Genomic DNA, 243,793 nt, shown 5'->3' with positions numbered 1-243,793 from the left:
TCCACCTGCCCTGTTGTGTCTTTTGCTTCTATAAACTTTCTGTTTCAGAATTGTGTTATCCCATCTGTTTTTACTTCAGTTCTGTTCTCTGTTAATCCTATTATATAATATATTGATTAGCCACAAAACAGAAAAAGATGAATTCCATGGATTCCAGTAGAAAAGAATATGACTATATTTTCTGTCCTTTTCTCCAGAAAATTCTAAAGAATTAATTAGTTTGCAGCTTAGGGTCTTTATATCCCAGGCCTTTATATCCCAAACTGCCATGCTTTTCACAACCACCTCATTTCATCCTGGGGATGGACCCAGGATCACTATCTAAAGTTTATGCATAAGCAGATATTTTACCTTGAGTCTCCCTGGTCCTAGCCCAACAAATCAACCACTGCAGTATGCAGACTTTCACCAGGTAGGCACACATATTTTGTTTTAATTAATTTTGTCTTATTCAGTGCTATTTTTCTAGAAAAAGAGTTGCTGAAACTCACCACAAAAACCTCCCTTGGTGTCTTAGAATGGCAATGGCGAGTTCTGGCTGGAGAAAACCCTGGTCTTATTATAATTTTGTCTTTATTGTATTCATTAAAATTAGGCATATAATCTGCCTTGTAGCTCTGTATTACATGTGTGTTGAATCCAAAAACTGTGTTTTAAAACAACAATATGATCCACTTTCAGCTACTTAGAAACAAATAATTTAGTTTCCTTTAGTCTTATTGTGTGAATGATTAGTTGTAAACTTATTTTTTTAAAAAAAATATTTTTATTAGTTTTTAATATGAAACACTTTTACTCTATAACATATACTGGACAAATTATTCATGCCCCATCAAAAATATTGTCTCACTTCTCCTTTGTTTTTATTATTAAGTTTACTCTTCTTTACACAACTGAATTGTGGTCATCATTACTGTTGGGATCTAATGCAACTTTTTAGAATGGTATGACTGCTCAGCCCTGACCGAACTTTGATATTCATTCACCAGCTAACCCACTCGAAGAGTTCTCCTCCTGGAGAAAGTTGTTAAGCGGGTCATTGTTATTGCTGCTAATGCCTTTCTGAACTATGTGGTAGTCTGGCACAGCACCAAGACTAACACTGTAGCTTTGGCTAATAATTATTGTTATCTAGAGAAGAACGTGGGAAATTGTGTGGTGCCTTTCTTGGTCTTAGAAACACAAATCTTCAGTGCCTCTGTTTTGTATCCAGTACCTTTATTCTGTACACCTGATATGTGCAAACTGCTGGGACTTTCCCCTGCTTGTGTTTATGGGACCAACAGTTGAGACAATGTGGGGATTTGGAGAAAGTGTGTACTAGTACGCACATAATACTAATTTTGTTTTGCTTGTCATTCAACCCAAGTCCTACAGTGTTGGTGGTTCTTTAGGGGGACTTTTTGGTAGCATCCAAGTTGGAATGGGTATAAATAGGATTATTATTATTATTTTTAAAAAAAGACATGTGGCATCTTTTAAATGATGTGGGGCATAAAAAATTAACAATTTTACATCCCATGAATTCCAGAAAAAAAGAGTTAAACAAGTTTAAATCTCTCCCATTGAAATCAGTAGGACTTAAAGGAGTTTAACTGTGTGACTTTGATAATATATTTCAGTATACTCAAAGGTAACTCTTTATATGTCCTTGCTGCACAATACATCAACCAAAAACATAGCACAGGCAATACGTAGGCAACTTCACACAGCATCTAAAAGCTAATTGTAATTCATACTCAGTATGTGCCGAGAGATTTTCTTCCAAGCCTTCTTTCTTTCCCACATTATTCTCTTCCCCTTGTTTGTAGGAAAAAGAGAGGTATGGCTGCACATCTCAATCGAATTCAGTTTATAACAATGCTATCAAGGAGCAGCCTGATTTCTTAAAATGGTCAAAGTCCTGAAATTCTAACTGTTGTTTATGATTATTGGACTATTGCGGCTCTCTAAGAACACAAACACATAAGGAGATCCCCGCTGCATCAGGTCAAGGTTCCATCTAGCCTAGCACTCTCTTCTCACAGTGGCCAACCAGATGCTCAGAGGAAGCCTGCAAGCCGGACCTGACTGCAGACAGCACTCTCTTCACCTGGGATTCCTAGCAATTGGTATTCGGAAGCATACTGCCTCCAATAGTGGAAGCAAAACATAGCCATCAAGGCTGGTAGCCATTCCTTTTGTCTTCTCTGGTTGCACAATCAAAAACCATCTCGCATTTACTTTATAGTAGATATTGCTGATGAACAGATTATTATTATTATTATTATTATTATTATTAAATTAATAATTATTAACATTTCTATACCACCCTTCATCCAATAATCACAGGGCAGTTTACAGTATAAAAACACAGTAATACATTCCATAGTACTGTAATAAACAAAAACAATACCCCCTCCCCATATTTGGCTTAGAAGCTGCTCCCATTAACAGAGAAGTATTCACAAAGAGGGCATTAAAAGGGTGTTAGAGAGTGGCACAACGTATAGGTTTTTTCTGTGTTGACGCCAGCAGCCTTGAAGCCAAGGTAGCGGAATTTTGAGAGCCTGGCAATTAAAAAAGAAAACTCCCACACCTTTTATGTCCTTGTGTTCATTTCCCAACTTTGCGTGATCACTGAACTCAGAGCAGCATACATGTGGTTCCTATGAGGTCACCTCTCCAAGCACTGACCAGTAGACCTGTTGAGTTCAGTTGTAGCTGGTGGCTTCATGTGCCTTCAGGCCACACCCTCGATAACCATAGACATTATGGGCATACTGTACATACCCGGTAACCTTCCTCAGATGAAAGTAGGGACATTTCTCACTCCTCCAACTGACCTTCCTCGACCTCCATATTTTTGTGTTCCCTCCTTCGGAGGAACATTTCCTATCGGAAAAAGTACAAGTGCCGTCGCCACTACCACCAGCGAGGCACAACAACACACACGACCTCCGCCATCTTGAGGAAACCCCTTAACCCCAATTTTATTTTATTTTATTCTTTGGTAGATATACAATAAGAAAAACACACGCCAATAAATGAATCTTAGAAAGGGGCAAGATTAGACACGGACACAGAAAGTGTTTTTAATATTTTTTTTTTAATTCCCCCTTTCTGCCTCTCAGAGCCAGCGTGCTACTTGAGGCTGGGCTTTGGCGGCAGCGGCCTCTCCTCCTCCTCCTTTCCCACTCTCCAGCAGCTTCTATGAGCTGCCCAAGGGAGGAGGCTGGCAGCAGCGGTCATGGAGAGACAACGGGATGCCCCCTCACGGCCACTGCTACCGCCATCGTAGCCATTTGGGACAAGTGCTGGCTCATTCTCCTCCCTGAGCTTGGCAGCAGTGGCACTGGTAGGGGAAATAGGGACCTTTCGGGATCTAACCAGAAGCCAGGATGCCTTTCGTAATTCTGGGACTGTCCCTGGAAAATCAGGACACTTGGAGGCTATGGGGCGTATCAGAAACCGGATGGAGCAAATTAAACTCTTTTTTAAGCAAAACTTGTTTGGGGATTAGGGAAACAAGCCAATTACCAACAGACATAGCTAAAGCCTGCTTGTAACTTGCAAATAAAATAAAATAAAATACAATATCTCCAAAACTGAACTGTACTATTGCTTTCCATGGTTAAACTCCAGGGGTGGGGGTGGTTTTGCAAGTTCAAAGTAGAAGCTGGCTGTGCCTGATGTTATTTGGTCTGTTTCCTATGATATCACCCAAAATACCCTCCTCTGATTAGGGAATCAGGGCAAATTTGAAGAATGCTTGGACATGTTATCACTGGAAAACATTAAATCCAGCCCCACCATTCTATATGCTGTAACTGTCTTCACCTGATGCATACTCAATCTAAGTATATATTCACAGTGCAATCCTATATATTTCTATTCAAAGGAAATCCCGTTTAGCTCAATGGTTCTTATTCCTGGATAAATGGGAGGAGGATTGGAGCCTTAAAAGATCTACCTTGCAGCTTACATGGTTCATTCCTTGTCTTTCATTGCAGCTGTGAATGAGGATGACATCTACAAATTGTGCCTCTGTGCCTATCTAAATATATAGATGTGTCTATATATGGCGTCTGAAAGCTGTGCTTTGCATTCACTTTTAATGGGGTCAGCCAGGTATGTTTAAGGAGGAGATAATCAGTTCATGTTCTCATTAGCTAGCAAAAGTAAAAATCTGTGATAAAAATCTGAACTGGAGAGCAACTGATAAGTATTCTAATCCTATTTGTGGGAGAAAGGAAAGAAAACCAGCTGGGAATTTATCTATCCACATTTGCAACTCTTTGTTGTTTTAATTAAGTCTAAAAGAGCCTATATTATGCAATTTATAAGTCTGTTGAAATACATATATAATTTTAATTTTAATTCTGTGGTAATAATAAATGAATTGCAATTTTAATTATCTGGCAACAATCAACTGAACTGCTAATTGAAAGAATTAACCAAAGGGAATCGGGGGTGGGGGATGCCATATGCAACTGTGTTTATTGTTAATGAAATATCACTGTACCTTTAATGCAGATATAAGATCTCCCCTATTTTTAGAAGAAGTATGTTCTAAGCAGGGACTGGTCTGGATCTCATGGAATGGCAATTCTATCTTGAAGAGAAGGAATAAGGTTTCAATTTTTCCTGGCACAAAACTGCTTACTGCTCAATCCTGAGTTACACCTGCTGGCTGAGGATAGGATCACTCCTAAATCCCCCTGTACAGTAGAGGCAGAAAATATACTGCCCCTGTGAATCTATGTTGGCATATTGACATGTTTGTGCCGGTGACAGCACAGCATTATGCCAAAAAGAAAAGAAAAGGTGGTGTAAGTGAAAACATTATTAAATTAATGGAGAACCCCAAGGTGACTCTGAGCTCTATCCAAACAGAGGATAGGATTCCAGCTAACTCTTCACAACTATGGCTTAATAAGGAAACACAGATCTCACAAATCTATGCCTATGACTACAGGAACTTAGAATGTACTGCAGGGGACTTTGGTAAAGGGGAGCTTAACAGGGAGGGAATGTATTAAACAAAGGTGTAGGGTACTTACTAGAGAGGGAATGTGTTAAACAGCTAAAACTGTTCCTGGTATCAGACAATTCCATCTAAGTTTATCAATTAGTTGGTTGTTAGTAAGGAGTGGGATTCAGGTGAATGTAAGGTAGCCTTTTGTATGTTTACTCGGAATGTGGATAAGATGGAGATACCGTGTTTCTCATATTATAAGACACGTCTTATATTTATTTTTTCCTGAAAAAAACACAGCATGGCTTATTTTCAAGGGATGTCTCATTTTTTAATTAAGTACCGGTAGCGGTATCTGTACAGACCACAGACCTGCTCCCACTGGGTCTTCGCACGCGGCAGGCAAAGGCTGCAGCCGGGTCCTGGGGCTGCGCGCGCGGCAGGCAGAGGCTGCAGCCGGGTCCTGGGTGTCCGCGCGCAAAGGCTGCAGCCGGGTCCTGGGGCTGCGCGCTGAGGCCACAGCCGGGTCCCGGGTGTTAGCGCGCGGTGCGCAAAGGCTGCAGCCGGGTTCTGGGGCTGCGCGCGCTGCGCGCTGAGGCTGCAGCCAGGTCTCGGGGGTTAACGCGGCAGCAGCAACCCTTCTTTGCCACAGACCTTCTCTCACCACCCGGTACGGCTTATTTTCGGGGTATGCCTTATATTTTTCCACCTCAGGAAAATCCTGCCATGCCTTATTTTGTAGGGATGCCTTAAAATATGAGAAACACGGTAGTAGTCTATGCAAAGTGCAAATCCCCTCTCTCTTGCTCTTTGACCCTCCCCTCCCCTCTGCCCCAGCAAAAACTATTTCCTCCCCCTCCTACACCTTTCACTGGATGGAACAGGCTGCCGCAAACCCCGTCTCTCACCTTGTGACCCACCTGCCATGACACCCCTGTCCACGCAAACCCAAGACTCCACTTTAACAGGCCCGTGCTGTGCAAACCCCCTCTCTCGCTCTCTGCCTACACACACATACACAAATGCTCTCTCTCAAACTCCCACTCAGGCTCTTGCTCTCCTCCCCCCCCACTGGACCCACCCACTACCTGCACAGTTTGGAGGAGGAGGAGAAACACAAATATGGGAAGAAAGTGGGAAGAAAGTGTCCCATTTGAAGTCCAAATGGAACAAGGAGCACTTTTGTCCAAAAAGGGATGATCCCAATTTTCTAGGGATGGGTGGCAACCCTAAATTCCATAGACTTAGAAATTATGTAACATCGTGGTTTGCAATAGAAATAAATTATAGCAAAACATTTCTTCATTGAAAGAATGTTCTCAAATGAACAGCCACAGGCAAGTGTCCTCACATCCCCATGCCCATCCCTATGTTATAAGCATTGGCCTAAATCCAGATGAACTTTTGTTGTGATTATAGTCTCATAGAACCCGGCGGTGGGGGTGGGGGAGTTAAGGATGGCTTTCAGTGAACTCTCATAACTAACTTGAAAGCTGAAATGAGTCCCCAATATAAACTTAAAGGTTGGTAAGGGAGGAGCTTATTATAACCCAAATATTATATATAAAATGTGAAACAAAATTAAGAACTGTGGTCCTGCTGAACTAATTTGTTTTAAAGGCAATTTATTAAATTTTCCAATTAAATACATTTAAACAAAAACAAAACATACAACTACAAACACAACAACACATAATAAACATGATAAACACAAAATTTTTCTTCTTAACATCTTATCAATTATTACAATTTTCTTTGCTCTGCCGAGCTTTGACTTCCCTCCTTCCCCCCAATCGGTTTTCTTATCCATTCCTATCTCACAGTTACTTTATTCCTTCTACTTAAAGTCAATTCATAGGATTTATTTCAGTCCTGCAAGTGTCTTTAAACTTCTACAGTTCTTCTCCATATAGTCCACAAATTTACTCCAATCCTTTTGGAACTTTGACTCTCCCTGGTTTCGGATCCTGCTAGTCAGTCTTGCTAATTCTGCATAGTCCATCATTTTCGTCTGCCACTCTTCAATCATTGGTAACTCCTGAGTTTTCCATTTTTGGGCTAACAAAGTCCTAGCCGCAGTTGTCGCATACATAAATAATACTTGATCTCCTTTCTCTATCTCTTGTCCTATGAGTCCTAATAAAAAAGCTTCCTTTTTGGGGGAAAGGTGTATTTAAAAATCTTTTTCAATTCATTATATATCATTTCCCAAAATCTTTTGATTTTTTCGCATGTTCACCACATATGATAAAACTCACCATCTTTCTCCTTACATTTCCAGCATAATTTACTACTCATTCTATACATCTTAGCCAATTTTACTGGTGTTAAATACCAACAAATCATACATTTTTGACAACAGTTTTGTTCTGCCTTCCAACAGATCTATTTGAAATTTGGACCTTTTATCTTCAAAACCTACTTTTTTATCATTTATAAACACATCATTTACTTGGTGATATTGCAACCCCTGCTGAACTAAATTTCAGGAGGGTTGCACAAAACAGAATCACAGAGAGTTTCTTAAGGCCAATGAAAAAAAGCAACACAATAAAGTAGTAATAATTATTATTAGTAAATAACTAAATGTGTTACATTTAGAAAGAGCCACTGGGAACCTGTTTTATTTATTTATATTATTGCTGGGGAATGGTTGGCAAACATGGTTATAAAAACCCTAGCTTGGGGTGTAGGGTGGGGTAATTTATTACTGCCAGTATTTACTCCAGTGAGTAGATACTGTACATTTGAAGGGTTAAAGAGGCTGCTCTACATTATTGCAAATTATTGTCTGACATCCCAGGAGTATTTTACCACTTGGATGTCTAAGAGGTCGGTCCCCCCCCCCCCGAGGTTTTGGCCTATCACATTCTCTCTCTTTTAAGATGCACATCCCAAGACAGAAGCTGTCACTGTTTGTTGCTAAATCAGTTAGACTTTTACATGCACGCCTGTATTTTTTTCCCTGGTGCTTTGTAAATTGTTTTCTCAAGAGTAGGCCAACTCTTGTGAAAATGCGTGGAGCATTTGAAAATGTTCACCTTTCAAAAAAGAAATATGCTTACAGAATATTAAATATCCCAGTGCAGTTTCCAGGTTTAATATACAGGGCAGGTTTTTTTATGGAAGAAAGAACAGTGATAGTTTTAAACAAAGATAAATTTTTTATGCTAATAGCTCCAGACTATATATATATTGAAGCCAAGCAAAAAGCAAGAATAGGGAACATCATTTTTTGTATCCTGTTGTTAGGGAAAAGTTCCTAGAAGGAAGTCAGGCACAAAGGGTGCTGCAAAAGATTTAATAACAATGGGGTGCATGGGCATAGTCAAGGGGGGGGCAGGGGACCCACAAATACTATTAAAAAGCATTGAAAGTACTCAATAAACTGAGGTTCTTCCCCCCCCCCAGCAGCAACCCGCCTCCGTGATTTCCCAAAAATGATGGGGTGAAAATGAACTTATTTATTTTTGGCATAAGCTTTGTTTGGGCAAAGGATCCAAAATGATATCCTGCCTTCGCTAGTAAACAAAGGTGATTCTTCCTCCCCACTTTTCAATAGTTTCTTAACAGTGGGCTGTGATATGTTCAGCAGATTCTCGCAGTCCAACAGGTGAATGCTTCGCTTCTGGAAAAGCTTTGAGAGGACCCGGCTTTCCACAAACTGCACTGGCGATGATGTGGATTGGATGTGTTTGCTGGAAAGTTTCTGAATGTCTTGGAGGGCGGGGAGCAGTCAGCGGGGAGCGCGCGAGGCTTTCCCGGACTCTCCATTCCAATCCCCACATTGTTGTGCACAAGAGCCTGCGCGCAGCTTGGTGGCACCAGACACCTCCCTTTCCCCCTCGGTGACTCCAATCCCGGCCCTGCCTCTCCTGCTCCTCTCTCTGTTCCGCAGTTTGCCGCTCTCCTCAGCCGCCGCTGTTTTCAGTCGGCAGCCAAGGCAAAGCTCCCAGTGTCCCCGGAGCTGGAGCGCAGGCGAGCCAAGCCACTGGCTGCCCGTCTCGGGGAGGAATCGGACGCCTGGCGCTGCTCGGCCGACCCATTCCGGCTGGAAGGAGGTCCGCGGAGGGCTCGTGCGCTCGGCGGCCCCTGCATGGAGGCGTCGGCCGCTTCTCCCCGGAGCCCCGAGGCGTAGCGCCCTCCTCCTTCGCCGCCTGCAATCCCACACCGAAGTTTGGGAGGCGCTCGGGAAAGTTTGAGCGCCGCGCTTTACGCACGGCGGTGGCCACCGTCCCCACTAGGGCGCTCCAGAAGTCGCCCTCCGCATCATGGCGAGCAGGCCGGCAGAGCTCGAAGAGGCCGCCCGGCCGGCTCGCCGCTCCTCCGGCGGCTCGGCTCCCCCCTTGCGAAGGGTCAGCGTTGGCCAGCGGCCCCTCTGGGTTGTCTACATGGCGCTTTTCTGGAGGCTTAGCGCCGCCGATTCGGAGTTTTCCATTTTGGACGAGGCGCAAGTTTTAGCCACTCAGATGAGAAAACTGGCCACGGAGGAGCTGGGGGTTGTCACCATGCAGGTAAGCTTCCCTTCTTCCCCGGCGCTCTTTCCCATTCTTTCCCCTGAATTCTTTCCCTCCTCCTTTCTTTCTCAGCTTCGCTTCCTTCTTCCTGGTTTTCTTTCTCCCCTTTCCCTTCATCCTTTCCTTCCTGTTTTTTCTCCCACTTTTCTTTTTTCTCCTATTCCAACCCCCCCCTCCGGCTCTCTTTTCATATCCTGTCTTCTATCTTTTCTCCCTTCTCCTCTCACCCCCCCCCCCGCACCAGTGGGCTGCTGCTTGTTTATATCCTCTACCTTTTTGTTGCTTAAAATTTTGCTTGAAAGTGGCACCCTTCCCCTCAACTTGCAGGGAACTGGAGTTTTTTACCCGCTTAGTGGCGTCCCTCGCTAGATCTCCGATGTGGAGCACCACGCTGGCTCTCACCGTTGTTGTTGGGGCGGGGGGCGGGTTAGGCAGAAAGAGCCTGTGTTTTCTCACCGTTTGCAGACTTTTGATCAGAGCAGGCTGCTGAATCCTTTCATATAAGAGCATCGATGAATGTTGAAACATGATCCCCTGGTTTCAGGCTGTTGCCCCCCGGGCAGAGATACTTGAGGGAGGAGGCTTGGAACTGGGTATTCTGCATACTGTGTGTGTGTGTGTGTGTGTGTGTGTGTTGCTCCAAAGACCTGCTTCATTTTTGAGGTAGCTATGGAAATCCTTATCTTTGACAAATCCAATTTTGGCAGATTTGAGAAGCTTGAATGCTTCCAGCCACTTAACGCTAGGGTCGTAATTAGTAGCTAAAGCCAGACTACTTGGAAGCAAGTAAAATGAGATTTGATTGTTGACGAGCACTGCTGGATCTTTTTGTGTGTGGCAGAGTTCTCTTTAAAAAGAAAATGCATTAACAGGGCGATGATCCTACGCATGTTTTCTTGGAGTTAAGTTTCATTGAGTTCAGTAAATTAGGATAAGAGTGTATCCTAAAGCTACCATTAACATTTTCTCTTAAAGTTGCCAAACTGCTCAATATTTTTGCTGGGTAGTGGAAGAGAAATATTTCCTTCGTTGAAATATTTTTATTTAACATTTTAGAATTTCCTCCCCACCTCCAATTTTCAACCCAACAGCTAGGTAGGAGAAAAATACTAGAAATATATCAGAAATATAAATGGAAACGCTGAGAGGATTGGTGTGGTTTTCTTTTTTAGCGAAATACAAAAACACAAAAAGCAGTTTAACAAATTTTTAGTATTCTAACTCCTGGAAACTCATTTCTTGGCTCTGGGTAATTTGCCCCAGTTCAGAAAGAGCCAGATGATTAGCAATTATAGTCTATCTCTGCCTTTGTGGTTGCATATTAATGACAGTTTGACTATTGTGCTTTCTGTAAAGGAGGCTAATAGCTGTGTTACAGCAACCAACTGCAGCCTCCACTGACAAAAGGTGAAATTGGATCCCCAAACACACTGCAAATGCGAGGTAGGGTCAGTGGCAAAGGCAGTTTTAAAGCCTCCCAGATTGAAAAGGAGACCTTCATGGAAGCAGCAGGGGTCTGTGCCCAAATGGCCCTTTATCTTCTTCAAACTGGCTCCTTTCTACTATCTTTTGAAATATTATTGTTTCGGCTCCTTCCTAGGGCTCTTGGGCTTTTGTCAGAGTTTCTTTCCCCCTCGTTTATTGTAAGAAACCGCACATTAAAAATGACTATGCTTAACAAGGTAGATAGTAGTAAATTATTGATATACTGAACTATGTAGAATTTAGAAGTCACTTCCCTTCTCCCACAAGAGGCGATGGCACATTTTTCTCCCTGTGTGTAATCTGTAGACTCTGGGAATACTGCTAAAAGAAAATGCTACTATTATGCTGTATACCATTAAAAGAGATGCTCTCATTTTATGAACTCCCCCCCTCACTGGTACATGCCTATGTATAATTATGTTTGTGTAAAGTGGTCTTTTCTTCCTTTTTTACATCAAGGCATGTAAAAAATGCATTGGCATGCATTATTTGTCATGTTAATTCTTTAGCTTATTGGGCGATTAAGTATCTGTCACTACCGTAAGAATTGTGGCTTTTAAAGGTTTATTGGCTTCCAGAAGAAATGTTTGATGCCCATGCTAAATATAATGTCTTACTGTTAACTGGGACGTGTGAAGCTAGATGCCACCAATACAGTAAAGCCAGAGATTTTCGTATATCGTGGTAAAAAAAAAGTTTGCTGTTTTTCATTTGTTTCACCTTGTTTCAAGCTTGCTATGGTTTCTGTAGAGACTTTACTGCAGAAGGAAGTTGGAGTAAAAATACTTACGGTAATTCAGAAGGTGGTGATTTTGTTGACTTTTATGTATAATTTAGCTGTAGATACTGAAGCGTGTTTGTTGTCTCAAATATTTGCGGTCGTAAATCTGGTATAATACAGGAGATCTCCCGATGGTCCTGTTGACATCACCAGGTGTCCATAATAATTGAGAATGTGTCAAAAAAGAAACTAGAAGAACAGTGAAGGACCTTTACATATCCTAATTGTTGGGAGTGGGTATCTAGCAGTGGAGACAGCAGGAAGGAGGCCTAAAAAATCAGTGACCTACTAAAGGAGATAGGGGGAATGACAAGGACAAAGCCCAGAGAAGACAGAATAAATCAGGGCGAGATTGCAAGTTGTGATTGTAAGGAGGTATAATTTGATTTCAAATGCCTTAAACGATTGATCAGAAGAGCTGAAGGAGAGTGAAATGTTCTCCCTGACAATTCAGTTAAGGAGAGAGAAGGGGTTGAAGAAGTTGAATAGGTGATTCTAGGCTTTGAATAGTTCACATCATTATGTTTGAAGTAACAGGACTGTATAAGGAGGTGACACCAACCAGAACAATGTGAAAATAAGAAAGCAGGTAGCCACTCCCAGGTTTGTGAAACCAGTGATGAGAGAATGGAAGGGGCTAGCTGTATTGCAGTTGATTTGAAATGCAAAACAGTATTTCTATTCTCTGTGAGTGGGGTGGCAGTGAGGTGACGTATCAAAAACGTTTGTCAGAGATTGATATTTGAATCTATGGGAATTAGTTAAGATTGCCCATGAAGGCAGTGTGGGGAAGCAGCCAGCCTCAATCCCCCATCCCCTACAGAAATGGTCCCCACAAAGGTCCATTTGTGAAATGGTCCCCTACAGAAATGTTCTCCACAAAGGGATGAAGGAAAACCTCTAAATCTTGAAGGAGCTGCAGGTGAGAAGGGTAACCAAGGTGACAATTGGCCTCAGAAGACCCTGTAGTGGGTGGTTGTGTGCAATAGAGAGCATGATAAGATACAGAACTTTTGTTAGCCGTTTCTGAATTTCCTACAGCATTCTTTTTTTGCTGTTCCTGGATTTTAGTTTACTGCTGATATGTTCCCATATTCTATGTTTCATTCTTACAGTTCTAATATCCCTTAATGTGAAAAGCTTGAAGTTCTTATACAAATGTAACAAATTGATCCCAAAGCGTGTTTGATCTGGAGACTCGCACCTATGTATAGTTGTGGAAAAAACACACATCTGTTGCTCAGTGAGTGAGGGTAGTAGCAGGGATGCATTGATCTAAACAGTAGGATTGTTTTTCATTTTGTATGGCACACAGAATTACTTGTACTGTAACATTTAGTATACTGCTAATAGAATGGCATGGCTTTCATTTTAAAAAGAATGTGTTTATCTTTGATCAAAAAAGTTAAACAACCAACAAATGTGTGGTCTGAATTTGCATGGTTATGAATATTACACAAAATGTCTAAAGGATTCTTCATTTTGACCATTTGGTCATATTCTGGTACTCGCTGGAACAAATAATCTAGAATATATTAATCAATAGTGTTTTTCTTAGTATTTTACTGAAAGCTAGTTATACTTTCCTTAACCTAGTCTCTAAAAGTTGTGTTGTGGTTTATAAATGAGAAATGCTATGACTTTTTTTAAGGTAATACAGTATACCTAGGGTCACATCCAGTGTTAGTCATACTCAGAGTAGACCTGTTGAAATTGATATGATTGTTCAATTCATTTCAATGGGTATACTCTGAATAAAAAAAATATGTGCAAGGTAACATCCTAAGGCTTCAGTGGTATACCTGGTATATAGGAATTTGGCCACAATTGTAAGGCATCTTAGTCTCTGCTATACCTTTTGTCAGGCTCTAATGGTGGGCTGGTTCTGAACTGTTTGCTTGTGTCTGGGAAATTGGAATAAATATGAAGTGACTAGCAATATCATTATTGGGGGATTTGTTTCCTGATAGACCAGTGAAATAACTTTACCATAATTTGAATGAAACCTTAAGTACTTTTAACTGGAAGTGAGACGAATTGAGCTCAGTGAAACTGCCTTCTGAGTAAATATGCATAGGATAAGACTGTTAGCTATTGCTGTTTGGGAATTCTTTGAAGAAGGAGAAGCCGGTTCATGCATGTGTCCAGTATACGTCACTTGAACACTAAATACTTAACTTATTTTACATACGAGAGACTCGGCCAAAAAGTGTGAATTGTCATTATTATTTATTAAATTTCTATACCGAAGATCACAGGGCAGTTTACAATATAAAATGGTCTCCTCTGAATAATAATTGTGTTTGAATTTGGTATCGGAGGATATAAAATGACTGTTGTTGATGATTAATCGCTAATAGAGTAACGTGCATGTATGTGACCCTGTCGTAAGACGCAAACTAGGTGTTACATGGGAGATGCTTTTTAAAATGAAAAAGCACATTGTTATGAAAATCAGGTGTGGGGAGGCTTCCAGCTTGATAGAAAACTGTGTTAGGAAGGCCTTCTCTTTATGTTATGTTAATTGTTCTGCTTAAAATCCCCCCCCTCATTGGATGGATGGAAAAGTAACTGTTTTCCTCCATTATTGAGTGGAAAAGAACCAAAGGAGACCATTCCTAAATCACAGTGGAATTCTTGGGGTGGGGCAGGGGGGAATTGGGAGACAATTACATGCATTCTCCATGCATTCTCCAGCTTGTTCCTAAGATGATTCTGTTCATTCCCCATCACTGTACTGTATCCACTGTACCTTAGTATTTGGAGATCTGTGTCTTTGTCCCTCATCCATAACAAGTATAAGCGACAAAATGTCAAAATATTTATCATGTTAGTGTATTATAATTAGTACTGTGCTGAAATCTGCCATCCCAATTTCACAAAAAAAGTTTGTGAAATAGGCTTTAACATTTTCTTATTCTTGGGACACATTAGAATTCATGTAGGTTTGAGGTTTTGAGTTTTCCTTATTATTGGGAAGTGGACAAACACAGTTGTGTTTGGGAGGAGCCCATGGGAGGAGACATCTCAGGATAGCTCCTTCTGGACTTTAATTGACGTGTGGGCACCTGGGAAATCTGCAGAGGGGAAATTCTGGATTCAGCCCACAGCGGTGTTGTACTTTCGCCACTAAACACCATATAATTAAAATAGGAAAAGTAAGTGCATCATCATCACCCCAGCTCTTGATAGGTTTCTAGTGTTGCATAGCCCTGATCTGAGAGGGGAAGGTCAAAGAGGTTTCTTGGGTCTACATAGCACGAAACATCCTCATGTTTTGTATTTAATGAAGCAAAAACAGGCTTAAAATATGCAGGGGTCAGTGGATCACTTAAAAATTGGGAGTACTTAGTAATTGGATGAGGCATTGTGCTAGCTGAAGGTTTAGCATATGAAAAGCTGCTGTTTTGTCGAGTAGAAAAATTTCCAAGATTGTTTTAACACAGAACTGCTTATATAAAAGCGAATGTGTCTGACCGCAAGGAACACCGCAAATTAATTGTACTTCAGGCTAAAGCAGGAGTAGCCAATGTGCTGCCCTCCAGATGTTTGCAGGAATACAACTTCCATCATATTTGACAGTTGGCCATGCTGGCTTGGATTGAAAGGAGTTGGAGTTGAGCAGCCGCTGGGAGTTGATGCTACATTGGCTACCCTAGTCTAACGTACGACGGCCAGATAGAAAATCTAGGATTCCTGTACATAGTAATAGTTGTGCAGAAGAGGGAATTTTAGCAGGTGTTGCTTGACCCCCTATTCTACAGCTGCTAAAGGTGCAAAGATCCTTGCTTGGCCATCTTTGCCTAAAGCCTTCTGCCTTTCTATTTATTGCATTATTTACACACTTGGAAAATGGTTGAAGCTAAAGGAAACATGAGAGGGAGGAAAATTCCCCTTCCTTCTGCTCTGCTTTGTGTCTTTGGCAGTGCTTTGGGCTACATTATCTATTGGCATAACTCGGCCTACAGAGAATTAAAGCATTTGTATAAAAGTCAAATTATTCTAGTTTCACCAGACAGTCGGGCTTTGTCTGTGGCTTATGACACGATGGTGGAAAGTGATCAAATAAATGTGATTTGTTAAAACAATTGACAAAGGGATCCCGGCTCTAATTATGTAGAACAAGATTTAAAATATTAATTAGCCCTAAGTTTGACAGAAACACGTTAATTGTTCTGCTGGTGTGTAAATGTATAATCTGGTGTCACTGGGGCACACATTGCTATGGTTCTGCTTCATAGCATATAGAAGACTTACGCTGCCAGGAGTTCAGACAACCAGAGGGTTCTAATTGCAGTTGTATGGAAGAGACAAACCTATAAGCAAAGATGGTTGTGTACACTTGACTATATCAGTGTATATCTAAATTTTGCAATACAAAAAGGGTGGACATGGATTACAGTACATACTGCATGCTTGTGGGTTTCATATGCAGATTGATTGAGCATTGAGAAGAGATCTGTGTATAGGCAACTGCAGATCTTGCACCACAGGCAACTTCACCTGAAACTCAGTGCTCAAGGGATAAGCAAGGGCCTGGAAGCTAACCGAAGAGAGTGATATCATTGATGTTTTGATGAGTCAGTGACTTGTTTAGGCTGGAACGCCTCTCTTCATTGGTGCCAGCCTGTCCTTTTTAAGAACAGCAAGGGAGATGCCATTTAGCCTCCTCAGACCACTGGGAAAGGGCTGGAGCAGGACCTTTTCACATAGGCCAGGGGTGCCCAAATGGAGATCAAAATTGTTGAGCTTTTTTTAGGATTGAAGTTGTTGAGCTTTTTTTTTACAATTTTACCCCAAAGTTGTTGAGCTTTTTTTTTTACTGCCCGGGGGCCGGATTAAATCGGATTAGGCCCCCAAGATGGACTTTGGACATGCCTGACGTAGGCCAAACACAGCTGTGTGTTTAGGCCGTAGGTGGCAAGAAATTCCATGCAGGAGAATATGTTGGCTGGAGTGCTCTTTCCTTGCTCTGCATCCAACATGGAAACCCAAGCAGTCTGATAGAGAAAGGAAACTCCCTTCTCTGTGTCTAGCATGGAAATGTGACATGCTGCTACCAGAGCAAAATCGTTCTCCATCCCTCCTCTGCAAGGCGGCTAGAAATTTTGTTTTGGCAGAATATTTACTTTTGTGGGCCTGTTTACAAGGTTGCCATTTTCTTCTCAAATACTCCAGAAGCTCTATGTCACTCCCGATGAATTAGCAAGCAGTGCAAGTGCATTTTGTTTTAAATAGCATTTAACAGTTTTCTATGGGTGTAATATTTTAGTAATAACTCATTTTGTACTAATTTAATGGTTTGCAATATTGTAATATTTTAGACTGTAGTTCTGAGAACCTTGTTGCTGTCAGCTCCCTTTGGCATCCCTATGGTGAGGAAGAAAAGAGGAGCTTGATAACCATTGCTGTATTTTGAGGTGTATCTTTGACTTTCCAACCATGTACAAATTCAGTAATGAAAACTTCCTCTTAAGATAGGGGCATTCAGCTGCTTTTGTGCAAACTGTTGCTGCTACTTATCATCCCAAAGCACTCTCATATTTCATGCAATAAACAGGCTCCGAAAATCAGAGGCCACAGACAGTGATGAAAAAAATTGCTTTTTCAGATTGTACATATCAGTTTGATTTGGTTAAAGTTGTATGTAAAGCTTATTCTATCATATATATGAGTGAGTATCAGGCTGTTTCTGTGGTTTTTGAGCTGAATATTAGCTGTGCTAATTGATGTCATACCTACAAAAATAGAAGAAAATAACAAAAGGGCACAAATCATCATCATGGTTTATTTGTATGCTGCCTCTCTATAAGCTAAACCATGTGCTAGGCAGCTTACAACATAAATTTTTTTACATCATTCCAAAATGATAACGAAAATAATCATAACCAATAAATTAAAATTTCAATGCAATAAAGCAATTCCCACATAAGACATACTGTAATAAGATCTTACAATAAAGATTAAAAAATAATCATACAAATAACTGCAAAAACTAAGCATTTCCAAAAATTAAATGTTGACCCCAACAAAACTCCTTAACTATGCCAATCCCAAGAGGCTCTAGGCATGCTGAGCAGCAGGTCCTGCAGGAATCACATCAAATACAGTATAGTCTCTCTGGCCTCTTTAGCAGCCTCAGTCCATGCCCCACCCACCCTGGCCATGTGAAAAGAGGCTGGGAAGGCAGGGAGCATGTAGAGCAGGCCTTGCAGCAAACAAATGCTCTAGCATGGTCAAGGAACCCGCCTTAGGATAAAATAGTGTGATGTAACCTATACCTGTACACTGGTCCTTGCCCATCTCCTGTGTAGAACAGAACTCAGGTTCTAGTAATTTTCCTGTTAGCTAGGCAAACTAAACTGAGTTGATCTGACTTACATGGAAAAAGTAGATTTCTCATTGTTTGGTGCTATTCCTGCAAAGCAAGATGTCCTCCGATTTGTTGGTCAGTGAACGAAAGGAATTGGTTTTAAAGATGTCACTGAGTGTTGGAATTTGGTAGTTCCAAATGGCACTTGAATATAAAGCATGCTACCAAAGGAAGTTGCCAGCCAACTGCTGTAGAGCATCACTCGCTTTTGAATGAAGCATATAACTGAGACAGAGTGAGAATGGAGTTTGGGCTGTTACATTCCACATGAGCCAAGGGGCCTCCTATGCTCATGCCTGGATGAGATGTCTGAAGCTGCTTTTCATCTGTTTGCTATAGAGAGAGGGTTGTTACTTTCCATGTTGTGACCATCAGAAAAGAATGATGACCTTATATGTTTTGTCTCTTTGAGAATTACAGTATTGCTGCGCACACTGGTTATCGGTTCATCTGAAGGAGCGACAGGAAGCGGCTATTAAATTGCTAGATATTCCTGATGCATTCATATCACTTTGTTTATAAAACAAATTGCCTCTTCTCAGCAATTGCCGGGTACATGAACAAAATAATGACATTGTCAAAGGTGATGTTAGAATAGTGGACTGACAGAGGATTCTTCAATACTGAGACTGTAGGAGAGTTATAGTTAAGGTCATATGCAAATCGCATTGAAGGACCACTTCAAGGAGTTGTGGAATCCATTCATGGAAACTGGTTATGTGCAGAGAATGCGCAAAAAGGTTGCAAATCTTTTTTGAGGAGCAACTAGTTAACAAAAGTGGCACCTCGTTAACAAAAGTGGCACCTTATTTACATGGCCCTGAAAAACAATTTGCATCTGTTTAGTATGCCTGCCAAGACGAATATCAATAAAAAATACTACCCTGAAGACAGATGTTACGGGCTAAATGGTGATTTTAAATCATGTTGTTGATATTGGGACAGTTTTCCAGATGTGAGAATCAGAGCTTTTCTGTCAAGTGTTTATCTGTTGGCATCAAGTAACAGTTCTTACCACTTCCAGAGGAGAATCGGCACAACTCTGGTGCCATAATATGTGGTTGATAGTTTGAGAGGAGGCTATGCATGCTCAAGACATTCCAGGAATATCTTTAGATATTATCAGTCTTTTACCTGCAGAGAAATGGAAAATATATTGGTCTGGGATAGATGCAACCTCCCCAGTTATTAAGAGTTCAAAGGAGCAAAGCGGTGCAGGAACCAGGAAGCAGATACTTGCCAGCTGTTAATACAAAGAACTAACAGAATATATATGAGGTATTTATATGAGAAACAGATATTTCAGCTGATTAGGACCTTTGCAGATTTTATTACATAACTACTATGGTGTACATCATGTCCTTACATCCAGTCTTACATTTAAAATAATACTACAGTAGCACCTCGGGTTATGTTACCCTTGGGTAACGTAAACTTCAGGTTGCGAAAGCGGCAAACCCAAAGTGTTTTGCTGTGCGTGCATGGGCCAGAAGTGGTCTACCGCCGCACGCATGCATATAACAGTGATCCTCAGGTTGCAAAAACCTCGGGATCCGGCCGGACCTCCAGAATGGATCCTGTTTGAAACCGGAGGTGCCACTGTAATGCCATACAGAGTGCTGACAATGCCAACAAGACAACCCATCAAATTAAGGCTGCAGTTCTATGCACACTTACCTGGGAGTCCATCTCATCGAACTCAGTGGGACTTATATCTGAATAGACACACATGGGATTGTGTTGTAAAAGTTTTATTTCAACAATAGAGCAAATTAACTCTTTTGCCAACTAAATTAAGCTTTGTGTTATAACAATTTGGTGTATACTCGGTTTACATTAATTATAAGCATCTTGCTAGAACTAAAGTTGATCAGATTAACAGCTCAAATGTATTTCTTCTTTTTAAGCTTCTGGTTGATGTAGATTATTTAAATATCTGACAAAAAGTGCAACTTTTAAAAAAATGTTGAAGCTGAAAAATGCTTTATGGGGCCATTTCCCCTTCAAAAAATGGTGTATACTACTGTAATTGGAGTGGAAGTCAGTGAAGTAAAATATCATCTGTTTTACATGATTGTGTGTTGGTTTGGTTCCAATCATAACAGTGTTTTAGAGACTCTCTGAATGCTCAGGACTACAGCATTTTTTCATCATATTCCTCTTCCACTTGCTTTTTTATGAAACATTTTGGAAAGATATAACAAGGCCCTAGTGGAAAGGCAGTTAATGTTGTCATGCTTAGGAGGGGGAAAAACTGAATTTTTAATTAGGCTTTAGTTGTTTCTTCAAAGCATCAAGGCATCATTAGTGATGTAAGTCTTGTTGCATTAGCGGAGACTGACATTTCACTTCAAACACAGAGAATGCAGCTGTCCTGTGCAGATAAAAGTTGCCAAATGTGGTGCAGCAAGGTGGATTTGTAGATAATTAGCTGTCCCATTTTACTGCTGTGCTGAAGAACCCTGCCAGTCATGTCGGGGGAAAGAGGAAGCTGGAATTATTAACTGGGAGAAAATCCAAATATGCCATAAAGCACTTCTGGAATCACTTCAGCTGTGGCAGGGCTGATAAGATGTATGTTAAGGGAGCACACAAAATGAGTACAGTATATGATATTGCAAGCCGCCACCACTTTTTTAAATTAAAAACCCCTCAAAACTTTAATTTAGTCAACTGGAAATAGCAAGGGCTATAATGAATCCTTTACTATGTAGTAAAATAATTGCTTTGGATCCATTAGTCTCAACAAGACTTCGTAGCAAACAATGTTGTGTGGCATAGTTTTGAATGAATCTTTCTGGATCAAGATACCCCAAAGTAATCCAGCATTACTGGATCAGTCCAGTATCCTGCTTTACCACGCAACTGGTATTCAGCGATAGGCCGTCTCTTAAATGTGGAGGTTACAGTATGTAGAGTTCTCATGACTAACTGTCATTGCCAGACCTGTCCTTCATGAATTTGTATGTCTAACCCTATAGAGGCTGGTACCACGCCACATCTTGTGTTGTGGCAATGAATGCCATAAGTTTATTACTCCTTTTTATTGAAGCATTTTGAAAGAAAGTGGGGGTAGTAATTCGCTGGTCTCTTAGCTTTAGTTGCTCCTGCTCAATGCATGAAGTTCTGTGGTGGACCATATGAGTACAGAGATGAACCTGCAGCAGAGGTCTCCTACAAGCTTTATACGCTTCCATGTTCTTTGAAAGCCTGATCAGGACTTGCTTTAAGAGCTTAACTGAATTCACTAGCTGGTTGCTGCTCGCTCTCCCATGGTTCACCTTTCACTAGATTTGAAACTATGGTCTGAAGCTAATTGCAAGTTTCAGGTTAATAGCAAAGCTTAGTTTAGCATTCAACATCCATGAGGTTAGTGCTGATAAAAGTTTCATCTGTGGCAAGGCTGGTTGGAAGAGGGGAGGGAGGATTTGTGCTATATGTAGGTGAGAAGGAGCCCACCTTCTTGTGTGACCTAGTTGTAGTTATTAAATGGTTAGATTCACTGCTGTTGCTGTGATAAACATATAGGGCCAGTTCTGATGTATAGTTTGTTAACTCAAGAATGACACCAGGACTGTGTGCTCATTTGTTCCTCATTCTTGTTTCATATATTGGTTAGTAGGCCAATATTATACCAAGTTGTGGTTGACATTATTCAGGCTAGAAGCACCCACAGCTGTTGTGCAAGGGGAGGAAAGCAACAGTGGGGTGAATATGCAGCCCCAATGCTTGTTCTTGACTTAATTAGCCAAGGTTTATGAAACCAAGTTCATGACCTCTGAAACAGCCCTAAAGTGCAAAGGAGAGATGCACAGTTCCCAACTCAGAGGACACAGATGCAGTTGTACTTGACTAGTGCATGTAATCTGAAGTGTTTTGAGGATGTACATTTCCCCAGTGCCATGCAAAGTGTGAATGCATATCCAGTGTATTTAATAAATAAATGAAAACTAAAATAAAGTGTGAGTAGTTGTACAACACATCTGTAGGCTATGTTTACTGAAGGCATTCATGTTATTAATGACTCCATGGGTGTAGCCATGGGGGGCCGGGAAGGGGCAGCTGCCCCCCCCAAATCAATACAATTCAATAAAAATACATAGCAAACTGAGGCCTGCCCCCCCACAGAAATCCTGGCTACGCCCATGGAAGACTCATGACAGTACATTTTAGTCCTATAACTTTGAAAAGTATATTCTTGTATATAATGAATAGTTGCAGAAGGCTTTCATCGCATTTGGCAATTGTTTTCTCTTGTTATTGTAATGTAACAGTTGTTTGGTTTTAGCACCCAGAAATTAAGTGGAGGTGGGTGTATAAATAATTTGTAATGTGTACAGTATATGGAGCGACTTTTACCTTAAATAGCACCATGCCTTTAGATAGCAATCACCATCAAAGAAGTTGCATTCTAGTTTCAGGGAGAAAAGTGGTTTTTGACAGGAGCACTTTCCAATTAGAAGTAAGATTTCAAGGTATCAAGATAAACAACTGCAAACAATAGAGAGTGAAAGAAGAGATTTGTCAATAATTTATATTGATGATTTCCCTTTTTGTGTGTGTGTCAAACTTATGACTATTAACTATGATGTTTGAAGTTTGTCATTCAGGTAGGAGATGAAGTACAGTGGTACCTCGAGTTACAAACGCTTCAGGTTACAAACTCTGCTAACCTGGAAGAGTTACCTTGAGTTGAGAACTTTGCCCCAGGATGAGAACGGAAATCGTGTGCCGGTGGTGCAGCGGCAGCAAGAGGCCCCATTAGCGAAAGCATGCCTCTAGTTAAGAACAGTTTCAGGTTAAGAACGGACCTGCAGAATGAATTAAGTTCATAACTAGAGGTACCACATAATATAGCTTGCTTATTGATTTTTTCTTGGGCTTCACCACTCTAAAGCAGTATACATGGATCCCCCTCTGTCTCTCTGTTTTGCTCTCACAGTAAATTTGAGGCAAATTTCAGGACTAAGGGGGATTTTGACTTTAATTCCAAAGGTCTTAAATAGTGTACCAACAACATTCACAAGTTCTTTTTCTGCATCTTTTCAACTTCAATATATAGTGTATTCTAAAAGATGCTTGTTAGCTTGTGTCCTCCAGGACTGATGGATTTTTACCTTGTTTAATTGGTTAACTGTTGCCTTATTTACTGCCCTTTCATTCTGTTCCATGTGAGTATTGTCTTGCTTTCTGAAGATGCAGCAAGTGCTGTTCTAATGGTACAATAATTATAGAATACAGAGGTGGTCAGCCTGAATTGCATGTTTCTAATGGACGCGGGTGGCGCTGTGGTCTAAACCACTGAGCCTAGGGCTTGCCAGTCAGGTCGGTGGTTCAAATCCCCATGATGGGGTAAGCTCCTGTTGCTCGGTCCCTGCTCCTTCCCACCTAGCAGTTCGAAAGTACATCAAAGTGCAAGTAAATAAATAGGTACCGCTCCAGCGGGAAGGTAAACGGTGTTTCCGTGGGCTGCTCTGGTTTGCCAGCAGCCGCTTAGTCATGCTGGCCACATGACCTGGAAGCTGTACGCCGGCTCCCTCGGCCAGTAAAGCGAGATGAACGCCGCAACCCCAGAGTTGTCCGCGAATGGACCTAACGGCCAGGGGTCCCTTTACCTTTAAGCTCATTCCTATTTTGCCTTTCTCTTGAGTGAAATCAATGACTAGATGGCTTCTTCAACCTACAGAGCAGATGGGCTGTGCATGTGGGTGTGTGCATGTGTGTATGCACAAGACCAGCACAGGCATATTCCACAAATTCTGTACAATTTTAGGCAATTTCTGTTGTTGCATACAGTCAAGACACTGCTAAAACACTCTGAAATAAGAAAATATCTGAATCATTTATTATTGTTACTAAAAAAAGACTATTGTTGCTAAAGAGGACTATTGAAGAAAGGTTTTTGTGTGTGCATATAGCACAGTGTGTGTGTATTCAGCAATAGCTATTGATGATTTATACAACTTTTCTGTCAGAAAATACCAAAAGTTGAATACAAATGGAAAATCAAAATGTCGCATAAAACCATTTTGTAACAAACAAAAACAAATAGAATAGGAAAAGATCAAGCCACAATTCCCACACAACATTTTTTTTTTAAAAAAAACTACTAGCCCTTTGTTATAAAGGTTGGTGGAACAGGAGAGTCTTTACTAATTTTCTAAAACCGGTAAGTTTTGTAACCAGGTCAGCCTATAGGCAGTTTTTTCTGTAAGTCAGACCTTCATTTGACCTAATGCAAATGTGGATTCCTGCAAATTACGATCTGCCTGCACAGATCCTAATGATAGGGGAGATTCATATGTGTGTAGGCATTCCCAAAGTCATACTGGACAAGTTAGAGCAGGGTGGGTAACCTTGGCTCTCCAGATGTTCTTCCAGCTAAAACTTCCATTGTCATGGCCAAGGCTAAGGGATGGAATCCAGCTGCCACTGGGCAGCCACCTGTTCCCCATTCTTGATTGAGAGCTTTAAGTGTTCTATAAGCAGCACCTTAAAATGATATTGGAAACAGACAAAAGTACTTAAGGCCTCTTTCAGACCTCCAGGTGTATTCTGAAACATCTCATTGATACCATAATAATGCATTGGTGGTGGATTTATACTCTGCTATACCTTTATCCATACATTAATGCTGCTTAGTTGTTGTGCAATGCTTCCCCAGTGTATGGCCATATGGAGGTGCACTCTTGCACTATAACACAGCAAAAGTAGGACTATAAAAACCCAACAATAACATTTGTGGTATGAAAAGTCACAGGAGTCCATCAAGAAATTACAGGATGTGCACTATTTGGAAACAAAGTAGTACAGTATATCTGTACTAAAACCTTTGCAGGCACAAGCAGTCTTGAAAGTGGGATTGTGTATAATGCCATCATGAACACACATCACCAAGAATGTACAATAAGGAGGGTGTCTGAAATGGTCCTAGAATGGAATCTGTGACTTGCGTTTTACAAGAGAATACATTATATAGCACACTTTTAATTATTTCTTCATCAAGAATATTTTCAATGTTTTGCACAAATTGCTAAATTCACACGCTGAAGGATGTGCAGTGCTTTCATAGAAGTGCCTTCTCAGAAACAACCTCCCTTTAGTTCAGTGGGACTTACCGTACTCTCAGGTAAGTGTGTGTAGGATTGCAGTCTTAAGTGAGAGATTGCTTTAAAAAGAAACACCGAATGGTGAGGTTCTAATAAACCTCTTTATTATCCTAGAACATAGTCACGCGTGGGAATTGGGCAAGTGGGATTTTGAATGTGTCTGTAATGCATTTGGGACCAACTATGTGTTGTAAGAGGGACCCAGGTGGCACTGTGAGTTAAACCACTGAGCCTAGGGCTTGCTGATCAGAAGGTTGGCAGTTCGAATCCCTGTGACGGGGTGAGCGCCCGATGCTCGGTCCCAGCTCCTGCCAACCTAGCAGTTTGAAAGCATGTCAAAATGCAAGTAGATAAATAGGAACCGCTACAGCGGGAAGGTAAACAGCGTTTCCATGTGCTGCTCTGGTTTTCCAGAAGCGGCTTTGTCATGCTGGCCACATGACCTGGAAGCTATACGCCGGCTCCCTCGGCCAATAACGCGAGATGAGCGCGCAACCCCAGAGTTGGTCACGACTGGACCTAATGGTCAGGGGTCCCTTTATCTTTACCTTTTATGTGTTGTAAGAGTAAACAGCTCCATTTCTATATACTCATACATGCTAATTGCGAAGCCTTGGAATTTTCCCTCTTCGTGTGAAAATTAAAATCTTGATCATGTGGGTAAATTAGTGTGTGAGCTTGTGCTTCATAATCTCTTTATAAAATGTGTGCACATTAAAGGGATGTTTTTAATAGAGGTACTGCCTGGATGAAAGAATGCTTTGTGGATGGAAGCTATTGTGCAATTCTGGATCCCTCGGCAGTTCCTGTGGAGCTTCCCAAGTCCCTGTGACTGAGCAAAAAAGAAGAAGGAAAAAAACCCTTCTAATTTTAAGCTTGAATGGAGAATAATTGGAGGTGGAGGAAAGGGAGAGAGGGATGGGGATTGGGGGATGGGAATTGGTAGAGGATTGGTATTGGCATTTGCAATGTGAGCTTTTAATACTCTCCATTCATCCTTCTGCAAATGGAGCTTCTGCATTTGCATTCTGACTGTGAAGGGAAAGTGAGGTTTTCTTATTTCATTCAGATTTAGACAGCTTGTTGTAGATATAAGATCCGGACCATGTGTTGGTTCAGATCCTACCAGTAGTGTGTGCTTATTTTACCTATTAGCTAATATTCTAACTATATATAACTTAAAAGAACAGTTTACAGATTACAGGTTTTTTTTGGTCTGGGAAATATATTATTGATTAGCAATGGCAGAATGATTATAAACTCTTCCTCCACCATTAAGAAATGACAGAACTGTTTGTTCTGTGTGAGGTGCAATAAATGATGCTGTCTAAAGGAAAATAAAAAGGCAGGGTGCTTATGTTTCGTTAGAATATGGAGGATCTATTTTCTTCTTAGTCAAGGGAGCTCATATTAGACTCTCCAGTCCCCTTGTAAATGTTTTCGCATCTTCTAAAGCGAAATCATGCTGTAAGTCAGTGTTATCAATTATTATGTATTTACATTGATCCATCTCTTTCCACAAGAAGATGTTAAACATTCATTAAATACAAAAAAAGGCTTGCATGGCACAGGCAACACTAAATGCCTGACTTCTAGGTGAGGCCAGTTGGGCATCTTGGGCATCTGAAACAGGGGTGGCGGATGTGGGAAGGGGAAACTAGCAGGGTTCTTCTGGATGATCTCAGTGATTGTGTTCTGCTGTAAGGGCTCAGGCTGTCCTTCAGGTATCCTGGACCCAAGTTGCTCAGGGCTTTGTGAATCAACACCTTGGACCTGGCCTGGTATGTGCAGCCACTTGAGATGCTTTAGCAGAGGTATCACATGTTGTCAGCTTCCTGCGCCCATTAGCAGTTTATCCACTGCATTTTGCACCAGTTGGAGTTCTCAGACTAGACCTAAGGCCAGCCCCACACAGAGCAGTACAGTGGAACCTCGGTTTATTAACACCTCGGTTTATGAATTTTCGGTTTACGAACGCCGCGGACCCATCTGGAACGGATTAATTCACTTTCCATTACTTTCAATGGGAAAGTTCGCTTCAGTTTAAAAAGGCTTCAGTTTATGAACAGACTTCCAGAACCAATTACACCCATGCTTCGGGTTAAGTATGCTTCAGGTTGAGTACTCCGCGGACCCATCTGGAACGGATTAATCCACTTTCCATTACTTTCAATGGGAAAGTTCGCTTCAGTTTATGAACGCTTCAGTTTAACTACTCCGTTGACCGTCTGGAACAGATTAATCCACTTTCCATTACTTTCAATGGGAAAGTTCGCTTCAGTTTATGAACGCTTCAGTTTATGAACAGACTTCCGGAACCAATTGTGTTCATAAACCAAGGTACCACTGTAATCCAATCTCAAGGTTACCAATGTATGGACTCCAGTGCCCATGTTATTCTGATTCAGATATATCTGTAGCTGGCATACATGACAAAGCTGGTGAAAGGTACAGAGCTCCTAGCCAGAGGTCACTTGGGGCTCAGGGTTAGCATCTGGGATAGAAAAGCTAGGAGCCAAATGGCTTCTGGGACCTATGTTGTGGGCATCAAAACAGAATGCCTAGTTGCCACCGGGGGGGGGGGCTTTTATTCATTATTTTGATAAGCATGAACTAATATGCCATTCACATAAGTAACACATTGTTAATATTATATTTTTAGCAGAAATTGCTAATACATGTTTAATTTGGTGTTGACAATAAAAATATTGGCATCATACAGTACTTCAATTTTCAAAACACTCTACTCTTTATGATTAAGCTCCTTAACATATTGCCTATCCTTAACATATACTTTGAGGCTTCAAAGTGCATACAGTTCAGTAATCCTTGAGTGTCAGCCAGGGACAAAAAATGGCACCCAGACTTTTTGAGGTGCTCGGAAATGGAGAATTTTTAAGCGCAAAATGCTAATTTTGGCGCCCTGCTAATTTCGAACCCTGTGATAAAAATGTATCCAGGAGTACTCCCAAGCTCTGCACCTGCCCCTTTAGAGAGAGTGCAACCCTGTCCAGAACAGGCAACTGACCTATCTTCTGGACATGGAAACTACCTGCCCATAAAGCCTCCACCCTCCCAATGTTCAAACTCAAGTTTATTGCTCCTGTCCCTCGCCTTCGCTGCATTAAGGCAGCGGTTCAGGGCTTGCACAGCCTCTCCTGATTCAGAAGTTTTTCAGAAATAGAGCTGATTCAGATGTTCTAGAGAAACAGAGTTTTGGATGGTTTTTTTGTTTTGTTCACACCATAGGATGGAATAACACTTATCCATTTGTTTCCATCTCACACAACCAGTGTATTTTATATACTGGGTGGAAAAACAATTGAAACAGGAAATGACCCGAGATATGGTTTCCATGACACCCTTCAGTCGCGTTCAGTTTTCAAGAAGATGAAAGGCTAGAGATGTCTTTTGATAGAGAGAAACTAATTGGATGGCTGAAATTGGGGGAGGTTTAATTTAAAGAAATAAAATGAAATGGAGCAAAAGTGGCACAGCTGTGTTTGTGTATATACTTACACTCCTCAGTTACAACATTCCAAAGAGAATGTAACAGAGCCTAGAGCATGCAAAAAACAAAAACCCAATGCCTCTGAATGCACAGGAGTACATTTTTAAACAATAAAGTATATTCCGATAACTGAAAGAGCAAACCAGTCCCTGGCCAGACAGTGGTGAGGCATGACAGAATGGGAGAATCATCGTTGCATCCATAATCCTGTTGGTCTTGCTGGCCAAGTTGGCAGGCAAAATTCTGCTCTGCAGCTGGCAGAGCATTTGGGCCTGGTGTTGTCAAGTGATAGGATTGGGGCCAGCTTCATATCTCTCCCCTGTTTAAGATAGGAGCAGGATCTGGGACTTAAAAAGGGAAGAGAAGGGGGACTGACAAAGACTTTGCAAGTGACTTCCCACTTCCCTTAAGTCCCTGAGATCAGAGACTTTGCGCTTCTGATGAATTTTATGAGCTCGTGATGTCTCCCGTTGGGTAACAAGGGGATGAGGTGTCTTGTCCGTCCATGGAACAAAAAGTTATTGGTACTTTGTTCAAAACTCTTCTCTTCCAAGATTTTGCAGAGGTGTACTAATGTTTCAGAGGCAGTTATTTGGGAAGGGAAGGGTGGCGTCTCCACTGGCAATATACCAGCAAGTCATACACACCTTTTGGAAGACACTAATAATAAAACACAATTGAACAATTTGAAGGAATTAAATATTAAATCTTCAAAACTTCAGACAGCCCCCCCTTTTACTATGGTGTTGCATAAAAGGACCATTTATATCCTTCCTTATATTTATATATTAAGTGAAGCTGAATAATTTTGAATTTTGGTGAGTGCTTGTGGTGACACTGAGGCAACAAAGCAAATGCCATGTATCTTTAATTGCTTTTATCATATTTTATAGAAGGCACAGAAGATTTCCAAATCCTGCTTTAGTTGACCAGAGAATTCACTCCAACATCCTGTCAAACTATAGCGAGTTTGAAATAATATACATATGCCCCAAACTTCAAATACCAACATTTTAAATTACGCTGCCATTCAATTTTGATAACAATGTCAAAACTACACCACAGTAGCTTACAGTGCTGGGCAATAAGCCAGGCTGATATTTGCCACTAAACGCAGGCCCTGTTAGTTTTATATTTTTTATGATAAAAATGGCACAAGCCTCAGTGCTTTGGGTCCAAGCTTGACATCTGCCAAGTGTAGCAACTGAGGAACAAGTCCTTTCATGTTTAGCACAAAAGAGCATAAAATTCCGTTTACTCCAGTGAGCTTGAGAATCTATATTGATAAGATTAGCAGCTGTTGCATTCCCCACCCCAACTTAAACAATTGTTACATAAACAATTCCCCCAATCAATGAGTGCCCAAGTTCTTGTTGGGGCACTGGATTCCTGTAGACAATGGTAGTTTAAATTTTGTTTGGTTATGCTTTGATGGCCAACTGCAGTCTTGTCTCCTGTACTTGAGTATTTCATCTGATTGCAGAAATCAAAGGAGATTTTATGTACGTTGTGTCCTGTATTATTCCTCTGAACAGCACATAAAGTGGTGTGCGCTAAGCCTTACAAGCTCAGTGGTGAGCAACACCCAGGAAAGACTTTCAGTACTGTTATTACTGTTATTTATTAAAGCTGTATACTGTCCTTCATTCGTAGAAAAACACAAAATACATAATAAAAACAACAACAACAACAACAACAACAACAACAACCCTCTCTTCCCACAAACACATTTAAAAGGGTATAGGATGTTTCAGCCAAAGGTCTAGTTCAGTGATGGCGAACCTATGACACGCGTGTCAGACGTGACACGCAGAGCCCTCAATGCTGGCACGCCCCCATCGGCCAATTCGGGCTGTTGTTGTTGGTTTTCCCCCCCTACCGGTATCTCCGCTGTTGCTGGTAGCCAGAGATTGGTTTTTAACCCTTTCTGTGCTGTTTTTTCTGGCGCTTTGGCAGACTGTGTCGGTGCTGCGTGTTAATTCCAGCGAAGGTATTATTCGTCATTTATTTCTGTTCTCTTCCCCCCCCCCCAAAAGTGCAGCAGCTTTGGGGCATCCTCCCCCAAAGAGCAAAGCAACTTTTGCACACACCCCCAAAAAAACCTCCAAAACTTTGATCAGCAGCTCCCCCCCAAAAGCTCAACAACTCTGGGCACTTTGTGATAAATAAGGGGGTTTTGGTTTGGTTTGGTTTGGTTAAATAATTAGTTTTTGGTTTATTAAATACAGTTATATATTACAATTATACATTTTTGTTATTTTAACTATAAATATCGCGAAATTATGGTTTTTTTCTCGAAGTGACACACCACCCAAGTTATGCTCGGTTTTTTGGCGAATTTTGACACAGCAAGCTCAAAAGGTTGCCCATCACTGGTCTAGTTGAAGAGGAACATTTTTGCCTGGTGTTTAAAGGTATATCATGAAGGCACCAGGCAAACTTCCTTGGGGAGAGTGTTCCACAAATGGGGAACCACTGCAGAAAAGGCCCATTCTCATGTTGCTACCTACTCTGGACCTCTTGCGGAGGAGGCACACAAAGAAGGGCCTCAGGTGATGATCGCAGGGGCCAAGTAGGTTCATATGGAAAGGAGCAATCCTTCAGGTATTGCAGTCCTGAGCCATTTAAGGCTATATTGGTCAAAACCAGCACTTTGAATTGGACCCAGAAACTAACTGGCACCCAGAGCATTTGGACCAGGATGTTAGAACGTAATTCACTTTACGGTGTCCTTCTAGCAGGGTAAACACTTTCCATTATTTAACAACATTCCCCAATCTCTTTTGATTTTGTTTTGTCTTACATAGCAGAGATACTGACATGTCACATGACAAAAGAAAAATGTTTTTTCTTATCATCTTGGTTCCATTCAACAGGGAGCTGTGGGCCTGTTTCATCTAATCATAGACTTAATGGATGAGCAACTCTAATCACAGAATTAATGCAAGAACATAAGCTTGCAATCTTGTCAGTATTTGGAATGGAGGTCATCTGAAATGATGTACTGTACCAGAGTTGCACTAGCACACTCCTTCCATAGTTTTGCAGAGTACTGTATCTGTGTGGTAGATAAGCTAGAAGAGTTCATGTTCAGCATTTAAATACTAACTCCTGTTCCAGTTTCCAAAATCTGGAATCTTTTATCCAGCCCTCCAAAACCCCACCCTTAGACACTGTCAGAATTCAACATTGGCTGTGTTTACTCATAACACTAAATCTGGGTTTAGCTTTGGGTGCAGGAGCCAGAATAAGTGTCTGTGTCTGTGTGTGTGTGTGTGTGTGTGTGTGTGTGTGTGTGTGTGTGTGTGTGTGTTTAAACAAACCCTTCAGAGTAGTTTCCAGTCATGGGGTTTATAAATTTAATGAAATAAATAGGCCTGAACAAAGCCTTAGGCTTTTTCACTCCTCTCTTCTCTCCTCCTTTTGACCAGAAGGAGAATTTTTCCAGCACTTAGTTTTGCTTTCAAAGATTCCTTGCTTGTTATGTATGAGTCTGAGGTAGTGATTTAAACCTCTGGTTAGTTAAACAAACCAGTTTCATAACCCACTGTTTTGAAGTTGGCTTGTTTGGAACTGACCAGAGATTGCTTTTAACCACAATGTCTGGTTTGGTATGTGACAAGGCAGGATCTCTGGTCTATACCAAATGACAAGCCAAGATTCTTTTCCGAGTGAAACTAAATGCGAGCGAAATTCTCCCGGCTGTGCAGGAGGTTTTTATCTTATCTGGATTATCTCTCCTCTATAATTCTATATTTAATGAGCATTATTTTTAAAGTGCGTGGAAAAAATGAAAGGAGATGTTAGGTTTCAGGTGGTAGATTCAAGTTGAACAGCGGGCAGCATTATGCTTAGAATTTTTAAGGGCCAAATTAAGAACACTAGCTTGTTAAATTAATCTTTTAGGTGACACTCTCATATATAATTGAGCAAGAGGTTCCATAACCTGCTTCTGTCAACTGTTCTAGTGGAAGTAGCACTATTTTAAGAACTCCAGATTCTCAGAATGCAGATTAAGCATGTACATTCTATGACTTCACTATGGCTGCATTCAAATGGCAGTTTATTCCATTTCCATAATGCTTAATTTCTGTGTTATATTTCATCTTTCACACAATGCAAAAGCCACTTCTGTAAATCTTGCAGACTATAGTGGAAGTTTAGCCATTTTTTCTGTCTTAATTGCTTCCAGGGGGGAAAAAATATCCATTTGCAACTGCATCAACCCAGAACATTGTGGCAGAGAAGTGACAAAAATTGGGGGCAGTATACAGGCATACAGTTCCTTCCATGTTTTCATGGAGGAATACAGTGGTACCTCGACATACAAACGACTCAACATACATATTTTTCGACTTACAAAGGGGAAAAATGGGGATGCGCTTACGAATTTCTTTGACTTACGATCAGACCCTCACCGCCGCCGCCGCTGCTCTGCTGGCCTTCTGCCGGCCTCGCTGCCCCACGCTTGCTGCTGCTGCATCTGCCAGCCTTGCGCGGGATTGGGCTCTCGGCCGCCTCTGCCGCCAGCCTCCCACTGGCCTCCCGCCGCCCGCGCTACCTGCCGATCTGGCCCTATGGCCGGATCGGGCCCTCGCCGCCCCCCCCCCAGCTGCCGATCCGGCCATAGGGCCAAATCGGGCCCTCGCAGCCGCCGGCCTTTAAAGTGCCCTTTTTTAGGCCCCAGAATGAATTAATCCATTCCCAATGCATTCCTATGGGAAACATTGTTTCAACTTATGAATGTGCATTCAGAACGGATTAAATTCGTAAGTAGAGGTTCCACTCTAGGTGTGAAAGGGACATTAGAAAATGGTATAGAAGCACTAGCGTTATAACCAGGAAAAGTAATGCAATAAATCCCAGGTCTTAAGGCACCCTATGTTTATTTACTTGTAATGTAATCTGCTAAGGTACAGCTGATTGACTTACCTTTGCATGAAAAACTGTCTGCGTGAAAGCCAAACAAGCCTTGCACAGCTCATTATTTCAAGAGGAAAGAATGTCATGCCATCAGTTGGGAAGGACAGTGTTTCCCCAGGGGTTTCCAAGAGAGCATTTTCTACTTTTTAGATTGTGGTGTTGCTCATAAGATCACAAAACCTGTCTGTCAATCAGCTCTGTCCTTAGTTGTGCATGTGAATCAAAGCTGCTGCTGAACACAGAATGGATTTTTCTGTTGAGATAGTCTCGTGTTTTTAGCGTTTTTCTAAAATACTGAATATTTTAATATAGGTTTTTGTAGTTGTAACTTGAAAACAGATTAATGTTGTAATATAGACTCTGTCCCTGATGAAGGCCTTTGACCTCTTCAGCAAGAAGTAGTAAGATAGACATAGCTGCCAAGTTTTCCCTTTTCTCACGAGGAAGCCTATTCAGCATAAGGGAAAATCCCTTTAAAAAAGGGATAACTTGGCAGCTATGAAGATAGGGTGCTCACCTAAGCTTCACAAAATTATTGTGTCCTTCCACAAGAACATGTGCGATACCGTCTAGTACAGAGTTCCCCAGGGTTTTCCAAACTTGGGCCTCCAGCACTTTTGGACTACAATCCCATCATCTCTGACCACTGGTCCTGCTAGCTCAAGATGATGGGACTTGTAGTCCAAAAACAGCTAGAGGCCCAAGTTTGGGAAACCCTGGTCTAGTATGATGGTTTCTTCTCGGATGCCTTCCCCAACACAGGACCATCTTCTTGCCCCAACACTCCTTTGCATATTCTTCTCTCTGTTGTTCTCATATGCCTTCAACTTGACTGAAGATGGTGTGTACTTGCATTCAACCTGGCAAATCCCACGCCAAGTGTGGCAGGTCCTGATCTGAGAGATGTTGTTTGCAGATGACACAGCCTTGACAATGCACTCAGAGGAAGCTCTACATAGACTCATCAGCTGTTATGCCCAAGCCTGCATGGAGTTCAGCCTTACCGCCAGCCTGATGAACACCAACATCCTGGGTCAGGACATCGCCAGCACTACACATAAGCTTTGGTGACCACATGCTTGAGCTGGTAGATGATTTTGACTACTTAGGCTCCACCATAACCAGCAACCTCTCAATCAACACTGAGCTGGACAAGCATATTGGCATGGGAGCTACGGCAATGGCTTGCATCTCCAAAAGGGTAGAGGAGATTGTGATGCTAATGTTCAATACCGAGATGAAGGTCTGTCAGGCTTGTGTGTTGCACACACTGCTTTATGGAAGCGAGTTGTAGGCAACTCACTTCCATAAAGCTAGGAGTGACGCGTCAATGCCTTCCATATATACTGCATCAGGAAGATTTTGGACATCACATGGAAGGACAGAGTCAAACAAAAGTTGTGCTTTCCCAATTCCACATTCCGAGCATGTTTGCACTCTTGTCTTGGTGACGTCTACACTGGCTTGGTCATGTCCACAGAATAGACGATTGCATGATCCCCAAAGACGTGCTCTACGAGAACCTGGGGGTCATTGGTCGAACCCCCTGCAATGCAGGAATCTCAACTAAAACATCCATGGCAGGTGGCCATCCAAACTCTGCTTAAAAACCTCCAGGGAAGGAGAGTCCATCACCTTTGGACGGAGTTTGTTCCACTGTTGATCAGCTCTTACTGTCAGAAAGTTCTTCCTGTCAGAAAGTCAATGTAAAGATGATATACTAATCATAGCTGCCAAGTTATCCCTTTTTTAAAGGGATTTTCCCTTATGCTGAATAGGCTTCCTCGCGAGAAAAGGGAAAACTTGGCAGCTATGATACTAATTGCTGGGTGGGGCCCTTCTCTAGAAACATGTACAGAATAATGGGTTATGGCTTTTTGCGGGGAGGCTGTTGTATGTTTAGAGAAGGACTAATAAAATAGAGGAAGGGGGGGGAAAGAGTTCTTACTTTGAAGTGGGGCTGGCATGTGAAACTTTGGGGATAAAACTAAAGCTCCCAGGACAACACAAGCCTAAAAATCAATACAAAATAGGACACCATCTGGAAATTATCCTGTACCTCATTCTTTGTATTACCAGTAAAACAAAACAAAACAAAAAACCCAATCCCTCATAATTGTTAAACTGTCATGCAAATTAAGCCTTGGCTTTGAAAAAGTTTCTAAAGGTTTTGCCCTGAATTTTCATACTTTAAAAGGAAAATACTGGGCCCCTTATTCTTTGTCTGCATGAGAGAACTGCTTGCTATATAAGACATGCAACAACCCAGTTTGTTCAGTTTTATAGTAAATAAAAATTAGATACAGACACTCTGAAGACATTTTGTAGCAGCTTATGCAACAGGTGGCTGCTGCATGCGTCACATACAGTAGCTTTGAAATTACCTAAACTTTTATAATTATGGTTGGACACTGTATTGAACATCTATAAATAAATGTGAGGAATTTGCTAGCATTTGCTTCTTTTTTCATAATTTACTGGGAGGGTCAACACCTCATAATTAATAGCATATGTAGAATTTCCCTAACTCCTTGGTGTTGTATCCCTGGACATTTTGTTCTTATTAGATAATGTCATTATCTGCAAATTCCACTTTGTTCCAAGAGGTTCTGGACTTCGAAAACTTCAAAGCTGTCAGTAGAAAACTTCACCTTACAACTAAGATTTAGCATAAATGTAACATACAAAACATTACAGATTTAATGGATAGATAGATTATAACTCAGCAAACTTGCATTTAGAAAACGGTACCTGAGCACATTCACTAGGAACCTAATTTCCAAGGAGATGTACTTACGGTTTCTATCTTTTTTCCTCATGTTTAAAAGTGAAAGAGGATACTGCTTGCTTCTTTTAAATTTCTTCAATAGTAAACAGGAAATCAAGAAATGATGATGGCACAGTTTATACTAAGTACAGCTTTGTGGAATAGAATCTTGCAGCTATGACAAAATGTTGTTATTTTGTTTTTATTTCTTTTAGAATCGCTGTTTTTAGCTCTCATTAGTGAAAGAATGGAAGCTACATCTAGATTTGCAGAAACCATTTTCTCATTCATACAGTCGTCCACAGGTTTATCACACCTATCAGCCAATCACCCATTCCCACCACCCTTCTGAGTAATACCCCTCCCCACCCTCTCACTATATATAAGGGTCTGGTGATTTCCGTTTCAGTGTATCTGAAGTGTATCTCATACCAATGACAAACTTAATTGGTCTCTAAGGTGCTACTGGAAGGAATTTTTTATATTTTTTTCCGACTATGGCAGACCAACATGACTACCTACTTGTAACTAACACTTCACACAGTCATACTTCAAACATGAGTGGACCAGAAGTCTGTAGTAACTCTTTAATATACTGTACCAGAATACACTGTATTGCTATGGAGAGAGAAACTCTTTAAAAAAAAAAATCTGACCAGAGTGCAGGGGAAGAGGGAAATGTGATAGTATAAAAAATAGCATTGATCTGAAGAGAAGTGTATGTTGAAGAGCTGTATGGACTCTGTTCCCTATGACTGCCCTACTTACCCCAAGGCATTTTCCTCTCTGCTGTCTGGTAGCTGGGAGTTGGAAAAAGATGCCTTAATAAGAACCTTCTGTGTACTGCAGCTATGATAAAATTAAGTACTCTGCCTTGTCAGATCTCTTAAAGAATAGCATAAAAGAACAGAATAAAGAATCAGAAGAGAGGAGGCAGTGGAGGAAGTTAACAGCAATTTATGACTTGAACTTTTTCCATGTGTAATGATTTTATTATGTAAATTTCTGGGAAGCGGTTTAATTCTCTCTTTAAAGTTTTTTTTAACAGTAAATTGAAAAATAAGAAATATGTTTGCCATTTAATGCTATCTTCCACAAATTTTCTTTATTATTATTTTTTTACTTTGGAACTGGACATACTGAGTTGATTCGCAAGACACAGTAAGCCAAACTATGGTTTGGTGAGTTATAGGTAGGTAGCCGTGTTGGTCTGATGTAGTCAAAATAAAAAAAATAAAAAAAATCCTTCCAGTAGCACCTTAGAGACCAACTAAGTTTGCCATAGGTAAGAGCATAGCTGCCAAGTTTTCCCTTTTCTCACGAGGAAGCCTATTGAGCATAAGGGAAAATCCCTTTAAAAAGGGATAACTTGGCAGCTATGGGTAAGAGCTTTCGTGTGCATGCACACTTCTTCAGATACACTGAAACAGAAGTCTCCAGACCCTTATGTGTAGTCAGAGGGTGGGTGGTGGGAATGGGTGATTGGCTGATAGGAGTGGTAAACCTGTTGACGACTGTTAACAACTGTCAACAGGTTTACCACTCCTATCAGCCAATCACATAAGGGTCTGGTGAAATTTCCATTAGATAAGGAATCCATTAGTGCATCTACACCAAGAAATGATGAGGAACTTAGCCCTCAGCCTGCTTTTGAAAAATTCATACCTCAGATTCCAGTGTTTCTTCCCATGTGCTTCTAAAACAGCAAGGCAGGGCCTTGTCGCTTGCAATTTAACAGAGACATGGAATGAAAGTTGATGGGGACCAATCTAGAAAAAAACAACAGCAAGTAAATGAGTTAAGGGGCCTTTCAATGTAGCAGCAAGAGGGAGCTAACCAGATGTCTGGGGGCAGAGAATTCCAGTACCAAGCTAGAAAGCAATAGAGATAGGCAAGAGATGATAAAAATCTGGTTTCACTTAGCTGTTTTTCTTCAGTTTGCCAAGAACAGCTTAGGATGTTACAGTCCCTAGCCATTCACTTAATTTTACATTTCATTACAGTGGAACCTCGGTTTATGAACACCTCGGTTTATGAATTTTCGGTTTATGAACGCCGTGGACCCATCTGGAACGGATTAATTCACTTTCCATTACTTTTAATGGGAAAGTTCGCTTCAGTTTATGAACGCTTCAGTTTATGAACAGACTTCCGGAACCAATTACACCCATGTTTCAGTTTATGAACGCTTCAGTTTAAGTACTTCACGGACCCGTCTGGAACGGATTAATCCACTTTGCATTACTTTCAATGGAAAAGTTCGCTTCAGTTTATGAACGGTTACTCCGCGGACCGTCTGGAACGGATTAATCCACTTTCCATTACTTTCAATGGGAAAGTTCGCTTCAGTTTATGAACGCTTCAGTTTATGAACAGACTTCCGGAACCAATTGTGTTCATAAACTGAGGTACCACTGTATAACCTGAGTGCTGGGGAGGCCAGTGGACTGCCGCTTTAAGGCTGAATTACAGACATGACAGGGACCATGGGAAAAAGCGCTTGCTTGTTCCATGCATGTCCTGTCACGTCTAAATGTAGTTACCACATGATTTGCTAATTTGCATACTAGCACAGTAGTGATTGATGGCCTTGAAGGGTGCACTGCTGTTGTGCTAACTCTGCACGTAATGAGCCGGCTCGGATGCTGTGTGTGGAAAATGCACCTTTGGCCACTGTCACGCCTGTTTCCCTTCTTTTAGATGACTTTGTCATAAGCAGGTGTGTGAAGCACATCAGTCACAGAAAATTGTTTTCATATCAATTCAGTGTGGAAAATAAAATAAAATGAATGAATGGATTATATTAATAGTGTTTAATAATTATTGTTGCTACATGTTTATATAGATTATAAACTAAAATGAAGACTTCTTAGGAGATGAATCAGACAACTGGTTGATGAAAAAGCAATCCTATTTTCATAGGGGCAAGTTCCATTGAATTTGGCGGGGGTTCCTTCTGCATATACGTGTATCATCAGATTACTGTGACTTACAAAATTCTCTAAGAAAAAATATCTATTCTCATCCCTTTTCAATGCAATTAGCTTTGAAATTAGCAAGATTATGTTGTAACGGTTTCCTTCTTACTTCAGAGATGGCCAAGAAAAGAGAGACTTGCGGATAACCTTAAGTAAAGTGAAAACTAATTTGAGAGGGAGACCGACATTTTAGCTTCGCAATTTCAAAAACCTGACTAATTAATATTTTATGTGCAGTGAACCATCCTCAAAAATTAAATATGAATGAGTTTAAGGAAACCTTCCTCTTCTATAGTAGAATGGAAATTCTGTAATTTCAGGAATAAATGTATGCTGCAGATTCACGTTTCTTTCAAATTAATAAGACATTGCACCCATGATTGGCATAGGGGTATCTTAAATAATGAAAACAATATATAAATATGATGTTTGGAAGGAAATTGCATTATAGTGTTTTATTTTGAATAAACAGGTATGCTTTTCCTAAGGACATATAAATGTAATTCATCAGACAGGCAAAGGGACAAGTGATTTATACACCTACCCCCAATCTGTAATAGAAATTGTTTTAATTGTAGCAATTTGTCAAAAGCAGTAGTTCTTGTGTAATTTAGGGTAGCTGACTGAGAGAATGCAGTTGGATATAATTGATAATTACTGGGAAATAGTCCCAGCCTTTCACTTCCTAATTTATAAATTTAAAAATATATCTACTCACCAGCGTTGCAGGTTTCATATAATCTGCAAATCTGGGTCAGGAATGTTTTCTTTTTCTTTTTCAAACCTTGAATAAAGTACCCTTACAAGCCCATACCACTTTCCTTTGCAAGTGGGCAATTTTTGCTACTTAGGATGTAATGCTGCACATGCTTACCTGGGAGCGTGTCCCGTTAAACTCAGTGCAGCTTACTTCTGAGTAGGCATATGTAGCACTGCAATGTTAGTGGAGCAGGCAAGGAAATGGGACACTCCCCCCCCCCCAGCCTGAGGATGTGGTTTTTCATTTCTTCAGTTTGTGTCCTTGAGTGTTGCAGCAGTTAATATCTCCAGACCTAACAGTAACAGTTGTTGTTGGAGGGGGCGGTGTGGGGAGTGTTGCTGTAAAGTAGACTTGATTTCTGCTTTTCAGTGATTCAGTATAAGCAATAGAATAATTAGGATGACCCGTTAAATAAACTGTTCTTGACGTAAAGCTGGCGATAGATGGCTTTCAGTACTAAACCACAGGTATTTTGACCACATACTAAAGATTTGTGTATGGTTTTGTTAAAAAGCCGGAGACAAACCCTCCCAATGGCTACATGGCGATATTACTTGTGTGAAAAGTGGCAATTTTATCTTGTGGGTGGCTGGTTTTTAAACTTAGGATAACATTCCAGGTATCTGTAGTCTGAAACATATGCCATAATAAACTTGTTAATCTTACCCCACTGAATATTATAAATTCTTCTTTATGAAGCTAAATTCCAAACATTTTAAACCTTTTCACTTCTAGGCATTTCCCCCTGTTCTGTCTGTGCCACCATAAATTTGTTAATATCAAGACTCCAAAAGTGGGGAGAGCTTTTTTTTAAAAAAAGGAAGTAATGAGGTGTTTGTTTTCAAAGGTGTGCAATAGAAACTACTCCAGGTTGACTCTGAGGTGTCTACATAACTATCGCCAATATTGTAAATCTGCGGTGTCATTTTTCATATGTGGAAAGACATTTAGATAAGTTCAGAGACTAATACCTTGTGCCAAGGCTGCTTCTCGGGCTATAGACATCTATATAAATAGCGTATAAGGTACGCCTTGTTTGCTTGGGTTATTGCAAAACAGTGCTGAAGTTTAAAAGAGTATAACTTTGAAGTTAGCATTTGTTTGTTCATTTTGTGAATGGTTTATATTTTAAGCTTTGATTTTCAGCAATGTTTTGTTTATATTTTATTTGCTTAGCATGCCACCTTTAGCATTGTTTACTTAATTATTGAATGAATCTTCTTTGATGTCCTTCAATAACTTATTTTCAGGGTGATTCACTTTTATTTATGTAAACAATGACAACACAAGAACTTTAATGTACTCATGCACTGCACTCCCAGCATGTGAAAACTATATATTTCCAGCTTTGCCTGTACTGATCAGATTTATACTGCATACAGCATTGCATGTATTCAATTTTTTTTTGCTGGAGTATGAAATTACACAGGCTTATCCCATGCCATTAGAGCTGTGAGTGTGCAGCCTGCTTGTGATTGATAGATCTGTAAAGTAGAGAAACACAGCGGCCAGAGAATGAAACGAAACTCTCTCAACATGAACATAATCCTTCTGAGGCCGACATTCTTCTTAAATTCTGATAGGGTTTTCCTGTTTTCTGTCTTTTAATAAATGTCCATGAAGAACAAAACAGAAGTCCCCAATTGTATTAGAATGGTTTCTCATATGACGAAGCAGCAACTCCTGGCTCATAGTTTGGGAATGGGGGGGGGGGGAGTGAGTTAACTGGCAAGTCAACTTACTCAGCTAGTGCAAAGCAAGACATTGGTGACCAGGAGTTACAGCTTCATGGTGGTGGACATGAAATACTTCAATTTTATACCTGGGTTGGTTTCTGCAAACAATTGCACAGGTACAGTCATACCTTGGGTTGCGAACCCTATGGGTTTCCGGGTTTCGGTGCTTGTGCATAAGCGCAAAATGGCAGATGTGGTGCTGTGGGTTGAGAACGTCCCTCCCGCACGGATCACGTTCACAACCCGAGGTATGACTGGGACCAGTCACAGGCATGTGCCGGGGGATGGCGGGAAGAGGGGGAGCGATGACTCATGGGTCGGGACAGAGTGAGGGCAGTCACAGGGATGAGCCACAACAATGCATGGCCGGGCCAGATAGTTTATTATATATTTCAAAACTGCTTTTGTACTGGAAATGCTCCTCTATCTTTTACAACTGGACACTGTACCATTTGATAATTGCATTTTTAGATTCTTGAATGTGGTTCTCCCCTTCTCTTTCTCCCTCTCCCTCTCCCCCGTTATGTCATTCTGCTTTTGACCTCTATTGAGAATACAGGAATCTATTGGATAATTATCTACTATTATTGTAGATTATAGTAAATATATTTCCCTTGTCCCCTACTCCCAGGCTCAAGATGAAGAAAATTAATAGTGTATGGAGGTTTATTTCCACCATCTGCTTTATATTCTGAGGTTGCATAACATCAATTTTAGTTTTCTGTAAGATTGCCATGCGCATTGTCATGAGTATAACGTTAGTCAAATTACATAGACTAAATGCTGAATTGTTTTAACATGTGGAACTAATTTTTTTTTCTCCCCTCCCCTTCATTGGCTTCAAAAACAGTATCTTGATGACATTTTTGGTATTTTTCCAGCTCTTCCTTACTCAGGGTAAATAGGGGTTTCGAAGAGGTTATGTCTAGAAATACAGTGTCCCAGTTGGGGCTTCAATCTTTTCCCCCTAGGTTTTTAATGGTCTCAGTTTGGATGTCTTCAAGTAACTGAGCACAGCTTTGAGCAATTACACTATCCCATTGACTTCTATAAATAAAATAGAGTGCAGAGAAATAGAGCCTAGTGGAACAGCCTCTAACATTGGTATAATCTGTTGTGGTAATAATAACTTGATCTTCACCATTTTGGGATGTTTGGGCAAGGGTTTGATTGGCATAAATCACTGCGAAAAGGGAGTAAAGGACTGATGTAATAAAGGTATTAAGAACTGGAGAAACTCCCCCAAAGTCTCCTCTCTGTCTCAATTTGGTTTTGTTTTGTTTCTAAGATTTCCCCCCAAATGCTAATTCCAGCTAAGGGTTTGAAAATCTGTTTAATGAAGATGCTAGGTTAAATATGCTGGCTTGCATGAGGTACAGGTATATATGCTTTCTTAAGCAGTGCTGCAGTGTGCCAGCCATACTTCCTCTCCAGGATTCCTCTTCACCCAGTTAAGATGCTCCCTGTCTTTTGTCCTCCCTCCTAGGTTCCTTAGCAAACTCCAGCCCCCATCAAAAGACAAAAAACAAGTCATATGGGTGGATTTGGAAATAAAGGTTCTAACTAGCACATTTAATTGCTCAGTGCTACCCAGGTGGCGCTGTGGTTAAACCACTGAGCCTAGGGCTTGCTGATCAGAAGGTCGGCGGTTCGAATCCCTGTGACGGGGTGAGCTCCCGTTGCTTGGTCCCAGCTCCTGCCAACCTAGCAGTTTGAAAGCACGTCAAAATGCAAGTAGATAAATAGGAACCGCTACAGCGGGAAGGTAAACGGCGTTTCCATGTGCTGCTTTGGTTTGCCAGAAGCGGCTTTCTCATGCTGGCCACATGACCTGGAAGCTATACGCCAACTCCCTCGGCCAATAATGCGAGATGAGCGCGCAACCCCAGAGTCGGTCACGACTGGACCTAATGGTCAGGGGTCCCTTTACCTTTACCTTTTACCTGTCTTTAACCCTCTTATTTATTTATTTTTTATTTATTTACAATCAACCAAAACTAATTCAGAGCAGCAGTAGCAAGCATCAAAACTAATTGGACCAAAACCAAAGAGAAAACGACAGTCTTCAATTGGTGCCCGAGCTATATAGGTACCAGGAAGGACCCCTCAAGGGAGCACGAGCCTTAATTACAGTACAGTGGTGCCTCGATTAACAAATGCCCTGCTTAACGAAATTTCCGCTTAACGAAAGGGTTAAGGTTGCCTCGCTAGACGAATTCGTTTTATGAAAAATTCGTCTAGCGAATCGCGGTTTCCCATAGGAATGCATTGAAATTCAATTAATGCGTTCCAATGGGCAAAAAAAAAAAATCAATGCATTCCTATGGGATCCGCTAGACACATTTTTCGTTATAAGAAAAGACCTGTGGAACGAATTAAATTCGTCTAGCGAGGCACCACTGTACTGGCACAGAAAAGGACTTATCTCCACTTCCTATATTCAAGGGATAATGCTGAAAAGGAATGGTATGAGTAGTAAGACTTTGCTTGTTTCAACTGTAGTTGGGAGAGGAAGTGTTTTGCCCTGTATTGGGAAAATATTTTATTTGTTTCTGCTGCAGGGCTAGCTGTGTGTATGTTTGTGTACTTTCTTTAGTTTTCTAAAATGTCATAGGAAAGCGTTGACTCCTCCCCACCCCCAGCTTTGCTGCTACAGTGCAAATTATAGCATCACCGGGGCTGCTTTTAAGTAAAAATAAATAAATGTTAGATCGGATCACATGTAGTTTGGCCATAAGCCTAGTCAGGCTAGGAGCTGCTGTTCCTCTTTTCCTCCCATCCGTGTGAATGGCGATCTAGAATCAGCACAGATGCATGGAGCAGTATGCATTCTCAGATTTATTTAGTTATAAAAATTGTATACAGCTTAATGTAATGAACATCTCCAAGTGGTTTACATAGAAGTAATTAAAACAGAACACCATTTAATAAACTGAGCAAAAAACTGAGCATTAAAAATTAATTACTTTTAAAATATTAATAAGAGCCTATAATTAGAAAGTAAGAGTTGCTAAGAGTCTAGGCAAACTTACATAAACCGAAGTTTTTGAGAGTTGTTTTAAGATGACCCCTTCATGACCGAGGGTTGGTATCCCAAAGACTGGGTGCCTTCACTGAGAGAGCCCACTTTTTCATTGTCCCCAAGGGACAGTCTGCTGGTTGTGAAATGACCAGTAGGCCATCCATAAGAAAATCTTACAGGTGAGCTTGGTCTGTATCAAGGGACATGGTGTTACAGGAGCGTCCTACACACGAGTAGGACCTTGGTAAAGACACATGCCCGACTGCCATGTTCTCTCCCTCCTGGTCGATCGTTCGGGAGCTTCAAAAGCTTTCTCCAACCCAAACATCACAGCCTTGGAGACATCAGCACACTTAGAGATCCACAGAGTCTTTGCAGTTTGTGTATTTACATATAATACACTCGGAGCACTGCAACATGGATCCCTCTCTCTCTAGCATCACACAGCAAAGAGAAAAGGACAATAGTCCCACTTCACGGAACACAGTAACAACAAAACATCCTGTCTCCATCACTTCCCACTCTGTGGAATGAAAACCGTGACTGCAGACACGGGGAATGAATCTCCAACACATAGTTCTGTTAGATGCCCTTGTCCCAAGTTGTTTACAGCTTTAAATGTCAACAACAAACTAATAGACCATGTACTATGTTACTAGGCTGATTTACATTTTGATAAAGCATATGGTACAATTAGTTATAATATTAAGTGTTCAGAATTTGCTGCTCATGGTGAGAGCCTGGATGGGTTCAAGAGTGGCAGTGAAGGTGCTCAAAGGACAGAATGAGAGTCTGTTAGCAGAGAGTGTGGCCCTCTCTCTGATTGGTGGTGGTGGGGGAGTGGGTTGCATTGCACCAAGTAAGAAATTGTGTGGGAACTGTTGCTAGGACCATTTGGTTTTTCAGTGAATTGAATGGCCTGTTTTCTTCATCCACGTATTTTGTTGAATTGGAATTTCTAATGGTTGTGGTTTAGGTTTTTTTTGGCTATATAATGGAGCTGTTTATTTGTTTGATATTTATTGGACATAATTTGATGTATTTTGTAATTTCTGTTTATTGCTTTCGCCCTGTATATTATTATTTTACTTCATTGTTCCCCACTCTGGAATCGACAATATTCAATGAAGAGTGAAGTATAAGTACTTCAGATGAATGTATAAATAAACCCAGCAGTTTTGTACATGCCATTCATGTTTAAACACGAAACAATGATGTTAATTTGTCATATATTCCACATATAGATAAATTCACGTATGCCACATTTTCACAGTGTGTGATGCAAAGTGCATGCAGAACTGCGCTGCATTATCCATATCAAAGGGCCCAACTACATATAACTCCAATCATGATGCTTGCAATCACACAATTTTTCCTTCATTTGATTACAAGAACCATTGGGAGAGAAGATGGAACATTTCAATGATCACAGTATTCATGTGTTGCTGTTAGGTAGCAAAAATTAAGATTTGAAGCAAACATTTTCATAGTGGAAGATTTTATACTTATTTTTTCGACTCAAACAAATAAGAACTCTCACTTGAAAACATTAGCTAAGTAACCAAAAAAGCGATTATCGGTATTCTTTTTTCCTAACTATATTCATTATTTTTAATGCTTCTTCATAGATCTGTAAAAGCTCAGGTTAAGGGCTAGCTTTGTATTATGGGTAGAAACCTCAGTGTTAGCTAAGAGGCTATTTCTTTGTTTCCTTTGATGTCCAGATATTCAGCAATTTGTGAGTGGAAAAGAAAATGCAGTTCATTTTGCATCAAAATGACACCTTTAATGTATTTTCTTCTGATGTTAAATTAGCTTCTCTAAATTGGGTGGGGTGGGAAAGGTTTGTTTGTAGTCTTAGAAACTGATCACAGCTTTTAATAAAGGGGATAGAATGAGAGGAAGTTTCAGTGTTGGGCTTTTTCATAATAGTTGTATCTTGCCTCTTTAATCATTTTAGGCTCACTGGGACTTGTAAACTCAGAAGATTTACTGCCGCCCTCTCCAGGGGTGGCCTTAGCATTAAGAGTTCAAATTTCTTAAATTCCTGAAGTCCCCAAGCGGGAAAGGAATAAGGGAAAGTGACAGTCATAAGCTCAGTGGAACAAAACATAAGATTATTCCACAGTGTTTTCTGTGACCAAGGATATGTCTTCCCTGAATGATGGCAAGAGGCATGCTGAGGATAGAATTTGACCTGCCAAACTGCTGCTTATATCTTTATTTGCTTAGATGCAACATCTAGTTGAGGAGGCACTTGCATCCTTGGCTGTGAATCACCTTTTTTGCTACAGCTCTGTGATTTTTGGATGGAGGGTGGTGTATAAATTTAATAAGCTAATAAACTAAAACTCTGTAAAAGCACTGCACACAAAAGTGTGGAGCTCAAAGAACTAAACCGGACAACAAAATTAATATGATGAAGTGTTTTGAATCTGTTGTTGCTTGATGTAGTCAACAATACTTTTTATCTTTTAGAATAAGGTGCTTGGAAAGCAATTTAATCTTAATTTTAACACATATGGCACACTTAGGATCAAATTACTGCAGTGCTTTGGCAGTGGGTTACACTCCCACCTTAGTTAAATGTACTGTACTGTATTTGGTTTGTTCCTTTTCCATTGCCCCCCCCCCAAATGCTCTTTACCATTTGTCTTTGGTCCCATAATTCTTTAAAATAACTCCTTGTCGGTTTTGCCTGTATGCCTATGATTGAAATTATTTTTTAAGTAGTTGAGATTAATTGTGATTTAAACCATTGATTTAATGAGAGTTTCCCAATTTGTAACTCATTTATTTCTTGAGCAAAAGAGTGCATATTATACAGTTGTGATAACAGTTAATACAGATTGGTCTGCAAGTAAATGAAGATTTTATGATACAAGCAAGCATTATCTAAAAACTCTGACCAGGAAGCACAGATGTATTTTTGTGCCACAGAATTATAGCTGCTTAGAGCAGAGATGAGGGGCCTATAGCCCTCCATTTGCTGCTGGACTCCAGCTTCCATAACCACTGACAATTGGCAATGCTGTCTGGGGTTGATGGGAGTTAGAGTCCAAGAGCATCTGGAGGACCACAGGTCCCCCACTCCTAGCTTGCCAGCTACAGAAGGAGATGGGAGCATTGTAAAATGAAAGTAATTCAGATTGGGGTTTCTCTGTATGCATTCTCTTACCACTTATGCGAAGACAAGAGCCACACTCCTAGTTAAGCATGCTATATGGTAGCTATTTGAATAACTGTGTTTCTACATGACATGAAAAATATGTATTCATGCTATTTTGTTGATAGTTTTGAATATTCATAATTCGGCAGAATAATAAATGGTACATATGGGTATTTAGATATAGGTATATTAACAATATGGGACCCAGGTGGCGCTATGGGTTAAACCACTGAGCCTAGGGCTTGCTGATCAGAAGGTCAGCGGTTCAAATCCCTGTGAACGGGGTGAGCTCCCGTTGCTCGGTACCAGCTCCTGCCAACCTAGCAGTTTGAAAGCACGTCAAAATGCAAATAGATAAATAGGAACCGCTACAGCGGGAAGGTAAACGACGTTTCCGGGTGCTGCTCTGGTTTGCCAGAAGTGGTTTTGTCATGCTGGCCACATAACCTGGAAGCTATACGCCGGCTCCCTCGGCCAATAATGCGAGATGAGCGCGCAACCCCAGAGTCAGTCACGACTGGACCTAATGGTCAGGGGTCCCTTTACCTTTATATTAGCAATATAAATTTGAATAAAACGAAATTCTAAGTTTAGAAAGTGTAGAAGATAAATGGGGGAAATGATCATAACTTTTTTCCAGTGGAAGTAACCTTTTTTAAAAATAATAATAATACATATGTATTATGTAAAGCAGTCATGATGCAAATATAGTTAGTTACTTTGCCTATACTTTTCTACTGATAAGAATTTCCGCTTTGGCTTTGTACATATCTCTTTGCTAATTTGATCAATATCTGTATACAAATGTCTGTGGCGGGGGGGGGGGTGCTCCTTTGCACTCTAAACCACTTCCTCCAAACAGACTTCAAAGGGGCTCCTTGTAACTCCCAATTAGCTGATCAGCTGTTACAACAACCTCCTTTGGAGCTAGCAGTGCCAGCCCGCAGATTGGTGGAGTAAATGGGTCTTAAGAAGAGGTTGCTGTAACCATCAATCATCAGATTGGCAGTCTTGGCAACCTCCCTTAAACATTGACTCTAAACTGCTTAGAGCCTATTTTGGCATTAAGTGGATCATCATCATCATCAACAACAACAACAACAACAGGTGATTGACAAATAGGCATTCCTGCTTCACCTGTCAATGTTTGCCTGCAGCTTCAGTTTTCCACCATCAGCCCAAAAGTAGGAAAGATAGATTGTTCTATCTTGTTTGGCTTGTTGCATGCATCCGCTGAGTCCAAGATCCCCCTTCCTATTGCTTTGGGAACAGCCCATCACCAATAGTGAGATGGTTCCTGAAGGCCCTTGATGGCATTGGTTCAATTGAAGCTAGGTACTGCCTCCTTTCTGCCCAAGCCAAGTGTGGTGTAGTGGTTAAGAGCGGTAGACTCGTAATCTGGGGAACCGGGTTCGCGTCTCCGCTCCTCCACATGCAGCTGCTGGGTGACCTTGGGCTAGTCACACTTCCCTGAAGTCTCTCAGCCCCACCCACCTCACAGGGTGTCTGTTGTGGGGGAGGAGGCGAAAGGAGATTGTTAGCCGCTTTGAGACTCCTTCGGGTAGTGATAAAGCGGGATATCAAATCCAAACTCTTCTCTTCGTCTTAAGATCTTTGGGGGCAAGGATAGACTGAGCAGATGCCTGCCTCTGGGCGGGGAGCTAAGGTTGGATAGGCTTCCTCTCAGTAACCCAGTAGAAGGCTTGATTATTGCTTTGCAGGTAAGGGTTATCCACTTCTAAAACCTCTTAGCTCCCTCACTGCTGCTGACACAGATGTAGGAAAGTTAAAGGAGAAGACCAGCAAGACATAGACTGGAGAACACGAGCAAGAAGGGAGGGTGCGAGCAGAGCTGGTTTGTGTGCTGATGTGTGTGAGTCATATATGAACAATTTAGTTTTGTCTCTCCGTAAGGAGCCTTCACTTTTTCTGTGCCGTGCCCTTCAACAACATTTATGTATACAGTGGGGAAAAGGGAGGTACTGTACAGAATGCTGCTGCCTCTTTTCCACTGCAGGGGTCCCAAAGCAAAGCCCGTTGAGTATAAGTGAAATCTAGACAGGCTCCTAATGAAATTTAGAACGAGATTTTTTTTATAAATAAAAAAACCCTTTTTGAAAAAGCTGCATTGCATTAAATGTATGGTATATGTAAACAATTACTTTATTTGGGGAAAGCCATGTTTGAAATGTGAAGCATAGCTATTTTAAATTCATACCACTTGCACTCAATGTCAGGCACTCTGGATGCAATATCCTATACTGTATATTTCCACCAAACACAAACATCTGTTTAATTTAATTATGGAAGCGTATGTGTTTTTAATGAAACTGCTGTGGTTTTTCCGTCTCTTATTACCATAATTCTTTTAATCCTTAATCTTGCTCTTTTATATTACCTGTTCCGTATGTAGCTGCTTTTTTCCACCTAAATATACTCAGTCACTGATATTATACCGATGTGTCTAATCAATCTTTCTTAATTTTATTACAGCGGATATTCAACTCCTTTGTGTACACGGAAAAAATTTCAAATGGAGAAAGTGAAGTTCAACAGGTAAGAATTCCTTTGCTGATCAGCATTATATGGCAGTAACACTATAGTAGTAATCAACCTAAAATTTTATATCTGCAGTAGCTGGGTTCTCTTGTATGTTTGCTTTCATAAATGTCTAAACTTACGAACTTTGTGTGTAAGTAGGAGTTGAAGTTTGATATATTTTGGCATAGGCAGATTACCATTTCATGAATTGCATGGTCCCCTCCCCCTTAAAAAGAGATAATTGAGGTTTGACTCTGTCATTCTGCATCTCTCTCCCCCTTGATGCCTGTAGATGGCTGCATTCATACTAGACTAGGATTCTCTAGTAAAGTTTCTCTAAGTGGAGAAAACAGCATTCAAACCTCCTGAAGTGTAAATAAGACCAAACAAAACAAAGGCAGTTCATCTGGAAGCACTTTTGCTTGTCCTCTGCCTGCGGGAGGAAAGCAGATCAAAGGATGATGGAATGAGCAGGGCCATGTGGGCCCACAGAGAAAGACCATTTGGAAGCAAAAAGCCCGCAGAAGAAACAAAAAGAAGATGCAACTGCGTCAATTATCCCAGTGCTGATGATAAACACAAGGGGCGGGTTACATGGCCTTCTTCACTGCACTGATTAGAGCTGGCAAGGAGGTCATTGGGCCCTCTGTTTCCTGAAATGCTTATAGAAAGGATTTAAACTCCCCTCGTCCCTGTATGTTCCAAAGCATGCTAGGGCTTGTTCTAGGGTGTGTACTCCTTTCATATAGTGCTCCAGCTAGGCCTCTTGGGCTGAAGTGTCAACCTATGTGAACCGAGTTTTCCCTAGAAAACTTGGAACTCACATGCAGCTGAACATTGTGGGGAAACTGTACTGATTGCAGACCAGCTGACATTCCAGTGTTTGTCTGCCACAATTTATCTTCTCACAGATGAACTCTGGCAAGCTTCTCTGCAACCTCAGAGTTCCTCATATAGAGAGCCACTGACTTAGTGGCTATTGGGGAAAGAGTGGCTTCCTTTCCCCATGATAAATCTCTCTTATGCATTAGTGTGAAGAGAAGAGAAGTGTTTTTCAAAGGGAGCATAGAGTTGATCAATCTTCCATTATTTTGTGGGGAAAGGAAAGATGCTGCCACTTAGTTCTCATTTGTGTCTGGAATAGAGGCTAGAATCTTAATCTAAAGCAAGCACCCTTCTTTTCATATCAGGTTAGTTTTCAAACTTACAAAAACAGTATTTAAAAGCTTTACCTCATTTCTCATCCCATATCTTACTGATAATGTAAATTTAGTGTTTCTTTATTTAGTGTGGTTTTATCCTACGCAACTCCATTTCTTTAAGGAGTTCAGGGCTGTGTGCATGATTCTTCCCCACCCCCATTTTATCCTTACCATAACCTTGCAGAGTAGGCTAGGCTGAGATAAAGTGGATGGCCCAAACAGCTTCATACCAGAGTAGAGATTTGTCCCTGGGTCTCCCTTGCCCCAGCTGGATCCTCTAGCCACACCTCACTGGCTATGTAAATGTGGAATATGTGCCCCATTGTAATAGTTAATAAAGGGACCCCTGACCATTGGTCCAGTCGTGACTGACTCTGGGGTTGCAGCGCTCATCTTGCGTTATTGGCCAAGGGAGCCGGTGTACAGCTTCCAGGTCATGTGGCCAGCATGACAAAGCCACTTCTGGCGAACCAGAGCAGCACACGGAAATGCCGTTTACCTTCCCGCTGTAGCGGTACTTATTTATCTACTTGCACTTTGACGTGCTTTCGAACAGCTAGGTTGGCAGGAGCTGGGACTGAGCAATGGGAGCTCACCCCGTCGTGGGGATTCGAACTGCTGACCTTCTGATTGGCAAGCCTTAGGCTCTGTGGTTTAACCCACAGCGCCACCCGCGTTCCTATTGTAATAGTTACTAAGGCATGATGAGACATATCTTTGGTGGTGGGAGAAGTGGACAGTTGTGAGGCAAAGTGCAATACCTTTTCCATCCCTTTCACTCCTTAAGCCAGTGTGTTTCCAAAATTTGTGTTCCCAGAATCCCTCGGACGGTGTGCTGAGAAGTTTCCAAGCATGCTGTCATGTGTCATAGCACCCTTTCCCAATTACCAATTACCATTAGGCAACCAGACGGCTTTCTCAAAATATAATAAATGAACAAAAAAAATGGAAATTGGTAGGGAAACACTTAAGTCTCCATGGTCATTCAGTAACAGACAACAACGTTGTCATACGTCTAAAAAAAAAACTTAACAAAGTTTTGAAGGGAGAGTTGTATGAAGCAGCTGTGTTGGAATTCATTTGTAGATTTGACACTATCAGACTTGAGCTGAATAGAGACAAAGTGACTACTGCAGAAATTAATTGTCTCTGGTTAGGTGTTTGCATCTCAGTATCTTTTGCTCTCTGGATTGGATTGCATTCACATTTGTGCTTTGCGTAGTAATAGGACTTATCTGTCTTGTGCATTGCTTGGTCTCACTTTACAGTATGTATAATCACGTCAACTGAGGATAACCCCAAGTTTATAGATAAGTGGGATTTGACCCCCAAGTTCATGACACAAAACTGTCTTAATCTTAGTGGCACCAAAGTACTTTGTTGTTATATGCAGACTTAAAACAGAGTTTATTTAGTGATAGCCAATAAGTTCTAGTAGTACTGTCATAGGCCTGGAAACAGAGTTCAAGTCTTCACAGTGCTCACTTGGGTGGACTCACTAGGCCTCACCAGATTCACAGGTCATTTCGAGGCATTGCCTTCATATCAGGGTTAAAAATTATCAGGCGCCCAGGTGCATTTTGCACCTAAAGATTCTCCATTTGCGAGCGCCTAAAAAAGTCTGGGTGCCAGTTTTTGAGCCTGGCTGACACACAAGGATTACAGAAATGTATGTGCTTTGAAGCCTTGAAGTAAATGTTAAGGATAGACAATAAGGAGTTTAACAATAAAGGGTAGAGTGTTTTGAAAACTGAAGTATGGTACCAATACTTTTATTGTCAACACCAAGTGTATTTAAATCCCTTTCTTGTTATTTGAACCCATCTCAGCATACTTAGTGTCAAGAGGAAGCAGTTGATAATACCAGATCATATGAACTGGCTATAAATGAGTGTTCACATATTCATTTTAATTAACAGGTTTATCACCTTGGCTTCCATTGCTGGCTAAGTGGCAGTGAGCTATGATAACTGATAACATGATAATTGATAATAGTGTCACGAAGAGTATCAAGATAATTGGTATATCCTTCAAGGAGTACACTGCTATCAGCCAAATGCTGTGTATTACATTACCATTAGTCATGCTTAGTAGTTCTCTGAGTTCAGTAGTTCTCTAGTTAACCATTACTGTTCAGGGCAATGTGAAGATTGGCTTTTGGAAGATACGGCTTAGAAGTAATGGGCAACAATTTCAAGTTCCAATATTTGATAAAAAAAATCGAGAAAAACATTAATAGATTAGTGTGGTGCTATGGGTAAAATATTTTAGTGGCTACAAGCTTGCTCCTTTTTTTAAAAAATAATCACAGATCCAAAACTGCTCTGTGGTAAAGTTCCTTTGTGGAAATATCAGAGAAGGTATCACTTATTTTCTGCTTTCTGCACACTTGATTTTTTACATTTCTCAATGGGCCTTTGGCAAACATACAAATTCTTTATACACCGATTTTTTGCAATAGGAACCCATTTTTTGGGTATGACAATGTTTTATCTTAATCACGTGTGCAGGGCATTCCTGTGGTCCTGCTAAGATGGCAGCCACTATGTGGAACTTATACCAGTGCAACTAGCTGGTACCCTTTGTTGCTCAATCTAAAAACACAGTAGCTACAGGGAGGGGGAGAGATGCAGTGTAACAACTGTGAAGATCATTTGAAAATATCCCTAGCAATTCTGTCATCACCCACCAAATACACATCACTCCCAATAACACCCATGTGTTACCCATGTTTTGTGATGGCACAAACAATTCTCCTGTGCACAAGCACAGCATCAATACCTTTTACAGAACAGGTGATGTCTCCTGTAGCCACAGTGTGATGCTACAAGGTCTGTCTGAGGCTGTGCTCAGCTTGAACCCCTGTGAGGTTGTTTCCCCTCTGCTGCATTTCCAAGTTTATATCTCCCCTGCTGTTCACATTCACCTGATTTCTTTTCCCAGGGTTGCTGAAGGTTTTATCTGTGCATGTGCTGTCTCCTGTGTATGCTCCAAAGCCACCTGATCTGTTCACACTACAATGGAATGACTGCTTCCATTTTCAAATCATGTGGAACCTGGTTTGAGTGCATCAAAGATAAATATTTCTCTAAAAGCAATAGGATGCAGATAGATTGAAGTTAACGTTGTGTGAACCTGTCTTAAAAAATGGTGGCGGGAGCATGCTAGAGGTGCAGCAAACAATAATGTGAAAACACCTTAAGGTAGGAGAGCAAATTCCCAGGAAGCCTAAGTTGTAGCCTGCAAACAACCACTATTTTCCCAGGGCCACACAAGGAAAGGCTTAACAGTCATGGCAAGCTGCATGGAAGTAGCTGGAATATTCTGAACAGAAAACCCCCATAGCTGACACTAGGAGGAATGTTTGAGGCTTGCGTATCTTAATATGAAAAAGCAAATGGAAAACAGTTAGGTGTCATTTGGTGTGGATTGCCTTCCGTGATTCACTTATCTTGGATACATTGAGCTGCTTGTCAGTGGTATGTTCTCAAACCAGCCTGTTCTGGCAGGAACTGGTTGGAGTTGTAGCCCAGGACATCTGGAGGCCTCCATATTTAGGGAGGCTAACATAAACTAGCATGATAGCAATTGTCATTCCATTGGAGTACTCTGTCCTTGAAAAGCAACTAATGCTGGGAGCTTCAAAGGATGTATTTAGGTAAGATGTTTACTAACTATGCTTCTGGGAAAGAGATGAATTCCCTAATCCCAAGATATTATGTTTGGTTTCGCCCTTTTGAGTAGATAGTCTATGAATTCAAGTTTATTGATCAAGTAATCAGTTGACAAAGAGAATAGACAATAGGTCTATTCTGTTACTTAAAAAACGGTATCCAGTGTGTGTTATTTCAGATTAAATTGTAACATTCCACATAACTAGTAGCCAGAATCTGACTGTGGAAATACATCATAGATTTGATTGTACCCACCCCTCTCCATTGATTCCTGAGAGATCATTTTCTTTACCCTGGCTCTGTGAATGGCGCAACATTTGGCTGTGGTTGCAGGTGAGAAGGAGGTTTGAAGGGTATAGGATTCAGTCCTCCTCTAACCTGTCCACTCCTCCAGTTTGTGGCTTTATGCCCGGAGAATGGCACTGGTGAAGCAGATATAGTAGCATACTGCTCACACACCACAGTAGTGCTGATATGACATAATTTCTGCCAGTTTAACTTGGTTCTGCTAGTATAGCAGAATTTCTGCCATATCTTATAAGGTTTCAGTTGGTTGCATCTTAAGTTAGTTGAACTTCGGTCCTACTTAAATAAAGAGAAAAGCTTAGGTATGACTTGGTTCCCATTGAAACAAATGCGATTTAAGTACAGCTTTGTCTTCTGTCTTTCTGCTTTTATTGCTTAAGAGTTTTATTTAACAGTCAAACTTTTTTAAAAAAAAGTATTCAGATTGTCTTATAAGAATTTATATGCATGATAATGTGAAATGGTGGTTTAAATTAAGCATTGATGAACTCAGTTAGTAGCAACTGCTGTGGGTTCTAATAAATTATTCTCACCTTGAATGAGCAGACTTTGAACTTGGCCAAGTAGCAAAATGGCTGCCAATGCAGAACTTTGACCAGCGGTGCAATATGCTGATAGGATCTGACTCCTATCCGTGCATAATGGTGCAGTTTCTGGACCAACCACAATGGAAGCCTTACATAGAGTGTGTTGAGTAATCTAATTTTGCAGTTACCAATGCCTGGACTACTGTGATCAAGCTATCCCAGAAGCAGTCACAGTTGATGTACTAGCCTAAGATGGTAGAAGGCTGTCCTACCCCCCCCAAGGCCACCTGGGTCTTCAGTGACAAAGTTGGTTGCAAGAGCACCCCCAGACTGCAAACTTTCTTCTTCACATCTGATTTCTGACACTAGGACTGTACAAGTCAAGGTTATTATTAGTAGTTATAATTTATGGTAAAGTCAGTAGTCCTCCTGGATCTAGATGATGTTTCAAAGACAGGGCCGTCTTAAGCATATGCAGTGTCAGGGTGCAAAGATCTGCCCGGCGCCCCCCCCCCCAGGTTGCCCAGAGTTGTCGACAACTCTGCCGGGCGCCTTGTGGTGTAAGCAGCGTGCACTGGGCTGGCCTCTCCATGGCCACAAGCCAATCCCAGGCATTGGCTAGCCGCCTCAGCACCTTGCTGGCTTGCTCGCCCCCAAACAGAAGAGCCCACCATGGCGCTCCAACTGACTAGCGGGCTCTTCCCCGGGCTCCAACTCTCGGGCCCCGGACTCTCGGCCTGGCACCCCTGAGCGCCCCGCACCCGGGTGCCCCACACCCCTGGTGCCTATGGTTAAGACGGCCCTGTTCAAAAACAAAACAAATGCTGTATTTGAATGTACACCCTTTGGAGACAAAATCCTATTGCCATAAAGAATGGCCACAGGATTGCTGCCAACTTTGGTACAGTGACGAAATGTCACATGAGATATATTCTAGGAATTTTATATTTAATTGAAGGGCATTTTTAAAATGACCTATAATAAATATGGTAAAATATGCTATGAGCATGAAAATAATTTTTTAAATATCCTGAGATACTTTTACCACTGTACGTCCCAGATCACATAGTGTAGCCAAGACAACCTTCATGTTGAAAACTTTGTGTGAATTTAAGAGCTAAAAGGATTATTGTCAAAGTAACTGTAAAATCTAGGCCTTTTGAAACCATCTTGATTCTTTCAGAGACAGTCTCATCGGCTTTATTTGAAGGATAATGCCTTTCACTGCCATTTTCTGGGTGGTCTGCACACCACTTAAAATCATATGGGTTAAATTATACAATGGGTTTTAGAAGAAGGGGGTGGGGGTGGTGGGGTTTCTGGTAAAGCCTCCAATATATATTGCTTACACCACGGCCCTAGATGCATACATTAACTCTTAACAATATGTAAATAAATGTCTAAACATTCTAAGTATTGTGACGAATACTTCGCTGTCAGAGAAGATAGATGAGGCCCCTATAGAGTATAACTACCATGGATAAAAGCTCAGGATTGAAAAGAGCAAGAGAGTAAGTGAGCACTTCTGTTTTAATAATAACTTGACTCTTTAGCGCTAATGAATCATGAGTACTGGAGGTTTATGTGTAGGGTAATATATACAAATGGATCATATTAAAACAAATGCAGACAAATTGTAAGCAAACCTAATCCTCCACCAGCCGTTCCTCTTATTGTTCATTAATTTCTTAACTGACACTCTAAAAGCATTTATTGCCAGTTTGTCAGCTGAGAGAATGTTTCGGGTAGGTTACTGATTTCATAATCATGTTTTTATAAGGTAGAAAATGTACCAATTTTCTGCAACCCAAACAAGTGAAGAAATACAACTGTGGCTTAAAGTAAAAAAAGATTACTCTGTTAAATTTTAATACTGTTTACTGAAACCTTAGACTTTATTCTTTAAAATTCATAGTTGTCTGTCATTTGGAAGGGTATTTCCAGGCAAGTCCTTCCCCCCATTAACAGTAGGGAGCAAAGTCAGTATTGTGGGAGAGATTTAAGGAATAATGATGGGCATTGGAAAGGCTTACCCAGTAATAGAAAGATTCTATGACACGTCATGTTTCTGCTGCATAGAGAATACATAATACAAAGCTTGAGAGATGGGGGAAAGAGTATTATTGGCAAGATATTTAAATTAGTAATTATGAAGCATTTTGCTATGATATATGATATGATGAGGTGCAAAGGACTTAAAGTCAGGAAAGTTAATTCTGCTTTTCAAAATATAGAGCAGCAGCAGAACTATGTAATTAATATCCACTCTCCGACAGCCTTCATGAAAATAACCTTGATTTATTCTACTCCAGCTAAGATGCTTTTCATATTACTTCCAGTTCCTCTCTGCTTCTGCATCAGACCTTGATATGCTAGGGATGCTTTCTTCTCTGACAGTATTCCCACGTTGCTTCTGGTGATTTCAACATTCATGTTGATAAACTCTGAAACAATGTAAGGGGTCTTGAAAATGGAACCCTAGGCTCTAATACTTTGCCTTCTGTACCACCAAGGCAGCATGTCTCCTGAAGGAATGGCAGTCTGAATTGTGCTATCCAAATGTGGAGTGTTGACAACATTACAAGCATCTGGTTAGGTGACTCAGGGAGACACTGCAGCTTCACCTTTTGTCCTATAAATCTTCAGCTCTGGAGACACTTTTTCAATCTGTGTAGCATCTCACAGCAAAAAGGCCCTGCTCACCACACTTGCCCCACACTCTGCCTCTGGAATGCGATTGTTTACCTCCCTCAAGATGCACTGCTTTCTTCTAACATTTGGCTCATTAGCTGTTGCCTCTGGGACCTCACTTTTTATTGTTTTACTTGTCCTAGAGATTGCGCTGCTTGCTTCTAGCCCCATCACACTAATGGCTTTCTCACTCCTGATCTTTGGGGATCTGAACTTTTTACGACTTGCATTCCTGCTGCTCGGTGGACCCTGACATAGAGTTCGTCTTCTGCGCCCAACTGCTCCCTTTCACTTCCACTGTTGGAGTAAATACTCCTCTCAGTGGCATGGACATTGTCTTGCCCTGGCTTCCTCTAAGAATTGCTCCTCTAAGAATCTCTCACTGTTGCTGCGGAATTTATCCTGACAATCACCTTTTCAGTATCTTCATTATATCTGCTTTCCCCAAATCTATTGAGGTTCCTTGAGGTTTTCGCCTTGCGTTGTCTTCTAGTCTCTCTTTACCCACAGCTTTGAGTGCCATCTATGTGTTGATCACATTAATCACTTCCAGGGTGACTGTTTGAAGATTCTTAAGCCAGTCTAGGTCAGCTTGCTGCCATTTACACATTATCCACTATTGGGAGTTAGCTGACATTGGTCTGTGAACTCCTTTCTTGCTACTTAACAGGTGACCTTCAACCCAAAGCTTATTTCTGCTGTTCCGTATGGGCTAGTAGCATGTCCCCCACATTTGAGCAAGGCTTTGTTGATGGCAAGAACTTCCTTTCAGCTACAAAATAGTCAACAAAGGATAGTTAAAGAAACCAAGATTGTTCAGGAAAAGAAGGCACATGAAAAAGAGACATACAAGCATTCTAATTAATTATTACCCTGTTGTACTCTAGGTGTTAAAAGGGAATCAAAGTTACTATCTTAAAGCATACAGAAGAATAGTGACTTCACATGTAATTATATAAAACAAAAAAAAAAGGATTCAAGATGGCGGCACGGCAGGGAGCTGCATAAAGAGACTCAGCGTTGCTCATCCAAAAAGGTTTTATCCGCTATTTTTTTAAAAAACCCCCACAAAACAACAATTTTAACTTTAGAACAAAAAAAACACAAAAACAAAACAGGCCTGTTCCCCTACTGGCTACAGGTGGGGTGTCGAATTAATCTGACTAGTCAAGATGATAGTCTATCAGAGAGAATTCCTTCCTTTGTGGAAGTAAAATTCCTTCTGATAATAACCCTATTATAAGCCCACCATGGGATGAAAATATTTTGGGGCTTATCTGAAGTTCTTGCTAATGATGCACTTGTACATAAACGTCAAGACTGAGAATGTCCTGTGAAAGGGAAGTAACATTTTAAAGAATTTGTTAGAAAGTTTTACCATGATTGCTGATCCAGACATTCCTAGCAGGGACTCTTGATCTGAGTTATCAGAAAGGCAAAAATAGTTGCAAATATTTTCCATGCACATCAGGAGTGAAGGACAGGTTAGATTGGAACCTTTGGCTCTGTCTGTACAGCTTTTATAGTGAAGATGGATACAGAAAATATACAAAATACTCAAATATTTGAAATACATCTATGATTCCAGAGATGTAACAAGTGTATTTAGGGAAATGCTTAGGAAAAAAAATGGTAGTAAATTTAAGGTGGCAGATCTTTTAAGTGGAATATGTTGTGAGAAAGAACTATTGTATTGTAATAACTACACCCATCCATGATCTTTGACAGAAAATACATATTGAAACATCCATATATACAAAGTAGGTTTGAGCATTCTGTTAACTTACCATATTTACTCAAATGTAATGTGCACCTTTTTTCGCCAAATTACTTCGCAAAAATTCTGGTGCACATTAAATTTGATAGTGGATTAGATTTGTGTAAATACGTTATTGTGTTACTTTTGCTACATATGCCTCTCTCTCTTCCAGTAATAAAGTAGTGTTAGCTTTATGTTTATGTTATGGATTGCTGGGTCCTCCTTAGAAGCAAGTGGACTTGTTCTTGCTGTGTCACAGTTTGAGACATTCTCATACAGGGAACCCCCGATTTGCGAGGGGGTTGTGTTCCGGGCCATTGTGTGTGACGGTTTATTATTTATTATTTATACCCCTCCCATCTGGCCGGGTCTCCCCAGCCACTCTTGGCGGCTTCCAACAGAAGAATAAAACACAATAATCTATTAAACATTAAAAGCCTCCCTGAACAGGGCTGCCTTCAGATGTCTTCTAAAAGTCTGGTAGTTGTTTTCCTTTTTGACATCAGTTGGGAGGGCATTCCACAGGACAGGCGCCACCACCGAGAAGGCCCTCTGCCTAGTTCCCTGCAACTTGGCTTCTCGCAACGAGGGAACCGCCAGAAGGCCCTCGGTGCTGGACCTCAGTGTCCGGGCAGAATGATGGAGGTGGAGACGCTCCTTCAGGTATACTGGACCGAGGCCATTTAGGGCTTTAAAGGTCAGCACCAACACTTTGAATTGTGCTCGGAAACGTACTGGGAGCCAATGTAGATCTTTCAAGACTGGTGTTATGTGGTCTTGGCGGCCTCTCCTAGTCATCAGTCTAGCTGCCGCATTCTGGATTAGTTGTAGTTTCCGAGTCACCTTCAAAGGTAGCCCCACGTAGAGCGCATTGCAGTAGTCCAAGCGGGAGATAACTAGAGCATGCACCACTCTGGCGAGACAGTCTGCAGGCAGGTAGGGTCTCAGCCTGCGTACCAGATGGAGCTGATAAACAGCTGCCCTGGACACAGAATTGACCTGCGCCTCAGTGGACAGCTATGAGTCCAAAATGACTCCCAGGCTGCGCACCTGATCTTTCAGGGGCACAGTTACCCCATTCAGAACCAGGGAATCCTCCACACCTGCCCGCCTCCTGTCCCCCACGAACAGTACTTCTGTCTTGTCAGGATTCAACCTCAATCTGTTAGCTGCCATCCATCCTCCAACCACCTCCAGGCACAGGTGTAGTGCACATAAGCTATGTCCCTGTCCCGCCTTCTTTTCTGGCCACTTCCAGGTCACCATGATGCACGAGTGTGGGGTCGCGCATCAGTTGAACACATGTAAATCGGTCATTGCCTATGGTTTCAGATGGCCTTCGTTTGGTTTAGGCTTAGCTGCAGAGGAAATAGTGTCTCTTTGGTGCAAAGTTATCCTGTAGGACGTTGCTAAATATGCAGCCCCTCCCCCCCTTTTTTTTTTTAAAAAAACCCATACACAAGTTCATCTGTTTGCTAAAGATTTGCTAGGGTATCCAGGGAGAGATAACTGAGAGGGGCAGCCTCTTTGATACATATTTCAGAAGCAGCTCTTAGTAATTTTACATGCAGCAACTTGTAGAAGTCTGCTTGTGAGAAGGGTCAGGAAGTGTCACTGTTGTATAAACAAGCCACCAGTGCAGGCTTAACTGTAGCTCTAAGGAAGGTGTTAGCATTGTATCATGTGGAAAGAAACAGCTGATAGATAGCAGGCATTCCCATAGATCTCCTGTTTGTAATTCAACCTGTCATCAGATAGGGGATGAGGCTGCTTCCTAAATCCAACTATGAGTTAAGAGATGATATCAGATACAGCCTGGCAATGGAACATACAAAATAGTTTCTGGAGAGGATATAATAAAATTTCTGTGATTGTAGCAAACTCCCTAGTTTGAATTATACAGGACAATGACTAGCAGTATCAAGCCACTTAGGAAGCTATGGGTGACAATAGAAGATATTTTGTGAATGACAAACCAGGCCTATAGACTCGTGTGCAGTGTGCAATAGAAGAGTAAGGAAGGGAATGTTTGTCTCTTGTGCTAAATTCTTTGCAACTCTCCACAGTCTGCTGTTTTAAATTAACAAACGAATTATTATTATTATTGGAATCATGCGGTTTTAACTCCTGCTACATCAAGTGTAATTATATAAGCGTTGGCTAAATTTATGCATGTTTTGAATACAATTTTATGGCATACAAATTTTACAGCTGGCATCAATAAAGCATGCTCTGAAGCGTTTTTTAATTCTCAACCAGTGAGGAGGCAAGGATTGGGGTGGAGGATAAAACATCAGAGAGAGTTTAGCATTAAAAGGAGCTTTTAAAGCTCAAGGGGTATATGCAAATGAGTAAGCTGTCTCTGAGGAAACGGAGAGATTCACTGATGTTATGAAGAAATATTGTCAATAGGACCAGGGGCATTTGATGTGCTTTTTACACATGGGTATACATATGCAAACAGGTGTTATCCTCTATGTAGGCATAGTAACCAAACTCTGGCACCCGGCTCCCATTGTTAGTGCAAGGGATAGCAGCAATCTTGGCAGGAATGTGCCATGACTTATTATTGTGGGAGCAAGAAGGAGAAGGGAGAGAGTAGAGTAGGGATGTGAAACCACTCTTGTTTGTTGTGCCATATCAAAAGATGGCCACCCGTCTGCTACTCTCTTGTGCCCGTTTTAAGGGGTACACAAGGAGTCCAGCGCTCTGAATGCAGTTTTGCACCAGTCATATGCTGTAGCTTCTGCTTGAATTGCATAAACTAGAGTAATGTGTTGCAGTGGGCTATTAAGTATATTGTTTGGTTTATTCTAATAAAGGCCACATGATTTGTATTGTCAGGAGGGCTAACAGATTTATCTATTAACATATATATGACGATTTTCCTACTGAGAAAAACTGATTCTGCATCTTTGGTATTTTCCAATAAAATGTGGAGGATTGAATACTTTAAGTTTATATTTCATAGTGTAAAGAGGAAAAACTTGCCCAAAAGCAATTGGTTTGTGCAGGGAAAAACAGAGAAACCTCAGTATTACCTCCTCAGTGACAATTGAGACCAATTTAATGGTGTTAGACTCATAGCTTAGTTGGGACTATTCGCAGTCCTCTGGTGTGTTAGTAATAAATCATTCTACAATGCCAATTAGGTATAATTCTACAAGTCATTTCATTTGAACAACATTTTGTTAAAAACTATGTTCCTTTGAGACCTGTAATTGAGCTGTAGTATTTGATGGAAACAATTGAGGCAAAGTCACTTCTCTTATCAGTGTAGGCCTCATTATTCATGTAAGGAAGTAAATCATGATGAAATGACCTGTTATTAACAGTTAGGAAGGACATTTGTCAGTCTTGGAGACTAATGAACAGGCCAATTATGTATTTCAGGAATCTATACACAAATTGAGTTGTGTTTTCAGGTTGTTCCTTTAGGTGGAATATTGTGTGTGTAAGTAAGTAAGAGGTGATTGAGGGTGTTGAAAGGCAGCCAGTTAGACATTACTAATTAAAGAACTTTATCTGCCTCCGAAGGCAAGAATGCATTAAAATATGATATTGAACATTTTGCTGTGAGCTGCAAATTGTTAAAAGATTATTCTCTTTCTTGATTTAGGCTGCAAGCTGGAAGTAGCTCTCTCACACATACTACACATGTACACACAAATATATAATTACGCACATGCACACACAACCACGCACACACAATATTTCTGTTTCTGGTTCCTGTTTTTAACAGGTTGCTTACAGATGTGACTCCATGTAAAACAGGATGTGTAAAAGGAAGCCAGTTAAAGAAGAGGCACATCCTGTTTTAGGAGTAAAGAGCTACTGTTTCCGTTTTGGCACAACAGCAGCTATTCCACTTAGATGATGCTACTCTATGTGTCCTAGCTGTAATGAACACAGCAAATTAGCATAGGGGAATAGTGCTCTGGTTCATAGCACTGATTGCCGAGAAAAGCACTATATGGAGAATACGCTGAGTGTCAAGCACGATAATAGTATTCAGCGTACTGCAAAACTACATTGACATACGGGTTTTCAATACGTATAGTAAAGACGTATTGAGAACATTTATACACACATCTGGGGTTTTTTGGGGGGGGGTAGAATGTAACTCTTATTATACTTCTAAACCGTTTCATCACAGTTAATATGGCACTAGAATTATGTGTAGGTTTTCAGCAAATCTCTATCATGCATCCTTCAAGTGACCATAACATATAGGTCTTCTAGATCAGTTTTTTCATTGTGGATGAGTGCATTTTTGGGACTCCGTAAACATGCCTGTGGAAAATTTCAATTTTATTACCACCATGACAAAAGGATATCTTATCAGCCTAGATTTACAATGCTACTAGAATACAATAGGGTAGCTTAACTGCTGCTTTGTTCTGGCACATATATGTTGCCTAGAATTCCCATGATCCCTAGCTAACAGGACCAGTGGTCAGGGATGATGGGAATTGTAGTCCCAAAACATCTGGAGGGCCGAGTTTGCCTATGCCTGCTCTGGAGTGTGAGGAGAACCCCCAGGACAGTGGGAGAGGGGAGGAGATGAGGCTCCTTCCATCAGGGAAGCAGAAATGTTTGTGTTAATGGAGCAATATTGTTAGCACAACACTGAATATCCCTCCATATGTGTTGTCTCAGATTATTTAATCTTTTTTTAAAATAAATTTGACCATTTGTCTTTAAACTGTTCGTATTAACACTAGCTGTTCATAATAGCAAAATAAAGAAGCATTTCTTCATGGTAAATATTGCGGGTGGGATCTTGGGTACCGTATGTTTTTTTTTCTTTTAGGCATTTCTTTTGGGCATTTCATAACAAGTATACAGTATATATGCACACTAAAGAGCAACTTTGATGGACTGATTGATTTTTTTCTTTAAAATTTTTAGCTAGCAAAAAAGATCCGTGAAAAATTTAACCGGTACTTGGATGTGGTAAATCGGAACAAGCATGTAGTGGAAGCATCCTACACTGCTCATCTGACATCACCTCTGACTGCAATTCAAGACTGCTGCACCATTCCGCCATCTATGATGGAGTAAGTATTCAAAAGGATCCCAAGTGAGAGTTGCCTTATTGATGGGGTAAGCCCATTCGTCTGGGGACATCTTGACCTGGTCTTGGGGCAGGGCCCATGTGAGAGAGGCTTGGTGGAGCAGACGGTCTGAAATTGTTTTAAGTCGAATGCTGATGCCATGGGAATTATGGACATCAGGTTGTTCTGCGAAGGCAGAGGCAGAGAACCCTTCACTCCATGGGCTGCATTCCCTTCTTCACAGCCTGCCAGTGTTGTGCAGAGTTAGAAGCAAAAAGTGGGTGGAATGTTACCTTCATACAGTAGGCGTGCTTCTATAGACACATGTGCTTCTCTGTCCTCCATCTGTGAAAGCAATAAGCATTATCAGTGTTCATGGACTTAATTCTACCCAGGCAGAAGCATGCAAAGAGGATATAGAGAAGGAGGCTCTAAGTCTTCGGCATGGATTTGCCCTGTTTTTTTTGTTTGTGGCCCAGTTTAAATTGTACGTGTTGCACGATGTACTTGCATTATCAGGTCAGCTTTTAGCCAGTACATGAAAGTATAGGGCCTAACTATTTTCAGCCAAGTGCTTTGGTTTGTTTTTGGAACTTGGTGCTTTTGAATTTTGCTAGTGTGCTGTAAAAAACAGAAATGTTTGTTGTACTAAGGCATTACAGAAGGAAAATTGGTTAATGTGTCAGATTTCAAAATTGATTTATAAATATGAAGGACTTGTTTTTTAAAAAATGTCACCGGCCTGAAAGTTGAAAAGGCTGCACATTTTTGGATTGTATATAAAGTGCTTTGGTTGGCTGATCAATATTAATTTACAGACATAAAAGCCTCTAAACAGATAATAAAAATGCATTATAGTAAATGAAACAGGATCATTTCATTTACAGAATGCACATAAAATGATCTTTATATTTATTCTCTACCTTTACCAAAGAGAGTTGGCTATGGAAATAGTGACCTTTGCTGCAATTGTGTCTTGCAAATAATTATTGAGAGTCCCAGTGAATACAGGGCAGTGGGAAGCAGGTTTACTAAAAACAGATGGCTTTTATATGGTCTTATAAAAGCATACTTCTGTTTAATAGCTCAGGACTTCCTGAATTACACTGATAAGGCATTTGTTGGAATACAGTTACAGATTTAGTGATAAGTACATTAGCTCTGTGTGGCTTTTAATTTTTTAGAAGAATTCATTTTGTAGTGCATTTCTTAGCACATTCTCTCCCCATACCAACCTCACTTTGCCCAGCCTATTTTGAGCCAAGCTCGAAATAGCAGGGGGCTGCTCCTTATAGGACAGGGGTCCCCAGACTTACCGCGCAGTGGGCCGGTGCCCGCCACGCCGACCGCGCGGCGGGCCGGAGGGCAGGGGAGTGCGCGCGCAGCGGGCCGGAGGGCGGGGGAGTGCGCGCCCGTGCGCATGCGCACACGCACACGGGCGGGGGGAAAATCGCCGAAAATCGCTTGTGCGCATGCGTATGGGCCTCCCCCGACCCGGAAGTGCATCGGAAATGACCTCTTCTGGGTCGGGAGAGGCCCATACGCATGTGCAAAATGGATTTTCGGCGATTTTTTGCCGATTTTTCTGATCGTCGCCGCGCCGCGCGCCGTAAGAGCGGGCGGCAGCAGCGGGCGGCGGGGGTCGTCGCGGGCCGGATTGGGAGGCCGATTGGGCCGCATCCGGCCCGGGGGCCGTAGTTTGGGGACCCCTGTTATAGGAGTTACTATTTAAGTGTGTTTCCATACAGAGTACACTGGAAGCATTGAAAGGGGCTGTGCATTGATCACTGAATATAGTTAAGTTGTGAGTGGGCAGCTCACAAATACTGTGGGCACAAGCCATGAGTTCCAAATCAACAAAGGTGTGAAGAAGAAGCTGTTAGCCTTAACCACACTGCAGTCCTTTCTTTCACCTACCAATGGATGAGCAGCTCCAACACTTCTTCACAGAATCACAAAGGGCAGTGGAAGACTTAACACATTTAAGGTTCCATTGTGGAACCGTAAGAAGAGCCTGCTAGATCCAACCAGTGGCCCACCTAGTCCAGCATATAGTGGCCAACCAGATCCCTGTGGGAAATACTCTAGCAGGACCCAGGCACAAAAGCATTCTCTCCTCTCCTCCCTCCTGCCCTTAGTAACTGGACTAGAATGATTGCCAGCTGGAAAGAAAGTTGCGTTAAAGAGAGGATGTGACACAGGCATGGACAATGCCAAAGTAGGCAGAGATACTTATAGAGGGCTGCTTTAGTCAGGTTTTATTATGCTAGCCTTAAGCTGAATATATCCAGAGTCCAGGAGCCCAGCAATCTATGGTTAATCTTAACTGGTTTGTCTGAAATCAATCAACTTCGAACCAAGGGTTATGAAGCTGAGTTATTTCAATAAACCAGGCATCCCCAAACTTCGGCCCTCCAGATGTTTTGGACTACAATTCCCATCTTCCCCGACACCTGGTCCTGTTAGCTAGGGATCATGGGAGTTGTAGGCCAAAACATCTGGAGGGCCGCAGTTTGGGGGGTGCCTGCAATAAACCATTGTTAAGGTTAACCACCATTTAGGGTTTGGAACAGAAGGCTAAATTGCAAGTAATCTAAATGAGAAACAAACTGGAGAGAGGAGGAAGCACATAAACCCAAGATTTGCACAGGTTTCTTCCATCATGGTTAACCATGATTTATTGTGTTGACTAAATTCAGCATTACTTGACTTAGTTTTTGTTCTCTGTGTCTTAATTGATTATGCTGGTTTGTTTTTTAAAAAGAAATCCTTAAGGGACATTTTCTTTATCTCAGTACACTGAGAGAAATTCTTATCACTGTAACATATTACTTGACAAGTCTGCCTTAGATTCATGAGTGTAATATTTACATGGGTAAACCAACAGATCTATTTTTGAAGATCATTTACTTCATGAATGCGATAATTGCTTCAGAAGTGGTCTGGCTCACCTTTTTAAAATAGCTGCTTAAATATTTGCTATTGCAGTTCAGCTTTATCATAGCCTTTTCTTCTGTTTACATGCCCTCTCATGGGCTGTTAAGTTGTGAGATAAGGAGATTCCCATTCTGATCTTTCAAGTTGCTGGTGGAGTTGTATTTTCAAGAATACGGAACTGGATTTGGACTCAGTTTAATGGAATTTCAAGAGTGTGCAAAGATGGCTGTAGAGATTCGGAAGGACTGAGTCTTACAGTTTTGGAGTATGTGCATTTTACGATTTTCTTAAGCACTCATTAGAAATTAGTATTTGATTTGCAGGAATGAGAGTATGGGATAGGCTAGGAAGAATCCTTCTAACACAAGTATTATCAGGGCATACAATGACAAAGCTATTATTTCCGTCACAAATTGCTGCAGTGAGTTAAATTAATTGGCTTCTAGTATAATTAAGTGCTGAGAGAATAAAATAGTACCCCTCCCCATTATCATAAAATTCTGTCCTGAGTTCCTAGTTATTCTCACAATTAAAAAATAAATAAGCATTTAAGAAGCCTTTGAGATTATACGGTACTTAGTACCGTTCATGTTAATATAACACCAGATAAACAACATTTGTTTCATCCAGACATATTGGAAAGTCTCCAGGTTAGTCAAATGGATAATGGTTTACTGTGTTTGCATTCCTTAAAAACAGGTGCATGCTTAAGTGCTTTCAGAATTAGAGCTCCATTATTAGTTCATTCTAACTTTTTTAAAAAATAAAAGCCATGTACTGCAATGTACAGAAAATATTAATTACAAGAATATGCCTTGCTATTAAAAAACAGCAACTAGTTTTAGCATTTTAAATAAAATTGTTAATTTTGAATTAGTTTGTCATGTAGCTGCAATTACCCCAGGGAGAGTGGGAAAACACCTTCATAGAAATTTAAACAAATAATTGAAAAAAGGATAGGTCTTGTTACAACAACGGATGAGTGTCATTTTTATATACACATTCTCTTTCTCTCACCCCCTATTTTCTAAAACTGAAACTGCATAGAAGTTGTTGATTTACTTTGTGAATAGAGGCTGAATACAATCCAATTGGAGCTTACTTGAACACTGTTTTGATGTAAGATTCAAAGCTTCTGCAAATTTATTTTATCTTCTACATTTGCTGATCTTCTGCTTGTAAATCCTGTTGAAGGAGAATAAAAATGACTGCTGCCTGATGGGAATTAAATGTCTGAAGTTCAAAGCAGTTTGCACATCAGAGCAAACGTCAATCAAATGAACATCTTGCAAGCTAGGCAGGGAGCGAATTTCTCCATGGGGAAGAGATCAAAGTGGGAGTCACAGTTCTGTTTTCTCCCTCTGGATGCAGTTTCGATCAGTTGTTCATTAAAGTGAATCCAGAAGGAAGGGTTTTCATATAGTATAGAAAAAGAAAGGGGGGAAAGAAGAGGGTTGGATAGTGGGAATGGATGATACTTTTTCTTGCAGCTGAAGTTAAGACCACATTTTGATCATTTTTAATTGCAGAAACTATTTACAACTAACTCCCACCCACCCACCCCCACCGGACTGTTTGGGGATTTGTTGCAGTTACATTTTTATCAAGAGTTTTTATAGAGGACATGTTTCAAAACCTGCTTAGTTAATCTACATTCTTTTGTTTGAAAAAGATGGAGGGACTAGTTAAACAACTCCCCGTCCCTATTTACAGTGCCTATATATTTTATTTGTCTGGAGATCAAGAGTTCATCTTACATTTTTGTGTGTGGTTAATACCTTAATCATTAGGAACATGTCAGGTTTTACTTTTAAGTGCTGTTATTGTATACATTTTAAGGATGGTGAAAAATAAAATCCCCAAATTGCTTGAAATACTGATTAGCACCATTAATAAATAACGTGAGTTGCTTTTAGCAGTGGACACCATGTAGCAACTCCCAACGAGCACATCCTCCATTTTCTTTTATGCGGAAGGTATTTCTGGGCACACACAATGGGGGGGAGGGAATCCCTGTATTCATCTAGTGCATTTTCATTCTTAATTAATAGTGGGGGCACTTCAGTGGGACTTACATCTGAGTAAACAAGGTTAACAAGGTTGCATGAAATGAGACTTAATTTCCTTAAATTTTCCTTTCTTGTAATTCATATCCCTTCTGATTTTTTATTTGGAAGGCAGAATGTAATGTAAGATGTTGGGAACAGACCCAGATCTGTTTAGACTTGAGCGGAAATGAGTTAGTTTGGATGGTTTCTGCTAACTTAGGTACTGTGTAAAATGTACAGAAGGATTAGCATCAAGGCTGTGCAAAGTTGCTAACGGGCCTAAAGCATAGCCATAGCTACCAGGGTTTTTTGTTTTGCCTTGGGTGAACTTAGCTAGCTAGGTGTTTTGCCCTGGGTAAAGCCTCCAGAGGGATGCTGTTGTGGCTCCCAGATTGTGTGTGTGTGTCCGTGTCCGTGTGTCCGTGTCCGTGTGTGCAAATGCACATGGAGGATGCCAAACTGGGTCTTTGACCCGAATGAAATAAAGCCTAGTTTCAACCCTGCCTAAAGATATGTAACAAAGGTGATAGGCAAGCCTCCCTTGGGGAGAGCATTCCACAAATGGGGAGCCACCATAGAAAAGGCCCATTCTCATGTTGTCACCCTCTGGACTTCTCATGGAAGAGGCACACAAGGAAGGGCCTCAGATTATGATCGCATGAGCCGTTTAAAGCTTTATAGCTTAAAACCAGCACTTTGATTTGGACTCAGAAACTAATTGGCAGCCTTTGCAGTCAGGCCAGGATTGGCGTTATATGCTCAAACTGTCTTGTCCTGTTGAGCAACCTGACCATTGAATTCTGGTCAGCTGAAGTTTCCGAACCATCTTCAGAGGCAGCCCCACGTATAATAACTCTCTTCCCCTAATGCAAGCTCAAGGGAGAGTCCATATTTAAACAACAGAACTAGTTTATTTGTCTTATTATTTTTACTATTGTGTTCATTTTAGGTTTGATGGAAACTTTAACACTAATGTGTCTAGAACGATCAGCTGCGATAGACTGTCTACCACTGTGAATAGCAGAGCGTTCAATCCCGGCCGTGACTTAAACTCTGGTAAGTAATGCATACTTGAGCATGTAACTTCTGCCTTTTGCTGCAGAGAACCAGCATCCAGCGCCACAGCAACTGAGTTTTATCTGACGCTGCCACACGGTTTTTAATTTCCAGAACTGGATGACAGGAATATGTTTTCCTGCAATTATGTTGATACCTTACTCCAATATACCATGTAATTGATAGTGGTTTATATCAAACTTAATTTGTTTTCTGTATAGCCATCTGCCCTGGCATCGGTAATGTCAGTTCTCCATAGTGACATTACAAAGGGGCCTCTTTGATCTTTTGAGTTCATCTAACATATAGCAAAGATCTGCCATGAATTCTGATTTTAATTCACATCTGCCTTCACCTTTAGTTCATTTGCTGCTGTGTGGCTATAGAGATTCTTCATGGACCCACTGCCATGTAACAACTTAACTCCCGGGTCAGCTCTTCACTGTTGGTGACTGTGTATTCTCAAAGCAGAGCTATTGCTGCTGTCACTGCCATAATAGGCGGCTATATCTGGTTCTCCTCTTGTTGGTTTAGTATGGTAGAATACAGGAAGAGATATCCTAGTAATAATAATAATAATAATAATAATTTATTATTTATACCCCGCCCATCTGGCCGGGTTCCCCCAGCCACTCTGGGCGGCTTCCAAAAAAACAGAAATTCTAAAATACAGAAATCCATCAAACATTAAAAGCTTCCCTAAACAGGGCTGCCTTGAGATGCCTTCTAAAGGTCTGGTAATTGTTCTCTTTGACCTCTAGTGGGAGGGCATTCCACAGGGTGGAAGAGGTTATGCACCTTTTGAAATGCTCTCCCAGGAATCATCCATGCTACATACACTACAGCTTTGCGCTGAAAAGGTGGTTGAATGTTAATGAACATAAAAGGCAAATGTGGCTGGTTTCCTTTCCTTTTCCTTTTCCGGCTGTCTAATTTATCCCTTGTGGGCCAAGTGGGTTTCCATTTACAATGAATAGTTATTATTTTGAGTTTAAGTCAGGAATCCTATAAGTGACGATACAGTATTAAAGAAAACACCCAGCCAGATTTTAAAATTTAGGCCCCTAATGTTCTTTAGGGAATTGCAGCATCGCTATAAAAGAGTGCTGGTGCTGATGATTCTCTTCCCTATATATGCCAGGGAGTGTCATGTAGGAGCTCATTTTTGTGAGTTTATAATACTGTATATTCCTTTGCACTTCCTGGAAAAACAAACAAGTCAAGCTTCCAGCAAATTAAAGCGAAACATTACAGAACTACTCATCATTACTGATCTGTTTTGTTAAGGGATGGGGTCTGTAGAAACTCTTGAATAATGTGGTTTCTATCCAAATAGACAGATTGTTCCTGATATCTAAACAGGTTTGCAGTTGATTTTAGCCTCAAAAGCCTTTCTTCCTTATCTTCATCTTTAGAAAGTTCTGATAGTTCTTTTCCTCCAGCTTGTTAGTTCATTCTGCCTTCCCTAGGGAGAGCTGCCAATTTTGCCATAACCCTGTGCTTATTTTTCTATGACCACAAGTGTACAGTCTTCTATGAGATAAGCAGGGACTACTTCAGCTGAAAAAATAAGCTTTCTCCCCCCCCCCCCTTCAGGTGTGCTTTTATTTTCCATCTAGCAAAGCTGCAAGAATTCCCCACTGAAATTTCTTAGTTTCTTCCTTCCTACAATCCCTAAGAGATGTACTTTGGGGGCCTCTTTTTATCTTCATTCCAAGCCCTTTACTCTTTAAAATGCTTTCCTTTTATGCCATGTTCCTATGTGAGGCTTGCTAAGATGGCATGCATTGTAGATACCCTAGCATTTAAGCTAAGTAAGCAGGTATCTCTCCTGTTTCTGGTGCCCAGATAGATTTATTTAAAGCACAGTAGCATTGTTCCATAATACATTGTTCCATTTATCTCCTCAAGGTATTGGTTTAGCAAAAAATAAAAATAAAATAACCACATTCCTGTTAACACATTCTCACTACCAACTCCTATCCTAGAAATGAATGGCCAATCACTTTTGTAAAATTCTGCCATTCTGGAGCTGTGGTGCTTTTCCTGCAGAGTTGCAGTGAGCTATTTAAAAGGGACCCTGAAAAACTTTTTGTAGAGGTAATCAGGTTTTCTGGAAGAGTACTGTACTTAAAAGTGCCTTACTTCTAATATTTGGAGCACCTGGAATTTGCAAGCCTGCTTTTCATGACTTTTTGGCTTCTCTGTTTATATCTTCTCCCCCCCCCATTTTTTTTTAAAAAAACCAATGTGTATTTATATAGCTGCTAAGTGAGGATCATTCACGCATTTGATAAAATAAGCTTATATGCGAAAGCTTAGGTACCACAAAACTCTTTCCTTGCCCCCCCCACCAGGGGTTAGGTAAAAACATTTGGCACATACCCAGTTTCTTTAATCAGGGTTGAATCTTGGCACTGTGAAAAGGCAAAATTCTGAGGTCATCTCTTTAAGTGCAGCGTGTCCAGTAGATTTTAGCTACAGGCATGGGTTTGAAAATTTAAGAGAGGCATACTGACAATGCATGACTTTGGTGCAATGCTGTCAGGTTTGCAAAATCCCACACAAAGCACTTGTTAGTTCTTCCTGATTAAAAATTACCTTAAATGCGTGAAGCCCGTAACAGGAGACGGGCCCCTTGTGGAGACAATCTTAAAAAACTTCAGAGAGAATGCTAAAATGATAACGCTTGGCACTTATGGATAACACTTGCAAGATATAAAGCATATTGGAATCATTAACTAATTAATCTTCAAACATACTAAAAATGGAACATGATTACTCATTATGTAACAGTTACTTTAATAAGTCACATATTGAGTATTAAAGTTGAATGCCTTAGGCTAGAATGAGAGCAGCACCCTTTCCACATGGTATATGTAATATGGCAATCCTCTGTTGGAAGCTAAAAATAGATTCTCTCTCACCTCTCTTTTTTCTGTTTATGTCAGTTTCCTCAACTGTGCCTTATGTGGTTCAGGCATCCTGAGGAATGGGGCGTTGAGAGGCCGGAATGTCACTCAATGCATATCTAAAGTTATTTAAGAAAGCGTTGGGGGACCCAACCAGCCAGATGGGTGGGATATAAATAATAAAATTATTATGATGGGATAAAAACCTCAATCTGGATCAAATGTTTCGCAATGCAACTTCTTTTACTGTACAGTACTGTTAAATTTCAGGTAATAAAAACAGCAAATTAAAAAGTGTTCTCTCCAACAGCTAGTGATAACGATTTCCCACTGTAAAATTCCCATATTTTATTGTCTTTTATCATTGCATGATGCATGCCATCAATTGACACGAACTGTTGTTTGCATCCTTTTGAAAATCAGTCTGTGTTTATGGGGGTGCATTGGTTCAGACTTAAAGTGAAACTTTTGTTGTTGTTGTTGCCTTGTACCAAATAACTAGTTTTAGCCAAGTACAAATACATTGTAATTTTTCAAGCTTTTCATTGCAGTAGAAGAGACCTGAATATAAGCCACACTTTCCCCACAAATTTTGACCGTGAAAAGTTAAAAGTGCAGCTTATATTTGCGACCTTATGGTATGCAGTCAGGAGCGCGGGGCAAACAGCGCCCACCCCACGCATAGTCCCCTGTCCTCTCCCCCAAGGCCGGGAAGGGAGAGAGCAAGGAAGGGGAAAGGCCACTGTCAACCCAGTGCAACTCCCCCCCCCCCAAGTATGCGCCCAGCAGCAGTGAGGAAGGGAGCAACTTATATTTGGGTGTTTTTTTTATCTTTTCTTTTTCCTCCAATTTTTCGGGTGCAGCTTATATTCGGGCCAATACAGTATGTGAATCCAGTGGCCCTTAGGGGAGAGTTTCAATTTGTTCTCTTGCCGGCAAGAGACTTTATTCATGACTGCATCTTTTCTCTGCTCAGATTTTTTACTGAAGTGCAAATTGGGGGTATTGTTTGTGTGTTTAACAATTGTAATGTGGGCCTCAGTTCTTCCCTAATTTTTTCATAGTTTTCTTTTCAATGTTTGTACTTTAATCCTAAAGTTGGGAGCGTGGAGACTACTGTGCAGGTGTACCCTGGCTTCATGTCTATTAGTTTAAAGCAGTTCCATAGCTCAGTGAATTGAGTACATGTATTGCATGTATAAGGTTCCTGATTCAGTCTCTTGGCATCTCCAATTATGAAGATGTTCAGGTAGCAGAACTGAGAAGGACCTTTGTGGAAGCCCCAGTACAGCTAGTGCCAATCAGAGCAGATGTACCAAAAGGTTTACTTGGCTTTGATAATCAGAGCTGGATTGAATGTTCGCATTTCTGCTGCAAAAAAATATCCCTCTGGCACCTGAAACATCTCCTGAAATCCCAGATTGCTTACCTCTGTTTGCCCTTGTTTTGCTGTTTGTTTCCAAATCAGCAGGAGTTTTTTTTTCCTCATGGCTCTTTGCATGTCGACAACATGATCCCAGAAACTGGAACACATAATCAGCTTGGTAGCGTCATGCTGATATCATTTAACCATCTATAGGTAATTACATGATGCCACCACAAAACCCAATTCCGACTGAGGGCAATGCTTCCTGCCCTCATTCTGAATGGACAAAATATTTTCACCCCTGTTTCCACTTCCTCAAAATTCACTGAAAAGTGAGGTGCTTTTCACAGCTGGCAAGTGTTCACAAATGAAGCTTTCTCCCTGTGCTTACCCTTAGTAAATAAATGTTATGGTGTATTGGGGAGCAAAACCTGTGTTTATGCGCTTAATGACCAGGGCTGGTGCCTGGCTGGCCTGGCAGCCAGGAAGCTGGTGAGTGAGTGGTGCAAAGGTTTCAGCAAGATAAAGCTGCTGCCAAGGCTCAGCACAGAGCAATTACTCCGGCAGACAGGTTTCTTAAAAGTTGGGAGCAAATCCTGAGTCAGCAATTCGGCAAGGCCAGCAGGGCTCCTTTTGATTGCCCAGATCACCTGATCCAGCTGGGCCATCAAGTTGCAGAATACTTTCCAGCTGCTATCCAGAGTGGTGCTGCAAAGCAGCAAGGATCAGCCAGCAACTCTCTCTGTGGTGGTCCAGGGAGTAAGGTGTCAGGGCAATGCTGTCAGCTGTTTTGCTCTCAGCTGGGTGCTGACTTACAAAAATGAGGCTTAATAGTTTACGTTGCATATTAGTCAATCTGCTTTGGAAGGTGGGGGAACCCCCAGAACAAATTTAGGAGCGAGCAGAGGGGGAGAATGTTCCACAGCACTATGAGATATCATTGAGCTCATGGAACATCCTCCTTAGCACTGCATTGAATACAAGGCCTAGGAAGGATCAGAAGATGTCATGTAGAGTTTCAGAATTGGCTGCACAATGCCGCTACTAACCCAGATTTCTTTCGGCCCTGGAGCTGTATGATCGAGATGGTGCTATATATTGGCCTCCTGCTGTTCTCATCTAGCAGTCAAGATCACTTGTGTGGTTCCTCTTTGGAAGCCTGATACCAGACCAAAAAAATCTGGTCCATTGCTTACTGTTCGCTTTAACAGACTGCAATGCCCATCCACTGCCTAACAGATAATAAAAGTTTTCAGAGCCTGTAGGGCATGTGTGTAGCTCTAGATCACGGGTGTCAAACACAAGGCCCGCGGGCCAAATCCGGCCCGCCAGACCTCGTCATGTGGCCCGCCGAGCGCCCCAGCCAGCGGGACCCAGCAGCGGGACCTTGCTGCTGAAGCGCCACGCCAACAAAGCGTCGACAGACAGCTGGGGCCGGGGGGGGGGTAGAAAGGCGGCCGGAGCAGCGCTGCGTGGAGCGCCCCGAGCCACAGCAGGAGAAGGAGGAGGCAGCTTGCCGGGTCAGCGCCCAGCAGTGCCGCCCGGAGAGTCCCGAGCCTCTGGGACGCAGCAGTGCTCTGTAGCACTTTGAATCCTCCTCCTCCTGCCATGGCTCGGCGCCTGGAAACGGCTGCTGCTGCTGCTGCTGCTGCTGAAGCACAGACAAAGCACCCAGCAGCGCCGCATGGAGGAGGAGGAGGATTCAAAGTGCTACAGAGCACTGCTGCGTCCCAGAGGCTCGGGACTCTCCGCACGGCACTGCCGGGCACCGACCCGGCAAGCCTCCTCCTCCTCCTCCTCTTGCCTCACCTCCTCCTCCTCCTCTTCCTGCCGTGGCTCAGCCTCATGAACGTGAGCTCAGCAGCGGCTCAGCCTCACGAACGTGCAACTCTGAGGCTTTACGCACTTCTCCTAAAACAGACACCCGCTGCCTCACGCTGCAGGGGAAATGCTTTTTGCCCCTGGGTCCCTTCACGCTCTTTTCTGGCGCTGAATCGAGGCGGTGACCCCCCCTTCCCTTTCTTTCTTCCTCTCTCTCGTTCTTATTCTTTCTTTCCCTCTCCTTCCTTCCTTCTTTATCTCTGTCTTCTCTCCCTCTTTCTTTTTCTTTCCTTCTTTATTTATTCCTTCTTTCCTACTCTTCTTTCTCTCACCTCTTTCCTTCCTCTCTCCCTCCTGCTCCCTCTTTTCTGTCTTCCTTCCTTCCTTCCTTTCTTCCTTCCGTCCTTCCCATCTTTCTTCCTCTCCCTCATTCTTATTCTTTCTTTCCCTCTACTTCCTTCCTTCTTTCTCCCTTTCCGTCTTCTCTCCCTCTTTCTTTTTCTTTCCTTCTTTATTCCCTTCCTTATTTCCTACTCTTCTTTCTCTCCCCTATTTCCTTCCTTCCTTCCTCTCTCCCCCCACTCCCTCTTTTTTCTTCCTTCCTTCCTTCCTTCCTCCCTCCCTCCCTCCCCTCCCCTCCCTCTCCTCAGAAACATAGGATGCTGCTTTATACTTCTGGCCCTTAAACCCTGGAACCAGGAGAGCAGCTCCAGTGAGTCAACCACAGCCAGTCCCTTTGGTGAAGGGTGGTGGCTCACTGGCAGAACATCTGTCCTGCATGCAGAAGGACCCCAGCATCTCCAGGTACTAGTAGCTCTGCAAAGGTCCTGCATGAAACCCTAGCGAGCCTCCACCACCCAGTGCAGTTACCAAAAATCATTTTTCAATAAATTGTACAATAATTGTACATTTGAATATCTACTTGCCATTATTCTGACTATGTTTCTGCTTTCAGAGCTAGTTATTACTTACATTATTACAAAAAAACAGTAATAATTGAATGCAGTGACAATAATTTAGGATAATAAAGAGTGGACACATAGTCCTACAGATACAACCGGCCCTTTGAGGGTGACCAAACTGCTGATGCGGCCCCCAATGAATTTGAGTTTGACACCCCTGCTCTAGATCATTGTTCCTGTGTTTTTATATTTTTATATTTGCATTTTGAAAACTGGCACCTGGAGTTTGCAAGATTCATTGGAGATATTTTGTATTCGAGGACGCTTGGTATACTGCAGTTCTCCTGTTTCCCAATCTGTTTTTCTTAAAAGTAAAAAATAAAAATTCTCCAAAAAATGTAATTTAGCATAAGGAGCTGACATAGAGCTGGTGTTCTGACTTATTTGGTAAAATGTGTCTAACAGCTGTTTCTTCTCCAAGCTTAAATACCGCCTTAAAATTTCAAGTCTCACTCCATAAATTAAAAATCTGCACTTGAAAAGCTGTCTATTTGAATAATTAAGAAAGTGCAGTCTGGGAGAGTAAGTGAGCATAGTCTAGTAACTTGAACTTGCAGCTAGGAGCAAATTCCCCAAGGCTTATATTACTTGCTTGGCTGCTTCACTCGCTTTGAGCTTTTGGATAAGTTACTGCATTTCTCTGCACACAGCTCCATATTTGTAAGATGAGAACAATCCTGCCTCATCTGTGCGTTTGTGAAGGTGCTTTGAATGGAGTCATGGTGGGGAGTCCTGGTATCTGCACCATATTAGTACTATTCTCTTCATACTACACAGGCTTATCTAATATTAAGACTTTTTTATTCTCTATAAGAAAGAGCATTTAGTATTTATGGATTGTTTGAAGCTGAGGCTCACAGTCATGAAATAAAACCAGTTACTTAGAGCAGGGAAGTTTGCCTTCGTAGGAAAAGCAAAGCTAAGAGGTTTAAGGAATAGCAACATAGGTCCTGTTCTGTAAATTTTGGGGAAAGATTTGTGTTCAGGGAAAGAACAAGAGCATGGTAACTATTAAAATGTGGCAGAGGAAGGAAAAAGAAGACAAACTTCATACAGTGAAAATATATATTGTTGTAGACACACTCTTAAAATGATATAATTAACTCAGTGGAATAGAACAAGTTGAATTTACAGTGAAGTCTCATTATATCATGGATTAAAGTGAGGCTTGCATGTGCTGGGAAGCATGGAAACAGTGTGAAGGAATGGGACCTGCTACAAAACGTTGCAGTATATCTTCACAACATTCCCCCACCCACCCGAAAAACACCAGGAGAGAACTTCTGGTCAGGGTTTCAGTCAGCCATGTTTCTTCTGTACCAGAGATGGGGAACTTGTGGCTTTCCAGAAGTTATTGTTAGATTCCAGTTCCCATCACTAGCATGGTCAGGAATGAGTCTGCTGAGCCAGACCAAGGAGGATATCATGAGCACCTTCAGGGAGTTCTGGCAGGAAGACAGGGCTGGAACCAGGCCTTGTGGGGCAGGGCCTTCTCGCAACTAGGGTTGCTGCTTCAGCTTTTGCACTAGTTACCACACTCCACTGGGCTCCTACGGTAGACAGCTTCAGTGATGGATGGGTGGTAGGACATTTGAATGAATGTTAAGCTTTGCTTTCATACATGCTGACTGCCCGCCATCTTCAATTACAGTACAGTGGTACCTCGGTTTACAAACACAATTGGTTCCGGAAGTCTGTACTTAACCTGAAGTGTACTTAACGTGAAGTGAACTTTACCATTGAAAGTAATGGAAAGTGGATTAATCCGTTCCAGACAGTTCGTGGAGTACTTAAACTGAAGTGTACTTAACCTGAAGCGAACTTTCCCACTGAAAGCAATGGAAAGTGGATTCATCTGTTCCAGACGGGTCCGCACAGTACTCAACCTGAAGCGTACTTAACCCGAGGTATGAGTGTAATTGGTTCTGGAAGTCCGTACTTAACCTGAAGCGTACTTAACCTGAAGCATACTTTCCCATTGAAAGTAATGGGAAGTGGATTAATCCGTTCCAGACAGGTCCGCGGAGTACTTAAACTGAAAATACTCAAACCGAGGCATACTTAAACTGAGGTATGACTGTACTCAAAATCAATAGGTCTGTAGTTCTACCTGGACTATAGATTTCATAGCTCTGTGGGGCTGAAGTATGCTTTGGGTAGCATAAAATGGCGGGTGGCCACCACTGAAAGGAGCAGAGCTTGGCTCCCATTCAAAAGCTGAACTGCCACCCAGCTCTGGAAAGCTTTTGTGGGGACTGACCAAGGGACCCTTCCTTATGTAGGTCACCATTGACTCCTACATTTGTTGTTGGGTATTTGCTTTGAAATGTTCTAATGTTTCACATATTACTATAGCACAGCTTCATGGTTAGTCCATATGTAGAAATCCTATGGTAGTGGTATATACAATGTAAGGGGCATTTACTGTATACTGTCCACCAAGGCTATTTTGTTCAGGAAAATTTACCCTTTGCCCCAAAGGTTTCCTGGCCAGTAACAAAAATCCGAAGTTGCAAACACTTCCACAGCTATTCGTCTCAACCTTAGGTCTGGGAAAATGCCTGGGATGCTTACTTTGCTGAATTGAGGATAGCATGTAGCCTTGCCTAAATTTGCCTAAAGCGTTAGGAGTGAAACATGTCTGGTTTGGGGGGAGGTGTCCTAAAACATGGTTTAAAAAAATGAAAATACAGTAGAGCGTTGATAGTGGACATTCTTATAACTATATACCTGTACTCTGTAAAAAAAAGCATTCTGTTTTGATTTCAGTCACATTAATGTTACTTTAAAGAAACAATTAACCTGTTATTTTAAAACATTATTCTGATTATACTACCATTCATTCACTTTCTCTTTTTAAAAAATAGTACTTGCTGACAATCTGAAGTCCAACCCAGGAATTAAGTGGCAGTACTTTAGTTCAGAAGAAGGCATTTTTACTGTGTTTCCAGCTCACAAATTCCGATGTAAGGGCAATTACGAGCACCGCAGCAGGTACGGTTTTATATTTTTTAAAAAACAAAATCTGGATAGAAAATATATCATGGGTGATTTTATTCGATATAATTTGTAGGCTGCCATCCATTATGAATATTTTATCAGTAAGGGTGGTTATATAATAACCTGACCATTTTCTTTTCAAATGCAGTGTTACCCTGTGAATGTTTAATACACTCGAAACAGGCGTGATGAAAATATGGATTTTAAGTGGGTTTCAGCACATGGTGAAGTTGCAGCGTGATTATTGCCTCAGGTGCTCAAACTTCAGCTCAACAGACATTCAGGGTGCATTCAGATGACTGCAGCTCTACAGTGGAACTGAAGATTTCAAATAGGGTGACACATGCTGGGTGCTGGTGAAACAATCATATGGCTGTTTCACAGTGTGCTAAACAGTTTACTGTTATACTTAATCCCAATTGCCAACACAATAGTTCAGTCTTATGAACCATTAACACCTTCACTTAAAAAGAGGGGGGGGGGAGAGAATCTCACTCTAAAATATTAACAGAGCTTTCTCCAAGAAGTATTAAAATCAAGAAGGCTGAAAGAGCTTTCCGGGAAAGATGGTGATCTCCTTGCTACACACAACACTCACATACTTTGAAATTGCTATATAGCAGAAGCTTAATAGGCTGCTGCCAAACCAGAAAGGTGTGGCAAGTGAAGTTCCATTATTCAATTAAGTTAAATGAGTGAGGAAGTATTCAATTGCAAATGCTGGAAAGGGACTGAAGACAATTTCTAGATTAAGATGTCTACCGTGTTTCCCCTTTTTTAAGGCGTAGCCATAAAGTAAGCCATGGCAGGATTTTTAAACATTTGCTAAACATAAGACATACCCCGAAAATAAGACATACCTCCATGCCATGTGGAGAGAGACCGCCAAGCGCCCCAACCAGCCAGCGGGACTCAGAACGCTGGCTGCAGCAGCAGCAGGAGGAAGCCTGCCGGCTCGGTGCCTGGAGCCAGCTGCTGCAGCGACGAGCGCGCAGAGCACCCGAGCCAGCGGTCTTGCCTCCGCCTGGCCCGACCGAGGAGACCTGCCTCCCCACCGCCCAGATCCGGCGGCTGCAGCGTGGAGCGCATTGAGCGCTCTGCAAGACCGAGCGCTTGGAGCGCTCTGTCGGCCGGGCGGAGTGCCCGAGCCAGCAGCCTCCGCCTGGCCCGGCCGTGGAGACTTCCCTCCCCACCGCCCAGATCCAGCGGCTGCAGCATCGGGCGCTCCGCAGGACCGAGCGCTTGGAGCGCTCTGTCGCGCCGGGCGGAGCGCCCGAGCCAGCGGCCTCCGCCTGGCCCAGCCGTGGAGACCTCCCTCCCCACCGCCCAGATCCAGCGGCTGCAGCGTCGGGCGCTCCGCAGGACCGAGCGCTTGGAGCGCTCTGTCGCGCCGGGCGGAGCGCCTGAGCCAGCGGCCTCCGCCTGGCCCGGCCATGGAGACCTCCCTCCCCACCGCCCAGATCCGGCGGCTACAGCGTCGGGCGCTCCGCAGGACCGAGCGCTTGGAGCGCTCTGTCGCGCCGGGCGGAGCGCCTGAGCCAGCGGCCTCCGCCTGGCCCGGCCGTGGAGACCTCCCTCCCCACCGCCCAGATCCGGCGGCTGCAGCGTCAGGCGCTCCGCAGGACCAAGCGCTTGGAGCGCTCTGTCGCGCCGGGCGGAGCGCCTGAGCCAGCGGCCTCCGCCTGGCCCGGCCATGGAGACCTGACTCCCTGCCGCCCAGATACGGCGGCTGCAGCGTGGAGCGCGTTGAGCGCTCCGCAAGACCAAGCGCTTGGAGCGCTCTGTCGGCCGGGCGGAGTGCCCGAGCCAGCGGTCTCCGCCTGACCCAGCCGAGGAGACCTGCCTCCCCGCCGCCCAGAACCGGCGCAGCGCCAAGCGCTTGGAGCGCCCTGCCGGGCCGGGCGGACCGCCTAAGCCAGTTTTTCTTCTTTTTTTCTTCTCTTTTTGTAATGTACAGAAATGCAAACTATAGCTTATCATCATCATTACTTAATGTACAGAAATGTAATGTACAGAAATGCAAACTATATCTTATCATCATCAGGTAATTAAAAAAAAAAGACACCCCACCGAAAATAAGACACCCTGTGTTTTTTTGAGAAAAAAAAGTTGTAAGACGGTGTCTTAAAAAAGGGGAAACACGGTATCAGCAGTCAAATGCCCTGATCCAGCAAAAGCTATCTACATGCGGAAACAGGTTCCCTGTGTTCCAGGTACAGGGATGTTAGAGAAGTTTATTGGGAAGAAAAGTAACCAATATGAACATACGGTAAGAACGGAGCTGGATCAAGCCAAGTGGCCCATCTAGACCCTGCTCTTTTCTTCCGGCTCAGTGTTCTTGCTCTATCTGATGAATTCAGGGAATTGTAGTTCTATGAGAATACAAATTCCCTCTTAGATAGATTTTCCCATTAATAGAAAGGTAGTTTTCAGAGCTGCTTCAGAAGTATCAGTGTGGCATTTTTATTCCACTCATTTGAATGGATGTTTGTCAGAATTTCCTTTGCATGTCCGCTATGTGTTTTAAAGATCCTAGAGATTAATACTGTACCAGTGTATGGCTGTAGGTTGTTTTAATATTAAGGGCTGATGATGCCAACAAGTATAATCTTATGCTTGTATAATATTTTCCTGCATTCCTTTTTCCTGTAATAAGAATTATCTGGGAGTCTTTGATATAGTAATATTTAGACACAAAGATATTTTGTTTATGCCAGAGAGTCTTTGGTCTTGAGAAATTGAGAGGTGGAACAGGGTGTGTATGTTCCTGTTTTGTCTTTTTAATTTCCTTTGTCGGGATTCCTTTGTCAAGATTTTCAAACCTCAGTGGAAAAAACAACAACCTTGTTTTAGTCAAACCCTTCTCAACATGCAAATACTCTGCTCCCTTAATAGACCTGACAAAGACTTCCTTTTAATAGTATGCAGAGATAAGAAAGTATTGCAGATTATTGACCTTTATGAATGAATTACATTCTAGGGCATTAATAGGAAAGGCTATCATGGCAAGAGACTTTGTCTGATTATCATAAACCCAAGCCTAATGCACTAATGCAATTTTACACATTTGCCTCCCCCCCCCCCCGCCCTACATGCTAGCTATACTGTGCTGTAATAATTTCTCCAGCTGCTTAGCAGTCACTGCATCAGCTGATATAGCTGTAAACCAGTTCAGACCTCATGCTTTCGGTGCAAAACAGGGATTCTTTGTTGAAACAAGTTATGCATGATGTAAACATCATAATTGGTTGGACTATTACTAAATGATGGATTTAAAATTGGATACCTAAGACTTACTCAGATAACCCAGTATAATTTTTCCTGTTGTGTTCAAGAATTAGACTTGCACACACTGTTTGTGTACCATTCACACATTTGCACAGCAGACTCTCTGGGGAAGCTAATTCACTTTTAATGCTTGAAATCTTTATCATGGGTTGTCCTCTCAAAAGTCTCAGCAGGTAAGGTCACTGTTGTTCCAGTGTTTATAAATATTTGGGGAGAATTTTGCCCAAGGCTGCCAAACAAGTCAACCACTAATCTGGGCTTTGCTCAACCAAAAATAAGCACATGAAAAAAGTAAAGCTAGCATCCCTATGAGCTCTCAAAACATGTTCCAATCATTGTCTAAGAGCTCTTTCATATGGCACCTTTTGCAGTTCTTGGCACAGTGTGGTGTAGTGGTTAGAATGTTGGGCTTAGGACCTGGGAAACCAGGGTTCAAATCCTCTCTCGGCCATGAAGTTCACTTAGGTGACCTTTGGCCAGTCACTGCCTCTCAGCCTAACCTACCTCACAGGGTTGTTGTGCGGATTAAATGAGGAAAGGAAGAACCATGTACACTACCTTGAGAGCTCCAAAGGGAGGGGGAGTTGGGGTGTAAATGCAATAAATATATAAACATTTACAATACTAAGCAGTGCCTTCCAATGAATTCTCCTTCAGTTTTGTTCAAAGTTTCTGTGCACTTTCCTGACTTCTTTTTCAATTTCAGGCCTGTCTACGTCTCTACAGTTAGACCTCAGTCTAAACACATAGTTGTCATTGTGGACCACGGGGCTTCCGTTACAGAGACACAACTCCAAATTGCTAAGGATGCATCCCAAGTTATTCTTAACTCAATAGATGAACATGATAAAGTGAGTTAACTCTTGCAAGATAAGTGACATGTCATGGTTTTAAATATTCATTTTTGTTTTGGAGGTGCCTCCAAGGCCCAGTGTGTCAGTACTGCACTTCCCCCAGTCATAGCTTTAGGCAGGCTTAGAGTGCCCCTAAAGCCTGGTGCTGGTGCACCCCAGTTTTCTAGCCTTGAAGAAATTCAGGATTCCGCCCCCCCCCCCGCCATGTGATTATTGGCTTCAAATGTGCTCTGATCATCTGAAGCCCAGCATTTTTGCAGGAGAAGAAGAGGATGAGCATGGGACAACTATCGTACATATAATACTCTGCTTCTCAAGTCATCAGTGCAGTGGAACAGGGATGTTTGCTGTGGTTTGCAAATTTGGGGGCCTCAGCTGGCATATTTTGTGGAAGAATGGGGAGGGGGAGATGAGTCTTCAGTAAAACTTCCTTCTGTGGTTACTTCAAATGTGGTAGTTTCCACACAGGTTATTCAGAAGACTCATAAATGTGATTGTCTTGTACTTGGCAATAACATCCCTTTCTCCTTAAAATCCTATGCTGGTGTAGCCCTAATGCCCATTACTGGTAGTCTAGAAACTCAGCAGGTTTACGTATGAGCAGAAACTTGCAAGGTTTACCTATGAGCAGAAACTGTCATACTTCCTTCGCAAAACAAAGGCCAAAATCTCTCTCTCACACACAAGTCTAACTCTTTTCAAGGTCGACAGATTTATACCTCAAGTGTTCTTTTCTTAGACAATTGAATCTTAAACCCACATAGACTTTTCTGTTGGCTTATCATGGGGTGTGCTATAATACGGCACATAAAGAATTCTAAACGGTAGGGTAATCCAATATATGTATTTCTCTCTTTTAAGATCTCTGTGTTAACTGTGGCAGACACAGTGAGAACCTGTTCCTTGGATCAGTGCTATAAGACATTTCTGTCTCCTGCCACCAGCGAGACAAAAAGGAAAATGTCCACCTTCGTTAGCAATATAAAGTCATCTGACAGCCCTACGCAGCATGCGGCAGGATTTCAAAAAGCGTTTCAGCTGATACGAAATACAAACAATAGCACAAAACTCCAAGCAAGTAAGTCTATTATTATGCAGTATTAATGGAGTACCCCCCCCCGCCCTCTTACCCTTGCATCTTTCTTTCTTGCATTTACTTTTTTTATTTTACTATCTCCTTTTAGCAGGGGATAGAGCAGGCATCCCCATCCAGATGTTTTGGACTACAATCCCCATCATCTCTGACCACTGGTCCTGTTAGCTAGGGATCATGGGAGTTGTAGGCCGAAACATCTGGAGGGCTGCAGTTTGGGGATGCCTGGGATAGAGGGTTGTAACATTTTGAAGTACTAGTTTTTATCCCCCCCCCCCCCGAAAGGACAGTGGTTGTTTTTTTAAAAAATGAATGTGATGCACACCGGCTGAAAGAAGGTTTCGTTTCATCTTCGTCTTCACCTCTGCCAGCTTTCCTTTCCTCACATCCCTTAGTAACTGCAAGGCCATATTAGCTAGATGTTTCACACAGAATCATCTCATGGGGCAAATAAGGTAATTCCTTTGTGAATCCAACTAATGTCCGAACTGCTAGAAGTCAGTTTTCATCCACTGACACATAATGGCCCAAATAATGAAATGGATGTAGTTCCAATTTGAAACTTAGCAAATGTGGGCTTCACCAGTATCTAGTCCTGAGGCCTAGGGTGTTATGTGCTGTAGGTAAGGTAAAGGTAGCACAGTGTCTGCCACAAGTCAAGTAACAAACCTCAGACAAAAGGTTTTTTTTGTATTCAAACAAACAAAACAAAATGTATTTCATTCCCAAGAAAAAAATTAGTTTAGGGCTGAGAGTTTCACTTGTGCCAGCACACTCTGTCCTGGTGTCTGTGCACAAAACCAGGCCTCAACCTTGAAATAAGTGAAAAATGTGGGAGATTTTTGCAGTCGAATGCATGAAAATACTCCTGAGCAGATGCAGGGTTTGCTACCATGGAGCCACTGCAGAGCAGAAATTAATTAGAAGAGCTTCATATTGGAAGGTGCCCTTTCCAGGCAGTCTTGACCCCTGACAGTTTACTGAAGGAATCAAGCACCATTTGTGTGCAGCAGCTGCTGAAAAGCAAGCACCTTGCACTGTTCCAGCTCCAACAGCATGTGCTGAGGGCAGTTGTACAACTACCAGTTTGATCTCTGCATGGATTGCTTTTGAGCATGCCATCGCAGTCTAATCCAATAAAGTTGTTGTGGCCTGCTTGAAGCCCAGAATTCGTTACATCCTGATGGCAGTGTGTCTCTCACAAACCTTCTATCGAACATTTGCTGTCTACACAGTCCTGTATATACATAATAGTATACACGGGTAGACGATCCAGTTTGAAAAGGCGAAAAGTAAGATGGCAGGAATGCAAAGCCTTCATCCTTATAGTTGCAAGTGCTAAACAGGAGTAGAGTACATAATAGTTACTGAAGCGTCAAGCTCCTCCCTAACTGGTGGGGTATTAAGTAGGAGCACAATACTTAGATCGGTATAAAACTCCTTGCAATGCAGATGGATAAAGACAAATTGGGCAGGTGGCACCCAATAATGAACATTTATTTGGTTCTGTTTCAGTGTTCAGGGTTTCGACACTGTTTTAGAGTTTCAGCTTTATTTTTGTAGTTGTATTTTTTTTCTTGTCTCAAAACACAAGGCATGTTTTTCTATTCTTGTGGGAAACCCTTTTCTTCTAAAATGGCTTTGTGTATCACTTTTGTTCCTTGCTAAAATAGGCACTGGGAGCATATGCTAGCCTTTAAAGCTGAGGTACTGTATATTGTGCACAAACAACAGCGTGGAGGGGCCATACCACTCCATACTTTCAGAAATGGGACGTGCAAAGTACTTCCATTTCCTTGTAAACAATCCTCTTGCTTGTTTTCATTTCCAGCAGAAAAAAATTATTATTCTGATGTGTTGCGAGGTTTCTAACTTCCTGCTCTCCCAGCAGGCTCTGCATGCATGTCAAATAAACCACACAATATATTTTTTTTATAAAAAAAAATGGAGATTTGGAATGCACATTACTGAGGCATATCTGGTTTGAGAGATAAGAATGATAATGAAAAGATGGATGTTTGCATACCTCTCAGCTAGTCTCCAAAAGAGCAGTGGCTACCTCTAATTAATTTACATTCTTACAGTTCTTTCATTCCAGAGGATTTCACAACACTTTCATAAATGATAAATCCTTACAAAGCTGTTACAGCAATTCAGTAACCTAGGATAAAAACTGAAAATAAGTGCCAATAGTCAGATGGAATTCAGTGTGTTGACAATGGAAAATATATGGCCAAAGGTTTAAAAACACTTGAGTACCTTGCACTGCAATTTGTTTAAGTATGTAATAGAAAAGTAAGATCCTAAAATTGTAAGGAAGAACAGTAGCCTGGGCTATAGAACTGCAAAATAAATTAGGTTACAGGTATGACCTCTTTAACAATAGAAGAATGATGTTATGGACAAGTGAGTGGTGTCAATAATATTCCCCACACTCAGTGTTTTCCAGGCACTGACTGGCCCATTGAATAATGCAGTTCTGTAAACTACTGTCTGCCTGTTGATTTGGAAACAAACCTCAGTAATATTCTGCTACTGCTGGATGGCAAATTGCATTTTCTACTTCATCTGGCATGAGAAGCCAAGTTATAAGGAACCAGGCAGAGGGCCTTCTCGGTAGTGGCACCCACCCTGTGGAACGCCCTCCCACCAGATGTCAAAGAGAAAAACAACTTCCAGACTTTTAGGAGACATCTGAAGGCAGCCCTGTTTAGGGAAGCTTTTAATGTTTAATAGATTATTGTATTTTAATGTTTTGTTGGAAGCCAGCCAGAGTGGCTGGGGAAACCCAGCCAGATGGGCGGGGTATTAATTATTATTATTATTATTATTATTATTATTATTATTATTATTATTATTCCCATCGCCCAAAATTGTTGGGTTAGTTTGGAAGTGTCATGTTAAGAGTGATGATACAGAAAACCAGCTTTCATTTCTCCTTATACCAGGTATTTCCTACTTCCTTCCTCCAAAGTGCCAAACTAAATGTGTGTTATGTTTGTTATGCCTATTTACCTAGTAAACATAGATTGGAGTCTGCTTTTGGGGTGTGTGTGTCAAAATGTGTACCTTATGTGGCTATGCTCAGATGCTTTCAACCTCATCCAGTTCCAATATTGAAAGGGGGGGGGGAATAAGATCCTATGGGTTGGATCCAGTGTACTAACTCAGGTCCATTAATTTCATTTTGTCTACTCTGTATACAATCCTATATGTTGTTGCAAATTTAGGAATAAAATATTATAGTCTCCTGGCCAGCGTGCATGCATTGCCATCCCCTCCAAGATCTACACCACACCCAACCAGTCTCCCAAATGGCACAAATCAATGTTATTGTGTTTGGATTAAAGGTTTCTTTTATGTTAGATTCTGGCTTGAATGCTCTGTAGGATGCAGTAGAGTTCCTTCTGCCCAGTCTACCCATTATTGCAGTGGTGGTTTTTATATTTTCATTTACTGAAAAGTCTTGATGCTGGGAATCCAACGTTGCAGATACGTAGCATAACGCGACATATTTTCTAGTCTAACAAGCTCCCACCTTACATATCTCAGATACAGATATGGTCATAATTTACTTGTCGGCTGGAATAACGTCTAGGGATTCTTCAGAAGATGGTAAAAAGACCACACTTCGTGTCATCAATGAAGAAAATGGTTTTCTTAACAACTCTGTAATGATCCTCACCTATGCTCTCATGAATGGTAAGAAGTTATCTTTTAAAAAAGAAAAGAGAAATTAAACTTCTAAGGTTCTTGGGCTTTGATATGGTCAATTGTTGAACTGTAGTCCAACAACCCCATTGTGTGGGTAATGAGATGCCTTTTCCACTGTTTATAAAGATTTCCACATTTGTGCATATATGATGTTTCAGAATTGCTTAATAAGCCGGAGACTTGCGCCTTCTCATCTGACTGTAACATTTCTTTTGCAGAGGGAGTGACAGGTTTAAAAGAATTAGCATTTCTCCGAGATCTGGCAGAACAAAACTCGGCAAAATATGGAGTTCCTGATCGAACTGCTTTACCTGTGATAAAAGGGAGCATGATGGTTCTGAACCAGCTGAGCAATTTGGAAACCACAGTTGGCCGGTTTTATACAAATCTCCCAAACCACATGGTTGATGAAGCAGTGTTCAGTTTGCCCTTTTCAGATGAAATGGGAGATGGTGAGTGCTTCAGGGACCTGGAAATGAAGATGCTTTTTTCGAAAAAATGGAAAGGTTTACAATGACTTTTGTTTCTAACAAACTTTATAGGTGGCATTTTTACATGTCTGCACCTTAGGGAAGCTATAAAATTAGGAGGAGAGTTCCTGTGAGTTATTGTACTAAAAACCCTCCTTCCACAGTACAAGAGGCTTATTTGGAAAATGAGGGCCAGCACTAGGCTATAATGACTGTGTTTGCTTGTCCCAGTACACCATAGTAACAGATAATGGCTTAAGTGTGCTTTGCCCCAGTGTAAACAAGAGCAGCAAACTTCAATCCCTGGCCTAGCCTTACATCCAGACTGGGAGTATGGTTAGTTTTGCTCAAGACAAACCACAGTGTGAAACAAGTATTTGTTCCTGGCTTACCAATCTTTTTACTTGAGTGAAACAAGCCACAGTCTGCGATCTGTACATAATGCTAAACTAGGGATTATGGTTTGTTGCTAGGGAAAGAGTGAAGCAGAAACAAGACTCCACATTTATGGTAAATTATTAGCCACTGCCCACAATGACATGTGAACCGGGCCATTGTCAAGAATGGTTTCTCTTGTTTCAATTGCTGCATATTCCCAAAGGCCTAACAAAATTCTGACGGCTGCTTTTGTCGTAGAAAAGTTACATGAGGAGGAGGCAAACTTTCATTGGAAAAATGGCTTCTGATTTTGAATTGAGGCTCCCTCACCACCATTAGCTTTCTTTGCTCTCGAGTTCCAGATTTATGTTTGTAAAAGTAAATGCATGTTTGGTAATCCATGGGGAACAAGATTGGCTTGTGGCATAGAGGGGACTTCAAGTAGCCACTTTGTTTGCTTCTTCACCAAAAATTTATCCGTGTGACATTTCATTTTTTTATTTATTAAATTTATACACCACCCTTCATCCGAGCCAAGGTAGTGCTGGGTGCTTAGATGAAAACAGAAGACAGAGCTGGATCTTGACTAGTGTCTGTGGTCAAGTTGGTGAGGTTAAAGCAGGCTGAAATTCAGACCAGAAAAGATAGAGGTTATTTACATGCTTGGAGAAGGTGGTTAATTCCCTGTAGCAGGTGGGGTGGTATTTTTTCTTCCAATCAAGTTGATTGCCTAGGTCTGCTGGGTAGACTGGTGACAGCAGTGGCCAGGAGCTATTTTTGTCAACTCCATTTGCTACATACGTGATGCTTTTTTGAAGAAGAAGTAAGATCTTGTGGTGCTGTTTCACACTTTTGTGGATTGACTGCTGCGATAATGTCAATGTGGTGGCTGTTCTTGGAAATCTTTGTTTTGTTTTGTTTATTTGTGATTAAAGCTTAACCTCATTTGGAATATTTGAGAAACTTAGCCACCATGCCTTATGAGGAAAATAGAAAACAAAACATAACAGTTCCACAAGGAGTAGAGCTGTAAGCATTTTATTTGGATCAAATTCTCTCTGCCGAGTACTTTTAGATGCTCTTAAAGTAAATTCTCTTGGCTGTATCACATGACAGATATCATAAAGGCCTGGATATATTAAGAAACCACCATTCAGATGAGGAAGTAGATGGTTCCTTCTACAATGTACAACAAAGGGATTCCAACTTGTAACAAAATTACAAACTCTCCCACCTTTTTAGTTCTTAGGTAGTGTGTCAGTTTCACCGTAACAGCTAGTTCCCAGTTTTTTCATCTATTCATTTATTGTCGTTAGGATCTGTAAACACCATTTTCCAGCATATAGTAGCGTCAGTGCTGTAATCATAAACAAGATTAAGTCCCTAGATCCCCACCTCCTTGGATTTTCTTTAATGCTGCCCCCAACCCTGACATATGCATGTTAGGAACAGGACTAGCATAACGTGGTTGCTCTCCTACCACCAGCTAGCTGAGCCACAATTGCTACTATCTCAGCTGCAGCAGCAACAGTGGTGCTGGACCCCATTGGACCCTCACGTTTGCCCCACGGTCCTCGATCCTGATTTTAGACCTACAGAAACAATATGCAGTACATAATTGGCACTTGAATTACACACAAGTGCTGTATATTATGGACATACAGCTAGTTTTCCAAAGCATTGATATGTGCAGCAGCGATCTTGTTGAAATTAAGCAGGTCTTGAGTGTGGTCTCTTCCAGGAAGAGAAACGGCCTGGGAACCCTGTGTTTGCTGCTTTGAACTCCCTGGAGAAAAGGCAGGATGTAAATAAATCCATAAATATAATTGCGTATTACTATTTCTTCTCTTTTCCTAAGCTCCTCTGATCCCACTTATATGTAGTGCTATTTATTATTTGGGATTCTTGCTGAAATTATTTTGGGAAGTCCAAATAGGACTAGTTCACTAAACTTGCATAATTTTTTGGGACTATTCAAAGGAGCTAAATATGCATTTGCAATTCAAATCCTTTTTTTCTTTATTTTGGGACAGTGCTACTTGGCAGTATCCAGCTTTGAATTGAATTTACTGGACATGATTCCTCAAATTACCATAAAAGCTAATCATGCCCTTCTTTAAGTGTCTGAAAACATTCATGCATTTTTCTTTTATCCAGCTACACTGGACATAAATATTGCTTCTTTCATGTTTAGAATTATAATGATTCCTTTTACCCTGAACCTACTGATACGCATCAAATATCTGCTTAAAGATGCCTGTGATTAAGCAATATGCAAATTGCTGGAATAATAAACAAGCAAACCACAGAAGTGTATTGTACCAACATAGCTGGTCCACTTTATGCTTCCTAACAGTTGCAATTTTATTTTTTATTACTTCTACCCCACCCAAAATTTTAAAAAATTGGCACATAGGTTACATTAATACTGCTGATAATATGTTGAGTTAAATTCCTTTAGGAAAAATGCTATAGCATTTAGTCTGTTAATTGGTTTGATTAATTAATTTTAATCAATTAAAAAGGTGCCCATATTAATCAGGCAATACGGTATATTGTTTTAATTAAGTAGATTAATTATTTCCAAGACAAAGTGTTGTTCTGTTCTCTGCCACACAGGATGGCTCTTGCTTTTCCTAAAACGAGATCTGCAGGCGACATCTAAACACAAATAAAGGTGTTCCCTTTCAGAACAATTGTTGGTTCATGTACAGTTGTATACTAATGTAACTTATTAATTAAATTCATATCATGGTATTAGCCAACTTAGAGTTCTCTCCACCATCCAGTGGTCTCCTTCTTCCTCAAAAGACTGTGCCCCTTCTCCCTTGCTGCCTTGTATGCCTGGACCTGCCTTCTGCAACACATGAGTGATGCCACCTTTCTGACTTCTGTCAAATCCCTCCTCAAAGACCACAGTTTTCGTGAAACCTTGGAACAACTCCCTAGTGGCCATACACAACACGGCTATAACTTAAGCCCAAGTATGTGAAACTGAAACAACTGTGTATAGTTTCCCTGCATATATTACTTTACAATGGCTTCTTGGTGAATTGTACTTCATTCCATGAAACCCCATACAACTGTCTGCTGGTGTTTTGCAGCATAGGTTCTCATGGGAACGCAATGCTATCCTCACAATATTATTGCTGTAGGGATTCTGAACACTCACCTAGAGTGACTAATAGAATGGCTAATAGAAGCCGCCCTGCTCCGTCCGAAAAAGGTAATTTAGACTGCATTATTGTGCATAACTTATTGGAAGTAAATCCCACTCATGCAATAGATAGGGCCACAAATCACTTTTCTATCTCCATATATAGGTACTGGAGAGTTCCTTATATGCTAACTGTACATGTGTTTTTTCTTGTTATTAACAGGTCTCATAATGACTGTAAGCAAACCTTGTTATTTTGGAAACCTACTACTAGGAATTGTTGGAGTAGATGTTAATCTTGCCTATATTTTGGAAGATGTCACTTATTACCAAGATTCTTTGGCTTCCTACACATTCCTAATAGATAATAAAGGTAACTTCAAGGCAATCAAAATACTTCATGTTTTAGAGGTCACTAGTAAAATCTGTATTGTTTACTTTCTTATTCAGGTTGTCTTTTTGTTTTTGTCAGCTTGTAAATAATTACCTATTGGCACTCCAAAATTCTGTTTTTGGGTTTTTTAAAGGGGATTGCAGTGTAGTGCTACATGTTTACTTTGGACATTTTATATAGCATGTAATGTGTCCTGTATATGATGATAAACATGTGTGTCAGCTCCTTTTTCTTTTCATTTTTAGGCTATACCCTTATGCACCCCTCCCTTACCAGACCCTACTTGCTTTCTGAACCACCACTTCACACAGATATAATACATTATGAGAATATTCCAAAATTTGAGTTGGTTCGACAGAACATCCTTAGGTAAGACTTTGAATTAATGCTTCATACGTACTTGCTGCATGCATGCTTAAGCTTCAGTGGAAATTATGCTGTACTCAATGGTTACAATTCAGCAGCTGCAATTCACTTGTGGTCTTACTGGTGTTTTTAGTGGGCAGATTCTCCATACATCCAATAGGAAAGCTCATGGTTTTGAATCGTGCTCATAGTTTCAGGTGCTGTAGTTTAGCTTAAGGCCGAAATCTGTACTCTTCCTGCAAAGGTACCATTGAAATTAATGGGGGCAGTACACAATTATGTGAGCTTGCCTACAGTTTCCCAACATTTCATTGGGATCATTGCTCAGGAGAACATTGGATTGTCCACAGGCCGTCATCCCAGAGCCAAATGGTACTTTCTTCCATTTCTTCTGGGAATGTGACTCACAGTTTTGAATACCTAATCACCAGGTACTCATTCTGGATTTTATTTCCCGTTTTTAAAATCCATGTATTCTTGGGTAACTTCATTGGGGTGACAAGGGACAATCCTGTCCTCTGTTCAGATGTTTGCAGATTATTGTTGTAACTGTTCTATCCTACTAGCTCTTATTTTAACAAAGTTAATTTGTATGCACAGTGGAACCTCGGTTCTTGAACATCTCCGTTGACAAACGTTTCGGAACCCAAACGCCAAAAATCTGGGAGTAAATGCTTCTGTTTTCGAACGCGCCTCGGAAGTCGAACAGCTTCCGCTGCGTGTTTTTCAGTTTTCTCAATTGAATTTGCTGACAGCCCTTGGCACCTCATTTTTTGAACGTTTCGGAAGTCAAATGGTCTTCTGGAATGGATTATGTTCGAAAACTGAGATTCCATTGTATCCTGATCTTGAAATCAATACTCGTAAGTCAATATAAACATCACTCCTATTCCCATTCAGCCATAAATAATTTTTACAGACTACCTCCACCCCTAATGGATTTAACAAAGTTGTGTGGAGATGTCAAGAATGGAAACATTGATTCTACAGCCTGCTTCAGTCTCTGCATATTATTGCTGTTACATGTTTTCAAGGCTGCAACTAGCCTTGAAACCTAATCTTGAAACCCTACCTAACCAGTTACCTTAATTTATATTGTCTTTGCTATATAAACTTTGGTATACTCCACATATTTGACCACTCACAATTCAAATCACTTTGCTAAATAAGTATTGACTTTAAAATACATGTGTTACCCTTCTTAGGCTTATTTATCTTGTACTTATAAAATAGCATGGACAATAACCCCAAGGCTGAAAATATATAAACACAGAAATCAACTCTGTTGGTTTTGATGTATGTTATCCTGCACTTTTAGTTCTGTGTTCTGCCACATATGCTCATAAAGGAACTACATGGTTTAGAACAGACATGGAAACCATAAGTTACTTTGAGAGAGAAATGCTAGGCTATCAAAATACATCAACTGCAAAGGACTGGACAGTGTTATGCAGTCTTGTAAATAGCTTTTATACATTCATCCGCCCAATGTTTGGTCTTCTCTTGCTGCTTCTTAATATTCCCACTTCCCTTCCCCACTCAGAAAGTACCAGGGCACTATCCTTTCTGTGTGTCTGGGCCCTTGTAGACTTCTGCACCAAATGCCCCTCCTGGCACTTTAAGCTTGAGAGAGGTGGCAACAATAAAACCCCAGCATTTTTAGCTGGGGAAATTGACAGCACGGTGCTATCCACTACAGCCTCTCTAGATATTGGGAACACCTGGTGTGGAAGAAAATCACCATCCTTCCTGGTTGCCCTGTGCACTGATGCACAAAGACTGTTTCATAGTGCTAAGATTTCTGAGCAAAGCAAAGATTAATTTAGCAGCTGATAGGAAGTGTTGTCATTTGTCCTGTTGAGCAAGCATACAAGCAGCTAACTGTACCTCTGCTGCTAAACACAAACCAATGCCTCTGGTGATTTCATTCCACTGGTGATATTATCACTGAGATCTCTGATCCAGAACCAATCTATCTGATCAGAGTGGTAAGATCACAACAAGCAATGTTTTGGGTGAGCTTGAGTGGGGAACTGGTAAATATGATGTAGCAAAGCATTCCACTTCCATTTTAATTAAGAAAAAATTCCTTAAAGCCCTTCTTTAATCAATCTCATTTTAGAGTAAACAGACGCATCAATGTTTTTCTCCCTGTTTAGTAAGTGATGGATATTGTTTGTTTCCAACCTAGCCTCCCTCTAGGCAGTCAGCTTATTACTGTCCCAGTGAACTCCTCACTGTCTTGGCATGTAAACAAACTGCGAGAAATTGGGAAGGAAGCCTACAATGTGAGCTATGCTTGGAAGATGGTAAGTGACAGAGCACCCTTTAAAATATGCTAATGTATTGACACGGAAGGAGAATTTTAATTGTAGCAGAACAGGTATTCTTTTCTTAATATTTCCAATAATTTTGAGTCTGTTGCATGGCCTCTGGGCTGCATGTTATTCACATGGAAGCCTAGCTCTCAATGTTGAGGGTTATACCCTCAATAAATTGTTATACCCTTAGTTATAGCCATAGTAAATTGTTAAGCACTATGTAAATACTACCATCAAAAGTTTAGGAGTGAGGTTTCCTTCCATCTTTCTGAATTTGATGCAGTACACTATTGTGATGAAATATATGGTGGGAGTTGGCATCGTTACATGACAAGTTAAAATTTTGAATATTTAAATTGACCCACAGCTATGACAATTCCATGCTTAGATCTGGTATGAGTTGGGAGTAGTCACATATGTCAATCCTCCTTGTTGGCATGTATGTTAGTGCTGTGGCAAGAAGTTTTATGGGAACCAGTGTTCCTGATTCATCCCAATTATACTTCAAAGAAAAGAAATTCCAGGAGCAGGAAGTTTAGACTTTTTAGAATATTGGATCATGTAGAACAGTGGTGGCAAGCTTAGCTGTGCTTTACAAGGGTCCTGGTTTGCTCCAAGAGTCTGTTTATCACATGCCAACCTGTCCTACACTGAGGACATGTATGATGTCATATGTGAAACAGTAAAGACATGGCCACCAAGAGACAATCTATTGTTCCTCAGCAAGTGAGCTCACTGAGAGTGAAGTTGTGTGTGTGCAGATGTTGTTTGGATTCAAACCAATCCTGCAAATCAACATTTTACCTTTGTGGACAGCTTTGTCGGTCGGGGGGAGGGGCTTTTTTATTTTGAAATGGTGACTGCAAACAGACAAAGTGGAATCTACTGACAGCACCAAGTGCTGATAGTAAGGTCCTTTAAAATTGTCGCCTGACTATCTTCCAGCTTACTAATCATCTAGTAAAGCAAGGCCTCAGGAAAGAACCTCTGACCTGCAAATCAGCATGCATTTCCCAGCTGTAAAACTGTATGAAATGAACTTTCCCCCCCATGAGTATGTTTGTATCTGCAAACAGTAGCCTCTCTAGCACACATTTGGTCAGGTTATATAACGGGGTCATGAAAAGCTGAGTCAGAAAGTTGAGTGCATGAAATGGATGGTTCAGAGTGGCTTCTCTAAGTGTTTGTGTACAGGAACAATCTCAAGGCCATGGGTAGTGTGAAGATAATCATCCCAGGTGAACTCACCTCTAGTGTTTCAGTATAATGCTTCTTTCTGATGGTCCATGTCTGATGGAAGGCTGTCTGCTTCAAACCAATGGATTCACTAGGTGATGCAGCCGATCAGACTGCAAGCACCACATCCTTCCGTATGGGGAGCCTGGGGTGTTTCTATAGGAGAAATACATTGCAGCCCAGCACAATCACGTCAACAACCAGGTTTTCTTCAGTGTCCAACAATATGTGTAGGTACCTCAATCTCAGATCTCAGCCAAGCTAAGCAAGCCATGATTTACTGTTATTGTGTTCACTGGGGCTTAGTCCCTAGTAAATATGTTTAAGCTTGCAGTCTCCAAAGCTTACCTTGAGAAACTTTTAAGAGGTTATACATATTCATCATTTGGCACAGTGTTCTATAACCTTGGGTCACCTAACGTTGTTTGACTATCATCCCTGGCCATTACCTAAGATGACTGAGTATTATGTATGAATGTCCCTTGATACTTTTTTGCTATATTGAGAAATAATATTACCCAAGGACTACCTTGCACTTAGATTCTACTTTTCCTATGATTCAGTAGCATGGTAATCTTTAGAAAAGGCATAAAATTAGACAAAATAATTACAGTATCTTATGAATATGATGTAATACAGTTTGTTAGCACTGAAAACATTTCATTTTGAATCAAGCAACATGATAGTAAGCAGTTAAGACTACAGCTATATTTATTTGGTGTTTTGTGTTCTGTGCTTCTTCCAAGTTGCAGCACAGTCTTCCATGTTGCAGCACAGAGTAGCTTTGACAACTTGTCAGCCTCCATGGTGAGGACAAGAGAGAAAAAATGGATTATAAGCTCATACATAGTGTACAGAATTATCTTTTGGGGCAGATCTATAACTGCTGACTTCCTGGGGCTACCTTTGTGAACTCAGAGCTCTGTAGTTTCCCCTCAGTAGTTCACATCATTAAACTACTGAATTGTTCCTGTACTACTTCTTTGTCATAGCCGTTCTGGGTTTTATTTAAGGAACCAGAAAATATTTCGATGCTGAGCAACTAACCTAAATAATTTATTTAGGTTAGCATATCTCAATAGTTGCACATTTATAAGTACTCTTCTAAAATGTTGTTATTAATTGCCTTCCACATATACCACAAGGCGATGTGCTATAATGATATCACTTGTCTGAATTTGATTTAAGTTTAATTATTCTTGTTTTATTTTAATACAAATGCTTTCCTTATTAACTTTGACGATCTTGTGGTTGTTTTTATTTTAGGTTCAAGATACATCATTCATTTTGTGCATTGTTGTGATACAGCCAGAAATACCTGTTAGACAACTTAAAAATCTCAACACTGTACCCAGTAGCAAGCTGCTTTACCATCGACTAGATCTCTTGGGCCAGCCCAATGCTTGTCTGCATTTCAAACAACTTGCAACCTTAGGTAAAGCGTTTATTTTCTGAAATCCATCCATTGCTGTAAGCTAAAATAGTTATACGTTATCAAATCATCAGTTGGGAAAGCCCTGTTTGATCCTTATCCAATCGTTATTTATATAAATAGCACCTAAGATGTCCATTTCATATGTTAGATAAGGAGAAGCTGAACTCTTGCAACTATTTTCTTTTTTGTCTTGGGGATTGTATGTTCAATGAAAGATTTCAAAAGACCCATTTTTGGGTGTATGAAAATCCAAAGGAGTTATTTGCTTTATGTCCCAAATCCTGGGGACTAATCCCAGCCCATATACAGCAGTGCAAAAGCCTCCAAAGGCTGATAGTTAAAACTCCAGGGAACTATGTGGTTCCATAGCGCACAGCTCAGGAGAACAAGGGCCCCACTCTCTGTGCTCATCTGACCAAGCTCTGGAACATCCTCCTATTTACCTGACCTAAAGCTTAGAAGGGAAATCTCATCATGTTTCGCATGCAGAAGGTCTCAGGTTTAGTTCCTGGCACCTACTCTGCCTGAAACTCTGTGGAGCCACTGGTATGACTCAGTATACAACAGCTTCCTGTCTTTCTAATTGCGTTTCACCCTTCCAGCTTTACTGTCTGATAACTCCTGATACCCTCTGTTTTCAATGGTGTTGCCTGTCTCAGCCCAGCATAGGCTTTGGTACTCTTAACGGATAATAATAGAGCGAAAGTCTGCATGTCTGCCCTTGCTGCTACTGCGGCCTGCTGCTTTCTTTCAGCTGCTCTCCGCATTCTCCAAATCTAATGGGCCAGTCAGCACTGTGGTTAAATGCTGCAAAGTGACGTGTCTTGAGATTGTCAGCTTCATTAAAAAAAAACCAAAACCCTCATGAAATAAGTATACCAGAACCAGGTAGCTGCATAATTTACCTTTCGTCAGAAAGGTTGGGTATGGGTAGTGTTGTTATAGTTTTTCAAAGCTGAGCTTGATTCTCCTCGCTGTCAAATAAATCATTAGCAATAATGTGAAAACATTGAAGTTCTTGCCAGTCATGCTGTATCCTGTTGACTTTGGAATTATGCAGATTTTTATTCCGAGCTATAAATATTTAATACCATCAATCCCTCTGAAAGAAGCCAGAAGTTAGAACTCTGGTGAGAATATACTTTGAAATATTTTTAATTGGTGAGTTCAGAGACTATTAAAAACTGTATAAAACTTCTGAATGCAGCGGAGCATCTTTCTTTTTTGAAAAATACCTGTATAGTTTTTGTGTATTAAAATAAAGCACATTCATTTTAGAAATTTGCCTCAGGTTATATTGCAATAGAAAATGGAACTTGGAGAGAGGATAAACAATTATTTTTATGCAAAATACTTTTGGCAATTTATTTTGACATTAGTGTTCAGACCCAGTTTCTTGTGGAAACAGCTTTTCACTTCCTTATATGTTGTCCCCTAAAAATGAATATGCCCCATAGAGCTTCTACCACATTGTGCCCTCGGAGGGAAGAATGAGGAATGACCTTCTTCCCTGCCGTCTTTTGAATAAGACTAGACCAAGTGAAAGCAGGCAGTCTTGTAAGATTCTTGATATCACACAGTTATAGAATTGTAGAATCGAAGAGTTGTAAGGGACCGCAAGGGAATCTCAGCTATAAAGCATCCATGACAGTTGGCCATACAACTTCTGCCTAAATACCTCCAAGGAAGGAAGAAGTTAAGACACTTGTTTAAAAACTATTAGCAAAAGTACAATCATACCTCGGTTTAAGTACGCTTCGGTTTGAGTACTTTCAGTTTAAGTACTCTGTGGACCCATCTGGAACGGATTAATCCACTTTCCATTACTTTCAATGGGAAAATTCGCTTCAGGTTAAGTACGCTTCAGGTTAAGTACGGACTTCCAGAACCAATTACACTCATACTTCAGGTTAAGTACGCTTCAGGTTGAGTACTCCGCGGACCCGTCTGGAACGGATTAATCCACTTTCCATTACTTTCAATGGGGAAGTTTGCTTCAGCTTAAGTACGCTTCAGGTTAAGTACAGACTTCCTGGACAAATTGTGTACTTAAACCGAGGTACCACTGTAGTTTTATCGTTGTTGTTGCTGCTGCTGCTTATTTAAAGATCTAGGAATAAATTTCACTCGGCTGATTGAAAATATTGTGAGAAAAAGAATCCTGAACAGTTTAAATTCATATTTTCTATCTGATCATATTAACTCAAGCATGTGCAATGCAAAACTAACATTGTGGAGTGCATGAGGACCCCTTCACACACATTTTCTCAGCCCAGGCAAGCTACTGTCTTCAGGTGGCGTGTGCAATCTTGACAACTGCCTGAGGTGGTCTGAGAAGCCTGCTTTCACTCCAGAGTTCACCAGGGCAAACATTGCTTATACACCTTTGAGCTGCAATCTGTATTCATGCTGACTCATGTGCACGCAGGCAGCTGGCTACCCATCGCTGTCTAGCTGTGGGTGGAGACTCTGGAAAGTCCATATGGACTGACAGATGTGGACACTGCAAACGGAACTAGTCGCTGGGTACCCCGAAACAGCAGACCCAAGTCCCAGGCACCAATACCTTCTGCCTCTAGTAGCTGCTAGAAGTTCCATTTCCCTGTGGCATCCTTCAAGCACAACAGGTGTTTCTCTCCTACATTTAAAGCTCCTTCCCTTCCTTTACAATTGAGGAAAGGGAAGATGGTAAAGCTTCAGTAGTGTACTGTTGCTGCAACAGTACCCCCTGGTGGCCACGTACACAGCAACACTGATGTTTGAAAAGCATCTCTTGGATTGTTTTTGCGTTTCCATGTTGGGTTGGGTTGCTCCAATATGTTACTAGCAACAGCACAACTGAGTTTTCATATGGCTGGGTTTTGGGGGATATGTTCTGATGTTGTGTATATTGTATGTATGTTGCCTTTCCAGAAAGCCCTACGGTAATGCTGTCTGCTGGTAGCTTCTCTTCTCCATACGAGCATCTGAGCCAGCCTGAGACAAAGAGGATGGTGGAGCACTACACGGCATATCTTAGCGACAACACACGCCTCATTGCCAACCCTGGTCTGAAAGTACGTTGCTTCAAATGCCCTTCGTTTTTGGCTTTTTACCTTCTTTTGTTACCGTGATAAGTCTTGCTGAAACATTTATTTGAGTTTCCTTGGCTCCAGACTTTCAAGAAGCATCTGGGTTTTTGCTTTCTCTGGCGGAGTCTTTGGCTGCATCCCTTGGTTTTCTGCTAGATCAAATAGATGGTTTGGTTGTCATTTTTGCACTTTTCTCAGTGCCAGGAGTACTTGGCACATGAGGAGTAAGAATGATTCTTTGCCCAGGCTGGAAAGAATAATGTTAACTGCGTTGATACACACACACACACACACACACACACACACACACACATCCCTCAGTTACTTGGACTCAAAAGTAGATTCCCAGAGATAGTCAGATAATGCTGTGTAACCATTTTAAGAGTCCTCAAGTAAAATAAACAGTAGAAAGGTTTGTTGTATCACATGGGTGTGACTAGTATCATATCAGTGTTACAGCACCAGGAACTGAGAACACTCTTTGTATTTGGGAGCATGGAATATAAAGCTGGGGACAGTATTTAGGTCTACCCAGAGTGAAACACAAAATACAAAAATGCTAAACATTTCCCTAGTATATTTGTTTTTCATTTCTTGAAATTTGCTGGGTCCATCTGGTGTGAGAAGATTTTAAAGAAGTAATTGGGTTTAGATTATCTCCGATGAGTCTTTAGGAAACCCAGCAAGCAGCTTATTATCTTTTCAGGCAAGTCTTAAAAGAACCCTGCTAGGTCTGCCTTTGTTTTGCAGTTCTCTGTCAGAAATGAAGTAATGGCTACCAGTCACGTCACAGATGAATGGATGACACAAATGGAAATGAGTAGCTTGAACAGTTACATTGTCCGCCGTTACATAGCAACGCCCAATGGGGTGCTCAGAATTTATCCTGGTTCCCTCATGGACAAAGCATTTGATCCCACTAGGAGACAATGGTGAGTTTTAGGATCCCATTATGAAAGGCTTAAGAAAGCCTTCTAGGTTGATAATTTTGTGTGTGTGAAAGAGAGAATATTTTGTGCTGGATTCGTAAAAAGTCTTCGTTGACTAAACAGGCAGAATTTTTGTCTAGTGAAATAGTATACAATGATGAATTCAGTACTTTAAATCTGTAGTGGATATTGCACTGGATGCTTGCTTTTTGAAAGCTAGCTTCTTTTTCTTGCCCTTCTGTGCAGCAATGAATAATGAACACATCTACATATGGTTACTAAAATCCACCTTCCTCATAAAATCCCTTCCAAGCTTAACTCGTGAGGTTCTCATTATGAATTTCATATTCTTGTGGCAATCTTGAATCTCACTACTGCATACAGCAATTTCACTCTTCCCCCCCCCCCAAGTTCTGGAGATTTCTTATGCTCTTAATTCCACATGTAAGATTATGCTAGTTTTAACAGTAGTCTATTAATTATGCACAAGCATGGTTTAAGAAAATGTTTTGTATACACAGTAAATGTGATAATAAACATGAGGGAACTCCTGAGTGTGTTACATTCCATATGCTCTGTTTCAAATAAGCCATCCAGGTGGGGGTTGCAAATCAAGCCAGAAACTAGTTTATATACCAAATGCTGGGTTTCTCCCTCGAGCTATTCACACTGTCAGTCACTTCTGTCAAGTCTACTGGCACAGTTCTCTCTCTCTCTCTCTCTCTCTCTCTCTCTCTCTCTCTCTCTCTCTCTCTCTCAAATCTGCTCAATGAGCAAAGTACAGGAGAAATAAGATAACAATTTTTTTAAAGCTATCCTGTTATTCTACATCTCAAATGTTTGCATTCTCCCCCTCCCCAACAAGAGTCTGCCTTAAGAAGCTTGTTACAGTAACTGTGTTTTAATTAGCTGACAGTATATTTCACAAGCGAGCAGCAGGCCCAAAGGGGCTGCCCCTACAGCAGCAAGAAATATCACAGGAAGTAAAAGCTGCAGATACCTCCAGAAAGGTTTATTTAAACAGCAAATACCCTTCATGTTTTGAGTGCAGAGGTTCATCAAGGGCAAATCTCTGAAACAATATATCACCCATTGCATTTATTTTATTTCTGGAATTTATTTCCTATCATTCTCAAGTATAACCAACGTACGCATGAACACATGCAAAACCTTTTTTTAAAAAAAAACAGTAACTGGAAGTTACCTTTTAAAAAATCTTGATATAGTTTAGGCACATTGGCCCCCCAAAAGCATAAGCAAGCTAAATTCACTTTGCACATAGTTCAGGTGTGCATGTGTTTTAGCAAAATTCAGGTTCCATGTGTTTTGCAAACTTTTTTTCTCCAGCATTCATTGTTGCCATGCAGAGTTAAAGATACTTATTTTCCTTTCTCTTAGGTACCTCCATGCTGTGGCAAATCCGGGATTAATTACTTTGACTGGGCCCTACTTAGATGTTGGAGGAGCTGGCTATGTGGTTACCATCAGTCATACGGTTCATTCTTCAAGGTAGATTTGTTTTTGGTAGAGACGAACTGCCTTGAGCCACAATTAAAACTGGCTAATATTTTGTGTAAGAATCTCCTCAGATTCGACTTCCTGGAGGAGAAAGCTATGTATCCAAGCTCTAGTTCCAGGGAACTAAACCATGCAGAGAGGTATTTTGGTGTAATCTGAAAACATAGGCTATTAGACTTTTGAACGCTTTAGTTTTTGTATAGCAAGTCTATATTAATGCAAGAGGTGATTAAGCTAGATATTAGCAGGAGAGGCAGTGGTGTCAGTGTGGTGTGTTCTCATTTTATTTTTACCTACCTATTTAGTTAATTTTTTATTTATAGACTTCTTAAGGTGCACAGAGGTTGTGTGTGCAAGTTTGCATTCCCCACCCCCTTTTTGAAGTGGTTTCCTATAGATGAGTTGCTGCTTCTATGGCATGGATGCTTCTTCCATGTGGTTAGGGTGCCATATTGCAGCAGTTGGGTGACAGGCTAGTTACAGGTAGGTAGCCATGTTGGTCTGAGTCGAAGCAAAATAAAAAAATTCCTTCAGTAGCACCTTAAAGACCAACTAAGTTATTGTTTTGGTATGAGCTTTCGTGTGCATGCACACTTCTTCAGATACACTTCCGTTTCCAGTGTATCTGAAGAAGTGTGCATGCACACGAAAGCTCATACCAAAACAAAAACTTAGTTGGCCTTTAGGGTGACAGGCTAGTGTGTTATTGTGGACAGAGTGTTACACTTTGGTCAGGGAGATCCTCATGCAACCATGCCGTTCACAGAGTCCAGATGAAATTTTACCCAAGAATTGTTTAAGAACTCACATGTGAAACTGCTGATCTTCTAACAAAGCTATGTAACTTGAGCCTAAAATCAGTCTCCATACTTGAGGATAGGAAGGTGGGCAAAGCAACATTTTTTAAGGGGTCTAAGGAGGATCTGGAAAATTACAGGTTGGTTAGCTTTTAATGTCTGTTCTGAGAAAGCTGTGGAAAGCATTATTAAACATTGAATTACCAAGCATTTAGGAGAATACTCTTGCTGAAGCAGATCCAGGATTGCTTGTGCGGGGGTAAGCCCTGTCTCACTAACCTAGAAATAAGAGGGAATGTCCTCTTATGGACATAGGAGCCAACTCCTATGGACTGAAGTCCCCCCCTAAATTATTTGAGGGGGCCAGCCTCCACAAAGTTGATGGGTATTGCCATTCAAATGGTGTGTAGGTGTGTGCCATGCCTTGTGACTGATTATGTGGGGCAGGGCTTACCTCAACCCCCCCCCCCAGTATTTTATTCAAGTTGGCACCCCTGCTTATGAATCAGTACTGGTTCAGAAACAGGAAGCAGAGAATAGGAATAGACAGCTCTCCCAATGGAAAGCGTGTAAAAAATATCGAGGATCAAATTGGGATATGCTTTTCATGTGTTCACAAATGATATGGGCTTAGGGGGCAGCAGTAAGGTGGCTAAGTTTGCAGATGATGCCTCAAGGTTGTTAAAGCAGAAAGGGATTGCATGGAGCTCAAAAGGATATCTTGAAGCTTTTACTGATTTTATTCTCATATATTGTACTCCCCCTTGAAATGTTTTTCATAAAAGTGTGGATTATAAATACGTACATAAACAAACAAACAAAATATATAGTACAGGTGGGAAAATGGTACCAGATGTCTGAGAACAGGGAGATGGTCCCCCTCCCCCAAACCTTCTAAATATTATTGTGAAAAGTATGCCAGTATAGGCTCTCGGAGACTGTGTTTTATGGCCCTTTGATGTGTCAGTTGCTAAGGCAACAATATGTAGTCTTGAGCTGAGGAGCAAAATAGGGGTATCAGCAGACCTCCACATATGGGCAAGATGTTATCATTTATTCACAGCGGCTCTTACTACTTCTGCATCTTTTAAGCTTTAACATACACAACACATACCAAATAACCATACTGTCTCCAGTTTAAATTATCACGATTGCGCCCAGCTAATGTTGGCTGTCCTCAAAATTTTATTTTTCTTGTGTTAGAGGGTTTTTGTTCTGATAATGTAAGATTCCCCAGCTTCCATTAAAAAGGGGGGAAACACCATTTCCTCATTGTTGGGGTGGGGGGTAATACTGAAATACAGAATAATTGGCACATTGGATGAAGAGAATGAGAGGGCATATTGGCAAGTTGGCAGTATTTAATTCAAGTAGTGGAATACTAAAAGATGCACTAAATTAACCTAGGGCGGTTCCACACAATCAGGGTTTTTTTAAGGAGTGGTGGAGGTGCTTGGCACAATGTTTGTTTCTTATTTGAAATTTATGGTTCTTATTATGCATTTCTGCTGGGAAGTTACAGGACTTGCACCTCATGTGGCTGGTCAGTACTTAACTTCTCAGACTACTGGGAAGTAGACCTGATCCAGGGCTAGAATTTGAGTCCCATTTCTCTCTTCCCCCCCCTCCCCCATTTGTCACATGAAAAGGGATAATGGGAGAGCCAGTTTGGCATCATGGTTAGAATCTCAGACTGGGAGGATTCCCACTTAACTCCCTGGGTCACCTTGGACCTGTCACTATTTCTCATCCTGCTTTGACTTCTGAATACTGTATGGTGTGTGTGTGTGTGTTTGCTCTGAAACTCAACAAAAAGTACATTAAAAAACTTATTGCTCACCCTAGCTTAACCTCCTAGGAGTGGCACCTTAAAAACCCAACACATTAATTGTGGCATAAACTTTCATGGGTTGGAGACCACTTCATCAGATGCATGATCATCAGCTGGCAGATATGTATCCATGGGATTGTAGAACAGGGGGAAGGGAGGGTAAATAATGAGATTGGAAGTAAATGTCGCACACAAAGTGCAGACAGTAACAGTTGCCTTAAAGCTTAAGCTCACAGGGTCATTGAGAAGATGAAATGGGGGCGGGGACCACACATAGCACTTTGAGTTCCATGGAGGAAAAATGGGTTATAACTGCTGTAACACTGCAATACTGTCACTCGGGCAGTGGGTACCACTGAAGTTGGAAGTAACTGAGAAGACTAGCCTGTGATCTTGATTCTCCAGGATCTTTAGGTCTTATTCTGTCCATCCTGGACCCATGCTGGAGTGTCCCCATAATTGTTTTCTAAAAGCTGGCTGGAATGAACAGCAGCACAGTTAGCCTAGGATGGTGTGCCCACCAGATCCAGAAAGATGCTGGTTGTGCCTAAACAGGTGGTAATCTTTGCAACGAACAGAGGGCCAAGAAACCGAAATGTATATTCAGTTGGCAGTGTAACAAATACCCCATGGATATGAATTTCATATTCCCGGCGTGCCTCATCTAGAGGTTCATGCTTAACACGAAGATCAAGAGGTCACAGATGGAGTGGTCCCTTTGGGAGAAATGTTTGTCCATCGACAAGCTGCTTCTCTCCATACTAATTTTGCCGTGTGGCTCTGTTATCCATTTCAAAGGCTGCTTGGTTTCATTCAGGGACAGATCATTTGGTGCACAGTATTACACACAAGTTTGCACTATAGCAGGAAACCTGCTTACATTGAAGTGTTCTGACTTAACTGGTTTGTGGATAAATTATACTTTCTGAAAGGATTAGTTTGCGGTAAAGGGGCTAATTTCATGGATTTTTAACAATAAACAATGAAGTAACTATTGCATCCCTGCCCTTATTAACCATACAATTTCTATTACAAGAAAAATAAAGGTCTTTTCAGAAAACGTAATTTATCCACAAAACAGTTAAGTCGGAACACTTCAATTTATTTTAGGCTGAAGTCCAAGTTTTCTGACCTAGATGGTGGGTCACTCTGTGTCCATATTCATCTTAGACCCAAACCTTTCAAATGGGAATCAGAAGAAAACTCTAATTGGGGGGGGGGAATGACCTTTCAGCTTCTTGGAATTTTAACATCTTTACAGGGAATTCATATTCCCTTTCTCATGATGGAAGGATAAGTGAAAAGCTGTGAAGAATTTTAATAAGCAGGAGGTCTGAAGGCCACGCAGTTCCCCAGAAGCTGAAAGGAATCTGATCCTTTAAACAGCATCCATCCACAGAAGGCAGAAGTATTTCTCTAACTGCTGTAATGCTTCAGGGAACCTGCAGGCCTGTGATGAGCCAAGGGATTTGTTGTTGGTTTTTTGTTTACCATTCAGGATTTTTAAAAAGTTGATCTAGCACTGCTGTGTTTTAATGAAAACCAGCACTGATATTTTTAAAAATGGGAAAAAATATGACCTTGCTACTTTAATTTAGCGGCTCCGCTGTGCTTTCATAAGGAGAATGTTTCAGTAAAGATCATATTTTGAAGCGAAACAACATGTTACGAACAATTGGTGTGTGACTTTCCGATGCAAAGAATGCTGAAATGCTCCAGTTCATTGTCTACTGCCAAAGAATACAAACTAATGTCACTGCCTCACCCTCTGGACTTACCTGCCAGATAGATACAAAATTGTGTTTCCTCTTTTAACGTTTAGGCATGGCCCATTCTCACAAGAATTTTCATTAAGTTAATTGCACCTGGATCGCTCTCCTAACTCCTTGTCCAGTAAGAGCGGAAGAGTTTTAAACATATGCATGCATTCATGCAGTTCAACAATCAGAATCTTCTGGAAAGTCCCATTAAGTGACATATCAGCTTACTCGCCTACTTATTTGACGTGCATTTTATCTACTTTTATATTTATCAGTGATATGGAAGATTCTGAATTACATTAGTCATGATTTGCAGGAATCTTAACCCAGCTTTATGAATGTGGAACATTATTAGTTTAGGTACTAAACTTCACAATGAAAATGGTGTCATGCTTTACTTTTGGTCATTTATTACACTGCTCTTACGCTGTCCAAGTATGTTGTAGGATGGAAGTGATAGGAGGTGCAAAATTTTAATTTCCTGAAGTCTTTTTTAAAAAGTCAGGTATGGACCAATAAGAGTAAAATTGTTTACCACTACATGTGTGTTTACCTGAGATATGTATGTTAATTGCTCTTTCTGTTAAGTATTTTACCTAACTGACGGGGGAATTGGTTGTCTCTATGATCTAGGGAGAGGCCATTATCGTGGTTTATGAGCTCATGGAGCAGTCTGATTCCTCACTGATTCAAAATCCATATTCCACTTTTCATTTGACACTTCCATGACCACTATAAAATATAAAATGTTTTGGTTATTGTTTTTGATAGCATGTCTCTCAAGACCTGTCCATCCCTCTTTATTGTTGTAGTTCACAAAAGTCTTCAGGCCATTCGGTTGCTGTGATGGGCATTGATTTCACTCTGAGGTATTTCTACAAGGTTCTAATGGACCTGCTACCAGTTTGTCACCAAGATGAAGGGAATAAAATAAGGTAAATGTGTGTTAGTTGCATATTTTACAGTGTTTTACCTGTTTTAGAATTCTGTTCAATAAAGTCCCTCACACAACACTTAAAAAAACATTGCATTGCAACCTAAATTCATTATCCTCATCAAATCTGTTGAAACCTAGAAGCAGAACCATGTAAAATTTGTGAAGCTCTTAACTGCTGAATTGCCAAAAAAAGTAATGATTTTAATCTGTAGTAGCAGGAAGATAGAATGCAGAGTACCACAGAGATTAACTGGTTAACAGTGACAAGTGCTTTCATAAACCACTAACTTCGTTATCTAATATATGATATTAAACTATCTTCAAACAGCTTTGACCTGCACCAAAGATGTTAACCCTTGTACTCTAAGTTTGGACGAAACAGGGAAAAAACTAGTTAATTGGAGATTTCCTGGTTTGTTTGGCAGTTTTTTAAGTCAACATGTGATCACCCAAACACTCTCCTGTTGTTTTTTGGCTGCTATCTTAGATTATGCTAAGTTAAGTATCCAAACACCAGGTCTCGAAATCAGAGAAATTGTGTTTGGACAATTGTAGCTGCTTAATAAACAGAGATAGGAATGAGCCTTTTGTGCTCATACCCAGCTTCTTTGCTGCTCCTTTCATGTGAGCCTGCAAAAAAGGCAGGAAGACTTCAATTAACTACAGTTTCCTGTTTCATCCATACTGAGAAATTAAAACCATCCATACTGAGAAATTAAAACAGGATATTAAGCCAAATCATAGCGTAATATCCTGGCATGTTCTGAAGCTGTTAACCATGGTTTATCTCTTTGGATGAAACGGAAGACTACAGCTAATAGAAGATTTCCTGAGTTGTTCATTCCCTTGCACAAAGGTGGGGCAAAAGGGTTGTGTGCACACCCAGGAGGCTCATCAATATCTTGACTTGTTCTCTACTCCTGCCTTCTGATTTGCTCTCCAATCCTGATTACTTCTTGGTTTTGACTCCTGACATTTTCTCCAACTCTACTCTCTGGTTGCCCATGGATTCTGATTACCTTTGGGTCCCGGCTACCAGCTATCAACACCTGGCTCTTAAATACCTTCAGAATGGTCCCTCAAAAGTTTCGAAAAGCAGAGTTCTGTGGACAATGCTCTTGAAAATTTTAAACTCTGTGCCATTATAATCCAAACACCAGCGAAAAGTAGATTTTTGTGACCTGTATGTTATGATAGTTAAGCTCATTTTCATGTATTTGTTTATTTTGCTTGTGTTAGTTGTGGTGATGGGCGAGAAGCAGTGTAGGGCACTGAATTTCCAATGGCTTCAGAAACTTCGCTTACCGTTGAGCAGCATATATTTCGCGACAGATTTTCATGATTTTCAGACATGCAAGACTACAAAGTCTCTGCGTCAGTGAACAAACAGAAATGTGCAGGATGCACCTCGTACCGAAGTCTGTGATTTGTATTTGTCTCCACAGCTGTTTCTGCAGAATTGCTCTCAACATACAACATGCTAAATGTACTCCTATAGGTATTCTGACCTAGGTTTTGTTTTATTGTACCCTGTTGGGCAGGTGCTTTATTATGGAGGACAGAGGATATCTTGTGGCACACCCTACTCTTATTGACCCCAAAGGCCATGCTCCAGTGGAACAACAACACATTACACACAAGGTTTGGCTAAGTCATTGTGCTTATCTCTATCGATCTAATTATCATTAGAGAGAAATAAATGTTAATTTAGCAGTTGCTGTTGCTTTGTATAATAAAATAAAAGTTAAAAATCCTAACCTTTTATTTGCAGGAACCTCTGGTGGCAAATGATATTCTCAACCATCCAAACTTTGTGAAGAAAAACCTTTGTAACAGTTTCAGTGACAGAACAGTCCAGAGGTTTTATAAATTTAATACCAGCCTGACGGTATGTGTGGCGTGTGGGAGGGGAGATGTATGCTTGTTTTTGTTTGGCTGTTTGTTTTCTTGCAACTGGATACATGAAAAATAGTAAAATACCATGAGTGGAATTCAATACCGCACTACTGTGATAGTTCCGTTGGCACAAGTGTTTCTACTTGTCCAAAGACGCGATCTCCCCTATCACCCCCCCCCCCAATGTGCAACCAATTTGGGGAGGCTGGGAGTGGGCGGGCGGAATTCGTAATTTTACAGTAGCTTCATATAAACTTCACATAAACTTGAAACACACACACACAAAAACAGAACAGAGGAGGCTGGTCACTCGGGAACAGTACTTTTTTATGTGCACCCCAAAATCCAAAGCTGTCTCCCCTCCTGCACACACTCATATTCATTAACTTCCTATAATTCCTGTCCATAACCTCTGCTAGCCAATCACAGTTGTGAACAGCTCAGTCAATCACAAGCATCACTGTGGCTAGCAGGTCCTACCCATCATCCTTATCCTCCTGGGTTGGTGGGGACAGGGCAGGGTTGAACTTAAGGAGGAGGAAGAGGAGGAGTATCTCAGCCTAACCTGTATCACAGGGTTGAGTTCAGTTAGATTTACGGCTTAAGCGTCCACAGTAACTTTGCAAGGGAGCAGGTTGAGGAGAAAACCAGACCAAACTGGTCCAGCCTCCAGTGGCCCCCTAGGTCACCCCTCAAAGTCCAGCCACCACTGAACCCAGCTCTCAAAAAGAAACTGCATTATTTGGTTTTGCTTATAATAACCCTTTTTAAAATGATTAAAATGAATGGTGGGTTCTGATAACTAGTTTGGCGCTGAGTGGATACATTTAAATCCTTCATAATAACTGAGGAAATAGTATAAATTGAGTTCACGGGGTGTGGGGGAATCGACTTAGGGTTAAAGATTTTGATATTGTGGATTCTGTTTCCACCTTCTGTTTAACCTTTCTATAAGAAGACACTCCAGGTGTCTTCTTTACTAACCGGTGCTATATTGGTGAGTGAGGAAATGTGAAGGGGGCTTTGTGTGTTGGTAGCACTTTCCCTGCGCCGGTAACAAGAACTACACAACCCTCAGTAAAGGGAACCCTGTAGGTTTTCATTGCAGGGTGACTTTTTGTTTCAGAAACATTTGTGGTAGTAGTAACACTTCACCTCACCAGGAGACATGTTCCCTGCCATATCTCTGATGTATTTCCCCCTCCTTTAGGGTGATCTGACAAATCTCGTGCATGGCAGCCACTGTTCCAAATACAGGCTGACAAGAATACCTGGAACCAATGCCTTTGTTGGAATCGTAAATGAAACGTGTGACTCGCTTGCCTTCTGTGCATGCAGTATGGTAGATAGGCTCTGTCTGAACTGTCACAGGTAAGAGTTTTTTTTTTGTTTTTACATCCGCTATAGTGATTGGATTAGACTTACTGTATCAAAAGTGGAGGCCTTATGGAGCATCAGCTAATGTGCATTAGAATGAACCATGTGTGAATTGCAGAGTAATATTTTAAATCTTGTTTATGTAAAAAGCTTTGCACACTTCTTATTTTTGTGCACTGCAATATTTTAAGTGCCTCATGTTTGAGGCATCTGTTGAAACACAAGCGAAAGCATCCCTGGATACCTGGTCGCTGTGTCTCCCTCTTCCTTCCAGAGTAGCATTCCCTCTAACTACCGTATGTATATAAGAAATGATGGCACTTTTACTGTTGCACCTGCCCGAGCATCGAGAGCTGCAGCCTAGTCATATTGACTGTGGAGATAGAATTCCCACCTGTTGCATCAAAGGGACAGGAATGCCATCTACTTAATCTTGCCCGCTGGGCAGGTAGCCACTGGATTGCCACATCAGAGCTCTGCTTCCTGCTGGGCAAGGCTCAGCTGCTTGTAGAAGAAACCAGACTTTCCCCTTTACTGCTACATATTTGCACACTCCGGAGGAATTTGGGAGTATAGCCTCTGAGTCAGCACTGTGATCTTTTAGGAATGAGATTTGCCTCTTATATGAAGCAGAGTTTGGTTCTAACATCAGTGTAGCTTCCTTAGTGCCTATGAATTCTTACCTGTCCCTGATACCTTCTGAGTATTCAGGCTCTTTTCATTAGTATTGTGTGTGTGTGTGTGTGTGTGAGAGAGAGAGAGAGAGAGAGAGAGAGAGAGAGAGAGAGAATGAATGTGTGTGTGTGTGTGTGTGTGTGTGTGTGTGTGTGTTGTAACAAAAGACACACACACACAGGAAAAACCACATAGGTGATACACAAATAAGTAATAACAGTATAAGGCACCATTGTCATACAAAATTTCACACATTGGTAATTGTAGAAAGAATTATATGTATCCTTCGTAGCAGTAGCATATGAAATAAAATTCCACCAAATGGATAGAAGTGTTCTGGATTTCTTTTCTTTTTTTAAATATATTTTTATTGACTTTTACATTGCAATTTTAAATTCAAACATTAAACATCAAGATCATCATTTAGGATTCCCTGAATCCTTTAACTCCCCTTCGCCCTTCCATGGTTACCATTATATTTTTTCAACTGCTTCCCTTATTTTCTCTATTTATAAAAAAAAATTCCATTTTTACCATAGTTTTTCGTACATTACAAGCATTACTCAAATCCTGCCAGAAGTGTTCTGGATTTCAGATCCACTGGAGACTTTCAGATTGTGAGTTACTTGCTATGTTCCATACAGTTTTGTACCATAATAATAACTTCAGGTCCTGTGTTGCTTTCCATTTTTGCACTACAAAAATCCTCGCCACAGCCAACAGCAATGTTAACTCTTGAACAAAACTGGTCATTAGTATTCTTCAGTCTTCTGCATATTAACTGTGCTAACTCAGTTCAGTTTAACTCAGAGAAAAGTGCTCATTCGGCGTAAAACGTCATGTGTTTCTGAGGGTTGATGAAATTAAGATGTTTCCATATGTTTTATTTATTTGTATCTATCATTTAATAGTTGTTTTGTTTTGAGTTTTCACTTAACAATTAGATTTTTGCCCCATGCAGCCAGATTATCTATAACCTCTGGTGCAACCACATTTGGATTACTGTGTACAGATCTAGTTGCCACAACTAAAAAATGATAACTGGATAGCTGGAAAAGGTGCAGAAAAGGGCAACCAAAATAATTAAGGGCCTTTCCTAGGCATAAACATTTGGAGCTGCTTTAGAATAAGGCAAATGAGGGGTATTAATTGAAATTTCTGACATTGTGCCTCATGTGGAAGTACTGTTTTCCTCAAGAAGCATAATTCTAGAAACTTCCCTTATTTGTCTTTTTATAAAGAGGCTTTCTAAACTCTGTCTGTCTGTCTGTCTGTCTGTCTGTCTGTCTGTCTCTCTCTCTCTCTCTCTCTCTCTCTCTCTCTCTCTCACACACACACACACACACACACACACAATACTAGAACCTGGGTTTTCTAATGATTCCGATTGGTGGAAGATTCAGGGCAGAGAAAAGGAAGTAGTTTTTCATTCAGCACACAATATAACTCTGGAATTTACTCCCGCAAAATGTAATTAACAGCCACCAACTTGCATGGCTTTAAGAGGAAATTAGGCAAATTCATGGGGGATAGCCTTATTAGTCAAGATGATGGAGTGCTTCCTCCAGAATTGGAAGCAGCAGTGTTTATGATACCAGCCCATGGGAAACAACAGCTGGAGAAGGGTTTTGGGCTTGTGGGCATCTGGTTGGCCACTGTGGGAAGCAGAATGCTGGTCTGGATAGCCCTTTGATCTGAGCCAGCAGGGCCCTTTGTCCTGCAGTTGCATTGACAATACGCTCAATACAACACAGAGTACACTGGAACTATGAGATATTCTTCAGTATATGACATCTTTGCCCAAGTGGACTTTCAGTGTTAAAGTGTGCATGTGAAAGAGAGATTTGGCCCAGGATAAGAGACTCGCAGAAATCTTTCTTTCTTTCTTTCTTTCTTTCTTTCTTTCTTTCTTTCTTTCTTTCTTTCTTTCTTTCTTAGGACAGTTAGAAATAAATATGATTCTAATAAGCATTGTCTCGTTTGTTTGTTCTTTCTTTCCTTCCTGAAGAATGGAGCAGAACGAATGTGAATGTCCTTGCGAGTGCCCCCTAGAGGTTAATGAGTGTACTGGCAACCTTACCAATGCAGAAAGCAGGTAAGTTAGGACTAGCACAATAATGATTTTTTTCGGTGAAGTTCACAACACATGTTGCGTGGGTTATATTTGTTGATAGGTGCACAGCGTACTATGCAGTCTAAATGGGGGTACATTTTCTCATAACTCTTTGTAACTGACCCCGCCCCCCTGTGCTTTTCCCAAACTTTAGAAATCCTAGTTGTGAAGTCCACCAAGAACCTATGACGTTTATTGCAGTTGATCCCAGTCTACAAGATGCTCTTCCTCAATGTATCAATACACGGTGCAATCAAAGGATGGAGAGCAGGTGAAGTTCATGGGTTTTCCATACACACACACAAACACGAGTGAATCTAGAATAAAACACCTGTAGTGTGGTAATAGTAAATCATGATTGAATTTCATATTGTGCTTTGTCACAAAACTGTCCTTGACTTAAAATCAGCGACACTAGGAAACAGGCCACCACAACAAAATGGTCTTGCTTCACTTTTAAGGAAAATTACGGCTTTAACTTGGAGGGGAAAGAACAGTTTCAGTAGTATGTTTTCTGAGATTTGGGACAGCAGAGTTCTAATAATCCTCACTGCCATTTCCTTGTGTTCCAGGGATTGCTTTGGTGTCTTGGACTGTGAGTGGTGCATGGTAGACAGCGATGGAAAGACCCATTTAGATAGATCCTACTGCGCTCCTCAGAAGGAATGCTTTGGTGGAATTGTGGGTGCCAGAAGCCCTTATGTGGATGACATGGGAGCCATTGGTAAGGAATGGATGGTCATTGTGGACACACATCAATGTATTTAATGCACTGGTGGAGCTTCATGCTCCAGCACTGGGAGGCGGAGAGCAAGTGGGGGTGGGGCTGGCACGCGTCCAGCGCGGGCAGGGGGACAGCCGTGATGGCACCCCACCAGTATCGCGCTGCAAGGGGCAGTGCCCCCCCCCGGCACTCCTCTTCCTCCGCCAGTGATTTAATGCATTCTGGCATTATGTAAACCTGGACAGGTTGCACAAGCCACTTGGGATATCCTTGCGACAGAATATCTTGGGACTTGCCCCTACATTAAAATACAGCATTTTCAGCCATTGCACACTGTAAGATGAAATGCCGTTGTCGGTGTGTTTGTTGATCACATTGCTCCCTGGTACTCTGAGAAGCTGCGGTTGATGAAGCAGGCTGGGCAAGCACTGGGGCGCAAGTGGTGGAAATCTCTTTCCAAAGTGGGCAAAGGGTGTGTTTAGGACACATAATCATGGCTATCACATGGCAGTGAAGGCAGGAAACAACCCATACCCCGTATTGCAAGCATTGCATCCTCAAGGTGTCAGTTGGCAGAATTGTTTCATGTGGTCCAGAGACTCATTATGCCAGATTTAGGAGATGGATCCCTGGAGTGCACAGTGACTAGCTGTGAGCAGCTTGCCAGACACTTTGAGGACAATGTTGTTGGCAAAGCCCTGAACAATTTGGGCCCAGGGTACCCTGAAAAGCCACCTGAACCTTTATATGTATGATCACAGAGATCATCCAAAGGAGAGCTATTAGTGGCTCCCCATGTTACAGAGGCCCAATTGTCCTCAGTGATAATTTGGACATTTAGTGTTGCCATTCTCATACCGTGGAACAATCTTGATTCAGAGATTTGGCAAGCATCCTCACCCTTGACTTCCAGGCATCTTTTTTGTGCTGATGGGCCATTACACCTGATTTAGTTTTGATTGGTCACCTGGATGAAAATTATATATATATATTTAAATGATGGTTTATGTTTTATACTGTACAATGCCTTGATACAGCATGATATGGCAGTATAGAAATATTTTAAGAAAAAACAAACTTGAACAGGGAATTTTGCATCCATTCGTACCAATCTTCCAGCATATCACTCTTGTGTGCATGCTACCTAGAATAGTCAACGGATTTGTAATCTTAGTGTGTCCCTTTAAAGGCTGATACATTTTAATTTTGGGAGTATCTCTGTGCAATCAGTACAGTCGTACCTTGGAAGCCGAACGGAATCCATTCCAGAATTCTGTTTGACTTCCGAAATGTTTGACTTGTAAGGTGCAGCTTCCGATTGGCTGCAGGAGCTTCCTGCAGCCAATCGGAAGCCGCAGAAGCCCCACGGGATGTTCGGCCTCCAAAAGAACATTTGCAAACTGGAACACTAACTTCCAAGTTTGCTGCATTCGGGAGCCAAAATGTTCAACTGCTAATGCATTCATCAGCCAAGGTATGACTGTATTATACAGTGGTACCTCTAGTTACAAACGCCTCAGGTTACAAACGCTTCAGGTTACATACTCCACTAACCTGGAAGAGTTACCTCGAGTTGAGAACTTTGCCCCAGGATGAGAACGGAAATCGTGTGCCAGCGGCACAGCAGCAGCAAGAGGCCCCATTAGCGAAAGCACGTCTCTAGTTAAAAACAGTTTCAGGTTAAGAACAGAGCTCTGGAACGAATTAAGTTCATAATTAGAGGTACCACTGTAATTGTTGTGACTTTCGCTTTTGCTTCTAATTTACGTTTTAGGTGGTTTGAACTTTTTGCAAAGCATTTACATAAGCTTTATTTTTTCCCCCTCCCCCTCTGAAATAAAGGAGATGAGGTGATAGCTTTAAATATGATTAAAAGTGCTCCAGTTGGTCCTGTTGCTGGAGGTATTATGGGATGCATAATGGTGCTAGTTCTGGCAGTCTATGCCTATCGTCATCAGATTCACCGCAGAAGCCACCAGCACATGTCCCCACTTGCAGCACAAGGTAAGAACTTTTTTTTAAAAAACACCACTATTTTGTGGAGGATGGGTGTTGCAGAGAGTATACAAATTGTTCAAAGCATTTCTGGCCACAACAGCTGAAACAACTTACTTTGAGGGTTGCCCCAGCACTGTTCTGATAATCCAAGTTTTATTGTAATCATGCGTCTCAGGCATAGCTGCCAAGTTATCCCTTTTTTTAAAGGGATTTTCCCTTATGCTGAATAGGCTTCCTCGCGAGAAAAGGGAAAACTTGGCAGCTATGGTCTCAGGATGTTCACTTCACATTATCTGCTGTGACATAAAATGGGCCCTGCTGCCCTCTGCTGGATGCAGAATTTAAAGCTAGACTGTTCTAGCTAAATGACCTTAAAAACATAACAACTCACCTCTTTGTAGGCTCTTGCAAATACGTTTTCTCATCTTAGAGTTTAGGATTCTGCATTCCTGTCTAGACTCTTCACCATTACAGATGTGAATGATTTCAGCATAAATGTGTGTGTATTATGTTGTCATGATATTTTTGAATGCCTCCTGCTTCTGAAGTTCTTTTTTCCTAGACATTTTCTTCTGTTCCAATTGAACAAAAGATAACATGTACCAGAAACACAAATGAGAAAGGGTATTAGGGAATTTTCTTTGCAAAATGAAAAAAAACAAGCACATTATTCCTCATTTTATTATACCGTTTCCTAAAATTAAACTAAATAGTGTGCCCCGTGAATGTTGACAGCCAGTGTGCTAGTCCTGGACAAGCACGCACAGGAATTAAGAAACAGTCACCACTCAATAGAAAACTTAAGAGCATAGCCAGAGCCTTCTGAACATAGACCGTAGGAAGCCCATTATCGCACAAATATGAATGGTTGTTATGCTAGCACACTCACAACTGACCCTATGAGCACAAAAAGCAAGATATTTTTTAAGGGAGCTGTTGTTGAAAAATGAGTTTCATGATAGCAATTTTAATAGGCAACTGCTTCAGTAGTCATTAAGTCAAAATAAGTCATCCATAGTTTGTGACTAACTGTTGTTGAAGTGGCTCAAGAAAGGGAAGCAAGAGGTTAGCAACTTTGCACCCTTGTTTTCAATATTGGTACGTGCCCTTTCGGTACTTGCTGTCCATAGTTTTAACCAAAATATTAAAATGGTTGGCTGTGAGGGTTCTGGACCTCAGATCTCTTGTTCTGGGGGGGGGCATTTCTAAAGCTGGCACTTTTTCAGGCTAATGCTATATCTTCATCCTTAACAGTTGCATTTCTCTGTTTGTAATGGTGTGTAGAAATGTCAGTCCGTATGTCCAACCTGGAGAATGAGAGGGACGAGAGGGATGACGACAGTCACGAAGACAGAGGAATCAGTAAGTATGAAGCAGTCACACTGTCGTTGCAGGTAGGGAAGACTATGGGATGAGGCTCGGTGCTGTTTCTTCCACTTGCCTTTCCAACACATAGTATTTATCACCATCAGGATGACAAAAGTGCCTTGCAGTTTTGGGTCCCAAACATTCTCGCATCAACCCTGCGACTGACACTGCAGTGTTTGCCTGCTTACAGGCTGGAGGCAACAATAGAAAATTATTGACTTTCCCCCAAAGCTACCCACTGGCTGAACAGTGATTTGAAGCTGGGCCAACATTCTGTTCATTGTATCACTCCACCTCCTGCCTCCTTACATTCTTTCAAAGATCTTACACAATCTGGCAAATATAAATGCAGCCCTTAGTTCAAACAGCTCATGAACTGCAGTTGATCTTAACTTGCCAGTTTCTGTGCCCTCAGTGACGGTATGCTTGCCGTCAGACACCTAGTCACCTCCCAGAATCTAAATTAGACTTGCTAGCTTTCAAGGAGTCTGAAACCTTGAATGTAGCAGATTGGATCACAGCTATTATTCTACAGGTTCCTGTGGTTGCCTTGCCAGGTTTTAGCTGCCACTGGTATTTTTTGCGGCAAACGCTGTAACTTTAGGTGCCTTAAAGACAGGTGTGGGTATAATTTGCTTCCAGATTTGTCATGAAGCACACGCGGTGCTGACCCTGCGACAGAAAAACAGCAGCTACTCTCCTTGTTGTGAGATTCAGAAATTTGATCATTGTGCCCTCATCCCTCTACACAGTTTAAACCCTTGTGTGTTCATACAAAGGCCTGAAGATAGCTCCTATTAGGAATTCCACTGGGCATATAAAGTACAACAATAGATTTTTAAAGGGGGGGGGAGTTTGGTCAATATTGGAATTCCACAGCAACCTTATAATGATCTCTTTCATAAAATCTTTTCTAAACGGATGCTTTATTTGAGAATGTGTGCTCAGTGTAAACTTTTTCCTCCCCGCTCCCTATTCTGCTCACTCCTAGTCAGCAACACCCGGTTTATAGCAGCAGTTATTGAGCGCCATGCGCACAGCCCAGAACGTAGACGCCGCTACTGGGGACGCTCAGGAACAGAAAGCGATCATGGTAAGACGTAGGAAGTTGCTGCCATCTGTATTACGCGCTCGTCTTACTTCTGCCTCTTGGCAACACCATGGACAAATCATCAAACAGATCGTTCCCAACGCCGCCTCCTCATTTCTTCCATACTTGAAAACAATTTTGACACTTTCCCATACCAGGGCAAGACTTTATCCAGCGCCGGAAGCTATTTTTGTCAGGGTGATCTTCCAACACGAATCCTTTAGCTTAAGTCTCTGTGCTCAGTATCTTAATCGTATGGATACCACCAGCATTATTACATAACCTCTCAGCTTTCCAAGAGGCACAGAACACCACTAATCTCACACTCCCTCCCCCTTTTGCCTCCTGCCAGTCCTGACATCTTTCAAATTCTCCAGAAAAAAGGAGAAACTCTTCATTCCTTTGTGACATTTGAAATGAACTGCACAGGTTTTATAAAACAGCCTTTAATTTCTAGCAACATGGGCCTCCTTCCAGTTGCTGGGTTAAATTAAGCTTGTATTAGATTTTTGTGTTTTTTTTTAAAAAAAAGTTGAATGCTGTCTTGGCTTACTGCTGTGCATTATTGTTGAGCAAAGAACACAAGAACATATATTGATTCTATACAACCATATATGGCTATAGGTAGGGAAGATGTTTATTCTGATAGCATTTGGATTTTCTGGCATTTCCTTTGTTGCTGGGCTATGGGTTTTGCCACATAATTGACCTATGAGAAATAGCTAGCAAGAGTGAGCAGCTGCTTCTAAGTCTTCAAACCTGTATCAAGTTGATGAGTCCACTAAGAGGATTAATATAAGTTTAGCAAGTGTTTCTGCCAGCGTTGTCAGCTGTATCTTCGTGTCACTTTTACTATAAATATGGATATGTTATGTTGCTAAATGTGGGGACAGGGAGAGGACTGTGTTTGTATTTTATTTCTTGGAGTCCTTGGATGTTTCTAGATGACAACATCTCCACCCAGTACATGAAATGAAGAGCTGATTAAGACTCAGAATACACTCAAAACACACACGATTAAGACTCAAAACACACACGAGGCACTTGCTTATATGATTGTGTTCCCCCAACTATAATCTGGAAAGTACAGTGGTACCTCTACTTACGAATTTAATGCGTTCCGAATGCACATTTGTAAGTCGAAAAAATTTGTAAGTCAAATCCCATAGGAATGCATTGGGAGAAAAAAATCGTAAGTAGAAGCAACCCTATCTAAAAATTTGTAAGTAGAAAAAATCCTATCTAAACCGCATCCAAGATGGCGGACAGAGCTTCATTCGTAAGTCGAAACATTTGTAAGTAGAGTTATTTGTAAATAGAGGTACCACTGTATGTGTTTCAGTAAGAAGTCTAACCTAAAAAGGGAAACCAGTAAATGCCAAGGTGGTACAGTCATGGGAAAAGACTGTATCACATGAGTGTTAGCACTTTTCAGTTACCTCCAAAGTTACCCACCACCAAGCAGAAGTAAAGATATCATCTGTCTCTGTGCTTGCAACAATATACCGTATATTCCGGCGTATAAGACGGCTTCTGAACCCAGGAAAATCTTTTCAAAAGTTAGGGGGCCGTCTTATACGGCGGGTACAAAAATCTGTGGGCGCTGCATACGGTGGGGGGAGCTCAAAAACGGCCGCGGCCGCATCCCCGCTCTCCTCTCTATGGCTTTTCGCTTTTCGCTGGCTCTCCCGGCCTCGATTCTCTGCCTCTCTATCTCTCTCCTCTCTATGGCTTCTTTCCCCCTCGATTCTCTGCCTCTCTCTCTCTCTCTCCTCTCTCCTCTCTATGGCTTCTTTCCCCCGCTCAATATCTAAAAATCCACCATTTCCCCTGCTGCAGACTTGAGTGCTGGAGAAGACTCTATATTTCAACTTGAAAATTAGGGGGTTGTCTTATACGCCCAGTCGCCTTATACGCCGGAATAGACGGTACTGTTGCTAGGTATTTTAATCCATATGCCTCTTCAGTGCTTAAGGGTTGGAGAGGCAAAAAGTGGAAGACAATAGCAATAATAGTCTAGTAAAAGAATGTGCCACATTTTATCAGTGCCTGGTGGACAAAATCAGAATTTGAAAGAGGAGACATGGCAATGCCACACTAGTTAGACATACAGTGGTACCTCATGCTGCGTACGGGATCCGTTCCGGAGCCCCGTATCCAGCATGAGCAGTACGCAACATGAAGCGCTGCATCTGCGCATGTGTGTGGCACAATTCGGCGCTTCTGTGCATGCATGAACCGCCAAACCCGGAAGTAACCCGTTGCGGTACTTCCAGGTTTGGCACATACGTATCCCGTGTCGTACGTAACCCGCAGCATTCGTAACAAGAGGCATGACTGTACATGTTTTTAGCACATTTTTTCAAATATAGAACATGTTCTGTTTTGCTCGTTGGAACAAATAAAAAGGGAAAGGGGAAAAATGTAAACCTGTGTTGTATATTTGACATCCTATAGGAAGTATAATGCTGGTCCCCTGTGTGTATTCTGAGGCAGTACAGGTATTTGAGAGGACTATACCGCATGAGTTTCCATATTACAGTGGGTTCAGTTGGTTACAGGTATGCAGCCAGATCCTGAGTTACAGGTATACACCCACGTTGGTTTTTGAGGGTGATGGTAAACAATGAAGTCAGAAGAAAATGAAGCAAAGAGAATTCAGAGACCGTGATTATCACATCATGAATAGCGGTAATTCACAAAACAGTAGCTGTTGCTCAGACAGACTCCTTGTGTTATCACCAACTACTATTTTGTGAATGACCACTGTCAGTTACGAAACTATCGCTGTCTATGCACTTTCTGTCTTTCATTTTCCTCGGACCTCACCTCTGGCTGGGTCGGGATGACATGGGGCGGGGGGCCAACTTCCATCTTTCGCTGGGGCTCAATTAGTGTCAGCCCCTTCTGTCAAGAGCTTGGGTGTAACCTTGGATGCCGCCCTTTCAATTGAGGCACAGGTTGCAACCACAGCCAAGGTGGCATGTTTCCATCTTCGCCGCATTAAGCAGTTGGTCCCCTACCTTTCTCAACCAGATCTGGCCACAGTGATCCATGCGGTGGTCACCTCTAGGCTTGATTATGGTAACTCGCTCTACACGGGGCTGCCCTTGAAACTGACCCAGAAACTCCAGCGGGTGCAGAATGCCGCGGCGAGGCTCCTTACGGGGTCCCAGCCGCGGGATCACATTCATCCAGTGCTTTACCAACTGCACTGGCTCCCAGTGGAGTACAGGATCAGGTTTAAGGTGCTGGTTTTGACCTTTAAAGCCTTATGCGGCTTAGGACCCTCGTACCTATGGGACCGCCTCTTCCGGTATGACCCACAGAGGACATTAAGGTCCACAAATAATAACATACTGGAGATCCCGAGTCACAAGGTGGTTAGGCTGGCCTCGACCAGGACCAGGGCCTTCTCAGTACTGGCCCCGACCTGGTGGAACGCTCTGTCCCAGGAAACTAGGGCCCTGTGGGATTTGTCATCTTTTCGTAGGGCCTGCAAGACAGAGCTGTTCCGTTTGGCCTTTGGACTGACGCAGTCTGACCCCACGGTTACCCTCCCCTAAGGTTTTATCTCATAATGGTTTTATCTTATTTGTAGATTTTTAATTTTAAAATTGAATTTTAACATTGTATTAATCTGCATTTTAACTGAATTGTTTCTTTTATACTTGTGTTGATATTATTTGTTGTTAGCCGCCCTGAGCCCGGTCCTGACTGGGAAGGGCGGGGTATAAATAATAATATTATTATTATTTACAATTCTAGCCTCACACACATGTACACGTTCCTATAATTCACAATAAAACTTCATCTAATGGAGTGGAGTGTAGCAGAAGCGGTTTGCCAGGTGGGGTAGAGCCACTACACTAAATTCCCAGCAAGTGGACCATTTCTGCTTACTGGGAAGGAGAGAAGGAATGGCAAGGTCATCACAGTGCAAATGCACTGGCATGAGCACCAGATTGGCTCTGCTGGTGTATTTGCACCATGCTGATCTCCCCATTTACTCACCCCACCCCCTCAGTAAGCAAGAGCAACCAATGGGGGAAAGTAGCCTGGCAGCTCCGACCCACCTGGCAAGCTGCTTTTGGACAGTAGTCCATAAATGCTTATACCATAATAAGTTTGTGAAAGCTGCCACAATACTTTTGCTTTTTTTAATTTAGGTGTATGCCCAAAGGTGTATTTAGGGTTATGCCTAAAAATTCTGTGTGTTTAGTGGCCCTGAAACACTGCATAATTTCTTTTTATCAGTCTGTTTCCAGAAGCAACATAAAGTAGTCAAGGACCTTGAACAATAGCTTGTGACTTTGGGTGTGTCCAACAACTTAGGATGCCTCGTTTTATGACTGTAAACATGTCATCTGCATTTCTCATCCTGTTTGCTGCTCTGAAATGGATCCTTGGGGCATCTACATGGCAGACGTTCCCCTTTCTCCTGTTTCCTTTTAATCAGAGAGACTGGCACAAGATTAGAGAGTGTCCACCTTCCAAACAGATCTCTGTAATTCCTTACTTCAGACAATTTATAGTGTCCACTAGCTTCTCTAAAGATAACCCCTCTTTAAAATGAGATGTGTTTCATAACCCAGTATGTGAAAAATGGTTCCAAAGAAGCATGCTGATATATTAAGATGTCTGCTGCTTTGTAACAAAAATACTAAATACAGGTTGGAGACTGTAGTACATATTGTGTTTGAAGGGGAGCAAGGCAGAATCAAGTAAGTCTAGAACAACTTGAGAGAGTGATATATTGCATAACAGTAAGTACAATCACGGGACGCGGGTGGCGCTGTGGGTTAAACCACAGAGCCTAAGGCTTGCCGATCAGAAGGTCGGCAGTTCGAATCCCCACGACGGGGTGAGCTCCCGTTGCTCAGTCCCAGCTCCTGCCAACCTAGCAGTTCGAAAGCACGTCAAAGTACAAGTAGATAAATAAATACAGCGGGAAGTTAAATGGCGTTTCCGTGTGCTGCTGTGGTTCGCCAGAAGCGGTTTTGTCATGTTGGCCACATGACCTGAAAGCTGTACGCCGGCTCCCTCGGCCAATAACGCGAGATGAGCGCTGCAACCCCAGAGTCGGTCACGACTAGACCTAATGGTCAGGGGTCCCTTTACCTTTAAGTACAGTACAATCACAAGCAGGAAGGCACCCCCAGTCACCAAATGTTGCAAATAAACCTTGCCTTTCTTGCATTTTTCACCCTACAGTATTGATGCCATAAATCAGGGATGGAAAATTCTCCTGCTTGGTTGCCTGGTGCCACCGTACGGACCCCTCTATGTGGCCCTTGAGACTGTCAGAAGCTGACAGTTTTGGAGGAAATGTTTGCCCGATTGGCTTAACTAGAAACTGCTTTTTAAAAATAAATGAGTAAGCAGGCAATTTAGCAACACTTTTTGTGGCTTCGTGGTCATGGACTGTTAGGAAGCAGGCGGAAGACCAGCATTCCAGTGAACTGTTACATGTTGAGCATGTTACTGTTTATCACTGATTTGGGTAATAACAAAAAATATTTCACTGGGGAGTGGGGTATGCTGGGTGTATGAGGCTGTTTTTGTTGTTGATGATTTATGTGAAATGTCACACTGTGCCAAGTTTATTTGTAAGGTACTGCACTGAATTAAATTTTGCAGTACAAAATCTGAAGACTTCTAACAAGTAGGCATATGTTGCACCTTCTTTGCCTAATACTATTATTTTAAAAAATTGTATTGTTATTTAAAACTATTTCTTGCCTGCTCGTATATTTCCATATATTTTTGGGTGGCAACGTTATTGAACATCGCTCACCTTCTTCTTTCCCCCCTCATCATCTCCCCCCCCGGGTCTTTGTAGCTGACTTCAAAAGCGCACTTAAGTGCAGCCAGACAAATTGGCTGAAATATCCCCTCAAACTGTGGATTTTAATGGTGCTGGTTCCAATCAATGTTGCCAGTAACTGAAAGGCAGATAAAGGCCCCAAAGCATCAGTGCAGATAAAAGGAAACACAAATGAGATCCCATAGGGGATCTTAAATTGTTATTTATTTTGGTTTTGTTTTCTTAGAGATAATGCAATTGTGTCTCAGTTACAGTATTGAACAAATTGCATTTGCTCAGGCAACGATGGGCCTTCTATCGAAAGAGAGATTCAGTACATCATACTGGCTCCAAACTGGTTCCGTGTATTGTAGCTCTGGGCATGTTCTCATTAACTTCATTGCAAATGGCTTAGTGCAAAAGATAAATGGAGTAGCCATGTTAGGGAGATCTTTATGATTACTGGACTTGTGATGGCTGTTTTCCCTCCTTCCTTTTAAGGAGACATCTGACTAGTTTAGGTCCACATTTCTGTAGAGCAACTGTCTAGGAGTCCACTCTAAGGTAACTTATGGTGACATACAAAACTGGCAGGTTCTGCTCAGGCTGAAGACCGATTTGATTTGTCATGGATACTTCCCCAAACATACATGAGTTGACCTCCTTGGACAAAGGAGTTAAAGCAGAATAATGATAAAGTTGCCTTTTCGAATGAAAATTCGAATCGTGTGTGTGAAAACCAGGAATTTCAGTGCAAGCCTTTATGGAGGCAAAAACCTGGGAGAGTATGGAGGAACGCAAACAAGGGGGTATTGTTTTATTTTGATTATGTATTTTGTGTTCTTATATGGAGATTTGTATCTTGTGAACCGCCCTGAGACCTGCGGGTACAGGGAGACATACAAATTTAACAAATAATAAATACCAACATCCAAGCGCCATTTAGGATTGCTGCATTTTGGGTGCATTATTTTAGTGGTGTAAATGGAAGCTTAGGGCATTGAGCACTGTGCATTTCTTAAGTTTGTTGTTGTTTGCCTATGCATCACTTCTTACATGGCTTTATATTTTCCAGGCTACAGTACTATGAGTCCTCAGGAAGACAGTGAAAACCCTCCCTGCAACAATGACCCATTGTCAGCTGGTGTAGACGTGGGCAATCATGATGAAGATTTAGACCTGGATACCCCTCCTCAGACTGCTGCCCTCTTGAGCCACAAGTTCCACCACTACAGGTTGCATCACCCAGCACTTCATCACAGTCACCACTTACAGGCTGCGGTCACAGTACATACTGTAGATGCGGAATGCTAATGACCTCTGGCCCTTGGGAGGAAAAAAATGCAGCTGAGAGGAGACTTGACGTTTATACCGTTACGAGGCATGGTTTTGACTTAACTCGTTTCACATGAAAACTTTGCATTTCCAAAATGTAAGGTTGGCTCTGAAGTGGAAGAGAAATTAGCATGATGAATAAACCTGCCATAACATTCAATAAAAATGGAATAGTAGGAATGTTCGGCCTCCAAACACAGGAAGGAAGGTTTATACAGTAAACGGAGCCTTTTGAACCCTGTTGGTCTGAGCCAAGAAAAGAGTGCACTCAGACAAAGGAGAGAGAAAGAGAGAGAGAGTTTATTTCCTTAACTGGAAGAACAGAAATCTTTGCAGCCAGAAACAAAGAAAGTGCCAGTTCCAGAAATAGACATTGCCACGAGGTTTCCATTTGTTGAAGCTTTTTTGTGGGTTGTTGGTTTTTTTTAAAGAAAGAAAAAAACATTCCTTTCACTTACAAATTGCTGTATGGGACCTGGGACAGTGCATCTCAAGATTTTTTAAATAAAGGATTATTTTTGTACTATTTATTGAACTCAAAACATTCATGAACTCTGAGGGAGAGGAAGATTTTTTTTAAAAAAAAAAAAGGCATCAGTCGCTCTCCATGAATGCAGTCTATGTTTTATTTGTGTTGGTGAAGTTGTGGTTCTTTTCAAGAAGACTTGCCACCCTTTTGAATGGGATATTCTCCTCCTCCTCCTCTTCCCCCATCACCATGCTATAAAGGGAAAATGAAGAAATTGTGAGCTGATTTGTTTACATGATTGAGGTTTGGTTTCCATGGTCATTTTGTACACTTTGAAGATGGTTTATAACACAGTATTTTTATATATAAATATATATTTTAACGTGGGGAGGAGGGATATCAAGCCTCCTGGCTAAAGCACTGAGGAATCCTCCCACACACACTACATCCTGTTCATTCTCAAATCTGGGCAGGATTTGCTTCCATGCGCAGTGATAATGCAGTGTTTAAACACTATTCATGACTGGCGAAATAAAAAACAATAATGGGTTGAATTCACTTGGTGACCTTATGTTTGTGGAAGGGATGGTGATTCAGTGGACACCTCTGATTGGAGGAGAAGAGGAGAAGCAATTTCTGCTAATCCCCCCTCTCCCTACCCCGGCCCTAGTGACCCCTGAAGTTAGCTCTAGACTGTTGGGAAACCCTGCAGAACAGGGTATAGGATGCTGTTATAGGGACGCGGGTGGCGCTGTGGTCTAAACCACTGAGCCTCTTAGGCATGCCGATTAGAAGGTTAGTGGTTCAAATCCCCACAACGGGGTGAGATCCCGTTGCTCTGTCCCAGCTCCTGCCAACTTTGCAGTTCGAAAGCATGCCAGTGCAAGTAGATAAATAGGTACTACTGCCGCGGGAAGGTAAACAGCATTTCCATACACTCTAGCTTCGTCACGGTGTTCCATTGCGCCAGAAGTGGTTCAGTCATGCTGGCCACGTGACCCGGAAAGCTGTCTGCGGACAAATGCTGGCTCCCTCGGTCTGAAGTGAGATGAGTGCCGCAACCCCATAGTCGCCTTTGACTGGACTTAACCGCCCAGGGGCCCTTTACCTTTTACCTATAAGATGGTGTAAGGATGATTTGGTGGTGGTGGGATTCTATTGCGGCAGGTGTCTGCTGGATCAAAAGCCCTTCCCTGAGTGTAAGGGCACCAGTTGGTTTCCACCCCAATGGTCTGTTGTTTCTGACCCTTTTCACATTCACTACATGGATAGGTCAAACCATGGGGAGGTAGATGGGAAGCTTTGTAAAGTTTTGGGGCATTGTGAAAGGTTTACTTTGGAACCCTAATGATGAGCCCATTGTCACCTTTATCTGGAATTTAATACTGCTTTAGTGATTAGCATCATCTGATGGGTGCCACGTGAGCCATCATAATTTTCAATTAGTTTTAAATCACAGCATTTTGTTCATTGTGATTCAAATATTATGAAAACATTCTTGCACTGTGCATATGATAAACATCCATTTATATGTAGGGCTTTGGTTTGGTTGTGTTTTTTTTTTTTACAAGATCTCTAGGTATTTTTTTAATGATAGGGTACCTAATACCTAATATGTAAAAAATGGTTCTTAAGCAGTATGGTAAAGTAAGGATGCTTGTGCTACCAGGATCCCCTTTATACTATGTATAAAATTACAACCTCTAGTGGAATAAACTGTATATAAAGTATGGGTCTGTTGAGTTCACTTTTGGAATGTTCCTTTTGACATAACTGGACATAACTTTGTTTCAGCAAATTCTCATTTCAGCTCAGAAGTAGATTGCGTAGAGTCTTCAAACATTAGGTCATTTCCTCCAACTGTGTCATCTTCGTGTCTCACTTTTCAAACTCAAAACTTCATGAAATATTGCTGTGGAGAGTGCATGTGGAAGGCACCAATTTCTGATATGTGTGGACGTTACAGGAATCCAGTAACATGGACTGACATGGTCTCTCCTTGCAAGGAGAGCAGCTGCAAATACACAACAGAGGCACATGACAAAAGAGCTAACCTCTGTTGGTGTCTCTCTCTGGGTGTGTGTGTGAGAGGGGGGGGGGAGAGAGAGAGAGAGAGAGGGAGAGAACAGCCTGGAAATGTACAGTATACCCTACACTTGTGCAGTATGCAGCTTGGATCCATTCCTGCCATCCACAATGATGGAGATGTGTATCTTTCAGACTTTTGGTCTGGATCGAAGTAAAATAAAAAAAATTCCTTCAGTAGCACCTTAAAGACCAACTAAGTTTTTATTTTGGTATGAGCTTTCGTGTGCATGCACACTTCTTCAGATACAGTGAAATGGAAGTTTCCAGGCACTTATGTAGAGAAGGGGTGGGGAGGGGTGGGGATGGGGAGGGGGGATCACTCAGAAGGGTGGTGGAAATGGGTGATTGACTGACTGATAGCTGTTGATGACCGCAAACGACTGCAAATGGTTTTGCATGAAAAAGCAAGGGTTGAGATGGCTGAAGATCGCTTATCATGTATAATGAGATAAAAATCCGATATCTCTGTTCAAACCAGGTCCCTCCATGGTTTTGAGCTTGGTGATAAGTTGCAATTCAGCAACTTCTCTTTCCAGTCTATTTCTGAAATTCTTTTGTAGTAGCTGTCTTACTACAAAAGAATTTCAGAAATAGACTGGAAAGAGAAGTTGCTGAATTGCAACTTATCACCAAGCTCAAAACCATGGAGGGACCTGGTTTGAACAGAGATATCGGATTTTTATCTCATTATACATGATAAGCGATCTTCAGCCATCTCAACCCTTGCTTTTTCATGCAAAACCATTTGCAGTCGTTTGCGGTCATCAACAGCTATCAGTCAGTCAATCACCCATTTCCACCACCCTTCTGAGTGATCCCCCCTCCCCATCCCCACCCCTCCCCACCCCTTCTCTACATAAGTGCCTGGAAACTTCCATTTCACTGTATCTGAAGAAGTGTGCATGCACACGAAAGCTCATACCAAAATAAAAACTTAGTTGGTCTTTAAGGTGCTACTGAAGGAATTTTTTTTATTTCAGACTTTTATCAACTCTGAAACAGGTATTGCAGTTGAGAAGGGTGAGAACAAATTAGCATTACTAAATCAGTGCCATATTGAGTGGGCAGGCTGAGCCTCATCAAGGGCAGTTCTTGGTGCATCAACAGAGAGTTTGAAATGACCTTACTCCTTTCTGTTACCGAGGGAAAGGGGGAGGCACATGGGCAACTGCATTGCAATCTTGCGGTGTCCTGGAGGCGAAGGAGGGGGAGAAAGGAGCATAAGCCAAGAAAAAGAATAAATTTATACTAAATAATAAATTGATGGAAAGCCAGTGAACTCGGGAAATCTGAAGTGGGTTGGGAAGGGGATTTACTAAGAACTAGGGTGAAAGTTTTCTGGCCAGCCTCTTAGGTTTAACAGGTCTGGTTCACCTGATCCATCCGCTGCTCAGCTTTATACTTTTTACACATGTCCTCATCAATCCAGAAGCTACAAATTTCGATACGCACAGTATGCTCACTGCCACATGTGCAAAGCTTTTGTTACACTAACACACTTTAAAAGTACTCCAAAACCCACAATTGGGCAATATCATTTTTTTGAACCAACCAAAATGTCACAGAAGTCCTTTGAGTTATCCTGTTCTCTTCGTCAAACAAGCTTTTACAAAAAAATGGGGGTAACTAGAATGAAGAAAAAATCTGATGTAGCCGTGAGGTCAGTTTGCAGAGACTGTTCAAATATGGACTTTGTTCTGGTTGGTTCTTGCATATTGTTGATGAAATAGCACAGCGTGCAGCTTTTCCAGCAGTGTTTATATCCCAGAGCAGCCACCCCCAACCTGGTGCCCTCCAAATGTTTGGAACTCAACTACCATCTGGCTGGGGCTGATGGGATTTGTAGTAAATAATATCTAGAGGGCATCAGGTTGAGGAAAGTTTTCCCAGAAGAAAGCAGCATAGAATTCGGCCACGAGGAGCATCCCTGCTAGAGGGGTGGAACATTCACCTCTCAGGTGGTGCATGTGGTGGCAAGGACAGGCCATAGCTCAGTAGCAGAGCACGTTATTTGCATGCAGAAACTCCCAGGTTCAATCCCGAACCTCTCCAGGTAGGACTAAGAACGTCCTCTGAAATTCATGTGAGCCAATACTTAACTAAATGGACCCTATGGTCTGAGTATAAGACTGTTGCCTATCCCCTAGGCTTTCAGGTGCTACAGAGCACTGTAGAAAGGAGGAGAATTTGATGAAACTCACCTTTCCCTCCCTCAGGTGAGAATGCCCCATGAGTGACATTCCACTTACAGGAACTCTGAATCCCACCTACTCCATGCATCACATTATCATCTGTTTTATCCCAGTACTGGTAGTGCTTAACTACAATTGGCCCACACTTAACATGTAACAATAATAGTAAACAAATGCTTTTAACTTTTCTTCCAGGATAGCCGATGCCATAGACTTCTGGCATTCTGTTCTCATCTTCAGAATGGGTTGAATTGAAGAGATATGTTGGCTAAGGAGACCCATGTTGGCTACAGATCAAGGTCACAGAAGGGGACTCATTAGTCTGGATTAAAACCTTGGCTTTTGCTGGCTCTGCTTTAACTTTAAAGATCACATGCTCTTTATCTGGTATTTGCTGCCTGCCTATCTGTACTTCTGACAATTAAGTCCTATTAATAAGCACGTTTCAGGATTTTTCTACTTCATAGGGGCATTAAAGGCATAGCTAGATTTAACTTTGTGTCACTACTGTTAAATTATCCTCTCTTTTTTTTACTTGAGATCTAGAAGGTAGCTAGATTTTATTGTTATTTTTAAATGAGTAGTTGACTTTTGCATGTTTCTTCATCCAGTCATCCCTGAGTGTTATCTGAAATCTGCACAGCACCTAGAAGAGCCTAGGTGCTTCCACACACCATTTTAAGATTGGTAATAATACACTCTTAATGGTTCCAGGAGCAAGCCCCTTACTCAACACTCAGCCTGATTAATCTGCAGAACTCAATATATTGCTCATTATTTTGTGCAATTAAATAAGTTGCTCTACTATGGATTGTGGCATCAAAGGATAGAGGGTAATTTTACTGTGCGCTCTGTATGAGCAATAGCAGACAATATTCCCCCCCCCCAGACTTAATGCTGATTAAAAAGAGATATTTATACATTGAAAATTTAGGGTGGGAAACTTTGCTGCTATTAAACTCTGGACTAGAGAGTTTTCTAGGCACACAGTGTAGATTTGTTTTAGCCCAGGAATTAAAAGCCATTGCTATAATGCAGAAAACCTGGGTTCCACAGGGTACTCGTCATTATATATCAAGTGAAAAGAAATGTGCTGAAATGGATCTTAGACTTCCTGTAGTTGTCTATAAAAAGCCCATGTGCTTACAATTTTCTGGGTCAAAGCCAAAGGCCTAGCAATTTGAAAACCAAGGCACAGCAATTCTTTACACCCTAAAAGAGTAACCATTTTTGTATTGCGCCACTGGGCAACCCAGCTGAATATATCCTGCATACATTTTCATGCATCTGCTTTCATCTTCACCCCCCATTTCCATGCCTCCCCCCTTTCTTTTTCTGCAACCCCCTTTGCATACAAACCCCATTATCACAGTCACCCTCCCTTGCCCTCCTCCTGGCTTTTCTCGGCTCTCTCTTGCACACAGACTATCCCATATTGCCATGCCTCATCCTTTTTCATATTCTGCAGCCCCCTTTGTGCACACATCCCATGATGACCTAGGCTCTTGTATCTTTTAAGAGCACGCCTGACAGCTTGTTGTGTTGGAGAAGATTAAAGTCAGGCAGTGGGTGTTGTCAGTATACGCGTGTTTGATTGTTAATAATTTACTACATGGAAGCTGAAACTTCACATTGAAGACAACACATGGCACCAGGAGTGAAGTACAGTCTGTAAAGGCACTATGGAATATTGGAGGATTCCACATCTGTTATTCGTCTCGCAGGAGGTAGCTGAGAAATGGAAGAGCGATAAGTTTGCATAAATGGTGTTGGAGGGGCACTGAGTATTTTTCAAAACAGCAGCAGCAGCAACAACAACAAGCAGTTTAACAAGGAGGAATAGCAATGGTGGGTACAACATAGAAGCTAACACCAACAAGCTAGTACAACAGAGCCTTTCTGAACTCACTTCTCACTGTACTCACACCTTGTTTTAAAAGGCCATCCTACCTCCAGTGTCTCACACTGCTTGCTCTACTGAAAATGCCCACTTTCCCCCTCTCATTGTTTCTCTATCCTTATTCAACTGGGTTGCCAACTGCTATAGAAGAAGTTCAGATGACTGAACTCAAGTTGGGAGCTGCTGTGCAGTCCATTTTTAAACTGGTCACCATACTTCAGGGAAGTAATCAAATAATTTATCCTCCATGATTCTGGATCATTTGAGCCAGAGAAGAACCACTTCTGGTTTTCCATTCATTTATTTGAAGATTTCTGTTGAGTAGCTATGCCTAACCATAATGCAGTAGCATCACAATATTTCACAGTAATGTCCTTCAAGCATTTAATGGCTGTTCACCACTCCAGACAAGCACTACAGCTCATGAAATGGGCAGATGTTGTTGCATTCTTTGATTCTTTTTAATGACTACTACTTTACCTTTTATGATGTTTTGGAATCTTAACAGAGGTCGTTTCCATACCTACATAAATATTGTAAAACCAGCTATATAAGGTGTGTTTGTGCAATAAGGCTCAGGATACACACAAACAGATTTTAATGATCCAGCAGGTTACAAACTTAATATGTTGTGAGTACATTACAGATTTTTTTCCCCTTATAGTAGCTTTCTTATATGTTCAAATCTCTTAGTCAACTGTGTTCTGGGATGAACATAATTTGAACTGCACTGCTGTTTGTCTTGCCCAGAATGGATGGGTAGTATCTCAGAGTCTCTTGGCTTTTATACAAATATAGCAAAAGAGAGAGCAGAAGCAGAAGCAGAAGACTTCTGATACTTGTGCCCTAATCGGTCATCATGATGGATTATCTGTGTTGAGAGTGGGACAGAGGTAACAGATCTGTGCGTCTGCTTCTCAGTCTCTTGTGGCTTTTGGTACCCTTAACCATGGTATCCTCCTGGACTGGCTCCGTGGGATGGGTATTGGGTACTGTTTTACAGTGGCTACAGGGTTGCCTACAGAGTTCTGTCCAGAGAGTAGCATTGGGATACTGTGTTTTGACCTCATGGTCCTGGTCCTATGATATGGTCCTGCTATTTATCATTATTGTACTGAGTTACTTGTACACCACTTAGAGCCAGTCAAAATTAAGTGATATATCAATTGACTACATAAATAAATCAGTGAAGTCATTGCTCAGTTGCAAACTGCAGGGAGCGGAGTTCTGCACTTGCAAGTGGGGCAAGTTTTTCCTGTTACGCTGATTGTCACCTTCAGTCACATTGCAAAAGGAAACTGGCAAATATCTGAGACGCAAGATGTGCTGACAAAGTGACATTAGGTCAGAGGGCAAATAGAACTGGTGGCCATTTCCCTTTGCGATAACCTAATATATCAGCTCTGTGCAAAAACTTTGCATGAAGTACTTAAACCATGCATGCCATACTTGCAGTAGCGGCAGCACCATCAACTCATAGGGGCACCAACTAAGTTACTGTGTACACCTATCCTGGGTTAACTAATCATTTCAGTGCAACACCCCATCGTCGTAAGTTTTACTTATTTTAAATACTGGCTTGCTCATGCAGCCAATCACAGGATCAGACCATTAATCGGTCTAGTTTGTCAGACAAAGCCTGCAGATATGTGTCGGTCTTTACCAATGTGCAAACGTTTAGTGCAACTGGAAATACAAAAAATGCAGCCCAAATACAACTTGCAGCTGTAGAAAGTGAAGGGGTAATTAAGTGTGGAACCAAGCAGTCTATGATGGGATGTTATAGATTGTATTGCCCAGGCCTGGCGTTTAAGTAAAGCGCAATCAGGTTTATTTATAGCAATTCCAATATGGAGGATTCAGCAACCTTTAACTAAAGGAGTCAGCTACAATGTGTGACTAATGATTTCCCAGGAAATACTGCTAACAACTGCTGCTCATATGGAGCCAATAGTACAGGGAATCCTTAACATTCATTTTAGTTATTAACTTTCATGAACAAGTTAATTGAAAGGTGGGGGAAATATTGATTTTGCTATAGAACTGTTTTGTTGGTATTTTTAGACCATAAAACAGAAGAGGGCAGAATCCAAACTTCCCCCTACCATCAGTGGGGCTATACAGATCAATGGAGCTGGTGCAGGCACCCCCAAACTTTGCTCCTCCAGATGTTTTGGACTATAATTCCCATCATCCCTGACCACTGGTCCTCTTAGCTAGGGATCATGGGGAGTTGTATGCCCACACATCTGGAGGCCCGCAGTTTGGGGATGCCTGAGCTAGTGTCACATCCACAGCCCTGCCTTGCCTAGTAGCTCGGGCAGAAAGTGGGGGGCAGACCATGCAGCAAGCTTGCTGAAGCAGTGATTGGGCCTGATGTTTGTTGCATGATGGTAGTAAGATGCTGGGCTGGCTGATCCCACCACCCAAATGCCAAGTTTCAGGGCTATTTGCTTGACTGCTACTGGCAAGCTCTCTTTCAAGGGACATGTTTGTACTGAACTGGCAGAGTGACCTTTGTGTTACTCCATTGTTAGTGGGTGGCAGAAGTAGAACTGGGAGGGTCACAAGGCGGGGTGGAATTTCTCTACTCAACAGGAGTTCTTCATTCTGACCCCATCTGTTTATTTTATTTTTATCCAGTTGACCTGGTGGCTGTTGAAACCAAACAAGATTTTTATGTCCTTTGTGTTTTTAACTTCTGGGTCAGTTTCGTTTCTTTCTCCTTTTCCTGAGATTTTTTAAAGATATTTATTTTTGCGATTTTTAATTTTTATTTAGTTAACCAAGAAAGTCATTTTAAACGGCAATAATATTTATTTTTTAATAAATTTGTATCCTGTCCCAAATGAGCGAAGGGCAGCAAGCAGCAGAGCAATGCAAAAATAAAAATAAAAATCAAGAAACATTTATTAAACAAAATACAAAAGGTCCAGATTTCTAAAACACAAAATTTGTTTTACATTTTATGCCCCTAGTTTTTTCTACAGAGGCTGTTAAACGTGGCTAAATAAAGTGTCTGGAAAGCTCTTTAGACCTCATGCAAACTCCATGCCCCCATAGGAAAGCACAAAGCAAAAGCAGAAAAGAAAGATCCCTAACGGCAAGTAAGTTTTATTTGCTTTTCACACTCCGCCCTTCCTGCGAGGAACTCCAGTAGCTCTCTCGACTCCTAACGCGCACGAGAAATGGCTTTTAGAGTGCCATTGTTAACACCACGTTCTGGCCAAACGGTGCATTGTATGCCTGCCTGCCGAAGTAAATCTTTTGGAGTTCAATGAGACGTACTTCTTCCAAACAAGTATGCATATGACTGTAGCCTAACTCACTTCCATTTCAATTCGCCCCGTTTTCTGCGAGCTGCTTACGCAGCGCATCAGGCAACGCTCCCCCCGCCCTGCCGCCCCGTCGCATCTCAACATTGCTGGCGATTTGCCCTTTGCTTTCCACTTCGCGCGCTCTTACGCAGCTGCTCTAGGTAGAAAACCCGGCTATTTATTAATTAAAGGGTTAGCAAAGGGGAAAGGAGAGCAGAGCAGCCTTGCTAGCTAGTCGTGCTCGCTTGGCTCACAGCGCTGCTCCAAATAAGAGCAGCCGCGCCTGCTTCCGAAAACAACGGCGTTTGTTCTTTAAGCAACCTAGCAAAAGTGTGTTATCCTTTTCTTTCGACCGAAAAAAGACCCAACCAAAACCCAACAACGCAAAGCAACCCTCTGTCTGTGGTTGGGCGTGATTCTGAGGCGAAGCAGAGGCAGCAAGAGTGCAGTGATGTACTTCAGAGGTTAGGGGGCATGTCGGGGGGCGCGAGGGGAAGGCGGAGGCGGCCGAGACCGTCCTCTCCTCTCTTTGTATGCAGCGTGGCTGCTTAGTCCTGCGTGAGGGGTGGCGCCCAGCTCCCTCCTCCCGAGGCTCCCGCCCCCTGCCGCCGCCGCCCCAGACCCAAGCCCAGCCCGCCCCGACTGACACTCTTCCCCCACTCGCTGCCTCCACCCCCCGGGCGGTGTGAGAGCTGCGTTCGCGTCCGGGCCGGCAAGATGGCGGCATCGTCGGGGTCCAGCGGCGCCGAGCTGCCCGGGACTCTGGGGGAGGCGGCGGCAGCGGGGACGCCTTGCGCTCTGGCCCCCGAGGAGATCGCCCGCAGGCTGCGCGGAACCAGGCGGGAGCTGAGCAACAGGCGCAAGATCCTGCTGAGGAACCTGCCCGCCGAGAGCAGCAGCCAGGTGAGCGAAACGCCCCTCTCCCATTTCTTCCCTTCCCTCGCGGCCCGTGGGGAATGCAGCCCGGGGCAGAGCCCTCGGAGGGGCGGGGGGGGAGAGGAGGACGAGCCACGGGCCCCCCGCTTTCCCCGGGGCTGCTGGAGCCGAGAGCTAATGGGCTGCAGCTGTGGAAGGAGCTTGGTCACGCAGAGTTGGTCACTCAAGGAGCCCCACTCTTCAGGCGTGACGGGAGCCCGTGGGGAGAGAAAAGATGTCCCGGGGGTGCATAGTCTCTAGGCAGCGAAGAAGTAATTTAGAACTTGCCAGGGATAACGGAGGCGACTGGGCTGGGAGGGAGGCATCCTCTCCAAAGTGGAAGAAAAAGGGGGAGAGTCCCCCCCCCATTAATGTTGGGAATAATAAGATTCCAGAACTTTGCAGGTAATGATAAGTGACCCAGGTGGGTAGGTACGGTATCGTCATTCAGCTCCTGAGATAGTGGGAGAGAGGGGACGTCTCTATAATTGGTTTACAGGGAACACATGCAGAAACAGAAGTCTTGAAAGTTCTAGGAGGGATTGTGGGCTGGAGGGAGTTAAGTAAGAGCACTCCTCTCTAGCTTTTATAGCAGCAAAACATGCGAAGTTGTCTTTCGCTTTACTGTATTGCAATGGATACAGTGCTGTGGATAGGAAGTTTGCTTGTTTCCCTGTGTTGTGCCACCTTACACTTGGTGGCATGAGCAGTAGCTCAGCAGGAACTCCCATCCCCGAATAAAGAAAGTCAAAAGGCAGCCAGAATAGGAGAAAAGCAGCAAAACAAAATGGGCAATGCGTCTTGTTCTCCTATTCGGAAAGCAGATGAGATTTTGTTCAACATCCTGTCTGTGCCTTGTTTTTGCTTTTGGAAAAACACTTGTATGTTCTCATCCTCCCCAATTAGTTTATTGCTTTGCATGTATTTTACTGTTGCTGAGACCATCATTTTTATTTTTCATATTCACTCACCAAGAATATATATGCCTGTAGGGTAACTGGAGGAAAGTTTTGTAAGAGTTTTATTTTATTGACTAAAGAACTTGTACATTCTAAATTGCTTCCCATTGCCAACATCAATGACACTTAACTGGAATAGATAGCTGAAGCTGTTTTTCTTTCTTCCCCCATGGCTTTTCTAACTCTTGTGTAGAATAACTATGTTCTGTTGCAAAGGTTGTACAGTAGTTCAATGAGAAGATACAGACATGGATAGTCAATAGGAGGTTTTTGGAGGTATATTTTTCAGCCTTTTGGGCACTGTTAGAAATTATTATTTTCCATTAAGTAACAGATTTGTAGTCTTCATGATTGTGCAGGTGCCTCTGAAAATTGGGGAAAGTTTGGGAAAACAGTAAAGAAGTAGAACTGGGATTAAATTTTATTGTTTTAAATTGTCATCGATTTCCAACTCAAGATAAGAGGTTTTTGCAAAGGCAGACTCAAGTTCATCTAACGTTTACAATTTTTGAATAAAAGTGTAATAAACCAGTTATAAGTGTAATAAATCCAGTTATAAGTGGTCAATCTCATTTCTAGTTCCTGTTATGTTCCTGAATGCTGAATTGAGTTTTAAAGAAGCTGTTAGTCCCCAGATAATTACTGTACTGATATGCATAAAATGTTTACTAGTGTTAGGGACACACTTCTATTGAAATGCATTACTGTTAAAATAGTAAGGCGTTGGCAAGTTAAAGGCAAAGATTCTATCATGAGCAAGCTAATGAATGTCGCTGAATGAGTCTGTGGATAATGAAAATGAGTGATAAAAAGAAGACAATAGTATTCTGTTCTGTCAAGTACCAAGTAGAAAGTTCCAAACTCTGGCATCTTTAGAATAGAGTGTAAAATGTTCCATTTATTATTATTTTTTATCAAATGTATTCATTGCTTTTTAAAAATAAGTCTCATATCAACTTGCAATAAGTTAAAATACAGGAAAGGTGAACACTAAGAACAGGCCATAAATCAAACCAGATTAAGATCTTACAGATCTATTGCAGAGACTGTGCCAGTTCCTTTCATTTGTTGTGACGTGGAAATGATAAAAAAAAACACCATTGAAACCTGTTGTGTTCCTATTTTGCCTTATGCCTGGATGCGGAGGCATTCAAAATACAAAAGTTCAACTCAATGTGGACATCAATAGACAATTCCGATTTTAAGATCACAGGTGTGCCGATTGTAAACCCCATACACTTTCCACCATCACTCTACTTAAAAGAACTTTCAAAATCTGCTTTACCAGACAAATGAAATATATGTGTGTACCATGGGAAAGGATTGCTTCTGCAACTTGTCTATGGTCTGCCTTTAGCCTCAGATAGAAGTAAATATTTTTCTGGTTTCAGTGGAACTTACAGGGTGAGATCTAACTCTTTTCCCTGAGCAGACCACCCACAAATCAATTGACTTAAATCTGAGTATGGTTAATGTTGGATATTACCCATAATGCTGATCATATATAGATACAAAGAAGGCCTTAAAAATGTCACAGCAACTTACTTTGAAGTAAGGTCCATTGAACTCAGTGGGACTTGCTGCTTAAGCACATGCGTAGAATCATAGAAGGTAAAGGTACCCCTGACTGTTAGGTCCAGTCGCGAATGACTCTGGGGTTGCAGCGCTCATCTCACTCTATAGGCCGAGGGAGCCAACGCTTGTCCGCAGACAGCTTCCGGGTCATGTGGCCAGCATGACTAAGCCGCTTCTGGTGAACCAGAGCAGTGCATGGAAACGCCGTTTACCTTCCCGCCGGAGCGGTACCTATTTATCTACTTGCACTTTGACGTGCTTTCGAACTGCTAAGGGAGCTCACCCTGTCGCGGGGATTTAAACCGCCGACCTTCTGATCGGCAAGCCCTAGGCCAGGCATCCCCAAATTGCGGCCCTCCAGATGTTTTGGCCTACAACTTCCAGGATCCCTAGCTAACAGGACCAGTGGTCAGGGAAGATGGGAACATCTGGAGGGCCAAAGTTTGGGGATGCCTGCCCTAGGCTCTGTGGTTTAACCCACAGCGCCACCTGCGTAGAATCATACTGTAAGCCATTTTAGGTTTCAGCTTTCCAATTAGCATTCTAGGGATTATTAATTGATTGAAAAATAAGTGAGACCTGCAACAAAATATTGCATTGTTGAGGTTCCAGCCAGCTAGTTAGAGCTTCTTTCAGAAGATTCTGTTCCATTATCTTCAACTTTTCTGTCTCTAGTACAGTACTCAGTTTTCCATGCTCACTGAGCATTCTTGGTGGGTTTCTGAGTCTCCCCAGTCCCCCGTATATATGCTTTAAAAACATTTCTGTACTTTCCCCTAATCTGCTGATACTTCTCTCTTGTCCATGGTCAGTGCTGTTTTGGCCACATAAGGAACTGCACTGTCTGAACGAGTTTGCCGCATAGCATAGATGGAGGATGGCAAATATGTATTCAGGCTTCTGCTTGTCCTGTAAGAATAATTGCTTGAAATAGATTAAAATATCCCTTAAAATTTTGTACTTTCTGACAGGAAAACAGGTTCAATGTTTTTCCATACGAGGGAGTCAAGCTGCTATGTTGTGCAGAAAAGTAATTTTAGGACATATGTCTTCGTGGTCGAAATAGTCCTTGTAATAGAAACTTGCAATAGGATTGCAGGGATTGTTACCAAAAAAGGATTTCACTGCCAAGATGTTTTCATTTTCATTAGCCATGCTGTCTGAGTATTCTTTAAGCTCATTCTTTATCCAGGCTTTATTGGATATCCATCGGAATATTGGATTACATGTAGATAGGAGTAAACACACGGTGTCTAAATATATTTTGCTTTTGGAAATATTGTAGCCTCAGAACAAGAATAATTTAGATGATAATTTCAAAAGCAATAGACTTTGTTCTCCTTAAACCTTCTGTTTCTTGTGGAGGTTGGTGCTTCAGTGCTGTTTATTGTATTTTTTTTAACCATGTATGTGAACGAAATGTAAACGGATGAAGCCTGAGATAGTTAAGCACAGCAAGGTATTGTGAGAAAGTGCTGGCAGAAGAAAATTACTGGACTTATGCGTGTAGAAATCCATGTTTCAAGACAGAACTAATGATTTGTCTCTGGATATGTACCAGGTGTGTCTAATCTGCATACATGGTTTCTGATCCAGAAGGACATTCACATGTAAATGTCTCTTACTGAGTGGGATGTTTGTACATTTGTTGCAGTTATAAGTTCCGTTTAGGTCAATAGGTCTTCAAGTAACGAGGGATAGGATTGGGCTATACTTGAATGTACTTCTGTCTTTGTTTAACTGGCCCATTAGCCAGTCTTCATCCATTATTTATTATTATTCATTTCTGGATTTGTGTGTCACCTGCCCTGCTCCTTCCAGGTGACTTATGAAAACACAGATACAGAAATACAAAAATATATAATACCTAATTACGTCCCCAAAACGTGGAACAGCCAAATCCCTCTGTATTACAAAACTTATACTGTACATACAGTAGAAGATTCTCCATACCACATCACCAACATAAAAAAATCCACTAAGCAACAATTAAAAACTTATAGAAAAGAATAATAAAGCCCTTAAAACCAGGTGACTGTTAAGATAAATAGAACTACTAAAATTACTGAAAAGCATGGGGAAGGGAAGAAATGTCTCCACATTGTGCCAAAAATATTGCACAATGGACACAAGTTGAGCTTGCAGAACCTTGAATTAGGTTCAGAAATGCCCTGGCAGCCACTACCAGTGAGTAATATATATATACACACACACACACACAGTGGTACCTCTACTTATGAATTTAATGTGTTCCGAACGCACATTTGTAAGTCGAAAAAAATTGTAAGTTGAATCCCATAGGAATGCATTGGGAGAAAAAATCCGCAAGTCGAAGCAACCCTAACTAAAAATTCGTAAGTAGAAAAAATCCTATCTAAACTGCATCCAAGATGGCGGACGGAGCTCCATTCGTAAGTAGAAACATTCATAAGTAGAGTTATTCGTAAGTAGAGATACCACTGTAAATATATATGCTCAAGATGCCAGGTCTCAGTTAAGCAACACCACTGCTTAATGTTCCACTAGCAGATGTTTCCAGCCCTTGATCAGGGGAAGACCATCATAAAGCACAGTAATCCAGACAGGAGGTGATCAGACTGTAGATCCCTGATGCCAGGTTATCTCCATCCAGGATAGAGCTGGTGAACTGTACTCAGTGCCGTGGAGGCCGCCTGTGCCTTCAGTGATCAATCCAGGAGTTACTCCCAAGCTTTGAACGGCATCTTTCAGGGGAAGTGCAACCCCATCCAGAACTGGTTGAATCCCAGTTACACAGATTCCGGGATGAACCACAAACATCTCCAAGGACAAAGAAAGTTGTGTGCCATCTGCTTACTGGTGACAGCACATTCCAAAACTACAGATTCTCCCTCTCGGCAGTTTCATGTAGATATTAAACAGCACAAGGAATAGAATTGGCCTCTGTGAAACCTCATAGGACAAGCTCCTTGAAGCTGAACCCCCCCCCCCCCAGCACCCACTACCTGGTACCAAATAAGAGCAGAAACACCACAAAGCACGATGGTACTGAAAGTCACTGAGAGGGCCAGTAGACCTGATGGAGTTGTGTTCCTTCTGTCATTTTGCTGGCACAGGTCATCCAAAAGGGTGACCAATGCGGTCTTGAGGCCAGAACCAGGTCTGTTCCGCTATTGAAATTTATCCAGAAAATAAGTTTCCTCCAAGGTGACCTGGATCTGTTCAGCAACCAGCCACTCCAGGACCTTGCCCAGGGAGGGAGCATTTGCCACTACCCCAGGGCGGTCCAGGCGGTCAGTACCTCTTTTGGCGGCCCTCAGCAATATTTGGCACCCTCTGCAGCCTTCATGCTGCCTTCCTGAAGCTGGGCTTTGGTAAGGAGACATGAGGGTTCTGGCAATGTCCTAGAGACCTCCAGCCTCCATCACAAAACCTAGTTAGTGCTTCCCCAGCTTTGGGAAGGAGCTGAGAGGGTTCTATGACCCTGCTAGAGCCTCGTGCCTCTTTCCTAAAGCCCAGCACTTCATTTAGCTAGCTTTGGGAAGGCAGCACAAGTACTCTGTGTGTGTGTGTGTGTGTGTGCGCGCGCGCGCGTGCCAACGCCAACTGTTGACTTCGCTCACTGCCCCTGCGCAACAAGGCAGTGTGCGACCTGCAGGTTCCATGTCGATGTACTTCTGCGGCCCACTTGGTATGAAAAGATGGACTGCCCTGCACCAGCCTTTAGTTGTTTATATTAGTGGTCCTGGGAAAGTTTCTTTAGAATTGGATTCACCTCCATTCCTTGAGGCAGGGAGGAACTGTTTCCTCGAGGCATTCGGAGCCTCCCTGGCCCATCCTGCTAGACTTTGTAAGCCAAGTGGTGCAAAGATCCATGGCCTTATCTACATCCTCAGACTACATCAACTGAAACTCGTATATCACTATTGGGCTAGCCCAGGTACCCCCAAACTTCGGCCCTCCAGATGTTTTGGACTACACTTCCCATCTTCCCCAACCACTGGTCCTGTTAGCTAGGGACCATGGGAGTTGTAGGCCAAAACATCTGGAGGGCTTCAGTTTGGGGATGCCTGGGCTAGCCAATGGGAAAGGGCGCTTAGACTGGAGTCCTTTCTGCTGCCTTGCAATGGACTGGCTTGAGTTATTCCAACATTGTGTCTCTGTACTCGATTTCATCAAGATTCTGTAAGTCCTGGAAGCTCATAGATCCTTGTCCGTCTATTTTTAAATATACCCTTTTATTTTAATTTTACAGACATCTGATTATCTGTTCTAGGGAAACCGCTAGATACATGGAGACCATTTTCTTCTTTATGTAGAAACTGATACTTTATTTGGAGGCAGGGAGTGTTTCACACTGATAGGCGCTGAGCCACCAACACTCGCTAGTTGAGAGAATGATGCCTTATACAGTATATGCATTTGCAACCAAATTGCCATATGTTATCATTTGCACTTGTTTTGCAAATGTTTTCTGGTAGCTTTGTAGTGATACATACTTCTGTTTCTTGGCATTTGGAAATGGGAAACTGTTAATCTTTAGTCTTGTGGAAGCATAGCTTTTAGTTCTGGAATATATTTATGAAAATCAGCTGCAATTAGAAAAGTCCCTTTAATGAAAAACCAAGCTTCCCCCCCCCAAACTGACTGCAAAATAGCAGGTACTCATCTTTGCTGCTGCTTCAACATGACTGCATCTGCCTTTTCCTAGAAATAATAAATTGTGAGAACATATAAGCTCTTGAAAGTACCATAGCTTGCTTGGTACATTAGAAATCTGACTATGATTTAGCATTTTTATGAGTTAACATTCAAAAGTGGACTTTATTTGATAGGTTAGAAAATATAAAATGTATTAACAGTGGTACCTCGACTTATGAAGACGATCCGTTCCGCGGCCATCTTCGTAAGTCGAGGTCTTCAGTTGTCGAAGCTCCGCTTCTGCGCATGCGCTGACTGTGCACGGCGCAGGGCGCGCAGGGTGAAAAGACTTCCGGGGTTGTCGACTTCAGAAGTCGAAACCTTCGGAAGTCAAATCGTTCAGTTGTCAAGGTACCACTGTAGTTGATAAAACATTCGTGCACTTTCGCATCTCTGCTTACTGTCACAAACTGCATTTTTCATAGTTAAAGTCATTTGCCTCAGAACTATACTTCCTGTTCATTGTAGTATTTATTTTATTTTAAAAATGTATATTCTGTACTACTTAACTACAACACTCTCTAAGTGGTGTACAAGCAACTCAATGCAATGAAGATAAAAGTTAGTTAAAGCTATAAAATCAGAATTTCAGTTGTTAAAATGCCCACTAATTGTTTATTCTTTAAAGTCTTCAGTAGGAGCTGGATGTTTAAGAGGGAGGGGCCCTCTCTGAACTCAACAGGAAGAGAGTTCTACAAAACACTGAACATATGGCTCCTGGTGGATATAAGCCGTGCACCTGAGCCATGGGGGACCACTAACAGAGGCTCACATGAAGACCAGGTTATAAGGGATTAGTCACTTCTTTTGGCAACCTTGGACCCAAATTGTTAAGGGCCTTGAACCTGACCCGATAGCAAATTGGCAGCCAGTGCAAGCTTTTATTCATCTGCTGGCATTGTAGTGAACAGTCTTCTAATTCTGGTTCCTTTTCATAAAGGATGCTGCTATGATTTTGTTGGTGCCTGTTATGCTGTCTAACTAGCAGACTGAAGAAGTACATATGCTAACTAATGGTCAAAGGCTATGCTTAGCTTTGCAGGAAATAACAAAAAAGATGGGATTCTCTCATTGTAGTATGGAATAGTAAGAAAGTCTTATTATAGCTATCTACTTTCTCTCTTTGTAATAATGTGGGCAGCACAGCTAGCTGTCAAGAAGCTAAAAGAGACCGATGCTTTTTCCCACGCTAGTTAAGATGGTGCATTGGGAGTTAAGCTGATTTAGTTCTCTTAAAGTCAAAGGTTATAAATTAACTTAACAGAAAGTACTTTGTAGTAGCAGGTTGGTGATCTAGCTGTCAGTAGTGAATAAGAAGGTACAATTTGAGATGAGAACTGAGGTCAGAGTGTGGGTAGAGTATGGGGTTTGAATTGGGTGACCATGGATAAAATCCTCACTCAGCTGCAGAGCTAATTGAGTGACCCTGGAGAACTTCCTACCTCACAATCCTGATCACAGGGTTGCTATGAAGGTGAAAAATTAGGTAGCTCTATTGATGCCTGGACTCCTTGGAAGAATAGTGGGATAGATGTGGATGATAAATAATGTGACTGTTGAATGGTGTTGCACTGCAAACAAGACACTAATTTAGCTCCCAAGACATATGTGAGAATATGCATTCCTTTTGGGAAATAGCATTCCTTAATGTTCTTTCTTATTTGGAATTCTCGAAGGAACGCTTCACAGGTCTGGAGGTATACTCTAGCAGCCCTATTTATAAGTGTGCTAACATTGTCAGGTTGTACAACAGGAATGGGGAACGGGGTTTGACTAGAAGCCTGAGTCTTGGGTTCTTCCCAACTTTGCCCAGCCCACCTGGCACCACTCTGAAATCAGCTGGCCAATTCTTCCCTGTGGAGAGTGGCAAGACAATCCAAGCTAAGCAAGGCCTGAAGCTGCTGCCTGTCAACTGGTCAACCATGACTCCAAGCCTGCTTTCTGCAGGGCTTGGCTGCAGGGGGAACTTGGCCATACAGACAACTGAACTACCTTGGAGTTGCCACCTATCAGCTGAAAGATGGTACCTTCAAGCCTGTTGGAATTCCCCATGCCCCATTTTGGGCAGGAGGCAGTTGCACTGCCACATTCCCCATGCAGAACCCAGTAGTGTAGCTCAGTGTTTCCCAACCTTGTGCCTCCAGATGTTTTGAGACTACAATTCCCATCATCCCTAGCTAGCAAGACCAGTGGTCAGGAATGATGGGAATTGTAGTCCGAAAACAGCTGGAAACACAAGGTTGGGAAACACTGGTGTAGCTGATGCCAGCAGGCTCGCACTCACTGCCAATCAGCTTTCCTTGCTAATGCACAATTGGGAGTGATGTTAGTTGTGTGGGTCAAGGGGGTGTGATTAATGGGTAACCAGAACCCCTGTCAGGCCTAATTATATCCATGGACTGGAGGCTTCCCACTCTTGTTGTAGAATAGTGGCATGGTTTGCATGATGCAGTAAGCCAAACTATGCAATGGGGGGGTCACATAGCCTCCTGCAGAGAAGCCACTTTGCTCCTTCCTGGTACTTCTATTAATTCCATGGTGCACTGAGCCAAGCCACATTTTACTTCGCGTGTTGCCCAAGCCTGTGCTCTTGGTTTGAGCTCTCCCTTTTTTAACCATTAACTGAAGCCAAGGTTTGTTCTAGGCTGCAGCTTGTGGGCAGATGAGGAGAGAAATTGAGCAAAATAGCTTAGTCAGTAGAGCAGGCACCCCCAAACTTCGGCCCTCCAGATGTTTTGGACTACAATTCCCATCTTCTCCAACCACTGGTCCTGTTAGCTAGGGATCATGGGAGTTGTAGGCCAAAACATCTGGAGGTCCGCAGTTTGGGGATGCCTGTGGTAGAGCATGAAACTCAGGGTTGTGGGTTTGAGCAAGGGATTGGGCAAAAGATTCCTGCATTGCAGGGGGTTGAACTAGAAGACCCTCGTGGTCCCTTCCAACTCTGTGATTCTATTATAAGCCCATGTTCAGGCAACATGCTGGTCTAGCTCAGCATGGAGCGGCAATAAAAACAGGACTGAGGAAGAGCAAAGCAGCTGCGAATTTGGTTTTCCATGCCGTGCTAGCTAGGCCATTGTTTAAAGTACAGTACTACTTGCCAGAAAGCATAACAAATTCCTTTATATAGAGACAGGCTTAGCCGATCATTTTAGTGTGTGAATCATTTTTAAAAATACTGTTTTATAGGTGTCAGCTAGGGATTGTTTTTATTTGAAGGGGTATTCCAAGGGGAATGAATTGTGCTGACAAATGCAGAAGATGCATGTGTGAGTCTCAGGCATGCTTTCAACCTTCTGTAAACATTAAATATATATTTGCACATAACAAGTTGGTCATGTACTGACCATTCCTTCACTTTAGTGATGGTGATTTAAGACTCCAAAGAAATGTACCTTCCTCTCATCTCCCTATGTCAGGCAGAATCCCCATTCTGGTCACAGCTCCGCCCCGCCCCCTTGCATTTAACCCACCATAAGGCAGGTGTATTGGATTGCTGAGTAGTAGCAATAACATACTATCAGTGTATGTAGATAGCCTGAGGAGCAGCATCATGTTTTATTAACACAGCATTTGACAGCTGTTAACCGATGAAATAAGAGACTAGTATCCAATCTGACTAAAAAGAATACACTTGATCCTATTCAGATCAAACCCCTATTACCCACTAAGCTACGTATATTGAATTAGCAGATTGGCAAGGTGGGAGTGTGTTGTGATCTAGGAAACTTTGTAGAGCAGAAAGATGTGTCGTAGCAAATTCAGTTTCATTGGAGACCTACAGGGCAGAGTGAGTGTGTCAATATAGCATAATCAGTCTGATTAGGGCCAAAAGTACTCATTGGATTAAAAACATTTTAATGCAACAAAAGGGCCTTCTTGGTCGTAGTTCCATCTTTAAGGAGTACCCTCCCTGGTGAGGTACATATATCTTGCTCATAATTAACATTATTATTAACGTGGAAGTTAAAGAACATTTCTGTTCAACCAGCCATTGGTGGCTGAAAGATACTGTTCCTGGCAACTTTGAAATTCTTTAACCTGTGAGGATATTTTATTGCTTTTGCATTGTTCTTTTATGTTTTGTTGTTATGGAGGAAAGATGGAATAAAAATTTAACCAGTAAGTAAAATTTGCCACGTCTTTCTTTAGAACAGGGCTGGCTAACCTGTGGGGCCTCCAGATGTTGTGCTTAATCTCCCATCAACCATGGTCATACAGTCCAACAACATCTGGAGCATCACAGGTAAGCCATCCCTGCTTTAGAAAAAGCTGTGGTAGACTGGGAGGGGGTAGCACAGGGCAGGTCTCCCATGTACCGTATAGTTTTCCTAATCAACATCTCCATACGAAACTGATTATTGTTCCAAAAGTGCTATTTGAAGGGCAAATAGCCACATCAGAGGTGATTTCTGGTAGCAAATGGCCCAGCAGGAAATGGTTAAACTCTCCTCCCGCACAGCAGTCCTGACCTAGATCGGGAGCCCATACCAAATGCTCTTTTTAAAAGGAAGGGACATAGCCAGTTGCACATTAATTGAAAACAAAGTTCCGCAGTGTGCAGTTGGACTCCTAGTTATGTCGAAATTCTGAAACAGGCCCTCCTCACACACTAGATACACCAGGAGAAGCAGCAGCTATGCCAACCATAAACTGAAATCAAAATAAACTGAGTTAAAGTAGCAAAAAAATAAAATAAACAAATACTAATAATGGTTGTATCCAGTTTGCACAAAAGTTGGCACTTTTGCCTGTGTGGGGAACTTCCTCTCTCCTTTTCCTGTGAGCTCCCCCAAATCTGTCCTGGCTTCTACCCTTTGAAGCATGGGTGGAAAGATGGAGAGGAAGTTCCAATCCACAGGAAGAAGTCCTTGTGCTATATGACTTCACTGGATGCAACCCAATGTTTTTAGTTGTAAATTGTTTTTGTTTTGTTTTTGCAAGAAGAGATTCATTAATTAAATAATAGTGCTTATTTTACACCCCCAAAGTAGACCTAATTCTTTTTATAATAATATCTATGTATCTCTTCCTGTTGGGGGACGCAGATGGCACTGTGGGTTAAGCCACAGAGCCTAGGGCTTGCCAATCAGAAGGTCGGCGGTTCGAATACCCGCGACGGGGTGAGCTCCTGTTGCTTGGTCCCAGCTCCTGCCAACCTAGCAGTTCGAAAGCACGTCAAAGTGCAAGTATGGTAGATAAATAGGTACTGCTCCAAGCGGGAAGGTAAACGGCGTTTCTGTGTGCTGCTCTGATTCACCAGAAGCGGCTTAGTCATGCTGGCCACATGACCTGGAAGCAGTACGCCGGCTCCCTCGGCCAATAAAGCAAGATGAGCGCCGCAACCCCAGAGTTGGTCATGACTGGACCTAATGGTCAGGGGTCCCTTTACCTTTATCTCTTCCTGTGCTGTGGCAGTCCACTATTATTGTTTCATCATTACTTTTTTCCACCTTTCCTTTCTCTTCTGAAACTACTTTATTTAAGGATGAGGTTTTGCAGCCCCTGTTTTCCTTTTCTTTGAAAGCTCAGATATTGTCATATAGTTCAGACATCTTAGCATTGTCTCATCATTGCATTTATTGAAATAAACTTTGTGTGAACTTTACTTCCTGTATTACCCCTCCACAAAATGACTCAGTTCATATACCATAGTAAAACAAACCTTAGTTTACAGATTGTGGTTTATTGGGAGCAAATACTGGTTCAGGTGTAGCACTAAGCCAGGAGTTGTGGTGAATTTCCTCTGTGCAATTGCAGGGAGAAAGCAAAACAGCCCAGAATGGTGTGCATTCACAGTCAACCATTAACTCTGGAACAAGCCTGTAATGCCAACAGGCTCAGCATATTCTTGTTTAATGATGAAAAGCTCATGCCCCTTCTGGAACTATCTTGATTTTACCAGCCCAAATATGGTATCTATATATATTGCCTTGCCTATAAACCTCTGAGTTTATTGTCTATAAAGTTCACATTGACCCCCAACCCAATTTCTAAGTCATTGACAAGAGAGGAGCATTTTCTTCAAAACTCAATTGGGAAGCACATGTTCCTTTTCAGTACAAAACAGGAAGAGGATATAACACCGCTTAGGAAAAAAATAAGAAGCATTTAGCACCTGTGAAACAGGTGCAAGCTGCTGAATTCCTCAGGGATGTGCACAGAATTGCCTAATTATAGAGGAGGGAAAATGCATTATAAGAGTAGTACTGTGTAAGTTCATTGAAATGCTGAAAATAATTGTGTTCTCTAATTATACTTCTCTGTGACCTTGTTTGCAATGGTAAGATGCATAGCTTCAGAATGCAGCCTTGGTGTGTTGTAGAAGCACACAATAAAATTCTGGGAGTATGCAGACTTTCCCCTATGACTTTAGACATTGCTAACTACAGTGGTACCTCGGGTTAAGAACTTAATTCGTTCTGGAGGTCCGTTCTTAACCTGAAACTGTTCTTAACCTAAGGTACCACTTTAGCTAATGGGGCGTCCCACTGCCGCTGCGCCGCCGGAGCACGATTTCTGTTCTCATCCTGAAGCAAAGTTTTTAACCCGAGGTACCATTTCTGGGTTAGCGGAGTCTGTAACCTGAAGCGTTTGTAACCTGAAGCATCTGTAACCCGAGGTACCACTGTACTCATTAACATGGTGTTTAATGCCGTATCTTTCAATAAAACGTGACTACTGAAATTTGGATCAAAAATTATATTTTTGATATTTCATTTCTGTAAAGAAAAAGGCAATCTATCTCAGTAAGAGATTTCATTTTAAACAGGAGGAGTTCTGCTGTACAATGCAGAACAAATACTGTTGAGTTGCATTATTAACAGTGTTCTATATCCTTATCTGGCAACTCAGTATGCCACCCTTTTATAGTTCTTTTTTTTTTTCATTAAGCAAGAAGTAACTACTCTTGGAATTCCACTTTTCAAAGGAAAGAGCTTGTGGTTGAAGTGAGTGCTCACTCATATTGATTCCTAATTAATGTTTTGTATAGCAGTATGTCTATGGAGTAATTCTTTATTTGGAACATTTCCAAAACCTTAACATTAAAATAAAAATGTTCAGTGCACTGATGTATTGTGTGTTTTTTTCTTTTGCCACCTCCCCAGGAAATCCATAATTTATTAAAAGACTTTGAATTGAAGTACTGTTATGTGGACAAAAATAAAAGAACAGGTAAGAACCAAGAAGTATTATTATTTATTAATCACCTTCCACACACTGCTTACAGCTTAAAAAACTGATGTGTGTGTATTTATCTAGCTCTCTCTCTGTGTTTGTGTGTGTGTGTGTGTGTATGTATGTATGTATGTGTGTGTGTGTGTATGTGTGTGTGTGTGTATACACACACACACACACACACACACACACACACAAAAGTTTACGCCCATGGCAGAGAACTAGGACTATAAGATTTTGCATACAGAGCTAGTTAAGTCCATAAGACACACATGTACGGTAGTTAAACTGTGACTTGAATGCCCCTGTTTGCACCTAATGCAAAGCTGTGGTTTAATGCTATATGAAGGATTCTGAAGCTGACACCCCCCCCCCCCATGTCTGTTCTTCCATTGCTTGCGTGGGAACTCAACATGTGCATTGGAACCTCTTTGTGTGCAAGGAGTACAGAAATGTTGCCAGATTCAATTATTTCAATTTTATCAGAACTGCCTTGGATTTCCTTTGGTTTAATCAGAAGTGTTTCATTGGATGTTAGATTCACGTTCAACAACACAATGTATTTAGTACAAAAAGCAGGGTGAGGCTAGAGCCAAAGTGGGTAAATAATAATAATAATAGCCCTAATAATAATTTATTTGTACCCCACCCATCTGGTTGGGTTTCCCCAGCCACTCTGGGCGGCTCCCAACAGAATATTAAAAGCACAATAAAACATCAAACATTAAAAACTTCCCTAAACAGGGCTGCCTTCAAATGTCTTCTAAAAGTCAGATAGTTGTCCATTTCCTTGACATCTGATAGGAGGGCGTTCTATAGGGCGGGTGCCACCACCGAGAAGGCCCTCTGCCCAAATCTTTTTCTCTTCTTTCTCTCTCCTACACAAGCATGGACTTCAGCATCAACTCTCTCCCCACCACTATTCACATAGACACAAATACCTCTCTTTCCTCCTCCTCCTCCTCCTCCTCCTCCTCCTCCTCCTCCTCCTCCTCCTCCTCCTCCTTTCCTCTCTCCCATCCTTTTTGCTGTCTCCTTCCCTTTCTTGCTCCTCTCCTTCTCCTGTCCCCATGGGGCAATTCGGCTTAGATAAAAAGCTTCCATTGGCACCAATGGAAGCTTTGCCTCCGAAGTCTAATGGTGGCAGGGCAGTGGTGGTGGCAGCTTATAGGAAGGTCTTACTGCCTCCTCCCCAAAATGTAAATTGCCCCCACCATGCAGTGGTATTGTAGTTTGTAGGCATCATAATATAATTCCTTTGAGCATAATAGGAATTAGTACTTTATAAGCATCACACTTACTTCGTTTCAGTTTTGCTACTGATTGCTACCATATTTCCTAGAACATGAATTGTATTTATTTATTTATATAAATAAGTAATGTTTATGGATAAAAAACAGAATATATAAGGGTGGCGGTATCACACATCCTGATTGGTCAAATTGTGCAATACATAAATTTTACGAGGAAATAGCGGTTTCCCTTGCAATCATATTGCAAGTTATAAGAAAGCTTTGTGTAGCTGGTATCTAGGCCAAAGCCATAATAATATAGTAATACCTGGTCTAATCTATGCTCTATCTATGTATGTGCTTAATTAGTATAAGATGGTCTCAACTACGATTCAGTTAAACCTGCTTTAAAAAAAAGAAAAAGTGTCACTATGCTTATAATTTATTTAGTAAACCTTTTAGAACTTGAGGATAGTGTAACCTCTGATTATTCAGGCTTGAAAGAAAATGTTAGCATTCCTGATTCTCAGTCGTATCATCTTTCCACTCAGTTTCACTTCTGCTTGAGCTTCGGTGTTCAGTAGAAGCAGATGATTAATAGGCAATCTGGAATAAAAGATGTTTTCTGTTTTAAACCATAATCTTGCAACCAGAGCTTCCTGGAATTGAATTTCAGGAAAAGGCTCTATTGAAATATGATATGTCAGCAATAACTCTAAAAGGTTACAGCGCATGAGGCAGGACAGTCACTCCCACAGACACATCATGGCAATTTTTGACAAAACACATGGTGGGGGAGGTGGGAGCATGGAATTAATAGGTACATCCCATTACTTGGTACATGTTACTTGGTTTTTATTTAATTTTTTACAGCTGTGTTTGTTTTGACCTGTTAACCACACTACTACTAATATTTAAAGTATGCCCTCACATAGTAAAGACAAATAATATTTGCTAAGTAAGCCTTGCTTGTATTATAGAACTGGGAACTATGTTTAGGGTGGTGGCATCTCAGATGCAAGGGAATCTTCCTCCCCTACCGTCCCCTAAAAAGCCTCGTCCGGAGGGTTGGGAAACCCTTAGGAAAGGCCTCATATTTTTAAATAGGGGATTATGGGGAAATGGCACATTCTGACATGGCTTCCCCAAAATGAATCCAGGGAACTGTAGTTTACCTTTCGCAGAGCTGTAATTCTTAGCATCTTTAACAAACTATAGCCCCCAGGATTATTTGGGGAAATTGTGTGCTTTAAATATATAATGTGAATATGACTTGCATTTGTAAGAGTGGAACATCCACTTTTTTATGAGCAAAGAGAATTGTAACCATGAATTCTCAAACCCTTACTTTGATTCAGAATTCAGAAAAGAAAAAGAAAAAAGCAATAGGGCCTGATTTACATTTTACACTATCCATTGTTTTATGTTTATTGTGATCTTGGGGTATCACAAAAGTCAACCACCAACTTCGTAATAAATGCTCATACTTTCCTTGCTCTGAGACTCATCCGACAAGCCAACATTGTTGCTGAAGATGAATTGTGATAGACTATGTAAATATATGTTGCTGTTTTTGCTGTCTTCCAGCTTTTGTTACTTTACTGAATGGAGAGCAGGCTCAGAATGCAATACGGTTGTTTCACCAATACTCCCTTCGAGGAAAAGAAATCTCAGTGCAACTTCAGCCAACCGATGCCCTGCTTTGCATTACCAACTTACCACGCTCCTATACATTGCAAGAGTTTGAAGAGTTGGTGCGGCCCTATGGCAATGTTGAAAGACACTTTTTGATTTATAGTGAAATCACTGGGTATTCGAAGGGCTATGGTTTTGTGGAATACATGAAAAAGGATTCTGCAGCTAAAGCTAGGTTGGACCTTCTAGGGAAACAAGTAGGTGGGAATGCCCTTTTTGCTCAGTGGATGGATGTCAACCAGTTAACCCCAGAACTTATACATTCAAAGTGCCTTTGTGTGGAAAACCTCCCTACAGACTACACAGATGCAGAGGATCTGATGCAAACTTTTTCGTCGAAATATAACCCTGTGTTTTATCAGGTATGTAGAAATGTAGGACTTTTAAAGCCACAGCTCTTGTCTTTGGGGGCTGTGTGGTTTGACTATGCACCTTCTATGGGCTTTCCTTTGTTTGATTTGCAGCTTAATATGTTCAAACTGGTGAATGATTATAGTACGCTTGTAACAGCTCCAATAGCAGTATAAAGGTTTATTAGAGTTGGGTATGGCTGGCCTGCGTTAGTCACCTGAAAATTATGTAAAAGGCCATCTGGGCCACTTCTGTGCATTTACAGAATTGCTGCTTTAGGAAGCAACTCTGGGAAACATTTTAAACTTTCACTTATAAATCTTAGAGTTTCTGGCATTTCAGGGCAGGGGGGTAGGATACAACAGAATAAAGCTCCCTCAGTATATATAAAAATGTTAAATTTTAGAACCCCAAATTGGAATTTAGAAATCATTTACTGTAAATTGGTAAAGATAACCTACCAACTGAGGGCAGCAATTGAGACATCAGATGAAGTTGTCTCTTAATTCATGAAAGCTTGTGCCGCAAGAAGTCTGCTAGTCTTCAAGATTCCAGAAGACTCTCTGTAGTCATATCCCCCCCCCTTCAATAGACTTAAGTTGGCAATCTCTTTGGATACTAGAAAAGACAGCGGCAAGACCATCACCTTTGTTTTGAAGGGGGTGAATGGGATTAGACAATTTAATACTGCTTGTTTATAGTATTGGAGAGGGGACTATAGCTCAGTGGGTAGAATATATGTTTGCATGGAGAAGGTGCCAGACTTAAGCTGCAGGATTCCCAGTTAAAAATATATTGAAAGCCATAACTTAGAAGGGCTTCTGCTTGAGACCACGGTAATCAGTATACTGGTCTAGATGGCACAAGACTGTTCCACGTGTTCACAATTATTTCCAGTGTGCTGAAGGTGTATCTGAAGAAGTGTGCATGCACACGAAAGCTCATACCAAAATATAAACTTAGTTGGTCTTTAAGGTGCTACTGAAGGAATTTTTTTATTTTGCTGAGAAACATCCTTATCTTTAATATATATTTTTCTTCCCTACCTCTTCCTTTTAAACTAGTTATAGTCCCTTCTCTTAATATATGTTGGAGATATGTTTGTCTCATACTATTTCAGCTGTGGGCTGTTTAGTCACAGATATTATTTTTTTCTAAACATTATTCCAGTTTTGTTTACATGTAGATTTTGGAAGAATGTACACTGCTTCCTATCTGCTTGACCTGTCACAATATTATTGTCTAAATATATAAATATGTTGGGTTTTTTTTTTACAGCATCCTTTGTGGCTTAAGGATATATTTTAGGATATTTTTGGTTGATAGGCATGGTTTATTACCTTCAATGCATTTTGATAGGGCTTGCACAGGTTGATTATACCTATTATGTTTTTAATGTTGTTCCAGAGTGATTCCATAAGACAGAATAAACAGCTGATGCATGTTTATCAAAGGGCAAAAGCTTTCAGCTGGCATGAAATAAGCTCTGATGAGCTCTGTATTTCCTGTGAGGGTTACTTGAGTAGACACAAAATCGTTTTAGATGTTTTGAAAATGGGCTACAAGTAAATTAGTTCAGTGTGGAACCTTCAAGATATATAGAAATACAGCTAGATTTTATTCATTTTACAATTTTTATTGTAACATATGTTAATTGTATTACTAAGCTTTGTAACACTGGTTGGACGTGGTATCCAACAAACAATCCCTGCTTTTCACTAGTTGATTCAATAATTACATAAAACTGATGCCGTCCAGGGAATACTTATGTGACAGTAAAGGCTACTGAAATAAGTCTTAAGTTGTTGATGATGATCCAGAAGGGTACATGTGCCAAATTCTTTCCTCTGGCCAAATATCAGGGTCTTTCCCTTCCTCCTCCTTTAGTGCAGCATAACTCTCACTTCTAGTGAAATGCAAACAGCTTTTGTAACGTGGCTATTTAAAAGGCAGCTTCTGGTGTGTTTTTGGGAGACTGCTGCAATCCTGCAAAGAAGCAAGAAAGCTAACATTTGCACGTGTGCAAAGCAATTGGTTTCCTGTACCTCAGCCAATAACTAAGGTGTCAAAACTAAATATATACCACCAGCTAGAATTTTATGGAATTTTGCAGGTGTCACCACTGCAGTTTTTCATACTATTTAAAATGCAAAACTTTTCAGCAAAACGGTACATGAAAAAAATAGTATTCCTCACCCATAGGAAAGAAATTCGGGGGGGGGGGAGGATGTGGCCATGGTTTCAAAATAATCTCCAGTTTAATTCCGTCCCTTAATGCTCCATAAAATAACTGTCAAATTTATTTCATAGTTCAAGTTCTTCATGAGATTAGATGGCAGGGCAGCAGTAATTCAAGTACAGCTCTGTGTGGCTGTCATCTGCAAAATATTTGTGTATTAAATTTAGCTTGGAGGGAGGGATGATCTGCCATGTTAATCTGGTATTAGAAACACATTACTTAGTATTTTTCACAGGTGGTTCGTGCTTGAGGTGGAAGGATATAGTGCTGCCTGGAAACTGATATATGGATAGCATGTTCTTCATTCATTGTGTTGTGAAATGTCCCTTCAGCTTGCTCAGGATGAAGATAGCTCGGTTGATGGCTTTGCAGTCGTTGAGTATGAGACAGCAGAGCAGGCAGAGGAAGTCCAGCAAAGCACAGATGGCTTGACTTTCAGAGAGAAGAGAGTGCATGTTTCTTACTGTGCTCCGGGAGCTCCAGGGCGTGGAACTCTTGCTACACTTATAGCAGCACAACGCATGGTAAGAGACTCCACCACCACCACCACCCAAGGAAAAACATGTGACAAATGCATTTAGGATACTGGACATACAAAACTGAATTATATATTGATATGATGGCTGTATCTTTGGGCATGGTAGGCAAATAAAGGCTTTGTTTGTACATAGTGCTGACCCAAGTCATGACTGAGCAAGAACGAACAAGTGTGCAGATACCCACTCTTGACTTAGCAAGAATGAATGAGCAAATCATGGCTGCTTTGCTACCAAAACTATGGCTTAGCATTACATGTGAACTTGTGCTCATAGTTTGTCTCCCTGAAAGAAATGATGAGCAGTAAGCTGTGAACAAACCTTGGTTAAGGCTCATGGTTTGTTTGAGAGTGAGACAACCCAGGAGCCCAGATTTGTGTGTAGAACTAAACCAAATCATTACTTAGTTCTGCGTAGCATGGCAGCGACAGGAGTTGGGGAGGAGTAAAGTTTTCTCCATGGAAACTCACACAGCTACTCATTCTTGCTAAGTCACAATTTGGTTTACTTCTTAACTGGGCTCATGATAAAACTGTTCTTAGATATAAACACTGTGGTTTTCCCAAGTTTTCTCTCCCACCTTGTTTGCATCACTAGCACATGATATGGTGATTCTTGCCATTTTTTCCTGAACTACAAGCCAATAAAATCTCTCCTGGAATTTGAGCCAAAGGCACCTGTATACCTGTAACTATATCCCAAGAATGTTCCCCTTGCTGGGTTAGGTCTAGCTACCTAATTTTGTCTAAACTCTTTGGTATTTAAAAACACAAAGACCAGAGGGGCTAGTTATTGAGCTTTTGTCTGGTGCTTCAGAGCACTGTAGTTAAGCAATTTTGGAAAGAATTGCCTCCGTAAGAGAGTGCTATGCCATTTTAAAAATAGGTGGTGCTAGTAGGCATGGTAATGACCCAAAAGCAGAGAAGTATACAACAATTTCAGGATAGTGGAGTTGCTTGATGAGGAGTGAAGCTTTCATGCCTTGCTTGTCATATGAGATTATTTCTCGGAATGTTGGGTAGCAAGGTATTACTGGAAGTTGTGGTTTTTGTAGATAAGAATGAATTTAACTGCATATGTAATAGTGGCTCACAAACTTCCTTAGGACATAATGTGCTTTTCCCTCTCACCCAATTTTGAATTTTATGGTAATGGCCAATATGACATGGCAATCAAAAGGAAGAATGAAAGCAATAGGTAGCAGAAATGAGTAATGTGGAGTTGACTTTGGCTTGATTAACAAAAGAGCAAGATGCCATGCAGGGCAAAGCAACATTGGCACTCACATACTGGACCTTGGTTCAAAAGCCTTATATATCATCTACATCTAGGATGGCATCCAGATTTTCTCCAAAATGAAACGAAGAACCTTGGGATTCCATTTTGCATATGAAACCACTGAAGCAAAGCCCAATAATACCTCGAAATGAGAAAAACAGAGTTTTGTTTTTGATTAGAATGTAATGCTGACATGCTGAGAAACAGGCTGCTAAAATCTCAACTCCTTTGTTGTTGGATGTGTGTGTGCTTGTAACCCACTGGTAACCCATTGGAAAATTGGAAATTTTCCAGTTTCTGATTTCACAGTCCTCTCACAAGGAGAATTGGCTGTGTGACCAAGCCTTTCATGAAGACTGTATTTTGTTAGAACAGTTAAGAGTTCACTAGGACTTACAACTGTACAACTGTAAGTTCACACACTTACAAACATTGATTCCTTTAAAATAAAGTGGTATTAGTAGATAAATGTGCACTGAATAAAAAAGAACCATGGTTTTACATGCCCATCTTTTTCAAGTTGGAACACTTTCACACTGGCAGTCAGACGAAATACCTTGATCTGAACCTGGGATCTCTTCTCACTGTGAGAGACCATGCCCTTTTGCAGAGAAGCAGTGTGTTAAGCTACAATTCAGATTGGTGCTAGTGATCATGTGGTCTTGTCTGATAGAAGATATTCTCTAGTAAAATCCGGTATTAGTCTTAATTCCAGAAGAGGGGAGGGGTTGGGCAAATATTGGCTGTTTGTTTTCTTGAAATTTTAGACAGGTTAGACATCTTTTGATGTCAAGTACACACAGTTGGGTTGTGTGTGTGTCAAAGTGGTGTTGGAATTATACTTCCATACTATGTGAAAATTGGTGCTAATTGAACTGTGCCTAATGCACAAGCATTGTTGCTCCTTCCTAAATGTTTAAGGTCACATGACTCAGTGCTCTCTAATACCAAATGGTCCCCAATTTTAATCCCTGCCAACTCCAGATAGGGTTGTCTGGAACCCTGGGGAACTGCTGCCAGTTAAAAGTAGATAATGCAAAGTTAGATGGACCAATGATTTGGTGTGGTTTAAGGTTATGCCTTGTGTTAAGGATCAAATATAAAATGGGCCCTATTGAAAAGTACTGAATTAACAAAGAAAGGTACAGTACAGTGATGTGGAAGGAAGGAAAAGTTAAAAAGTGTCTGTATTAGTGGTGGATTGGCAGATATAGAAAGATACGAGTAACATAATCTAACCTAGTGATTTAATTGGTTGACATGTATTTTCAATAAACAACATTGTAGGTTTTATTTTTTTATATTCATAGAATAGTAGTGAAATAGTTAAGGGGGCTTTATGTTATCTTTGAATATTTTCATTGTGATGGTACATAGGTAGTTTTGTATTTGGTTAAATATTTTCTTAGACCAGTTTTGAATATCTATCACAGCCTTTCTCAATTTCGGGTTCCCATATTTTGTTGGACTACCACTCCCATGATGGGAGTGGTAGTCCAAAAACGTTTGGGAACCTGGGCTTGAGAGAGGCTTATTTGTAAAAGACTATCTGAGATTACAGTTAATATTATTTTATTAGCTTTGACAGTGCATATAATTAAAACAGCCTGCTCATCTTACTGTCTCTTATCATGATTGTTTGGAAGCCACAAAGTAAAAAATAAAGATTGCCTATTTGTAAATGTTCATGAAGTGATGCCCCTTGCAGCCATAGATCCTTATCCTTAATAAGCATATATGCAGCAATTGAAATCTAATGGCTAAAAGGGAAATGGTAGCATCTCTAGTCTGTTACAAAAGGTTCCTCAATGTGTTTAGTCTTACATGTGACTGAGAAACTACTTGAAGTTCAATAGCTATATGCAAGGAACTCTGCTTTACAAAATGAACTTTCTTCTATGTTGGGAGAGAATCTGATTTCCCCCCTATTTCTTCGTAATTCAAGATGAGGAACAACAGAAAAGGTTTGCTTCCTGAACCAAATGCAGTGCAGATTATGAAAAGCTTAAATACCCCAGCGATGTTACAAATGTTGTTGCAACCCCAGTTACATGGATGTTCCAATAAACTTGGTAAGATTTTTAAAAATATATCTGTCTGTCTCTGTCTGTCTGTCTCCGTCTCTATCATCTATCTATCATCTATCTATCATCTATCTATCATCTATCTATCTATCTATCTATCTATCTATCTATCTATCTATCATCATCATCTTTCTATATCTATCTGCAGTATATCTGAAGTGGGGAAAAGTCTCCACCATAGTAAAGGCTTTTGAATACAGGCTTACTGTATTAAAAACAGGTTCTGGTGCCACATTCTTGTGATCCTTGCATTACATTGGCCGTAATACACATATCCTTGGAGGACCTCACTGCTTGCTTGCTTGCTTGCTTTATAGAAACTATCAATTTATTCCTGTGTTCTGACTCCTTGAACCAGTTACAGATCCGTAAGAGAACCTGTCCTCTTCTTTTTCTTTGTAAAAAATGCTTTCTTGATCATCCTTGGGATATACCGGTTGACTCTCCTGAATACTCACAAAAGCTTTGGTGATTCTTTGCTTAGCAGGGTTTGTTTTTCTGTGTTTCACTAATTCTAGCTTTAATATGTTTTCAAAATTGGAATATCAAGAGTTAGCATGCTTAGCCATACTGCTGCATATTTGCTTTTTGTGTAGCACCACATGCTGTGTTTTGTGCTGCTCAAGTGAAAACTCACTTCTGTGCCAAACAAAGTGTTCAAAGTTGGCTTGCTCTGCTCTACCTCCAAAAGCTCATGTGTGCTTTCCCTTTATATTAGCTACGGCTGGTGCATAATTAAATGGAATTGTACAGTTCTTAAGAATCAAAAAGGAGATTTTGTTTCACCCCTTTCAGATTCTGCGTTGGCTTCCATAGTCTTTCACCAGCAGAAGTAACTCTAAACTGTATCATTCTCTAATTGGTGTGTTTTCTTCTTTGTGGCCAACTGGACAAAAACTGCCAGGACGTGTTCATTGTTATCAACATTCAAGGACTTCACATTGTCATTAAATCAGGTTTTTGGTTTTTTTGTAGGAGATAGGAAAATTCGCACCTAAGAGGAATTGTAATTTTTGTCTGCATGCTACCAAATACAGTGGTACCTTGTGTTATGGATGGGATCCATTCCGGAGGCCCATCTGTAACGTGAAATGTCTGCAACTCTATGTGCTGCATCTGCGCGGCACGATTTGGCACTTCTGTGCGAAGCGCGATTAAGTGCTTCTGTGCAGGCGCGAGCGGCAAAACCCGGAAGTAACCTGTTCCGGTACTTCCAGGTTGCCGCGGGACATAACGCGAAAAGGCACAAGCGGATGAAGCGTGAAGTATCACTGTACCAAAGCAAATCCAATGTGAAATGCAAGCAACTGTAAGGCATATGAAGAAGTTTCATTGGCCCAGTTTGCAAGTAATGCAATGGTTTATTGCTATGTGCAAAAGCTAATGACAAGCCTAAGCAAAGCCTCAAACTTGAGTGCTCCACTCTTCCTCTCTCCTGTGTCTATGAGAAGGACTATACAAATGTTGAGTTTCACTATTCTCCTAGCTTGTGTCATATGAACTAGATCTCTGGTTTAAAACAGACTGGTCATTTTCAAAATAAGACTTGTTCAATATGTAGCTTTTGAACGTAGCTTTGTTAACTAACCAGAGTTTGTGACAGGCCATAATCTCTGGTTTGTATGCAACAACAAGCAGATATTCTAATATGAACTTCTCCGTGACACTAAATATGTGAGAGGAGGAGAGGAGAGGAGCCCTCGATTTTGTTAGGCTTCATTCCAGCAAAACCATGATCTAGCATTTTGTGCAAATGATGATGACTTAGCTATTTACACATCTAGCAGAACAATCGAAAAATAGCAAGGAAATTGTGGCATTTATAGCAATTATTTATACTGTTTACATATATAGACATTAAGTGCTGTGGATTTATAATAAATATGGCAATCTGTTTTACTCTAAAGCAGTCCTTGGAGCTCCCATGAGTGTGCCCCACCTTGTAAACCCATCAATCAACCCAGCCTTTTTGCATTTCAACAATGTTCATCAGGTATGTCTATAAGCTGATATAAAATATTTTCACGAAGTAATTTAAGTCAACATGCACAGTGAGAGTTCATGTGCAGCTAGTGCTAAATGTCAATTGTATTCTAGGGTTGTAGTCAATATAGCATTAAGGGGAACATTGCTTCAGTGCAGAGATTTCTCCTTGTGCAATGAAACATTCTCTCCATCCCCACCAGATCTGTTATGGAGTTTCCCCCAACCCAGCAGAACAGATATGGGGATGGCAAATGGACAAGGAAGGAAGGAAGTTCCATTGTGCAAGTGGATCTTATTTTGCTCATGCAGCTCTTTAGTTGAATACCACCTGTTTTCATTGACTTCTCATATACCCTGTTTCTCTGAAAATAAGACGTAGCCATAAAATAAGCCGTAACGGGATTTTTAAGCATTCAAGGAATATAAGCCATACCCCGAAAACAAGACATAGTAATAGGCGCAGCAGCAATGCCAGCCGCAGGAGGAGGAGGAGGAAGAAAATAAGCCACCCCCTGAAAATAAGCCATAGTGTTGTTCTTTTTGAGAAAAAATAAATATTAGACGGTGTCTTATTTTCGGAGAAACACAGTAATAACAATAAGATATTTTATGATCCACATTTCAGAAAGGAGTGCTGAAATATCTTTGGAATTACCTTGAGTTCTTAACTCAAAGATGTATCATCTTACAATGCAATACAATAATGCTCGTTTTCCTAAATGCACTCTCAAAAGAGAGAGAAAAGGCCCAAATATCTATGATTTATTCATTAAACATCAGACAAAGAAAATGACCTATTAGTTAGGGAGATGTTCAAAGCATGACCTCATTTTGAACTGTCTGAGACAGCATGAAATCTTGGAATTTATTATTTGACCCACAATGACAGATTGTTCTAAAGTTTGGGGCAAGGAGAAGTTAAGAATAAACTATAAAGCAAATATAGCATTTCCCTTTAAAATTCTATTGTATGGCTAAAGGAAAACACATGCTAAGCCTCCAACTTGTTCTCTTAACAGACCTCCTATAAGGCAACATGAATCTAAAGATAATAAGCCTTGCTTTAGAGACACAGGTGGTGCTGTGGGTTAAACCACAGAGCCTAGGGCTTACCAATCAGAAGGTCGGCGGTTCGAATCCCCATGACGGGGTGAGCTCCCGTTGCTCGGTCCCAGCTCCTGCCAACCTAGCAGTTTGAAAGCATGTCAAAGTGCAAGTAGATAAATAGGTACCGCTCCGGCGGGAAGGTAAACGGTGTTTCCGTGCACTGCTCTGGTTCGCCAGAAGCAGCTTTGTCATGTGGGCCACATGACCTGGAAGCTGTACGCCGGTTCCCTCGGCCAATAACGTGAGATGAGTGCCGCAACCCCAGAGTCGGTCACGACTGGACCTAATGGTCAGGGGTCCCTTTACCTTTACGCCTTGCTTCACTTTTCTAGAAATACGCTGAAGCATGAGGATTTTTGTTTTTGTTTGTTTTCTAAACCAGAAGAGAGAGAGAGAATAGGTATAATGTGATCTGCAGTTGATTCGCACTCGGCAGATCAGAGGGCTAATGACACTTCTGCATTTGGAAGTGTAACTGCTAAAGTCATGTAGGTGTTAGCTGTTACAGCTATTATGTAGGACTTTGGTTTATATCCAGAGAAAATTGCTCCCCCCTCCCAGAAGTATGACTGGAAACATATGTTGCATGCTTGCATTTTAAAATGTAACCCTTTCCCAAATGCAGTACATGTCATTAGTGTTTATGGTATTTGCCAATTATGTAACTACTTTGCAAAGGAATAGGAGTGCCTTTCCTTAAATCACAGTGAGGAGGAATGTTTGACTGTAGTCAGAGTCTGAATGATGAGGCTTGAGAATCCTGCCTTGGATTAGGTATGCAACGACCTAACAAGGAGGTGCTTTTACTTTGCAACAGAATTATGCCCTGATTATACTTAACGGAAGAATTATGGTTTAAATGAGTCATTAAACTTGACCCAGAAAGATTAATTAAACTGTCATATAATCAGTTATATATATTTTTAACACCATACTTGTGATATCATTGCTGAAAGATTTATTTTTATACTTAACTCCTGACTAATTTAAATTGCTGCAGCTTCTTTCAAATCCAGTGGTTTTGTTTTTATGTAATTGGTTGAAGAAAGTTGGTGGCTCCCTTTATCTGTGTTATACTGCAGTTTACTTCCAAATGTTTTTCAATAAAGTTGTTTTGTTTGAAGAATGTATAAGTCCAATACCATCTATTGAAACAAACATTGAGGGGGGTGGAGCAGATTAAATGTTTTGAGGTTCAAAGTGACTGCTGCAGGGGACTCTAGTATAAAAAAAGAAGGGAATACATAGTTCTTCCAATTTATAATGGCGACAATCCTGAATAATAGAGTAACTTTAAATAACCTCTTTACAGAATTGTGAATTGACAAAAACAGATAATGTGTTTGCTTATTAATGTAGCTCTTGAATTTACATTTCTTTAAACTGAGATTGTAGAGCTGTCTTGACAGACATACGAAAATATTTCCTCTTCTGTATCTGAATAATGCTGGTTTCATATATAACTCATTTCTCCCCTCCCACTTTAAATTGACAGGGACCAGTTCTTGGAAATGCATCTAGTTTGCTGCTACAGAACCTTTCCAATTTACAGCTGGCACAACTAGCGAAGATTGAGAATATTCAGACAAATAGTGTGAGTTGAAAACTTAGACTGACCATAATAAACCTGTAGTAATCTCCTTTATGAGGGACGCAGGTGTTGCTGTGGTCTAAACCACTGAGCCTCTTGGGCTTACCAATCAGAAGGTTGGCAGTTCGAATCCCTGCGATGGGGTGAGCTACCGTTGCTCAGTCCCTGCTCCTGCCAACCTAGCAGTTCAAAAGCACACCCCCAAAAATGCAAGTAGATAAATAGGTACCTTCTGGCAGGAAGGTAAACGGCGTTTCCATACGCTGCTCTGGTTTCTCCAGAAGCAGCTTAGTCATGCTGGCCACATGACCTGGAAAAACTGTCTGCGGACTAACGTCGGCTCCCTCGGCCAGTAAAACGAGATGAGCGCTGCAACCCCAGAGTCATCTGCGACTGGATTTAACTGTCAGGGGTCCTTTACCTTTTTAATCTCCTTTTGTCTGTAATTCTAGATTAGATAAAAAGTGGGGAAGTCTTCTTCCTAGAGCAGGGGTCAGCAAGGTTTAACTTACCTGGGCCGGTTCACTCCCGCGGAGATCACTCCGTGGACCGAATCGTGCCTGCGCAGACACAATTTTTGGCGCCTGCGCAGACACAATTTCTGGCACCGCAGAAGCAAGTCCCTGCTCCGCCAGTTTAGCGCAGCGCACAGGGACTTGCCATGCACGCGGCTTGGTTTGGGGGCAGCTCATGGGCCATTTAAATGACCCCTGTGGGCCGCAGGTTGCTGACCCCTGTCCTAGAGAATGTTACCTTGTCCCACACAAAATGTTTCCTTGTTTCTTTGGTCTTCTGTTAATCCAGTAGTATAGTCAAATAATTAATTATCTGCATTTGAAAGGCTGAGAAACAAGTCTAATAAGGCATCTCTTAAACATACACAATTCTTTTGTACTTCCTTGCAGAAACCAGGTTTGCTTGGAGAGGCTCCAGCTGTGCTGCTTCAGACAATGTTAGGAATGGGTGCTGTGCCATCAGTGACCACAGACATGGGGGGTCACGGAGACGCACGCAATTGCAAGTAACATTTCTATTGCTGTTATAGAAGCAAACGCCCGCTTTGAAAATATGCTTCTGACTTAGATGGTGAACTTCAGTCCTGGAAGCCTAATGTAGCTTTCCAGGCCCCTCAGTCTTGGCTTTCGGGACTCTTTCCCAGGGCACATTCCTTGGCCATCCATGCCCCTCTGTTTCAGGGCTATGACCCTCAATGGACCTCCAGCGCAAGTGCTTTTCTCTGTCTCGAATGTGTCTTTGAACTGTGTAAATGGCTCTTGCTTCCCTGAATTGAATAATGTTTGTGTGGAGGGGTATGAGTGCATGCAGAAACCTCTTGACTTTTTATGTAGTAGGACTGTAGCCTGTTATAGAATGCAGCCCACTGAACCAAGATAAAGAGCCATAGTCGTTGCTCCACCCACTTTTGCATGTGGCCCCTGGAAGGTTGTCCATGAGGGAATGTGGCCCTCGAGCTAAAAAAAGCATTTCCCACAGTGCATGTATAATTAAGAACAGTGGCCCCTTTAGATAGCATGCTCTTTGCTTTGTTTTAGCAACTGTGTTAGAAACGAGAATATTTAACAAATACAGTATATGGGTGGCTATGCTTGTTTGCCATGACTGATTTCAAATAACTGGTAGAGGAACTGCAATCCTGTTGTAGGATAAAGTTAAATAATCATAGAATTGCAGAGTTGGAAGGGACCCTGAGTATCATCCAGTCCAAACCAAATGCAGAACTATGCACTTGTCCCAAAGAGGGGTCGAACACGCAATCTTGGCATGTGTGGAAGAAAGCAGCAGAAGAAACAATGGGCATATCAACATGTATTTTTTAAAAAAATTGTCATAATGAAAGCTCCACCTCCAGTTCTACCCATGTTCCTTCAAGAGGGTTCCATGTTTTGCATTTCCTCTGTCACACCCTGTTTAGCTACAGAACAATGCGTGTCTTCGGGGCATGGGCGTAGCCAGGATTTTTTGGGGGGTGGGGGGCAGGACCATCATGATTGTTCAGTTAAGTATTTCTATTGTTTAAAGTCAGGCATGTCCAACAGGTAGATCGTGATCTACCGGTATATCACTGGACGTCTGTGGTAGATCACTGGTAGATCAGTGGCTGCCCCCAAAGAAGCTAAGAAACTAGCTCGCCTAAAAAACTGGCTTGCCTAAAAAATAACTCAACACCTTTGCCCTGCACCCCTAAAATGACCTGAACCACCCAAAAAAGGGCTTTCCTTCCTAAAAAAAATCAACAACTTTGACCCGAACCCCCCCCCAAAATGGGCCTTACTCCTTCTTAAAAAAAGCTCAACAACTTTGACCTGAACCCCCCAAAAGGGGGTAGATCACTGCCAGTTTTAACACTGTGAGTAGTCTCTTGGAAGTTGGCCACCCCTGTTTTAAGGTATGAAGAGGCGTAGCTTTCTCCTTCACTACAGAAGATTCTTCCTAATGCTTTTTTGCCTAAGGCAGCCTCTTTAATTTTTCTCTGTGACATTTTAAAGCACAAGATCCCCCTTTTCAGTCACTAGCAATGGTTAAGGTGTAAGACCAGTTGTATAAATAGCAAAGTTAGAGACTCTTGTGAGTTTTAATGTATTTCCTTGCCCGCCCCTAGAATTATCTGTTCTGTTGCAATCATTTAAATAGATTTCGCAGTGCTCTTCACATAATAAACAACATGAGCAGGATGTTCTAGTAATTCTTACCTAATATAGCTTCCTTTTTTTCCATTTATGGTTGGCTGCGCAGTATCTAATCGGACTGCAGCTCAAACGCCAGTTGCAACGGGGATTGGCATGCTGCCATTCTTTCCAAATCAGCATGTAGCTGGACAAGCAGTGCCAAGGCAAAACAACACTCAGGACAAGCTGTCAACCGCAGTAGGACTGACAGAAGGCACTGGCTCAGGGTCCCAGGGTTATTTGCAAAGCTTACCAAATGTCGCTGCTGGAGGCCTACGGGCAGGACACCTTAAGCAACAAGGCCAGGCAAAGAGCCCTGATTCAAGCTTAGGGGTAAGAAGTAGAGTACATTATTATTATTATTATTATTATTATTATTATTATTATTATTATTATTATTTTGGGGGGGGGAGTTTTTAAAACCTTTTTTAAAAGTGATAACTTTGTTTTATTATCATTGTAAACTGGTTCAATTTTTTTTTTTTTTTGCTTCTCTTTACATTCCAAAACATTTGGAAACCAAAGCACGGCTTCTGATTGCTTGTAGGAAGCTCCTGCAGCCAATCAGAAGCCCCATCGGACGTTCAGGCTCCAAAGAATGTTCGCAAACCGGAACACTCATTTCCGTGTTTGCAGCATTTGAGAGCCAAAATGTCTGAGTACCAAGGCGTTCAGGATCCAAACTATGACTGTACAGTATTGCAATTCCATTCAGGTGTTGGTGTTGTTAAATTCCATAGGAAATAACACCTTCATGTAATATTTCCACTACTGTCCATTCTTAATTTCACATGAATTTAAAACCGCTTTTCTTATTCTGAACTTGCAGGAGATGAAACGTTAGTTTTACCCAGCTGAAATTTTATATTTGTAATTATTCCATGCAGGGTTTTATTATGCAGCAGAATCTGATGTATATATAATCAATGTTTCTTTTATGATGTGTAGTATATTATATTTTTAACTAAATGTAATATATAATTTCAAAACAGTGCATTGGGACCAGTGCAGAGATAATGACATGGGCTTTCCAAACTGCAGTTAAGAAGAGTTAGGTCATGATATCAGCCACACTTTACATTGATTGCATTGAATTCCACTGCCTGTATTAACCACAGTGCAACACTGCATTATCACTGCCAGTGGCATTAACTGCAGTTACCTGAAACAGGCTTAAATGAACGAACGAACGAATGCATGAATATGATTCCTGCATTCCAGGAGGTTTGACTAGATGACCCTCAGGGTCTCTTCTGACTCTCCTACAACAACAACATCAAAACCCCCCACAAAATCTTAACCAAGATTTGAAATCTAAATCGCTTTTAGTCATATCCATAGTGTTATGGAGAGGGAAGCGTGTTTATTTTCCTGGGCGAGGAATAAATACAGGGTACTTTGGAAACACATTTTTAACTGGAGCCTTTTTGCATTAACCTAATTTCCATTACAGGTAGGTAGCCGTGTTGGTCTGGGTCGAAGTAAAATAAAAAAATTCCTTCAGTAGCACCTTAAAGACCAACTAAGTTTTTATTTTGGTATGAGCTTTCGTGTGCATGCACACTTCTTCAGATACAGTGAAATAGAAGTCCCCAGGCACTTATGTAGAGAAGGGGTGGGGATGGGGAGGGGAGATCACTCAGAAGGGTGGTGGAAGTGGGTGATTGACTGTAATTTCCATGTAAGTGGTGGTTTGCAAGGCGTCTGCTAGGAGTAAATAGATGTATCTTTTTGCCGTGGTTCTTCCTTTGTCTTTCAAGAAACAATGACTGGAAAGTGAGGAGGAGTCATAGAATTCTTATCCATTCACGCCTTATGCGTACACAACTTATGAAAATTCAGAGTGGGGGCAAGATTCAATATGGCGCCTGTAAATGAAATGCAACTTCCTCTTGCTCCTCTCCCCTGTCCTGCTTACATATGCTCTGGGTGTGTCTCCCAACCCACCAGAGAATGCATAAATGAGGATAATGTAGTGAGGAAGAAAGGAAGGCTTAAATCCCATTTATGGAAGCAGAAGTTCACTGCACAAACAGGATAACACAGCTGAATATCATTATTGGACCCTTTTTTTTGGTTTTGTTTGTTTCTATACCCATTCATCTCTGCACATAGGCACCCACCCCAAACAGCTGGTTGCCATAACACTGATTTACTGTTTCCTGCCTTATATAGAATTATAGAATTGCAGCCTTAATCTCTTCAGCTCTTTGGGTCTATGTTATGAGAAGTAAAATTTCTCTAATAGGATGTTTAATTTCAATATCTGTTCGAAATGTATTCTTTTTTAATGTTGTTCGACTTGTAGTAGAAGTGTCGACATTTTATTCACTTTTTACTTCAGAGTTCTTCAAAAACCCAGACCTCTCTGCTGGGAGAACCTCCCAAGGAAATCCACCTGAGTACCAATCCCTACTTGAACTTGGCAAGTGTGCTGCCTTCAGTCTGTCTTTCAGGTAAACAGGTAACCGGTGCCTCTGAAGGCAACCCTTGGGTTTTCTCAAGAGGGGGAGTGTGGTTACTGTAGTTGTAAATAACACCAGCGACTGCGGTATTTGGTTCAAATTATTTAAACAGAAATGTTTCATTTTAAGAAGATTACCATTAAAAGAAAAAAATGATCAGGTAGACTGGGCCGAGGCTGTTTAGGGCTTTAAAGGTCAGCGAACGAAGAAATAGCCATGAATATGGCTATCCACCTTAACTGGCTATCCTTATGGCTATCCACCTTAACTGGATTTTGCCTTCTTAATTTAACTTCATATGATCAAACTAACTCATCCACAGTCTCAACTAAACTGTGTGTCTCGAACAAGTTGCACATAACAGTCAGTGTCCCACCTATTTAACTCCAAGAAAATGCTGATAACAAAAGCCAAACTTACTACAGTGGTGCCTCACTAGACGAATTTAATTCGTTCCATGGGTCTTTTCTAACGAAAAATTTGTCTAGCGAATCCCATAGGAATGCATTGAATATTTTTTGATTTTTTTTTTTGCCCATAGGAACGCATTAATTGAATTTCAAAGTATTCCTATGGGAAACTGCGATTTGCTAGACGAATTTTTCGCAAAACGAATTCGTCTAGCGAGGCAACCTCCACTAGAAAAAACCTTTCATTAAGCAGGGCATTCGTTAAGCGAGGCACCACTGTACATGTTACGTTGACTTGCCAAGCAGCAGCAGGGCCCACCCACTTTGGATTAGGCCCATGGGTGGGGTGGGGTGGGGGCGCATATCTTAATCCTTTCTGTGCACACCAAAGTCTCCGCTCCATGAGCTGCTATTAGTTGCAAGGGAAAATGTGTGTCTTAATTTAATTCTGCTAGTTTTGCCTCTGCAGCTAATTGCAACTATGCGTGTGTGAGAGTTTCAGAACTGCAATAGGGTAGGGTAGAGTGGGACCACCCTCACTGAATGCCCATAGTCCCAGTTAAGAATGGGAGTCCCCTACAGCTGTTTTTACAGAAAGGAATTACTTGGAAGCACCAAAAACAAAGCTCCAATGTAATATGCATTACCCGTTATGAGACAAACATGGGGGTTTCCATCCTTGTGCAAATGCGCAGAGGTGGGGAGGCATTTATGGTGAGAATTGGCAGTCCTAGTGCTTCTCATATCCCACTGATTGTTCACCACCAATGCTCTATGCCATTTTTAGCTCATTTTCTCCCAGCTAGGTTCCTGGCTGAGGGGAAAACAGCCTCAAGAGAGCATTTGCATGAGCTAATCAGAAGGTGGGGTGCTCCCTACCCCCTGATTCTCCTCTACAAAAAGCCTCCCAGCCTCTGCATTTGATCTGGCCTGGTGCCTTACCATCTGTCTGCCACGCTCCCTAGATATCGGAAGTTGAGGAACTGAGAGTCCCAGGTATAACACTAAGTAAATGACTACAGCCTACCCCTTTTAATCAGAACCTTTTAATCAGGAACCTAGGGCTCCAGGATGATACAGAAGCAGATATAGAAGAGATATAGAAGATATAGAAGGCAGAATAGTAGTGAAAAGATTTACGGTATACAAACTTAAATGCCTGCTCTATCTCTTCCCAAGTGTTGGGAGAGGCTTCCAATCGAGGCCTAGATTCTGATATTAATTAAGAGACAAGTCAATGGTTAGGCAGCAAAATTGCCCTGTTCTGTATTACTGCCAGAATTTCATGGGAACTTACACAGTACTTCGATGAAGAATAAGATCTTCAATCAGGGTGATAACCAAGTGCTCGACATCACTCCTTCCTTTTTCAGTCTAGCTTTAGCTTCTGTTTTAGATGAAGCCTTGTTTTCAATCTTATAGGTCAGGTAAGAATGCTTTTTTTCTTCTTCTTCAAGCAGCAGCAATTGCCAGCAAAGCCAGTAATACTAAGCAGCAGGCCGGACTTGCAAATAACTCACTCGGTGCTGCAGCTGCTCAGGGAACCACAGCGCAACAACCGGTGGAAAGCTATTTCAACTATTCACCACAATATGAGGATTACACACAGGTATGTGGTTTGAATATGGTTTCATTGCAGCTGGTGGCTGTGTGTTTTGTTTGGGCCAGAGTTTGTTATAGAAGCATGACTTAGTTCTAGGCAGATGATCATTTAAGGAGACCCATAAATTATCATGCATTAAAAAGCATCAGACAGTGAGTCAGATTTCTAGCTGGTAAATGTTTTGTATGATGTAAGGGATGGTACATCACAGAGTCATGACCCTTCCTTTGCAGGAAACTGATAAAGTTTAATAAAATGGGTCATGTGTTGGTTTTGAATAGAACATGAAGGGGGAAAGTATAACTATTACCTGTCTGCATTTTGCCACTTTTTAAAGTTCTTGTGAATTTGCTTTCTTCTAAAGTGCCTGGGTCTGCCTTGTGTGTGTTGCTGCTAATTGTGGAAACTGTTGACAGCAGGATTCTGTAGGTCTCTGCTGGCAGACAATCCTGCTGTCAACAGCTTTTCATACATTTAATGGGAGCAGAAACAAATAGCACCATTTAATATGGAAGCACAGCGAGGCAGATGATTCTAAACTGGTGAGGTGCTGCTAATAATGCACCTGGCTCCACATGCAAAGTATGTCCTGTAGACCAGTGTTTCCCAACCTTGTGCCTCCAGCTGTTTTCGGACTACAATTCCCATCATTCCTGACCACTGGTCTTGCTAGCTAGGGATGATGGGAGTTGTAGTCCCAAAACATCTGGAGGCACAAGGTTGGGAAACACTGCTGTAGACCCAGTACAACTCGAGATGGAGCACCAGCACTGTTTTCCATTCAGGAAGTTTCTGACACTGATGAGAAGTAGCTATGGCATGCAGACACACGTGTACAACACTGCTTAAGGCTTGGGGGAAGTTGAGCCAGTTGAGCTACCACAGTAGCTTAGTTTATTGAATCCTGAAAGAGAGAATGAAGAGCATTCGATAATCAGCTGGTTTGCTTAAGTTTCTCACTGGCATTTCTCATAATTTGTTTAATCCATGCTGGAAGTGCTGAACTGTGAATGTTGCTTGGAAAGCCTTCTTTTCCTCTGTGAACATGGGGCTGAATTAGCTTTTACCAGGCCAGCCCCCCCCCCTCACTGTAGCTACTAGCATAGCAAAACAAATGCTTGTTATCGATTATGCAAGACAGGTTGCAGCAAAACTAACGATTAATTCACCAAATACAGCATTTATAAAAGAAAATGTAATAAAAGAAAAATTTATTCATATAAAAACTGACATAACAAGCAATTCTAAGTAAATTCTACCTTAGCTTGTGATGAATGTTGCTGAACAGATGGCAAGCCTTTGATTTAGTCTTCTGCTTTAACTCAGTTTAACCTGCACAAATTCTAGTTGGCCTTTCATCCTCTTCTTTATTTTTTTTGGATGGTCAGTCAGTATACATAATAGAGGCCAACAGGTCATTAAAAATGGGTCTCATGATAACTTCAGCCGGGTTGGTTTTAAACTAGTCTTGCAAATATTTTCAAAAGCCAGAGTGTAAGTCTGTTCGTGTCACATTAACAACCTAGTAGCTGCATTCTCATTCAAGTGTATAAAGACATTACAACCCGTTAGCCAAGAAGCATTATTTGCTGTAATCCTCAAAGTTATCTTTCAGCCAAGACAGAGGATTTTACATTTGAGAAATATAGATAAGCGCACAAGGGCAGAAACTTGGATGACTGCAACAACAGTTACACTAAGTAAGGTCCTGCTTGTTGTAAGGTCCTCTGAGAACAGGATGCTGGAGTAGATGGGGAGGGAGTTTCTTACGTTTTGAGCTGTTTTCCACAAATTGAAATACTCGTCACATGGACTGTATTGGTTTCTTTCTAAAATAAAGGATGTGCCTAATAGATGGAGCCAATCTATTAATTCTGTGCAAATTAGTGTATAAATTATAGGATTATGATTGTCACAATATCTCAAGACACTGAGTATTAAACATTTTTCAGAACTTCCTGAAAAACCTTTAAGTTATAAACCTGTTAGATATTTTGGGGGGATTAAAGCTGATAAATTGATGAATCAACTAGGTAAGCATATATAAAACCACAAAATATTGCTGAGTGATTTGCTATAGGAAATGAAAGAGAATAAGGAGGAGGGAGCAGATAAAGCACCGCCTTCCTTTTCTCTTGCATTCAGATGGAGCAGATTGATGCAGATTAACAAAAACATGCATATTATTTGTTTTTGCAGAGCTTGTGCTTTTAATGTCTCGTAACGAGCATATTGATCATGGTGCAAAATTGCAGAAGTTGATAAATTAAAAATTGCCTTGTCTTTTGCAGGATTCAGTCCAGCAGTGGTATCAGCAATACGCCCAGGCATACCATACCATCCAAACTAGGGTAGGGGAATTAGAAAATGGTGGCTCAGAGGTAAGTGGATGACAATTCAGTACGCTTAACCAGCAGCCTATGTCAAGGTTGTCGGTAAACAAGGCTAGATTTTGAAATTCAACCAAAATGACAGATTGCGGTACATAGCTACGCAGTGGCGGTGGTGGCTACTCTAGAGTAACGACTCCTCACAGCTCTGCATTTTATCCTTTTATTGGTGCAGTCTATTTACAGTGTTTAAACAGTGCTATATACATGTTGTCAGTACATGTTGTCAGTCCAGTGCAGAACCTCCGAATGGAGATTCCCGCGTCTTTCTCCAGCAAAGTAGCCTGGGGATACTAAATCTCCGCCCCCGGCGCTTCTTACGCAATTCCGGGGTCGCTGGGATCGGTCTTCGTCCCGCGGTTTCCCTGCTTCCCCATTCCTTTCCCAAGCGGCATCGTGGCTCGGCTACCCTGCCTGAGCCCTGGCTTCTGCTTCCTGATTCCCCGCTCGAAACATCCCCCTCCCCACTCCCACTTGCACTGGGCGAAGAGCTCGTGTTCAAGATGGGAGGGGGCTGTCTATAGCTTCTGTCCCTCACAATAGCACTTCTTATAATTTTCTCCCTGAAGTTCTTTCAGTAAGCATATTTCAGAATCCTAAGGACACCTTGTGTGCCATGAAGTAACCAAACACTATTTGAATAATATTTGAATAATGAAGTAACCAAACACTATTTGAATAATTACTTTTTTCTTTGCAAACTTGAGCTTATCCTTCTTAAAAGGGGGGGGAGGCTAGGCAGTGCGAATAATAGAATGCTGAATTTCCCTTTTTGCAGGATTCTTTTTACAAATGAAAATTATCCAGGGTATTTATAGGATAGGTATTTGTCAGTAGTAGAAACATTCCTTTAACGGAATGTGGGGCATTCCTCTAATGTTCATGTTCTGCATTTATAATTGCCTGAGTTTTCCTTGACTGATCTGGGCACAGGAAATCAAGAAAATTGTTCATTGTGCTCTAGCAAAATCTTAACACCATTGTCAAAACGCCTGTAATTTTCGGGGAGCATTTTAACAAGGTGATGTAGCAAAGGTTACAGCATCTGAAAAACAGAAAGAACTGGTTTTCATTGGTGTTTAGGGTAAAACATCTCCCAAATTTGGTACTGACCATGTTTCTGGCCCAGATGTCTTGAGAAAAAACTATGCTCTCTCCAAATAGTAAAGGGAGATTCTCAGAGATACTTTGCCTTTTAGAAACTTATACTACTTTTGAATACAGGCAACAACAGATTTGTGTGTGTCCAATTGAGGTGTGACTGCACATGTGCACATCGCAGAGACCCAGAAGTGGCCGAAAAAAACCGGCAAAGTCGAATGGGCTTATGCGCCCCTCTGCTGTCATACGTCATGACGTGGAGTGCAATCCCTGCGCAAATTGGGGGTTGCCTGCACATTGATACTCTCCTCTTTCTGTCACAGAATTTATGATTCGTTTCTCCCGGAAATATGTCTCTGTTTCTGTTCAATGGCCAGCAACCATAGCGTTTCCCTTTCTCTGTTTTCTCCATGTAGGAATCTGATAATGGAGTGTATGGGGACTTCAGTAGCTACTTGCAAGTCATGCCGTCGTATTACGCTACAACCCAAGGGTCCTTCCATCCAGGCATTTTGCCACTTGCGCCTCAAAACCCACTGAAGGTAAGAGGAAAGAGTTGGAACGCTTATTCCTGAAGCAGCCGATAAATTACACTACACATCTGTGATGGATAGCCTTTCAGCATTCTCATGTATTTTTAAATAGTATGCAAATGAGAAATTTCGTTAGGTACAGCTTTCCAAACTCCTGCAACAGTGTGCCTTGACAAAATGCAGTGGATGAGTAGGATGAAAGTGCAATAAATAAATGAGCTAGAATTCCTTCACATATATATATATGAAATGTCATATTTTTATATTATATATAGAGAGTGTGTGTGTGTGTGTGAAGCAGAGAGACCAATTTGGAAAAGTTCTGCATACTAGTCTGTTTCTCTATTGGCACCTATAGGTTGCTACATGTTGTGCTGCCACCTAGTGTTCAGAAAACACATAATGCAGCTTAAGAATTTGTCAGGGCTGCTCTACAAAGCCATTTGACTTCATTTTTTTGCTACTGAAAAACATTCCAAGTAGCCTTATGGTTTGTCCTAGTCCATTTATTTTATTTTATTTTCGTAACTAGATCTAGTGTTGGTCATCCTTAGAGAGCAGTATAGTTTGCTTATAGAAAGGATAATTCAGTATTCTTTTAAATAACTGCACACACATTGCTGTAATAATGGATTTTTATGATGTTTAGATGACACCAATAAGAAATGAAAAGCGGGGCTCTTCATACCTCATCACCACTCCAGAAGATGGCCCAGTGGAATATGTTGGTCAGCAAACTCAGGGCTCGGGAGTACATTATGCAGAATTGTATCTTAAAAGAAAACGTGTTTATTAAGACCAGCATCTTGCTTGGAGTCAAAGCCACATTCATGTCGTCCTTACCTTTCACTTTTAATATGTATTGTAGATATTGGAGAACCAATCTATGTAGTTTCTCTGAGTAAATTTGTGGGGGGGCGTACTAATGGCAAATACCCTCCAGACTAGTTTCTATGCATTGAGTGACAATTAAGTTATTTCTTAAGCTCTTAAAGAAGTGGCAGCTTTGCCCCCTTGAGAATGTCTCTTGAAGCAATAAAATAACAGTGAGAGGAAATGTTCTTGCTGGAAAAGTTGCAGCGGTAGTCTTAAAGAAACAATTGTGCTGGGTTTTTCCTTCTTGTTCTTCAAAGATTTAGATTCTTGGCTGCAAAGTTAAATCCTGATAGCAATATTCCTTTATTGGCTTTAATGGGGCTTGCATATTGGATTACAGGCCAGACAATGGTTAGGTTGAGTATAATCGTTGCAGTGCAGTCTAGTCAAAGTAGGCAAATCTTTTCTGGATTAAAAATAAAATAGCAGTTGTAGCTGCTAAAGTAGAAGTATGCTAGGAAGATACCAATGCACCTCATTAAAATAAATGATTGCTGGCAGTACCAAGTGTGCATGACAAAATTTCCATGAAGAGGACTGATACTAGCTTTGCATTTATAGTCTTAGGCTTTTAGGTCTATTTCTTGTTAATCTGTTTCTTGGGGGGGGGGGGAATTATGTGAATTTCCATTTAGTATCCAGTGTAACTGAATGCATTGTTATCTTACTGACTTGCATTTAGTTTAAGGCTCTATCTGCTCCACACCCTATTTCTATACTACAGTACTCTTGATTAATCACTGCCACCTTGGAAATTCTTCAGTATCTTTTATTGCACTTTATAACCATGGCAATTATTTGTGTTCACTGGAACTGGGTGGAATGTGGTGTATTCATGCTATATGCTGGCTCTTAATTTATTTCTAACTCAGATTCACAGAAAGCTTCTTTCCTGTTCTTTGGAATATGTTTGAAATAACCAGTAGAGCTGCCATTTTCCATAGTAACCCCAATTTGTAGGTTTTTGTCTCTGAAGTAAGATTTAAAACAGACAAGGCCCAGCATTAGCAATGGTCAAATCTGCAGTGGGAGGTTATGAAGAAATGCACACCAATGAGGGTAGCATAGCTTGTCTGCCATGAAGAGAGATCAAGGTAAGCCTGATTGAAATCCAGTCAAATTTAAAGTTAGGTGCAAATTTAAAGTTTCTTGATTAGGAGGCTGTTATATAAAACTAATTTACATTATTCAGAAGTAACAGAACGTCATAGCGAGATTTTTCTTCTCTGTGTTTAGTTATTATTCACATTGAATGTATCTTTTCTGAGCAATCAATTTCTCTGTAAATAAATTGGCATGGCAAGCTACACTGAAGTATAAACTGGCGTGGCTTATTGTGTGCTCCTGAAGGTACATTGTGAAGGCCTGTGGTGAAGCTGTCATTTTATTTGACATGGCTTATAGCAGCATATCAGCAGACCTACCTTTCTGAAAACTTGATTTGTTGAGTCAGTTGAATATTTGTAACCCTAGCGCATGACAACTCTTTTCTTGAAAAGTCAGTGTTCCCCAAAGTGTATGTGTTGTATTGTTAACATGACTGGAGGTTATATTGCTGCAACCTCCAGGCACCATAGGTACCCCTCACCTTTGATCTAGAAGCGCTGCTCTATTTAATTCATGTTTAATCTATCTGCAGAGTAAGGGCCCAGATTTTCACAGCAGCAAACTGGTTAGTACCAGTGAGGTTATAGCTGGCTCTGTGATTCTCCAACAGTTTGACTTCAGTGCAGTCAAGACAAGACAGCCAACACCCCTTGAGAAATGTTGTCTCAGCTATGAATGAAGGCAATGCATTAATATTGATAAAATCTTTATTTATTTTATAAAGAATAACAAAGTGCGTACAGTGGGGGGGAAACAGGCAGTATTTGCAAGAGGGTTCTTACTTGATAGCATTTCTAATTTGATACACATTACATTATTGCAAATTCTGAATAATTCCTGAAAAGCAGTATCTGACTTTAGGAAAAGACTAGTCTTCCATCTGTTAAGACAAGCAAATTCACAGAGTAAGGCAATGCATGCATTCTGGCCCCAGAACTTGTACATGGCTCTCTCTTTGTTGCAGAACATAGTGAATCCTTTTATAGCAAGTGCACAATGCAGGAATAATGTACATCCATCCCCCTACTCCAGGTTGGCATATTGTTATCTCTTCATTTACAGAGTACGCATTAAAATCCATGCACCATTCAGCCTCACTGGAGAAATTATGTCTTCAAAACTCACTATTCTGCTTAATTGTCACTTGCAATCAGTTACCCAATAAAAACACCAAATGTTGTCACGCTTCAGTGGCGTTTCCCCTTACATTATTTTTGCACCCCTAAGATTATAGAGTTTTCCTTTTAAAAGAGAAGGAATATATGAGGACTGACTTCTGTGATGTAGAAATTTTGGACTAGATCAGAATGCTCCAGGACAAAGTGCCAATGGTGTCTGGATCTTAATGAATATATGCTAAAAGCCAATGCTACAAATATATATCAAGAGGGAGAAAAAATGCTTTTGCGAGTTGATGCCAGTTCAAAAAGTAGCTTAGGATGTGTGGCAAAGAAAGACCCTTTGGGTGTAGGACAAAACTGGTGTTGGAGTCCAACCAGTATTATCCAGCACACCACCTTAATATTCATTTTTGAATGCTGTTGGGAACATTTCTATCTGCCATGATTAACATTTTGTACTGTAATGACAGCCACTACACTGCTTGGAAATCATCTTTTGCTCTCTAATACAACATGACTCAAATTTTGTATAGGCACATATCACTTAGCAGTAGCCTTAAAAGATTTTTTTCCACCCTGAAAAGTACTTGGCCCAGCAGCTGAGATATCCTCCTACAGGTAGACCCTGTTGGCACAGATATATAACACTGGCAAAATGCTCAGCAGTGTTCTCTGCTGCTGGGCCTGATTTATCACTCACGTGTTGGCTACTCAAGCAGAAAAACCCTTTTCAGACACAACATTACCAAAGTACAAAATTACACTAGGTAATAAAAAGGCCTTATACACTTTTCAAAACAAGTATAAAATGCATGAATTACATTTTTTAAATAAGTGCTTCAAATCCTTGAATCAGATTGTGAAAGGTTGTCCGCTCACCTGGGTCTTGAACCCAACACTTCCCCATCAGTTGGTTAACCTAGTAAATGAAAAGGGTAGGTTATGGCTTACACATCGAAATTGCCCCTATTATTAAAGAAATAAGATTCAGACATTTAAGCTTGTGTCTACATATACAAAGTTGCTCAATTATCAAGAGTTTTGGTTACAATAGCAGAAATAGCCAATGTTTAATACAACAAGCTTTAACTATGGTATCAGTAAAGCTCACATATTATGAGGGAGGCACTCCAGGCTGAAGAATCGCCACATTCAACACTCTAATGAAAGGATGGAAAACAAATACGTATGCCAGATCCAGGGACTGGCATTCCCCCCATCCCATATTATGGGCTTTAGATCCTGTCATTCCAAAGCTTGCCTAACAAGCCCTTTCTACCACCCGCAGGAGCACTGCCGGCCATGGAGATATCTGCAACCATAAGGAAGCTTCTAGCGGTGAACCTCCTCTGCCTGCAGAGAGAGGGGGTACATAGCATCCTATGGCTCCTGGGGTGCCTTCCTACAGACAAACAGGTTGTGCCCATAATACTTGCTGCTTTTGTTGTAATCTCTACAATAAAATCCTACAAAATACAAGTATGATTCAGTTAAGAAAAATGTACAGGGGCTAGTCAGCTGGTAGCACTCTTTATATTTATATTCAGTCTGTCTTTCCTGACAAAAAAATTCAACGTAGATAACAAAAAAATACGGGAATAGGTCAGTAGATCCAATGGGAGAGCACCTACAAAATCAGCCTTTGAGAGCTTCTGCATAGCCCTGACTGACAGTATAAAAGATGTGAATGAAAATAGGATGGCATTTCCAGGGGCAGTTGAAAGTTTGTTGTTTTTTTAAAAAAGCTAAAAACAAAATATCACCTATCCCAACTGTGAGAGAACTGTGATTAAAAGAGTTTTTTTTCCTGTGAAAGCTCATAAACATCAAGCTGATTGGAATGTACCCAACACAAAAGACGATGCATAATAATTCTTAATGCCTTACCTCTGGTGGGCAATTTTTAGGACATGGCAAACGTTTGCCTTCTCCCAATACCCGCACAAGCCGTGTCACTGTCATCTGGCCTTGAGTTGGTCCAATCATATTCAGGAATTCCTGTAAGTTAAGAAAACCCGCGTTTAATCTCATTTCTCTGTTAGTAAAAGGGTACAGCTGGGCTGGGTGCAAGAGTCAAGGGAGAGGGTAGGAGTGGTGCCTGCTTGATGACAAGGGCCCAAAGGTAGGTAGCAGAACCCTGGTCTACTGGCATGGAGGTGGGTGAAGAGAGGTAACGATGGGGGGGATAGTTGGGATATGTATGCATGCACAGCTGCCATTCCAAAGACCAGCAATGGTGGGTTGTACATAGGTAGAAGGGCAATGGCACTGGGGCAGAGGGTTACGGTGAATGGAATGCAAACAAAAGTAAGCAAGTCAGCTTTGCTGTAGAGACCAATGTGGATTACAGAAACCTGGGGAGACTGAAGCTGGCAGAACCCAGTTCAGTTTATTGAATGAACCCCTCCTTCCCTCTTTGTTGACCTGTTGTGTCTAGTTAACCAAGGATTGGGACACCCAAACCCTTAGGACCAGTTTCACAACTTTGCAAAGGATGAACCCCTAAAAGTGAAATTTCCCAAAATAGAGGGTGTGGGTGTTACATCTTTGTCTCATGAGACAAAAATGAGAAGAAAGTTTCCTTCTCCAGGTCAAGTTCAGCACTACTTTAAAGTACAGGAAGCCTGTGCTTGGAGTGGCACCCAAAGATAAATTTAAGAATTTGCCAACTGGTAACCCAATTTTATAATGATTATATCCAGTGCTTTTTTCAGGGGGTACTTAAGGGTATACACTACTGGCACCTCTTTAAGTGTGGCACTTACTGTAACAACATGGTGAGTACTGGCACCTATTTGTCTCCCCCCCCCAAAAGCACTGGCTATATATCAAATTGCTTTCTTAAGATCCCTAAACAACTTAGAAGTAGTAATGGTTCTCCTGAGAACATAAATAACTAGTTTCAAACAGAAATCATGGGACCAGCTAAAGTATGATCATTTCCATCAAATAAAAGGTCTATGTTCATCCTTTCATTTCATCCCAACTTAAGCTTAGGAGCTTGGGGGTGGGTGGGAATTGTTTTCAGACAGTGAACAACATTCCCCTAAATGCAGTGTTATCCATGTATGCACACACTAACTGCCCTGAAATCTGGGACTTTTAAAGATTAAGTAGGGGAAAGACCCTTAAAGCACTTACACACACTTTACTCTTATTTTGGAAGAAAGCATATGGGAAAGAACTTTTCCTTTCACAGCTACTTACTGCCATTGGGCTGCACGCAGGATCACAATAGGTCAGTAGCTCATAGAGGGTCACTCCAAAAGACCAAACGTCTGAAGCAATGTAGAATTTGCTCTGCAGTAAGCATTCGGGAGCATACCTGTAACCATATAAAGCTTTCATTTACTTTTGGTAGAACTGCGGCAAAAAGCTATAACTTACTTTGCATCATTAAATAGTGGTGTTGCCGTCGCAACAGAAACTACTAAGATGACTCCATATTCTTCACACAAAAGTTATGCATCAACTGAACAAACAGGAAAGAAACAAATATTGAAATAATTAAAGGTAAGAGAAGATTGTAAAGAGAAACAAATATCAAAGTAAGGACTAATCTACACTGGTCAGTTAAAACATTATAAATGTGTTATAAAAATGTGACACCAGAGGGCACTGTAGAGCAGCAAGCCATCTTCAATGTAAAATTGCATTGAGAGCTTATACAACTTTTTAAATAGTGTTTTCCAGATCAATATAGATCCAACCTATGTCTGTTTTCAGGCAAAGACAACTACAAGCCACTTTATAGTTTTGCAAGTAATTCTTATACCTAACCACAAATGTAAGCATAAAATGCATCAGTAAATAATATGTACCTGTCAGACTGCTCTTGAACTAGAAAATGCAATACAGTGGTACCTCGGTTTATGAACACAATTGGTTCCGGAAGTCTGTTCATAAACTGAAGCGAACTTTCCCATTGAAAGTAATGGAAAGTGGATTAATCTGTTCCAGACGGTCCGCGGAGTACTTAAACAGAAGCGTTCATAAACTGAAGCGAACTTTCCCATTGAAAGGGTCCACGGCGTTCATAAACCGAAAATTCATAAACCGAGGTGTTCATAAACCGAGGTTCCACTGTACAAGAACCCTTTCTTATGGTCAAGTGATCCATATCAAGTTAAAACTTCCCATTACTTATTGAGAACACCTGCCATGAGGATAATCCATAGTGGCACACAGTGCAGTTTCAGCTAAAAATATTATCTCTTGCAGCAAAAACTTGCTACGTTGTCACTATATATATATATATATATATATATATATATATATATATATATATATATATAATCTTCCTTACCAGAACACAGGGCTGTCTTTTTCATCATTGACTTTGTAATATTCCTTATCCGTCTCAATTGCTTTGGTTAGCCCGAAGTCCCCAATCTTCACTCTCTGTTCATTTTCAACTAGAACATTCCTTGCGGCTAAGTCTCGATGAACATACTGTTGAGATCCCAAGTAGTCCATTCCCTGATGGTTGAAGACACACAAAATTTCAAGTATTGTTTCATTCCCTTGCAATTAATTGCCTTCTACCTCAAGCACCTCTAACAATTTTCTTTAGAATTTGTACACCTAATTCTTCTGTTTGGTAAGCTTTTCAGTGCTCATGGTCTGAACCTCCTAAAGAACCAGCTAGAGTTTTGGAACTAAAGCACATGGCAGTGTGAATAATCCCTAGGCCTTTTTAACTTTTTCTAAAAAGTCCTCTCTTTTTCTGCTGCTGCTTGGTTACATAATTTAGCCAGAGAGAAAATTAGCAACAAAGCTCACTTTAATACAAGGCTGTATTACCATTTTCAACATCATTTTCAACTGTCATGAATGAAATCGTTCACCTCATAAAACATGGGGCACATTAAAGGTAAGAAACTGGGAGCAGAGTGGTTTGGTATCAGGTTGTATGAAGAACCAGCCACACACACCTTAAAACTCCTTAAACCCCGAGGTCGGATTCAGGGGACCTGTATCTTGCCACTCTCCTCCCTCCACCCCCTTGATGACCCCACACTTGCCTTTTAAGCAACCTCTAAATACTTTTTGCATTTATTCAAGCTGCTTATGGCTACTGTCCCATTAGCTTTTATTAGCTTTATTGCTCAGTTGGTTTGTTGTTGCATTTTTATTGTAACTGAAGGGCTTGCCTTAACTGGGATGGAAATGTTAAATAAATCATTTTTTTCCAAAAAGCTAACAAGCCTCCCCCCAAATTCATGCATTATGATTTTAAACAGATATTTCAATTCTGAACACATGAATGAAAATTAAACATCAAGACACCTACTGCTACAACTAGATATTAAAATATGTACATTACCTTGCAGATTTGTACAGCGTATTTCAATTGCTGTTTCAGACCAATTTTATTCTTGTTCAGCGGAAGATATTCCTTTAGGCTTCCAGAAGGAAGAAACTCCATGATCAGCTTAATTCCATTTCCACCTTTGATCAAGAAAGCCAAAATTATCTCAAGCAATTTTCAGAGTCAAAGCCCTTGACCACATTATTATTATATTATTATTATTAGAATTTATATACTGCCCTATACCTGGGGGTCTCAGGGCGGTCTCAGGGCGGTCAAGTATTACTTTTAAGTATTTTCCTTGGTCCATTTCATCCAGTGTTTTCCTAACACCTTTCCATCCCTCCTAATATCTTTGCATTCCAAGGAAAAGAATGATTCACAACGACTGGAAAAGAAGGTCAGTGGCTGTTTGTCCATTTTCCCAGCTGCCATAACCAGGGGATGTAACACATAACATGCATAATTAATATGTCCAGAGAAAATTGTGGCTACTAGGTACACATTTACTGTGTGTTTCCAGACATGAAGCTGCCTTCCATATATATGCAATGGAACTAAATTTCCCCTTCAATTTCTGAAGATGGGAGACCTACTATTACTTTCTGAGTGTAAGAACTAACGGTTGCAGAAACAAAACAAGGTTTTGAAACCCATGAAACACTTAGGCTGATATCCAACACAGTGCTTCTGCTAACATTCTTCCTGTGTGGGCCCCCAAATCTGTTCTGGGGTTTTCCCCAGGCTCCTAGAGCAGATTTGGGGAGGAAGCATGGGCTACACAGAGCAAGGAGAAAGAAAAGAGGGAAATCCTGTGCTAGCAGGAAGGACTGTGCTAGATACCACCATGTATCTATACCATCATGAAGTAATTACTTTTAGGTTCTACCATATGCACAAAAAAGGACAGACGGGATTGGGATGTCCAGGTATAAAGCTTTAGAATGCGTTATGTAAAGGTTTGTTTTTATTTTAAAAAAGGCATTTTATAAAAATAAATTTTCATGTAGATGAATTCATGACACTACAGTTATCACTATACAGAGTAAAGGGCTCCAGATCTTGCATCTCTCGGCTCCCCCCATCCCAACACACAGGCAACCGCTGTGACTATGACCCTTCCAGGGAAAGCTGTGAGGGGAGGGGCCAGAAGATGAGCAACCAAGATGGCTTCCTCACCAGCTCTGAAAGCTGTGAGGCAAGAAGAGGGTGCTTTCCTTGCTACAGAGTATGTGTACTCCCCTCACCCTACCTGCCACTGGATAAGTGTTGCAAAAAAATATGTTTATTCCAGGCATTGCAAGGCAACTAAGTGTTGCACTCCACATACCTACAAATGCAACACCCAGAGAGGCTTCAATCTTTTCACACAGTTGATAACTATTTCCAAGAAGCAATTCAGAAGCTACTGATCAAAAACAGCACTTTTAGTTACAGTTAGCCACAGCACTGAATTCTGGAGCTGAAACTGTTAAGAAACTTGAGTTCCGACAGTCCGAGACTCCCAATAAAGTTCAAGCTCATTTTGTTATGGCCCTAGTGCCAACACCGTTTTCTTAAAAAGTACAAAACAGCAACAGCTCTGGAAAGAATTAAGCTCCTAAATGCTGCCGTAGCAACAGCCCAGGCCAAGACCCCGAGAAAGTGAAAATTCAGGTGCTGTGACCATCAGTGCCAGCCCTCATAATCACCACTGCTTTAATTCAATTTAAGAGAACAGTGAAAACGTGCAGTAGGGAGAATTATAATTGAAACAGGACCTAATTTTTTATTATCTTTTCCTTTTCAAAAATCTGTTGCAGAGTCCTGGGTAGAGATGGAAAATTAGGCTTGCTCATCACTAGTTATGTCATAATGTTTTCAATGGGATTAAGGCAGAAGTGTATTGTATTGCTAGAATTTAGTAATTGGTCTCTTCCTAAAGATGTCTTGGGGGTGGGGGGAGAGATAATTTAAAAGCAAACAGGAGAACTGAAAACGTTTTCAGAACTTCCAAGACTTACCATCTTCGGTGCAGATGCCTTTGTATTTTACGATGTTTTCATGATAAAGCTTTCTTAAGATTTCGATTTCTTTCTTTAGCTCAGCAATATGGTTCCCACCACAGTCCGGTTTCAGTGACTTTACTGCCACTTGTTCTCCAGTATTATCACCTTCTGGGTCGTACCTGCAGAGTTCAACTTTTCCAAAATGGCCCTAATTTCAAAAAGGAAATAAAAAAACCATGGTCAGCCACCACACACTTGCTTTGCAAAAGAAAGAGAAAGAGAAAACGTAGCAGGTACTTCACCTAGGAAAATGTTTCAATGATACCCTGTGATAGCCTGCATTTGCCACCACTGCAATAACAAACGGGGTGACCTCCACTATTCAGAAGTTCCACAGAAGAAAAATGAATAGGAACCAAATCCCTGCTAGGTTTCCTTTACAGACATCTGCTTCTGGCTTTATTGCTTAGTGGATCTGTTGTTCTTGGTACAATCACTTAACTCTTATGGACCAAAAACCACTCCATGCTGGGCGCTTCTGGGTATCTGCTTCAGTCCCTCTTTCCAATACCAGAACATATCTACTGAACACACAAAAGCAGGGGTGGCTAAGTTGTAGCCCTCCAGGTGGCATTGGGACTATGTTGGATGGCGCAGATGGGAGTTGTGGCCTTCCAGATGGTGTTATTTAGCTACCACGGATGTCAAGCAATAAACAGAATGTCTATAAAATGTGTGTGAGGTGCTTTCTCTCACTGAAGTGTTCGCTACAAGTAAAACGGGGGCCTGGAACTTACACCAAGGGAGGTGGGAGCTATGGCATATCTCTACTCAGAAACCTTGCCCTTTGCACTCTGTGCTGCTTTTAGAGCCCTATGCATATTTACTTCTGTCAGAAGGGAATACTCCACACTTCACTTGCTCTATACAGTGGCGGAGCTTCATGCTCCAGCACCGGGGAGGGGGGCAGAGAGCAGGCAGGGGCGTGGCACACATCCTGGTGGCGTGGCACGCCACCTACAGGGGCATGGTGCCCAGCGCAGCCAGGGGGCAGCCAGGATGGCACCCTACCGGGGTCGTGCTGCCGGGGGTGGTGCACTCCCCCCGCCCCCCTCTTCCTCCACCAGTGGCTCTATAAACATTACCCTGCATAGAGAAATAGGCTGACTTAATACAGTATTCCCATCTCTGAAAACAATAGAAGAAACACAATGCTGAATGACCACAATAAAAATACAAGCCATCTATGTTTCAGCACACTATGACTACAGGTGCGAAAGGGAAATAAGAACACCTTGTACAGCACCTCAGTGCCAAATCTTCAAAATATACTGAGCAGCAGCAATAGAAGTAAACATACCTCGCCTAAGTCACGAATGCGCTTCAAGAAGCGTTTCTCAAAAATGGTCGGGTCAATCTCCGCATTAGGCTTCTTCTCAGAGACGATATCAGGATCTGACACAGATGAGAATATTAGTGTGGTACAAATGAATACTTTTACCCTTTAAATTTTCCAATATATTTTGTTGAATGTTCTGTCAAACTGCAGATTTCTAACATTTGTGTATCTTCCTCTAAATCATTGGCCCCAGTGAAAATCTTCCCAGAAGATGGACAATTGCTTTACAAATGGAGTTAAACTGGCAAAGGGAAGCTGACAATATCTGAGGGCAGGGATTAGCTTGCAGAGTAAACCTTGTAGTCCAGGCATCCCCAAACTTCGGCCCTCCAGATGTTTTGGACTACAATTCCTATCTTCCCCGACCACTGGTCCTGTTAGCTAGGGATCATGGGAGTTGTAGGCCAAAACATCTGGAGGGCCGCAGTTTGGGGGTGCCTGTTGTAGTCTTATTCCTAGCAGAGAGCCAACCATACACCAAGGCAAGCAGAATCATAGCACAAGGTGTGGGCAAGAAGACTACACACAACCTCTCAGTGTATACTAAGGGCTATGGGAGGGGTATTAACACTGGCAAAATTATCACTAATACACAGGAACCGATGGTGAGGCAGAGCTTGACAGCTCTACTCTTACGTCACCCTGGATGCTTCCATAACTACTGTTAATACAAACAATATTCCATGGCAACTACAATCCAAAACAGTGTCGGGTTGCAGATTTTAATATATAGAGCTATCTTGGTAACTATCTTACTTTCTGAACAGCAAATCCCTTCTGTGCCTGCGGGGGACTATATATGGCTTTCTATACTGCCATCAAGATGTTTGCAAATTCATTGATGTTAATGTATCCCACAGAGCAAAGAAAATAAAACTGACAATGAAGAGGGGAAATAAGCAAAATAAATTACTTTGTTCTTCTAGCTTGTTGATGTCTCGCATGATTGCTCTGAAGAATGGTCTCTGGCTGGGGTCATAGTGCATGCACTGCTTCATCAGGTCAGCTAGCTCCTTGCAGGATGGGACTGGAAGTGTGAAATGCCCTTCATAAAACCTCTCCTTCTGCAAGAGTGGATGGGAGACACCTGTGTTATTCATAGAGCTAGGAAACATGCCTTCTTTCACCACCCCCACCCAAGTTTCAAAAGAGGCTGCCTTCCAGCAGGAAAAATCATTTTGTAGGGGAGCTCTTAGCAGTGGACTGAGGTTTTGCAAAACCAGAACCCCACTGGGGTTTAATTAGGCTACTCAGAACGTGGCTTCTGTTTGTAAAACTCTTGCACTCTACGAAAAGGTTATTCGGCTCTGACATCTCCACTTGCTACAAGCTTTCTACAAGAGAACTAAAAATGTATTTCCACAAAAGGCGAAATATATTAAGAAAGGGATATCTTAACGCCGCCTTGCCGCCACCACCCAGGCCTTACCTCTGCTAATGTCTTGTCTTTAAGTGGCACTTCTCCATTGTAGCAAATCTCCCACAGCGTTGTACCAAAACTCCATTTATCAGCAGCCACAGTTAATTTTTTTGAGTCTTCTACACATTCTGGTGCAAGCCAAGGGATGCGCTCAACACATTCTGGGAGGAAGCACACAAAAAAAGGAGTGAAAACCGTTTTGAAGCGATTTGTGGTATTGGTTGCTTAAATACATGTTCCTTTTTAAACTACTTTTTTTGGGGGGGGAGTGTACATTAAGGAGACTTGTTTTTAACATAAGCACAGAACTATTGATAGAAATAGCCACTCCTATAGAGAAAATACATGGAAGGAAATAATCTGGAAGCAGTTATGGAATGGGTGTGGGTTCAAACCCCACATTGAGCAAAAAAAGAACCCCAGCATTGCAGAGGGTTGAACTACATGGCCCATGTGGTCTCTTCCAAACTACAATTCTATGTATCTGCCATATTTCAGCTGTGCGAGCAACCTTTAAGTACCTAAGTCACTTGAAGATTCATTTCTTGCCCACTTGTTTCTAGGGAGAAACTTGCTAAATCTTCTTGTTTTTTACTTTTCTAGTATTTAGGGGATCTTGATCTATATACGGACATCAAATTTCAGCTTTTAAGCTAATGTGTGAACGGTTTGCCCATTTTGAGGTATCCTTTGAGTGCCCTATATTGCAGGAAGGGTGTATAAATATCACATTTTCTTCATCCCCCCCCCCAGTCATTTTGGCCCCTTGGACCCATGTATGCCAAATTTCAGGGCTGCACATAAGAGTTATTCCAACACTTTTTAAAAACACAAACAACTTCAAAGCTGGCTTCATATCATGGGCTAGTCAATTGCTTCAGAATCCTAGTTTCTATTGTTCAATAGCACTGAACAAAATGAAAAATTATAGTTAACTGGCTTGTCTGTTTGCTCACACAAAAGGAGGAACAAAGTACTGCAAGCAGAGAGTCGAAACATAGATATGAGCATGTAAATGCAACCAGTGTGCAATTAAGTTATAGCATTCAGTACCATGCTGTGGAAAAATTAGTCCTTCTAATATTAACCCAATTCTAATATTAAGGGCAATTCAACTGTGGATGGACCGACTCCCTTTGGAGGTGGAGGACTCTGCTTCCCTGGAGGTTTTTAAGCAGAGGTTGGATGGCCATCTGTCATGGATGCTTTAGTTGAGATATGGACAATGCCAGCTATTCTCAGTGCATCTCTTTGGAAAATTAGTGCCAACATACCCTAGACATACACACTGATACACAAATACAGATGCATGATACAGGTAATGATACAAGTAAGGTTTTTTTCCTTTACAATTCTGATGAAAACTATTTTCTAAAAGAATACCTTTTCTAGACAACACTGTTATTGGAATTCCTGGGTCACTCAGTTTTATGAAAGGTCCATATTCATTGTCAATTCCTTCCCTTGCCAAGAGTATATTTTTTGTGCAAACATTTCCGTGAACTAGATCTTTATCCTCCTGCATTTATAAGAGAATGTCATAAAATTGGCATGTTAAGACGATGGCATCCAAATGCACTGAAAATGTTTTTGAATAATCTGAAAAACGTGCTTAGAACAACAGTTCACGAAACACTACTGAAGTTCATTCACAGAAGGCAAGCTTCCCCCTGCCCCACCTTTCCAATCACTTCAAGACTGATTGAGCCTATGTGTGCATAACAGGCTTATCAGAAAGCATAGCCAATGCAAATTGCATTTTGTGATATGGAAGACTTAAAGAAAAATGCTATCAGTAGATAACATCTGGGACTTACCAGGTAGCTCAATGCACTTGCCAATTGCTTTGCTACTTTGAATTTCCAAGGAGTAGTGAGCAGATCGCTCTTGCGGTGCATGAAGAGATCCAGAGGTCCAAATTCAACAAACTCTTCTACCATAATGTCTGCAACAAACACAGGAAAAACAAAGTAGTGGTGTAGGAAGAGCACAGATACTTCAATCTCTTTAATGCATTTTTAATTGAGGGGGAAATTGCAAGAAAGGCATATTTCAGGCAGGTTTAATTTAGAAGCATATGCATCACCAGAATGATTTTTTTAAATTTAAATTGAGAGAGAGAGAGATGGAGATGTAATTTTAAGATGAGGAATTCAACTACCACTTCATTTTGAAAAGCAGTACTCAAAAGATTTCACTTACTTTCCACATCACGGACACAAACTCCATGAAGGAGGACGATGTGTTTGTGGGAGATCTGCCTCATCATGCTTGCAGTCTCAAAAAAGGCCTATCACACACACACAGGGTGACAATGCAGAGATTTTAGATCAACAAAACTATGAAAGGAAGAAGCAACAGTAAAAGTCTAGAGACAGCCAGTGTCTAAACAATAACCAAGTTCAGTGATGCGCATATGTTTAAACTACTGCTTGAATTTGTTATTATCCATGAGCAAAATTCCCCTCACCAATTACAATAGCCCAGGTAACAGGCTTTATGTAATGTTCTGCAGCCACAGAAAGATCCTGGAGTGATTCATGTGGCTGCAACGTGTCAGACAGAAACATAGGTTTGCCAGTTTCTAATGACTTATAAAGGGAAGCAGTCTGCTGCATTTCTAAAGCTCCAGTGATGTGCCGTCCAAGAAGCACTTGCTGGTCTGCACCATTATAGGAGCAGTATCTTAAGATGCAGCACCTGTTTCTACCCTATAATGACACGCAGGAAATGAGAAACCCCTATGCAACACACATCTTCCCCTCTAGGCAAGAAAGATTGATTTCCTGATAAAATATGTCAATTACTAACTGGGAACATGAGGCAGATCTTTCACATACGAAGAGACTAGTTTCGGTTCAATGAATACCTTTAATAAATCGGTATTTTATCTCTTCCCAAGTGGAAATATGCATTGATGTAGCCTCAGAAACATTTGTATGAACTCCCGTCCAGGTTATAAACCGTAATTTCAAATGGGGTTGACAATCGTTTACAGTGGTCCCTCGACTTACAAATGACTCGACATCCGTAGGTTTCGACTTACGGACGGGACAAATGGCTGCACCCTTACGAATTTTTCTACATCCGGACGGAAACCGTTGGCAGCTTTAAATGTGGTTTCCTCAACTTACAAATTTTTCCAAAAAAATTTTCCTATTGGAAGCTGCGTTTCAACTTACGAACTGTGCATTCGGAACGGATTAAGTTTGTAAGTCGATGGACCACTGTATATTTATTGTCTTGCATTCCAGACTGCCTATAAAAACTTAGCAGCAGTGACACCAGCCATTTCATAAAGTGAAACATACCAGAGAAAAGTGCCTGTGACTGGGGTCCAAGACTTTCAGGAGAACCTTCATCGCTTTTTCAGACTGATAGCCCTCATCTTCCTTATACCTAAGGACCCCAGAGTAAATCTGTGTTCTTGTTCCTCTTCCAAGGTGTTCACCCTAAAGTATAGTTTAAATCCAACAGTTAGAAATTGTGCCATACTTATCCATTGGCTTTAGTATAGCAAGGACCATCACATCACTTTGGGTTTTCATTATCAAGAGGTATATTAATTGTACTATACTCATTTGATAGATAAGATGCTAGAGATCAGTCTTCTGCATTGATATCAAATGAGTCCAATGTGAATTGGATATAATTAGAATTTCGCCTAATGGCTTCTTTTTAAAACTAACAAGATATGAATGCAATTATTTTGAAATCCTAAAAAGTAATTCCAGTTGGGTTGCTATCTTTTCTTCAGACAGCAAGTCAGTTTGATGGGACAGCTTTGATAATAGTCATTTGTACTCAGATGAATTCTGGAGTCACAAGATTGGTCTGCAAATTGTAGTAAAGTTACTCTATATATACCCATGCTTTACAGAATCATGTGTGGTATGCATTTCTTATTAAGGAAGTCTTCCTCTATACAACAAACTGATCTGAGTAACCTTTCACCTAATAACAGCTCACTCTCCAAAAATAGATTAGAACATCCTTTTTGCAACAGATTAATAGCAGTGCATACAATAACTTGCAGGATTTTAAGAAGGCAGAGATTAACCTTTTTGTTACCACAGAAACATGAAGGTGCATTGTTATCTGAACATTTACAACTGATTTCAACAGAGGTTGGGATAAGGTGATCAGTGTTTTCCTCCATTTTCTTAGACACTGGTATTAAGATTTATCAACGAGTAACAAGAAAGCATAAAATGTTTAAATGTCATGATCGCTTACTTGTATTATTTCTTCTTTAAGGATTCGGTGGAAGCTCAGCTGCCCCAACGGGCAGATTGGCTGCCATTCTAGGGATTTCTTTGTCGCCACCAGCAAATTGGAGATTTCTGGAAATACAAAAAACCATTCACTAAGAGACTTCAAATAGATTTTCCACTTCATGCGATGTTTCCAGAACAGTGGCAATTAGCCAGCACTGGGGCATTACTGTAGTAGGTAAAAATATATGCTGAACATACTCTTAAAACACAGAAAGCTTAGATGAGATACGGACTTTTTCTATGAGAAACACAAGTTGAAGTTAAAAGATTTTCTGTGAGAAGTATACTTCTGTAAATAGCTTTACAGAAAGACCACCTTAAGGACTCTACCTCTTGGCTTTGGCTGACAACACTTCTTTAGTGTGAAGACTATATTGTCTGTCCTAAGCATCTGTCCTTTTAAATGGTCCATCAACTCCTTCAGAGATAGAAATAACCTATCAGATCCATGTAAACGACATCCATCTTTGGTCATTTCAATCTGGAAGTTCTTGTACTGCTTTGCAGGGTTCAGCATTTGCTGTGAGGAAGGAATGGAGATAGAATAAATTATCATCAAGTTAACCCAAGTAACATGTAAATAATAATTAGGTCTAAATGTATTCCTGAGGAGATTCCAGTAAATGCAGTGAAATCATACTAGAGGTTTGTTTATCAAGCATTTGATGAAGCATTTTCATCCTATCTTGTGACACAACGAAGGAGTCTTGGATGATTCATCACATGTATGATAATGAGAGGAAACATCACATGTATTTTCTCAGCCAGAATCTGGAACAATGTCAACAATAGCTTTGTCATCCAATATAAGCTAATCAGTTAACAATGCCATTTCAATCAGAGAGGTACAATGACAGATTTCAGATTAATACTTTAGCTACACATAGATCACACTCTAAGAACGAGCCGTCTCAGGAACAGTTTCTTCTCTAGAGCGATTTTGGCCTTAAATGGAAAGTCTGGACTTTGAAGTCATCTTATTTTACTTGTTATATTGTATCGTATTGCACTGTTTTAATTAGGGTTTTGTAGTAATTTTGGATTATGTGGAATGCTTTATCTGAGTGGATGTGGTAACCGAGTTACCGCATCGTTGTTCCCGCAAGAGGACAATGACAATAAAGATTATCTTATCTAACTGGTAGTAGAAATACTACAGATGAGAAGGACCCGCCACACCTAGATTATTATTTTATCAACCACTCCCTGTCTCTAGTTTACCTTCCAGATAGCAGAAAGGTACATTGTAGGAAGTTTCTTTATATTTGTCACTTGCAGAAATAGACTCAGCTAGTTTCAGCTTGCAGGCTCTCTCAGAAATAAGTAGGAACAAAATGTCACGCTTGTGCTGGAGTCTTATGAGCATATGAAACTAGCAAAGGCAAGACTTTTCTCAGTCCTAAATCCAGAAATTATTTTTTATAGATCAAAATACAGTCTTTAAGGATAAAGCTATTGGGCATATAAATGATAACTCTTATCGTACCTGTGAATATTCACTACATATAACAGTCAGGAGGATATTATGGAAATCTGTACAGCTCCACCTCAGGACATACATCCCCTCCTCATTTCCTTCTTGCTTCAGCTTGTTGATAGCATAGTCTGTGCTGGAAATGTTCAGAAATGAGCAGTTATACTCAAAAGCCTCTTGAAAGCAACTCTGTCATGTAGCAAAACTGAGCCAATTTTTTTAAATATGGGGTAACCACAGCATAGACATTTCAGGTAGGGGCCATCGGGAATTCCAAATAAAAATAAGAGTGAGAAATTCAGAATATCAAGTTCAGTTTTCATGACCTTAAAAGTTTGGAGATTCTGTAAATAGCAGTTTAAGAGCAGTTTCAAATTTTGGACTGTGACTCATATTTCTTAACATTTGTTGTTGTTTTTTTAAACCTTTTTTTAAGATTACTGAACAAAGTATCCAAGAGGTAAGTTGTTTCAAAAAGAGAAAGAGACAATCTACTACTACTATCTTTTATTTAGATACAGTTCCCACAAGTTGCGAACAGTTGCAAAATCCTGATTAAACACATTGTGCTTATTCACAAGTACCACCATATGGAGGTATCTTCTCTAGATGTTCATAATATTATTAAGTTAACCAGTGGCACTGAATGTGGGAAGGGAATACCTTAAGAACAACTTCAGCAGCTGAAGCTGTTATCAGTTCCTTCACTTTAATGTAACCGTTCACTTTGGTTTTAATTATTCTGCAGAGTCCAAAGTAGCATTGGCGAGAAATAACATGCATGTTGCTTATGTGAACAAAACTTTGCAAGCTATAGTATTTGAAGGATATCAACTAACCATATTGGACCATGGCAGCCATTTTTAATGTTGTGTTTTATCAAGGGTGGTGCGACGTCAGTGCAGAGATAATGATGGGCATCTGCAGTAAGCCTGAAATACCCATCTATCAAAGCGGCAAATGACAAAGCTTCCTCGCACGAAGACAGCTTGAATTCCTAGAGCAGAAAAGTAATTTCATGAAGAATTATTCCCCTTCAATTAAGAAACAACAGTAATCAACATTTAGGAATCCATTTGTTTGCTTAGGATTTTGAAGTTTGTAAAATGTGTATCTATCATACACAGTGGACTTGAGAGGAACTAAGATATTTATTTTTTTTAAAGGATCTTCAGCTTAAATCCATAGCACCTGCTCTGAGCAGAATAAACTGAAGACCCATTAAAAAGGAAACACCTCCTCTAGATCTTGGCATTTTCCTACAAAAATGTTCAGCCTTCTCTGGATTCAGATCTACTGAACCTCAGACACAGCTTCCCAGTATTGGTTCAGTAGGGGTGGAAATAGCAGATCTTGTATGCACAATCAAACAATTCGCATAGGATAGATTGCTGCCTTAATTAACAATACACAGTTGGGTTTCCGTCAGTACATTTGCAACATCTCGCTAAAGTGGTTTGGATGATATCACACACACACACACACACACACACACACACACGATGAGTCTCGTGTATTTTCCAGTCCTTTGATGACAGTGTAAATGGGACAAAGTTCCAATTTCAAATAAGGTTCAGCAGGCTACTGCAAAAAGGGTAAGATGAGCCTTGTCACATGCTAAACTTTTCTTGTTAATAATTTGCACTGATAGAATAACCTCCGTAGTGCAACTACTGATTTTCAACCAAAGGGCATTGAATTAGGGAATGGTAATTTTGTTATCATTTGCACATAATTTAAAAGTGTATGAACATGTGTAATGGGATCTAGAGCTCTTACCATCCTTTTGTTATCTTGCTTGTAAATGCAGACCATGGATTCTTTGATCACAAGGTGAGTAATTTCGGGAAAGTAACAAAAACTATTCCATTCTTCTCTCTTACTTTTTTCTTCGTTTTTCCTGGCTTTGCCATCTGATCTTTTCCTCTTTGTTTTGTGTTTCTCTCTCTCGCTCTGTGTAACCTGTGTGACATAAACACATGTGGATTAGGGGCAGAAAGATATAAGAACCCTGAACCTGAACAGTTCTGGAACTGTGTGTTGTGCCGTGTGCTTGCACAGAAAAGAACACTGAATGATAAAAGTGAAATCAAATTAATTGTAGGCAATTGTGTTGGCCTACAAAAAGGCAAATTTATATTTCTTCAATTATAATTGAATTACAGGGCTTGTTCACATTTCTGCTTGTCCCGTGGCTAGAAAGCATGGGTCCAAGCAGTTTTTCATTTGTCCCAAGGAAAACCCACTTTTTACCACTGAATCTGAACAAACATCATCCATTTGTTCCAATTCAACAGTAAACACCGGGTTTCCCCAGGAGAAAATGGTGTGGCAAGTGGAATGAGCCCCAAGTGAGACTTTAGAAGTGCAAGACTTCCCATTAGTGTTGAACCATGATATGAGCAGGTTTGAAATGCAAACACCTGCTCCTTCATTCATTCTTTCATCATCTCACACCCATCAAACAAAGAGTTCAAAAGTCCTATAACTGAAAAGATCTCTGTCCACTGCTTGAACTTCCTTCTGTTGTACAGTCTTGTTCTAATGAAACCTTATTTAAGACGACACTTTTACCAGTACAAAGTGTGTTTATAAATAAGTAAACGCATGTAAGCCATAGCTACCAACTGGCAGCAACTTTCATGACCTCGGAGGCTGGGTGGTTTACCTATGAGATTCCTGATTATAGCCGTTTCTTAAATTAACAATGCTGTACAGATGTTATTTAAATAAATAGGTGAAATGCAACGAAACAATTCCTCCAACGCAAGGACTTTTAGCTAGTCAATGGAACTGGCCCTTATGCTCCTTATGATACTTACACTTGGTTTCAGCCGCCACTGGATTCCATTATTGCCTGTTACCATCACTTGATAACATGGTATGGTCTCAGAGTAACCCGTGTCAAAGATCTTCTCATTCTCTGATGAAATCAACAACGAGGCAGTCTCGAGTATTTCTGCACCAAAATGTTGCGTTAACGTTTCCAATGTTGCCAAGTATTTCACCTTCAGATCATGCGGAGAAACGCTGCTGTCGCAAATGGTCTTCTTGTTAAATTCTTTAAGGAAATCCTTGAAGACATTGTTTATCCGTGTTCTGGTTAAGAAGTTCCTCTGCCTTATGGTCTTGCTCAGGCTTTCGGGAATATACCGTTTATAGCTGGGAAGGGGTGGGGAAGAGATGCATATTCATTGTTTCTGTCAATGTTTCATTTATTCTAAACTGCCCAAGGGGATATTTCATGAAAAACAAGGTATAGAGAAACAAAAAACCCTTTAAAAAATCAGATAAAAAATCTGAATAGATATACGTAAACACATAAAAGCATATTTGTTGTTTATGAGTGCAATGTATTTAAAGATATGTGGTTCAATTTATCCCCCTTTCGGCTCAAAAACCTCTCCTTGAAATAGAGGGTTGATATCCATTGCTGTGTCCACCACTGACAGAAGGCATTGTTTCTGAAACCTGGGACTCCAGCTGTTTTTGGACTACAACTCCCATCATACCTAAATTGCAGGGCCCTAGTGGTCAGGGATGATGGGAATTGTAGTCCAAAAACAGGCTGGTTGGGAAACCTTGATCTATAGTAGGCATTCCCAAATTGTGACCTGAAGGCCATCAGTTTTTGAGAAGATTTATTCAGGAGGTCTGCAGCCTGTGTGTGTGGATTTGTGGTTGAAGATGGGAGACAGAGACAACCACTGCACTGAATATTCATATTGTTTTTAGTTATATTTGTATCGCTTCTTTTATTTATTATATTGTATTGCAGTTTATTGCTCAGGTCTGCATGGTTACTGCAGACTGGATGGAATATGTGTTTTGTCTGATGAAGTATATTCAATTTGTTTCTATTTCTTTATGTATTGAATTGTGATGTCTATGGCTCTTAGCAATAAAGATCAGTAGCAATACAAATGCAATTAAGAACCATATAGCTTGGTCAACCACCACATTCTGCACAAAATGTGCCGAGCAAGAGACAGACGACCTTCCTGAATCACATGTCCAGATGGAACAGCCACTGAACACCTTTATTTTAGAAGACATCTGAAGGCAGCCCTGTTTAGGGAGGCTTTTAATGTTTAATAGATTATTGTATTGTATTTTTCTGTTGGAAGCCGCCCAGAGTGGCTGGGGAAACCCAGCCAGATGGGCGGGGTATAAATAATAATAATATATTATTATTATTATTATTATTATTATTATTATTATTATTATTATTATTATTTCCTTGACCAAGGCTCATACTTCCAGGGATATAAAGGAGCTCTTAAGAACAAGTCAGAGTTTACCTGGCCCCAACTGCTACCATATTTGTCATGGCTAGTTAATAAAAGTAGTGTTTTGGACAACATGCTGTTCGAAAGCATGTCAAAGTGCAAATCCAACGGGAAGGTAAACGCCGTTTCCGTGTGCTGCTCTGGTTCGCCAGAAGCGGTTTATTCATGCTGGCCACATGACCAGCTGTACGCCGGCTTCCTTGGCCAATAACGTGAGATAAGCGCTGCAACCCCAGAGTCAGTCACGACTGGACCTAATGGTAAGGGGTCCCTTTACTTTTTAAAGAGGGAAGGTAATGCTTCTGGTAACTGCAGAAATGTGCTACTTGATTGGTACAGTTGAGACCAGGCTGAAGATTTCCAAGTCAGCAAAGCCCTGGCTAAACTACTCTCTTATAGTCATGCAATATCAACAAGACAACACAGGCACATACTGTTGCTTTGTTAACAACAGGAGATAACTGAGTGGTACGGAATTGTGTCTGGGATTCTGAGGGCAGAAGGCAAGAATTCCATCGCATCAACTACTGAGAGACGCACCATTAAAATGCTTTAGACTAGTTCAGTGACAACTTAAGTCATTACAGTTCACACCAATAAAGGTTCAGGACCCGCTATGGCACATTTGTACTATGAATGCCTTCAACTTCATAAAAACTTTAAAAAAATAAAAATTCCGACTCACCTCATGTCTCTGGAAACATCTGGCAACTTCAGGTCTTTTTTAAGTGCATAGTGTGAGATGGCAAGCACAGCCATCCCCAGACACTCATTTTCAATTTCATTAACCTCCTGGTCATTTTTAGGATCCCGAACAGGTGCAAAGCATCTTATCAAATCATTCTGTCCCTAATCAGAAAGCGGGGAAAACCTGTTTTTAGCTAAAGGCATGGCTATATCATTTCAACCACCAGAAACCCATGAAGAAACTGAGCCTTTCATGTGAAACATTTTAAAGCTTGACTCAGCAAACGGGCAATGCCACTTCTTCACGACAAAAAAATAAATAGTTAACACATGTAGGATCAAGAGGCCCACGTGTACGATGCAAAAAGGTTCACATAATTTACTTATATCGCATTATCTATAGGTAGCTTCTCTGCAGATGTGCATCTAAAGAAATATAAAATTAAAACGAATCTATTAAAAAAAAACCATTGCTGAACATTTAGTCAGTAGCGGCCAGTGGTGTGGGTGGAGCAACATGGCTCCCTCTGCTTCCCAATACAGTGAGTCACTGGCACTTCTTGAGAGGGAGAGGGGAGAGGCAAGGTGCAGGGAGCTTCATGTGCAGCATATGGAGGTGGGAAGCATCAGATTGGCTCCTCTGCCACGCACAACACTGGGCCAAGCTCCATGTGCCCCTACCCTTGGCAAGCACCGGAGGTCCACCAGTGACCCACACCACTTCACTAATCACTACTGCTTTTAGACAGTGTACGAACGGAGAACTTAAATTGGATTTTATATGGATCATTTTAAAAATAATCGATCAGGTCATGAACATGATCATGAGACCCATCCCCCTCCTGAAGAAACAAAGATAAAATTGTACTGAAGGTGTTTTTTTTAAGGATACTGCAGCTATATCACCAAACATAAAATCACTCTCTAACTTACCTGTGCAAAGATATATTCTAGTGAATTTGCATCAAGTAGAGGTGTTCCTTCTTGTGCTAGTTTCTTCTCATAAGCACTCCTTGATTTCTTTGGAGAATGTCGCCAGACCGAGGGTTCGCTTTCGTTTGTCCCATGCCAGTTAGTAAAGTAAAACCTTGAGAAAGTAAAGAACGGGACTTAGGGAAACCATGTGATGTCATGTGCAAAATTTAACCTTTTTAATGTAAGACTGGAAAATAAGGACTCAGCAAATACAAAAATAGAACCTGGTCAACAAAAATAATATATATGGTATCTCTCGCTCTGTGTGTGTGTACACTATATATATATAGTGCACAGCATTTTTAAAAGCGATTTTGGGAAAAGAAAAGAAAAAGCTCAACAACTAAGGGGAGGGGAGCTCTGTCCAGATTGTCAGTGTTTGAAATATGGCAACCCTAATTGTAAGACTACATCAAACCAAATAATTATGACTTTATGCATGGCTTAGCTATTCATTGAACTTATACCTAATCTTCTCTCAACACCCCTGGAAACTCAAGGCAACAATCAAATAATAAAAGTTACAATAAAATCATTTTGTGTCATAAGCAATAAGACTAAAACCTTTTCAAACCTTTCAAGTCAGACTTTTGGAAAGAGATATCCAAAGCTATAGTCTGAGGACTGGTGGCATTTTAAAGTAAACTGAGTTAAATACCATATTCTACAGAAAGGCAGAGTTATTTGAAAAGATGTAACAATGGAATAAAAGTCTTGTTACATGTACCTCATGCGATAATGTACTCGAAGTACAGTCTTGTCATCTATTTGGAAGACATGATTTGGGGCATACCACAGCTTTGTGTGTTCGTCAAAGAGTGCAAACAGGTTGTGGCACAATGGAGATATAGCTGTTAAAAGAAAATGATGTAAATTCATCAGCTTGGGAAAAAGCACACTAAATATGTATTCGCACAACTCATTAAAAAGAAAGAGGTGATAGGGAACTGAGCAGAGCAGAAGATACCTAGAACTAAAGGGCATGTTGCATGTGAATAGCAGCCAGTCAATCACTGTGTGCCAATCTGGGGGAGAGAGAAAATTGCACAGTACTAGACACTTGTAAGGACAAAGTTGGATAAAACAAATACAGAAACTTCAGCCCTGTTTGCATGTTAGCAATCATGAGAGAAGTGGAAATTGTTTTGACATAAGTTGTCAATAGAAGAACAGAGGAGATATGAAACCTTAAACCGTCCTTACAAGAAAGCCACTACAGCTACCCTTCTGAAATTTGACAAGATGCATCTCCTCAGAAGGAACTACCATGCCTATAAATATCATTCAGTTCAACCAAAATATAGCAAAGTTATTGCCTGCCCCTTTCTTTTGTGTGTGTGTGGGGGGGGGAGTTTATCCAGTACAAACCCCTTAATTTGGTGGATATTGGTCTGCACAGGGGAAAAATCATCTACTTCTGCCAAAGGGACTTTAAAAAAAAATATCCATAACAGTGAGTGTGGGAGACATGATGCTTGTATCAGGATGCAGGCCTGCACCCTAAACCAAATCTGAAAGCCTCAGAATCGCTTCAGATCAAATGCTATTTTCCAAAGCAAGGTACAAACCAAATATTGTGACCAGTGCACGCCTTGGTAAGATGGAAGAGGACATATTAGGGAACAGGACATATTAAGGAGGACTTTAAAAAAGTAAAGGTAAAGGGACCCCTGGTCCAGTCGCGGATGACTCTGGAGTTGCGGCGCTCATCTTGCTTTACTGGCCGAGGGAGCTGGCGTACAGCTTCTGGTGAACCAGAGCAGTGCACGGAAACACCATTTACCTTCCCACCAGAGTGGTACCTATTTATCTACTTGCACTTTGACGTGCTTTCGAACTGCTAGGTTGGCAGGAGCTGGGACCGAGTAACGGGAGCTCACCCCGTCGTGGGGATTTGAACTGCCAACCTTCTGATCGGCAAGCCCTAGGCTCTGTGGTTTAACCCAAAGCGCCACCCGCATCCCCAAGGAGGACTGACTTAGTGTGGGTCACATTTATACATGGTGTCCACACAAGCAGAGGCAATGCTGAGAATCTGTTTAACTAATAATTATGAATGAAAAGGGGGTGGGGACTAATACAATATCTAAAGGGATATTTTTTAAAAAAATATATAAGAAAATCATTTTATTTAAACCAGAAAAGGTAGTTGAGAATGGAATAGGATTAGTTTGAGTGTTGGCGACTAGTGGTATTTTCTTTTGGGGACTGTCTGTTGTAGTTTAAACCAGCGCTAAGGAATGGAAGGATTGTGTTCATGGTTTGATTGCCTCATATTGTGCTTCATTTTTACTTATTTTGGTTTTTATATGTTGTGTTGTATATTTGTAAGTCACACTGGAAAGCTTTTATAAAGCTAAGCTTCATAAATATTATTAGCAATAATGATTATTATTGCGGCAGCATTCTGGTGGGCCCAGTCTTTCACTGGATAACACAGTGAAGCCATGAATTCTTGGCCAACTCTAAATCCATTAAGGGAAAACAAACTCTAGTTTTCTCAAAGGAATAACCTACAGAGCAAGAGTGTTCCAAAGGCCCACAAACAAGATTAAAAGGGGTGGGGGGGGGAGAAAAACCTATTTGGGGAATTTCAGCAGACACTAGGCTACAGCACACTAAGCTAACTGCATTGGCATTCAGGTTAAACAGTAGTATAGAAGACAACTAAAACTCACAGCATTTCCGGGCAGCTTCAATGCAGAGGTCTTCTGCTGTATACCTGCCAGACGTATACCTAAGAGAAAGCTTCTCTTGCAAATAGAATGCTACTTCCAGGCCTGGTTCTTGAGCTTCTGTGTTCACTTCGTTTTTCCTGGAACTTCTCAGTTTGGCACAGAAAGCCATGGCTTTGCAGTCTTCTCTTACATTAAAAAACTATATACAGGTACATGAAAGGGGAAGAACCAGAGAACAGTACACAAAAGAGTTAGATTGTACTTCCGTTTCCTTCTTGTCTTGCAGCTAAGGTTGTGTAGGCATCAATGTGAGAAAAAACTCCAGAAAATACTATTAAAAGTAAAGACTCTAGTAACTATGGTCAATTTTGGATACACCGTTTTCTTGCAACAGTGAGATGCTAACGAAGAATCCTATCCAGCTTTTAAGACACAAACATTTTTGGCTGGGACTGACAGTCAATATTAGTTTATTGATTTTAACTGCAAATAACATCAGCTATTCCGTTTTGGGGCCTGGGGGGGGGGAGTTTCAGGGCACTGTCACAGCAAATCATCTTATCTGGAACAGCTTTTGCTCTTTCGCCTGCTTAGTGAAATGGATGGCTTAATGCCGTTTCCTGTGTGTAGACACTGTACAGCTTTCTAAAAAGTGCTTTTTAAAAATTAAATGGCGCTTTCCTCCAAAGGTGGGTGGCACATACCAGATATCTCACTGCAGCAGCCAGCTACGAGCAATTCAGAGGTGTAGGGTAGCGGGCTGAACGATGTACAGGTAGCTCCAGCTATTGATAGATTCAAGACCAGTGTGCAGGTCTTGATCAATGGAGAGGGGCGAATTTTAGAATTTTGCTAGTGAGCAAGTCAAATGGTAGCTTCTCCTCTGCTCTACATCCTCTCAAGCTCTGATTCTGGTTCTCTGTTTGCTAGAACCTAGATTCCCTCTCACAAGCCACTACTAACAGGACACACACTCCTAATGATATAAATACCAAGATAGTATTCCAACAGTAAAAAGAGTACACCACCACAAATCTGACACTGCTGAATCTGGACACAACAAGTTATGGGACTGTCACTCGCCACATAAATTAACAGATCATGTTCCACCTCTGTATCACCAGTGGCCCCCTAGTTCAGAAGGGGTCACCCATGCAGACGAGTTGTTGCATCAATTCTGGATTCATTTGTGCTCTGCATAGCATTGAGAAACACACTATTGTTTCCTGCTTGACTTTGTGATCTCACTTTGTTGAAGGAGGAAAAAAATCCTTTCTCTCTGTACTCAGGACATACAACTGACAGAGTGGGCTCTGGCTAACCAATTCTTATACTATAACAAACTGGATCTTTAAGTTGCCACAATACCACATATGCTATTGGCTGGCAGGAAATAGGGACTAAACTGATGTTTTGTTTTTGTTTTTTTAATGGTGTGTGGTTTGGTCTTAAATTTGCCAACACTGTTGTTGTTTAGTCGTTTAGTCATGTCCGACTCTTCGTGACCCCATGGACCATAGCACGCCAGGCACTCCTGTCTTCCACTGCCTCCTGCAGTTTGGTTAAACTCATGTTCATAGCTTCAAGAACACTGTCCAACCATCTCATCCTCTGTCGTCCCCTTCTCCTAGTGCCCTCAATCTTTCCCAACATCAGGGTCTTTGTAATTACATTAAAATACATACCGGCATTTATATGGCTGTTTGAACTCCCAAGCCAGCTAAATAGATGTGACTTCAAGATAATCCAGAATTTATTCAGCCCTGAATAAGAAAACAGAAAATAGTATCAAATCCCCAAATTTTAGGCTACAAAAAAATAATGCCAATATCATTTTCAGTTTAACAGAACAGGATTTTAGGAATGCTCTAAAAATACGATACTTTAATCATCTAAATGTTCTAAACTAGAGTGGCTATATATCTGAGGTGGGGAGAGAGGGATTTCCATTCTGTCTATAATATAGCTAAAATACAGAGCCAAAGCCAACTTTTCAAAAACTCTCATCCAAGTCTACTGATGTTCCAAACATCCCATTTTACAACAGCAAGGAATCTTTTTTCCATTGGAGAGCCACATGTCCCCATGGACAACAACATTTAAGAAGAGGTGGGATCAGTAGGTGGAGCAATGGCTACATTTCAATCATAGGCAAAAGTATTTGAGAATGTAAAACAGGATTGGCAGGTGTGTGGCCTGGGACAAATGGTGTAGCCCAGGGGTTTTCAACCAGTGTGCCGTGGCACCCTGGGGTGCCTTGAATGACAGTCAGGGGTGCCACGAGCAACACTGGCCCCTGTCCCTCTTTCTTTTCTTTCCTCCCTCCTCTGATGCCCTCTCATGTCTCTGCCTCCCAAATGATTGCACAGCTGTTTGTTGCAGCAGCAGCTCTGTCTACAAGCCTCTCAGGCAAATGGTGCCTCTGGGGCTGGCCGGGGTGCTTCCCAGGCTGTTGTGGGCAGTGTGAAGAGGCACCTCTCTTTGGGGCAGAGGGGGGAGCTCAGAGACCAGGGTGGCAGCTGCGGCTGCCCAGAGGACTCCCAAGGAGAGGGGAGAGGAGAGGAGGCTGGGGGAACACTCCAGGAGGGTGCTTGAAAAAGGTTGAGTGGCTGCCAGCTCTGCAGGCAAGGGGTGACATAACTCAGCACCTGAGCCCCACAAGGGTGCTGCAGGAAGAATATAGTTGGGTCAAGGGAGCTGAGGACACAAAAAGGTTGAAAACCTTTGGTGTAGCCTAAGGAGAGTCCTGAGGGATGGAGAAAGGCCCACCCCTATTTTACAAACATAGAACATGATGATGTTAACACCCCCTTTAGTACATCCTAGTATTCCACTCCATAGGGTCTCACAGCAAAATTAATTTTTCCTGAAGACTACAGAATCTAGACACTCATTAAAAAAATAATAACTTAATGCAGGAACAATACATTTGAAAATTGATTATACCACAACCACTGAAACATTTGTAAGAACTACTATCAAGGAAGAATACAGATTTAAAGATGAAAAATAAAACCTACAGCTTTCCCGAAAACCTCAACTCAAGTCAAAACTATTGCTTTTGAGAACTGCTTTTATGCCACACTTAACCCTTAACTCTAGTCTCCGATTACAGCAACTATTCCAGGAATACAGAAAGTAGTGAGTGCAATTCTTTTGCAATAATCTTCTGGGGGCCAAAACAATCAATGCCCAGTCAATAAGTACTTACTGCAAAGCTGTCCTCATATTCTCGTATTCAGTAGGATTTTATTTTATTTTTAAAGCTTCAGCAACAATCTAGTCAGTGGGACAAAGCCATCCACAATACAGTGGTACCTCGGGTTAAGAACTTAATTCGTTCTGGAGGTCCGTTCTTAACCTGAAACTGTTCTTAACCTGACATACCACTTTAGCTAATAGGGCCTCCCACTGCTGTCACACCAACGCCGCGCAATTTCTGTTCTCACCCTGAAGCAAAGTTCTTAACCCGAGGTACTACGGTACTTCAGGGTTAGCAGAGTCTGTAACCTGAAGCATCTGTAACCCGAGGTACCACTGTATTCACCTTGGTTACTGAGTACTCCATATCCAACAAATGCCACCATTTATCTAGACACTTAATAGTATCATGGGAGAAGAAAGGAACAGAAATCCACACTTATGATCCACAGAAACAATACCTTGTATGCTCTCGAGCATTTCTACTGTTTGGGAGAATCCTGCTAGGGTGCAAAGAGCAGTTCCTTCCACCATCTTCTGCTTTGATTTGTGTAAGGTGGGGGTGGAACCTCACTGTATCCTTTGGCTTGTCGTTGTCTGCTCTCTATGGCAATCGTCCCCAAACTCCCCACCCCAGACTGGCCACAGACTGCTTGAATATTACTGAGGGTTTTGGTGGGCTGCTTCAAGGTTTTTCTGCTGTTGTAGCAATTGTAATGCACTGTGTTAGGTGCTTTATGATTTTTAATTGTGTGGTCCATGCTGTAGACCACAGGGACAAAGCTGACTGCAGTTTGGGAACACCTGCTCTATGATGCTCTATAAATAAATATACCAGTATGTTGACTAAATATTTTTAAAAGCAAGTGACAACTGTAAAGTATTTTGGGTCTGGCTCCATATACAGTCGTACCTCGGAAGTCGAACGCCTTGCGAGTCTTGGCTCCCGAACGCGGCAAACCCAGAAGTGAGTGTTCTGGTTTGCAAATGTCCGACGCAGGTTCTGTGGGTTCCGATTGGCTGCAGGAGCTTCCAATCAGAAGCTGTGCCTTGGTTTCTGGACGTTTTGGGAGTCAAACGGACTTCCGGAATGGATTCCGTTCGACTTCCAAGGTACGACTGTAATGTAAATGACACATCTTTTAAAGCAAGACCAACCACCTTGGATGTGAAAATGCTTGTAATATACTGGATATACTGATGAATAATTATTCCTCTACTTGAAGCAGTAGATGTGTTAGACATTAAGAACTTAATATTATAATGGCAATTGTATGCCAGTAAGCAGTAGCTTAATTTAGCTACTGAAAATAGTATGACATGTAATCCGGAATTTAAAATTAATCTTAAAATATTAATGTTGGAAGGCAGTTTTAGGGCATTAGGTAGTGTTTACAGAAATCTATGGCCAACATGAAAAATTTACAGCCTTATAATATCTATGCACTGCTAATGGAGCCATTTCACTATTGGAAGAAAATTGCAAGGACAGCCACTAAAATCACAATTCTTTTAAGGTTATTAACGAAGGAAAACATTAAAGGATTCCATTGTTAATTTCCGTGGACAGGAAGAGAAACCAGTTCCTTCATAACTGAATCTTTATGTTACCCAAATACTTCTTAGTAAATCTGAATAGCTGAAACTCATCTTCCCAGCCACCTTTTTAAGAAGTGTTCAGATTTGGGGAAGGCAGCAAATAAATAAACCAAACAATTTATTTTTTGCACCCTGCTCTTCTAACCAAAGGGCACCAAGAGCAGATAATTTTTATTACAAGACTTTTATGCCACTATTCAGGACTGGGTTTCTTTCAAAGTAGCTCACAATCAAAACAACAGAAGCCTTCACATTATCAATACAAGCATTAAAACCACATTAAAAAAAGAAAGAAAAACTAATAAACATAAAAAACTCTGAAGGGCAGACAGAATCACTTTGCCACACAGGCCTAATTTAAAAGGTGTTGTGTGTTTTTTTTAACACAGCACACTTAAAATTCAATAAGGAGGGAACCAGCTATACAGCTAGGGCAGGGTTTCTCAAACTTGGGTCCCCATCTGTTGTTGGACTACAACTCCCAAAATCCCTAGCTACTGGTAGCAGGACCAGCGGTCAGGAATGCAAGAAGGGTGTCCTCGGGAGATCTACATTGTTGGATGCAGTATGCCTCTGAATAGTAGCTGCTGAGAGTCACAAGTAGAAAGATTATTGGTGAGCTCAGGTTCTGCTTGCAGGCATTTCCTTGGCCACTATGAGTGCTGGACTAGATAGTCCTTTGGTCTGAGCAGGGAGGGAGATACTCCAAGTGCTAGAGACCCAAGTTGCTCAGGGCTTTATAAATTAGAAACTAAACCTGGCATTGGGTCTGGGGGCATATTGGCAGTGCAACTAATGCAATACCAATGTTATATATAAATGCAAACAGAAGCATAGCTCACAATCCTGGCAGCTGCCTCATGCACAGTGCATTACAGGAATTTAAACTTCAATCGTGTCAAACTCCCTGCAATGCAGGAATCTTTTGCCCAATGTGAAGCTAGAACCTGCAGCCCTGAGATTCAGAGTCTCATGTTCTATGAACTGAACTATCCCATATTCCAGGGCAGTATGTAAGAATATGCATTAAACTAAATCACAAAATAAATGAATCAATATACAATTCATATCCATTTCACAATCAAGGTTGTGCTACTAACAAGGCCCTATACAGTTCAGGACCAGGTTACCAGACGACCACTTCATCCCTTATATACCCTGCAGGCGACTGCATTCTCCTTCAAGTTCAAAAAGACAGAAGCCTACTCCACAGTAACTCAGAGCAGGACTATCAGTGCAGCTGCCCCTGTGGATAAAACCATGTCCCTGCTGAGATATGACAGGCACCCGCTATCTATACTTTCCAAAAACTCTTGAAGATATTTGGCCAGGTTTTTCAACTGGATGCAAAGGTTTAGAAACAATACAAAGCAAACATCTACCTTCCATAGTTTTTGTACTCCTTTAAACACCATTTTAGCTGTTCATATGGTATGCTTGTAAACCACCTTGACACATTTGCAAAAGGAGATTAATAAATAGTGTAACCATCATGCCAATTAAGATTAGGTATAAAGGTGCATCTATATTTTATACACATTCTGAAGATACGTGCTTTGTATTTAATAAATTTCTTCTCATAGTGTTTAATCCCCAATCAGAAGGTATGCAACTGGATACTGCTGTATAAACCAACTAAATTAAGATGGGGGCAAAATGTATTTTGCACAAGGGCCGACAATGAAGTATGGCCACCACTGGATCCTTTTCAATTACCTCCGAAAACTACTCCCATGCACTAATCATCTGGCTAAGTGCTGGGTCTGGTAAGCTCCAGGATTCTATCTGATCGAATGTTGGCTTTTCCCTTGTCAATCATAGTCTTCCTTTCCACTAGTCATAGCACAGTACAGGTCAGCAACAAGTGAAATATGAAGTGGATCTATGGTTGGCAGCACAGACTGACAGCACAACCAGCAGCTCATTTTATGATCAGATGAGGTACCTAGCACAATATACACCAATTATAAAATACAGAGCATTTGAAAAGAATAACAGCTTTATTAATACTTGCCATATTTTTCAGTCTATAAGATGCCCCCCATTTTGGGGGACTCCAAATTAAGAAAATGGGGGGAGATGTATCTATGTATAAGACGCCCCAAAATTTTTGACATTCTTTTTTAGGGGGGGAACCTGGTCTTATACACGGAAAAATATGGTATTCAGTCATAGTACAAAAAAGTTTTGTGCTTTTTTTTAAAAAACAACAACACTTTGCTTATCAGCTATTGCTATAAAATCACATTAACAGTTTATTTTTCACACAAAGATAGGCATTTGACCAACTTTATTTTTATGGGGGATAAATATTAGATTGTACTACAGACCATAAGCCTTAAAGAACTACAACTACAATAGTTTTGTTGTTAAAATAATCATGATTTAAATCGGTGACAGAGAACCTGTGATCTTCCAGATGTTGCTGAACACCAGATTCCATCAGCCCCAGCCAGAATGGTCAGGAATTATGGGACTTGCAGTCCATCAACTTCCAGAGAGCCACAGGTTTCCTACCCCCGATTTCCTGTTTCCAGGAAGTGTGGGAAACGGAAAGCAGCCCTTCATAGTACATGAAGTCTCTTTGGAGTGACACATAAGGAGACACATGAGTCAGAACTACTCTGGAATTCAGCAGATCTGTTCTAACCTTAAGATGAGTCTAGTTAAATATCTGTACCTCTAGGATCCTTATCTAAGGTACCTACATTCTATTGACCAGGCATTTCTTCTGACTAGGTAGGAGAATCCTTCCTCTGCCCCACACACGATTTATAGCAAGGTATGGGGCAAGTAGATAAACAAGTACTGCTCTGGCGGGAAGGTAAACAGCGTTTTCGTGAGCTGCTGGCTCCAGGAAGCTGTACGCCGGCTCCCTTGGCCAATAATGCAAGATGAGCGCCACAACCCCAGAGTCGTCTGTGACTGGACCTAACGGTCAGGGGTTCCTTTACCTATGGGGCAAATCAAGAAAACGGGGGGCCTGAAAGGTGTCAAGATGCAACAGCCAACTGGTTCTGTATTGCCTAAGAAGGAAAAGAAGACCTTCCCAGGGCATCATGAAAAATTCATTCTCTCTCTCTCTCTCATCAGATATATTTTAGGGATGTAGCTAACCCTGTTCCTTCACTCACATGCAGATGTTAGAGAACTGTTTCATTTTGTTTAAAGTTTTGCTTCTCCTCATCCTAACCACTACTTTTCACCAGTTTGCTTGTACTTCCCCTTCGAATGATGAGGTTTGATTTTGTTTCTCTGAAGAAATGCTGAATTTGCTAAAATACATGTAGGGGAAAAAGTTGATTATATTTTATGTAACATGTCCCACTCCCCCCAAAGGGTGCATGTATGAGGCCTTTGAGAGAGAATTAAATATAGATATGGTCCAAGATCATAAAGGAGTTCATCATTTCTAGAGGAAATTGCATCCCTCCACACATAAATACAGTCATACTTCGGTTTAAGTACGCTTCGGTTTGAGTACTTTCAGTTTAAGTACTCCACGGACCCGTCTGGAATGGATTAATCCACTTTCCATTACTTTCAATGGGAAAGTTTGCTTCAGGTTAAGTATGCTTCAGGTTAAGTACAGACTTCCGGGACCAATTGTGTACTTAAATCGAGGTACCACAGCAAAATGTTTAGGTGAAGAGATGCGATGTCATGCACGCATACACACACAGTCACACAGACATGTGTGATAATGAAGAACAAGCATAAAGTCTGCCTTAATACAGGTGCCTATTTTAAAACAGTATTTTACAGAAAATCATAATCATATTTGCTCAAAAGGTCTTGTTTAGCCACACTCTAATGCACTCGAATTCAAACTCAGCTGGTGCACCTCTGGGTACAAGTACAGTCTTCCCTTCCCACCCCCCACCCCTGTCCTATAACATGATGAGATCTAGAGAAGAGAAAGACCTATTGGCAGAAGCATTTGAGGTATAAGTATGCCCTGCATTCCTCTACTTGTCTCACCACTAACAAAAGTTACTTAAAGTACCCGTGAAGCACCTTATATTTTGCTGATAAAGGACAAGTAGAAATATATCTGTGGTATAAGGTACAGTACTTGCTTACTAATGGGGGGGTTTCTATATCAGAACCCCCAACACAAATCAGTGCATTACATATGAAGAAAAAGAAAAAGACATGCAGAGTCCTGAGAAGGCTGAACTGCTGTACAAAAATACATAGAAGATAAGCTAATGTAGAGTTATTTACTGTATCTGGGGAATTTATGTAACAGAAACATTCAAAGAAAATTCTTAAGGAGTTTCATCTTTTTCATGAGACCCTATTCTAGTCTATCACTGCACAATTACTCATTGTCATAGGCTCCTCTGGGCCCTTCAAGTATTCAAGATAGGACACTTTCACACACAGTCTTTCAAACACGCAAATCCACTTAACATCAGAGATCTACCATGGCTCCTGAACTGCTTTAACACCTGCAACAGCTTCAGCTAAAAATGTGTGGTTTCCTGTACACTTCAGAAAAGAAAGAAGAAATGCATTACTTTTCTCCATATGTGGGCAAAGTGAATACATTGATGCCCACACTGCAATTCATATATTTTAAAATCAAGAGTCATTTTTTAAAAACTGCTTACACATGCTTCATCAATTAGGTAATTCAAAAGAAATGTGTTTTTAGCAGCAATCTACAACACAAATCACAAAAAAGTATTTTGACATCAAATTCCAAGTAAACAAGCATAGGAATGAATTGAGCTTAATGGGATTTGCAGGCAAGCATGTATAGGATTGTCTGCAGTCATAGTTACCAACAACTCCTGTAGCTAACATGCAACTGTTTACCTTTTAAAGGGTAAACAGAAGAGAAGGGCTTCAGGGCAAGTGACGTTTAGATTCTTAATTCATCACACCTTGAAGATTTATGGGTACATAATATTATTTTAATTAATAATAAACCCAAAGCATAATACAGTTCCTTTTAAACCCCTGATCTCTGCACCTGACAAGCCAAACACCCTGCTTAAAAGACTGCAGTCCCATAATATGTGTCTGTCTGTCTGTCTCTCCCATCAGGAAGAAATACCACTGCCCAGTGGGACTTACAAACACAATCCCATGAATGCTTGCTCAGTAGTATCCTAAATGCCCAAGTGCCATGCATGAATATAAAATAGGTGGAAATGCACAGTCCCTATCAGGTATTTATGGGTACATAATATTATTTTAATTAATAATAAACCCAAAGCATAATACAGTTCCTTTTAAACCCCTGATCTCTGCACCTGACAAGCCAAACACCCTGCTTAAAAGACTGCAGTCCCATAATATGTGTCTGTCTGTCTGTCTCTCCCATCAGGAAGAAATACCGTGTTTCTCCTAAAATAAGACACGTCTTATATTTATTTTTCCTCCCAAAAAACACACCACGGCTTATTTTCAGGGGATGTCTTTTTTTTTTGCTGTCTTTGCGGAGGGGGGAGAGATGGAGCGAGGCGAAACGGGGTGTGTGTGTGCAGAGCACAGATTGCCCACCTCGCAGGTAGACACACCTGTCCGTCGCGCCCACAGCTCGGGAAAAAAGGCCTACCGACACCCCTGCGAGGTTGTCCCCTCTCACCTGCCGGTGGGGAGGGGGTTCTCGGAGGGCCAAGCGAAAGCAGCCAGCCGCAGCCTCTGACCGCCGCGATCTGCAAGGCGGAGGGGCTTGGGAGCGCGGGGCGGCTCTGGGTTCAAGTGCTGCGCGGAAAGGAGGAGCCAGCGCTATGTACCTTTCTGCAGCTCGGTCGGGCCACGTCTTGCAGCGGCGGTAGCCGAATGCATCCCCCAGGCGCCCAGCAGCAACGCCGCCAGCAGGAGCAGGAGCCGCAGGGCCATGGAGCGGCGGGGGGCGCACGGAGCCGCGGCGCGCAGGGGAGGATCTGCGCTTTTCCGCGCCCGCCGCCTTTATGCGCCTATGTTTGCTCAGAATGCAGCCCCGCCGCCGCACCAGCAACTTTCCCTTTCGCTTTCCCTTTCCGCGGAATTGCCAGCTGCCGGGTTTCTCTCCCTCCTCTCCCTGGGGAGGGGGCTGGCCTCGGCCTGGAAAGCTCTCAAGCGCGGTGAGGAGGGCTGCCTGCCTCTCCAGGGGAAAGGGGCCCGCCTGCGCCCCGCTCCCCTCGCCGATGTGTGCCCCCCGAGCACGTGCAGAGTGCCCGGGAGAAAAGGCAATGAATTCAGGGATGGGGCGTGGAAGATATCGTACGCAGTAGGGCGCCACTGCAGGAACGAGAGTTAACTAGACGGGATGGAGATCGGCTTTCCTTGCTGCCAAGGAGATCGGAGTTCCTGAGTTCCGGTAGCGAAGAGGCGCCCGATCAGCTGAGAAGCGGGCTGATCGGGTGCCTCTTCGCCACAGCCGCAGTGCTCAGGGCGTTCGCCCCCAGTCGCCCACGCAGATCCTGGGCTTCACCTGCAGCCGCAGCTGCCTCTCACCAGGCTCTTCGTGCTGCGCTGCGCTCCCCGAAGCTGTAGTGGTGACTTTCTAGTGATCTATGGAAGGGAATCAGGTACTCATAATTATGTGTGCCTGTAGAGGATGTCTGAGCTTCGTGGCTCCCTTGATATACCTCTGCTGCCTGAATTATGAAAATCCTGGTCTTGGACATAGGTTTCTGGGATGATTACTGACTTCATCTCTTTCCACCTTTAAAACACGTTTCAGTCTGGGTTGCAAGAAACAGGCCTGTGTTGCCATTTGTTTCATGCCTGGCTGTAAAACATTTGGCTCAATAGATCTGGGTAAAAGGGCATCTGTTAATCTTCCTTCCTTCCTGTTAGCCTTTGAAAAGCTGACAAACTTGTTTTCTGACAAGACACTGTTAATCTATGCAAGAATTCCTGGGCTCCTTTCCTTTCTTTAGTTGTAGTCTCTTTGAAGTCCAGGAAGTTTTATTAGCATCTTGGTGTTAGTTCCAGACCTTCCCAACAGTATCAGATTCAAGGTGGGAGGAAACCTGGGAGGGGTTTTAGAAGTTAGGATGAATTCTATTGGATGATTTGAATCTTTGTAACCTTTTGATATTGTAATAAAAAGATCTGGCGAAGGGGAAGAGAGAGGCACTTTTCCTCCCAGAGATTTGCTGGTTGAATCTTTGGTCCTTTGTCTTTGTTTTCAATGTGGTATTCCCACACGAAGCGGCTCCCACCCCCGGCTTATTTTCGGGGGATGTCTTATATTCTTCTACTAATGAAAAGCCTGACATGGCTTATTTTTGAGGACTGTCTTATTTTAGGAGAAACACGGTACCACTGCCCAGTGGGACTTACAAACACAATCCCATGAATGCTTGCTCAGTAGTATCCTAAATGCCCAAGTGCCATGCATGAATATAAAATAGGTGGAAATGCACAGTCCCTATCAGGTATTTTTAAGATGACCAAATAGTGAGCTCATTAGTATGGGGGAGGGGGAGAGATGATTTCAAATTCTGTTTTCCATTGCACAAAGTGGTACTACCTAACTTTATTATGGTAATTTCATCCATAATGTTGCTTTATATTGCCATAGAAGAGGCACATCCATATTTCTTCACTTTGTCAAAAACTATAAATTGTAACATTGTAACAACTGGCTTTATCACCCTAAAGAGCCTAACAGTTTGTGCTTTGGTCACATTTTAGCCAATATCAGTGCTGATTAACAGCAACACATTTTTCACCTGGTGCAAATAAGTTTCACCTGGTGCAAGTTCATCAAGTACTTTACCACTCCTAAAATCTGAAGACTAAGATGTATACATAAAACACAGTAGATTGAGCAGTTCAAAATAGGCTTTTTAAAAAGTACATTTAGCAAAACAACTGCAACTATTTTTGTCTATGACACAGACCAGTTCTTTTACACGGAGTCAATGTCCTTATGCAACATTGCTAATTGTGTCTGTATCAGTTCCTCTTTCCTCCCCTTCCCATACCATTTGTCCTAGAACGACAGCTTCATTTCTCTGGCCCTCCCCCAAGCAAAACACAAAGCAGTAAACAGGGAACTTCCTGATGCTACAGATTTCTTCAGAAGCCATGCCATGATTCAAGATTAGTACTATTAGTGCCCTTCTTCGAATGCTGTAGTTCAAAATACAAAACCCAGCGACCGGCAACAACTGCAAGTTCTTTTCTCGTTTTAAAGAAACGATATAGTAGTCTGTGTGTGGAAGGGGTCATCTGGTTATCGAGAACTGAGTAAACGCAAACACGCAAGCACACACACACACACACACACCACTATTAACACCAAGAACAGAGCGTTCTCAAGAACACAGACCATCGTTATAAACAGGATGTCAGCCATCTCCACTTCTGGTTGTTGGTCACCAAAGCGCAACGACGACTTTTACACGCGAGCTGGCTATGTATGCAGAAGGGAAGGAAGCGGGTTTGTTTCTGTCCTCTCTCTCTCGCTGCAAACCTCTGGTCTCGTACACATCCCTAGCAACAAGTCCATCCGTCATCCTCCCTCCATCTCTTTTATTTGGGGGTGGTCAACAGTCGAATTTCTTGGCTTCTGCGGTACCCCCCACGAAGCCGCCTACTACTTAGTCGGGCCACCACCAACCCCCCCACCGAGCTTGGTGCCGCCTACTCTGGCCGGCAGCAGCAGCAGATCTCGAGGGTTTCAATTTCCCCAGTCCTGCCTGGAGGGCGCCGGGGATCGAAAACACCGTCCAAAGCAGCAACCCTTCCAGGGAACTCCAGCCATTGCCCCACTCCCCGGCGGGAGGGACGGACGGACGGAGGGAGGGAGGCTGACGGGATTCCCCTTCCCAAGGCGGTCCCGCCTCTTGCCCTGAGTCCCCACCCTTGGAAAAGCACCACGGGGGCGGGGGGAGAGTTTTGTGGGCAGCAGCCCCCGAGCCCTCTCCCTCAAAACGGGCAGGAGCGACCCCCAAGCTGGGCGGGCCAGGCTTCTAAGATAGCAAAAGAAGAGTCACCCACCCACCCCCAAGGGAGGACGCCATTCACCCCGCAGCGCCCCGGGGCAGGAGGAAAAGGGGACTCCTTTCTCGCCCTGCGCCCCTCGACGTACTCACCGCTTCCATGGGCGCCTCCCTGGGCGAAAAGGGTTCCGCGCTGCTGCTGCCCGACCTCACATACTTTCCTCTCCGGCTCTCCAGCCAGAGCAAGGAGGGTGGGGGAGAACAGCGGGGCTTTCCAGGCTCCGGCCCCAAAGGGGAGTCGAGGTCCGCTCCCGCCCACGCAGGATGGCGACGGACCCGCTGAAACCCTCCGCTCCTCTCGCCGACGGCTGAGTGAGGAAACAAGCCAGCTCCGCCGAGTCAGTGCGCAAGCGCCGGGCCGGGGGGGGGGTGTTTGAGCAGCGCAGGCGCACTGAGCGCGCTGAAGTTTACTCAGCCTTCGCTACGCTTTCGGTCTGTCCAGCCCCGTGCCTGTGTTTTAAAGTGACGTATTGTTCCGCAAGCGGGGGGGCGGGGCTATTGCTGGAGTCCCTTTCTCGTGTTGCCACCCTCCAAACCTCTCAAGGAAGGTTTGTGCCCCAGAATATGATCTCAGGGTCCATAAGGAAAGAAGCGGTCCTTGAAATATTGCAGTCCTAAGGCTTCACAGGTCAAAACCAGCACTTTGAATTGGGCCCAGAAACTAATTGGTAGCCAGTGCAGTCGGACTAGTGTAATATGCTCAAACTGTTCTACTCTGGTGAGCAACCTGGCTGCTGAATTCTGCACCAGCTGAAGTTTCCGAACTGCCTTCAGCGGCAGCCCTATGTATAACACACTGCAGCAATCTAACCTTGAGGTTACCAGAGCATAGACAACAGTAGTTAGGCTATCTGTGTCCAGATAGGGGTGTAGCTGGGCCACTGAGGCCATCTGAACCGCGAGCAACAGCAGAGGATCCAGGAGTACCCCCAAGCTATGAACCTGCTCCTTCAGATGAAGTGCAAGCCCATCAACAGCAGGCGAACTCTCACCCACCCAGTCTAGGGAACCACCCACCAACAGTGCCTCCGTCTCATCTGGATTAAGTTTCAGTTTGTTGGCTCTCATCCGGTCCATTACCGAGCCAAAACACTGGTCCAGCACTTCCACTGCCTCACCTGCAAATGTAAAGGAGAAACAGAGCTGAGTGTCATCAGCTGATGTACTCCAAACCTCTGGATGATAACCCCACCCAGTGGTTTCATGTAGATATTAAACAACATACGGGATAGGATTGAACCCTGCAGAATCCCACATTGAAGGTTCCATGGGTCTGAAAAGCATTCCCCAAGCAACACCCTCTGGGAACAACCATCCAAGCAGGACTGGAACCACTGCAAAGCGGTGCCACCCACCCCTAGTTCGAACAGTCACTCCAGAAGGATACCATGGCTGATGGTATCAAAAGCCATTGAGAGGTCGAGAATAATTAACAAGGACATGTTTCCCTTGTTTCTCTCTCGGCAGAGGTCATCAGGGCAACCAAAGCAGTGTCTGTGCCAAAACTGGCCTAAACACTGATTGAAATGGATCCAGAAAATCAGTTTCTTCCCAAAGTGCCTGGATCTGGTCTACAACCTGCACCTAGATGGAGGGCAGAGTGGGGGGGACATGGTGGTGGTGGGGCACTGGGTGCCACACTGCAGGGAGTGGCACTTACAGCACCAGAGCCACACATCTCTCATGGGAGTGATGGGGTGGCTCAGGCGCCTGCAGGCTCCATGCTACCCGAAACAGCAGTGTGGGCAGGCCCACCCCCCTCAGCCACTCTGCAGTTGAGGGAGATGCGTCTGTGGGCAGACTCTGCGCTGCTTGAAAAAGCAATGCTCCTGCACCACTATGGGCGTCCAAGCAGCTAGCTATGCTGCTGATGGAGGGATTGCAGAGCATTCACATCCTATGAAGGTCTGGCTTCCACCATAGGAGCAGCATTGGATTCAAAGGACAGCAAAAAATGGGGGACATCTTCTGTGTCTCTTTGTTCAAGCCTGTCATTCTGCTCCTAGGATCTCCCCCTAGCCTACCTCATTCAAAGTTGAAAACCTAAACCTAATCCTAAACCTCTACCCACTAACACCCAGCAGAGCAGGGCCCCCACTCCCCCTTGGCTGAGAGCTATACCCTAGCAGTTCTGCCTTTATTACTAACAGCTTGCACATTTTAAATAGTGAGCATGTTTGTGCAATTATTACACAACACCACTTTCTTAAACAGATGGGTTAAAGATGAGACATTTGTAGATATTCTTATCAGTGTATATCTTGAGAAATTATCTAATGATACCAGACCCAGTGTAGTTAGTAGAATTTTTCTACAATCAGTCATTGTTTGAGTGGCAAAAAAACTAGAAAGCTGATCTAGAATAAACAACCCTAGAGGTTAACTGACTCAGAATGAACTGCTAGTGATTTTCTCATGCTATAAACTGAGGCTGTGGATATATTACCATTTACTCCAGTTCCGGTGATGTTTGAAGCCTAGTACACATAGCATTAGCCACAATCCATATGCACCCAGTGTGTGCAGTAGTGTAAAATGTGACCTGGAATACAGGTGGGGTGGACATCTTCACAGATGGAGACCCTTCAACAAGCATGAAGGATAAAAGATTTTAAGCAGCAAAATAAATGGCCAACAGCATGTTCCTAACCATTTCTACTCAGAAGTAAGTCCTACTGAGTTCAATGGGGCTCACTCTGAGTTAAGTGAGGTTAGGATTGCTTAAAGCTGAAAGTTCCCAAAGAGATTAGATGAAACAATCTGAAGTAATAGTGAGATAAAAGATAGTAAGCACAAATATGCATTCATCTATCACTGCCTGCATAAAGCACTCAAAAGCAAAATGGAACATGAAGATTAGCATTCCCAGGTAGGAAGTTCAAGCATCAATGAATACTACAGGAAATTTATGGAATAATATGGAATAATTTATGGAATTTATGGAATAATTTATGGCATCCTTTCTGAAGTGATAAATCTTATACTGGATGATTCTTCAACATCAACTTCGTTGGACTGGTCATGTTGTGCGGATGCCTGATGATCGTCTTCCAAAGCAACTACTCTATTCCGAACTTAAAAATGGAAAACGTAATGCTTGTGGTCAACAAAAGAGGTTTAAAGACTGTCTCAAGGCAAATCTTTAAAAATGTAGTATAAACACTGACAACTGGGAAACCCTGGCCTGCGAGCGCTCCAGTTGGAGAACAGCCTTTACCAAAGGTGCCATGGGCTTTGAAGACACTCGATCTCAGGACGCAAGGGAGAAACGTGCTAAGAGGAAGGCACACTTGGCAAATCCACACCGCTTGGCAAATCCACACCGTGATCAACTCCCACCCAGAAACCAATGTCCCCACTGTGGAAGGACATGCGGATCCAGAATTGGCCTCCACAGTCACTTACGGACCCATTGTTAAAACCATGTTTATGGAAGACAATCTTACTCGGATACGAGTGATCGCCAAAGAAGAAGAAGACTGGATACCCTGAACTAAACCCAGTTTAGCTGACACATATGCAACCAAATGTGTAACCAAATGGCAGAATAGCATGGATTGCACAAATCAGTCAATGTTTTTGTGTATTTATTTATTATTGCTATTCATGTTCTGCTTTTCTGTCCTGCAGCGGGTCTCAAGAGATAATGAGCTGGTCAGCTGGGGGAAATAAGCCACAGACAATGGGGGAGGTAAGGATTGACCCAGTCTTGCCATAAAACATTATGGCACCAGAGTTGAGGAGAACTAAAATTTTGCCAGCTCCCATCTCTATGTCAAACAACAAGAAGCCAACTGTATGGATCGAGAGCAGGGGAAATTTTGCGTTTGAGCCACAAGGTTGAATTTGGTCCCTGGTTCCCAGCTCATCATCAGACAAACAGCAGCTAGAAGACTCTTCTTCAGGTGTTGTCTAACATCTTCACTGTTAAAGTAAGAGCACACACACAGAGAGATGTTTGGACAGGGTAAATCTTCTAGACAAGGGAAGGGCAAAACTGAGCAGCAGGGGAATTGTTTAGCAGTGTTCTGTAAGATTTCCTCCTTTTCCTGCAAATGACACCTACTGGCACTGGCAGAAACTCGAAGGATGCAAAAGGGGTGTGTGGGTTTGAGTAGTGTAAGAGCATTTTACCAAGCAGAAAAGCAAGACAGCAATGCTTGTGGTATAGGGTGTGCAGAATGAGGTACAGCACTAGGATTTAGAAGCACCTATACACCTCCACCCTGCCCTCCCACCGCAGGCCTTGGGCCAAGTTTAGGAATGCTATAGCTCTGTCGAAATCGGCATCCCCGATTCTGGTGCCCTTCGGACATTTAATCGGCCCCAACTCAAATTGTTCCAGGCCGCCTGCCACGCTGGCTGGTACTACTGGGAGCTTAAGTCCAACATCATCTGAAGGGCGCCAGCTTTACGAAGGCCGCTCTGCGGAAAGCCCTGGTCTGGTCATCCATAGGCGGAGATGCTAAACCTGAGTAATCCACATCTTTTCTAGGACAGCGTAGCAAAGCAAACGGGAGTCTTGTGCTGTTCTCTCCCTCGTTTTTTCCACCTATGTTCCATAGACCTCGCCTGAGCTGCACGACACGTTCAGAAACGCGCGTCCTTTTCGTTTTGTTTTTTCGCCTCTGCGTTTCGGCTTCGCCGGCCCTCTCCAGCGCGGCTGCACCGCTTGCAGGCGGCCGGTGGTCCGTCCTCCCGCCAGGGCGTTTCAGAGCCGGCCTGTGCCCTTGCTGATGGTGCCAAGCGCAGCGAGAAGGGAAAAGCGATGCGCCCTAGGACCCGGCAGCTGCAGTGAGCCAGAAGAGGAAGAGGGCGGGCGGAGCCTTGCAGCCCTCCCTGCTGCGTGTACGGGGAGACGTCACTGCTGGAAAGTGGAAGGTGGGCGGAGGAGGCGGGGAGAGAGGGCTTTACCGAAAGTGGAATACGCTTGGCGGGGTTTGGATGTGATATCCTGGAATTCCCATCAAGTATCGATTGGGTTGTGAGATGAATAGATCAGGTTTCATGCGTGCCACTAACTTTGTCGTGTCTCCCCGCTTGCATCGAGTCTTTTGCTGGTTTTCAGCGGCTGCAGAGGAGATCAATCCTGGCTGCGCTTGCTAACCTTTCGCGAGAACTTGAGCCCTGCCGTCTTCTCGCCACCTGAGGAGAGGGGGGAGGGGTGTGCGCGCGGTGCGGGGACGAGCATTACTCATGGCTCTTCCTGGAAAGTCAAGGTTGGGGGAGTAACGATGGCCGAAAAGAGCTACAATAAATCGCACCATTGCAGATGGAAATCGTTTTTAGAAAACTGCGTGCTGCTCATGCAAGCAAGGTTGCTGTGGTTATTGTAGAGTCCACACAGCAGCAACAATAACACCTTCATTAAAATGCCAGCCTTTACTACTTCTTTTTAAACATTTATTCCGCATTTGCTCTTACCACGGAAAATCCACACACCGGGCCATCATTCATAGCACATTCAAAGCTCATTCTTATCCTCCTCTCCCCTCCCTCTATCCCCGCAAGCAACTGTAGTTAACCTTCCACACAGAGCTAAACGCCCAGCCGTCATAAAAAGGATTCTCTGGAGGGAGGGAATGTGCTTTTAAGGGTAGGGTGTATGCCAAGTAATTATTTATTTCATAACATTCACAAGGTGCTTAATTTTAGAAAACAAAGTGGTTTACAAAAGTAAAACAACACAAATCTGCCGCCACTGCTGGTGTAGAAGTTCATTAGTGTGGGTTTTCTGGTGGGATGTGGGACTGGGTATCCAGTTTGTCACATTTGGTGATGTTTCAGTGGGTGTCCTCTAACAGCACACCATGACTTCAACTTGCTCCTCGCTTCAGTTCTGCTTAGCTATTCTGTTTCCTGTGGCCCTCTACCTACTGAGCTGCCCCTCAGGCATATTTGCTTATTTTTTACTGATTGCCTCTTGCTGAAGTCACATTTGAATTTCAACAACCCGGTTATAGAGTTCATGTGGGGGATTACCTCAGAGGCTGTGATCACGGTACACGCGCTGAGATATTTTCTTGCACAAGAATACAATATACAGTACTTTTTATTTATTTTTATCTAATGGAAATGGATATTGCTCATCCCTGCAGAAAAAGCCATGGAGCCAAGCAACAATTTCCCCATGATAATTTCTGGTAGCAACCATGCAGGTAGGAGCAGAACCACCTCCCGCTTCCCTCAGTCACTCTAGATTAGAACACTACCATGGTCAATAGTCCCCAAAGCCATTGAGAGGTTAAAAGGAACCAAGGGAAGTAATAGTACCACTGTATTCTGCTTTGGTCAGACCTCACCTGGAGTACTGTGTCCAGTTCTGGGTACCACAGTTCAAGAAGGATACTGACAAGCTGGAACGTGTCCAGAAGAGGGCAGCCAAAATGGTCAAAGGCCTGGAAACGATGCCTTATGAGGAATGGCTTAGGGAGCTGGGTATGTTTAGCCTGGAGAAGAGAAGGTTAAGGGGTGATATGATAGCCATGTTCAAATATATAAAAGGATGTCATATAGAGGAGGGAGAGAGGTTGTTTTCTGCTGCTCCAGAGAAGCGGACACGGAGCAATGGATTCAAACTACAAGAAAGAAGATTCCACCTAAACATTGGGAAGAACTTCCTGACAGTAAGAGCTGTTTGACAGTGGAATTTGCTGCCAAGGAGTGTGGTGGAGTCTCCTTCTTTGGAGGTCTTTAAGCAGAGGCTTGACAGGCATATGTCAAGAATGCTTTGATGGTGTTTCCTGCTTGGCAGGGGGTTGGACTGGATGGCCCTTGTGGTCTCTTCCAACTCTATGATTCTATGATTCTATTCTATGATTATATGATTTCCACCATCTGTCTCCCAAGAGAGGTCATCAAACAGGTTGACCAAGGCTGTTGTGGTGCCACAACTGAGTCTGAAACAAAGCTGGAGCAGATCAACACAAGCCTAATACCTTATACACTATGTTCCAAGTGCCATCAATAGCCAACTTTCCCCCTTTCAGATTACAGTGGGGATTACTGTATATAAGACTCCAAAGGTTCTGCACCTACATAGAACTGGGAATGACCTATGATCAGTGTATAACTTGTTTTTCCATTATTCAAGCCTTTCCTGCTATGTTTCTCTCTGTAATAATGAAGCCAGACATAAGTTTTGTTTTGACATAGGATGCATTCCGACGTGGGGGTTATCACATTAGTTTTACTATGTTGGTGCTTCTGCCCTGAATTCCAGTATTCCTTTTACTCTGCTTTACCTGCTGTGTTGTGGAATTGTGCTTTTTTTAAATTGATGTACCGCAATGTCATGCTAAGTTCCATCCACATCACTGGCTGGCGTGTGACACAGCAGAGGATGTCTTTGGACATGTCATCAACCACTACACACCCTTTTTGCACATGTGTACTTCTGTTTCCCCATGAGTTGCCTATGGAAATGGTGGGAAAGCACAGTATGCCAGGATACCACCCCAAATTTTGTCCCGCAATTTTTCTAGGTTAATGGGGCTGAAAATGTTTTTCCCCTAGAAGCAATTAACACAGAGATGAGTGCTAAACTTCTGCTTGATTCTGCTAGATTTTTAAGTGTACTTTCACTTTGATGCATATGTGTATTTTCCGGTATATAGTAATTAAAGCTGGGAATAGCATTAGCTAAAGTGAACCCTGAAGGTATGAAAAAGTGCCAAACATAATATTGCCTCCTGACAAAATCAGGTGTGGGAAGGTTGCCTAGTAAGCAACAATGGGGAGAAAGTTTTCTAAGCTCTTGCTTAAGATATACTTATTACAATGATGTCTAAAGGTGAGTAGCATAGCCTCAGAGACAAAGCATGGTTATCTGGAAATTGGGGCAAGAAGCAACAAAGAGTCTTAGCACCTTCTAGGATAAAAAAAATCACACTGGCATAGCTTCTGTGGACTTCCGCAGTCCATTCATCAGGTGCTCTGGATAGCACCCACGAGACTTTATGCCATAAAAACGGTTAGTCTTTAAGGCGCCATAAAATTATTTTTACTGCAACAGGGCAACATAGCTCAAATGCTACCCATATGGAAACTGGAGCTAGGATGTTCCTTTGCCATAAGCTCCCCTTTCCTAGAGAGGGAAATGATTTCCTGCTTCTCATCAGTAAACTTGATGCTTGGTCTTTAATTCCAAGATGAAAACAGAAGATTGTTTGCTTTCCCTAGAGAGCTGAAGGCTGTTTTAAAAAGATTGATGCTTGTCAATTGTACATACCTCACTTGCGTTGCTAGCAAACAGGCTTTGCAGGGTTTGGTATTGTTGCAAAATCTGACCGAACCTACCGGTAGTTGGCAATGTGTGTGGTTGGGGATTAATGTATCATTATAAGTTTGGTGCGTGTGTTTGTCAGACTAGGTGCCAGACCCCTCTAATCCCTGGATCAAGCAAGTATTAAAATCTAATCAAGACAGGCTAGCTTCCTGAACCCCTGGTTCCAGCAAGTGTTAAAATTAATAGCCAGGCTAGCCTCCGGGTGAGGTGTAAGGAAAACAAAGGAATGGGGCTCTGTGGAAGACAGCAAATGGGCAGGGCCCATCTTTCAAATTGCACATAGTAAGAAGGGCAAAAACTAGAGTTGGGAGTTAAGAGTTTGTAGTGATGTGACCTAGAAGTAAAGCAGCAAGTAGCATAACCTCAGAGACAAAGCATGGTTATCTGGAGAAATAAAATCAGCAACGTTTGATTTCTGTTTGAATCCAAGGCTGTGGCTATGGGAGAAACAATACTCTTTTGGGGTGTTGATGCTGTGAACCCCATCATAGGCTCAGGTTGTATGTATGTGTAAATAAACCATATGTCCTAAAGACAGCACAGTCTCCTCTGTATGTCATCCTCAGCCACCTGTCAAAGCCCACATCTAAAAGGACCAGGGCCCCCTGATGCCATTTCTTACTGGCTCTCTGCTTGTGACCAAGGCAGAGAGAAAAAGAAAGTGTCATGCCATCAAGCTATGTGAGGGATCAGAAGGAGCGGTAACTACTGCCTCTTACTCCCTTATCTGGCCTTTCCTCTCTGAGAAATGGTGGGGATTGGGCCCAGCGTGAGCAAGCAAATGTTTGTAGGGAGGAAGAGAGCAGCTAAAAGATACCCCTTTCCAAAACAAGAACAACACATGGCTTCCTTCTGTATTCTTGCATTATTTCAAAGTTCCAAGTCTTGTGAAAATGAAACCAGCAGGATTGAATTGGGATGGTGGGTGAATTGAGTTTGATTTTCTTTTCTTTTCAACTAGATAATTTTGATATATTTCAAAAGGGAACAACAGAACACAGGGCAATGTTGTTGTTTTTTATAACATAAACTATGCCCTGATTTTGAACTGGTCCCTGGTAAAGAAGTTAGCTTGTTGAGTGGGCAGATTATAGTACTGCATAATTTGGTATGTTGGAGGTTTAAATTCTGTGTATTTGGGGAAAATTTTGTAACCATGGGAAAGCCCTGGCTTTGCATCCGACATATCCCACATTTAATCCCTGCCGTCTCCAGTTTGGACTGGAGAAGGCTCTTGCCCAAAACCAGCAAAGAATCACAGCCAGCCAGGGCACACAGTACCAAAAACCAGTGCTCTGACTCAGTAGAAGGCAGCTGCATTTGTTCCTTTTTCTCACCTGGCTTTCTCCCCCCCCCCCCAAAAAAAAGAAATTATACTTTTCATGTTGACTGTTTGTTCCTTTAAAAAGTCACATTAGACGGTTAAAAAAAAAGATGATACCTAGCTGTATCATTTTTTAATCTGTTTCTAGTTGCATACCGGTACTATATCTGGCCAGGGAAAACAGGGAAGTTTGCCTGTCTTTATTCACCTGGTGGCACTGTGGTCTAAACCACAGAGCCTAGGGCTTGCTGATCAGGTCGGCAGTTCGAATCCCCGTGATGGGGTGAGCTCCCGTTGCTCGGTCCCAGCTCCTGCCAACCTAGCAGTTCGAAAGCACGTCAAAGTGCAAGTAGATAAATAGGTACCACTACAGCGGGAATGTAAACAGCATTTCCGTGTGATGCTCTGGTTCACCAGAAGCGGCTTTGTCATGCTGGCCACATGACCCAGAAGCTGTACGCTGGCTCCCTCGGCCAGTAAAGTGAGATGAGCGCTGCAACCCCAGAGTCGTCCGCGACTGGACCTAATGGTCAGGGGTCCCTTTACCTAAAGGAATAATTGCCCTTTTCACCTTTTGGATGAGTCTGCAAATATAGGTATACATATCTATACAGCTGCACAGAAGATAACTCTGCACGAGCATGCAATTGTTGTTTCCTAAGGGCAACACACTTGAGTTTATGCTATTATTATTATTATTATCATCATCATCATCATCATCATCATCATCATCATCACCTTCCTCCACTGTCAAAGACAGTTAACTTCTGAATACCAGTTTATGGGAATCACAGGTCATGAGAGTGGTGCTGCACTGAAGTCCAGCTTGCAGGCTTCCTATAGGCACCTTGTCGGCCACTGTGGGAACAGGATGCTAGGCTAGGCAGGCCATTGGCCTGATTCAGCAGGCTCGACTGTTGTTGTTGTTGTTGTTAGGCACTTTTATCCTACTGAAAAGGGCTCCAATGGCCATAGGGCTGACGCCATATATAAAGTTATATAGAATTACAAATGTAAAAAAAAGTAAAGTCCAGTGCTGGAGACAGTATCTATGTAGGGAAATAACTGTGTGGACCTTGGGCATGATAAGACTTATGTTGTAACTCCTGGCCCTTGGCTGTTTAGCAAGAGAGTCTTTTCATCCCCGGGTGGATTATGAACCTTTATCCAGGAGGCCTGTATCTGTTGTGTCATAAGAGATCAATTTATTACAGATAGCCTGTGCAGGTAATGGCAGCTGAAATTGCAGCCACAGGCAGGGTTAGGAAAAGCATGAGGCATAACCAAAACCCAGGCAGAACACTTACTGTTGCCCACACTTACGACAAACACCCCTGTGGCATGCCCATTGTTTGTTTCCAGCCTAATTCTTTTGCTTTGTCTGCTCCCTTTTGGAATTACATGGGGGGGGGGAGAAAATTAAGTCTCCAACTGAGAAGTAACCAACAGGCATGGTTGCATTGGCTGTTAATTTTTACCTTCCTTTTGTTAGCTCAGGAAGAGACAAAACCTTTAAGACAAACTCTTAATCCTAACTTTGATAAGACAGGAAAATGGGATTCTAAGTATTTGCTCTCCTTTTAATCATTAAAGCACCATCTTAGTCATAAAATGGTTGCTTTTTGCCTTTGGGGTTCCCAAAGAGACCTGATTTCCTTTACATGTGACTTTTCCTCCCTGCCTCACCACCTCCTCTGTCACTTTCTGTTGCTGAACAGGTGCCCTCATCTCAACCACAAACAACCACCTCCTTGTAGACATATGGAAAGTTATTAGCCCTTCCCCCTTCTCTCTCTCTCTCCCTCTCTTTGCAAAACTAAACCCCCACTCTCTCATATATTCTGCTTTCAAACCCAATCAGGTCTCTTTTTCTTTGGGAAACTTGCTCTCCCTCTTACCCTTTTACTCTCAGATCACTTCTGAAGAAGTGTGCATGCACACAAAAGCTCATACTAATGACAAACTTACCGTAGTTGGTCTCTAAGGTGCTACTGGAAGGAATTTTTTTATTTTATTTTAAGGGTTCACATTACTGTTCTAGAGAATAGTTACACCCTGCCTGTTGTGTGTGCACTCTCCATCTTCCACTTAGTGTAGAAGCACAAGAAGGGTGCTTGTGGGGACCATAAGGGGATATGTGTGGGAGATTTGCTATCAAACCTAACAATGCCAGTTAGTTTGTGAAGGGGTTAAGGACCACGGAGTTCTAAATTTATAGAGTAGGCTTACTGATGCCACACCCCCTCTTCTCCTGAGGGGGGGGGAGTAAGGCATGTAAGGTGGTGGGGAACACTCAGAGACAGGGGATTGGTGGTGGGATGGTGATGAGTGGTCAGAGGGAGAAGTGGGAGCAGACTAGGAGGAGAAGGTGTCAGAAGCTGAAGAGGTAACAGGGTTTTAGTGAGCAGGAAGTGGCTGTGGCAGAGAACAGTCCAGAATCAGAGGCAGAGAGGAGTGGAGGTTGGAAAGAAGGACGGATCAAGAGGCAGAGATCAGGCAGGCTGCTGAAGAAGCCAGGGAGTCTTCCCCTCCTGCTGCTACCAGCTCCTCTCCCCCCCTGATCTCCCAGAACCAGACAAGGAATGAAGAGTGCAGAACAAAGTAGGACAAGACGAAGAAACCACAGGTTACTAGGGAAGGACTCAGGGGAGCAGTCATGGAGAGTGGTGGGAAGGATGGAAACTTCAGTCCTGACAACTGCCCCACTGGGGCAATACCTACTGGGAAAAATTGCTGTGATCACTAGGCATGTGGTGTCTTGGTTTCTTTGAATAAAGAGTTAACTTCCACTGATACCGTGTGTTTTATTGTTGACCTGCTTCTGACTCCAGCTCCTGACTGTCATAGTCTCATTGTTAAACAACAATGTGCAGAGCTCAGTGGAGTGGGAAGCCAGCCAACCGGAAGAATCTCTGAAGTGTACAGTGGTACCTCCAGTTGCAGACGGGATCTGTTCCAGAGCTCTGGTCGGATCCTGAGGTTTCCGCAACCGGAGGGACAGCTTCTGTGCACGCATGCATGGCAGTAGAGCACTTCTGCACATGCACATGCAGCAAAAACTGGGAAATATGCTTCTGGGTTTCCCGCTTATGTATCCCGAAGTTTACGTAACCAGAGGGATATGTAAGCAGAGGTACAACTGTACTTGCCTGGAGGCAGAAGTCAGGTCCAGTCCTAGGTTCGGGCAAACAGCAATCCACGTGGTCAGATGGTCCAGGGGTCAGGAAATCCAATGATCATGGGGTCAGGGGTCAAGGCCTAAGACGAGCAGGAAGCAGCAAGGTAGGGCCAGGAACTTCCAGTTTTGTTACCCGCATCTGACTGCTGCTGGAAGCTCTGCTTAAGAAGGCTGAAGTCAGGAGGTTATCGGTGCTTTCTCTGGGTCCTTGAAGGCTCATCAGCTGCAGGTGGAGTCACTCCACCTTCAGGCTGCTGTTCAGCAGGTGAAGCTGACTCCTGGCCCATGACACTGACACTGAGTCAGGTAGGATGTAAAGCACTACCCAAAGGAGTCTCAAAGCGGCTAACATTCTCCTTTCCCTTCCTCCCCCAAAACAAACGCTCTGTGAGGTGAGTGGGGCTGAGAGACTTCAAAGAAGTGTGACTAGCCCAAGGTCACCCAGCAGCTGCATGTGGAGGAGCGGAGATGCGAACCCGGTTCCCCAGATTACGAGTCTATCACTCTTAACCACTACACCACACTGGTTCTCTCCTTTGGGCCAGCAGTTCAGAACAGGGATACAGGACCACATTGTGTGGCATGCTGCCCATTCTTTAAAAGTTATACCTACATCAGTCACCACTACATTTGTTCAGTGAGCCCACCAGCACTTCCTGTGGTGCCCATGAAAGTTCTCAGTAAATATTGCCTCAAAAATCAAAATGCATGATGTTCTTATTGCTCAATATCTGTTTGCACATGCTCATGCACTGAACATGTTCCCCAAAACATGTCCACATTTTATTGGATACCAGAACTGGACACCCACCTTCTGTTCTCTTCTGTACAGAGGAGAGGTGCAAAGAAAGGTGCAGCACCACCAACATGGTAGCGGCTGATGGGAGGATATATTTTGGGTTGCCTGACCTCCAGGGCTGACCTTATACATGCTGCTTGCATGCTTCGGCCCAGCAACAGCTGGCTGCAAATTATTGCATAGACTCCCTGGCTGGGGTCTGCCCTCCTTTCCATTCCTAACCAAACTTTTACACAGCCACGGAGTCCTCTCCCTTATAGAGAGTTACCATGGAAAAAGGAAAGACTGCACTGGAGTGAAGGGAATGGTCCCTAAGCCTAATTACACACATACCAATAATGGGGTGTTACACATACAAAAGGATGCTGGCCTGGGATTCCCTGTAACAAGCAAATACGGGAAAAGGTGAGGCTCTGAGAGAAGCAGCCGCAGCCGCATGTTGCCTCTGGGTTTTTGCTATGATGTCTTCCCTGAATTGCCTTCTCCAAATCAGCACTGAGAAAGAACTACTTTTATAATGGTATTGTTATGAAAAATGTACCCCAAAATGCGTTGCCCTTTAAGAAGGACAGACGCGGGTCGGAAGCTCCAAAATTTGCACTAAGTTCAGCTCCGCCGGGAAAATGACAGAGACCACACGATGCTGTCAGGAAAAACAAACTGATCCCTTTATTGCAGAATGCAAAGCTACAGCTGTAGGGTCCCTGCCTCTGGAAAGAAGGAAGGAACCCCGGGAAATGGTGAAGTCCCCCTATATACCCTCCTGTTCATGCATGGAAATCTCTGGACTAGGAGGGAGGGGGAGACAAGGGCGACGGGGTGCGGAGATGACTCTTCCTTTCAGATGGAGAGATGTCAATCTCTCTTCTCCTGTCGTTGATGGTGCTCCCTGTTGTTTGGCAGGAAGGGCAATCAGTCAAGATGGGTGCAGAGGTGGGGCAGTTCCTGGCGATTTCCATGGGGTGGAAGTCCGCCCGGCAGTGTTTTCCTCCAGGCCATGGAAGGGTGGGCTACGTTGAGGATGGCAATTTATTTGAATAAAGTTGTCAAGCTAATCTTTCTATTGTCCGTGTATTCCTTCGTTGGGTATGGGACGGTGATGGGGAGGTTTCAGGGGGGCTTGGGGTCAGAGAAGGGTTGCACAGAAAATAAGTATGGAAAACATTTCTAATACATCCTGACGTATTCAGTTCTAAAATATAAAACAGTGGTTTTCTAATACAAAGAGATACTAACAAACCTATTTTCTAATACAGAGGAACACTAGTCTAATTAATCAAGAGTAATACTGAGGTTGTGGTTAGGTTCTTAGGCATATAGGGAGGGACGCCTTTCAAGGGATATAAGGGGTTTCTCACATTTAAGGCACATAAGGCCAGCAGACATATAATCACAAGAAGCAAGCATATAATCACGAGAAGGTAAAAGTTCATAGCAAGTTTGTATAAGGTTTGTATAAAATGGTAAGGCTGTATAAAAATGGGCTGTGTTACTTGGTGGAGTTTATGATAATTGTCTGTGATAATTGTCTAGGCGAGGGTTGCATATGCTTGTCCTTAGGCGAAGGGGAAATGCAGATGTCTAGGCAAGGGTTGCATATGCTTGTCCTTAGGCGAAGGGGAAATGCAGAGTTTATGTTGGATTTTAGGAGGTGTTTGAATATGTTAATCCCTGCGGAGGGGGTGCGGGTTTGTGGAGGGAAGGAGAGCCAAGCTGTGGCGGCGAAATGGTGGTGCGAAGGACTCTGGGTAGCCGTAGCTGTCAAGCTGTGGTTACCCCTCTCTGTTCATTAATAATGGTGTCCTGCAACCCCCCCAATATGATTTTATAACAGTGTCCCCTCTCTGAGGCAATATTGTTGTATAACAACCAATCATTGCCTCATATAATCGACAGTGACGCATTCTCCATTTCACTGTATGCAGCAGTATTCTAGCACTTATGGGAAAAACAAGTGGTCTATGCTTTACATTTACCAGAAGATCCACCAATATTGACTGGAAAGCGTAGTTTGTTTGTTTGTTTTTACCTTTTTGTGTGTTGTCAGGTGTCAAAGCTAGCTCTCCTCTGGTCTCACACCTCCATCATGGCACAGCAGCAACAATCCCTGGTGAATCCCCTTAGGGCTTTCATATCGACCATGTCACCTGGCACTCACCATAGCTGCCACAGGTTTGGACATGTCATGAGAGAGATGCCTTTGCCTTGGGCTTTCTATGGGATTTTTTATTATAGGCTCTGGTCTTGCACTGTAGTAGGGAGTTGCTCAGTTACTCTTAAAGGGAGAAAGCTACTTGCACCTTGGATTCACTTGCCCAATTAGAACTGACCCAATTATAATTTATACAGCCCCATAAAAACCATTCTGAAAAGGGCACATGTCCAAATTGGTCAATTTAATTCTATAAGGAATCATTCCAGGTAAATCAAGGCATATACACCTTCTTGTATCTGCTGGTTTCATGAATCCTGAAACTGCTTCTTGGTAAAAAGAAGGCTGGCACACTACAAAGTGCCAGGTGAGATAAGGAAATGTGGTCATAAATTGATCTAAATCTCAACAATGGACTATGCAATAGCCTGATCTTTTAGAAAACATGAGTCCTCCATTGGGCGAGTCCTCCATTGGGCGTATAAGGAATAATACCACCATTGGGTGCATAAGGAATGTTACACTATACAATAACTTACTATACATAAAACATGAAAGCAATTACACACAAAAATGCCCCCCCCCTTTTGTGGAAATAACATATACTTGTCAGACATAGGTCAAGGTTTCTGCAGAATATCACGTAACATAAAACATAATTATATATCAGTTGCACAGTCTTGAGGGCACAGTCTAAAATAAAAAAAGAAATATCCTTGTAACTCATTCCCCCCCCCCCTTGTCCGTCCCATTTGACACATTTCAGCATTCCTACATAATAACACATAATGCATAAAACCTTCACATTGTTAAGTCTACACCATTTGTATATCTTGAGGCAATTGGGTGAACTTGAGATAATTCTTGCTGCTTTTGCATGTATTTCCAACCTTGGGCACAAGGGCTTTTCTTGTCTGCCTTTGAGTCACTGGGAGGAAGTTAACAGCACTTCTAAACCTTGCTGAAACATTATAGCTAAGAGATAAAATGCCCTTCATAATTCAATTACTTAGTTTCTCAAGTCTTTTATGGGAATAAATTGTTGTGGCCACTGTGATGCATTGGCAGGTTGGTAAGGTGGTGAGGGGATGGTATTAGCATTTGATTTCCTGTAAAACATCCTTTTGAAAATAGGCCTGTAGGGGGTTGGGGCCTGAAGATATAATTAGTTAAATAATAATAATAATAAAGGGGAAAATATTCTATAAAGTTCTTCTTGGGAAGCTGCAAATAATATGTGATCATAGTTAAGCATTTTATTCATTTAAATATTATTATTATCATTCATATTTAATTACTGCTGTTATTGTCTACTCAGTCTGTTTAATTTACTTCACCTAGTTTGGCTGTGGAGGACAACAATTTTGTTAATTAGGACACAATTGATAAGTTATTAACATTTTCCATGTGTGGTTCTGAATTCTCTTTGAGGTTCGCGTATCCTGTTTGAAAGGGATTATTATTACTATTATTATTTACAGGAAAGAATGACTTAGATGCTACATTCGTATGTACAGGAAGAAAAAGTAGAAATAGAAAAAATGCATAAATAAAAACAAAATGATATTTAGATTACCACTCAAACAACAATTTTTTTTTTTAAGAAGGACTTGACACAAAAATCTCAGATTTAAAAAAAATTATTATCAAATAATATGAAGACATTATAAAGACCATACAGGTTAATATTGGCATTCCACGTGATGGACTGATGGACATGCCCCAAAATATAACAAAACAAAACACTGACATATGAGGAACCAAAATAAATAAATAAATGCTAAAACACACAATTTCTAATAATGAGCATCTCAAATGAAAATAAAGAGTAGCAATCTAAAGTTGTACAAGTATGGTTAGATTAATTTCATAGACATAATGGAAAAACTGATTTAATAAATGGAAGCAGATTATTTGTAAGCTAAAGAGAAGCGTCAAAGCCAAAGAGAAATAATAAAAGAGGAAAAAGGAAATTACTGTTTGTATCTCTTCACTCCCCCCCCTTTTTTTTTTTGCTGTGGGAGAAAGGAAAAAATAAACACTTGTTACTGGAGTTTAGTCTTCTTAAAGGTTCACATATCCTTTAGAAATGTTCTTCCTGGGAAAGCTGTGAGAATAATTTTTGCATGTTAGGTTGGAACTTTGCAAGGGGGGAGGTTATGCAGGAGTTAATGCTTGGGGTGAAATGCAAATGCGAGATAAGTATCTGAAGGTGCTTCCTGAATACCCATTGGAAAGGGGGAGCAGACCCTTGGTTTGCATAGTCTGGAGTTTTTTTCTAAGCCCTTGACTAAAATCACAATCAGTATCCTGTTGAAAGGGGAAACAAACAGCAACAAAAAGTACTCAAGCGATGAAAGTACTCAAGCGATGAACTCAAAGTGGGAGTGCTGAGATATTTACCTCTGGAAAGAATTTTGCATATTAGATTTGGAATGATGGTCCAACACTTGACCCTTTTGTTTTCTCAAGTGACCCCCTGGAGTCAAAGACACATAAGGAAATTTAAACAAATTTTCCCCTGCATGGCACAGGCCCTTCAGCATTTGGTTGCTGTTTTTGTTTTGTTTTGTTTTTAACCTCCTTTTTCTCTCTATTTTTCTCTTCAAGCTGGCATAGCCTCTGTGCATGTACAAAGTTCATGATTCAGAAATCCATTGTACCACTTGAAAGTGTTGCTGGTGTTGGCTAAATTACCATTTGAATAGAGGAAGGGAAGGGTGAATAGGTTAGATTTTACACAGAAACCCAACAATTTACACTTCCACCAAACCAGCAACAAAAAGTGGTCAAATTAAATTATTTTTGGTCAGTTTAAATCCATTTCTATAGCTTTTGTGTCCTGAGATATTTCTGACACCTCTTACTTCCTGTTCCTTGCTGCTTAGGAAGCAGGCTTATAAATCTTAAACTTTAAATATATAAAACTTCAACATCCAGACAACCCAATATTTTCACAGACAACCCAACCCAATACTTTCACAAGAAAGCTGCAATAAAAGTTTGGTCAAATTAAACTCCTTAATGAAGTCATGGCACTAATTAGCCATGTTTACTGTACTATATAAACATCTCATACCCCAGGCAAAATAAATCTTGATTTGCCCCCTTTATCTACAGGGTTCGGGGTGAATTCGTAATTGCAAATGTTTTCGTTTGTTTTTAATTAATTTATTACAGCCATGGCAGACTAAATTCTCTGCCCCCTTATCTATGGGTAATATGGCCAGAGCAGACTTAATGATATTCAACATTCTCACTCATCTCAGCCTCACCATCTTCCAGACTAATTCTTCTGGCCTTTATGTACAGGGATGGTCAAGGCTCATTCTGCTTGATTATGAATTTGTATGTGCTTGAACTGTTGGGTGGAGTTTTGCAGTTAAAAAATAGCTGACAATATGGTGGGGGGGGGGGAAACACCAGACATTCATTTCCAATGTATGATATACCATCTCTACCTCTTTCTAAGTGGCACCTCAAACTCTTCATGCCAAACTTTAAAAATCTGTCTTTCCATCCTTCTCCACCAAAGAGTAAAGCTTGACTGAATTCAGGCCATTTCACTAAGCCACCAGAGTTTAAACTCACTTTTCAGTGCTTGAGTAATCTAGTCCACCCCTTCTGAAATATGGGGATCTCAACACTATCACCGCCCTTAGGATACACATACATTTGAGTACAGATGCCTGACTGGGAAGGAAACACGGGCTATGCCCTATCACGGAAGCACACGTGTGTACTAAGGGAAAAATAAGGAAGGGGAAGATTAAAAGTACCAACGTTATATAGAAGCCTTTAGCAAATCTTAAGATTGGATAAAGATTGGGAAATGTTCAAGACTTTCATATGTGCTTAAACTTTAAACCTTAATAGAGAAAGTGATAAAAACTTATATAATCACTCCATAACAACAATGACACTCTTGTTCCAACTCTGAAAACCAATAATCTTTCCTTGCCAGAAAGCAGAGCTGGGCTGAATTTCAACCCATCACCACATCAGACACATTGCCTTTCACATAGCTCTAAAATGGAAGTTAGAAGGGACCCTGAGGTCATTTAGTCTAACCCTCTAAGATACAGGATTCACAAGATTTGAATGAAAATACCAACTTTATACAGAACCCTTTAGCAGATGAGTTTTTTTCCTTAAGAGACTGATATCAGGAGCCCGACAATAACCCTTCTGTCCAACACAATCAAAGTTAAAACTAGACTCAGATAGACAATTCCTGGCTATGGAAGCTCTACTTTTGACAAACAAATCACCTTTATAGGAATAGCTGTTCAATTTTCCTTTAGTCAATATTCCTCTAGTCACTTGGAGAAAGACTCCCCTTTGTAGCCTCTCTCAATAACAACATTTGCACACCTCATTCTCATATTTATCATGTTTAAGATTGATTGGTTCAACATTGTTTCTTTATACTAGAAATTTAAAACAAGTTGGCAGTTTTAACTATGCACACTTAAGAAGGCAGTCTATGGATGTTGTGGCCAATCTAAACACAACCCCACAACATTTCTAAACATTGAGTACATCTCTTATCCACTTATAGCTGGAGTTTATGAAGTGAATATTTTCAAGTTTCGAAATTTTTTCAAAGCATTGAGCAAGCATTTTCAAAGTTACAACTCTTTATTTTCTTCCATCCTGCCCCTCTTTTCTGTTGAAAAATGGGTAGGTACACACACACACACCTCTTTATACTTTTGGAGAGAGAAAAAAAACCCTTCTACAGCCTCTTTAAAACAAACCTTTACACACTACTTCCACTCTTTTTAATATTTGCCATGTTTTTGGGTTGATCAAGCCCTTACATAAAAATTATTTAAGCAAGCTTGCATTTTGTTTTGGTTTTTCCTTTTGTTTTTTTTAGACCCTGAAACATTTCTTAAATACAATTGGAGGCGTTTATCAGAGTTCAGACGGGAAGTAAGCTCTCCTTGGGCTTATTTCTCCCCTGAAGCCTGCAGAGTTGTCTCTTTGGACAGGGGTGCACCCATTTTTGCCCTGGTCAGTCTCCGAAGGGGCACTTGCGCAAGTTCTAGCCCTGGGCAGTCTCCGACGGGGCTGTGGGGTCTCTCGGGGTTCTGGGGACTCCTTGGGAACCTGGGGCACGTCTAAGGAAAGTGGACAGACTCCGATAGGAAAGTGGACCGACTCCGATAGGAAAGTGGGCTTGGGAAGGTTTGCTAAAGGGCTCTCTAAGGGAAAAATGGGGTTTGGAAAGTCTCCTTAGGAAAACGTTCTAGGAAAGTGGGCACACTCCGAGGAGGACTCTTATTCCCACCCACAATTTAATAGTGCCACAGCAATCTCCCTGCCTCTTGCTCTCTAGACTCAGGTCCTACTGAACGCTTCCCTACGCAATGCCAGATCGGACCTGAGGAATGAAAAGTAGGAAAAGGGAACGGGCGCACTTGCAATCTCTGGTCATGGGTCATACCTAACAAAAGGTCGCCATGGCAGAGGGGCGTCTTCACCCGGGATAGCTAAGCGAGAGAAGGGAGAGTTGCCAAGGCTCGCTATCTGGGCAAAACTCCGACGGACAACAAGCCTTGGGGAGGAAAAGGGCAGCCGCAAAACCTTCCAGCCTGGGCAGACTCCGACGGGCTTTGGGTTTTTTTGGCTATGAAAAATAGGAAAGAGTTTGATTGCTGTGACAATTCCCACCCCGAAAAGCCAATTTCCCTATTGATACTCACGTCGCAGCGCGCTGCCTTCTTTTCCTGAAGCTTGGTCACCTCGCAACAATCAGGAGAAGAAAAATCTTGTAAAATCAACCCCCACGGCCGTCTGGATCCTGTTTGTTTTCCCTGTGTGGTCCCGCTAAGGATCCCAGTTAGGCCAGAACTCCAGGGACAGTCGGGGAAGGGGATCCCCCCTGCAAATGGCTGGGTGCGCTTGGGCTCCCCAACCACGGCGCCCCAAGAGTACGGCTAAACGGAGTCTCCTGCCTGGCTCGCCATATTGTTATGAAAAATGTACCCCAAAATGCGTTGCCCTTTAAGAAGGACAGACGCGGGTCGGAAGCTCCAAAATTTGCACTAAGTTCAGCTCCGCCGGGAAAATGACAGAGACCACACGATGCTGTCAGGAAAAACAAACTGATCCCTTTATTGCAGAATGCAAAGCTACAGCTGTAGGGTCCCTGCCTCTGGAAAGAAGGAAGGAACCCCGGGAAATGGTGAAGTCCCCCTATATACCCTCCTGTTCATGCATGGAAATCTCTGGACTAGGAGGGAGGGGGA

The 243,793-nt window shown here is 41.7% G+C and overlaps 3 protein-coding genes across 11 annotated transcripts; 2 read left to right on the top strand and 1 right to left on the bottom strand.

The window, feature by feature from the left end:
- Nucleotides 1-8,695: 8,695 nt before the first annotated feature.
- On the top strand, nt 8,696-132,074 carry CACHD1 (cache domain containing 1). 2 transcript variants are annotated; one of them, XM_060276842.1, is made up of 28 exons: nt 8,696-9,471; nt 50,582-50,644; nt 65,700-65,848; nt 71,780-71,886; nt 81,815-81,941; nt 85,942-86,086; nt 86,951-87,167; nt 90,735-90,884; nt 91,115-91,348; nt 95,125-95,274; nt 95,541-95,664; nt 97,853-97,970; nt 100,485-100,653; nt 103,567-103,709; nt 104,475-104,656; nt 106,052-106,162; nt 111,372-111,494; nt 113,038-113,137; nt 113,268-113,384; nt 114,603-114,763; nt 115,984-116,061; nt 117,453-117,539; nt 117,712-117,828; nt 118,130-118,281; nt 120,124-120,285; nt 121,564-121,641; nt 122,639-122,740; nt 129,619-132,074. In XM_060276842.1, the coding sequence occupies exons 1-28, from the start codon at nt 9,229-9,231 to the stop codon at nt 129,855-129,857; spliced, it is 3,948 nt and encodes a 1,315-aa protein (XP_060132825.1). In that variant the 5' UTR covers nt 8,696-9,228; the 3' UTR covers nt 129,858-132,074. The 2 variants fall into 2 exon arrangements, with proteins under 2 accessions (XP_060132825.1, XP_034977371.1); XM_035121480.2 differs by lacking the exon at nt 115,984-116,061 and having other exon boundaries at nt 8,697-9,471.
- An 8,392-nt stretch (nt 132,075-140,466) lies between these two features.
- RAVER2 (ribonucleoprotein, PTB binding 2) lies at nt 140,467-183,838 on the top strand. 6 transcript variants are annotated; one of them, XM_060276835.1, is made up of 15 exons: nt 140,467-140,747; nt 155,083-155,149; nt 157,972-158,441; nt 161,002-161,193; nt 164,429-164,555; nt 166,478-166,560; nt 166,754-166,834; nt 169,156-169,254; nt 170,157-170,268; nt 172,006-172,271; nt 174,283-174,394; nt 176,271-176,422; nt 178,708-178,797; nt 180,324-180,449; nt 181,090-183,838. In XM_060276835.1, exons 1-15 carry the CDS (start codon nt 140,562-140,564, stop codon nt 181,234-181,236), a joined length of 2,310 nt encoding a protein of 769 aa, XP_060132818.1. In that variant the 5' UTR covers nt 140,467-140,561; the 3' UTR covers nt 181,237-183,838. The 6 variants fall into 6 exon arrangements, with proteins under 6 accessions (XP_060132818.1, XP_060132816.1, XP_060132817.1 ...); XM_060276833.1 differs by having other exon boundaries at nt 140,470-140,747; nt 166,475-166,560; XM_060276834.1 differs by having other exon boundaries at nt 140,471-140,747; nt 166,475-166,560; nt 176,274-176,422.
- On the bottom strand, nt 181,923-222,129 carry JAK1 (Janus kinase 1). 3 transcript variants are annotated; one of them, XM_035122781.2, is made up of 25 exons: nt 221,890-222,129; nt 209,728-209,805; nt 208,043-208,241; nt 206,092-206,215; nt 205,323-205,476; nt 204,388-204,551; nt 202,236-202,575; nt 201,193-201,375; nt 200,253-200,410; nt 199,426-199,549; nt 198,270-198,459; nt 197,899-198,005; nt 196,974-197,114; nt 195,865-195,952; nt 195,480-195,607; nt 195,046-195,181; nt 193,672-193,823; nt 193,156-193,306; nt 192,204-192,298; nt 190,859-191,051; nt 188,871-188,995; nt 187,851-188,023; nt 186,752-186,869; nt 185,432-185,542; nt 181,923-184,463 (listed from the first exon to the last, which is right to left on the bottom strand). In XM_035122781.2, exons 2-25 carry the CDS (start codon nt 209,731-209,733, stop codon nt 184,371-184,373), a joined length of 3,453 nt encoding a protein of 1,150 aa, XP_034978672.2. In that variant the 5' UTR covers nt 209,734-209,805; nt 221,890-222,129; the 3' UTR covers nt 181,923-184,370. The 3 variants fall into 3 exon arrangements, with proteins under 3 accessions (XP_034978672.2, XP_034978673.2, XP_060132815.1); XM_035122782.2 differs by lacking the exon at nt 221,890-222,129 and adding an exon at nt 221,124-221,796; XM_060276832.1 differs by lacking the exon at nt 209,728-209,805.
- Nucleotides 222,130-243,793: the final 21,664 nt, after the last annotated feature.

Source organism: Zootoca vivipara, chromosome 7 (genome assembly GCF_963506605.1).
Source record: "Zootoca vivipara chromosome 7, rZooViv1.1, whole genome shotgun sequence".
Lineage (NCBI taxonomy): Eukaryota > Metazoa > Chordata > Lepidosauria > Squamata > Lacertidae > Zootoca > Zootoca vivipara.
Note: the sequence above shows the minus strand (reverse complement) of the source record. Positions and strands in the feature narration are given on the sequence as shown.

Excerpts from the sequence above, each read along its gene's own strand:
- JAK1 (XM_060276832.1), bottom strand. Across the intron at positions 193,824-195,045 it reads AACAGTGTTGTCTAGAAAAG|AATGTGTTGAGCGCATCCCT; the intron begins GTATTCTTTTAG and ends GCTTCCTCCCAG. Across the intron at positions 184,464-185,431 it reads CTAAAAATTGCCCACCAGAG|GTTAACCAACTGATGGGGAA; the intron begins GTAAGGCATTAA and ends TTCATTTACTAG.
- CACHD1 (XM_060276842.1), top strand. The coding sequence starts at position 9,229 with ATGGCGAGCAGGCCGGCAGAGCTCGAAGAGGCCGCCCGGCCGGCTCGC. Across the intron at positions 81,942-85,941 it reads AATTACGAGCACCGCAGCAG|GCCTGTCTACGTCTCTACAG; the intron begins GTACGGTTTTAT and ends TTTCAATTTCAG. Across the intron at positions 111,495-113,037 it reads GATGAAGGGAATAAAATAAG|GTGCTTTATTATGGAGGACA; the intron begins GTAAATGTGTGT and ends CCTGTTGGGCAG.
- RAVER2 (XM_060276833.1), top strand. The coding sequence starts at position 140,562 with ATGGCGGCATCGTCGGGGTCCAGCGGCGCCGAGCTGCCCGGGACTCTG. Across the intron at positions 140,748-155,082 it reads CCGCCGAGAGCAGCAGCCAG|GAAATCCATAATTTATTAAA; the intron begins GTGAGCGAAACG and ends CCACCTCCCCAG. Across the intron at positions 158,442-161,001 it reads ATAACCCTGTGTTTTATCAG|CTTGCTCAGGATGAAGATAG; the intron begins GTATGTAGAAAT and ends ATGTCCCTTCAG.